This window comes from Amblyomma mixtum, chromosome 2, assembly GCF_055824585.1.
Source record: "Amblyomma mixtum isolate Tamu chromosome 2, ASM5582458v1, whole genome shotgun sequence".
Lineage (NCBI taxonomy): Eukaryota > Metazoa > Arthropoda > Arachnida > Ixodida > Ixodidae > Amblyomma > Amblyomma mixtum.
Window position 1 is genome coordinate 279180448 of NC_143013.1, and position 286331 is coordinate 279466778.

The 286331-nt window shown below is 49.5% G+C and overlaps 6 protein-coding genes and 9 non-coding genes across 18 annotated transcripts in view; 9 read left to right on the forward strand and 6 right to left on the reverse strand.

Annotated features, from left to right (window-relative positions):
- The first annotated feature begins 6203 nt into the window (after positions 1–6203).
- Positions 6204–6275, forward strand: TRNAP-AGG (transfer RNA proline (anticodon AGG)). Its single transcript has one exon. It is a non-coding gene; the product is annotated as a tRNA-Pro (tRNA).
- A 370-nt stretch (positions 6276–6645) lies between these two features.
- On the forward strand, positions 6646–6718 carry TRNAP-AGG (transfer RNA proline (anticodon AGG)). The gene has a single exon. It is a non-coding gene; the product is annotated as a tRNA-Pro (tRNA).
- A 354-nt stretch (positions 6719–7072) lies between these two features.
- TRNAP-AGG (transfer RNA proline (anticodon AGG)) lies at positions 7073–7144 on the forward strand. Its single transcript has one exon. It is a non-coding gene; the product is annotated as a tRNA-Pro (tRNA).
- Positions 7145–23923: 16779 nt separating this feature from the next.
- Positions 23924–170887, forward strand: LOC149364120 (uncharacterized). Of its 4 annotated transcripts, XM_089574113.1 has the most exons (12): positions 23924–24348; positions 74555–74617; positions 125236–125946; positions 158068–158300; positions 159257–159519; positions 160669–160950; positions 163863–164138; positions 164706–165506; positions 165832–165964; positions 167187–167369; positions 169019–169404; positions 170579–170887. In XM_089574113.1, the coding sequence occupies exons 3-12, from the start codon at positions 125565–125567 to the stop codon at positions 170622–170624; spliced, it is 2985 nt and encodes a 994-aa protein (XP_089430239.1). In that variant the 5' UTR covers positions 23924–24348; positions 74555–74617; positions 125236–125564; the 3' UTR covers positions 170625–170887. The 4 variants fall into 4 exon arrangements, with proteins under 4 accessions (XP_089430239.1, XP_089430242.1, XP_089430241.1 ...); XM_089574116.1 differs by lacking the exons at positions 23924–24348; positions 74555–74617 and adding an exon at positions 99422–99560; XM_089574115.1 differs by lacking the exons at positions 23924–24348; positions 74555–74617 and adding an exon at positions 118249–118324.
- A 1447-nt stretch (positions 170888–172334) lies between these two features.
- LOC149364121 (cholinesterase-like) lies at positions 172335–178142 on the reverse strand. Its single transcript, XM_089568638.1, has 3 exons — positions 177889–178142; positions 175129–176292; positions 172335–173879 (listed from the first exon to the last, which is right to left on the reverse strand). The coding sequence occupies exons 1-3, from the start codon at positions 178140–178142 to the stop codon at positions 173669–173671; spliced, it is 1629 nt and encodes a 542-aa protein (XP_089424764.1). The 3' UTR covers positions 172335–173668.
- A 9071-nt stretch (positions 178143–187213) lies between these two features.
- Positions 187214–223172, reverse strand: LOC149364122 (uncharacterized). The gene is made up of 4 exons (XM_089574118.1): positions 222004–223172; positions 194491–194655; positions 192040–192584; positions 187214–187810 (listed from the first exon to the last, which is right to left on the reverse strand). The coding sequence occupies exons 1-4, from the start codon at positions 222439–222441 to the stop codon at positions 187537–187539; spliced, it is 1422 nt and encodes a 473-aa protein (XP_089430244.1). The 5' UTR covers positions 222442–223172; the 3' UTR covers positions 187214–187536.
- Positions 201477–201549, reverse strand: TRNAA-AGC (transfer RNA alanine (anticodon AGC)). Its single transcript has one exon. It is a non-coding gene; the product is annotated as a tRNA-Ala (tRNA).
- LOC149364124 (heterochromatin-stabilizing protein CFDP1-like) lies at positions 201762–205278 on the forward strand. Its single transcript, XM_089574117.1, has one exon. It carries the CDS (start codon positions 202186–202188, stop codon positions 203071–203073), a length of 888 nt encoding a protein of 295 aa, XP_089430243.1. The 5' UTR covers positions 201762–202185; the 3' UTR covers positions 203074–205278.
- Positions 223173–232242: 9070 nt separating the features above from the next.
- Positions 232243–281509, reverse strand: LOC149364125 (uncharacterized). Its single transcript, XM_089568639.1, has 6 exons — positions 281415–281509; positions 276647–276777; positions 266722–267020; positions 260131–260391; positions 249953–250141; positions 232243–234238 (listed from the first exon to the last, which is right to left on the reverse strand). Exons 1-6 carry the CDS (start codon positions 281507–281509, stop codon positions 233210–233212), a joined length of 2004 nt encoding a protein of 667 aa, XP_089424765.1. The 3' UTR covers positions 232243–233209.
- On the forward strand, positions 248331–248403 carry TRNAM-CAU (transfer RNA methionine (anticodon CAU)). Its single transcript has one exon. It is a non-coding gene; the product is annotated as a tRNA-Met (tRNA).
- On the reverse strand, positions 268756–268827 carry TRNAQ-CUG (transfer RNA glutamine (anticodon CUG)). The gene has a single exon. It is a non-coding gene; the product is annotated as a tRNA-Gln (tRNA).
- On the reverse strand, positions 268834–268905 carry TRNAE-UUC (transfer RNA glutamic acid (anticodon UUC)). Its single transcript has one exon. It is a non-coding gene; the product is annotated as a tRNA-Glu (tRNA).
- On the forward strand, positions 270829–270900 carry TRNAE-UUC (transfer RNA glutamic acid (anticodon UUC)). Its single transcript has one exon. It is a non-coding gene; the product is annotated as a tRNA-Glu (tRNA).
- TRNAQ-CUG (transfer RNA glutamine (anticodon CUG)) lies at positions 270907–270978 on the forward strand. Its single transcript has one exon. It is a non-coding gene; the product is annotated as a tRNA-Gln (tRNA).
- Positions 281510–285718: 4209 nt separating the features above from the next.
- Positions 285719–286331, forward strand: part of LOC149364131 (uncharacterized) — a 9470-nt gene continuing 8857 nt past the window's right edge. The window contains exon 1 of the mRNA XM_089570035.1: positions 285719–285857. Coding sequence (XP_089426161.1) covers positions 285770–285857 — 88 coding nt within the window. The 5' untranslated portion in view covers positions 285719–285769. The remainder of the gene's footprint in view (positions 285858–286331) is intronic.

The window sequence follows — 286331 nt, forward strand, 5'->3', positions numbered from 1 at the left end:
AGCCCGTCGATCCTGCTTGCGTTTCGGGTTCCTCTATGCCTTTCGCAGATTCTTCAGCCTCGACTACATCCATCAGGAGTTCCGCAGAGTCGTCTTTCGACGCCCCGCCCGTAGCCACCGCATAAGTGCGGACACACTCATTATCCGCGCGGCCGTACCGCCGGCATTTCGTACAGCGGGGAACCTTGCATTCACGCCGCACGTGGCCTGTACCATGGCAGCGCAAGCACTGCATTGGACGCCCAGGCGCTACGACAAGAGCCAACTCTCCGGCGACACGTACCTGGTGTGGCAGGTCATCCACTTTCAAGCCGGGCTTCAACTTCAGTAGGACCGTTCTTGTCGTTGAGCTCTTGTCATTGACGCCTTGTATCCGCCACCGCTCACGCGTAACGTCGGTCACTTTGCCAAACGCCGCGAATGCCGTCCGAATGTCGTCGTCGGCCACACCGTGAAGCATCCAGTGTAGCCGCAGCTTTACCTGCTGGTCTTCCGGGTCGATAATGAGGCAGCGGCGTTTCTTAACTTGCAGCTCGTTGAAGGCGAGCAACTTCTTTGCTGCCTCCGTGTTCCGCAGGGTAACCGCCCACACGTGGTTGATTTGGTACGCCCCCAACGCGACCACGTCGGGGAGCATACCGGTCTCGGCCAGGGCGTCTCGGAAATCCTCGACCCGGAACGGCCTCGCTCGCACGTCGCCGTGAAGAAAAACGGTGTTGAAAACAACACGTCCTCTTGGCAGTGTCGGCAAAATAATCTGGTAATCCTTATCACCGCAGTCATCGATCCTGTTTCCGCGGCCGTCAAAGGCCGCTATCGCTGCTCCGCTGGAGCCCATGACCCTGCGATCCGTTCAACTCGGCTGCCGGAAGCAGAATGACTTCGCCTCATTGAATCCACTCGTACTGTACTTATGAACATCTCCATATTCTTCATCCTCCATCCGTTTGTTCTGCCCCTCGAGCGTGTGCGAAGGCTGCTAAGAGAGAAAGTTTGGAGGGAAGGAAAGGTGATGTAAGGGCAGAACAGCAACAACTGTCTCACTTCTCAAAATGCGCCTTAGGGAAAGGGATGAAGAAGGGAGGGAAACAAGACAGGGAGAAAGAAATGCAGTTGTGTAGGGTTGCATGTTAATTGAAACGCCTGGGGTTATTTACCATCGCACAAGACACGGATGTCTTTCGTATTTCTGCCACGCGGAAGGGCGCTGGCGGGAATTGATCCCGCGTTCTTATAGTTCACCACTCGAGGGCTCTCCACTAATCCACCGCGGTGACTGCCCATGAAGAGCCAACGAGCGTTATGGCGCTTTAACAGTGAGATGCAACTTATGAGCAGAGGTTTTAGATCGTATCATTGCTGCTGACGGTGAAAATCATTGAAAGGAAGGACGAGTGGGGGTCTAATCATCGCGGCAGCGTCCTCAGTCCAGTACTCATATAGCTTCCGCTATCCTGCGGGCCGGCAGGATGAGCCGTTGCTGATGGGAGGGTGTGCGGCACTTCCTTGTGAAATGGTATAGGGGGGTTGGGCACCGTTGCATGACGGGCAGCGCGAGGGCTGTTGTGGGGGAAAGAAGGTGTGCTAGTGGTATACAATTCCTCTTCAAAATTATTTAGGTGTTTGTGCGTTTAACAATATAGAAATATCTAACTTGGGCAGAGTTTACGTTATTATCCACGAGCGTCTCGACGATCTGCAGACCCCCAAATATTGGCCAAATCGGACCACCGTTTTTTCATACATGGACCCTATGGGAAATTTATGGCAGGTTTAAGAGCTGCGCTTACGTATGCAGCCAGAGAGGAGGGAAAAGGGAGCCGCTGAAAGCAGCTGCAATTAAGCCGACTATGGCGATCCGTGTAACCATCTCCATTGGGACCGCAGCTCTGGTGACAGAACGTTGGAACCTTATCAGAGTTTTTTTTTTTTTTAGCGCACACAGGCAGCGCAGTAAAGGACGAGGTAGACTCGTCCTTATCAGCGTTCGTGCATACGACTGCTTCAGCGATCTGCAGCGCGTGCTGGCGCCACCTCGATCCTTTCTTCGGAGGCCGGTGCTGGTCACGCGGGTGGCCACGCATCAAAAGCGGCGAAGGTAGCCTAGCAGGCTATCGCTAGCTATAGGAAGCTAATTAAATAAAAGTGACTGATGACGGAGGCTACACGACTCGATTACGGCTGTGAACATCCATGAACTGAACTAGAACGCGAAGCATTTCCTGCAATGCATTCGGGGCTTACATATGGTGTTGACTACGATAAATGTGGAGGGAGGAAAGAGGGGAGAGCGATGAAAAGGCGGAGAGGTTAAACAGAATAAGATTCTCTTCGGCTACCCTGTCATGTGGGAAAGTAAAAAGAGATTTGCTATGCTTTCTCATAGCTGCGCTGGGTTGGGCGTTCAATACTTTTTGCTCTCTTGTATTCGCTCGTTTTTGTTGCTGTCACAATACTGGAGAGAGGCTCATCTGTTCGTCCAAGCACTCTCCGCCCCATGAAACAAAATAAGCTCTACAGCAAAATACGGAAAAATGGATGTCGGGTGGTGGGACATTACGTGCCGCGATGAATTTCGACCTATTCGTATTTTTTTTTCTGGCCGCCTCCATTCATCTATGGGCCGCCGCGGTGGCTCAGTGGTTATGGTGCTCGGCTGCTGACCCCAAAGACGCGGGTTCGATCCCGGCCGCGGTGGCCGAATTTCTTTGGAGGAGAAATTCTAGAGGCCCGTGTACTGTGCGATGTCAGTGCACGTTAAAGAACCCCAGGTGGTCGAAATTTCCGGAGCCCTTCACTACGGCGTCTCTCATAGCCTTAGTCGCTTTGGGACGTTAAACCCAATAAACCAACCAACCAACCATTCATCTATGCCCGGTACGGACAGTTGAGAGCATGCCGTAGCACCTGATGCAAGTGGAACTTGGAAATCATGTTTCATGATGGCTTAACCTCCAACGAAACGATTGTTATGCTGGCGCTCTTATCATGAAGCAGTTACCTACGAAAATTCCGCTATGTCAAAATAACGACTACGACTGATAAATACGACACATTCCGAGTGCAGTTATACGCCTCCTCTATTGTCCTTTTATCCTGTCGGTACCGAAGAGTACGTCATGCGACCTGACTTCATAACCACCAGTACAGTCTTCGCGCCTTCTCAGTGCTCGTTTCAGGGATCTCTTCTTGTTTTTTATTTTTATGCTTTTGCGATGTAGCTATAAAAATCACGCCCCTTGAACATAAAGTGACGCAAGTGCTTAGTCATAACTCGCACTTCACATTGCCCTCGGTAAATTTACCGAGTCTCTGTGACCTTTACTTTCTATATGTGCAACTCTGCTGGAGAAATGTCTGCTTGACCATACGGTGTGACTAATGGGCCGCTAAAACTCATAGCAAACTCATAGCGACAAGAAAACACGAAAATCACATCATCGTTTTGAGCAAGTCGCGGGAAACGTTGTATATGCCACATGGCGTGCGGTCCTTCTCGTGCCTGGCTCGTTGGTCAAAAATGGGATTTGTTTAAACAGGAGATCAAAAACTTGGCAATTGAGGCCTCAGCAAGAATCGCTTTCCTGAAGAGACACCACCTTCGTGAGCTTGGGCGCACCCTAACGGAGCTACATGAGCTAGAGAGGGTAAACCCGGGTGCCTATCTCGAAGAGATTAATAACGTAAAAGCAGAGCTTCAACAATTTGCGACAGAAAGATATAAGGGGGCCTTGATACGATCTCGGTCCCGAAGGTTTCTTGATGAGCAACCTTCTCGTCGGGCCCTGAATGATGAAAGAGAGAATGCTCTTGCGAAGGAAATATTGGAAATTCAGTATGGTGATTGCACATACAGCGATGCGCCTGGTATTCTTGCTGCTTTCTTCGACTATTATCGAAAGCTGTTTGGTAGTTGCGATGATCCAAATCAGGGTTTCGATTACAGTTCCTTACTCGGAAACTTCCCTCGACTAGACGATGAGAAGTGTGCTATAGTGAAGGGATCTATCACTTTGGATGAAATTCAATCAGCAATTTCTGCCCTGCAGAGCCAGAAATCTCCTGGGCCAGATGGTATTACTAGCGAATTCTATAAAACTTTTTCGCCTTGCCTAGTCCCTGTTTTGATGGAAGTTTTCCAAGCATCTTATGATGTGGGTGTCCTGCCTCCCACTTTCTATTCTGGGCACACAATATTAATTCCCAAAAGCAAAGATACTAATCGGTTGAAAACTGTTGAGGGATATCGTCCAATTTCCCTCTGCAATGTTGATTACAAAATTTTTGCCAAGGTTCTTAGCAGTCGTCTGCAGCTCGTCATTATGGACTTGATAGGTTCGCATCAGGTCTGTGGTATTAGAGGCCGTAGTATTCAAACACATATCCATATTGCACGTTCAGTATTAGAGACAATATCAGATGAGACAGGCCAAGTTGCTCTGATTCAAATTGACTTGGCGAAGGCTTTTGATAAAGTTCGGCACGATTTCTTGTTCGCGGTCTTGGAGTATGCAAATATTGGTGACGTCTTGCTCAAAGGCATAAGGCTGTGCTATAAGAACTCCTATACAAGGGTTATTGTTAATCAGGAGCTAACGAAACCAATACCACTAGAAGCATCTGTTCGTCAAGGATGTCCACTGTCTCCATTGTTGTTTGCCCTATATCTGGAACCCCTCTGTCTCAGTATAATTAACAGCGTAGCTATCCGCGGTTTCTCTCTGGCTCGATGTGAAGTTAAAGTTTTAGCCTATGCTGATGATGTCGCCCTCTTTTGTTCTGACAAAAAGAGTGTACTTGAGGCTCTAAACTTGACTAAACAGTTCTGTGATGTATCAGGCGCGGCTCTTAATTTAGAGGAATCCAAAGGCTTTTGGTTGGGTTATTGGGGAACTAGGCCAAGCCAGTTCGGTGGCATATGCTGGGACAGTAGCCCTCTTGAGTACCTAGGCGTTCCGCTGCACCAAGTTCGCAACAGTACAGCCTACTGGGATTCACAAATTGTAACTCTACGGCGGCAAACACAGGCTTGGATGGGTAGGGAACTCTCAGTGTTTGCGAGGGCACAGGTCTGTAACATATTTTTGTTTGCAAAGCTCGCGTATGTCCTTTAAGTCCTGCATTGTGCGAGGAGGAAGGTGCAAGCAATACACAGAATATTTGCAACATTCGTTTGGCGCTCTCAATGGGAGCCCATGAGGCGTGACAACTTGTTCCTTCCCTTAGAGGGTGGTGGAGTGGGTCTTGTTCACCTGTTCGTGCATCAACTTGTTTCCCGTTTTTTCTTTTTAAAATCGGCAAACCACCCGTTTCTGGTAGCTGTGCTCATTAGGCGGCTTAGTTTTCATTTGCCTTACTTATTCGCACCGACTGTGCAGGCTCGTGAGGGGACTTTGTGGGGATTCCTCAAGGAGGTTGCTGACACTTTCAATTTCCTCACTGTGCGCTTCTCTTTAGATTACCTGTATAGCCTCTCGAGAAAACAGATGACCCAGGCTCTCACTGAGTCTTTGTTCCCTACACCATTGTATCGGCAGCCTTATCTGGGGTCTTTGGACATCAGTGTTCTAAAGCGTGTTAGGCGGATGTGTATTCAGGCAGCCGCTAAAACGTTCTTTTTCAAACTACACACAGCGACGCTGCCTGTCAAGACATTTCTAAATGACAAGGGGATGTTTGTACCTTGGAATGTGAATTGCCGTCTGTGTAACGTGCCTGAGACAATTGATCATTGTTTTATCCTGTGCCGTGATGCCATGTTTTTTTTGGGACATACTACAACGAACTCTCAAGAAGGACATTGAAATTACACCGTACACTATTAGATTTCTGCCTGTTGACAAAAACTCTGTTGTGCCTTATGATCTGTTTATGTTGATGGGACTATTCAGTCTTTGGAAAAGCCGTATGATGGACAGACATGCCGAGCCACCAAGATCGTCCAAATCTGTGTTTCGAGAACAGTGTGCTTTGGTGAGGAGTGTATATGCTGCACGCGAAGAACCTCCAAGCTGGCTGCCGTGCCTAGATGCATGTGTGTGCCTCCCTGGATTTTGATGTTTTTATGGGGCTGCAGTGCTGAGTTAGGGCAATGGCGGGCTCCTATTAATCAGCCCGGCAACTTGAGACGCGATCCAGTCTGATTGAAGTTTTCCTCCTTTCTACGGATGTTCTTCCATGCAATAAAGAAAAAAAAAAAAACTGGCTCGTTGGTCTAGGGGTATGATTCTCGCTTAGGGTGCGAGAGGTCCCGGGTTCAAATCCCGGACGAGCCCAATTTTGTTTTCGGGAATCTATTGTGTTAATTTTTTTTTTTCAACGTTCTTGTCCGGTAAAAGCAGACCCCCTCAATGTAATGTGACGCACGTGCTGTCATCACTTGCAATTCGCTTACAGCCCCTCAATAGAACTATCGTTGACCTTGGCCTCTGTCTTTGACCTTGACTTTGTTTTTAATGTGCGACTCTGCACGAGCAGTTAATGTTTCACAATGCGGTGTGGTTCATGAAGCACTTTATACCTTGTCACGCAGAAAATTGGAATAATGGGAACGCTAGGCAAGGAAACATGAAAATCACTGCTTTGGCTTGATGGAGTTGCGTCAACGTTCTCGGTGGAACGTGGCCAGCATTTTGGGTTGTGTCTGGCTCGTTGGTCTAGGGGTATGATTCTCGCTTAGGGTGCGAGAGGTCCCGGGTTCAAATCCCGGACGAGACCAATTTTGTTTTGAGGGATTTTTTTTTTAAATTTGATTGTCCGGTAAAATCAGGTCCCCTCAGCGTAATGTGACGCACGTGCTGCCATCACTTGCATCTCTTATAGCTCCTCAATACAACCATCGTTGACCTTGATCTCTGTCTTTAACCTTGCCTTTTTTTTTAATGTGCGACTCTACAGGAGTAATATTTGTTTCACAATACTGCGTGGCTCATAAGCAACTGTAGACCTTGGCACGAATAAAAATTATAATAATGGGAACGATAGGCAAGCAAACATGAAAATCACTGCTTTGGCCTGATGGAATTGCGTAAACGTTGTTTGTGCCACATGGCCAGCATTTTGGTGTGCGTCTGGCTCGTTGGTCTAGGGGTATGATTCTCGCTTAGGGTGCGAGAGGTCCCGGGTTCAAATCCCGGACGAGCCCGATTTTTTATGTACGCGTTTTCTTTTTTAGCCATAATCAGTCACCCGGATGGTGGTGGTAGAAAACATTTATGTACAGGTATAATACAGGAGGTTATGCATGAGCTGACCCAGAGGGGGCCAGCCCTTACAAATACTAGGTGGAGGTCCATAGTTCGGGACCCCAGTGGCATCGGCCGCCGCCCAGGCTCGCGCGACCAAGGCCCGTTGGGCCTGCAGGTCAGAGCAGCCGAGCAGGGTCGCCTCCCAGTCCTCCCGGGTTGGGTTGGGGTGAGGGGGGATAGCAGGGTTGGAGGGGCAGGCCCACACCATGTGGTAGATGTCCGAAGACTTCTCCGCACAGTGCGGACAGCTGCCCGAGAAAGAAGGGTCGAAGTGTTTCAGAGCTGCCGGGCACAGCAAAGTATTAGTATACAGGCGGAGCAGAAGCCGCTCCTCCGCCTTTGACTCCCATCCGCCCGGATGGGAGTCATTTCAATATCATTTCAATTGATCACTGTTCGGTCGTTGTATGCTGAAGATAAATTCGTCTGCTTTGCGTAAATAGAAAATATGACTTTACGAATAATTCTAAACGCAGAGGGAACAGCCGTGTTTCTGGATAATAAAACGGAGTTTCTGTACCTGAATGCCGCTTATTGAAGTTACCTTACACTTTCAAGTATAGGTACATCTATTTAAAAAAAAAACGAAAAAAAAAACTCCTGTACGTCTTGCTTTCCAGGTAGAACTTTCTCAAAGGTACAACGTACTAAGCAGCATACTAAGGTCTCCCAATAGATGCCCGGACATTACTTTAACCCTGGGGCCAATAATTCGAACTCAGCAGCTATAGACTTGCACTCATAAATACTACCATTTCTGGCCTTTCGTTGTAGAGATGTGAATGTCCAGGCGCACTGATATGAGATCAAATGAATTATTTGAGCTAAATTATAGAACTTCTGACATAATTCATCGATCCACTGAGGCGGTTTTGCAATTTTTCTATCTCTAAACAGAAGTTTGGAAACACACATTCACCGCTTGCGATTGGAACAGCCCGCGCGAAATACCTTCTGCACAGAATTGGCAGCACAGACAGCCCGCGACGAGTGTGGTCATGGCGATGAGGATGTAGCATACCATTTATTGGAATGCTGAGAACACCGCAATTACAAAACACGATTGAAGAGGGACTTGAGGGCCCTTGGCAAAAGCTTTAAGTCTCCAAAAGTTCTCCAAAGGCTCCAAAGTTCTCCAAAGGCTCCAAAGTTCTCAAAAGGCCTGTGGTCAACGCGTGTGCTACGAAAATGAGCAATCGGACGCTGTAATCTCAACGAGAACATCGACGGAAGTCCGTCTGAGTGAGTTTAAAATAAAAGTTTAGAAGTGCTCACAGCAACCAATAATTTATTTGCAACTCCAGCACTCTCACTTCTTCGAAGGGGATTTTGTGGTCCGAGCTGCCGCAGTTCTCGGCGAGGGGGTTGCTTTTTGAGTTCATTAAACTGTCGTCATTTTTGTATTCCTCGACTATAATCGTTCCTCCATGACGACAGCATCCTTGGGAGTTACAAGATGTTATACTCACTATACCTCCCTTCATCTTCGTCTCGTGATTGGAAGGAGAAACAAACATAAAAGAAAGGAGGAAGAAAAAAGCTTTGGAGTTTCAGCAAAAGTCCCTGAGGCCGGGTTGGTTCCGTTGGCTGCGTAGTAGGATAAAAGTACAACTCAGGAACGAAGAGGCCGATGCCCCTCAAAGGAAACCCTGCAACCAATGGCGTTAATCCACCGTTAATCCGATTAAGTCGGGGCTGATCCCTTTCAATCTGCTACCCCTTGCAATATCATACTAGCAGGTCCAAGGGGATTAACTGCTCAGGTGCGGTATGCAACATTAGCGTTATGTTTTCGCGTGCCAAAATAGCAAGAAAGGAAAGGAAAGTAGAATGCTTTGTCTCGGCGTACAGCTTTGCAAAAGCCGAGTTAATAAAAAAAAAATTATAAGAAGTTCCAGCCGTATCGACGCCATTGACAAACGCTCATTCATGAAAGTTGCTTCCATTGTGAGCATTCATGACGGCAGATTAGGGTTCCGGCTATCATAAAACGGTGTTCCCACCCAAAGACAAGCATCGAGTAAATGGTTAATAATAAGGGAGTAATTACTCATTGGCATCCACCCGAGTGCAGCCATACGGCTACAAAGGAAAGCAATACAGCTTTCTCAGAAACCTCGCAGTTAAAGAAAAATTCGTCCTGTTCCGGGGTTCGAACCAGGACGAATTTTTCTTTAACTGCGAAGTTTCTGAGAAAGCTGTATTGCTTTCCTTTGTAGCCGTATGGCTGCACTCGGGTGGATGCCAATGAGTAATTACTCCGTTATTACAAATCTACTCCACCTTGGAGGATTCCCCTAAACATTTGACCAAATGGTTAATAATGTTTCGTGGCGAGGTATTCGGTAAAGCAATAGGAGTGTAAGTGATGTTTGTTTCATAAAAAAAAAACACAAAAGTGTCCAGCCGGAGAAACTGTTCCATTCAGGGCGAGAAAGAAAAGAAAAAGACGATATAGAAACTTCTCATAAGAGATACAAAAATGAAAATTTAAAAGAATGGAGGGCACAGGACAAAAGGCAAAGGCTGTTTTGCGTGCTATAGTCATCTTGAACTTGTGTAAACAAGGACACTAACTAATACTTTGATCGATGCCGTTGCTAGAAACCAAGTGATATTATCTCGCATTTTATCCCAGAATTGTAGAATGCTGGAACATTTAACATAATTTAAGAAAGCAGCGGCTGGATGAATGGATGGAAGATAAGAGCGTCCCCTTTGAAATGGGGTGATGACAGTTGCCTCCATGCTCGAATTTTTTTCTTTATTTTTGTTTAACTGTGCTGTAAATTAATAAAATTCACCATTTTCTTTCAGTACGTTTTCCTATACATTTTCCCGTCAAAGGTCCCCCTTTCAGCCAATGGCGTCGTCCGATTCGCATGAGCCTGTGGGACAAAGCAGAGAGAGGAAGATGAAAGAGCATAATCCCTTCTTCCCTCTATGGTCTGTCATAGATCCCTCTCTCCATTGTGGCGCCGCTCCCTGCATGGTCACGCTAGCAGGGTTATGAGAATCGACCGAAACTATTGGCTGGAAGCAGAACCTTTGGCGGGGAAAAGCCGTTGCTTTGTTGAGTGCTATCCGACTATAGAGATCGACAGTACCTTGAACTCTTCCGCGCATCTGTGCATGCGGAAGCTATCAGTGAAAGCTGCTTTCAAGGATGAATGAGCAGCCACGCATAAAGCTACGCCCGTTTAAATCCTTTAAAGACTGGACGCCGCTAGTCCCGGTCAAGGATCGAAGAAATCGTCGGACCGATCAGCCGCGACGAAAAGCTGGTCGGAGACGCTTTATCCGGACAAAGGTAAGACATGGGTAAGCTTTTGTTCGCTGTCGGACGAAGAGTTCACGTCATTCACTTTCCCGGGGTTTATAGCTACCGTTTAATTCGAAAACATTTCGCGCATCCTTGAAATAGCGGAGCGCGACTGCGCAAGCGCGAGACGATAACGCCCCACTCTGCGCGTGCGCATTCACACCCTGCTATTCTTCTATCCCACTAACCCACAACGTCCTCCTATTCCAAAAGCGTCTGTTATCTCTGGCAGTCGCGGACAGTTTTTCTGAGATCTTTACGCTGAGGCCTGTGTACATAGCACCTTGGGAAACAGACCAGTGCATGGTCTGAGAAAAGTGCGATTCGTGGATTGATGAATTCCTTTTAAAAAATAGGGAGATTTAGCATAGCACGATCCGCTTACGCGCCGACCCATCTGCGCCTGATTAGTAGGAGGTGTGCGCTGCTCGGGGACATCGGCGCATGCGCAGATGGGTCCCTACGGAAGAGGATCGCCTTTGCGGATCACGGATCGAGCTGTGCTAAAACTCTACAATGCGTTCAGTGCACTGCAGTGAGTCGTCTGAGCTTCTTGTCGCGATGAAAAAAAAAATAGGCAAAACATAAACGCACCTGCGGGATTACTCCTCCCAAAAATTTCTTTAGACAGTCTTTAGACTATCCATGTCTATGAAGTGTATAGAATCTCTATAGACAAATCCTAAAGAACAGACAGTCTATAGACTATGAATAGACATACGTAAATATCTATATGAAGGCAATAGCGTCTATAAGAAGTCTATAGACTTTTATATAGGGCATTTTTGTAAGGGATGTGAACATAGACACGTGCGCTTGAATGGTCGGTTCCGGGAAAAAAAAGTAGAATTACAAATTCAAGGCCAAGTTCTTATTTTGGTGTAAGATCAGTTATTTATTGGTCTAATGCCTGTCTTGCGCTGCGACTCTGTATTAAATATTTTTAATTTCTTTCTTTCTTGCTCTTTTCACAACGTAGCTTCTAGCGCACCTTCGAGCAGCACATTCGCAAGCGCCGCGGTCGTCGTTAAGCGCGACCGGACGAGTGACCTGGGAATCCTGCCGCGTTTCCGGAAGTGTCCGTGCGAGCGTTGCCGCTGCAACTTCCGCCGACACCTTCGGCTGAATAGGCTCTCACTAAGAACGTCCTCCGCTGGCGTCATCGAAGATGTGCCCCGTTTTGCTGCGAAGAGGATGGCACGTTTTATTGTTTTATTTAATTTGCGCTGCCCTTCCGTCGTGGGGATTAAAAAAGACGCTGTATGTACTCGTTCTCACCGGTTTTACCCTTTAACTTCCGGCAGGAATAAAAAGAAACGAACAAAAGAGAATATTGTTTTGTTTTGTTTGATTCCCTGCATGCCTACGCCTCCGCACGTTGTATTTTTTTTCTTTTTCGTATCATTTATTTCTGTTCACCGTCGCTATGACGCACCGCATGTAATGGGTTATGCGTGCGTTGTGCAGTAAGCGCCTCATGTCAAGGTGACGCGTGTGAAGTGGATTCACGGAGACGCGTTCTGTTCGTATAACGACTTCCGACGGCTGTGAGCGTCGTGACCAGAAAACTTCCGTGACTTTCGTCCGGTGTCGAGTGGTTCTTGGTGCTGTCAACGAAGTCCTGGCGGGATGTAGTTCAGTAGAAAAGCGAACGCACTATTTGATATCCCTTGAGATCTCACCGCTTTGACATCCCCTGACGAGCAAAACACCTTCTATTTTGGTTCTTGCGGAAAAATGTATCCGGGGCAGGTACTTCTTCACTGAAAGAAAGGCCAAGAAGTGCAACGTCTTATTCTGTCTCATTTACTTCGGAAAGCGGTCATAGTTAGGCACATTAAATAACCAATAAAACTACACCAAGACAAAAAGTTACAGTATGAAAACCTTGGACTTATAGGTCTCTTGTAACACCAGGCTACTGAATTCTTCCCCTTCTGCTCCTTATTGTTGTTTTTGTTCCGCCCTCGGTGACTGGCACAACATAACATAGCATACCGAACACAGAGCTTAGAATGAATAAAGCTAAAGATTAGTGGAGAAAAGTAAAAAAAAAAACAGCATTATCGGCACCCCTAGCAGGGGATCCTTACACAGGAAGTAATGAACTTGTAGACAGCGGGGTGATCTTTCCCGTGGCTGCAGCCCAGCTGTGAAGCGCGAAACGAGAGTAATTTGGAGCAGTCAGAGAAACCCTTAAATTTTGGAAAGGAATTTCAAGGAAAAGTTTTCGGAGGGAAGAGAATGTACGGATGTTCCAATCTTTAGGGTTAAACTTGAGCTATGCATTTCTGTTATTATCTTATCGGTTGGCTTAACGTGAAATATAAACTAAGCACTGTACCCCTCCTCACCTTTATTCTTCCCGTGCCACGTGCATGCTTTCAAAGATGAAACTTAATGTAAGACGAAACTTCACGTAACGACTTCTCTTATTCTCCCATGAGCTGTTTTTAGATGAAGCCGTAAACCAACCATCGAACCAAAATTTGGAAAAAAACTTCCCCTTCCTAGCCATCAATTCCTCTCCTCGTCGGCTGCATTGGTAAAATATCGACGTGCGGAACGCTGTTGTTCCGCGCATACTGCTCCAAGTGGCAGTCCAAAACAACCCGAGGTCCACCCTGCACTCCCCAAAGTCCATCCTTGTGCATCACTCATGAGGTGACTGAACGGGGGTGCAGACAACTCAGCAAAACTTCGTTTCCAACCCACGGCTTGCACGCGCGCATCGCAACTTTCGAAATTAAACACTGCCTCAAAAAGTAAATTTAAAGTGCGCAAGCGAGGTTCGTTGCTGGTGTTGCCTCGATGTTCTGCAAGAAGGGCAAGCAGTCCCGGGCGCGTCCAGGAATAGCCGTCTCCCGAGCATGCAGCAACGAACATGCGCGCACAGCTTCTGGTGTTTCCTGTACTTCCGATTGCCCCCTTTGTTCTTTACATTTTTTTTATTATAATCATTTCCTTGCTCCTGCTCGCGGGCGCATTTGCAGTGGGAGGCGAACTTCAAGAATACGAACGCGTGTATAGCAGCACCACAAATAAAGCATTTCGGAGCGCTCATCTGACAACGAAGTCACACCGTCGCATAGAAAAATTAGTGGCGCGAATTCGTTTAGAGCATTTTACGCTGCTCTTCCAGTATAAAAAGAAAGTTTTTTCGTATCACTGAGAGGATGTTCTCCAACTGAGCAGACGGCATGCCTTTGAGATGTGAAGCTGTATTTACGCCTCGACGCTGGCACGCGTTCGTGACGTGATTTGCAGAAAGCGTTAGTTGGGTTTTCGCCTGGATGGAGCAAAAACAGATGTGTTGTTCTCCCTCTTTCCAGTTTTTTCTTATCTAGTTTGGAGTGGGCAGAATGAAAATGGCTATAAGGGAGATAAGACGTGTTCTATGCGCATCAGCCGTTGTGCGCGTAGACCGAAAACCTCAGCAATCGTCACAATAAGCACGCGGTCGCACAATCTCACGATTAACGAACAATCCTTCCATATTAGCGCAATTACTATTTAATTCCAACTAGGTGTTCAGAGCGATGTGATTCACCAACCGACAGGAATTACAGTTCAGAAGAGCGTGTTGTCGGGCTAGTTGGTTCTGCATAATATATAAGTGAAATGCGCAACAACTTAGACAGGACACAGAAAGAAACACATACAACAGTTCACGAGCGCTCGTGAACTGTTGTATGTGCTTCTTTCTGTGTCCTGTCTAAGTTGTTGCGCATTTCACTTATATACGACAGGAATTACGCTGTTTTTTCAAGACTAAAAAGTAACCGCACCCGAGTCGAGCCTAATGCGCTTAGGGGAATCACGAAATATGAAGTATTTTTGAAGTAAAATGAAGTAGTACTTGATATTCATTACCATCCATCTAAGCCGCATCCATATGGCTACAAAGAAAGCCATACATCGTTCATAGAAAATGCCTAAAGGAAAGTTCATCCTCGTCCGCGTGTGTAACCTTACAACTCCAGTCTCGGGCAGTCGCTCTAAATTATACGTAAATTATAAACTTAATGGCTAGCTCACAGATTGATTAACAATTCGAAATAACAAAGGGGTTAGTGTTTTGTGTTTAAAGGAATGCCCAACTTGCCCATTTTCTTAATGTTGCTTATCGCTGCTGTAGCTGCTTTCTGTCTCTAGTGTCGTTATCTCTTCTGTCAATCCAAAGTTCCAAACCACGCAGCGCTCGCCGCGACGGAATGCATTCAGCTCAGATGTGCGCGCGCTCGTCTGTGTGAGCGCCGTGATCGCGTTCAGACGCTTCGGTTCAATCGTCCGAGGCGGTTTCGTGCCAGAAACACCGTGAATTCAGTGCAGCACCGCTGTACAGAGGAGCACGCGTAAGTTGCGTTGCGGTTTCCTCCTAAGGCTGCATGGTAGAAGATGGATTTCTAACGATCGAGGTTACGAAGCCGTCTCCGCCTATATAGATCTGCCGCGGTAACAGTTGCCTTAGATACAAACGCGTCTTTGTAAACGCCCGTGTAAGACGTATATACGCAGCCTATATACCTCCCGAGGGGCGCAAAGACGCCTGTGTGTACGCGTGCGTGCCTGAAGAAAAAAAAAGAAACTAAGAGCACACTTTGTAAACGACTGGCGATGCCACTGCTCTCAACAGCCGCCTGGGTCGGGATTCTGCGCAAGTTAGTAAAACGGTGCGAGTTGTCGGTTACACGCTCTGTTTGCTGGACTTCCCCTTTCAGACACGCTTCGCGCGCACTGCGCGGGTTGAACACTTCACCAAATAGGCTGAATGAAGGACGTGAGCTTGCCTGCAGCGCGTGCTCTCGCACGTAGCTGCACCGCGACATTAGAGAGTTTTAGCGCTGCGTATACCAAGTACCGCTGTTGCTACCGGAGCTCTCAGACGCTATATATGTGCGCAGGTGATACCGTGAGCATGTATAACTATAGCCGCAGACAGGAGTTCTAATGATAAAGATATACTAGTGTTGAAAGATATAGTGTGTTGAAACGTCCTTCTGAGGTGACGTGCATTCGGGAAAAAACTACGAAACAGTGTCAAAAAAATACGACAAAATATTTTGTAGCTTTGTCGTGGTGACAAAATATTCTGTTGTTTTGTATTTTTCTGCAGTAATTTTTTTCTTACCAGTTCTGTAGTACTTTTCTGTAGCAACAACACAAAACAACTGTTATTGGCTTGTAGAGAGCCGCTGTCCCTCAAGACAGAAAGGCGAACAATTCATAATCCCAGGTTTTAAAATACCAACATAACCGAAATATTCTTCAGTTTCTAAACCCTACATTATTGGATTAGTACACGTCTCGATAACGCAGCTCTTTTAAATCGATATCATTAAGAGGGTCATGAAAGCGAAAACTGTTCGGCGTCTGTGTGAAGCATCCACGCGCATGCATGGCAGGGGGAGGAGACAACCCTTCTCTACTTCTAAGCGAGAGGGAGAGGCTGGACTAACAATGACTCATCAAAAATGGCATTTAATCTGCATCAATCCAACTGACCGCCCCAAATTTTTTTTCAGGAGGTGAAAATGAGAGCAGTCACAAGTGAGTTTGAATCGACTATTGTTTAGTTCATGTTCAAAGGGTTTCTGAACGAACGCATAAACTCTACTCGGAGAGTGAAACACACGCGCGCGCACACGCGTACAACTTGTGTTTTTCCTCCCTGCTGAAAAAAGTTGTATGATGCAATAAACTCATACAGTTCATCATACAAAAATCATAGACTTTTCATATAAATCATAGAAAATTATCATACAAATGTCATACAATTCTGTAAAATCACACTGTCATCATAGAGATATATCATACAAATTGTATGATATATCATTCATATTTTATGATTTTCTATGATGAAGCCTCAATGAGGTTATTGCATCACAGAACTTTTTTTCAGCAGGGCTTAACTTGCAATCCTACTTAAGTGCGACAGAACAGCACCCTGTATATACTTTCTATTGGGGTTCAACAGATGGATGATATAGGCTCAAGGGCGCATAAAAGGAATTGTAATGGAAGCAGGTCAGCCACGGGTCGCCACCGATTTGTAATGTGAGAGCCACCACAGCAAGAGCGCTATAAAAAAGCACCCCACCGTGTAGCAGCAACCGAAACCGGCTCCATACCGAGCGGACACACGCATTCCTTCATGCGTATGTGCAAACACAATAAGAGGCAAAGCGCTCACTGAAAAGCGATTGTTACGGTACATGAATGTTCTCGCGTTGAAGTCACACTTACGGCCTTTCTCCCGCGCATACGCTGACCTCGTTTATGGGTTCCTCCTTCTTTTTTATTGTTCTTGCCGCTTCGGGACTTCGGCATTTGCATTTCACACGCATTTGGAGACGCGCACGACGGTACATTTAGTAACAAAATGGAGGCTCAGCGAGATCGAGTCTTGAAGTGCAATCACGTGCGCGTGCTTTCTGAGAATGTTATGTATTCGCCTTATTTTATGAACACGGTATGCGGGTCTATTGCGAGCATCGTATCCGCTTCGTTTCGCCCCAGTATCTGTGTGACTGAATCGAACGTGTGTGGTTTTTCTGCCCCATTTTCGCAGTTCCCTTCTTTTTTTGAAGAACGGGTGGGGGGGGGGGGGGGGGGGGGGGGGGGATTACTGACTTCCACGGAGAAAACAGATAATCAAAGGCGGCCGAAGTCGTAAAGATGTGCCTGCGAGGCAGGCCGAGATCTTTTTTTATTTTTCCTGTGCCGCCGCCGTTTCGAGAAAATTTGAGAGAAAAGAAAAAAAAAAAGACGACACAGCCTCATTTCTGGTTACTGCGTGGCTATATACCCTCGTTTTTATTCTTCTTGTTTGTTTCGGCATGTTTTCTTTCTTTCTACAGGTATATGCTCTCCTCCCGCGTTAGGCGACTGCTCGCAGTTCAGTTCCCGTTCTTACTCAATCATTTTTGTGGAATTGTGTTACTTGCTTCATTTTTACTTTATACACTCTGCCGCCTCATGGTTGCGCGCGATATACAAGCGCACTACAACGGTCCCTCTGTGCACAGAATAGACCGCTGGTGGTACGCACACTCACGTCCACACAAGCGAACACAGACGCACGCATACACATACACAAAAAACACACAAACAGCAAAGAAGAAACGACCTCTCACGCACGTAGTGGTTCGGTCATCGGCTGTGGGACTCTTTTTTTTCTAGGGCAATGGACACCGTCCTGCGGTCCATTCTCGCCTGAGGTGGCGGGCAGGTATTTGCGGTTCGGCACATCGCCTAGGAGCGGCGGCACCCCAAAGTCTTTCTGCGCTTCGCCCGAAGTACACGATCATTTTAGCGTGCGTGTGTGCGTGCGCGTGAGTGAAAAATACGGCAGAGAAAGGGCACAGGGACCGATTCGGTCCGTTCGCACCATTGGTCCTCTTTTTTCCGCTCATTGTCACTGACCTCTGCGCGCGGACACCAAATGCGGCTGGCCGCGATGGGCTTTCCAGGTCGTCACGTGCACGAAGCAGGGCGATGATGGCGGATGACGACGTGGACGCTTCCCCGCAGTGCAGTAGTCGGATGTAAAATCCATACATTGCGACCTTGACCTTGTTTTTGTGGCTTTGATGTGCTGTCACGGCCGATCACAAGATCGAATTCCGAAGATTATTCCGAGGATTCCTATATAATGATCTGCTCGACCTGCTTGGTCTAGCTGTCCAGGAAAAGAGGCAGTTTACTCGTATTTGCCAGATGCGCTGCGCGCACTGCTATCCTCGTTGAACTGGAAGAAACTGTTGAGGAAATTAAAGTTGCAAACACATTTAGAGTATTTAAAGAAGCGTAGTAAGCTAAGTAGATCCGGTTTCGTGGTTTTGATGACGCGGCGAGGGCAAGAAATACGTTGTCAAAACACCTTGGAGCTTGCACACGATTGACATGCCTTTACTATTTTCATCACTCTCACTCACTCACTCACTCACTCACTCACTCACTCACTCACTCACTCACTCACTCACTCACTCACTCACTCACTCACTCACTCACTCACTCACTAACTCACTCACTCACTCACTCACTCACTCATTTCACTCACTCACTCACTCACTCACTCACTCACTCACTCACTCACTCACTCACTCACTCACTGCCGCACTCGATGTTATTCGAAGACCGTACCTTGAAATTTTCCACTCGCGTTTTGTTTATTAAGAGCGCTTAGGCGACCGTTTGACGAGTCTGGAAATCCCCTCGTAGCCATGCGGAGCATTTGGCTCGATGCCACGCTCGCAAAGGGAAAACAGCCTGAATTATATCGCTGAATTAATTCCTAGCTTGCGTTTTTCGATCGACACAGCAGATCGCAATGATAACGAAACGTACCCACCGAGTTCAAAGTTCTTTTCTAAGGCGATGCAAGAAAGTGAAAGGCTGCCTGCAATAGTGCGGCAAAAAGCTATAAGAAAAGGCAAGTTTTTTTGCAAAACAACACCCTGCGTCATAGAAACCATCCTACGCGCCAAAAGTGAGAGCACGTGCACGAAAGAGATGTCACAACAGAGAAAACAGATAGTCTTTATCATCGCCCGCATAACGTTACAAAACGTGATGCGGAGAAGCAAAAAGGTCTTTTGTGCTGGCATGAATGTGTTTATCAGCGGCGTTTAACGTTTTTGCTGGAATCAGCAAAAGCACTTAGCCATGATGACGTCGGTGTTGACACTTTCAGAATGGGAGACGCGGAAAAATAGCGCACAACAAAATATAGCAAGCGTCACAATAGAACACACGCATGCACACACACACAAACGGCGCAGTAGCAAAACAGCTAGGGAAAAAAACAACATGGCGGCAAAACAGAACAGGGAAAAACAGCAAGATACAGAACAGCGCAGCGTAGTGCGGTGCAGCGCTGCGATAATTCTGAACTAAGGTAGTAATATCCGCGATGAGTAAAACACAAACCATACGGCAGCGGCGTTGTTAGGTTAGTATACGTTAAGGTTTGTGCCAGCTGCGGCCACGTTATTCCCGCCAATTCCTAATTCCATCCGCCCATCTGACGCGCTGCCACCTCCTGATTCTCTCGCCTGCCCTTGGGATCCATTCCATATTAACCACCCAGTCAATTTGTTTTCATTTTACTATCAGCGCAGTGTGCATGAGACCTTACGAGTAAACCCAATCGCCGATGATCGCAGCCTAATTTGGTTGGTTGGTTTATGGGGTTTAACGTCCCAAAGCGACTAAGGCTATGAGAGACGCCGTAGTGGAGGGCTCCGGAAATTTCGACCACCTGGGGTTCTTTAACGTGCACTGACATCGCACAGTACACGGGCCTCTAGAATTTCTTCTCCAAAGAAATTCCAGCCGCCGCGGCCGGGATCGAACCCGCGTCTTTTGGGTCAGCAGCCGAGCACCATAGCCACTGAGCCACCGCGGCGGCCAGCCTAATTTCGACGACGTGCTGTAAGCATAGTAAGTAAACACCAACTACACGAATAAAGCGGTGCCATCGTTTCAGCACCTCCAGGAAAACTACGTCACAGAAGCAATTCGTGCGCAACTCACGACGCGCTCGCCGTCTGTCGCTCCGTACCTAACAACCAGCGAGCCGGCGCCCGTCCAACTATGCTCGCTGCATACAAATGAACTGCCACGCACCGCCTGGTATTGCTCTCGATTGTATTCTGAGCGCGTTGGCGCGCGGAGAGAGCGCGCAATTTCTTCGCTTCGTGCCCCAAAAGAGATCTAACTCGATTCATTACCTCGTTTCTGCGCCTAGCCCATAAACGGCCGGAGAACGGGAGGGAAGACAATGAAAGCACCTGCGGCGATGATTCACGCGTCCCTATTATGTACGCAAGTGCGCACCTGCCCCGGAGAACGTGGCCAGCTGGAAATCTACCTCGCGAGGATTGATAAGGCTGCTGAGTGGGATGGGCGGGTACTGAAGAAAGCGGAGAGTGCGAGATTACGTAAGTTGCCCGCACGAGTGCACGATTTGCCGGTGACCGGTGTCTTGTTGCCCGGCGTTACGAAGAACGAAAAACGTGACGTAAGAATGTTATGCAGTATTAAGTATGCGACGCATGTAGGGAAATACAGATACATGTTATTGATCTGATGCGCACAAATTTTCTGTTGTGCTGAAACGGACAAGAAACGGGTATAAAGCTTGAAAACGAAAAGGCGAAGATACATACGTTTTGTAAGATATTCACGAAATCGAAAACGGATCGCACTTCAAGATCATAGCTAGAATTTAGTTGAGCATTGGAAAGATTCTGGCCCTTATCTAGCGTACCATGTCACCCCAGTTTAAGTTGTGACCCAGTCGCTGCCACAACAGCCTCGGTATAAATATTACGCATTAGATTGCTTTGCGCAGGCTTCATCAGCTGTATCACCTCACTGCAGGAAACGCTGCGCTTTTTGCTCATGTTCTAAGGGTCAAGGCGACCCCATTTCATCACCGTTTCTATGAGGGATACAAAAGTTCACTATGGTTGATGGCACCAACAGAAAGTCTGAGGCAACGACAGTCTACCCAAGCAGCTTGTAACATAGTCATTCGCACTGCTGCGAATGACGATACCCATACAAACAGGAGGGTGACAGTCAACTACAATTTTGCACACGTAACGTACTGTAGAGCGTGAGTGCAAGCAATCACGTGGTTCCCACAAGGAATGATATGCGTTCATTCAAATGATTTTAGTGTATTTCCTTTTGTGGACACGAACATGGACATGGAGGACATCCTCCAGTTCTGTTCGCGAACTGCAGCGTTGCCGGTAGCGCAAGAGGTCAGCTCTGTTATGACATATAGCTTCGCTAACCCCCCTTTGTTCGTCTGCATACTCAGTCAGTCTCGTCACACGTTTCCAACACACTGGCTCGCCGTGTTTTGTTTCCACTTTTGCGCCCTTATGTCTCCACTCAACAGGAGAGTCTGCCGGCGCCCTCGTTCTATTCATAGGGGTCTCTCTCAACGCAACAAAGGCCACGACAAATTGGAAGCGCCAAAGGCATCCATTCATTCACTCCGATCTGGTAAGGGACTCGGGAAAGAAGCTGGCATGCGGCAGATGTGCCGGCCATCTTCGGCGTCTGGACACACGCAAGCGCTGAGGCATGCGTTAGCTCACAGAGTCAAGCCTTTTCTTGGCCTTGCCCGATAACTACGTCAGCCGACAAAGAACCAGTTCACAGCCATCTGCAAGCTGGGCAGTGCTGGGTGTTTTCTGATTTTCTTCGTGTAGGCAGTCTGCCAGGCCGTCGTCGTCTTGCATATGCATGGTGAATGGCGAGCTGCGTTTCCAAGTGTTGTCATTGTTGGTCATGTTGTCGTCAGATGGGAACTTACCCATTCGGAAGAGGACCCCGTGTTCAAAAATATTTTGCACTGCTGTAATTTAAAACGGGCAGCTAATTAACGAAAATAAACAGAGAATATATTTTACAGAGATTGAAGAGTAATTAATTAAATGAGGGAAGAAGGCTTCTCTTGATGTACATTTAAAAAAAATTCAAAATAAATTAATTGTAGCTAAATTCTAGGGGCCTATGCACTGTGCGATGTCAGTGCACGTTAACGAACCCCAGGCGGTCGAAATTTCCGGAGCCCTTCACTACTGCGTCCCTCATAGCCTGAGTCGCTTTGGGACGTTAAACCCCGTAAACCAAACCAAACCATTTGTAGCTTTCTTTCGTGGAAGTCATGTGGACACTAATCAGTTTTTGCTCCCTTATTTGAAGCCTACTCCAAGTTCCGGAATTCCCCTGAATACATTCTAAACATTTACTCTGCCGTAACTGTCAATGGAATAATTTCTGCCTTACTCAAACTGCGAAGAGATCGAGCGCCGAGTACGCATTTAGTTAAACCTTAAATATACTTATACGCTTGTTGCGGCTTTGGGAAGGGAGAGCAAGAACTTGTGGACCGGTGAGCTCTTTTTCGCGTTTAAATTAAATCTCCGCATCGTGCACACGGACGCTAAAATTTCAGCGACGCTGACGGAAAGTAGCTGCGCGAAATTTTGCTTGGACGCGCGCCCACTGGCCACCTAGCGCAGTGCGAGAATCGAGAGCAAAGTCCCGTAATAAACAGATCCAGATTATTCGCGCGTTTTCTTGCGCAACCAATATTATGCTTTGTTCACCACAGGTGAACGTGCCCAAGCAGAAGATAACCTTACAACTCTTCCAATTTGGTTCTAATCTTATCATTATCACGTTCTCCTGCGGTTGGAACCTGGTGATAACCGAGGCAGCACGCAGATCATTCACCGTTGCGCTGCAGACGATATTAGAGCAATGAAAGGAAATTAACATTTGCATTTGCCAGCCTACGCATCCGTTCGTACCCATGCAGGTATCGGAATGATAACACCGTTGTAATGTTTCTTCTCTTATGCGTTATGAGCTAACTCATCGTCATCAGCCTGACTACACCCACTGAAGGACAAAGGCCTCTCCCATATCTTTCTAATTAACCCTGCCCTGTGTCAGCTGCGGCCACCATATATCCCTGCAAACTTCTTAAACTTGTGCGCCCACCCAACTTTCTCCCACCCCCTGCAACGCTTGACTTCTCTTGGAATCCACTCCGTTACCCTTAAGGACCAGCGGTTATCTTCACTTCGCATTACATGCGTTTCTGCCCCATAGGTGAGCACCGGTAAGAATGCAGGCGACAGCTGTTATATACTTTTCTCTTGATGGATATCGGTAAACCTCCATTCATGATCTGTATCATCTGAGAGAACCTTTTGATCTCAGAGCTTTTATTTGCTCTCTGTCATAACAAAGTTTACACCAATTTCGAAGACCCAATTACGCGATAAATAAAAATCACCTTGATCAGTTTCGCAATTTTAACTTTTTTTTTTTACCTTTGAATGCACCCTATACGCAAAATAAATGTGTGGGTGGTTTGTCTTAAGCACGAGCCGCCAGTTTCGCCTAAAGTGTGCCGAGTATGAGAGAATGAATGATATAAGCATAAGCGTCTTTCAACAAAACCTATACTCTGCGTAACTTCCAGATTCAATTTGTAGAACGAAGCAGTGAATACATCGTTCCAACTTGCGGTAGTTTTCAGCATAATTTATTTCCATTTGAGGAATAAATCTGGACCGCTTTTATTTTCATCATATCGCTTGACCAAACCTCACATCGCGTGTAAACGAATCAACCGACGAGGAAAAGATCAAACGCGAACGAGACGATGCGCTAGCGAGGAGGGTGCCGAGAAAAGAGGAGACAGTAGGAGAGGAGGAGTCGGAGGGAAAGAAAAAGGGAAGAGTACGCCGGGAGGGGCAGCACCGGCACCTCCTCTCTCTCATTCTCCTCCGCCGATAGTGTCGCCGTCGCGCGAGCGCTCTTGAATCGGTTGGGCGGCGTGGCCGGCGGCAGCAGCGCTGGTCGTCCAAGAACGTGCCGTTGCGGCGTGGTGGTTAGTCGAGTGTCTGGCGCGGCGAGCGGGCGTAGCGGTGCGCCCGCCGGTCTACTCGTACCGTTGGAGTACTTACTGCGCGTACAGCTGTGGTTGTTCGCTTTAAACAAAGCGTGGTAATTCCTCTCGGCCGCATCTTGACTGACAGAGCGCCGCTGAAGGAAGAAGTGTGTCCGTGTGATTCGCCTTTTCGTTGGAGGAGGTGTGCTTTGCTGAGTGGGTGTTTTCGGTGTTCGCCGAGAGTTCCTTTTGGGATTACCGCTGCTGCGACGTCTTGGAACCGGCGGCCGGCTGTACCGTTCCATTCCAGGAGGTCCGCGAGGGAGACGACGCTAGTTGGTCCAGTCAAGGTGAGTCTCTCCTTCTTTCTGCTGGAGATCCGCACCGTTGCTTGGGAGGAAAGTTGGTTAGCTAAAGGGCTGTGAAAAAATAGTTTCATGCGGGGCACTGCGATACATGCGGCGTTTAGGCGGTCACTGACGGAAATATTCGTCTATTAAACCTTAGTTCTTGCTCAACCGTGTCCATAAGGAGGCTGCTGCAGGCTGGCCTGCCTGTTTGCTGAGTCTGGCCGCATATTCTAGAACGTCGGGTTGAGGATAAGCCGATGCACAGTAAATAAACGAAAAAATTCGCAGGACGCTTAAGCTTCTCTTTAATTAACAGTAGGCGCGAAGGCATCTTCTCCTACCTTTTCCCTCTTTTTTTATTCGTTTTAATTTCTCACCGATTATCGACCCACAATCACATTACCGATTGCCAGTCACAGTTATCGATTACCAGTCACTACCTTGGTTACACTGCACGACATATTACGTCACAGACGCCGCGGTGGCTCAGTAATTATAGCACTCGGCTGCTGACCAAAAAGACGCGGGTTCGATCCCGGCTGCGGCGGTCGAATTTCGACGGAGGCGAAATTCTAGAGGCCCGTGCACTGTGAAATAATAGTGAACGTGAAAGAACCCCGGGTGGTCGAAATTTCCGGAGCCCTTCACTACGGCGTCCCCCAAAGCTTTAGTTCCTTTGGGGCCTTAAACCCCCATAAACCATCTAACCATATTACGCTTCTACATACACACCATTTGTGTCACTACAACGCAATTCTGATGCCGCAGTTCCCCGTAGTTTCTGATGCCGCAATATAATATCTATATTTTTTTTCTTTTTAATTTATAAACAGTACACATCCCAAACACACGTTCCTCAGTCGTACACACCACAAAGCGTTCTCTAGGTGCCCCTCCAACACGCTGGAACCAACGACCCTTCGCTTCTGTTTCTCGTAAGTCTCTCTACAGGGATTTGATAACGATGCTGTTTCCGTCGCTATTGTGACGTTGTGTGTACCTTGGAAGCCTTAACCGTCATAATGTGTTAACGCGAGTGTGCAAGATGATGGTCTCTCCTTGCACCAAAACTTTTTTCTACAAATTACACACCGAAGCTCTACCTGTTAACACGGGGCTCCATAGCAAAACATTTTTGTGCCTTCTCATATGACGTGCTTTTCCTCATTGGACTTCATAGCCTGTGGAAAACGCGCATGCTGGACCGCAACGCTGAACCTCTCGTTTCAGCCAGAAGCCATTTCAGTCGAATTGTGCACCAAATCAGGGATGGTTACGATGAAAGAGACTTTCTACCGGACTGGTTTCCGCTGTTGTTGAGGTGTCGATCTTTGCCGCCCTTTTAGCTGTGGTGTTTTCTGTCTAACTAGTGCACTGGGGTCACTATAGCTGCGTGCTTTGTAAATAATCTGTATATATCCCCTTTCTGTACATACAGAACCCCGTGTAGTAAATACCATGTTGAAGAAAAAAAAAAGCCCTTCGTGATCCATGCGTTGCCGGCACGCCTTTCACGTAGAGGGCAAGGTCCGAATCCCAATGCCGGCATTCATTTTTTTTTTTTTTCATTGAAACTTCTGGAATTTTCCCACCTGTCTAACGCCGGGTTTTCAGCAGAACGAGCGGCTGACACTATCGCTTAAAAAAAAAAAAAGCCCTGTTGAGTGGATGGGAAAAGCGTGACATTGACGAAGGGGAGGTTGGAGGATTGGTGGCGGAAATCAAGGGAGGGGTGAATTTCGAGGGGAAAAGGATAGACAGATTAGGCATTGTAAGAGCGAAAGGGAAATAAAGGGAAAATAAAAATAAATCAACAATGGGGGAAGTATAGGCTAGGTGGCGAAAGCTACCGCCCGGTACAAAGGGTAAAGCCATTATCATCCATCCAGTGCTTGCGATGAAAGCTTTTGTTGAGTCGCTGAAAGTCGCCTTGGGGGACACGGCTCTCCATGGTCCAGCAGTTTGCTATGGCACAGCGCAGCTCGGAGAACACGCATGTGCATCACACGTGCACTTCAAAAAAAACCCTGCTCCTTTGCTGCTTTGAACTAAGCTTTTGTACTCGTCCCTGCCTTCAATTCTGACATTCCTCACAGAAAAATGCGCGATCTTCGAGGTATGAAGTCCGTTTTGTGCGGAAGACTTGCCTAGAACTCTCGAAATTCCTGTCGCATAGCGATCTTTTGTTGTTGCTTTTTTTTTCTTGTCCTGAGAACACGTGCAGGACACATGGCTGACCTGCCTGTTTCGAGGAGAGAGAGTGAAAGGCATTTTTTCATGCCAAAGCATGGGGTGAGGGAAGACGGCGTCACGAGAACTTGTGCTCTGGCAAAGCTGGGCTGCTTGCATTTTGAAAGCCGCCGTTTGAGAAGTAACAGTGGGCACTTGTAAAACGGAAACGGAGACCATAGAGCACTTGGTTCTGAGGTGCGCAGAACTCCGCCCAGCCCTCCCAGAGGGGGCAGCAACGGCCATAGAGATAGCGCTGGGATTTACTGGGGAGGACGGGCGAGTGGATGGGAAAAGCGTGACATTGACGAAGGGGAGGTTGGAGTATTGGTGGCGGAAATCAAGGGAGGGGTGAATTTTGAGGGGAAAGGGATAGACAGATTAGACATTGCAAGAACGAAAGGGAAAGAAAGGGAAAATAAAAATAAATCAACAATGGGGGAAGTATAGGCTAGGTGGCGAAAGCTACCGCCCGGTACAAAGGGTAAAGCCATTATCATCCATCCATCCATCCATCCATCCATCCATCCATCCATCCATCCATCCATCCATCCATCCAGCGATTACCACTCCCCAACCGTTTTCCTCGAACACAGATGCGCGCACCCTGCCTATCCGCAGCCGTGCAAGCTGATGACCCTCCATAAACAGGTTTCGCTTTGCTCAGGTGTTGATTCCCTTTTGCGTGGGTTGAAAGTGGTAACAAGTTGACGCAAGAGTGCCTCCCTCGTAAATGTTTCTTTTTTTTATGTTACCCTAACTTGTTACCACATGAGAATACATCACAGCAACTAGTTTTACTTGGCATTTTAGGAAAGTCATCGAGTGCTCGTAGGATACTGGAAGATCTGTTTGCTGTTCGGCTAGTTTGTAGACGCAGGAGAGGGCGACTCTTCTGGTGGTGGTAGTGGTTTATTTAAAAATAAAAAAAAAGTGACGCAAAAGAGTGTTGCCGGCCGCGGCAATTGCTATATAATATCTTAAGCACCCAAGCTGCAGCCGGCAGAAATGAAAGGGAAAGGTTTTCTGTCATATGTGCGCGTATTTATTTTTTATTTCTTGAAAGAAAGGAAAATTGTGCCCAACCATGTTTCAGGCCGAGATCCACCTGCACCTTCCTCGACACAGTCCGGAAATACGTTCACGGGTTGGTGGCCGGTTGGCGCGTGTTCGGTTGAAAGGAGACGCTGCTGAAAGCAGCGAAGTGGAAGAGAGATGGGAAAGAACTTTTCTTATGAGCAAAGGTTGAGGAAGTCCCCTGGCCGATCACCGCTGACAATTCATAATTTTATGAAAACATCGCTTCCTTTGAAGCAGAAAGTGTTGTCCGCATAAATAGGAGAAAAACAGTACGTTTCCATGTCGTCTTACTTCCACGCATATCTATTACAATCGTTATTCCCTGGTTAATATCTGCATGTGTTGGGTGTGATTAATCCCTTATCTTACGCGATAGCGTCAGGATTTCGTGTCGCATAAAAGTCGCCGTTGTTTGCCGTGAGCGAAAAGTGTTTATCTGTCAAGAGGGCTGTGACGTCACAGCCACATGACCTCTTGCCGGAATTTTGAACACCCCAAAACGCTCACGTTAAACGTGTCGTCACGCGTGGAATGAAAGGGATTAAAACATGACATGTACTGTGAATTAAAGCTCGCTGCATGTCTCAAATGGTTTAACTTTATACAGTAATCGATTATCTTTAAAGAAAAACTTCAAGAATTTTAGGGTTTCTGAAGGATTCGACCTCACCTGAGTTGACAGCCAGACACGCTCCCGACTGAGGCACGCTTGTACGGCTTGGGAACAGAGCGGGGTTTTGTATGTGCACCGTGTGGTCTTTCACCGAACGTGGTTTTTCACCTAAAGTGGTTTCTTACGACTGTATGCTAATGAGTATATGTGTAATCAGAGAAGACCACAGGCCGCAATCGCGTCAGACCCTGAAGGCGGTGTCTGCATCGAATTTTTATTTATTCATTTTTGTGTGTGTGAGCAATTTCGAAAGCATGCTAACACCTGAATGATCTCGAAAAGTTTAAACATTTATTTGAAACTTTTAGTTTACATAAACATTTTAGTTTAAGCAAGGTCTAAACAAGTTTAGCCTACCTTGTTCACTTTCATCCAGTCTTCCCCGCAAAGTGCTGGGTCATCAGACACTTGTTCATACGTAGGCATGTGGTATACATTAGCGAATTCAAAAACCATGAAGTCCGACTTTCCGCAAAGCAAGATCTGATTTTTCTTGAAAAGTGTTTTTCTTCTGCGGTAACATTGAGTTAATTTCTGTGTTTACATTCGGATCTTTTTTTTGGTGCACATTCATTATCTCTAGAAGCCACTCTGCCACCGCGGGCACGCAGTTCCCTTTGGTTTTCTCGGTAACGCGCCGTTTAGCTAGGGATAACAGAGCGTAACGAATCGCAGTCGATTAGTCACGTTCAGAGCGTAAAGGGTGTCCACGCGCTACCAATTACCCCGAAATTTCTCCACAAATGAGCGAGTAGCGGAGTGTTCGTGTAACAAGGAAACCTGCCCGTTTGCTGTGCTGATACCACGGCGGGCCGCCGCGGTGGCTCAGCGGTTATGGTGCTCGGCTGCTGACCCAAAAGACGCGGGTTCGATCCCGGCCGCGGCGGCTAGAATTTCTTTGGAGGAGAAATTCTAGAGGCCCGTGTACTGTGCGATGTCAGTGCACGTTAAAGAACCCCAGGTGGTCGAAATTTCCGGAGCCCTCCACTACGGCGTCTCTCATAGCCTTAGTCGCTTTGGGACGTTAAACCCCATAAAACTAAACTAATACCACGGCGGAATAGCGTAAACGATTTGTCGTTAAATGCAGAAAGCAAAATTCACGTGACTGCGCTTGTGGTGCTTTCTGGAGAAACAGGTTTTTGCTGTGCTTTCGGCCAGATTGTATCACTTTTGTACGCGCTATGTACCTTAGCAGGAAAAATTGCGAGGACACTTTGGCAACTGAAGTGTTGAGAGGCGAAAGCCGAGGACACTATGCCGTGACGACTTCCGGTGGATGTTACGTCACACAGTTCCCGTGGCTATATCGATACTCAAATTATACATCTTTCAGGTATCTGAAGTGTTAAGTACGCTTAATTACACATTTTTCCATCTAATTTGACACAAATCCGACGTTTTTCCGACCATTCTGTGACAACTTTCACTATGCCATGACGACTTCTGGTGGATGTGACGTCACACCGTTTCCGGGGCTATATCGACGTTCGCGCTATTTCGACGCAATTTCGACATTTTTGCCTACATTTAATAAACTAATTGCTCTACAGTCATCAAACTTGGCTTCTAGGTTGATTTTTTCCTCCTCTATCTGAAGCAAGGATTAGTATTCTTCTATCTCTGTTAGTTCCGGAGTTCAACGCGTGTGACACGCTGTGTTAACGGACGGACTACAGTATGAGCCATTAAAGGCTTTCGCCTTAAAAAGTGATGCAGATCGCTATCCTGGAAGCAGAGCAAGCCTGGCTTCCTCTGTCAACATACAAAGAGCTGTAACGGCGGCTGCCTCTATACTAAGTGCGCGCTCTGCGGGGTGATGGCGAGGCATATAGCAGATTGGTTAAGTTAGGTTATGAAAAAAAAATTGTCGGAAATCCTTACACGACACTGTCGTTCTGGCTTCGGCCGGGCCGTTTGTCGTGGATACTCAGATATTTTGTGTGTGTGAAATGGCCAGACATTAGTAAAGGAAAAAAAAAGCTGCCGTCCTGTTTCGTTTAGAAGTGAGCTTTAAGTAGATTTAACGCTCTCGAAGGTGCATCAAAGCACTGCAAATCTGCCTTGTGTGTCTGGCTTCACACTACTGTAGCGCCAACTTTATTTCGTGGCCGAACAACTCTCGCAGTTTTAGTGAAAGTCGGGCGTTTCTGATGCCAAATACCGTGCTAATTGCATGATAGTCTATAACTTCGGCCGCGCGATAAACCTGACAACTCATTTATCGACTCTAAAGCTAAACATTCCGATTTATTACGAAAAATCTTCTAAGCAAAGCGTGATGTGCTTTTATTGCCGTCCCCATTCCACTGTACCCCAAAAAAAAAGTATTATGCATGGAGTTAGGTACCTCGCATATACAAGCCTCACCGCCGCATTCGCCACCCTGCTGCAGTGTACTATTATACTCTAGTTGGACGCAAGTCAAGAAAAAAGCGGCTTTTCCCTGTTGAAGGGCCCCTTTCCAGCCAATGGCGTCGGCCGATTCTTACTAGCCTTCTATGTGACAATGCAGGGAATGATAGATGAAAGGGCGTATTTCCCCTCTTTGCATTGTTACGCTTCTCACTGCTATTAAAGGTCAGGTAGCATGGTCGTGCCGGAGAGGGGATGAGGAAGGTCGGAGACGAGGTTTCAGGGAAAGACAAGAAGACAAGGGAATTTACATAAATACAAACAGCAACTGAGAGAACGTCTCAGTAAGAGAGTCTCAAAACAAGGAGCAAAGCTACAAGACGATGAGCTCAGATGGTCAGGAGCTACTCGACCGTCCAAGGCGCCGAGTTTTATATCCTTTCATTTCCCTGGGCTCCCTAGATGGGGGCCAGGCTTGTCGAGGAAAGAGTGTCCTGAAAGTTCACTGTGGCACTCGTCACACACTCTCTCAATAGGGAACACGTCCCCGTCACGTGTTGGGAGAGAGAGAAGGATGCCATCTGCGTCGCGCAGATTCTGGAAGGTTCTCGAAGAGCGTTCCCGCGCTTTTCATGTGGTAGCACGTGCTCGGTGTAGGGGAAACGGTCGTTGACCACTTCTCCTTGGAAGACGGTTGCTGCTGTCAACTTGATGTGCCCCTTGGAATGTCTAGTACTGCCGAACTTGGCAGCTAACTTCTTTCTGTACTGCAGAGCTGGCTGGCTAGATGCGGGGTGGATGACTGACGCCGCTTCCGTGGCTACTTCAGGCGATGACCCCGCGTGCCTTTCGTGACTCATAGGCATTCCGCTGCAGCCGCGCCGATTTTCTTCTCGCGACGAAGGCGAAACGTAACACTGCATATTCGTGCAACTCCCACTCGCAGGTTCATGAGAACAGGCCGATGCTATTGGCTGGAAGGGGGTCCTCTGACAGGGAAAATGCCGCTTTTTTCTTGACTTGTATCCGGCTATAGAACGCGCTAAACTACAATAATTTAGCACATAGTAACGCCTGGTTCTGCCGCTCCTCAACGTCACGGCTACGTTATAATGAACGTGCATAATCATTTTAGTGAGCAGAGCAGGGACAGTTCGGGCAACAATCGCATCGGGCAAAACTCCGCGCGCTTTTCTTCAGTGGGGCGTCGTCGTTATAACTCTGGGTCTTCCTTGCATCGCCGTCACGATACGTGGGAATCCCTGCCCGGAAGGTCGCCCGGCGCCATACAATAAAAACACTGGGGGCTGCAGGCGGCACGCGCGGAAGAAAGTGACTCGTCCCTTTCTTCTCCGCTGCGCATTGCATGCAGCCCCCGTGGGTGAACAATGGATGCGTTGTGTGACCCACTTGAGTTAGCGTGTGTGCATACTGGCTGCGGAGGAAGAGGCGCTTCGCTTGACATTCCTTTCGTGCATGCGTACATATTGTGTTGGTACGTGAGCATGGCGCTCCGTGTGCTTTTCCGGACGTTTCTGCATGGAACAGGGAAGCGCGCTTGATGAGGTCGTTTGCCTTCGGGTGGAAAGATGGCTGTTTTTATTCCGCGTGTGGGAGTGCAATGGATATACTTTCCCTCAGAATAACTCCTGTCGGTGCATCGCTTGAAGTTTGTTAACATGAGTTTCGAAAGAACGATACGGGTCCACTGGTATGATATAGAAATATTAAATGATCAATTGTAATACGCTGTATGGAACTTTGGGACTGCCATATTACTGAGGGGGAGCGATACCTCAGGTGTTTTGAGAGCAACTGGCTGATGGCAACCGAACACGAGCGATTAGTGTAGGCGCTGGAAGAACGTAGCGGATGTTTGGCATTTAATTGAATCTGAGAATATTCGCATGGTGCGAAATAGTTGGCATCCCTGTTTCGTTCGGTTCTCTGCGTTGTTGCCTGTCCTGCTGTCAGATACACCATTGTCAAAGCTTGTTCAGCCACCTTTTAGGCACTGCACGAATATGAGTAGCCGGCGCATGAAATCACGGTACAATCAGAGCACTGCAAGAAATGAACCTGATGACTCAGTATGACAGACTGAGATTAAATCCCTGATTGTTAATGTTTTCAATGTTTTTACCTTTAAATCACACAAATATTCGATCAATTTTTATAGAGATATTGACTACGGGACTGCTGCTTCAAGCAGGCTTTGAAAGAGATCCGTATCCATTTTTCGCCCCGCCATGCTCGCCCGTACAGAATTTTAGCATAGCGTCACCGCATGCCGCTAACAGAGTATGCCAACCATGTTTAAACGGCTGCGCATCATTTCGACAGTTGACAGCCCAGTAGTCTTACTATAAGTAAGCGGCAATAAGTCGTCCCATGTGGGTTGCCCTTAAAGCTTGAGGCACTCATCGACCCAAACTGCGCTGTCGCGCTCCTACACTGCTGTGCCGTCCTTCTTGGCTGTCCGCAGACCCCGCCCACTTCTCACTGCCGTTCCCTCAACCCTTCCCGTCTGGAGCGTATTCATTCCACGCTCTTGCAACCGGGGGCGCGCCGTTCCTCATTAGCTCGTTTTCTCGCCGCTTACCTCGCCAGGCCGGCCACGGTGCGAAGAAAAATGTAATGGAGAACGCTTGTCCGTAACCCTGTACACCATGCAGGAGCGCGCCAGAGCAGCGGAGAGCCTGCAGCGCGCGCGAGCTACTTGGCGGGGCGCCGCAGCAGCCTGAATGTCCGTCTCGGGAGAAAACGGAAGCAACGTCCAACTCCGTGCCAGAAAGACAGCCGCTTTTCTCCTCTTCTTGTTTTTGTTTTTCATCCTTCAGCGCGCTCCGTCGTTGATGACGCGTGGGCACCTCGCCGCCAAAGGCGTGGGTTGCTTCGACGCGCGCGATAGCTCCATCTTGAATACCGCGCCGAGGTCTGGCCGCTGTTCTTTCTTCCTCTCTTTCTTTCCCTCCCTCTCTTTCTCTCTGTCTGGTATGTATACACACACAGGGGTGTGCCGGCCGCCCCGTTATACCTGCGCTTGCGCGCGACTGCATAAGAGATCGCGGCGCCCCCCTGCTTGTATATAGATGTGTGCGCGTTCGCGACGCCAGCATAATCGCCGTCGCACAGATGGACGCCCCTGTCGTGGTCGCTTTTCCGGCGCCGCTGTTTCCTTCCGCGTGTGCGTGTGTGCTGTGCCGCTTGGCACTGTGACTCGCTGCGTGAGCACGAGTTCGTGGGAGTGCGTACGCGTGCAGTGCCGGGACTTGCATGGGCGTCGTGAAAGACCCTGGCACCGGTGTGCCCTGGTGGCCGCGGGCGGCTGACCGTGGGTTTCCTGCGCGCTGGCTTATACACAGCGCTGCAATCACTGGATCTCTGCGCGCACAAATCTTAGGAGCCAACTCTGTTCCTATCTACCAGTCCTGCGCTACGCTTTGTGTGTCAGGCTAGTAGGCGGTTCGTTTCATGGCTGCATCCAGAACAGAGGGTGCCAAAATAGCTTAAGCCCACGAAAGAACGGCTGCGGGGGTGGAATAAAAGGTAGGAGACAATGAAAGGTTTAGTGTACTGAATTCAAAGCTTTTGTATGCATATGCATTTACTTGTCTTGGAGGTTGAATGCCGAGTCACAACGAGCCGTTGAATTATGCTCAGTGCAGTTTTTTAGGTACTGTACATACATACGCATGTATTCTACGCTCCTCATAACTAAGAAACTGTCACAATCAGAGAGCCTGGTGAAAGCTTCTAGTCCGTAATTTTCAAAATACCTCATTCACACACGTTGCATTGCCTTTAACGCGCCGCTCATTTCGGTCCGGCAATCTTAAAGGACCATTTGAAGCTGCGTAAATGTATTGTCACCATCTTTGATTACCATGAAGCAGATCGGCAGCCGCAGGTTCTCGGCATGCAGTGTGCTGCTTAATTAACGAAATCGACAACCAGCCTGCCGACAGCCGTGTACCATCGCGGAAGATCGGCCTGCAATACTTAAAAACAACCCCACACCGCTCAAGCATGGTTTTCATCTGTTACGGCTTCGGCAGTAGTTTTCTTTGCTTGTCTTCTCGCTGCGGCTGTGCCTGTCCTCTGCCTCTTTCACGGATCGTTCAGTTCTGCTGGGCAAGAACAGACAACCGCCAGGACGCGGTTAGCGAAAGGGGTCATGGCTTACCGGAGCAAAAACAGTTGGCCTTAACTCGGCCCAACCTCGTGCAGAGGTTGGCTCTCCAGTTTTTCCGGTGCGCGTCACTGACGCATGTAGGTGAGGGTCTACAGCCAGCTATCATCCCTAAGGTTGCTATTGGCTCGCCACTGGAAAATAATAATTAAAACAAATCATGTAAAGAGATGTTAACGAAGTACAGAATATTGGTGTTTCACCAATGTATTAATTTAATTTTCCATTTCATCTCTATTTTCTTCTTGAAGCTGTGTACCGCGCCTTTTTTCTACGTTAGCTTAGTTGATTGTGCGCATTTTGTACAAACCAGGGGCTCGTGCATTATGTCTGGGCAAACAGCGTTGAGCCGCAAGCGTGCATTTTCTGAAAGGTTTAGTTTGTTTCGCATGCCACCGCCAAGCAATGCCAATAGCTATGTTCAGTCCTTCCAGAAAATTTCTACGCTGGTCACCAAAAAATGTCTCGAGCGTCGCTGTACTGTTTCTAGGGCTCTACAGGCTTTTGACGCAAGCTCGGTCATTTCGCCGAAAAGAAGCTTCGCAGCGTTACTTCGCCTCGCTCGTGAAGCGATCATGACAACTTCTCAGAGCTGCTGCTACTTCACATGCTGGCGGGGCCTGCCGTCCCCGAAGTGTCGTCCACATTGCGCGCTCTCTAAGTTGGCCTCTTGCTAAATTTTGCTATCTAAATCACTTTGCTTAACGCTCTGTTTTACATTTCCATGTATTTCTCTGAATAAAGACATACGCTTTCATAAAATTAATATATCAAGCCATATATGAAATAAACTCAAACCGCCAAGCGTATACTTCTGAATAGATGGCCCTCATTGCCAGTTAACTTTCACCTCGTGAAGCTGCAGCGCATGTAGTGAAAATAGCCGATCAGATAAAACGGCCGATATACTCCATGCTTCGCAGATCGAATGCGTCGACGCAGAAGGAAAGAGGCTGTAGTGGCTCGCACGCGCTCGTATAGCAGCTGAAATCGACGCCTAAATGCGCCCTTGAGATAAAGCGCTGTGCTGCGCGAACAAAGATACGAATCTCAACGGAGGCGGAGTGACACACAGTACGCGCGATGCTCGATACTGTGCCTCGATACACTAATTGTATCTCGCATTTATTGCGGACAAGGCCATTATCGGCGTTGCGAGCTTTTTTGTCCCCTGTGCCTTTGTCACTATAGATAGCCTATGTCTAGAAAGGAAAGGAGACCAGCCACAGCTGGAGGCACTTCTGGGAAATTGAGGCTGTGCTCGTTGTTGTATTCCTTGGCTATAAATGGGACAGTAGGGTAAGTAAGGGTGTTTCGTTTTCCTATCCGTTTGACTGAAGCTGTAACGTTTACGCAGTTGTCGGGTTAGGACGCGGACATTAGGCATCATTACTCAGTTGCCCCATTGCGAAGTTTGAGGCGTACATAGCGGTAAGAAATTATTTAAAAAATGAGGCCTGCGAATGGAAGCGGTTGACACCAGTGGGTTCGGACAAGACTATTGAACGTTCTCGTCGTACCTGGTGTTGACTGTAATTTATTTCCAGAAAAATAAAAAAGCGGGCAGGAAACGTTGCTGCCCTTTCTTTTGCAAGCTCCGGTCATGTGTTGATTTCGAACAAATATTCAGGTTGCGCACACAAAATACTCCGTATAAATCTCCAATAAGCCTCTTGCGAAGCAGTGATACGCACAATGAGGAGCCTGTAAACGAGAACCGCATGAAAATGCCAGTGCGGGGTGGCTATACTTAAGCAACGCACGTGATACTTTTACGTTCGGTTAACTGATGGACTGATATATTAGCTATTGTAGGGGCACTGATGAGTAGCAGTAATTTTAGGACAAGCGCCAGGGATCAATACTAATCACATGGTCGCTCAAGTTATCGAAGACGTTTACCTTTGCAGGCGAGCTTTTGGTAGTATAAATGTGGCCACTGCGGCGACTGCACCTACCGGTGCCAACACGTGAATCTGCTAAACGATGCGGCTATAGCGTTGACAACGCGCCTCGCATGTTTATAATGTTTATAAATAAGCTTTATCCTGCACAAAGGCTGCAGCACTAACAAGAAACTATACCAACAAAGAAATTCACTTCAGTACAGTTTTCTGCCGGGATAGTTGGTGCTGCATTATGTAAAGAAGTCAGTGCGAAAACAAGACCCGGTTCAGAAGCGAAGACACATAAGACATTCACACATACATCGTCGTCGTTCACTTTGCAGTGCTTTCACTTTCTCAGGCAGGACGCGCTGGCCTGGCCGTAAGGTCTGTTGGCAGGGAAAGTTATGTTGGCTGTGTTGTTGGCGTCTTCGTTTTCATGTGCTTGTTTATTGCTGTTTCACGCCCGCTTCCTTACACTACCTTCACATTCTTGCGTGCGCGCAATACTCGCAAAAGTGCTATTCACGGGTACCGTGCTGGTATGACGACACGATTGCGGGCCAGCCCTCAGAACGCTCCCATGCCGTGCAAGAGAGCTGCTCCGAGCTCGGCAGGATTTCATCCACTAACGTGGGCGATTACCACCCATCACCACGCTGCGCGACTGCTCTCACTACACCTTGCTCCGTAGTTCTGCGTGTGGTCTACGGTGCGTGCAGACCTGCGGCCAGAGGTGGATGACTTCATGCGTGCGCTGGTACCGCGATAGGAAGCGCCGCACGCAGGAAATGTTGTTGCTCAGGTGTGACGGGCCGGAAGAGGGCACTTCGCATCGCCTAGTTGCATGCAGTTAGCCGGTGCACGAGTTCGCTTAGCGCGGCATGCCGTATTCCAGGTATCGTTGGTCATCGAATGCTATCTCTACCCACGATGTGCCCTCTCACTGCATTTTAATGTTTTTATCGGTTTTTCTTCTTTTGAGTAATTCTGGCGGGGAAGATTCAGCTGCGATGGGGAGTGGGGGTGAAACAACTATATACCTATATGTGTATGTTACAGTTAAATTTAAGTACGGCCGTATTGGGTGCAAGCAAAATACACATAGAGGCTGTTTCAAAACACCCGCCTGTTCTAAGTAACAACCCACTCGATGCGTTAAACCGTAGTTCCTCTTTCGAACAGGCACAACACGGCTCAAGCAGGATAAAATTCAGGGGAGCACTTTGTTAACCTAAAGTGCGGTGAAAGCCTTTTTCGCGGTGTTGCTGTTTGTGTCACTGATGTTTGGTTAAGATGTTAATTACGTACAGAAATGTTTGTGAATCTTAAATGCTGGAGACACTTGAGGGCGTTTGTCAGGCATCCGTCTCATTCGATGCCTTTCTGCAAACTCTCCAGCGTCCTGGACAAGAACTACAAATGCGTTGGCAGGAAGTAGCATAGCCATTATCACGCTCGGCTGCGGAACGGAAGGATGGTAGTTCGAATCCCATCGGGCACATAGATTGTTTTTCTGGTCTGACTAGAAAAAGCGTGACACCTCTGCTGACAACCTTCTGTCGACAACGATGAGACATTGAAGGCTTCCGCCTTAAATTATGAGGGAAACGGAAGGCAACATTTCGTTCACTTTCATCATGCTCTTTATAATGGCTGCGTCTCTAGCAGGATTCCCTGCGATGCACACAATTACCGAGTCGAAAAATGGTCTCGACCCCTGCGTGACCTCATTCATAACCGCGTCGGGATGGGCAGCAGCATATGTAGAGTTCTGTAGGCGAGCGACCGAGATTGCTTCGTTCGTCGTGTGCTTATCTAACGTCTCGTTCGCTCGTCTCCTCGACGGCCGCCTTTCTAAACTCAATTCAGCCTATTTGTTGCGCTTATTGAGGATGAAGAGCGGGCGGCTGACTGCAAAGTGTTCAGTTTTTTTCTTTTCTTCGGCGTCTGTCATGTGACGTCGTTCCGATGAGCCGCTCTTAACCATAAATGTTGTTTGCCACGCCGTGGGCTTCGTCAGGCGCAGCAAACCCGTTCATGTTTCATAGTCGAAGACGCCTGTGACGAGAGAAAGAAACAAAAAAAAAAGATCTGGAACGCGTCGTCTGGGTCACCGAGCAGGAAGAGGAGGCTGGCAACCGGACTTTGCGCATTTCCGCAGTGTTCTGCGCTTGACATAAGACACTGACTTTGTATCTAGTTACTTAAGTTCTCGCGCTCTACGTATACACGGAGATGTTGAGTATATTTTGGACAAAAAAAAAAGTCTCAAATCTCGTGTTATGAGGATCGTTCGTTGCCGATGAGGATGACATTGCGCTCAGGACTTACGGTCGTTGTCGGCAGCGCTTCTCTATAAAAGAAGGCAACGCGGTCGAAACAATGACCCAGGCTGCTTCCTTCGTTGCGGTGGAGTGCACACTTATTCGAGCGGTCGTTTGCGGAAACTTCACTTCGCTCTGTTGGCGCGTTTAACCGCAGCTAAACAAGCGAAGCGTTGAAGGTGGTCTCCTAAGCCTAGCTCGCGAAAGATTTTTTTTTTTCCTTGAAGGTTACTCTTCAAGTACCCTTGCTCCTACACTTATGTGCAATGGCGCCACGATGATAACGACGGAGGAGTACGTACGCGTGGTCGCACAGTGTGATTGTCGTTCCTATCAGGACCATTCGCGTGTTCCTAAAACGGAACCGCGCTGGAACACCTGAACGCTGTCTGTACTTTTGTGTTCGCTTATGTTTGTAAGGCAGTGGAGCACGCGACGTGGGTGTTTTTGCTTTACCGAATAAGCAGGCGGCTATTTAGGCTTCCGCTCTGAGCGCCACAGATGGCCAAGCAGCAGGCTACGTACTCGTTCAGGCTTGGCTTAGATTGGCTTGGCTGGGCGCGGTCCTTCCGCCGCTGTGTGCGTGCGGTAAACAGTGCGTGAGCGCACGCGCGCCGTTGAGTTGCGTACCGGTACGCACGCATAAGCGCGTACGTCAGACTTAGGCCTTTCGCGGGCGCTCCAGATAGCTGTTTAGTCGGTGAGGCTTGGCTCCGTGCGTGGTGTGTTCCGCTTTGTATCTTTCCGGGTGTGTTTTTTTGTACGTCCTCAATTCGGAGCGACGTTGCGGCAAAGAGTTGCGCGCTTTATAGACGCGCGGGCTGTGTCGCCGAAGATGTTTACGAGATGGGCTCTTGCTGCAGGTTGTCTTCGGCGCAGTTAATAGAGCGGATACAAAAAATGCGTTCGTGCATGCACAAGTGGCTCTCGGTAGGTCACGTGCTGGGGAGGGTGAAGTGCCGGGTGTCCCGTAATTCATAAAACGTGACCGGGAGGAAAACACGTGGCTGCGCGTGTTGTATGGGCTGGAAAACAGCTGCAGCGGAAAGTTGCGCCCCATGGGCAACAAATGTGTGCTGGCGTGAGGAAACGCGTCTGCCGCTGGTAGAGTGGGCGTCTTAGATACGTCGTCAGATCTGTACACGTTCCTTTTGATACAAATTGATAGCTGATACAAATTGATACAATTTGATAGCTGATTACCAGCTAACTTGTCATAGTCAAGAAACGTGTGTAGTTGTATTCATTGTTTATTTAGTAGGTTGCCATGTGCACTGATACCTTGAGGCATCAGTCTGGCTTCAAGCTTGATTGGTTTTCCTGGTAGCAGAGTCGCTTCGGGGTTAAAACTTGGTGCGGTTACTGCTGAACAACTAAGACGCGGCTGTATGGCATGGCATGCTGGCACAGTGTTTTGGTAAATCGCTTTGAAAAACATACTTCGACAAAACAAAACTTTCCTGATAAATGTCCTGTTCTTACTATTCGTGCGGTGTTCACCTGCCTTAAGGTGTTTTGCTGCGCACGGAGAAATGTTTACCATGTCAACGCCTGTTCCGCATACGCGTCCGTCCGATCTGATGTCATCAGCCCGCGTGTGTCAACACCTTGCGTATTGTTTTCCTTCCGGCCGCCGTCCAAGGCAGCGACATTCATTCAGCCTTCGCCACGCACACCACAAACGTGGGTATACCCTACGCGCGATCTGGTTGCCGTTTGTGATTACAACACCCGGCACCTATCGACACTGTGCGCCCACATTGACGCCTTGCGAAACAGCCTTGGGCGCCCTCTGGCCTCGCGTTCTTGCCGAAGCGTCGCCTGTGTGCGTGCCGGTCTTCGTATGCAAATGAGTTGATAAGCTACGGCGGTGCGATACATACCGTGCAGTCGCCGCTTTGAATCACGGACGGGAGCTAGCGCCGCGATGGTGGAACAATGCGGCGCATGCAGCAACACTCCATACGTGCGCGACCTCTGCGAACGAGCTTTCCCGAACCGTTGCACCAATCGCGCGGACGCAACGGTTCGGCAATGAAGACAAATGGCGCGCCTCGCCGGTTCGCTCGCTTCGTTACCATTCGCTCTCTCGTTACGTTTCTGGTTCAGCCAAACTAGCCTGTCCGGTTTGCGAGGGTCACTTCCACCCTTCGCGCTGGCTCTGGCGCATCGTGTATCTTTATAACTGGTATGTATGAATGTCAGCCCATCTTTCTTGCGTAAGTGATGATTGCTCGTGCAGCACGCCTTTGGAAACTTCATTTATTTCACTCGAGCGGTGATTTCACGTCTGAAGCCGGTTTAAGGTTGTCTCTTTCATCCGCGCTGCAGTTTTGTGTGCGAAAGTGTATGCGTATGAGCGGCCCGCCCGTCATCGCTCTTCCCGTCCCGTTTGGCGGAAGCAAGTTATGTGGGATTCAGTTTCTGTTTATTGCTGACAACAAGTCCGTTTTTGAAGTGGCGGTAATGAAAAAGCGCGTTGAAGATGAGAGCTAATTATGATATGAATGCCCTCCAGTGTCAACTTTCTCGGCAGTTTGGCTGCCAGCTTCTCTGGATGTGTCCCAGAGAAGATTACTTCATCAGTGTACTCGCGTGGGGTTAAACCAAACAATTAAGCAACTGTGCTAGCTAACTAGCTGGTCCTTCGCCTCGTTCGCTCGCTATACGCACGTGTTGACCGGATCCGAGCGGCCATATATTCGTAGACTATAAGCACGTCCACAGAGTATGTCGGCAAACTCTGTTACAATAACTATGCCACTGCCCATTCTTTTCAGCAGTGCCAATGGAGGACAGTGTACGCTTGCATCTATAATTGGATACAACTCAAGAATGGTGCGGCAAACGCATCTCTGGGGAGGCTCTCCAGATAAGGGCGTCGACCTGCTGTTATGACGTTGAGGTCGGTCGCCTTCTACCTGTCAGCCAGCTAGCCGACGGAAGGAGGCTGACAGCGACGTCATCACAACGGCTACCACCCAGGTCGTGACAGCAGGTTAATACCATTGGTTGCTGGCCGCCCTTCGAGAAGCACTTACTATGGGTTGTGCCGGCATTCGCTGTCACCTTTGTGCCACGAGCCGCAAGTTTTTTTTTTTTTTTTAGCCAGCCTCGTTGCACTGTATTTCTCTCAGTAGATAGCCCCGCTTCCGTCCAGCAGAGCCTCGGCACTGATACACGCACTGTGTTTAGACGCAACGAACAAAAAAATAAGTAAAATCGGGCACGCGCACGGCCCTACAGACGAGTCAAACTGGAATAGTTGTCCTCGCGACCGCCACGAGTTGTCAGATTACGGTCATTCCTGGGTGCCACCGAAACGCCTCCCCAGTCTAGGCAGGAACCTACGGCACTGCCCCGAGAGAACTGAAGGCAGAATGTGCACTCTTTCTCCCCACTTCCCTTTCCCTTCCGGTGTACACTTGTTTTGCTTGTCCGTTCTTACCCCGTTCCGTTCGTTACTCTGCGGGTGCATGTGGGTCGGCGTCCTTTCCTTCCTCAAGGACGGCCACAGGCCCGTGCATGTTTTCTTCGCCACTGCTGCTGGTTCTGCTGCTGCGTTCTTTGGTCGCAAGCCGCATGTCGTTTGGTCTAGCATTGCAGGGCCATTGCGCACTGGACGTGACGGGACATGCATCAGCGGTCCTGGCAGCGTTGCAAGCTGTCCGCGAGCAGTGGCCGACTGGTCTTGCCGATGCTCCCCGGGGCACCTTCGGGCCTTTGGCGCCCACGCTCACTACGAAGCAGACAAGGGGCACGCGCCCCTGTGGAGTCACTACTGCATGTCTTTGCCCCAACCAAGGCAGGGCTATCACGCAGGATTTGCACCGCACGCTTACCACCGACCGCTTTATTTACAGTCATGCGGTTCTTCTGTCGGCCTCTGGGAATGTGTCCGAGACGCCGTGTCCCTGCTCGGTCCGCATGCGTTGCTTAGATGTCCGTATTGCTTGCTGCTGGACATATATTTCCCGGCGGCATATATTTAGCACCTGTCAAGATTCTCTGCGCTCCCCGCCGGCTCGTTCATGACTGTTGGTATAGCGGCGGGCGCGCAATTCTGGCGATTTATGGAAGGGATGTGTCCCTTGGAGTGAAATATCTGGCTGCTCGAAAAGCGCCTTGGCGACTAATCGGGTGATTAATGGTGAGCCGAGTATGGCAGCCGGTAGGCTGATACGGGCCTTGGCTCCGAGCTTCGGACAACGAGCTGTCGGGGAGCGAAGGAGCTCAACTATGTTCGCGATGCGTGTGTCGGTCGTTAGGCTAAGCGCATATTCCGTATGGCATCTTCTTGGGCTTGTTTGTTTGGTTGAGAGACCCTGGACACTCCATGGAAGATCGATGTCGCTGTTTTATTTATGCCAGTGACGAATAAACGCGCAGTAGATGGGAAGATTAGCAAGATGAGAACACCATCAACTACTGCCGGCGCTTTATTTGAGGAAACGGAGCCGTCTAGAAGCCGTGCAGTGGTCTTTGCATCACAGAGCACCTCTGCGCATGCGCAGAACTGGTCGGAGCTCGGTTTCGCGCATCACGGGCTGTGTTGCAAATGAATTGCCTTAAGAGGAGGCGGAGAGGGGGGATGATCAGGCTATAACCGTATTTAAAGAGTGGTGTAACTGACGCTAAAGTTTCTCAAGCCTAACCTGTCGGTGCGAACCCAAAGGCCTTATCCCAAGTGCTGCTCCTCAGGCATGCAGTTTTGCGTAGGTCACTTTTTCTGACTGTGTTTGTTTTTATTGTTCTGGCTTCGCGCGACCTTCCGCTGCCTCCTATGAAGGAGCATCCTCTCCCGTAAAAGAACATCCACATAGCGGTGGGTATACGCGCATTAACGTACAGGTAACATGATTAAGCGCTGCTGGCCTCAGTAAATCCTGAATTTAATTTTGTTGCGGAATGCTCCCCCTTGCCTGCTCATAGCTCACGCACTACGATGTTGCGCAGCCGGCCGAGCGTGTAGTGTGCTTTTTCCGCGTTTCTCGTCGTCGCAAGATCCGCCTCGGTCGCCGCGGTTTCCCCTCCCTCGTTGCACGTGAGCTGGCGCGGCCGTTCGGAGAAACAAAGGCCGCCTTTGGACAGTGCACGTGTTCCGCCTAGCTAATTCCGTGCAGCGCTCTAGGAAGCTGAAGTTCACTCACTTTTGGCCACAACAACCGACGTGGCCTTCATGAGACTGGACAAGACCAGATAGCAAACGGTGACTGCGGCAGCTGTTTTTTTTTTCTTTTGCGAGTGGTTTCAGAAGACTGCTGGGTCACAGAATTGTCACCAAAATGGTTGACCTGAATTTATTAGCTGAGTGTCGCTACTGCGGAGCGATCCCCGATTGGGCAAAGCTAGTGCCGCCTATCGCTTACTACCTCAACCAACATAGCGACAACGCCTTGGAGCGCTCTCCTGCAGTAGCACGCTTGTCTTGAACCTGTCTCGTTTTCAAGCAAGCTTTCAAAGCGACAATTTTGAAATTCTCCGTCATGTGACAACAGTCAACAAGTGTGTTGATTTTAATGTTTTCAGCTCTCTTCTGGCAAAGACTTAGTATCCTGGCCTAATACTTTAGCCGTGCCTTCCGAGCGCATGACAGGCTCGCGGAGCGCTGCATGCAACTAGCCCAACGAAGCCGGCAAGACGAGTCCGCGGTGCGCATTCCTTTCGTTCCTAGTGTGCGGAAAGGGTTTAGCTTTCATGATATTTTCTTCTTGCGGCAGACTATGCGTCACAGCTCGCAAGAGGTACGTGGTTGCAGGTGTTCCTGGCGGGAGATTTTGTTTCAGCCAAGCCCTTTGGCAACTTGCTTTCTGCGTAGCGGTAGCTGTGCGAACAGGATTTCAAGTGCACGTTGCATGCATGAGCGGCACGGGATCTACGGCAGGTAGTGCAGGAGAGGAGTGTTCTGCCGTCTATTCATCACTTGGCGCCCGAAATCAGCATACCATGCCTCGCACAGCTTTACCCAACTCGCATCTAAAGTTTGCGCCCGAGACCCTTATAAAAATGGTCTATAGACGGTCTGTAGACTTTTTATAGACTTTATTGGCTTTGTGCAGATATATGCTTTTGTCTATTCAGAGTCTATAGACTGCTTATAGAACGGAAGTCTGCTAAAAGTGTATGGTCATAAATCTATAGACTGCGCACAGACTGTCTGTAGGATCTGTATTGCCTATAAACTAGTATGTAGTGTTTGTGTATAGAAAGTCTTTATACTTTATCGACAAAAGTATATGGAAAGTCTATAGACTGTCTAAAAAATTTTTATAATGGGGCTAGTAAGAAGAATAGTTTCGTTGCAAATCGCGTTGCGCGGCAAATGTGGAGGAAGCAAAAAAAAAATGCTCAGAGCTGCGGTGCGATCGAAAGTGGCACGTTTTTAGAAGGTGTGACGTCACCCTCGCGTGCGATGCCTGACACGCCTCGGACTTGCCGTGACAAGTTTTCACGATTAGTCCCTCGGTTGCAGCCACTCCTATACAATTACCCGAACGACGGTGAGTAATCCTAGCAGAGCCACCGTGGCTTTGCAAAGGTACAGAAATTATATCAATTAACGCTCCCCTGAAGTGTTCTCTCATGATGTACTGGATGCTCACTGTCATTACACCTTTGCCTACCTTTTGTGGCCAAACCTTTGATTTTGTTTTTTCGAACTTAGAGTGCATGTTCCTGTCCACAAGCGAGTGTGAGTGAGCTCATTCACTGGAGCGGATGCGAACTCACCCCAGGCTGGGCACGGTGTATTAGCGAATGAAGTAGAAGAAAAAAAAAACACGCGGAAAAAAACTGCGGATAAGAGGAGGACGCAGCAGATAAGCGGGGCGACCTTGCGGGCCCCAGCCAGCTTCGCCGCGGGGCGCAACGCGGATTCCGGTCGTTCTTGGTCAGCGCGCGGACGATGAAGCTGAGCTGTCGCTTCTCGGAACTGGTCCGCGCTGAGGGAATATCGGGGAGCTGGTGTTACTAGGGCGGGAAAGAAAGAAGCAAATATAAGTGTAGGTGTGCGAATGTTCGAAAATTTCGAATAGCGAATCGAATATCCTTCTGTTCGATTATTCGAAACGAATCGAATATGTGCTTAACTTTTCGAATAGTGTTCGAATAAGGGCAGGAGGTTCGAATAAGGCCCGCCGTGGTTTTCTTCGACGAATGTTCCAAAAGCAGCCCACACCGACAGCGCGTACCATCCTTTCTTAAACGTTATGACAGAAAGGAAGGGTTCAGCGCCACTTCGTGGTCCATTTGTGTGGTGGCGTTCATAATGCTCGCACATGGCCCCCAAGACTGGACGACGCGTCAGGACTCGGGCGAATTTCTTAGAATTAATGCAGCGACTTCGTGTTGCGACCTGTTAGTGGAGATTAGTGTTCATTCTTTCAGCAGCTATAGCTCTAACTTCATAACATTTAGACTTGCAGCACCGTACAGCAGTGCCAGAACTGTCGCTTCAGTGTTTGGCACGATTACTCGTTTTGTACGAATATGCGCAGCAGTAGCGAATATTAGTATTAATATTCGATTCGAATTCGACTCGGGTTTTTAGCTACAATCTTCAGCTGTTGTGCTGAGCCGTACCAAGAGGTTCCCATAACCAGTGCACTTTGGATGCTTACGAACTTCCAGCACCGCGCTGCAATTTATTTCACGTCGTGTTAGGCTCTGAGCCGTCCGTATCCTTCCGTATCTAGCGATTCCCACAGTCAAAAGGGAACGACAGCATTCTTGTAGAGGGCTACCCTAAAGGCAGGAAGAATTGGACAATGCGTGGTCTCGATAACGATCTTCATACCACCACGCTTATATTCTCCTGTATTGCATGCACGCTTCAAGAGATACAGGAATGAGGAAATAATCCGTGGTCTGACAAATTTGCATAGCCAGCTTTCGTTTGATGCGTTTTCTTTTTGCGCGTCAACTGCCAAGGAGTGTGAAAGACAGCGCGGTAGTCTTCGAATGTTATCAAAACAAAAAAGTAAGCTCTGCTGCGCTGTCTACACGGCTGGGCTTCGCTGAGCAGCCAGTGTCGTGATGTGCGCCGAGTTTGTTTTTATAGACTAGCAAAATAGCGCTACGTAGTTTCTTCTGCGTGGTGCTATATGCCTAACCGCCGGTGTCCCTATCTGGTTCAGTAAGTCCAGTAAAGAAGAGATGAACTGCACATTACCATCCACCCAAGTGGCAGCCACTGCGAAGGAAAGCTAACTAGCTTCTACAGAAACTTCGTCGTAGCGAAGAAGCGTTCATCCTGTTCGGGATTTTTCTGCGGGGTCATCGCCAGCCGGGCGCAATCATTCTGCCAACATACCTCACTAGTAAGGCTAACAGATATGGTGGAAGGAGACCGAACCGATCAGCAGCATAAAGCTAACATCTCTGAGTAGCTGGCGAACACATAGCCATGGGCAAAGACAGCTCACTCACATCAACGGACCAGTGGCCTAACCTAACTTCCAGCATTTGAAATCTGCGAATACATATTGCGAATTCAACAATAAAAAAAAATAGTGCTTTGTTTTCACTGCGCCATGTTATCTTGTCGTCTCTGTCCCCGCCTGTCCCACCGCTCTTCGGTGTAGAGGTAAGCGCAAACAGGCTCGCATTTACTACTTCTCATTCGTTGTTGTTTTCTTTTTTTATTTTCTAGAGTGTTCAGTCTCGCTAATGAAATGCACCGCCAGCGCTCAGACAGTCGTATGCTCTGGGAAGAAGCCTCTAAATGAATGCTGCGTCCTTCGGCCGCTGTCGCGGTATTCTTCCCAGAGGAGTGCTTCTATATTTTGCCTCCGTGGTCATTAGCTGTGTCATTAGGCGTCTTCCTTTGCATCTGCCGCACAGTCCCCAGCCAGACTGCCGTGTATATATAGAACGTTTCTCATGGCTCATGCGAACCTTTGTTCCGCAGCTTTTTCTCCCGCTGTTCGCGTCTCCTAATGTGCTGCATACCTCATCGTTGTCCGACGCTCAGGGCGATGTTCTCGTTGTGCGTTATCGTCCAACGATAAAGCGGAAAACCGCGAAAAAGACTTCTCCCTAAGCTCACTAAAGAATAAGGCTTAAATTTTAATGTAGATAATTACTTGGTTCAGTATGTCACCGTAATGGATGCTTTTATGCTAGACCGTGAGAACTCGCTGTGTTATCAGTGTGCTATCTAGAGCAATAAAATGGCAATCCTTGCAGGCGACCGGCAACGGATTAAGAATGAATATAATATAAGAGGTCAAATAAGTATCCTCAGCACAAAAACTTAATAGTAAAGGTCTTGTCCACCGTACTGTCGTACTGTATTCTTCTACTCCTCGAGAACTTGCCATTGCAGATCAGCCTACTGCGCAGGGGCAGAGCTTTCACCTGCTCATCCGCGGCCCGGCCCTCCACGACCGGGCGGCCCGGAAATAGGCCGCGGGTGTCGTCCTCACTGGAAATTATTGGACCATTATTCTACTGGGCCATATAATTATGTTTTCCGCCGGTGACCGCTAGGTGACCTTGACCGGTTTTGGCCGCATTACAACCGTAATGCGGTTGCGCCGAGTGGGGTTAATTTTTTATGTTTATAGTTCCTGTTCGGCTAACTTCCGCGAGTCCCTTTTATCTTCGGTGTGCGGTTGGGTTAGGGCACTGAAGAGTTATAGCAAACATCGTAATCCTGTCGCCTGTACGACGCCTGTTTAATACCAGGAGCAGTGCAGATGTATTGAGGACTGTGATGTGCACTGGCAGGAGCATGGGGCTCCTTTATGTTCAGCAAGGGCGAGATTCATGGCCTATCTCGGAGTGTCTTAAATATTACGGAAGGTGAGGTAACCTTCTAGTTGCTAAAGAGAGTATAAGTTCTGGCAACGGTTTTTCATAGTTTTTTCTTTAAGTGCCTGCCGTGCAAAAACTTTCGTTGTGTACAGCACGGGCTACTGGCGTTCCATGTTATCGAAATGCGAAACTCGATTTTAGTGTATGGGGCAGTGATTTAAGTGTCACTGATTTAACGGGGATTTTAACAGCTCCAGTGACTAAGAGCCTCCCCATTACGCCTACAGGCCGCCGCGGTGGCTCAGTGGTTATGGTGCTCGGCTGCTGACCCAAAAGACGCGGGTTCGATCCCGGCCACGGCAGTCGAATTTCGATGGAGGCGAAATTGTTGAGGCCCGTGTACTGTGCGATGTCAGTGCACGTTAAAGAACCCCAGGTGGTCTAAATTTCCGGAGCCCTCCACTACGGCGTCTCTCATAGCCTGAGTCGCTTTGGGACGTTAAACCCCATAAGCCAAACCAAACCAACCATTACGCAGAAGAGGGGCAAATACGGGCTGGTTGGTACATGTTTTACGAATTGGAAAAACAGCGCAATCAAAGACGAGATACAAGATAACGACGAGCGCTGGTGTTTTGTCGTTCTCTTGTGTCTCGTCTTTGATTGCGCTGTTTTTCCAATTCGGACAACCATTACGCCTCCATTCATTCCACGATCGTTGGACTTGGGGTGACTGCACACCATGCCACTTAATGTTCGAAATAAATCCTGAGGTCTGGGGCCGAATCCACGAGACGCTTCGTTTCGGAATGGGCTCGCTTCTCTGCGGGCCGCCGCATGCGATTGGCAGGAAACCTCGAAAAAGTGCGGCCGGCGGCGCACAACGGTCGTTCGGCCCGCCCACGGAGCCAGTTCGAGGTGAGCCGTATCAAGAGCGTCCTTCAAGGCTCCAGCCAAGTCGAGAAGGAAGTCCGCACTTTACACGAAGACCGACGATACGAACGTGAGAATTCGAAGCCGAACTGGGTAGCGGATCGACCCAGTTTGTCCTCTCCTCTCTCGGGATGCGATGAGAAAAGCATTCGCGGTTCGCGCAAAATGGGGCAGAAGGCTCAAGCGTGGTGTACCAACGTTATCTCTTGTTCGTATTCTTCGCTTTTCTTTAGCTTCGAAATCACAAGTTTGCGCCTGTGCGGTTCCCATTGTGCTGTTGCAACCGGCGCGGTGCCCACGTAGCGTGGGTGTCCCATTCGCGTGCCACATTAGTGCGTGGTGAAAAACAAAACATCATTAACTAAAGGTCTGGCCGCGTGGGCGTTCCTCTTTGCTTCAACCGTTTCCTTTGTCGCTTGGACTCAAACGAAGAGAAGAGTGTAGCAGGCTGAAAGTGGGCCAGAGCCGGAGAGAATAGGCGATTTCTAATTTGCCCTCTTTATCTTAAGCCTCACTGCCCTGATCGTGATTTAGCCTTCAGTGAAGCTAAGCAAGGTTGAATAATAACATTCGTGTCTTGATAATTGGACGCACGTCAAAGAACAGCGAAGCTGCGCGAAGTTCAATCCTCCTTACAGTGGCCCTCAATTTAGGCCGTTTCGCTTTGGAAGCGTATAAGCGTCCATTAAATAGCATTCCCCGGCTTCTGTGCTTTTCGTGCTGCCTCACAGTATTACACAAAGCGACGCTCGTCCTTACCTTGGGTCGAGGCCGGCGCTTGCGTAGCAATGTGTACACTGGCTAACGGCGCATACATCAAAGACGTTGTGTCAAAGGAATCTTTCCCCATACGTCTAACAGCTACATGCATCAGACACGCGTGTATGCGCTGGTGAATAAACTTGCGTTTCTTCGCAATCGCCGACGTTTGGCAAAGCTTGGCGCGCGCGCGCACGGCCTCTATCTGCTCATTCAATGATAACACGCGGTGGAAAGCTCGATTCGCTATAGCGCTGTAGCGTAGTCCCCGCTTTGCCTGGAGCGACCAATCCTTTTGTGTCGGCCACTTTAATGACGACATCGCGTAGCGTCGGCAAGCGGGGAAGAGCCGGAGAGATGCAAGGGGGGGGGGGGTCTTTGTCTTCCTCCGTGTGCATTTCTCTTGCTTTTCGAGAACCGTGGCTGTGTCGCGGTACCTCCTTTTTCCTCTTCTGCTCATCGTGTTCCAGAGGTCATGCGCGCAGTTTCCTTCTTTCTATTGTTCCTTCACTGTTTGTGTTGCATCCGCAACTCTCCATTCTCTCTCCTTCCCGCTCAGTAAGTGAGGCACTGCGGCTACTACCGCGCACCCTGCTTCCTTGTTTGTTTCTTGTCATTAACCACGCGCCTCCGTGCAGCGGAGTGTACACGTGTAGTTGGCTCAGTCGTCGTAGCATGTCGCTAGTTGTGTACCATGTCTGCCATCCTTGGAGGCTGCATTGCTCGTGATGCGTACTCCGGAGCAGTACATCACAATGGCACTGCACGCTTTTTTTTTTTATGCCACGCGCCCATTCAGTTGCCGTACAAACGACACGTGCGGCTTTTGTGCTGTCCAGGACTTGACGTGCGTGGTGTGCGGTCCTTCTCTTGCGTGACACTAGTTTCTTTTCTTCTTTGCTAACTCGTTCAGGATATGTAACAGTGAAGATACGGGTCGTTCACCTTTTGGATCGGCGAAGTTAAAGCCCTGTCTGAGCTCCTGCAAGCCCTACTGCTTTCTTGTACTTCTCACTCTGTGACTATTTTAATTTTTATTACGTTACGCTTGTTTTAAACAAAAACTAAGGATTGCTTCTTCATAATTGATTTTGTTACCATTAGCTCTGTGAGGCCCGGTGTTCCATGTACAAAGCTAAGAGTACTTTTTTTTCTCTCTAATGGGCAGAAAGCAGCATAAAATGCCGGCACAATTATGCACTTTGCGTTCTCCGACACCCGCCGTGGTGGCTCAGTGGTTACGGCGCTCGGCTGCTGACCCGAAAGACGCGGGTTCGATCCCGGCCGCGGCGGCTGAATTTCGATGAAGGCGAAATTCTAGAGGCCCGTGTACTATGCGATGTCAGTGCACGTTAAAGAACCCCAGGTGGTCGAAATTTCCGGAGCCCTTCACTACGGCGTCTCTCATTGCCTCAGTTGCTTTGGGATGTTAAACCCCAATAAACCAAACCAAACCGTTCTCCGACACAGTTCTTAAAGCATAGCCGCAGTATATCAATCGCGAGAGGTATGGTAAAAGATTACCTAATGCAAAAGCTTGGTGAACCAACCCGAAATTTCAACGTACGGGTCGCGAAATTAACAGCCTACTGAGTACTTGCTTTTGATATTGGTTTGCTGTTCGTACCACTGTGTTTCCCCACAGCTTCATTTGAAGATGTTCATGAAATAGACTTTGTCGAGTTAGCAGATCGTCACAATTTCTCTGTCGTTTCACTGGTACTTCTGGCTTTATAAAACATGTAGGAACTGCGAGCAACCAGTGTTTAGCGGCTCAGAAGTTTCATTCCGCGTTTTAAAGGCACACTGAGAGAAAACTCCATCCAGAGATTGTTCCCAGTATAAACTGGGTTCGATGCACGGAATTTGCTTGCGCAATTAGCCGGTGGTTTTGGCACCTGTATTTTTTTTTTTCCTTTCCTAGCTTGCAAAATATTCGTTTCGATTAGAGTGGTCCTTTTGTGATTGCAGGTTGGCGGGAGGGATGTGCCGAATAATTACATAAATCTCACCCATTGGACAGTAATTAAACATTTTAAATATAGAATAGAATCCATTTCAGTTTCCTCACAGTCGACGAAAGTTTACCTGACCTTGGTGGCCGCTTCATCAAAAAAATCAAAATACAGTGGTGCTATCTGTAGTGACAATAGCTAAAATATATTTTCGGCGAAGCGAAGGATGCATTGCTTTTCATCGAAGGGTATACTGCAGAGAGCGTGAAATGAAGAACACTCGTGAAAAAAAAAACTGTTCATTTAAAACAAATCTGATATTTTACTGCAATGTGGTCACATTGTGCACTACGCTATTGTTGGCAAGAAGGCACTTACGCGATTTTCAATGTGAAATTAAAATTGTAAATACTCATTTCTTCGTTAATGCACTGCTCAATGCTCAAGATATTAGGCAGGATATTTTACTTTCCATCGTAAACTCGTGACACGTTTTGTCACGAGTTATAAAAAGTTGCATGAGAAAGCTTATGCAACTTTTCTGCACGATGGGGAGAGGCTGTATTTATAGCCTGTTACAGTGTATGTTGCAGGGCCGACATAACAATTTTACGTGACGTTATAATAAAGAAACTTTATATTAGAGACGGTGCTGGACAAAGTAAACTTCTCTAGAAACTAAACCGAACGCTTGGTTTCTAGCTTTAGCCTCTTTGAGTATTACGTTTTTTAAGTCTCCTCACAAAATGGTTTTGACGGGGCGGGGTAACCATTTCAGCACTCGATGTGCACCGTGCAAGTATAGCATCATTTTTTTTTTTCAGTTGCATCCAGGCTGTGAAAATTTTCATCAAAAACACGACTTACCTTTTCTTTTCTTTTTGTCTTCAACCAGACTCCTAATCTAGATCTAAGTACTTTGCGCGAAATAGACCTGTCTTTCCTAGCAAGTACCCGTCTTTAGTTCCGGGGTAATGTTCTGTTTACTTCGCGACCGAAAAAAAAGAGCAAAAAAGAACTGCTCTTTTGGGCGCACACAATGCGTCTTGAGCCAAAGTGTTTTACTCGCAAAAGGTAATGACCACCAGGTCAGACTGAAGCGCAGATGCCCTCGACCTTGAGGTTAAACCTAGAGCAGGCGAGCTACCCTCCTTCTCGTTCTGACCCCCCCCCCCCCTCCACCTTCCCTTCCAACAGCATTCTCTGCAACCCTCATTGTTCTCCTTAATGGGACTTTCACTTCAAAGGCGCAGTTCAGTGTCCTAACGCTGCCGCGATCTCGAGCTGACACAACCGTACCGCAGGGTTTTCGCGTTCGTCTGTCTATGCGGTCCGGTAGGCCTCCTCGAAAGTATACGGTTAATAAACCGCACCGAAATGACTGCTCTACACCCGACGATGTCCTTTCTGTCATTGCTAACGCTTGTGTGGCGACCTGCACTTATTCCGCGCGTGGTCCGCACTGAACTTCTCGTGCGGTCGGGTCGCCGTTGTGCTGGTGTAATCATTCTCACCCAGGTCAAGGGCGCTGGCAGTTGAGGCCTTGCGAGAACCACAGACTGCCCAGTCTGCAATTGTCTGCAGAACTGTTCACGCGCCAGTGGGAGCGTGGGAAAATAGTAGTATATACGCCGGTTTGGACAATGACCTTCTTGACTAGATGTTCTGTTTGACATAGGAAGCCTTGTCTACCTGGCTTGTCGGGCTGGCATTTTCCGTAAATGCTACTGTAAAAAGGGTCTCGTTTGTCAGCAGGAGGTGATCAAGCGGCGTTGGCGTGATTTGGAACTGACGAAAAGACGTTCTTTGGGCTTTCGCGGGGCGCGCTACAATAGTAACGGCTAGTAACGGCTGTTCCACAACGAAAGGGCACTTCATTACGGGAGCATTCGTCCGCGTCTTTTCTCCCTTTTTTCGTGCCGAATTTTAACCCTTGCCTAATGACATCGCAGCTCCAACTATAGCCTGATCCACCTTTCTTGCGAATATACTGTTGCGTTGCGTTCAAACTCCCTTGCAGCGCTGCAAGACGCTGTAGCGTTCCACTCTTAAAGGCAAAGCTGTCCTCCATTTTTTATTGTTTGGTTCCTTTTTTTCTATTCTAAAGTGTTTGGTGGGTGTGTTTTCCGCAGCGCAGAATCGTCGTAAATCTGCCACATGCCTTTCCTGCTTCGAAGAGCTGTCTCCTAGCTTCCGCGTCTCCTTCACGTACGTGCCTCAACCCCGGACGGCAGGCGGGGACACGTTCGCACTCCGCGTAGTAGCGGTAGCACAGCGGACGGCGCCAACTGGCTCGCTGCTGTGGAGTCTTCACCTTCCCGTCACGGCTGGGCGAAGAAATGCATCTCCGCGTCCGTCCCATTGTTTTCCGCGGGACGGGGATTGCACGTAGACCGCGAAGGGTAAAAACAGTGAGTGGAGTGGAGCCGAGATGCGAGCATCTTTCTTTGTAGCTATTCTGCCCTTTCGGTGGTTTCTGTCCCGGGACCTTCTTTGTGACGACGCGCGCAGGGGTTTACCGTAATAGGGCGGTAGCTTCATGCCCATGCAGTTCAGGGCGCGCAGCAGGTCCCGCTTCCGTGTCAAGAAAGTTGTCGTGGTCTTGACCGCGCATTGTTCACGGCGGGTCACTGAGGGTCACGTAGAGGACAACGAGCTCTGACGGTAGGGGGCCGAGCGCATCATGATCAGGAAGACAACAGGAGAGGCAGGAAATCTACTTTCGTGGTTTACTTTGTTCAATCTTGGGAAATGTTTTATTGCATTGATTTTTCAACAACCCTTGCTGTCCGAGCACCACTCGTGCTCCGGGCATCTATGCAACTACGAACCGCCGCGTACTTTAAAGCGAAGAATCTCTTTGGGAGAAAGTTTGTCCGCATGAAGTGAATTTTTCTAGCCGCAGATATAACAAACTACACTCCTTTGCTTACTGTCTTGGTAAGCATTACATGCCGTGATGGCTCAGTGGAAGTGGTGCTCAACTGCTGAACACGATTTTCGATCCCGACCGCTGATGCTGTATTTGTGGGCCCATCAAAGTGCACCTGGTGGTCTAAATTAATCCGGATCATTCTACTACGGTATACATCATAGCCTAGGGCGCTGCTTCGGCACGTGAGATCAAATAACCCATAACCACTACTTTCTCTTTTCGTAAGCTTCTTATTTCTGCAATGCCCTCAGGCATGTCCTCAGACGTGTCCTGTGGCACGCCCTGCGGCATGCCGTGCAGCATACGCTGCGGCATACCCTGAGGCATGCCATGAGGCATAACCTCATTCATGCCCTGTGGTAGGCCCTGAGACATGCCCTGCGACATACGTTGCGGCATACCCTGTGCCATGCCCTATATGTAATGCTCTGTGTGTGACAATTTTATCTTCTTTGAAACGCCTTGGAGGCTTGTAGGTTGCCAGCAGTCTCGCTTGAGAATACTTCATTCTGGCATGTATGCTATGCTCCATCAAATCATACGCACTATGGCGAAAAGCCAGCTTTCCACAGTTGTACTCAGCGTTCTCCTCTCCACGCCGACCGCAATAATTGTACCCAAGGCCCTACTCAGAGGACACCTAGAACACGACAGTCGCGTGCCAATCCCCAGGTCGGTGAAATGCGGCCCGTGGGGCGTTGATTGGGCGCGCCAAGCTTGCTGGCACTACTTCGGCTGACCGCACCGAGCTGGTCGTGATCTCGACTGTGAAAAGCGAGCTTGCAAACACGCGTGCGTACTACATGCACGCACTGGGTGCGCCGTACTGTCACGCGCTGCTGACTGCGCACCGCCGATCGGCCTTTGAGAGGCGTCGCCACTCGCGTGCCGGTCGACGATAGGCCGGCGCGCTCCACTTGTCGCGAGGGTGTGCCCGCTCGCTTTCTCGTGTATTGACTTTTTTTTCTTTTCTGCCTTTTAAGCACGAGTGGCTGTTTGAGCATCCTGGGTGGCGTACGTGAATTCACTTCAGGGCTCATCGCGCTTTTCGCCCGCACCCGCCCTCCGTCGCATTTAACACTCACTTTATGCGTCTTTTTCGTTTCTACTGGTCACAGAGCTTGAGTTGAGTTAACTCTAACATCTCTTCTTACAGTAACTGTCCGCGTTTACTTTTTACAGCTGGTGTATCTTGTATGAGACTTCTGGAGATTTCCATGCGTGTTCAGGTAAAGTGGGGTGGTGGTTGTACAGTTTGAGAGATGGTGCTGGCTCGTACAGGTGACGCATTTCCCACGGTGGTTTCGAGATTGTTCGCATTGGCAACTGGAATGTACCGGTAGTCACTTCACAATGGTTTGGGTGAACACAATTTTCTCCCGCTAACGAGGGGCTTCCGGGGCATGGTGCATCTGGTAGGTCAGTATGGGCTTTTTCTTAGAGGAAGGCTAAAAATGTGCCGCTTGACGTTTCATATGTTCCGCTTATCCATCGGTTGACATTGATAGCGCTGCCTGTCGTCGCGCGTAGATGGAGGTGTTGGTACACTCTTAGAAAAAAGGGGCGAATAGGGGGCGAGAGGTTAGTCTTTTTGGGGACTAACTGACCTGCCACTGGCAATCGTCCTTTTCGGGACTAACTGCAAAGGGTGTAACTGTTGGTCCCCTTCGAAAGGGTGCAACCGTTAGTCCCCGGGAGCAGACATTTAATGAAAAAATGCAAACGACGCGTGATTTCCAGCCTAATTTATAGCGGGATAGTTTCCAACAGAACTTCACACATATAACAACGATAAAGGAAACAGAAATAAACATACATGAAAACACCAGGATTCGAACCGACAACCTTTGGATTATGAGCCGAATGCAGATATGACTACGCCACCACAGAGGACAGTCCACGCTAGAAAATAAAAGCCTTGTATGCGAAACACACACACGGTCCGTCTGTACCGCTCAAATTGTTATCACAGTGTGGTGGTTTTGGTGTCATATGCTTTTGAAAAAACCTGCGGTAAGCTTTAATGCGCACGCACAACGGTCTAAATCACGTTTTGGCCAAAAAAGAAGTGCTGAACTGTGTATACATTACGGCCGGTACTTCACAACCACAACAGTGGTGTTCTTTTTGTTTCTTTTTTTGCGTATAAGGTGGTCTTCTTCCTTGCAATTGGCAGCTGCACATTACAGCCTGTTGAAAACAAAGGTAGAAGGCGATGGTTCACTTCGTTTTTTGTTACCGGCGGAGAGCGGTGACAGGGAATTGACTGCTAAGTGTCGCCGATACTTACACAGCATCACATAAGCTCGTAAACAACGGCAACGGTATGAAACTACGTGTACTTGCTCAACCGTAACTTTTACAACTCACATTTGACACGTATTGAAGTTCGTAGTAATTGTTTATGCACTTGCACAGCTGCCAGCCGTTTCAGTGGCACGAAGCCTATTTCTCACGGAAAAGGGTATCCGCCTCGTCACAGGCAGCGGCAGTGCCCTCACTGGCCTTAGACGACATCCATGCGCTTCAAAAATCGAGTACTATTGCAGTCAGGGTCTTCTCGCGCAATTTTCGCGTGCTGCTGTGCTGCGATTCGCCTCCCGTTAGTCTCTTTCTCGGCAGTTAGTCCGTTGAGTTTGCGCACGGCGCGCATTTTTGGCAAGGAGTGCGTCGTGTGCAAATTTAGGGATAAAGAGCCCTTTTTAGGACTAAAGTTGTCTTTACTGCCTCCTGGGCCGGTTTTTTTCTGAGAGTGTAGATAACTAGCGCAGGTAATCAATAAAATGAAATGCTGTCGTGGTTCATATCCTTGAATGCCTGACAATCTACTTACATAGTCGAACATATTCGTGTGCGCCGCATACCTTTTAGAAACGTTTGCTCTGAACTGAACCCAAAACGCAGATCTGTACAAAAACGAACGTCACAGCGACTGTCCTTATGTACGCTGTGATAAGGGCTGTTTGGCGGCTTGGATCCAATATGGCTGCCAGCTCGAACACGCACCTTTATGGCAGCCAGATTATATTCCCAGAAATTATTTCTTGGACAGCCGTGCTTTTAACGAGAGTACCGTGGCAAAAAACGTGTTACTGCATGTTGCATCACTCTTCCTGTTTTATATCTCGCGAGCTGTGAGGAGCCCGCACCCTAGATCACAATCAAGACAGCTTAGCAAGATAGCTGTCAGCGAAAGCTCCTTTCCGAGAATTTGTCCAGCTACCCCGCAAGCCCTGTGAAAGCCGCTGTGCAATGCGGAGAAAAAAAAAGGCTTTCTTGCGACACGCGGTATATATCTAACGCTTTATGAGTAACTCGCTCAAAGAGAAACAAAGATATGATGAAAACGTTCGCGGCTGCTTGCTTATTCTTTTGAAAAGCGAAGCTCGCCCGTATGTTGGTTAACCGGAGCGCATCGATCATTTTTACTTGCGCAACGCATTTCACTAACAGTTGACATTGGGCAGCTATGAACGTGTGCGCAAAAGCTTGAGGCTACCGCCTTCTTCACGAGCCTGCCTTCCGGACTGCGGTATGCGTCCTTGGGTTGGCGACACTCTCTGCATACCCTGACGTCATCGGGAGAAGGGCGTGTTTCTCGATTACGCACGCCTTGTAGACGCTAGCTCACTCGGAGCCGGCCTGAGCAGCTCTTATGAAGGTGATGTGAGATGTTTTTGCCCGTTACGCGGCCCAACGGTGGCTGTTAATGCGGCCTCCCAGCAGAGGTGACGTGCCGCTGTGCCTGTACGTGTCGATTACGCGTGCGTCATTTCCGGCGTCCCTTCGTCGTTGCAGATGCTTTGTAGACACTATTAAGAAATATTTAAATTGCTGCGGATGTTTACGGAGTGGTGCAAGGTGACCAAAGGAAAGTTAATCGCTTTGTTATGAACTAACATATAGGTAGGGGTATTTTAAAAGCGCCCACACGATTTTTTGCTTGTGCTGCTCACACGCCCTGGTGGGTGCCGTCAACACCAGCGTATTACAGAAAAAAACTGTTTTGAATGCGTGGTTTTAGCACCCCCCCCCTCCCCCCCACCCCCTTTTTTTTTATTCCCACAATCAGCCGTTCCAAGCATTTCCTGACTTATTTCCTGACGTATTGCCAGCGTTGTGGTGTGTGCCTTCTTTGTTCTTGTCTTGCGTCTATTTTCGCTGGTTCCCTTTATATGCAATATGAACCAACTAGTCCAGCAGTTTGCACTCCTGAAAAATTGCAGCTTTGTGTTGTGTGCCTTCTTTGTTCTTGCGTCTTGCGTCTATTTTCGCTGGTTCCCTTTATATGCATTTCCGCCAGCGGTAATCATGAAAGCATAGTGTTTGTCGCAGTGTCTTCTGGGCCCTCGGCCAGCAGTGTCTCAGATTATGAATATTTTCATTGCCCCTAGAATACAAAGACAAATGATTATAATCAAAAGTACACATCCGGGTATCTGCTTTGTTTCCTGCCTTTGTGCATGCGTGCTTGGGAACACTCCGAGCTGGTTCCAACGCAGTAATCTAAATTGATATTTGCGAACGAGAACACTGAACGCAAGAGAGCAAACAAGTGTGGTAATGGAGAGTTTTAGCATAGCTCGATTCGGTGATTGTCCGCGGCGAACTGCTACCGCCGGCAGCTATCTGCGCACGCGCAGACGCACACCCGCAAGATGACGCACACCTGCCACTGCGGAGGCGCAAATGGGTCCCCGCGGAACAAATTCGCTGATCGCGCTATGCTAAAACTCTCTAATATTGGCTTCTGCTTATGTTTAGAGAACATCGCGCTCCGCCCTGCACAACAGTCTTGTGTTGGGGCTGTCCTCGCGCGTAGAGGGCAGGCAGCCCACGTGCAGCTAGTTGCTTCCTCTCCATCGCAAGGTCGGCGTGCCGGAAATCAACCTTCCAAGTCTGCCCGAATGTTCGCGATTCGCATGCGGCGCCTGCCGGAAATGCTGGTGTCTGCCTGGCGCACGAACTCGTGACATTCTTGTCTTCGCGGGACCGTGGGATCTGAGCGCGCCCTTTTAAAAATTTTTTGAAAAAGCCTAGACAGTCTATAAACACTTCGTTTTTTTTTTTTTTTTCCTGGGCGGCATTTTCCTTGTTTGGTATTAGTGGCGTTGAAAATGCCTGGTAATGCAGTGGAAAGATTTGCATAATTTATTTCTTTCTTTAGAAATTGCTGCTTTCATTAAAGGTGCCCAGCGACGTAGATAAAGCACGAGGCCTGTATTGTTTGTATGCTGAGTAAGGGACATTGTGAGTCCTGAACGCGCAATGAGATCGCCGAAATCGTAGTATTTGATATTTTAATCTCCGCCAGAAATGCTCGTTTCGAACCGATGGTGCCGCAACGCGGCGGCCATTTACGGCAGCGGAAATGAGGTGGCATCCAGACTGGGCGCTGCCTCTCTGATTGGTTGTGTGTCCAGTTTGCATATTGCTCATTTATACTAGCGAAATGGATCCAAAATATTATGTCTCCGCAGTACTGAACGCTTTTCGCATGCCACAAAAACTGGAAAGAAGCAGGGAAAGCGAACGAAACAAGAATAAAGCTAAAGGCGACACTTTCCATTCCGCTTCAAACCTTCGTGAGGGCTAGCGCTGTTCAAAAAACGTTGGGCCGCCGCGGTGGCTCAGTGGTTATGGTGCTCGGCTGCTGACCCGAAAGACGCGGGTTCGATCCCGGCCGCGGCGGTTGAATTTCTTTGGAGGAGAAATTCTAGAGGCCCGTGTACTGTGCGATGTCTGTGCACGTTAAAGAACCCCAGGTGGTAAATTTTCGGAGCCCTTCACTATGGCGTCCCTCATAGCCTGAGTCGCTTTGGGACGTTAAACCCCAATAAACCAATAAACCAAACCATTAAACGGTATTGAGGAAATTATCGCTGCGCCCCTTTAATGCTTTCTTTTTTGAATTCATCGATCATGTCATTATACGTTTTTAGCACACCATAGACGTATCAGCGGAGACGTCTACAGGCTTACCGGACGCCGGCTGCGCACGCACTGTATCCCGGACGCCACTGCGTTTGCGCAGGAGGCGTCCTGTAAACCGGTATGCACGTCTCGGCTGGTACGTCTCGGCTGGTACGTCTCGGCTGGTACGTCTCGGCTGGTACGTCTCGGCTGGTACGTCTCGGCTGGTACGTCTCGGCTGGTACGTCTCGGCTGGTACGTCTCGGCTGGTACGTCTCGACTGGTACGTCTCCGCAGATACGTCTCCGCTATGATAAAACGTCTGTTTTCTCTACACGTTGGTAAAAACGTCGATTATCTCTACACGGTGATAAAAATGTCCATTATCTCTACACGTTGATAAAAACGTCAACACAAAAGGAACATCCATCGGGACTCATTTTTCGGGCGTTTCGAATCTCGCGATAGTTTAAACGCTAACGCTGCTATTGCACTGTGTAGTTGAATGTGCGGAGGTTGTAAAAAAACACAAACATGTTGTTGTCATGTCTAATAATTTCTCCATGCCGAAAAGTTCGACATGTCCATAAGTTCGCGAGTCAACATGTAGCACTATCGCAGCGTCGGCCTAGTGGTTGAGCGTCCGCCTCGACTGTGGTAGGTGCGGGGCTCGAACCCCAATGCTGCCGGGTACCCCCGGTGATACAATGGGTACAAGCTTTCTATGCTTGGGAAATGGGTCTTTGACCCCACCTCGAGCAAACGAAAAAACCTTGTGCCGTAACGCTCTTTGGCCGCAGATGTCCTTCCGCCGTAAAAATGCATCATCATCATCATAATCAAAGTGTAGCACTGTCAGCATATTGCCATATCAGAAATGCATGGAAGAAGCTGGTACAAAAAAAAAAGGAGGGGAATAAACGAACTCATTTTTAAGGATAAACAAAGAAGCTTATTATCGATTTATTCGCATAGGCCCTTTCTGCATTGTTGTATACATATGGGCAGTATTGCTTCTCGCGGGTTGCCGTAATTACCATCGCTCAAGGTTCCCGTGGTCACGCCACACCGTCGAAGCGGGCGCCAAGTCGACCCACGGGGAGTGCCGAAGGGTCCGGCCTCGAATTCTACAGCGCGCCAATGCGTATACCTTCCTCCTCCGGTATGCATTGCTCGTGGGCGGGAACGTCTCGATCCCCGCGATTCGATCGTACGGAGTATACGGTATGTGATTATGAGCTGCGGCGCACTCCCGACCCCAAAGTCACGCCTTATGACGTCGATCACACAGGTCTGGTGCGCTTTTCCTTGGACATATGCTGCCATCGCCATCTGATTACCAAAACACAATAAGACTTATCCACAAACTGATTAACTTTGTAATAAATCCCTTTGATTGATTTATTTCCTCAGTTACGTTCTACCATGGTCAAATGAGACTTAAAACGATTCGAAAAGTGTGGAGAGCCCGGGAGGTTATAGTAAGCGTGGGTTTTTGAACAGCGCAGTCGTTCATACGACAAGCGGTGAGCGTTCTTTGTAGGCGGGAGCTAACCGATTCATAACGTAATTTGCGACAATCGTGATTCAGATTTATACACAATCACTTTCTCACTTGTAATCAGCGATTAAGGCATATTTTGACGCAGAACAAGAAGTTGCAGAGGCAAAGCGATAAATTTCTCGCCTCCTCCCGTCTCACATAAAAAAAAAACGACGTAAAAGCAAAGTTTTGTAGTGCTTTTGTAGTGGACGTCATCGCGCCATATCATTCTATTTAGGCAGGTTTCCACGTCATCTAACCATGTGTAGGGCTTGTTGATCTTCATCCGTGTCTGTCTATCATATAATAAGATATGCAAACATCGTTTTACAGATTATATTCTTGCGATGTTAAAGAACCCCAGATGGTCGAAATTTCCGGAGCCCTCCACTATGGCGTCCCTCATAGCCTGAGTCGCTTTCGGACGTTAAACCTCCCAATACCTATTTATGCGTTCATATTCGAGATTACGCGTGCGTGCGAAAGGGGGCCTGCTTCAACGCGCAACCTTTAAAGTCCGGTTAGTATTAGCGCTCTGGCCTCCTCCTCAGCCCCTGTTTATTTTTTTCTTTAGTATTTACCCACCTTCAATATTTCTTCCTGACAATTTTTCTCCTCCGTGAAGAGGAACTCCGTGAGAAGAAACACTTTCTCCGCGAGGTGGCGCTACTTGCTACCGGCCCATAAAGTCACTTTACCGGCCCACACTTGAAGCTCTTCGTCGCAACGCACGCCTGACGTGCAGTGAAGCATACACTAAAGAACAAAAGTGCTAAAACTGGGGCCAGTTCGTATTTCATCTTGTTTGAAGAATTCTGACCTCATTTTCAAGATCGTGCTGTTCAAACAAGAACTAGAGAACAAAACTGAGCTAAAGTAGCTGCGGCTACCTATTTCGCTGACGCCATGCTTCGCGAAAATCTGAACGTTAGTTGCATTCGCGCGTTGCTGTGCCAGGAAAAATGACGAAGCTTGTCTCCTCCATGGTTTATAGTGCGTTAGGACGAACTGCCGAACTGCCACGCATATAAATCACTTGTTCTGGACTCGAACCCATTCTTTCCACATCATCTCAACTAGGAATCTCTTGGCTCGTTTGCAAGCAATCTATATGGTGTCCTGTCATTATGCTGCTCTCGCTAATGGCCAAATACCATTGCAATTGTTTTGAGTTTCTATTAAAGATCCTTGTTAGTACGTGAAGCCGCTGGGGTAGGTGAGAGGGGATAAAATATATTGAGTGAAGGAGTTGATCTATTGCATCAGTGAAGAAAAAAGCTGCCAGGGGTACTTTCGTGGGGATGATTAAGTTCTCGTCTCCAAGATTGGACCACGACTGGCTTATTGGGAACCAGAAATAAACCATGCAACATGAAGCTTCACTGCACAGAATGATACGCCGTCTGATTGCCAGCGAGATGATTGAACGTGCTTTCACTATTCGAACGTGCAGAAAGCGACACAGTCGAGGAGGTTAGCGACCTGTTAGGGAACCCAGAAAGAGTACAGAATTAGTAATGGGTCGGTCGAGAGTCATTACTCGACATCTGTCAAAATGAAGTATGGCCATCAACGCAGCATTTGTCTAACGACGTGGCATGATGAATGGGTTCCGTTCGAGGAAGGGCTCGGTCTGTACGTGCAGGCTCTTTTAGGGGGAATGGTTTCGGCTTGTTTGTTCATTTGTTTGTTTGAGATTGACAGAACTATTCAAGAAGAGGCTGGTGCCTGGAGTTTCTTCTGCTGTTCCCGATATGGGGGGCGGGCTGAAGTGCAAAATGGTTGAATTATTCAAAAATGGAGCACAAAACATGCAATACGTCACTTTCACAACGTACAGCATCCCAGAAAAGAGAAGCCGTGAAAGGTGAGCAGCCTAAACGGCAGCATGAGCAGTGCTTGAAGTAAATGAAGTAATAGGGGTCTAAACCAGCTTTGCTACACAGAGTCTTAATAAATCAACAACGCAGGTCATTGTACTGATACTACCGATATCACACTGTATAGATAGGAAATTCCAGAATTTGTGACAGCAATACTGCAGTGGGACGCAATATTGCTTGTCTCCAAGAAGGTTTCGAATTTTTGCTTAAAAGGAAACTTTGTACCTCCCAAATAGTACGGGCACTCTTTGTGGTTTGCGACATATGGGGGATCTCAGTAGGAGAACTGTATTACTAAGAGATTACAGTTCATGCGATGCGATTCGTTTTTCACAAAGAATGTCCTATGCGTTGTTCAACACAGAAATTGCACGATAACTGGACACGCCAAAGCTGCTGACCACTAAAAGTTTCGTATAAAAGAGGCGTGCTGGCTGCTCCAGGAATGGCCCTGCCTTGTGCGCCACACGAGCTTACGTGCCAGGTCAACAAGGCACAGTCACCACAGCCACAACCGCGGCTCAGCACTAAGTATACCACAGACCAGTGTTTGTCCTCACGTCAGAGACCCCCAAGGACAGACTCACCCGCCTCTGATACGATGCGGCAGCAATAGCTCACACCGCTGCCGTTGTTTTGTTATGTTGCACAGCCGCCAAACACCTGTGCTACCGCTCGCTGTCGCGGAGTTTGACAGCGGCGCAGAGGACGTCCCAGAATGAGGTGCTGGAAGGGATCGTCAAGGCTTCAGGAGCCGCGGCAGCAGCATCAGAGCACAGGACTCGTCGGGCCGGTTTGGCCGTGCAGCCAAGAGAGTCCTTGCCTTGCCTTCTACATAGCGGCGATCCCCCCCCCCCCCTTTTCTTCTTGCTGCAGCACTAGCTTGCCGCGCGCGCAGTATACGGGTATCTATGTACGTCGGCGCCTCTGGACGGCGTGCCTTCACGTCGCACGCCGGGCCGGCACTGCCACCGATCTCATTGAACGGCGGCCGCGTGCTACGTCGTCCAGCAGTCTCCTCCAGCGCTTCAGCGGAAATAAGAGAGAAATAAAGGAGCGTAACAGAGAAGGGCCTCGCCTCTAGTGAGGCTCGCACAAGCAGAATCTGTGTGTGCGGCGGCCGCGTTTTCCGCGGGCTTGCCTCGGCGACTGCGGCGAGCCCCCCGGTGGAATCTGGGTCGGGCGCGACCGCGACCAGTTCGAAAGTGGACGGACGACGCGATCCTCAGGGAGGAGAGGCCGGTGGCGCTGCTAGCCCGTGGGGCCCACGCGCCTCGACCGTGCATTAGTAGCCCCTCCCAGTTGTGTGCAGCGTGCTAGAGGCGGTTTTAATCGCGGCTTCTGGGTGTGGCGTCCTAATTAGCTGCGTTAACTTATAGACTTGCCAACTCTACGCCTCCCAGTGTATTGCGGTGCACTTATTCGTGGAGCTGTTTATGCACGGTTAGTAGCGCGCATATCCGGAGTTCTGGCCACGAAGTATCTATCGGCATACCTGAGCGGGAACAGAACAGTGATGTATTATTTTCACCTGCGGGTGTAAGAAAACATTATTTCTCGCTTTTACATGTAATATATTCGGTATTGGTTTAAGCTAATACCGAATAGACTACTGCTTACCTTCCAGTTTTTAGGACAGCCCCAAACTACCGAATGCTCCTATGGGTGCAAATAAGCGTTATTTATAAGATCCCCTTCGCAATGTTAGCTTCTGTATGATGCGCCGAATTCTGCACTGTCGATGTCATCCTCTAGCGTTGCAGGGCGTGTGCTGCGAGAAAGAAATGCGCCTAGGTGCAGTTTATGAGGTCTGGAGTGTGAATCTTTATTTTTAATTTGTTGATCGCAATGCGACTTAATTATCGGCGTTAGCTAGGAGAGGATGGAGGGGGCTGTTGAAAGCCTCCTTCCCCCTGCTGTTCGCGAGAATTAGTTCCATAGTTTTACGCGTGCCTCTTTGGAATTTCTATTATAGAATGTGCAACTTTACAGCTTTAATTGTCACCGTTTATAACGCACAACGCATGTGTAGTCATAACGAAAGTCACTGTTTTGTGCACTCGTGATGTTTTTAACCACGGTGGCAGTGAAGGGTTCTGGACGTATGTACAGGGCGTGTGTATTGCGCAGTTCCTCTTCCGCGCGACCTGGACTAGTGCACGCAATTACTACACTCTGCGCGCTTCTGGATTTGGAGACATCTACGAGTTCCTTCTCCGGAGTTCCCCTTGGGGCTGATAAACGGCACGGCGTCCGCGCGAGTTGGTGGAAAGGGAACGAGGCACGCAAGGGGAAGTACCTGCGGCTGGTCACGAGGTCGTTTCCTCGAGGAACCATTTCGCAGGTTTCGTTGGGACCGCCCTTAATAGATGCATTGACCTTGGCGATCAGGCTTTGGCATCGATTCTGTTCGACAGTTGTCGAGGATGTATAGCGCTAGAATGAAAAGTGTAGCCTGCTAGAAACTAGCCACGCATGAATTATCTGCATCAATAATTTGTCGCATTGCGAATATGGGTGTACCACAGTTTCTGAAGCTGGCGATCCCCCCCCCCCCCCCCCCCCCCTCCCTTTCTTTTCCTTTTATAGGCGCTTATCTCTGCTATACATATCATCATGCGAAGTTGTGCCGCGGACGCCCCGTAGGCTGTGTGCGAAGACCTAGAGCACTTCATAGGCGAATGCAACAAAGTTTATCGTTCTGGTCAGTAGATCGGCCACTGAGCGAGAATGCGAAGGAACAACTAAAGTAGGAAACTGTTTTCGCCATACCAAAGCTTTCCTATCAATGTGAAAAAACGCCTTGCTCGGCGAAGTACCTTTCATAAAGATTTTGTTACAAGCTACTTATCTCGTATATGCTCCACTGCATCGTAATGGAGAGTGTTGAGGTTTCTTAACGATTACTTAAGTTGAGGTTCACACAACGCTTGTAGTTAAATAGCGCATTCTGCACGGGCCTCAAAGTAGCAGCGTCGATTTTTTTCACTCCACTCGGTCAGGTGTATAGTAGTCGCCAGCAAATTATTCTCAATAGGTGTGCAGTTTGGTGAAGATGAAAGTTGGAACGTTCGAAACTGCAAGTAGACCAATTGTTTTTTTTTCAATTTTTTTCGAATAGCTGCTAGGCCATCTATTCATACTGGGATAAATGAAAGATTACGCTCTATACACAATATCTACACAGTACGTCTCTTACCTATAAACATCATCAGGTATTTCAGCTTCTACAAAGACAACTAAAATGAACTGCGACTGTTGCTAACAGACACGAAGCAGACTCCTTCCGGTTTTCGACCTCATGAAAAGAACGGGTTTTTGCCAGTCGCGGTCCAAGTTTACATACTTGTTGTTCTCCCGGCAGCCAAGCGTCTAAACACGTCCGGGCACTGAAGACAGAGCGGTCCGCCGCCGAATTGGACGGAGTCAAGGAACTCTCTACATTCCATTCTGCTTTGCAGCATTAGTCGTTGCCGCGTGACATTGGGGATGATGGAGGATGACATTGTTTGTAATGTGAGACACACAATACTGAACCAGCCGCTCAAAGCGAGAGATACTGAAGGCAACTGCGAAAAAAAAAGCGGTAAAGATGAGTTTTCGCATTGCGTAGAAAGCGATGAAAAAAATTGCTGCGAAGCGAACCGAAAAAAAAAAAGATAATGATGAATGGTGGTTCTGAAGGCAAAGCGTTGCTGCTGCTGTAAATGGTGAGTCCAAGGATCATCATTGTCTTCGTTATGCAAGCCAGCTCGCCGCCTGATTGCAAATTAAGAAGCCGTAAGAGAGAAGGAAATACCTGAGCAGACGGCATAGGCCTATAAATGATAGGCGCACAGCACCCAACAGTGAGGTTATAGTTAATAGATGGATTTTAAAAACAAGAAATTACGATGACAGAGGGCAAAATCCATCGTGCCGAAAGAGAATGAAAAATGGACAATAAAATGTTTCTACCTTCAGTGCAAGATTAAGCAGTGGGCTGGGGTGTGTATAGTGGTTACTGGTTTAAACTGTTTTTTGTGGTTATTTTCCAGACCGAATAATATGCCGAGGTATCAAGTCTACTCATTCTGTGTAATTAGATGCGTTCTGCCAGGAAATTCCACACTGAAGAAGAGATCACGCCACTGAATCGTTTCCGAATGCTGTAGTGTTCGGCGGCCTTTGATTCGCTGATGGTAGCTATAGTTTCCACTCCGGTGCCAGCAAACTGCGAGGCAGCGTGCAGAAGGCAGCGTGCAGAAGGCAGCGTGCAGAAGGCAGCGTGCAGAAGGCAGCGTGCAGAGTTCACTGATGTGAGCTTATGTGTTATCGTTCCTTTGATTGTTTTGCCTGTTTAGTTGTTTCCCGTCACTATGACAACAGAAACAAGAAAACGGAGAAGTGCAAGCAGTTTCATACCAAGCAACCTTGCACTTCAGATAGACGGGAATTGAGCATATTTTGCATTTTAAGGGCAGGTTTCCAGATCCTGCAGCCAGTCGGCTGCAAAAACAGAACATGAAAGCGGCAGGTATATAGTGAAAAATACAAAATAAATCATATAGCGTGAAAGGTTGAAAAGCGATAAAACGGATATAACTGCACTAGAAAAGTAGATCGAGAAGCGAAACAAGACATGAATAACAATAACAAAAAACGGCAAAAGGAAAAAAGGCATTAATAAACATTTAGGTGACATCACGTAAATGATTGAACAATGCTTGCCTGAAAAGAGCGCAATCTGGTGTAGATGCGATCTCTGCGCGAAGGTGGTTCCAGTCTTTAGATGTGTTTGCCAAGGATATAGATGTTAGATGTGTTTGGCAAGGATATATTACGGATATCTCTAACTGTTATGACTTCACACACTCCGTTTTCTGAAATATGATTGCCCTACTCTAATACTGAACAGAGGCACCGCAGACTGGCGCGATATAACGTTAGTTATCACATCGAGGTTGTCCTGGTACCTTGCGCTTAGATGCAACTGGGAACAACAGCGCTAGTGGCGTGATCTTGTGTAGTTGTCTTCAGAAAAAATTATGCTGCTGTTGCAGTGTGCAGAACCTTAAAGTTTGGAAACCGTCGTTTGGGCTTTAGGCAGCAACTGTTTCATGGTAATTGGTTTGATGCTAATTTATGCCCAAAAACAGTGTTAACTTCAACTTACCGAGCAGGAGCCTGCAGGACGAGTTTCAATTTACCGCAGATTTTTCCTTTTTTTTTCTACGATGTGCGTCCGTCCGTCTTGTGTGGACGTCCTACTCCACTGAGACCACTTCTGCAGAATCCTCATAGTAGCTGTGCCTGCTTCATTGATACCATCTTCAATGACGTTAAATAAGCGCTCCAGCTATAGCTAGGAGCAGGTCATCAGTTGTTCTGGTGGTCAAAACTCTGAAATGAGACGGGGCAGATCGCGATTTCAGGGTATAATCCCCTCAAGAAAACAATAACTTTCTTTCCTTCGAACTGTGCGACACTGCGTGTTACTGCGGAGCGGCGCGCCCTCGAGTGACGCCTGGCACATACAAACAAGTCTGCGCGCGCCCCCCTCGAGACCGGCCGTGGTCTGCGAGGGAGCAGTGCCTCTTTCCTGCTCTGCTCTCCCGCTTGTTCGGCCTTCCAAGGACGGCCAACGCCACCGCTGCGGGTGACGTCATTTTTCTGGCGCTAGTTGCGCAGAGACGCCGCTGGATGGCGCCAGCTGTGCTGAAACACAGCGGGTTAGATTCGGAGCGCGGGCGCACCGCCTCCAGGAGGCGCGCCGGACACGGAGGGCTTTCGATATGCATTAGATTCTGCAAAGCGCGAGGCGTGTCGCAACATACCTTATGTTACGCGTGCGCAAATTCTGCGTGCTAAACACCAAGAATCATGATTCTGATTCCGATGACATTTGAGGCGACATGTTTGCGAACTTACACCGCAATCCATAGGTGGCACATTTAAGACTGCTGAGCGTGATGCTTTATTAGGAGCGCTTTTCTAGCATTTGATTGTGTGGTAGCATTTCTTGCGATAAGGCACACGGTTGAAAGCGGGAAATACCGGCCAAAATTTAATTTCCCAAAGCCGTGTGTTGCTTTCATTTTTTCTTTGCTTTTATTGCAGCCATCAGTTTGAAAAGACATGCGAATTTTCCACGATTTCCTATTTCTCTACGTTCTAGGGCTAAGTGTAAGTTCCTTATACTGCAAAATGGATCCTCCATGTCACTGGACTGGTTTTAGCACCTTGCGGGGATTTTCTTCGTCGAATCGCATATGCTTACTACTTTCCAACATAAATTCATCTGTAGGTGGCTGCGGCACCTATTCAGGCTGACGCTTTGTGGTTAGGTGTGATCGAGTCTGCAATAAAATTAAAATTTGAAAGATACAGACAAATTGACATCGGCAGAAGTGCTGTGGAGTCTCTTCTTAACGCCTCCGTTGGACGAATTTTAGGCTAAACGCGCAAGGTTTTGGCGAAAGCAAAAACTCCATGTCCAGAACAGTAAATGGGGACTCTCATAGCCTCCGAAGTATTTGAAAGACGTGTCTTTCGAATGAATTTTGCTGCGGCATATGTTCAAGTGGGCACTACAAATTTGCGCAACGATCATAGGCGCTCAAAATTCACTCCATAGGAGGGCAGATTTCACGGCAGCGCCCGTCGATGTCTTCTGGGCACAGGGAACAATATGAGAGGAGATATGCGCCCCAACCACCAGGTCTGTTAGGGGGCCGCCTCCCCGTTAACTCTCCCTCAGCGCACGCCTATGGCAACAGTACAGTACGGGAGTGTTTTGAACAATTTGTCCGGCAAATGGCTTCTACGCACTTGCAAAATGAAGCACAAGGGAGACTCGGTTTCAGTCTCAAGAAGACATCGTAGCTGGCGTTGTCGGGAGTACTCGACGACTCCGCTTATCGTTAATTTTTTGTTCTGCAGCGTCCAAACTTCCGCCCGTTAGTCCTAGAAAATGCAGCGCACTGAATCACTTTCCTTGAGCGATCGTCATTGCTTTGTTTTCTCCGTTGTACGCTATGGACTGCAGCCCTGAACTGGAATTATCCGCTGTGACTGATCACAGCACGCTTCCCTCTTTCTATAGTCTACTCGCAGCTGCCGGTAGTCATAATAGCCGCATTTCTTTGTGCGTGCTTCGCGTTCTCGCGCGAGAGCCGGCTGTGCATTGCTGTATACACACACCTAATAATCATCTCATTCTTCATCGTTGCCGCCTGGCCTAGCGAGCTGGGCTTGTGCGCTATGCTGGCATTTCCACTGCTGTCTTGAAGCCTTATCTCTCCACTCCCCATGGTGTCGCAACACAGTTTCAGCCGGAAGTCGCTAAGGTTTGATGGCTCTATAACTTTCTGCCTTGACTCCTTATTAAGCTACGCGTGTATGCAGCCTGCTGCCATGTCTGCACCAGATCTCTTTGCTAAGACCAACCTGGGTGCAGCGCATTGCCGATGGCCCACTTTGGTCGCCTTCGCCTCCGGTGACACCCGCGCACATAGCCACTGGAAGAATGACTCTGAATTCGCCCAATCAAGTGCGTTATCAATCGGTGCGAACGAAAATCGAAGCGTCGTAATCGCAGCAGTTAAGCTGACATTCTTTGACAAATAGCGCACTGGATAACCTACATAATTCGCCGCGATCACTTTCTTCATGCTTGTCCACAGGAGCGGATTTATATGTGAGATGGAGTGCGGAGAGACTGCCCGTTCCCTTCCCCCAAGAGACAAATTTCGACATGAAAAAACTATGCTGAACTGCATTTTTTCGATGAAAAAAGTGCGAGATGCGTGGTTCAAATGGGGTCATTGGCGGAAGAGGAGAAAGAAGAAAGAAAAGAAACAAATTGTTATTTATGCCGATCGGGGTTTTAGATATCCAACCTTTGTGAGTCTTGTGGCGAAATTGAGTCTATAGAACATTTTTTCCTCTCCTGCCGGCGGCTCGCTGCTCTCCGTAGAATTTAATTGGAGATCCCCCTCGCTCGGCTCGGGCTTCCTCTATCTATTCCGATTCTCCTATCCTTCGGGGCAAGCGCCAACGGATATGCCCTGAAACCAGTGTGCGATTATATTCACGATTATATAATTTCATCTGGTAGATTCCTCAGCTAGAATGTGAATTCACTACTTTTCCTTCTCCGTATTTTTTGTTTTGTGCAAATTCTAGCTTTGTGTCCCAAAATTATCAAAATACCCCATTCCCTGTACACGAGTGCGTTTGTATCCGCTATACACCCTGGCCAATCCCCCGCCGTGGGTATGTGACATTAAGCCTGAGGACATCATAATCATCATCATTGTACCCATTAGACGCCTAGTGGCTACCTCGTTGCATTCTCACGTACGAGGCGGATGTTCAAACCACTAGGTCATCGCTGTGGTCATTGAATCATACTTCTTTACCCACTCACTTCTGCAAACCGGACGCAGCCCATTCTGTTATTGCAAAAAAAAAAAAGATCATTTATTTCGTTAAGCGCGCAGCGCTGCACAGAACACAGCACACGCAAAAAGCGAAGAGTATGAGAGACGGCAGGCGTGTAAGGGCGCGCGGCCCCCGCACGGGTCGGGCCACCTCGCGACCTCGACCGTCACGACTGACGGAGAACTCGTCGTCGAGGTGGCGTTTTAGGCGCTAGAGCCGCTCAGCTTTCCGCGTGACGTTCGCCGCCGTCTTTCGGGGGCTCACGGGGTGCTGCTTTTTAGTCTACTGTTGTTAGCTTTTGCGGCTGCTCACTGGCTGCCACTTTCGCTTTGTGAGCCGAGAGAATTACCCGCCTCGCACTGCGAACGGCAGCAGAGCAATGAGTGTGAACTGCCCGCTCTCGCCAGTGGTGCGCATGCCGGGGAAAGGTTTCGAGGCACGACTCGCGTGCGCCGAATGGCTTCCATTAGCAGCCTCTGTTCCGCGGGGCCTGCACGGCAGCGGCTTTCATTTTTGCCGAGTAGCTGCTCCTTGGCTCCGTGCGGGAAGGAGAAAGTGTGGTGCGTTTCGTGCGTGCGCGAGCGAGCGCTAAATGCGTGGCGTGCGGTGATGGAGCAAGCGAGCTTGGCGGTGTGCCTTTATGGAAAGCGCACTAATAGGGAGAAACGGGTCATTGATGAGAAGCGGGAAACTGAAGGACGCGCAACCTGGAAACGCCTGTGCCCATCGGTGCCAGGTGTTCTTTTCAGAGGGGTCGGCTTATAGTCCTTCAATGTTTGTACTTACAGTCCGTGGCCGCGTTTCCAGATATTGGGGTACTGAGCAGTTCTGCTTGGATCGTTTTTTTTATGTCCTTCCCCGCTGTCATTGCTTTGAGATGCTCTCTTCTGTGTCACTGCGCGTTGTTCTTACTGAAAGCATTAAGAATCCGCAAGCAACTTTTATATGCTTGCAAAAAGCCCTGAAAAAAAAAAAAACTTTGTTTGCACTGTGTAGACAATCGAGATTGTATGCACGATATATTGTTACCAGGAAGGCCACTCTCTAAGTTAGTGGGCCTTCCGGTAAGGTTAGGCTGTTTAGGCTAGGCTAGTTAAGGCAAGGCTCCGGGAGTCTAGGCTTACTGCAGTGGATTAAAAAACTAATTGTGCCAAGTGTGGCCGATAAGTTTCTGAATTTACTATCACTGCGTCACATTGGCGTTTCGGAAACACTCGCAGCAATAAAACAAACTAGAGAGCTCACAAAAGGTGCAAAGAGTTCGTCAGCACGTTGCCGTCGTCGAAGTCGCATAAAACTCTCTCGAAGTATGTCGCCTATAGTGTTTGTTCTTTTTCTTACACCTTCGTTTTCTTTTTTGCAGGAGTACATCCATGACGGCTCACCGACTTCTGCAGCTCGAACAAGTTCTGCGCTTTCGCTGAAGGTGAGCAGTCTTGGTCACTGGATGTGCCGCAATTCGATTGCAGGCTTTCCATATCCACACCACTCGCGCGTCACGATTTCAACTTCTTGTGGGGACTACGCCTTCACTCTGCTGTACTTCCGTTTAGGCCTATTTACATACAATAAATGATTTAGCAGCACGATTGCACCAAAAAAAGTCCGCCCCCCCCCCCCCCCCCCCAAAAAAAAACTAACGGGGGGGGGGGGGGGGGGATTCAAAGCAAAACGTTACTTGGCCGTTATCAAACGTGCTGCATCACCAGTCAGCTTATACGTGTCTTGGTGTCGCTGTACAGTACTTCGTTTTAGTGTGGAGAAAGCCGCGGCTCTGCCTTTCGGGCGTTGCGTCATGTCTACTTCCTGCTTTCAGCCAAGCAGCATGCTCGCTTTGAAAGCCAGCGCCAAAATAAACAGGCACATATGACGGCGATGTTTGCGGAGTTAGGAGCCTTTTCCTCGAGTTCCTGATCCTGTCTGCTCGCCCTTATTTAACGCATGCCGTCCCTAAGCTCTGTTTCAGCTCGTAGGTGAGCTCCAAATGATAGTTTTTTAATAGTAAAATAATTCAACAATGTTTTAAAGCCCGATGCTTTGGTTTTAAATTGCGCTACCGGGGCATAGAGCGTACTTTTTTCCAGCCGGCAAGCCATTCGACTGACCGAAGGGCTCCTATAAATACAGCTTGCAGAGCCGCACTAGTATATGTTCAGTGCTTCATTCGGCTGCTATCAGTCGACGAGTTCGACGCCCTGAGATTGTTGTTCCTGGACACTGGTCGAATTGCCGTTATCCTAATTAACATCTGCGTTGCGTATACGTCAGGACCTGTCGTGGATGGGAACGGAGCTGGGGCATGCAGGGGATTTATGGAGGGGGAGGAGGTCAGGTTCGACTGCTCTGTCGCAATGTTAGGATGTTGCGAAAACTTCTCCCACGTACCACTCTCGCGCATGCCATCTTCTCAATCTTTGATCCACAGCTTTCGCCGTGCGTACCCTAGATTTACGATTGGGTGGCGCCGTCCTTTCGGAATGGCTCTCGCAACTCTGACCCGTCAACCTCCATCACTATAAGCTACGACCCTTAGCCGTACCCCCCCCCCCCCCTCCCCCCCTCCTTCCACGCCATTCTCCACCAGCTTCCCGCTACTTCCATCGACTGCGGGCAATTAGGAAGCAGTTGGAGACAGTGAGTGGGACGGGGCGAGCAGTAGTGCCGAGATGGCAGTTGTTTGTTTATTTTTTTTGCATGCGTGTGTTCTCTGTGCACGGTGTGCTTTGTTTGTTTCTTGGCGTTCGTTGAGATTGACTTCTGCTACCCATCTTTATCCCCTGAACGACTTCTGGTCTCCGCTTAATTGCCTCACGCGTCGGGCGGAGTCGGACGTCTTGGAGCTCGTCTTCCTCTCTAGCCGGCTGGTCCTTGTTGTGTGTTCCCTCCGCGACTCTCGGAACCGAATGTGGGGCGGGCGCTGTGTGTGGCCCCTGGGACTCCCGGCAAGAGCGTATGCGCGGCTGCGTGCAGCATCTGCTGTGCCCTCGAAGTAAAGTTTCTAATGGAGGGCGTAGTGAGAGAGGGTTATGGGTAGGGAAGAAGGGAGAGGGTGGGGAGGGAGGCTTTGTGAGGTGATAAATCGTTCCTGGAAGGACTGGCTGGACGTCTGTGTGTATAGTTATCGTACAACTCGGCGATCGCTTCTGTGTCGCCTGCTTCTCTATGCAAGTGTATAGAGGCGGTCAAGCGACTAATGAATGGACATATAAGAAAGGCACTAGAAAATAAACTAGACAGAAAGACAGACTACAGCAAAACAAAACAAAAAAAAAACGATGGAGGAAGGTTCTAGAGAGCATGTGAAGTGTTCAGTTGTCAAGTCGGTTGAGACGTCAACTCATTAATGACGTTCGGTCTGCAATGGCATTGAAATGAGCGAAACGCTGAAAGCCTTGCGCGACTTTGTACAGCAGTCTGCGTCTGCAGATCCTTATTCTCGTTACTGTGGACATCGCATCCCTCGATCCACCTCCTTAAACAGACGGTGAGTCAGTCATCCGGTAACTTGAAAATCACAGAATGACAAACAAAGCGCGTGGTTAGTAATTAGGTAAGGGAATGATGAAGGAGCATTTAATCACTTAATAAGCCAGTCGATCTATTAGTTCACTGATGCAAGCAACAGAGTAGAATACCTCGCCTATACGTCCGCCTCTATACGACCTATATGCGTCGTACGTTATTCCAAATAAATGCTGTGCGGTTAATGCATGTTAATATGTTCTATTAATGTAGCGGCCGACGAAAGTGACAGCCTCTTTAGAACTCACGAGATAAGATCATCGGAAGAAATACATATTGCTCGTGCGTCTGCATTTCTTTTCCCCTGAATTTCCACAAAATACTGTGTGTTTAATGTTTGTTATTAAGTAATGTGTCTTAATCTGTTATTAATATCTTAGTACACCACGAAGATAAGCCTTGTTAGAATACAGATGCTTTTATGGAGAATTGGTAAAATATATTTTTGAAGGGTGTACCTGTTTTTTGTTGTTTTTTTTTTGAGTGAATATTTATAGTATTCTCTCCGTGCTGGCTCCGTGCCACTAAAGGACACATCACACGGGATAAAAGCAGTCCGTTTATTGGGGTTTAACATCCCAAAGCAACTCAGGCTACGAGAGGAGCCCTTCACTACGGCGTCTCTCATAGCCTGAGTTGCTTTGGGACGTTAAACCCCCATAAACCAACCAACCTTTTTCCTTTCTCATTCAGCAATACCGATACGTCTCTCCTACTGAATGAGGTACGGGCGCTGCAAATTATTACCGCTGGAGGGCGACGCCCTTGCCATTGGCGCAACAAGCGCAACGCGCGAGTCAGTGCCGCCTGTGACGACAACGACGACGTTGGCGCAGCTCGCACGCAGCCTCCCTCATCGGTGCGCGGGCGTCTTCGGCGGCGATTCTCTCCGCGTTCCGCATCGTCGACTCGAAGGTCGAACTCCTCTCTTCTATTACCGCATCGTCCGGGGAAACGACCGCGCGGTTTTTCCATGCATGCGAGGCACTCCGTATGGGTGTCCTGCTACGCCTCGAGACGCGCCTTATCGTTGCCGGAAGAGTGAAGAGCGGAGAGCCAACCCTGTTCTTACCTAGTTTGCGTCTGGCTGCACTCCTTCCCAATTTTCTCTTTCCACGTATGAGTGGCAGTGTGTGTGGCGCTCTCTTCCGGAAGGAAAAGAAAGCTAGAAAGAGAACAGCGACGTTGGACAAAAGAAAATATTCCTGATTCTTCTTTTCCTTCTTCTTCCTCGCGCATCGCAGCCGTAGCTGTAGCGTTCGTCGCCGTATACCCGCATGATACGTGAACCCGTTTCTTTGTCACAGGTCGAGCAGAAGATTGCCCAGTTGCGTACGCGCGTGTCCGCTGCTGAAAGTAGTTCGGGAGAATTGTTCAGTGTAGTTATTTTGCCTTACGTGCGCGGTTGAAGCGCTTTCTGCAGAGTTCCACTGAGCTGTTGTATACAATGTTGCGAACCTCTTTTTTTTTTTGTTTTTGAGGCAGAGAGAGAGACCGCTATTCGACGACGCGGTGGAACGAAATGATGCGCTAACGGCCACCTGCTATATATTTTCGTCGGATCCGAGCGAGCCTATCTGGGGATTAAATTCTTGGTCTGCACACCCTGTCGTTACTGTAGCGTTTCAAAGCAATTTGAAGCGCATGCTAGCGCCAAAATTCTGGTTGTATGACGCGCCGTCGGGCTTGGAGCATTTCATGTTTTCTTTCTCGTTCAAGCTGCTCCGACAGCTGAAGCGATGAACACTAGCTTGCTCTAACCAGAACCTGCATTCCGGAAGTGTCCACTTCTGTACGCGCCTGTTGGCGGAGCCGTCAGATGCGTGACGACACATCACCCGTTTTTCCTGTTATGCCATCTTGACCCCTCTTTCCTGTCAAGCCATCTCGGCAGAAGCCGCCCCTGCCGATTCTTCAATAACTGTAGTAAAAAGATTAATAGCACAAAAGTTTGGTGGTCATTGCTCCGTTGTACGGTAATTCCTCCATGACGGCGCAGGTACTCCGTCTAATAAATAAATGTGTTATGTTAAATGATTTAAACTAATTTAAAGCCCTTGAAAGCAGGAAAAGGAGGTTGTATAACGCGATTCGAGATTGCGGCGGTGGTGTTTTACGTCTTTTGGAGCAAGCAAAAGTTCGGGAAGGCGTCACAAGATAACTGCGTAGCTGAAAAATGGGCACCGTGGTATCATAGCAAACGTCGTTAAGGACTGTGAGGTTCTTTTGCTTGTGTGCTCTGACCGAATTAAGGTAGCCGAGCGCAACCCAAGCACAGTAGTTTTATGGCAGTCAACGGCGACCAAATTAGCATTCGTAAGACCGACGTGACCACGGCCGATCCAGACGCTCGCAGATTCCGAGGGCATACATAAAGTATGTTTGGCAGTTTGGTTCAGTGGTCATAGTAATGGTGAGCACGGTACGGAACGGTACGGATTTCGCAGAGGTTTCAATAGCAATTTTAGCCCCGCCGCGGTGGCTCAGTGGTTACGGCGCTCGGCTGCTGGCCCGAAAGACGGGGGTTCGATTCCGGCCACGGCGGCTGAATTTCGATGGAGACGAAATTCTAGAGGCCCGTGTACTGTGCGATGTCAGTGCACGTTAAAGAACTCCAGGTGGGCGAAATTTCCGGAGCCCTTCACTACGGCGTCCCTCATAGCCTTAGTTGCTTTGGGACGTTAAACCCCATAAACCACAAACCATAAACAATTTTAGTCGAATTTTTAGAAAATTAGGCAGCTACTGCATATATGTCTTTCGCTCCCACGGAAGCAGAGAGATCAGGGCTAGTCATGTGTACTATAACGGCAGACACAGTGACTGTTCGCAGGACGGAACCCTTGCTCCAGTGGGGAATCGAGTGCAGGCTGAAACTTCGTTCTCGATAACCACTGTCCCGCCAAAACCTTCTTTCCGACCCACGCTTCCCCCGAATGCTGATTGTCCTCTCAGGAACAGTGGGCCGCACTGTGTCACCGCCTACTAGCCCGCTATTTCTCGGAACCGGCTCTGGCTCGCCGCAGTGGCACAGCAGCGCTCCCAGCTGGCAGCTTGGGCATTCATCTCGCACATCTTGCGAGAGAGACAGACTGCGCGATTCTTCTCGTTCTCACGGCGGCTCGCATACTCTCAGACTGCGCGTGCACCGTGGGCGCTGCCGCGACTTTGAATGAACGTCCGCCCGTGGGGATGAGCTCGTCCTCGTATGCGCGCAGCGTGCAGGAGAGGCTTTTCTAGGTTGAGGAGAACTGCCTGGCAGACCGACGGCCAGCCGGCCGACCAAGTGGCCGGAAGGAAAAAGAAGCGTCCCCGTAGTGTGCTGCAGCACTTTGCTATCGAGGCCACTCGGTTCCGTGACCCCTGAACCCTGCAGCAGCGCTCGAAGCCTACCGCGCGCAACACGGCGGCGGCGACGGCGTTCCGTCTACGCTCTCGGCCTGCAGCTTCTTTGTCCGATTGTTTTTATGCTCCCTTGTGGATTCCGCATCAGCAGCAGCAGCGTGCAGACCAGCCTCAGCCTTCTCCAGCCGTCGTTGCTCGGCGTGTTCCTTCATTTAGTTGAGCGCAGCATTTACCGGAACGAAAACACCCCGAGGTGAAGTGGTGCCACTGTGTTAGCCCGCAAGAGAAAGCATGTGCGGTTGTTTGAAAAGTATAGACCACTTAACACATTCTTTAGGACACCTACTCTTAGGATTGTTCAACGGTGGAGCGTGAGGGAGCTTCGTATCTCTACTTTCTCCAGTTCTACGAGCAGGTGTTCCGAGATAATCCCTGAGTAAACGGCAGGCCTCAACGCCTTGTTGGAATATGCGTAGGCCTCTAAACTTTCGTCTTGGCTTCTGGTGCTAAATATGTGTGAAGTCATCATCATCATCATCAGCCTGACTACGCCCACCGCAAGACAAAGGCCTCTCCAATGTCTCGCCAATTAACCCCATGCTTTGCCAGCTGCGGCCACCCTGTCCCCGCGAACTTCTTAATTTCGTCCGACCGCCTTACTTTCTGCCTCTCGCTGCTACGCTTGCCTTCTCTTGGAATCCTCTCCGTTACCCATAAGGACCAGTGGTTATCTTGCCTTCGCATTACATGCCCTGCCCAAGCCCGTTTCTTCCTCCCAATGACCTCAATGACATCGCAATGACTTGTGAAGTCATTGTGTATATTGTTAAGAGTGGACAACGTGGTCCTAGGAGCCGGGTGTGACTCATCGCAAAGCAAGGGATATGACGAGGCCTGGCGCCGGCGGCAGAAGCATAGACGACGACGGCCGGGGCTGTTGCACTCCAAATCACCGAACCTCCGAACCGATCGAAGGAGGCTGTCTCCCACCGGCCTGGGAGAAATTACTGTCAGACGAGTGTCGTCGTTAGGCAAAGCTGCGGCGAGGAGCTTGCGACGGCAGCAGCACGGCAGAAGCACCGGTATACGTTGGCCGAGTCGACCTTCGGGTCACCGGACTGGATGATGCTACGCAAGGTCACGCTGAGCGAGGCTGCTAATTGAAAGACGTTGTGTCGAAGGAGTCTCGTGCTTCGGCCATCCGGCGGGGGAGTTCGAGAAGGTTCAACCACCTGCGAGGAGACTGCGGGATTCTGCTTTCCCACGGAGGCAACGCACAGAACACTTGCGGCAGTGGTCAAGGTGACGCATCTGTGTTTGATGACTGTCTTCCCCTTCTCATCCCCCGAGCTGTGAGAGAGCGAGAGGGCATCAGCACCGCCCTGCCGTGGGTGGTACCGCCAGCGTCATCAATGGCCCATCCGATTGGACAACGTTATTCGAACCAAGTTCCCCAGTCAGGGATCTAGGGAACGCGAACCGTATTTAACGGGATGTTGTTGTGTGATCGGAGCATTGCATTGCATGGCATTCGATTCTCATCTGTAAATATGTAGAATAAACCCTTCTGTACAGTTTCCTCGATAACGCAGTCCGACATCGTCATTCGGAGCCGGTACCTGTGAGGCTAAACGAGTTAGTCATCTCCAGGACCCCTCCGTCTTCAACACTGGTTCCAGCGGTGGGCTTGTGGGCCCGTTCCCAACACTGGTTGGCAGCAGGTGGGATGGACCGTGCGACATCGTACTTTCTCCACGGGTGAGCGTTTTGGCTTTTGCTATGGGATTCGCCAGGCTTTAAGATTCAGAGAATAATCTTGACTGGGAATCAGGGCTTTGTCGTTTGAGAGGGGTTATTCTCAAGGCATTGTTGTGTTAGCAGAGCCAAAGCGGAGAAAGCGTTGTCATGGACCTAATGAGGTTGTACAAGTCGGACTTGCTGTTGATATGCGAGGAACTGTCGGTTGAAGTGCCTAGCAAACTAACCAAAATTGAATTGGGCGAATTCATTCTTAAACAAGTCAAGCATAACGATCAGTTGCTGGTAGATACGTGGAATTTGGTACAAGGGGAAAAAGCCCGCAAAGTAAAATCCGACCAGGAGGCTAGAGAGAAAGCCGATCGGGAGAAACAAAAAGCACGTAAGGAGGAAGCTGATCGGGAGTGGGAAAAAGAGAAGGAACGGGAACGGCAACGGCAAAAGTGGAAGGTTGAAAATGAAACAAGGAAACTAAAGATATTAGAACTTCAAAACGAAATACGAAGAAAGGGCGGTAGTGTGAGAGCCGGAAGTCCTGAAAGAGCAAGCGATGCTTATGAAATAGGTCCGCAGATAAGACCCGAAAAGTCTGTGACCGTAGCCGCGTTGGTAAATCGCGAGACCACGAGGGAAGTGGCAGAGAACGCGTTCAACCGGTGCGGTAGTCCAAGGAATGCCGCAGAATCCGAGACCGTGTCCAGTGTAGTTGGACGTAATGCTAAGAAAGAGCATTCCGAGATAGCGTCTCAACGACACGAGTGCGAGGATTCTCCTCCAAGTGAGGTAGGAGTGGCAACGGACAACTTTGTCGGGACAGTTGCGAGCACGACACTTTCAGTAGAGACGATACAGGCGTCAAACCGGCAGGACCGCGAAAAGGGAGGTTTACCTATCGGGAAAGGTTTCGAGGTTGAAACAGCGGAAACCCCTTTTGAGAGTAACAACCGCGGTAAGATCGAGTTGAGATGTCACAGTGGCTTCAGTGACAGGGGCTCGGGAGAGGCTACCTTGGCAAAGCTGGCGCAAGAAGAATGCGAGGCTGCCGAACATAAAGATAGAAGTAAGAGCCAGACTTCTACACAAAGAGAGAATGGCGCGCAGAGCGACAGCCAGGCAGGCTCAGTTGTAGCTGAGCACTGCAATGTAGACAATGGCGCGCAGAGCGACAGCCAGGCGGGCTCAGTTGTAGCTGAGCACTGCAGTAGAGAGAATGGCGCGCAGAGCGACAGCCAGGCGGGCTCAGTTGTGGCTGAGCACTGCAGTGCAGAGAATGGCGCGCAGAGCGACAGGCAAGCTGGAGAGGACAACTCCCGAGGGAATGAGCTGGGGATCTCGGGGGCAGCTTCATATCCGGCTGTCAGCTGCGTGGAGCTGGCACTCTGCTGCGAAGGCACAGAGGCCAGTTTTGAATTCGAGGAAAATTTCCAAAGTGCGACGGAAAAACTAGAGATAGCTAGTTGTGATCAAGAAACGCACGCGGTACAGTCTAGGCGCAGAAAGAGAAAAAGGGCAAGAACCAAGAGGAAACGGATCAAATTCAAAGCCCTAAATTCGGATGCGCGGACAGGTGCGAAAGAAAGAAATGCGGTGGAAGGAAAGGCGAAGCCTTCCCGCGTTGCGCCTCGTAAACTTAGGCTTGCAGTTACTGGTCAGGCGGCACGCAAGTCAAAGGCTGACCGCAGTAATGAAAAGGGGAGAGCGCGTCTTCCAAGCAAAACAGGCGCGAAGTGCATCAAGGGGCATCGGCCTGCAGGAAAACCTAGACCGCGTCGTCCTGACAAAGGGCCCGTAAGAGAAAGGGCAAGGCGGCCCGACAAAACAGGAGGCGCCAGGTTGCACGGTACTCAGCGCATGCAAACGCAGGCGTCGAACAACCGAGACGACGCAGGCAGGCGGGTTCGGCGGGTGCACTTGAGGGGGATTCGTCCTTCACTTTTGGCACCCCATTCTAGGAATCGCGCAGGACGAAAGGGTGGCCGAGCTTCGTGCTTGTGGCGAGAACAGGGAGCAGCTTCTCGCGCTGGTCACTGCTTGTCGTCCAGAGTCGGTCATCGACATTGCATGCACTGCCAAGGCTTTCCGAGCACGTCGAGGGGGCGCGGATGCGAAAGTGGAAGTCAGGGACGTTTTTTTTCTGCAGCCTTTTGTCACGAGTTGACCGCAGTACAATCAGTCAAAGCGCGACCCCGGCGGGCACGTCTGAAAGACTAATCCTTTCAACTCGGCGGCGGGGAGTCAGCTTTCCCCCCCGCGTGGCGATTTGAAGTAGCTGTTTCATTTTTTTATTCCTCTTTTTTTTTCTGTGTGTGTTTATGAAATCAGGCAGGGAAAGGCTACTTTTGAGTTAAAACAAGTTGATCGGAGGTTACTGTTTTTTTTTCCTTACCTTAGACAAGGGCTATGGCGTCACTGAGTTAGAAAGGCTAGGGCGTCACTGAGTTAGAAATCACAGGTGTCGATTTCCCATGCTACCAAGAGATAACGGCACTCACAGGAGTGCAGCTCGAGTAGAACTACGCTTAGAGTCGCGTAGACGGAGCGTTGACCACCTTACGAAAGGGAGCCTCACTGACGTACACTGAGATGACCTAAGAGAAAACTCTTGAAGGAGCCGAAAGGATGCGCGCGTGTCCCGACCTTTGCTTCGGACCGCTGCCTATGGTAAAGAGTTTAAGTCCAGTGTGACGCCAGTGATAGAGGACTAGGTGCTATTTTAAGTCACATTGGCGACGACCACGAAGAGCACCCGGTTCTGTACGTCAGCCGCAGGCTGACTTGTAGAGAAGAAGCGTTCAGCGTTTCAGACAAACAGCGCGCGTTTGGTTTAGGCGGCACAGATGTTGTCGGGTTACCAGAGTTACTTGAACGGCGCAAAGTTCATATTTGAGACTGACCATCGTCTCAAACGTGCTTATGACAGTTTTGTCCCCCCCAAAGATGGTCGCTTGCTTAGACGGAGTGCTGCTCTCTAAAAACAGAATTTCTCGATGCGTTTCAGGAACAGAAAACCGCACGGAAATGCTGATGGATTCAGCCGATTGTTGTAGACAGGAGTACTTGGTGGGACCACCTACTGTGTGTGGGTTTTTGTTTTTAACCTTGGTCCAAGCAGTCCGTCTTTGGCGATTTCAAAGGGGATATTTTGCGCTTTATCGGCACCAAAATTGCGCCAAAATCCAATCATGTTTTGTTGTCATTGTGGAAAGCCTGGTGGGTCTTTGGCAGATTCCGAGCGCTTGCTTGTGGGTCAGTGCCCTGTCTCGTGGAACAGTCCACTGATGCCATTCTTTGTTGAATGTTCGAGCTTGGATGCCATTTCTGGAAACCAGCCCTTCCACCCGACTCCGGCCTCATCTCTTCCTGCCCAGCGGTCGTGAACGCTGGCCATTCGAGATTTTTCGGGCCGCGGACGAGCTGTTAAGAGTGGACAACGTGGTCCTAGGAGCCGGGTGTGACTCATCGCAAAGCAAGGGATATGACGAGGCCTGGCGCCGGCGGCAGAAGCATAGACGACGACGGCCGGGGCTGTTGCACTCCAAATCACCGAACCTCCGAACCGATCGAAGGAGGCTGTCTCCCACCGGCCTGGGAGAAATTACTGTCAGACGAGTGTCGTCGTTAGGCAAAGCTGCGGCGAGGAGCTTGCGACGGCAGCAGCACGGCAGAAGCACCGGTATACGTTGGCCGAGTCGACCTTCGGGTCACCGGACTGGATGATGCTACGCAAGGTCACGCTGAGCGAGGCTGCTAATTGAAAGACGTTGTGTCGAAGGAGTCTCGTGCTTCGGCCATCCGGCGGGGGAGTTCGAGAAGGTTCAACCACCTGCGAGGAGACTGCGGGATTCTGCTTTCCCACGGAGGCAACGCACAGAACACTTGCGGCAGTGGTCAAGGTGACGCATCTGTGTTTGATGACTGTCTTCCCCTTCTCATCCCCCGAGCTGTGAGAGAGCGAGAGGGCATCAGCACCGCCCTGCCGTGGGTGGTACCGCCAGCGTCATCAATGGCCCATCCGATTGGACAACGTTATTCGAACCAAGTTCCCCAGTCAGGGATCTAGGGAACGCGAACCGTATTTAACGGGATGTTGTTGTGTGATCGGAGCATTGCATTGCATGGCATTCGATTCTCATCTGTAAATATGTAGAATAAACCCTTCTGTACAGTTTCCTCGATAACGCAGTCCGACATCGTCATTCGGAGCCGGTACCTGTGAGGCTAAACGAGTTAGTCATCTCCAGGACCCCTCCGTCTTCAACACTGGTTCCAGCGGTGGGCTTGTGGGCCCGTTCCCAACAATATGTAAGATCTCGAACAGAAAGCCGGCGGCTCGAGCTTAATGTTGGATAGAAATACTGGTAGCGTGTGCAGATGATAGGATTATAGATATGTAAAGCTGAAGTGTGACACGCGAGTATGGCTATGCAGTATACATTAGCCGCTTTCGAGTGTCGCTTTCGCACCCTGTTTGCTTCACCCACCAGCGTCTAAAGCTGCGCTCACACAACTCCACTCACAGCTTTTTTTCGCATTGCGCATGCTGCGGCGCACAGTTCGCTGCGGCGAATCCTCTTACGCATCCTGGCTCGCAGTCCGTGAACATAAGCCCTGCCCTGCGGCGCTTCTTCGCTGACATCACAATGCGTCATTTGTTTGGCCAAGCGGAAGAGTATATATTGCTCTCATTGTTATTTGACTTTACTCCTTTTCTTTTTTCAATGCTCGCTGCACGCGTTCTCTTCATCCACTTTCTCACCGCGAGCATCCATGGTGTCTTGCAGGCTTCTTCCTCACACAGCACCACGGTGTGGCTTCGCTGAAATGCGACATTGAGTTCGCGGTCTCGGAGTGCGCGATGATCTCCGCCCCAACCGCTAAAACGTTTTCGCTGGCCGGTATGCACCTTCTTCCTTCCTAGAGGGGGCGACGGCGTGCAGGCATTCGCAGCGCGCGCTCTGATGAGCTTTCTTTCCTCTGCGTGGGAATCTATTGTCCTCGCATAAGCTCAGCCCAAATGTCCTTGATGTGCGGCCCAGGAAGTATCGCCCCGCCGTCCTTTTCTCTTGGCTGGCCCTTCGGTGCGCATGGTCAGCGAGGGCGGCGTCATTTGGCGGCGGCCGTTATTTTTACGGGGATTCGTAGGAAGGAATGCTTGTCATTTTGTACGTTTGTTCTAGCGTTCGATAAGCTTGTTTCGTGATCGTCGACGTGAGAGTAGTTCGCTGACACAGGGTTGCAACGTTGTCCAGGGAATGTGTGAGTGGTATAGAATGCGGTCTGTGGGGTCATGTGATGCTCGTGGGCCTGGCCTCTATGGGTCTTGCGGTGGGCACTGTCATGAAAATTTGCTAATATCCAGAAAACGTCCCAATTAGGTACCAAGACGTCCCACTTAGGTCATAGGATGTGCTAATCAGGTCAAAGCAGTCATTCTTTGGCCCGGAGGAGGACGAAAAGTCCATTAAAGGGTTTATGATAGGGAACCCATGATCTTGCAGCAGCAGCAGCAGCAGCAGTAACAGCAAGCCCAGCTTCGGATCGTTGTCATACCTTTTACGCACGCTAAAAGCGTCACTCTTTTGCTGCTTTTCAATGTCTAAATTCCGGCTTTCTTCCTGGAGATCATCAGACCGCCCGGAGATTATTCCAGTCGTTATTGTCAGTGCGTAGACGCTGTCCTCCGAGGAGAGAGTCTAGCCTAGTTCGCAAAAGCTAAATTCAGCATGCCTCGTCGTACACAGTCCATTTCAGGGCAAGACCCACCAAACTAGTCGAGATGTAGATCACCCTTAACTCGGTCTGTTTACGTGCCGCACGTGGCTCGAGGGTTCTAGTTTGATAGACTCTCTGCCCGTACACTTGCGAGCGTTCTAGTTTCACTCCTGCTTTTAGTATGCAAGGTCCGTAGTTGGGGGCGTTTTGTTCGCGCGCACATGCTAGGGCACTTTAAGGCGCCTGCGCGCGCGCCAGTCTTCGCGTGTCTAGCCGTGCCCAGATATTCAAATCGCCCTCGCGAATCTCTGCCGCGCTTTTAGACGGCGGGCGAAAACAGCTCGCGCCTGCATGTGCGTGGGCGGACTACACTCGCACGCAGTATTGAAGAGGGTGCATTTTTTGCACCGGTGGAACTGGTTCTTGCGGAGAAAAAAGGACGACAAAGCGCTCGGCCGTGCGCGGTCACTCCCCAGCCGCCGAAAAAAATGGCGCTAAGAAATAAGGAGTCAGAAACGCGGGTTTCGTTTCCATTGGCCTTATTTTCCGAGAGTAGTACATGGTAGTACTAATCTTTGTAAACATAGTGGCAAGAAATCATGGGAACAGCGCTTTTGTTAGACAACGTTAAAGTGGACTAGCAACGAGCTGAGTTAACTCGTCAGCCATGAGGCATTGAAAATGGTCCATAAAAAGCTCCAAACTTGAAGCGGTTCCCTGTTTACGATCGTACAACTAGCAAACTATACGCTAATTTACAGACACATAAATTGATAGAACTGTTCGTGCATAAATTAATACCGAAATTATAAAACCGTGTGCGGAGGTAGCAATCAAATTTAAATTCTTTCACCCGTTTGATTAGCCTTCCCAATTAGTAATCGTGCTACATACCTTCTGCCCCTCGACCAACTGCCGCTGTGGCATTGCCTTGAAAAATATTCATGATGAAAATGGGGGCGCAAATAAAACGGACACACAGAAAGAAGACAGCAGGACGAGTGTGTCTCCGTTTTGTGTGCGCCCCCATTTTCATAATGAGCAGCTTCCAACTAGCCCAACTTTCCATTCTCTTGAAAAGTATGCTGGCAAATGCGGTTTGTGTACTGCTGTGAATATTCGGTATCCTTTTGGGCGGAAAAACGACAGTTACTGATTCTAGTACTCCTTATCCTGAGTGACCCTGACGGCACTTCTGCGCTAAACTCTCCTTCATCGAAATACAGCAATAGCTGGACGACGTTCCATCGGTTCGACACGCGGCCCTAGGAACGCGAAAGTGGCCCTACTTATACGTGCGCGACCTTCGTTGTGATGGAACGGACGCGAAACTGCGGAGCGAGATGTATGCTTCGGAGCGGTTAGAAGCCGGTTTATCGGCTTACACGCACTCGCAACGTGGGAAATCTGCTCAGTGGTCTCTAGTTTCTTCGGCGCTTAGAGCGCGAGGAACGTGCAGAGGGGCCTGGTTCGAGAAGTGCTTGCTTCACTCAGGTAGGCAATTACCTTTTGTCTCGTGGGTATCGCGTTTCAAACCCACCCGCATCGTAAAACAATTGGTCCCACCAAAGGACGTGCTCCGCATCTTGCCCTTTCTCTGTTTGGGCAACTATACGTTTGATCTCTAGCGCACGAGCACGGCAGACAAAGCTCGTTCAGATGTCCGAAGTGAATAGCGTCATCTTCAGAATTGTTAAAAAAAATGGGGACGTCCTTGAAGGGGCACAGGAGGTCTCGAGATTCACGTGTGAAGCTGCAGTGCTTTCGTTTTGTGTGTCCCTGGCACGGTTGTTGCTTTTTCGGTAGTCGGCCTGTTTGTTGCCTTCTATTTGTGGGCTAGCTCTCTGAAAAACGCCGTTCGCGACCCACCGCTCGCTCTTTTGTCGCTAAACTTTCGACCTCTTTCCTGGGAAAATGGTTCTTTGTTCTTAGTCGCATCGGTATCAATTAGCTTTCGCGCTTTGTCTCATCTCTTCGACCATCCTAGTTTTGTTTTGTTTTTTTAATCTTGTCTTGCCATTCTGCCGGACCCAAAAGTCCATTCTGACCGTTCTACTATCTGGTATTTAGTTGCACTCCTTCTCTTAGTGATGGAGAACTGCTGTGCGCTAACACTGTGCTCTAATGGTGAGGGCCTTTGTTTCTGAGAGTTCATGCTCGTCGGGAGAAAACGTTTTTGTTTCCTTAAATAATTCTTTCAACAATGTAACGAAAATAGAATGTGTGCTCTGAACCGAACAACACTCGTACATCAAGTGTGCAAGGTAATGTCCCGCCCTTTATGTGCAATTGAAACTCGTACTGCAGTCTGTCGCACTGTCGCACTGCAGTAGACAACCATATATGGCAATTTAACCAACCGAGGCAAGTCAAAGCTATGCAGCTCGTTACACTGGTTGTGCATATAGGGTTCCGTAGAATACAGCGTTGCTGAGTGCTCAGTTACATGAATTTCTATAGTTCGTGCTTTGCTTACTGTGCAAGTCGTTGAATGGGAGAAAGTAAACGAATTTGGATTTCTTATTGCGCTAACTGCCAAGCGTTGCCTTTAGAAACGCTTTTGTACGGTAGAGGCCTTGCAAGCTTACAGGGGCGCTATGAAATTGCTGGCACTTGCCATTTTGTGCGCGTTTCATGGTATTGCATGCAACGCAAACTCATGTTTAGTGCCACCTGCGAGGCCGAGCGGACACCCGTTCTCATAATTGTAGGTTTAGGAAAAGCCTGGATGTGTTACTCTGTAACATTTTTTTTGGATGACTCGCTCGATGGAGCACTTGACAGCTGATCGGCCATTTCATTTCTTGGCTCACTGGGCGCTTTTGTTCGAAGCGAGATATAAAAAAAAAAGAAATAAAAGACGTGCGCTGGTATATTAGTAAACTTAATAGAACCTTGCTTGGCCTCGTGGAGCTTTTCGGCAGTCTGTTTTTTCAGAGCCTACGGAATAGCGTTTATTTTTTCGCCGTCGTTAACGTTAGTCTGCTTGTGACGTTCCCGGCTGTCAGGGGTCAGACACAAAGCAACCCAGTTAGTTGCTGTCTACAGGTACTTGACAGTCCTTCACAGCTTGTAAAAGGGCGCAGTAAAGGCCAATAGCTCACCAGTTTGGTAACAAAACGGAAGTCTCGTTTTGTGCACCGGTGGTAGATGCCCTTTATATGCAGCACAGAAACCTCTTCGTGTTAGTTCAAGCTCCGCAGATGCTTTCTTGGCAACATACGCTGAGCGTCCGTGCCCCGTATTCAGGGGCCTCGTGGCCAGGTAAGCGTGACAGGAGGCCAGGTGGGGGGCACGCCCTGGCTTTTGTGCTGAGTCATCGCACCAGGAGAGAGGTGTGATTCATTCGGGCGCCCATCGGCTGTCCGGCCGCGAGGCGCCCCATCCTCGTCCGCGACGCTCCGAAGCATCACAGCCGCGTGCCCCTTGCTTCAAGGGCCGAGCGTGCGCAACGAGTCGCGACGGCGGCGACAAAAGCGCGCCCGCGCTCTTTCTTCAACTTCTCGGTTGCGTGGCGTACGCGGATGCAAAGGTGCATTTTGCTGAATCTCGCGTCGTAGTTGCGTGCATCGTAGCTGAGCGTGAACAAAAAGAACAGTGCGTAGCTCTTTTTTTCTTTCTTTTTTTTTTTTTTGGGGGGGGGGGGGCAGCGCGAGTCATAACTCCGCCCTTCTGCGTAGATTATAACGCAAATCCTGGTTGTTGCTAGAGTACATCGGTGGAAGTCGACTGGCCGACGTCAGTGCACGCTAAGCAATTCCAGATGACCGAAATTAATCGGGAACCCGGAGACTATTCCTCTCTGCTTCTTTTCATTCTCATCTTCATACCTTTCTCCCAGTGCCTTTCCTTTCTTTACACAATGAACAGAATTTCCTCAAAAGCACGCTTGAATAAGGTATCGCGAAAAACAGCTAAGAACTGCGTCACTTAAAAGAAAAAAATTGAAAAGAAAACCTCCAGGCTTTTTGTCCGTTTCTGGGACTAAGGAGCGATAATTCTAGCTCTACCCTACACCCCCTTATAGCGTCCGCTAGGTGCAACAGTCACATGACCGTACATGACTGCGAAGAACGTATTACTGCGAGCGCCCCTTCTTCGGTGCACATAGGTAACATTCTCACCGGCCGGTCGGGGCCAATGCTGGACTTGTGAACTTGCCTGAACTATGGTGACTAAGCGTATACTGTTTCCTATGCAGCTGTCAGTGCAAAAAAAAAAAAAAAAAGCTGATAGCACTTGGCTCTCAAGTGCAGTCGTTTCATGATGCGAGTAGGTGGCCATTTCCGTTGTGGCGACAATGGTTTTCGCCATTCGAGCTTCACCTTGGAGTAACACGGCCTCAGCGCGAAGGTCTCTAAGATTCCTCGAGGACACTGACTTGCCTGTTGCCTGTGAACAATCCCGCGTGCTAACTCGCGTTTGTAAATGTGTGATTCATTATATGCTTTACCGTCGTCATCTGGAGCAGCTTGCCAGGTACAGTCGTATTACACCAAAGAAGCCTGGCTTGGCGCGCACGCTGCCCTTAGTGAATTGTTTGCCGTGGGGAGGCGTACGTGCTTCGGGAAATACACAGAAAAAAATTGCGTGGACACTTTTGAAAGTGAGAGAGGCGAAAGCCGAGGACACTACGCCGTGACGACTTCCGGTGGATTTGACGTCACACTGTTCCCGTGGCTATATCGATACCCAAATTATACATCTTTCGGGGATCTTAAGTGTTAATTACGCTTAATTACACATTTCTCCATCTAATTTGACACAAATCCGGCGTTTTTTCGACAATTCTACGACAATTTTCACTACTTCCGGTGGGTGTGACGTAACACCGTTCCCGTGGGTATATCGACGTCCGCGCTATTTCGACGCAATTTCGACATTTTTGCCTATAATTAACTAATTTACAGTCATCAAACCTGGTTTCTAGGTTATTTTTTTCCTCCTCTGTCTGAAGAAACGACTGGTTTTCTTGTACCTCTTTTAGTTCCCGAGTTAAACGCGTGTGACACGCTTTGTTAACGGACGGCAGTATGAGCCATTAAAGGCTTCCGCCTTAATAAGGGCAAAGCAATCACCGCCAGAGCTTTGATTTCAAGGCAGCCTTTCCCTCCAGTTGTCATGAAGAAGCGCCTCCTCCTTTTCCTCACCCTTCGATGGGTAGGCGGCTAACACAAAGCAATGAATAGAGAAGATCAGCGTCACCGTACCTAAAAGCCGGCATTCATTTGCCTAAGGATCTATAGCCAGTTCGCAAGACGCATTTAAACGTTTTTCGCCGTGTTTTGTGACCATGTATTTCGTAATCGCGTCACTCAATATCAGCAACACATAGACACAACATTTATCGCAAGCGAAGGACGCTGGTAAGACGTTGCGGTTCGCGCCCTGAGAAGCCGTATCCGCTATGAGCGCTTCGGAATGCAGCTCCAGGGACGTTTTCATTGGCAGTAATATGTATGTCTGCCGCCGCATTTAATATGCTCGCCACTGTTCACACTGCCGACAGCTTCGTCCGGTACAGACGACGTCAAAGCTCCTTCGACGATAGGATTTATTCGTAGGAAAGAGCCTCCAAGGCAGTTGGTATGGATCTTTTCAAGACCGAAAACGCCTGCATGATTGTAAGCAAGCTTACACTGAAAGTCTATAGTTTTAAACCTGTGGACCGTTGATGTGATGATATGCATTGTAGGCTTATCTCTCGGGCGCGCAGGAAAAGGACACCCGACACGTATCAAGGCTAGAACCGAAATGCCGCATGCACCATGGCGCCACATATTACAGACCGGCGTCATCTTTATTGTGCCGCCGCGGTGGCTCAGCGGTTATGGTGCTCGGCTGCTGACCCAAAAGACGCGGGTTCGATCCCGGCCGCGGCGGCTAGAATTTCTTTGGAGGAGAAATTCTAGAGGCCCGTGTACTGTGCGATGTCAGTGCACGTTAAAGAACCCCAGGTGGTCGAAATTTCCGGAGCCCTCCACTACGGCGTCTCTCATAGCCTTAGTCGCTTTGGGACGTTAAACCCCATAAACCAAACCATTTTTATTGTCCTTCAACTTAATACAGCGCGATACACAGGACGAGAGAAAGAAACAAGAGACGACACGAGCGCAATCTAACAACTGAGTTTTATTTCTAGAAGGGTTACTTATATACGCACCAAACACAACGAAAAAAACAAACACATCGCGATAGCCCTCACAAACCCGTACGCGCATGTAGCGGACTGCAAAAACCGCCTCATCCCAACAAAGCCATTCAGCATCTTAGCACATGACAAGACCCTGCAATCGTCCTGTCGCCACACATTCCCCCAGAGCTCGAATCTCTTTATCTACCAGATTATGAATTAGATGAATCCGGATTAGATGAATCCGTTCCAACTTGCCCAGTTTTTCTGTTCTAGTTTACTGTCCTCTTTAATACGTGCGCCCGCGCTTTGGCCGCGCTTTTGCTGCAGTCAAAGGAGGGCGCTACAATATCAAGGAACGCAAAGTTTTCGTCACTCAGCTGTCCCGCCTCCAGGAAACGACGAATTAAGGAAACGATGCAAAACTTAGCATGATCGTGGAAGCCTGGGTGGAATTGAGATGTTATCGGGGCATAATTAAGCTTTAGTGGACACGGACAACAGGTTTGATGTAGCTTATTCCCTGCAGCTTTCAGTTCCAGAAGTTTCCACAGTTTTCACGAATTTTCCTCTGCCAATTCCCTGTGCACGCGAAACAAAAAGAAAGGTCGTAGCATAGAAGCGACATGAAAAATATGAATGTCTCTTTTGTTAAAAATTCTTGTTGGTCGCAGGTTTTCGACCGCTACGTTGAAGGGACGCTGAGGAAATATGGCTAGTGTACCGCGTTCTAATCACAAAGAGATCATTGCCACCAATAGCGTAGCTTTTGTAAGCTAGAAAATAGAGGTGTCGCCACCACCGACCGACTTCTCAAGTAAAATGCGTGCGCCCAAACCGAGAGGCTACGTTACACAACCACTGACTTCGAAACAGAGGCAACTCTTGCTTTTCGCTAAGGACGTTACGAATTTGAATCGACTGGCGGGAATGTTTTGAATTCCAATTTCGTCTGCGATAAGTGAGTCTTTTTTGCTGGCGGAGAAACGTGAACATAGCCTGAAAGGGCCAGATAACCTATTTTTACCTAGAACAATATTTTAAAAGATGGAGTTCCTTTTTTTTTTCAAATTTGATAACTTGTCATGCATGAGCTGCTTCTGGTCGGATAGAACTAACGCAGTTTTCAGACACAATCTATGGCGTCAGCGATGTGCAAAATTTGCAGGAACGCGTCGCTATTACTTTTATATTTTGTGCTGTCGGAGCTTGCGCTGATAGCCGTGAATGGAGCACGCCAACCGTGAGCTTGGCAGCCCGGCGTTCTCGTTTTTGTCCCGGTGTGCTGATGCGTGGTACGTCTAAAGAGAGCGTTAGGTCCTCCTCTTTCAGTCTCTTCATCCCTTTCTCTCTTTCGGTAGAGGGCAGGCTTCAGAGAGGAGCTCATCAGCTTTGTCTTGCTGTGGACAAAGCCGAACGAATTCGCACGTTCCATTATGCGGGCTCGAGTTCTCGCGCTGCTGTTGCGTGGGCACGAGCGCAGCCGATGGAAGGATGTTGACACAGGCAACGCCTCGCCTCTAGAGGGCGCTGGCTGTCGGCTTCCTTTGTTCAAGGTGCCGCTGCTAACAAGGCAGTCGCCTGCGCGCACAGTCGCATGCAATGCAGTCCGTGCGACGTAGGCGCGAAAACGTCGCGCCAGCTTTCAAGGGGTGGTCAACCTGCAGGGGTGGTGAAATGACTTTCTTGTTTACCTATTTTCTTCGCACACATGAGAAAAAGATGGCTAAATGCGCAGCCACTAAATTACTTCCATGGTTACTTTATTGGAACAAATTTCTCATTGTACTCTATAGCATGAGTGCAATGTGACGTTGGTATTTGCACTTTGGACGCAAGCTGCTGACCACGCCACGCCAGGAAGTCGTCGAGGATGGGCCAGCATAGAAAATCTGGTCCGAGTTGTTTCCGCTGTCATAATTCTCTGCACATGACTCTCGGCTCCTTGTTTACGTCGGTATATGCGACGCAATAGCGCCGGTACCTGCCCTGCGGTGGTGCAGGATGTTACGCAAGGGGGCGAACAATCGGCGAATATGGCCTCCTCCGTGACCTTTCGGGCAGTGCCAGCACGAAATCTTATTATTTTGTTTTGTCTCTGTCCGAGCTGTGGGAAAAGTGCCAGCGCCGTCCGCGGTGTGTGGTGCCAGGCATTGTTTCCTGCCATCAGGTGCCGGCCGGCCGAGAGAACGCTGAAGCCATAGTGGAGGAGTTTCGAGATTCCATTGGTGGGGCGATCACGAAATCGCTGCTTCACCGTTTGCGCCGGCGATTCGGCCGCTTGTTCCGAGTGACCGCGAACGGGCCTTTGTGGCCAGGAAAAATTAGAGGCTTTGAACTGGAAGCCTTACTCTTGAACCACTAGGTTGACTGCTCCGCAGCGTCTTGGAAAGTGGAGTGTACTTTTTTTTGTCATGTTCAGCTCACAAATGTCCCCCATAAGCATTGCGCTTCAAGGGTTGTGGGCAGCCTCGTTAAGGAGTCTGAGTACAAAATTTTGTTTCCAAGCTGTGCTGCATGCGCTTTCCGTACTTGCTATCGTGTACTATATTTATTTTCACTCCTGCAATAGATTTTATAAATAGGCCACAATGCAGTCATAGTCGCGTTTGTGTACCAAAAACTCTTCAAAGGATTCTGCACAGGCACATTGGTCAAGTGTACGACTTTAGTTCTCGCCTGGCACTTATAGTCGATGTCTTTGCATAAATTTGCCAAATAAATTAAATTTTCCACTAGTTAGTAGACGGGGGTGAAAATGAAAAGGTGGCGCTAAAAGACGACCATGCGCGCACGCGCACGCGCACACGCGCGCGCACGCACTCCCATACGCGCACACAGCACTTTGCCATGGACACTGACAGGTCAGGCGAGAATTTTCCCGCGCGTCCCGCCCTTGGTTGCGAACATCCTTGCTTCCTTGAGCCACCGGGTGTATATATATAGTGTTATAACAGGTCCTGCCAGCAACAACCTCGGCTGACTTCCCACCGTGAGCTCTGAGCGAGGCAACGTCCTGCTCTTGTCATCGTGTCTGAAAGCGTAGAGTGTGGAGCCGGTAGCAACCCTTCTTCACGCACGCAAACGGATTTCCCCATCCCGTGCGCCGACACGTCCGGGAGCCATACTGGCACGCGGTCAAACAAAATTGATATCTCCGCGCGTAATCATCTCGCTGCCCCAATGGAAAGTGGCCTGCGCGCGCGCCAAGTCTTGCCTCGTCGCATCCTTCGTTCAGTGAGCAGGGAACACACAACTGTGATCAGCGCCGGCACGCCTCTCCATCCTCTCCGAATGTGCGTGCGGAGGCTCGCACGTCTGTCTTTCTCTGGCACGGCTCCCACGCAGCTGCGCCCACGGGGCGAAAGGGCGCCCCACGTAGCAACGTAATTGTAAGGCGAAAGCGCGTGCCGGATGATTACAGAGGATGCCGCGGCGCTGTCTAGCGCGCATGCGCGGACAAGCTCTCGTTGTTCGGAGACGAAAGGACGAGACCTGCGTCGAGAAAAGTGGGTGTCCCGTCGCACTGTCTGCGTGCGTGGCGCTGGCCGCTCCTCGGGGTGCACTTTCGCGCAGTGTTCGCGCATACCGTGTTGTTTCTCAGGGCCGCGCGGTCTCAGAGCCGCAGAGTCATAGTTCGTGGTTGTGGCGACGGTACGATAAACATTTCCGGGTGGCCTAGCAGATTGTCTGCTCTGGGTTTATGGGGCGCCCCGCGCTACGCTATCGCGGCCCGCGCCACAGCACAGAAGCCAAATCTTGGTCCGTTACTCGGGCGAAGGAGTGCCCTAATCAGGCCTCTATTGACATTACACTTCAGCTTCTTGATATCTTCAAGCTCTCAAGGCATTTGATCTTTTTTTATTTCATCGTACTGGCAATCCTCATCTGAGGGTTAACCATATGTTTTTCGCCCTATTCGGTGATCGTGCATTTAAACTGCCGTTATAAGGCCGCGTGTGGCGCTGACGTAAACCGCCTTCGGCCCCACCAGTGTTTTCATCCGTTCGGCAGACCACTTTGGATATGGCTGTACGCACCGACATCCCACAAACAGTACACATAAAGGTGCCACACAAAGCCAAACGCCACATAAAGACTTCTCTTGTGAGCGTGTATCCCTTCTGCAACTAATTTAAAGTTTTCGCCGTCCTCCAAAGACATCATTGGTGAACTTGAAAACAGGGGCACCAGCGGAAATACAGACGCGTACAAAAGACAGAGTTGGTAGACACCTTGATGAGACACCTTTGTCAATAAATTCTTCGATTCAAGGGCACCGCATTCCACAGGCATTGCATTCCACAGACATTGCAGCCCAATGGCACTGCATTCCAAAAGCACTGCAAAAGCTCCACCGGCATTGCAAAAGCTCCACCGGCATTGCAAAAGCTGAACCGGCATTGCAAAAGCTGAACCGGCATTGCAAAAGCTGAACCGGCATTGCAAAAGCTCCACCGGCACTGGAAAAGCTCCACCGGCACTGGAAAAGCTCCACCGGCACTGGAAAAGCTCCACTGGCACTGTAAAACTGCACTGGAGTTGCAGTCCACAAGCATCCACAGTCATTGTTCTCCATAGGGGCCGTCGCCTGCGGCTGTGGGTTGCAAACATGCTTCAAACAAAAATTCCACTTGCTTGAGTTACGGTTTGCGGTGACGATGCGTTGATGCTTCGCTAAAACTGTCCGGAGCCGATGCTTTCGCGCACTGTGCTTGCTTCCGTTTCGCGTGGCACCTGCGTGCAGCAAGGTCAGCAGGGGTGGGCGGAAGTTCGAATGCTGCCTAGCTTTGCCGACCCAGCTTTCCGCAGACGCTGCAACGTGTTTGCAGCTTAGCAATAACTGCTGCCCGCTGAACCGGAAAAAAGCTCCATTTTACTGCGAAAGAAAATAGCTTCTAGTAAGTACGTGTCATACGTTGAGGGTTACTGTGAGTCATTCATTGCAGTTCATGCTGCAAGTGCCAAGCTGGCTGCCCGTCATCCAAAGCAAAAAAGAAATCAGAAAATGCAAATCAGACCAGCCTGTAATACACGTTACGGATGGCACTCGCATTCACGGGCACGCTAGTAAGAGAATTTCGGGACTTATGATTCACGTTTTTTTCTCTCAGTCCCCATGAAGTGGCAGCAGGTTCTCTCGGCCTGACTAAACTTCGTCCAATTGCGATTGACAAAAAAAAAAATAAAACTGTGACGTTCCTTGCATCCCAGCCGTTCTTCCGTACGTGCCCTGCGCACTTCCACTGCCCCGCTAGTACGTTGGACAAAGCCCAAGCTGTGGCGGCATAATTGTGGCAAGAATATATAAACGAAAAGCGGTCTGGTGCATCTGCGGCCGCTTGCCTCTGTTTACGCGTCGTTTTCCGAACTCGTGACCCCCAACGGCCGTTCGTTCGTTCGGTCGGTTGGTGAGCTGCGCTCGTTTGGGAGCAGGTGGCAGCAGCGGGGCGGGCTGCTCTGTCATGGCGGCGGCAGTGCGGAGTTGCAGACGAACGTTCATATTAGAGGCAGCAGCGGCGGCAGATGGTTCGCTGTCGTCTGCTCGATGGCTGGCGCAGGCGGCAGCACGCGCCCGCCACGCGCATGCGCCGTTCGTTTGCCCTCTTGTTTGCTTCCATCATTCTTCCCTCTAGCTGTTCCGTTGGCTTCGAAAAACCCCGCGGAACACTTGTTGCACCCATACACCGGTAGACCGTTGTTGTTAGCTCTCTCCGGAAGGACGCCTTCGTGCTTGTGTGGACCTGTCTGCGTCGTCGTGGCTTATATGGCGTTGTGCCAGCACTTGTTCTGGGGTTAAATTGACGGAGTTTTCGTTTCTGACGTGAAAAAACTGGCCGAGTCCGACGGCGAACGTGTGTTTCGGCGGATACAAAACACTCGCATGTGCACGGGAACGGTGAGTCACAACCTGACAGCTCTTTCCGGCTGTGTTACCTAGACAGTAACGATGCATGTGGTTTTGCCACTACTCCTACGGCGCCGTCTTCATCTGTGTGACCGTTGCTGGTAGGTCTAGTTTTGGCGCTAGTTTGCTTACGACTTGCGAAGACGTGCACGAGATTGCTAGGCAGTTGGTTAAACGGTCTTTAATAACTCCCCTACGCGGCGACGGCGGTCTTTGAAACAGAGTAGGCCCCGCGCAGCTTATATCCGTTTGCGGGGCTTTCAACCGTAAGCATGGAAAAGTTTTATATATTGTTGTCCTCCGCCAGTCGAGTAACGGCCGTATGGCTTTCACTTGTTTCGCGCGAAATTGCATTCACCTGTTTTGTGGCGATCAAAACTGCAAGCGAAACAGGTTTTATTTTCTCCGCTGCATTTCTTCGAAGTAATAACGATCTATCTTACTGTTCTGGAAGTTCTAATCGCACCAGAGGATGACGCACTGGACATTGCAGTTCTCTCTACCGAGAAGCTAATATGTATATGACGTCACATATCAGAACCTGTGTACTTCACGTCGTGTTTTTCTAGTAATGAAGTAAAAACAGCCAAGTAACGCCATCAGCATACCGCGGATAACAGCGGGATTGCACGCGAGCGTGATTACACTTCTAAGATTTTCTTATGCCATTGCGTGTGAGGGCGGTGTATTGAACCAACAAGAGGACGGCCGATGCAGTCCGGTCCGGTAGGATACAGGTAAGGCCCTGTAGACGACGGCGCACACCATCACTCTTGCCGAAGGGAGGCCTCGTACGGAGTTCCGCCCCCCTTCCTGCATCGCCTTGGTCCATCTGCGAAAGCGAAAGGCGTTGGCGATCGGCTGGGCCTCGACGATGATCGCAGCCTGGCGCATTAGCGTCTCCGCCGTCGGCGGCGCAGCTTCAGTTGATTCCGCGGACCATGTGTATAGTGTGCGTGCTTGAGGTCTCTCGCGTGAGGGCCTCCTGTGGATGGACGAGAGTGTGTTCTGGCTGGCACATAGGAGGAGTAAGAGGCATGAAGGAATGCGGGGATGTCCGTGTGGAAGCTATATATATACACACAAACACGGACAGCACACAATACACACGAAGCACAAGGTCCGACGCTCAGCGCGTGCTATCTTTAGCGGCGATCGCCCATAGCTTGATGACCAGCTGCCCTCGTCTCGCCGTCGAAGGCCTGCCGTGACTCGGTCAGCGCCGTGGGCTCTCTCTCGGGGCAGTTACGCGATGAAGAGAGAGGCTGTATGTAAGGGGGCGGCTATGGGCTCTCCGAAGGGAAGAAGGTTGGTTGGGTAACTAATGGACGGCGCCTGGCTCCGAACGAGAGGCATCGCGTCTGGACGGTGCAGCAGTTCTTTACGCAACCGGTTGCCCCCCTCACTGCCCTCCCCATCTCTGTCTTCGCCCTCCAAGCTCTCCCCCCTTCTCCCTTACACGCCTCCTTGCATGGCGTGGCTCTCGTTATGATGCCGGCCGCCTCACGCTTCCTGCTTGCCAGAGAAGCGCTCGCGCCTTGCGTCGGCGTGAGTGCACCTCAACAGCGCCGCTTCTTCTTAATCGGCCCGAAAAGGGCTGGCCGCGCCGCGAGCCTTGTCGTCGCCGGGGCCAGTTTTGCATAGCAGGTTGCCGCCGAGGCGGTGCACTTTCCTTTTCGGTGCATGCACTAAGCTCGCTGACGCCGCTGGCGAATAGTTTGTATGCGAATATATTTTCGTAATCAAAGTTGGCTGCTGCTTTATTGTTCCCGAGGTTGCTTCTTTCATTGCAGCAGGCGCACGTGCTTAAAGAGACGATGCGGTGGGTGAGGAAGGTGGTTGTAGTTATAGCCGGCGGCAGAGTTGAGGGCCGGTTTATTTCTTCGCAGTAAGAAAACAGCTTGTTAACGTGCCCCACCCCCTCCCCTTGTTTAAATAGTTCGTTGTTCTCGCTATTACGATGACGAGGCGGGGCTTGGCGGAGCGCTACGATATCACGCGGAATAAACCTAATGCCACTATCCGGGTGAACTTTTGAGTTCAAATGAGATTCGAGGTTTTGTGCTGTTAATAGCGTTATCCACGTACTATGAGATCGCATATGAGTGAAAATGGCGCCGAGTTTAGACTGCACAATAGATTTCAAATATAAATGAGGGCATAGAACTACTCGCGTCAAACCTGTTTTGTTTTGTTTTTTTCAAACGCAACAGTAGTTAAGCATATGCAGGCATGTCTGACCGACTCTTATCAACGTGCAGTTTGTCTGCTTAGCATAAGTGCCACCGCAAATTAATTACCACGAAATAAACAGAAATTTTAATCATATGCCTGAATTATCTAAGCTATAAAGCCCGAAAGCACTTCCGTTACTACAGAATCGGATGCACTCTGCTCACCGCGCTCGAAGTACCAAATACCTTTAATCTACAGTATATCGACTGAATTGCGTCCTGTTTTTCTCTTCTGTTCACTTTTGTACTTCCTTCACGAACCCGAATGCTATTCGCGGCAACAATGCGTCGTTTCACCCATTTTACTAAAATGGTGTTCTACGAAGTTGCAACCCCATGCGTTTTCGATTAGAGAGCAGGGCCGCAGCAAAGTACAGAGCGGCCAGCTGCGCTCCCCTTCTCTCTACAGCGCCGATCCGGAGCGGAGGTCACTGCTCGATGAAGAACACAAAGGATGACAGAACAATCGCTCTCTGCAGTGCACTAAGCCCTCATTCTTCTCCCTGGCTGCTAGCTCTCGGCTTGTTTGTGTGTATGCACTTCGTGTTTCCAGCGTAATAAAGTGCTCGACATGGACCTTTCGTTTGTAGGCTTCCATGACAACTGTTTGTTCCGAGGCCCCTTCCGTCCGAATGGATGCTGAAGCAAGAAAGCACGCCCCCGGCGGAACCATTACTAACCGCGGCCACTGCGGTCATGTATATATATATATACAGGGTGCAGTAGGAGCCACACAACAAATTGTCCAGCAGTGGCGCCGCCCGCTCCGGATTTAGATGAAGACAAGGAGAATCCCCCCCCCCCCCCTCACCTTGTGTCCATTTTCGGCGCGCCAGTCGCGGGGCGGACGAGGCCTGCAGTGTAATGGATGCATGCGCAGCTAAGAAAGTGAACCAACGACGCAAAATGGAAGCTAGCGCCTGTGTATGTGCGCAGTCGTTTCGGTCGGCTTTGCATGTATAAACCACCCCCCGAATTCCGCGCATGCAACCACAGCGGACCAGGCTGGCGCCGGTGCTGATAAGGTTGTCGTCAGCGGATACCTCTGCCGAGGCTGAAGTCTTCTCGGCGGAAAGGGTTCATTAATCTTGCTGCGTAGAGTCATTTTTCCTCGGGAGTTTTTCGCTCGAGACTTTTGCGATTATGGTGTATTCTTTTATAATCTATGAATTGTTTTGACGAGCGTCTAGTATATATTTGAGTTCTGTGTTGGGCTGGCATCATTGCAGGACCGTTGGGCCACATGACGAGAGTGAGGTTTTGAAGCTCACACAAATGAGCCGTACTGCTTCTTCGGTAAGACAGTTGCCTCAGGCAACGATGACACGAAGAAAGATAGTAAAAAATGAGTGCAGTATTCGATTTCAGGTCCTGACTGCGGGAAGCCATTGAAATATAGCGTTCGTAGTCACTCCAACATCCGAGGGATATTAAGGCGATAGCCTTTAATGCCTCATCGTTGTCGACAGAAGGTTGTCTGTCAGCAGAAGTATCACGCTTTTCTAGTCAGACCAGAAAAAGAATCTTTGTGCACGATGGGATTCGAACCACCATCCTTCCGGTCCGCAGCCGAGCGTGCTAATGGCTACGCTACTTCCTGCCAACGCATATGTAGGCCTCCTTGTCTAGGACGCTGGAGAGTGTTTGCAGAAAGGTGTCGAATCAGACGGATGCCTCCCAAATGCCCTCCGGTGTCTCCAGCATTTAAGATTCACAAGCAATTGTGTACTTAACATCTCAACCACACATCAGTGACACAAGCCGCAACACAGCGCTAAAGGCTTTCGCCTCACCGCAGTTTAGGTCAACAAAGTGCCCCCCTGAATTTTTTGCTTTGTGCACACAGCGGAATTACCGCATTCACAATGCATATCAGCGACGTGCTGCCAGGCGACAAATGTGTCATTGCCGCTCGATCTCGTGGATGTCCAAACTGTGTTCTTTGGAGACACGCCAGTTATTGCAACGGAATTCTGTATGCATCCATCGTAAATAAAGAGTGCGGGTACGGGTAAATAAAGAGCGTCCGAACTGCCGAGCGTCCTAACTGCCGAGCGTCCGAGCTGCCGAGCGTCCGAGCTGCCGAGCGTCCGAGCTGCCGAGCGTCCGAGCTGCCGAGCGTCCGAGCTGCCGAGCGTCCGAGCTGCCGAGCGTCCGAGCTGCCGAGCGTCCGAGCTGCCGAGCGTCCGAGCTGCCGAGCTGCCGAGCGTCCGAGCATCCGAGTGTCCGAGCTGCCGAGCGTCCGAGCATCCGAGTGTCCGAGCTGCCAAGCGTCCGAGCTGCCGAAAATTTTTAACTCTGGCCAACTTTTGCTTCATCGCGTAAACTTCAAAAGAGCGCTCTATGAGCAAAAAAAATTCGTCGAAACAAATACTTCGTTGAAACTCCAGTCACACAGTCGCCAACTAGCCCAGTTTTTTTTTTTTTTAAAGAATCGGCGTTATTCGCTGCTGGTGTCTGGGATATTTCACGTGGAATGACCCTATAACGATAAACTTGAATGTGAGGAGTTAAAACTCCGTCTTTAAACATTGTGAATTGGCTTGGACAGGACGTGTGCGTCAAAAAGCGGAAGAAAAAAGGGCATTTTTTAATGTAATGCTGTCAAGGAAGTAAACATCTACAAGGAAGAACAGCGGCGCATTGAATTTATTTTTAGGGCCGAAGTGGACTCACAAAAGAACTTTCAATGTCTTTAGAAGACTCCGCGGTGCCCACAAGGATGAAATTGCACGCTGGTGTTCTCCGCGTACTGCAGTGCGCAATAGTCTACTTAATAATGGTTAATCTATATGCTAAACTTTAACTTTATTCACAACGAGCCATTAGGACTGCTGGCATTAAGGTTAGTCTTCGCTCTTCTGGTGCGCTAGCAGAGCCGCCTCTTTATTCCTCGCAGTCACCTTCCTCTGCGTTCTTTATATTTATTTTCCTTAGTATCCGGATTATTTTTTTTTCCATTTACATGCCCTATTTCTTTTTATCACCAGTCTAATACTACGGTCCAGTCTCTAATTTTTTCCTTCAATGAATCCCTTTTCTGTCTAATTAATGTCCGTGTCTTAATTCACAACTCAAGCTACCGTCGACGAGTCAGATTACGCCAGTGTTTAAGAAACTCGAACCGAAAGGAACTAAGTCGACTCGAGAAGCGTGTAACAACGCCATTTTAACGCTGCTAGACTGGAACTAGTGGCTACATTTGAGCATCCCGTGCATGCACATCCCGCTCATAATGAGCCGTGGTTCTGGCTCGATTTTGTTACATATTCTCGCCTTGCGTTTCGCTGCTCCCTCTCCAGAGATAGTGCATTCCACTTTCGATTGCTGCCCTCCAATCACCGCGATGCGAATCAAGCGTATATATCGTTAATGAAGGCGCAATCAAGCGTTGTACAGTAGGACGCATTTCCGGGTTTTCCTCGCCACGCTTTGCACACGGCTGATGATGCCTTTCCACCCCTTTGGCGTCGCGTCGCAGGTCCGAATGCAAGCCGCTCCCGCCAGTGCCGATTAGTTCGCTAAGATAAAGGGCAGCACTGTGCTTTTGTATATTTTTGCATGTGCTTTTGCGTGTGTGTGCTTTTGCGTGTGTGTGCTTTTGGATGTCAGATGCAGCAGGTTGATCTCATTCTTTTCCTTCGCCAACCAGTTGCCGTCGTTGCCCGGTGTACGCGCACCCGTTCTCGGAGAGGAAGAGAGGGGGGGAGGGTGGCCGTAGATAATTAGCGGCGATTACGTGTCTGCCGGGGCGACTCCGTTATTTGCTGCCTGCACGCGACGCAAACGAGCCGCTGCACCACCAGTGAGCGTTGCAGGGGCTTGAAAGCAAAAGCTGTGTAGCAGGGCGATGCCGCGTGCGTTGACCTGCGTGCTCCGGATTCTTGCACGCGCTCGGGCCGCGCTCGTCCACTGAGCGGCCGCCTTGAGAAGGACGCCGAAGCGCTGCTGCTCGGGATCAAAGAAGCGCGTCTCGGTCGATTCGCTTTCGCTGGCTCGCGGGACTGCTCTGCCTGCTCGCACGCGCTGTGCATTTGCTGCTTGCAAGACAGAACCTTCACTTTGTGGTAGTGTATACGTGTCTTTGTCCGGGCGCGACTGATGCCGTCTGTGTTGAACTCTGCGTCTTTTAATGTTCTTCGCCCCCCTGCCATTTTCTTTCTCTTTTTGACGTAGTTAACTTCGCTGCTGAAAGCTTGCCTTTGTGGTCTACACAAAGGTTCACTTCTAAGCGCATGTAATAGACACGCTTTAAGTTATAGTAAGCGATGACACAACTGAGCGCGTGGTTGTCTGGATTTGGAGTGTCCATCTTGACTAGCAGCAGAAGACTTACTGCTTGCTTCCGGGAAACTGGAGTACGCGCTAGTGGTCACGAGCGTGAAATGCAATGCGAATAGCTTTCACGCCAAATTTTGTTCCAAAAATTCTTAAGCAATTTAATACTTCCGCGCTCTAGATAAGGTCCTTCATTTGTACAATCGACGACAGCCCGTATTTGGTTGTCCACGCATCAGCCGGAAAGCCTGGGGAGCTTTTTATAGCCTTTGGCACCAATTCGTTGGATGGCCACCTTTGAAAGCCACTTTGCTGGAATCTGCAGTACGTCTGACTTCTTCCGTATCATGTTGGGCTTCATCGCGGCCATGTCTTTGGGTATACCACGCATTTCACTTTAGAGGAAAGCCTGCTGGTTTCTGCACCGCACACCAGAACAACTGGAGCAATAAAGAATACTACGCTGGTATAAACGAACATCTCCACTTGGCACAACAACCAGCGATAGTTAAGTACTCTGACAATACGCGTCTGAAATTGTTCTGAAGCTTCGGTGGCCGTCCCCAAACAGTGCCTCCAGCCCAGCCTCCCATGCATCTTGCTGCTCTGCGCATGCCTATGCATGCGCACCCGCACACACCAGGCACCGGTACTTGTTATGCCTGCACCGTCCATCACAGCGATGGGAAAAGCCTGCTGCTGCGTCAAGGCGTGCGCGCCCTGGTCCAAAACCAGCAGCGCCTTTGCCGCCGCCAAGCAGCCGCGATTGGGGCACAAATCACCGGCTGAGCAGGAAACGGATCGCAAGTTGAGGGCACAGAGGAGGGTGGGACACCGGGTTTCGGAGGAGGAAGGGCGGTATAGACGGCAAGTGGGAAGCTCTTCAATGTACAGCTCTATATGGAAGCCGGTGCGAGTGGAACGGCGTTGGGGCCTCCTGGAAGATTGGATTTACGGCACTTGTCACGCTTCGCTGTAGAGCTCCTGCGGTTGCCTGCTGTAGTTGCATGCATCGCTCGCACAGCTCAGTCCTTAGTGCAGAATGTGCTAGTCAATACTTCCACCTAACAAAGGTTTAGTTGTTCTCTTTGAAGAACTTCAAAGCCCGTGGCCTCGAGATATACGTTAACCCAGTGGAAATTCTAGCGTGTATTCGATTTCCGGATGTTGAGCTCGACCATAAAAATTATACTAACGCCATAATGGAGAGCGTTTCCTGTGGAGCTTGCGCGAGACGGAGTGAAGTCAGATGGAGGTTGATTTACTGGTCAATGTTGATCAAAAGACCTACAGGATTACTGTGACTGGGGTCGGGCAACGTTAATGCTCACGATTTTTGCTAGTTTTTATTCTTTGACCTTTTTCGAATCTTATAAGTTTTCACGACCTTTGAAGTATTTCCCACACGTCACCCGGCAGTAAAAGTTAAGTTTGCGTGTTGTTGCGAAACCCCGGAGGTCATTTGCCCATCTTACGCCCTTACCACTCCTTATGAGTCATATCGCTTGAAATAAGGGTCGCTGTGTTTTTCTTCCATGCAGTGTTCACAGCTCGTATCGCCTAGGGATGTAAAACACTGGCAGCAACGAATACAAGCACCCAATATTTTCAGCTGTCCTGACAAGCTGCTTTGGCTTTACGCTGTTCAGTCGAATGTGCTGTAGGGTGTTCTTGATGCCATTCGCCCTGCCTGCTATTTTGGTTGCGAACGAACGGTGCCGGCTGGGGAAAATAAAAACGAGACAGCGTAGATGTTAACACGTAAAATGTTAACGCACGTCATTTACGACGCATTTATCACGTCAGCCTATTGAAGGACACAGAGTAACCAATCTGTTAGCACATTGTGTACTCGCGATGAGTGAAAAATTCCGCTCACAGAAGGCCCTCGAAGCTATACGTTTGTTTTCTATTTTTTTCGTTGTCCACCAAGCAGCTTTGTTTTACTATTGTCTTGAAATTATTGCTGTGCGCTCAAGTTACGATGTACAGTGGGGCACAAAAGTTTCTGTACCCTGTCCTCCGTCATCTAAGCCGATAGCTATGCTACTAGCCGCCGGCTGGCGATCACACTTGCGAAGGTGAAACAACGGGTGTTTACTTTCGTTTCCGTAAGTGCAATATCCGGGCGCCGGCTAATATTAGGGATATCGGCTTCGTTTACGAAACACGTGGTCCAGAGACTTTTGTTCCCGACTGTACTGTCTTCAACTCTCCCGCTGATCTCACTCAGTCACGGCCTTCATATTCCGCCCTGCTGCACGGAATTACTGAAACGACGCGCCAACATCCACTACTTTATCGCGGCGATGCGCGTCGTTTTCTGTGCATTCTTTCCCGTTTACTGCTGCACCCTGTGTTTGTGGTTGCCTGCGCCCTCACAGCGGTTTCTTAATTCCCAGCATCATCCTACAGGCGGCCTTCCTTTGTGTCCGATGACGTGCTCGCGCGAGGATGCCCCGCCACCCCCACTGTTCTCCCCCCTGTTCTTCCTTCCGATCAAAGTCGACACCTCGGGGCCACTGGAGTACGAGAGGTCATGGGCGGTCAACAGCCCCTTCCGTTGTCTGTTTGGGGCATGCACACTGTACTTGCGTTGGGCTTGTGTCACGGTGCCGTTGAATAAGCCGTTGCTCGGAGCTGTTATGCGGCCAGAAGCCGTCGTGCTTCCGTGCGTCACAAGGGTGCGAAGGCGGGCCGATAGTTGCGGGAAACAAAAGCTCTGTCGGGCAAGGGCAAGCAGCTGACGCCGGAGAATGGATCATTCTTCGACTCAAGATTGTTCACGTCACGTGCAACGCGTCAGCCTGAACGCTTATACTGCCACTGGCGTGGGTAATGTTTCTCTGCTGCTGACCTGTTGCTGTGTATCCGCGGTACGCCCTTTATCAGCGGATATCTTGTTCTAGACGTATTGTTTAGTATCTGCGTCAGCTTCGGAGTTATGGTCTCCGCTTCTAGATCATCGTCGTTTGCAAGCTACTCGGACGTATTAGAATCACATCCCGGAACGCAGAAATTATAATGCGAATCAAGTCGTACTCCGTGCAGCTTGGTGAGTGTGTGCACCTATACAAAATCCCTAACTTCGATGCTTTTGAGAACATGTTACGTAATGCTCGCAGCAGTGGATGAGTCCAACCTCGGACAATACGGACTCTACATTAAATCGGGCCTTTGCTCTCCGTAAGCCAACAATGAACCTACCGCGAAAGGTCACCGACAATAAACAGCGCACATTAGGGCCCCTTTTATCTGGCCCATGCCGCTGGCGCCTTCCTGTCTTCCGCGATGACGTTGCATACCTTAAACGCCATAAACACGAGCTCCCTCGACGTGACCCGTTTCGCGTAGCAGTCTTCCTCGACGTCGATCAAGAGCTCCGGATATTACGGTTCACCGTTAACATCTCCTCCCCACAACAAAAAAACGTAGTCAGAGCGGAAAAGGTTGGCCGAGGCCTTCCTTGTCAACGGGAGCAGCAGCAATCCACCTCTTGGCAGCAGCAGGGCACTGCAATGGCATTTCCGCCGCCAGCGTTTCGTGCGCGGACAACAAAACGAGCTCCGCGCACAGCGGGGACTGCAGACGAGTTTTGATTGACAAGCGCTCCCCTCTCCGCCTGTTCTCTCCTCCTCTTCCTTAAGCTTCCGTACGTGGCCGCGAAGAAGCATCTGCTGGCATGACATCATCGCCGACTGCTGCCTAGCTGGAAGGCTGGTGGTGTATAACTGGCCCTCCGCCACTGCTCGCACGCGTCGGCAGCTCAGCGGGTTCTTCTGCTTGATGCTGTTGCTGCTGTTTGTTGGCGTGTATAGTGGCAGCGTCGTCGTCTTCGTCCTGGCTGCTGTGCCTCCCGAGGTCGTCGGCCCTTCTTCTTTCCGGCGTTGTGGGAGCGCCGGCCCGCGCGCTGTAGTCGCGGTGAAATCTGAAACCGGCGCACGAGTGGCGTTGCCTCATCCGCATAGCGCGTTCTTTTTTCTTTCTTACTCCTCTTCTGTTTTGTGTTTTGCACCTCAGCGTGGCTGCTGCTCGATTCCCCTCTCGCCCCCTCTCCGACTTGTTTGGGTTTGCGGCGGCGCCGATGGCCTCGTCCTTAGCGTTCCCGCGCACAGACGGCCTTGCGGCGCTAGCAAGAAAGATGCTGGCTGGACTTGCGTGCTTGTTTAGAAAACCTCGTACGGGATTCGGTGTGTGCGGGTTCGTTGGGAAACCCTGCTGAGGTGTTGGTTGTTCCGTTTACAAATCTTGTTTACCTAAGTGCTGACGCAGGGGCATGTTTGGATGCACGAGCTTGTGTGCTATGCAGGTGGGAGATGCGTGCCGTTCTAAACTTTCGCGTTGGTACGAAGATGTGACCTCTAGTTCGGTCGTCCTAGTAAAGCCGTTCTTCTGTCTGCAGCCGCAGACTTGGATTCTCCGAATAAATGTTCACACTCTCACACTTGCTTTTAGGTGGTTGGCGTGCTTGATTTAAATTCTGAAAAGAGCGAGAAGAAAAAAAGGGACCTTTTTTCATTCAGGCATGACACATATAATCCTCATTTTTCCTTCAGTGGATCTCCTGTTTCACGTGGGACGAGAGCGCTCAGATGTCTCACGTGTCCGCAGTACTCTGCAAAAAGAGTGGTAGAATTCACGTGATCAGTAAGGTCGAAAAAGTCTGGTAGCTAGCAACGCTGCGTTTGTTGAAGGGGTGGAACTCTACCCTGCCCGCTTTCTTTCTTTTCTGCTTTTTTTTTTTTTTTGCTGCTTCAGATTACGGAATCCGTTGGGGGCGTCTTCTTTCGCTTCGCTTTGACATTTTGTTATCGATTCGCATGGCTTGTCCCCCCTTCGAGAAAAAGGAAAGATTCCACAACGACATTAACCAGAGAGCTTGATTTCTGTGCAGAACTGGCATGGAATACAGCGTTTGTCATGTGACGGAAAGCGTTATTGGCAACACTGCCTGTCTTGGCTTTGAAGGAAATGACGTCACAGACGCCTGTACTGCTTCCGTCATTTCGCCACAGCTTGACCTGCATGTTCCACTACTCTTGTTCGATTGGCTGAAACCGATGCCTTGGAGATGGCTGCATTCATTAAGTTCGAATAGCCAGAGGCAAACTTTCGTCTTGGCACTGATGCGTAGTGCTGGCCCCTTGATAACTCCCTTGGCCCCTTAGTGTTCGCCCCGCCGCGGGGGCTCAGTGGTTACGGAGCTCGACTGCTGACCCGAAAGAGGCGGGTTCGATCCCGGCCACGGCGGCCGAATTTCGATGAAGGAGAAATTCTTGAGCCCCGTGTGCTGTGCGACGTCACTGCACGTTAAAGAACCCCAGGTGGTCGAAATTTCCGGAGCCCTTCACTACGGCGTCCCTCATAGCCTGAGTTGATTTGGGACGTTAAACACCAATAAACCAAAAAAAAAAAACCTTGATAAGTGCAGTGTAAGACCGTTCCAATGCGTATCTCATGCGTGAGCTTTCCATCCGACCCCTATAATACAATAACTCTAAATTCCCGCTGAGCTGATATTCAGATTATCCCAGCTTAACGGTTTTAAAACAGAAATTTACATGCTTACAAAATAGCAACTAAAACAGCGGTGTCCGCAGTCGCCTACGGGAAGCAGTGCTGTTTGTGTTGTTTCAATTCTTTAGTATTATCGGCATGATAGGCAGAACTGCCGTGATAAGCTTCTGGGATCGTTGTCGGCGCATGAGGCATCGGCATTCTACCGAACCAGAGCGTGTCCCAGTGCGAAACGGAAACATGCCGGCTGTTTCCTGGCACTGTGTCGCCACAAGGCTCTCCTTCCCTGCTCTTCCCGTCTAGCAGAGGCCTGTTGCCGTTTTTTGTCGTTGACGTCATCAGTTCCCGGATGTAGTCATCGAGTACGACCGGATCGAGGCTTTGACACGCAGCCCCGGCCACTGACGACACTGGCTGCCATGCGCTCGCCGTTTGTTTCACTGCGCTGAACTGACTTCGTGGGTTTTTTATGCTTCCCCATTTCCTTTGCTGAGATGAGCGGAGACCATTTAGCCTTCTTTGAATGTCGAACCGTGTTTGCGAGCTATGCTTGCAATGTGTAGAAAGCGCTGTCGTCATAAATGCGCAGGAAAGCAGAACGTTTGCTTGTCCAAAGTTGCGTCAGCTTTTCTGGCCTAACGATTCTTTACACAACTTCTTTACAGCACCATAAATAGAGAGAGAGAGAGAGATGGGGGGGGGGGGGGGGGGGGGCACAGAGGGAACATTATATAACGAATTCGAAGGTAGGGTAGCCGACCAGGAAAAGGGTGCTTAAGCATAATGCTCTTTACGCTGACGCTTGGGAAAGGTCGGGAAGGGGAAGAAGACTCACGATAGGTGCTGAAATACAGTTGAACCTCGTTGTAACTAAGCTGAAGGGGCCCGGCGATTACTTCGTTATAGCCCTAGCTTCGTTATAGCCCGTGTTGACAGAGCTTCCAAGGAAAATTGTCATACCTTCGTTATATTCATTATTTCGTTGTAAGCTGTTTCGTTATACAGATTTAAACTGTAGTGAGAATGAGCGGCAGCCTAGGCTATAAAACAAGCTGGCTTCTCCTGCGACATATTAATGGGGCAGGCTCTGCACGGTATAAACAACCGAGTGAGGCACAAATACCTGCAGTAGTGAGGCCGCTGTCCCAATATAACACAATCGTCAGTCAGTATCCGGTTCTACGGACGGCCCAGGCCAAGGGGCAATGTTACGTTTGCCGCTCATGCGGTGATCTGGAACAAACCATGTTTTAGCGTTACTATAGTCCAGCGTCGTAAGATCATGATTACTTAGTCGCCGCGGTGGCTCAGTGGTTATGGTGCTCGGCTGCTGACCCAAAAGACGCGGGTTCGATCCCGGCCGCGGCGGTCGAATTTCGATGGAGGCGAAATTCTAGAGGCCCGTGTACAGTGCGATGTCGTTAAATAACCCCAGGTATAGTCGAAATTTCCGGAGCCCTTCACTACGGAGTCCCTCATAGCCTGAGTCGCTTTGGGACGTTAAGCACCCGCAAACCACAAACCAAACCATGATCACTTCGAATTGAGAAATAAAGTTCGATACGTCCTTATCTCTACGCTGAGTTTAACTCTTCGACTCCGCTTAGAACGCGGTCTGTGGGCCTCGCGCGACGCCAGACGAAAGTGTAAACACGACGCACCCGCAGGGCGCCCTACGACGCTCGTGCACTTCTCCATTCTGCGTAGACTACACACACTGCTTTCGTGACTCATCCGCAGCGCGCGTTTCTCGTGGGAAGGCCGCGCAGTCTGCTTTCGGCGAGTACGCGCGTTTATACGTTGCGGTCGCGACGACGACAGATCCGCGAGCCGACAGCGCGTAACGCTGCGCAGGCCACCCCAGGCTCATGGGCTCGCAGCTTGTACGCGGCCGGAACTCTTGCCCTAATCAACAGCAGCTAAAGTGAAGACAGCGCGGCGCTCTCCAGACTTCCGCTGGGGAACGGGGTCTGTGTGAGAGCGGGTGAGCATCTCGGTTTCATGCAAAACGCGCCGCCATGTTATGGCGGAGCGGCAGTGCGTGTTGTGTTGTCGGGTCGGAACTCTGTCGCGTTTTGGATGCCGTCGAAAAACCAGCGTGATCCTGAGCGTTGCCTATTTTATGCACGAAGCGAAGTGTAAGGGAAACAAGGCGAGTAGGGTGGGCTATCGTGAGTGTCCGCTCCGTCCGTATTATCGTTCCTTCGTGTATTTTTCGTCGTTCGTATTGTAACCACTTTAGTGCGATTCCGTCTACAGTGTAATGGAAAGTGACATTACATGACAATGCCGGCCCTTTTGACGCTTTCACGGATCATAGCGTCGGTATATTCATGCTGAAACCACAGAAGTATATGCTAAATTAAACGAGAACATAGGCAGGCCTGTACTGAGCCTCAGTATTCCGTCCTCGTTATGCTTACGTTTCGTGTGCGTTCTTTTTAATTTATATTATTCTAACCGTGTACCAACTGTGCAGTCCGCTACCGTATGCTCACTCGTGTGGAGTCTGATGAAAATACGGTTTCTCTCCCGTAGCCCTGCCCTACGAGAAATGTGTAGCCTTACCGGAGCAAACCGAACCTCTGAAAAAAAATAAGGTTAAAACACAACCAAGAACAAGTGGTTTATTTGACTCGAATTTTGTGAGGTTGAATTCGCAGTTGAGCTTGGTGGGGATGGTTGTCTCGTTCTTCCATAGCTAGGGCGAGAAACTTAAATGCAACTATCAATTGAAACTCCTGTCAATCTTAGGCGACATAATTGTTAATGACCCAAGGTCACTGCACAGCAAATAAGGGCCACAAGGTTGAAGAACGCGCCCCGAATGTGTCGTTTAAACGCGTTGCCCAATCCGCCATTTCAGGGAGGGGGTTCGATAACCTTAATTTCCGTCTCTCTCTCTCTCTTTGCTGGCCTGTTTCAGAACCTTAGTAGCGTGTTCTTCAAATCGCTCTTTACTTTTCCGCTGGCGAGAAAACAGCTTTTAAGTTTGGAGGGGCCATCCTCTTGTATTAGGCGACATGAGCAGCCTACAAAGCTGCATGCAAAAAAAAAAAAAAAGCGCGAGGTCGGTGTCCTACGCCTGAGGTTCAAGACACGTATTCACCCAGACATGAGCTTTTTCTCCTCCTCAAATTTGATACCCCTGCATTTTCAGTCTTACCTGGTCTGAACGGAAGAATATTAAAGCCTTTCTAAACATTACATCGTGGCACTTAAGATATGGAGGCCTCGTTCTTCGAGTTTCCTTTTGATCTTTTTTTTTTTTAGTTCAGGCCCCTGGTAGTCTGGCCTCAACGTGCAGAGTTCAAAGACGTAAGAAAGCAGTACATGGTTTGCAACTTATCGCTCAGGCGCCGAGCATCTATTCGGTCTTTATCTTTTTTTTTCAGTAGCGCATAACCCTTTAAGGAGCGGCCCAGTTGAAAGCACGCGGAAAACATCTACTCAGCTCGGAACGACGCACGTACGGCCTGGTTCGAAGTAGAACTACTGCATTCGGCAGGGGCGCCTCGCCGATAAGGAGCCGCGCAGGTCCTCTTCGCAGTGCGGATTCCTCAGACTTCGAAATGCCGTCGTCGCCGTCTTCGATAAACGTCGTAAAGGGCTGGGGACATCGCAGCGGGACAAATATGGTTCCAGGGTATCGACGTATATAAAGAAAACAGAAGACAGCAGTGACTTGGCTGACACAAATAGCAACGACCCTAGACGGTAGTACCAAAGCATGCGCCCCCTTAACGCTTAGTGATAGAGAATTCAAGCATTAACAAATCAAAGAAAGAGAACTTCAAGCTTTTTGGGCTGTGCCGAGAAGCTCTGCAGTGTTTTTCTTTGTTCACCATATCAGCGTTTCAGCATTTATCTTCCCCTCGATGTTGTGCATGCGACAAGCAGCGGCGACTGGGGGACGTTTCGAACGCGAGCTTATCGTTAAAAAATCTCCTCTGGAAACATCGCGAAGGGTCCCGATGTTACGTGTCTTTATACGGCCTGCCGTTCACGACGGCTATACTCGGCTCGCTCGCATCTGTGTTTCGCGTTGTGTTTTGGCAGGGTCTCTGCAGTCTTACCCGTGCACTGGCACGTGGTTGCGAGCGTGCCGCCGTCACTGCATGGCGGAAGTGTCCGCATGTACACGTCGTTCTGATGATAAAGGTCCGCGCTGGCCGCTCTCCATAAAGATAAGCAACTGCGTGGCACCTCATGTGTGACGTCGTTTCAGGTCGCCTGCGGTGACCGTCCGCGTATGGCTTCCTACTTTGCACTGTCTTGTTCGGTCGGGTCAACGTGGCGTTGCTCTTCAATTGCGGCTACTTGCTTTCGCACTGGCTTGCTTTCTTTTGCTGTGTTTATGCGTGCGTGCGTGTTGGATTACTGGATTGTGCCGGGCATGAGGTTAAAGTACCAGAGCGGCTTGTCCGCTGTTCTAAACTGGGGAGGTTAGGCAGCCTGCCGGTCTTACTGCTTTAAACAGTCCAGCTATGGCAGAGGTCTTGCAAGAAAAAAAAAAGTAAACTGATTTATAGAAGGAGGAGTGCTCCTTCATTATTCAAAGGGCGTGGAAGGCAAGCTCTGCGTTCGTCTATCACGTGAGGACAGAATGTTCTCGGAGAGGAAACGTTCTGGCTGCCGCTTTTGGAAAGCCAAGCCGATCTACGTACTGTTCACGCCCTATACTGTCATTGCCGAGGGTCACGAATTCGTTAGCAGAGACTTTTGTCTCTTCATGCATGGCTGGCCAGCATACTTCGATAAATCATTTCGGTGAGCCAACTCGTTTCGTTTGGAAGGCTTGTTTCAGTTAAGCACGCGCGGCTTGCTATTAAGTTTTTTGCTTTGTTGTTTAAACCCTTTCTGTGGATAGGCGAGGTTTAGACAAACGCGAAATGACGTTTTCTCTGCATGAACTTCTTGAATGCGTTTTCCATTAGTGTCTTGGTATACGGCAGGAGAAAAGACTTAAAGGAGGGGCCATGAAAAGTCTGGTTGCTGCTGCTGGCGCAACGACTAGATCCGGCTAAAGATCGTTGTCTCTCAAACGCTTCCCTCACTAGCGTGATTTATATGCGAGCAGCTGGAATGGACAGTTTGGCTTTAGCGTAGGTTCTCACGTCGCACTCCGCATCCCATTACTTCTTGCTATCGACATACCTTCGACTCAAAGCCCTTCCAAGCCTGCCTGCATCAGGGAGTTCAAGCACGAAGAGAATGGAAGGCATTTTTCAGAATTTTGGTCTATCAACATTCTAGTCCCTCTCTTTCAGGAGTGCACTGTCTGGTAGTAGGCCTTGAGTTTCTGACTGGTTAACTATAAGGTCAGCTAACTAACGGCACGCGTTGCTGTTGGAAGCTGCAGACGTGCATGCAAACAACTTAGGTTACACCTGTTAACTCTATCTATACAGATGAGGATCGTTCGCGGAGAAGACAGCATGCGCTACCTGAGGGAAAAAGGCGGCCGAAAGCCATTACGACAAAGTTACGTTCATATATTCACCATGGTAAGTTTAGGCGATGTTTTCTCTAACGTATAAGTCAACGAGCCGAGGTGCAATAACCTGCGCAGCGAAGAACAAGCACTTCTATGCATACACTTCACTATCACGTACCCGGTCGCCAGAAAGGCAACTGCTCAGGATCACCAGCTGTACAAACGGCTTCAGGGTTTAACGCGTAACTTCCTGGACAGATCGCGGATGATACGGCTGAAACTAATGCAGTCTCGTTTTTCTCACGGCGGTGACCAAACGCCCAAATACAGCTGCATCACTAAGCGCGACAAGGAATCAGCAGTGACACTTCGCATAGTTTCGAAATTATGGCTTGATTTTTTCACTCCGTGCAGACATAGCATTCTCTTTGTAAGGCTGCAGTTAATCGACGGAACTTATGCGTGAAAATCTTCATCTTCCATGATGTAGAAGGAGGGGAAGAGGCTGAATTCTCCCATCATGAACTTTCCAACTTCGAGCTCCGTCTTCGCGATGGCTGTCATGACGACCCGGAAAACTGAACGATGGACAACATAAGCCAACATAGGCTAGGCATCGTGGCTCCTCCGGCGCGTTTAGACGGCCAGTAGTTACCTTGCCGTCGACGTGCTTCCACAGTGCAGAGACGCGCTAGAATGGAATCGGACGATTCGCGTCGCGCGGCTTCCGCACAAAATAAGAAGGGAGCGCGCGCGGGAGCCGCAACCGGCGCGGCATCTGGTCATTGACGCCTCTCCTGCTCCGTGGCCGCCCCCTTATCGAGGGGCGACTTCTCCGGCGCCGATGGACCATCATGATTGCCGTCACCCCTGCCGACGCCACCGTCGTCACTGCACGCGGCCGCAACAGCTTGAATTGGCCCCACGGTGACGTGAGATAGCGGCTGTTGGCGCTTGTAGCCGCGATGGCTGGCTTGTGGTATTTGACGTCGTGCGCGCTCTGCTAGCAGCGAAACCGGAAGCAGGTCGCGTGTCTCAACTCCTCCATAGCCTGGGGGTTAGCTGTCCCGTTGACGGCTGCTGCTCGGCCCGCTTTTGTTTTCGTCTCGTTTGGAGGTCCAGCCGGCCGTCGGGGATTGGAGACGGGCCGCGCGCTCTTGTCTGCACCCCCCCCCCCCCCCCCCCCCCCCCCCGTCAACCACATCTCGGTGATTACGAGTTGAGCAACAGCACAGGAGAAGTGGCTTCGCCGGATTTCGCTGCGGCTGTCACCTGAGACCTTGTATTCAGTAAGTCTTGTCTGAATCACTGTGTAAATGTTTGTCAGAGGCGCGTCGCCAAACGTTGCCTTCTGCGGGCTTGGTCAGGATGTGGCATGGTTAAGCGCAACCGTTGGTATCTGCTTGGTATCTCGGTATCATCGTATGTTCGATGTTGTTCTAAAGCGATTTGTAAGTCCACGTTACTGAGATGTGTTAAGTATATCTCATTTTATCTTACTAGTAAATGTTTTTATCCAGTGGTCTGCATATTCCCTCTAAATTTAACATTTTTTGCATTGCAAACCATGTGTGGCGGAGCCGGCTGGCTGCTGGTGAGGGCAGCGTTGGTGGTTTCCATGTTTTCGAATTAAGTTCTTCCCTTCGCATGCTTGTTTCATTCGCTCTAACGAAATCATCATTGTTTTTACTAGCCGGATAGTGGCCCGTACCACACAGTGGTTTCGTTTTGGCGTTCCGTTTACATCTTGGTGATTGCACTTTAGTCATACAAACTTGAAGTTATATTTTACAGCTCACCTTCCAGTTCGTAATCGGGATGAAAGCAGGGTCACAGAACGAAAGCACTCAGTTGCACTGTGACCATATAGACAAGTGCTCTAACATTTATGCTGCAACAGAGGTCAGGTTTTACAAAGGAGGCTTCTGTCTTCAGAACAACAGAGCTGTTCTCAAGGGTCCTGATATCAGTTATGTTTTCTCGCAGCTATCATTTCGCCCGTCGTGGACAACGATAAGGCAGAACCTGTAGGAGGCTTGGTGACTATGGGTCAAGAGGGGATTAGTAGTAAACATACAATCAGTTTGAAGAACTTTATTCTTTGCCAGCCGAGCAGGGTTGGCATGCTGGCTGAACTTTCGCATATCGTTTAGGGCGTTGGAGACGAGGCATTGCTTTGGCTCTTTAGCTATACGTTGCTCTACATATTCGGTTCCTTGCGGTTCTTTGAACGTCAATGGCACGTTTCTGTACAGCAAGACTACCTTGTCTCAGTGGAAGTGAAAACAGTGTGTCGTTTTGCGTCACACGACCGAAATTCTGGCACTGCAGAACGCAACTAACACCTGCGGAAGTTAGGGCACGGCTTTTGAGATATTGACTGTAAACAGTCTAGCTGGTCTCGTTGGCAAAACTGAGAGTTATTGTTTGTAGGATATCCATAAACGCTGCTGTTAAATTGCAGGAGCTTTTCGAATTTCACTCCAAGGAGAAACTATGGTGCGCTGCCTAGAAACCAATGCATCTTTATTGAATAAAACATTCGTGAACGTTTCTGTTAAATCGGTGTTTCGGGAAATACACAACCCACAGCTAGACAGCAGAGGCGTTGGCTGTAAATTTCATCATATGGAAATGAAAAAACCGGTTACGGATTCATATTTGTGGCTTCTGCACATATCGCCCAATAAGCAGCGTCAAATGTACGAAGGTATAGATCGGCTACTGAAAAAGATATGCGCTTGGGAACGTCGCTGGTTCTGGGCGCATGGCCCTCCGACGCAGTGGTAGGCAAGGCATGTGTACAGAGGCTGCACCGTACGCTCCTTTGTCCGTCGACGCTCGGTATCAAGCCGAAGCAACCTCGCAAGCTGCGGTGTTTTGCCGGCGATTAGCCAGAAACAAACGCGCCGGAGGCGACGGTGCGGGGTCACGGTCAGTTTGTCTCCGTGCACCCAAGGCGACTGACTGGAGAGGCAGCTGATAGCACCACGTGACCTTGCAATTAACACGTTTTCGCACACGCCGACATTGAGCTTGCTCCAATTTCTGTGGAATGATGGAGGAAAGCTTGCTAAAGAAATAGATAAGCTAGGAAAGCAGACTCAACGTGGCGGTACGAGAAGAAAAAATCAAAGAAAAACAGACTACTCAGAGGCAGAGACCAAACCAGGCACCAGGCGAACTACTGACTGTGTTGTGTTGCTGTGGCCGAGATCAACATTTCGTCCCAATTTTCGCTTGGTGAACAATACTAAATAACCGTACTATCGTGCAGTACAATGATAGCACGTCGGTACAAAACGCAAGACACCTTTCATTTGCCCTCGCCATCTTTGGAAACTAAGAAACAAAGACAGAGCCCCGCGTCATATATGCCGTGGTAACAGCCAAGAATGAACGATATAAAATAAATTATTATAGAGCTTTGTTTCACAACATCAGATGCGGGGAGGTGTGAAAAGTAGCCTGGAATAATTTTCAACACCCTTAGGCCTGCCTCCGAAAGAAATGTGTGTATAATGTGTTTGCTTGGCACCCCTCTCGCATAATGTGAGCTGCAACACACGAGATGTGGTAAGAGCTCACTCTTGGAAAGTATACTGAATGTCTGTGCAACTTGACCGCCCTGTGTGAACGTGCACTCATTTACTATAAACCGCGTAAGGCTGCACTGGTTCACTCCGGACAGTTGGCACTCGCCAAGTGGCTGTGCGCATGGGCACTGAATGTCGCCATGCATACCGCTGGTGCAACATACGCCGCGACCAGAAATCTGGTCCTCTGACAATTGGCGTGATTTGAGCCGCAGATGAGCGTTTGGTGTATAGTGTATCGATGCACGAGTTTAGAAAGAAAATGAAAAAAAAACACCGAAGAAAACACGATCAGATTCAGACCTCCTCAGAAGCCTAAAAGTGGTAATGGAATGTTGGCATCAGGTCATCTGCGGCGTTCTCCCTGTTTCCTATTGCAGCAGTTGTTCCTCTGAAGATGCGTCTTCCGCGTTTTTCGGAGACGTCTATATTATCAAGAGCTCCACTTCGTGATATATATTAGTGGACGGCCCCTGGTTCTGCTTCTTTAGCTCTTCATGAAATTCGGCATTAACCCCAGCTCAATGTAGCCCCGTCAGTGGACTACAACTGCACTTTTGAGGCACTGAAAGTCGAGACAAAACCGCGCGTTTTTCATCAATTCTTACAGTGGGCCCAATGATATAAACCTATAGGTACTTACTTCATACATATATGGAAAGTCTTTTAAGTCCCGCAAGTTGCGGGCGATACGTCATTTGTTTCGTACTACCCAGAAATCACAAGCTTGGCGCTTTCGCTATAGCGGGGAGCCTGATATGAGAGAGGTCGCCTGCATTCCAACCATTCTCTAGCGATATGACGCAGAAGACGATCACGCAGACGACGCCTCTTATTTTCTGTCTTTCTCTGTTGTCCTTGAGCGCGTCTGTGCGTTATGCGTTATCTATAGAGAGTCGACACGGGGATTGTCGCCCTCCGGCTCCTTTAATGCGCGATCCAACTCGGGAGTGAGCGGACACTGCTTTCCGCACGAAGGTCTGCCGAAGGTAGGGCCGAGGCTGAGCTGTGACTGATCTCGGAATTTGGCGCTCACACGAAAATATCCGCTTCGCTGCGCCTTGCTTCGTGAGTGTTCCGTTCCTATTTCGAATCTCTCGCTTGTGCAAAGACATCCCAGACAGAGCATATACTAAGCATTTATTGCGAATGCTATCAGTCCGACGAAGACGTCTGCGGAAGCGGTTTATCAGTGCTGGCATCGTTAGCAGCGTTCTACGCACTAAATCTGGTCTGGAGCGAACGTGATGTTTTTCTCCTCCTATTTGTGCCGCTTGTCCACACGTTTGATGCCTTGACATTGTCTGCACTTTTTTTTTTTATGTGCACATAATCCTTGTTTTCCTAGCGGCACCAAGTTCTTATGCACTTGACTGATCGAAGTAGCAGAGCTTGTTTTATTCTCATTTTTTGTCTTCCGCCACTACTGTGTAAAATTGTGGGCAGCGGGCTTGCTCGCGCGCGTCGTGAGATCGCAGACAATGCCGCTCGGAAAACGCACAGTCAATTGTGTCTTCAGCACTACGCGCTGTGTGTCACGGGAGTTAATAATTTCCAAGTGGACATCTCCTGCTTGACTCACCAAGATTTAGGCGTGCGTCACTCCCGAAGACTGCTCAAAGAAAGTCATTCTGCCGCGGTTTCAGTTGACTCCGTATAACGTTTCGCATATCGTGGTTAGCACATATATTAAAGTTTCCCTGATCTCTGACTTGGTTGATCTGCAAAGTAGGATATTGCGTCCCACCGCGTATGCATTCCATTCACGTTCTTAGTTTCGCGCTTGCGCGTGTTCATAAACGGAGTTCGTAGTTTCTGCTCACTGATTCCGGACAGTGCAGCGGTGCAGCGTGCACGCATCTTAACGGGCAGCTTAATAATCAGCCGTAACTGCAGTAACCTGGTGGTCTACTGTTGTTGACTGTTTGAACCTACTTGTTATAACTCTTGAAGCTGAAACGCTGCCGTTTGTTCTTTGAAGAGGTACCTATATGCGGTGAAGAATGGGCATGCAGCCCCACGTCCATACCACGATCAGCATCGCCACTTCGGTTTTCGGAATTACGTTGCTAAGATACAATTAAAGTCGGACACAACTGAAGAACAAAGAGGCAGTTGCCCCTCAACAGAGACCCTCCTGTCATAGAATTAGCCAGTTTTCGTGATCCTGGCGTTAATCCGATTTAGCCGTGGTTGATGCCCTTTCATCTGCCACCACCTGCGGTGTTACGCTAGCAGGTCAAGGGGATTAACTACGACGTCATGAGAAAGGGTCGACGCCATTAGCTGCGGGGCCTCCTTTAATTTTCATTTGTCGCTTCGTTCTTTAGTTGTATCCGAGTATAGCTATCGTCTTGTTAAAGCTCGCTACTCTTTAGATCTTTCAAGTGAGAGAAGTGCTCGGCCGGCTTCAAACTTGGAAGTTTTGCCGAAAGAGGAATTGTGCACTTGGCGCGCATATATCAAATGGCGAGGTTCAATTTCATATTTGAGAAGTAATATCAATAGTTAATATGTAATTAAGCTTCCGAGCCATGCTGGGCCGCCCTTTTCATTAAACCTTTTTCCCGATAAAATTGAAATTGGCGCCACCTCACGTGCGCACCATACCGCAGAGGTCGATGACATAATTAGTCATTAGTCTCCACCCAAGTGCACCCATACGGCTACAAATGAAAGCTGTACAGCTTTCACAAAAATTTCATAGTTTACAAAAAATTCGTTTAGTGCGAGGATCGAACCCATTATAACCGCCTGTCCGGGGCACTTTCGCTATACCTAATAAGCTAACTGGATCGGCTGGCAGACGACCAGGCGAGTCCGCGTTAAATGGGGAGCCATACAAACTTCGTCAACTTGAAGTGGGAGAAGTATTAACCCAGCATTCTTTAGATTTTCTTTGTAGCCGAATGGCTATGTTTGGATGAACGCTAATTTCTAATTTCTCGCTTCAAATCCTCTCCACCTGGGGGTTAAACCTTATGGATATCAATGACGTGCACTAGGGGCACTACGTTTCCAATATTTAATTCCAAACCGTCTTTGCAAGGCAGGAAAGTAAGCCTCCCTCAGGGCAGGGCTTTATCCGCTTTCTGGAGCAATATAACAGCAAAAGCAACGGATCAGAACAACTGGATGACGTCACTGGGATTTGCCGGAAAACATGCATCACGATGACGCGCTTGCGTGTGCGACCCGAATACGTTCCGCGCCGTGAACGCCAATTGACGCTTGCGGTTCTTGCGTTTTCCTCGGTGCTACATTTTCCTCTCATAGTGCGCCGACAGAGAGAGGGGGAAGAGAGGCGGAGAGAAAAAGAAATAATAGTACTAAAAAGCAAACCAGCGCCGTCGCACAGCTGGAATTCTCTGCCGTCCTTGCGCCAAGGTCTCCATGCCTGAAACAAGGTTAGCCTTAATGTCCCCGCATGCGGCGCACGAGACCGTCGCTGTGTGTGTGTGTCAATTTTCAGTTTGCGACTACAACTACGGCGGCTATTCCGAGGGCAGGGCGTGTGGAACGAGATGCTCGTAGGAGCATTCCGGGCATTCCGTGGTGTCCCTCTAACGTCGCGTTTCTTTGGATTAGTCTGTTGCCAGTAGTCGAGCCGGGCTCTGGAGCCTGTGAATGCTGCGTGGTAAGAGACCGCACGCATCTGCATGCGACAACTCTGCTTTAATTTCTACAGCTTTCGACTAAGCCGGCCTTCATCAGGATGGCATACCCCCCCCCCCCCCCCCCTTTCTTACGTTTTTATTTTATAAGTCGGCTAACTGCGATGACTGCGGCCCTGATTCGCATTTACAACGTTAGCCTTTTTTTCCCCCTATTTAAGCCCTTTTTGATGGTCCTAGCCTACCGATACATCTTGCATACGTAAAGCAGCTTCTCGGACAAGGTTGACTCGACTCAGTATAGTGGTCAACCATTTCTCTTATTCGGTACTGGATGCTTGATCCCTCTAAGCATTTTTCGCGTGGCGCTAATTTATTGCCAGATCTTCGTAAAGCGGCTTTCAATCGTTTTCATTATTGCATTTGCTTCGCTTAGGGATTAAACATAGTAAGCTATAGTGAATTATGTTCGTTGATCCACCATCAAGCCGACAGTGGTGGCAATGCGCTGACCTGTTTACCCTAGCTTCTGCCTCTAAGGCAACTTGAATTCACTCTTTTAGTTCCCTCACATTTGTAACGAGATAGCTGTCACAAAGACCAGGCCTCAGATTAGTTCTAACTGGCCTGCAGTACACACTACCACGCCCGCAGAGCAACTTGGCGGCCGTGTTGAACCAAGCCAACTTTTTTTGCTTGCTTAGTGGAAGGCAACGCGCAAATTCCTTTGTGAGAGCCCTTGGCTTCTCCATGACTGCCATTTGTTATTGTTAGCATCGCAGGAATTTTGCCTTTGTTCGTTTTTTGGATGCGCCGAGGGAGGGTTGTCTACTGAATTAAAAAAAAAATCATTGAACATCTGGTTCAGGCACACGCATGGCACATTCATTCCATTCCTGCAGCCCATGTTCATGCGTTTGTTTAAACATTGGTTTCCGCCAAAGGATTATTTGTATAACGCTCGCGCATTCGTCCTTTTTGTCATTTCAGCTCCGTTCCCGACGGAGGCACCACATTTGAGGGCCATTCGAGCCTATCCGGCGGTGCAGCAGACCGGGGTGCCGGGTCAACAGCAGCAGAAGCTCCAGCCATGGGTCTGAGCCCCTTCCCAGAAGACGCCGCCGAAGGGCGACAGCTGTGGCGGCAGCCGTGAGGTCTTGGGGGCGGCTGGCTCGGAAGGACCCCGGCACACAAGGCGAAGGCTTCAGCACCGACGACAGTGCTTGGCCCCGTTCCGCTACCATCTGTGAGAATCCCCCGGCACAGCCTCACGCACAAAGGTTCTTCCTTCCTTCGCCGCTAACGGAAAGTACAACGCCATGCGCTTCTTCAAGCGACGCTCTCCGGAACCTCCCGAGCTGGTGCGCCTCTGGCGGCTGCCTCCGGAAGTGGGACCAGTTCATGGCGGGGAAGGAGGAGAGAAGGCGCCGCCCGTAGCGCCGCTTTTCCACCCGGCGGCGCTTTCGAGAAGCGCCAGTCCGGCGACGGCAACGACGCTCCTGCGGCTGCGGCGAGGGGACTGCTGCGGCGGTGCCGGTTCAGCCAAAGAGGCGATGGCGCTCAGTTCGGAAACGCGCGGTGCCGGCGGTCCCGTGGATGTTGTTTCTCCATCGTCGTCTTCGGTGTCGCGGTGCTGCTTCGTCGAGGCGACCGGCGCGGCGCGGACGGCTACACCACCTGGGTCGGCTAAGCTGAAGCGGGGTGAGTGTCTTTTTCTTTTCACCAAGATCGCGAGTGCGCGCTGCGCGTTCTTCTGGTGGTGCGTGCGGAATTTCTCGTGCGTTGCCATGCTTCTCGTTTCCCTAGTGGGACGTCCCGTGCGGGGAAAGCGCGCGCTCCTTTGACAGCAAGCGGCGCGGACGGCCCTCTCCTGTGCTTTGACCGCCGTTCGGACTGCATGGGTCTCCCCCCAGCCCCGCTTGTCGCTCCCAGCTCTTTGTTAACGGTGCTTTCAGAGAGTTTTGGCGCGCTGCGGTGAGGTCCTCGTTGTCATGCTCGAGGTGGGTTCGTAGAGGAAACGAGCTGCTTTTGATAAATTGATTTTGATAAATTTCTATCAATGAAGCATGATATGATGATTATACCAGTTTGTGCATTGGATAATAGTCAAGGTGATGTCATACGTGTCCAATTCACGTTCGTAGGACTCAACCGGTCAACGAGAAGGTGCGTAGACGTGTCGCTGTATCATGACCGCTCGAACACCAATGCCTTCACTGAAGCCATTTGAATCGGTGCAGGACAGTACCCTCTGGTTGTACCAAATGTACGTGAAAGTAGAAAATAGCAATTGCGAATCGAAAGTGCTGAGCATTCCGCTTCCACGCTTTATTAGCCCACAGTGTCGATGTTTACTCCCTGCACTCGAAGTAGTCGCTGAGTGGACACATCTAACATGCTCGCGTAGCGCTCAAATAGAACAGAGCAACCAATCCTTTGCGCACTCGACACCGTTATCGCTGCAGCCGTCGCTTCGAGGGCACTGCAAACCTTGCTCGAGGGTGGCGCTACGACGAGAGATGCTCTCCGAGCGAAGCCGGTGATTCAGAGGAAACGGAAACCGCTGTTCAAACACGGCATGATCCCACACTGGCGCGCCCGTCTTCCGTGTGCTGGCAGCCCACGCCGTGGTTCGAGGGAAGACGCGTCGGTGCTTATCATTCCCAACTTGAGTGTGTCCAAGAAACACCCTTTGTCGTGAATAAGGCGGAACCTGGCGTCAAGAAAGACAAGGGAGGCGAAGTCACTCGAGAATGCCTCGTGCTCTCCAAGAGTCTCGCCTTCCTCTTAAGAAGCAGCTCGGACTGTAGTTGACAATACAGTATATCTTCTCCCCCTCGCTATGCCCGGCACTATTGCTGCCTTATGACGCCAGCCAAGCAGACGTGTGGAGCCCTGGCGTCACTTTATCATTTGCCTACTGAGTGCTTTCCCTTACGACGGAATATCTTAAGTACAAATGTCTCAAGTGCTTACGCGCTGCTCAAGAGCTGTGCTTCTCGAGCTGTCGCGGAGAGCGCGCCGGTAGCGATGTTCACGTGTCGTCTAGTGCACAGTTCTTTTATGTACTTCGGCAGCAGTCTTTGCTCGTTGTTCAGTATCTACGACTTCAGTGAAATATATGTGCGTAAACCACGCAGGTTTAAGCACATCGTCAGTCGCGCTGTCCTGCTGATCAGCCTAAAACGCTAGCGGTTTGTCCCAACCCCGACCTGGCGCAAGGTAAGAATCACAGAGGCATGGTTATGTGAGTTGTGCTCTGAAAAGGGTTGCCAGAGGGGTTCGTTGCCGGAGGCACCGCGCTCACCGTTGGCGCCCGTTTCGTCGCCTCCCGTTCCTTCTTTTCATCCCCCTCACCCTTATTTTCCCCATTTGTTCCCCGCGGGGTCCACTGTGAAGCGATCGCGTCGGTTTCCAACTGTCCCCTAAAGTGGCCTGGAAAGCAACAACTGGCGGCAGCAAGAGGACAGCACAGCCGGCTGCGGCACTCTCTTCCGAAAGCCGGCGGGCAGGCGGGGACGACGTTTCGGCATCTGCGACATGTCTGGCTGTGGCCGCGGGGCGAACGTTTCCGACCTGCTTAACGACTGCCGCCTGGGCGCGCTGGGGGAGAGAGGGAGAGTTTAGTCGCCTGCCTCCGCCGCGGGGTGCGCTGCTCTTCTCTTCGTTGTCTTTTTACATGTTTTCCCCGCGCATGAGAGAGGAGAAACGGCGGAGGAGAGGTAGGCCCTGGGTGCATGCATTGCTTCCCTCACAGCCGCACGACTGAATGACTAATACCCCTCTGGCTGCGTTGGCGCGAGGCTGGAAGCATGATGGGCCGAGAGACTCTTCCGAAACATGGTTCCCTCTCTCTCTCTCCGCGTGACCAGCTGGTTGGGTCCGAAAGAGGGAGAGGACGCCCGGTGGCGCTTTGGGGTCCTCTTGGTGTTCTTTGCTTTCTTTCATCGCGCTCTCTTTCTATCGTAACCGCCATGCGATATGCGGGAGAGCGGGTATGCATGCAAACTCTCTCGCTCCCTGTCCCCTGGCACGCAGTCCAGTTTAGAAGATGAGGAAAGCGAATTCTTCTTTCTTTGGAATGAACGGCGCTTGTAGTGCAGCTGATGCGCTGCACCCTACGGCGGGACTGCTGTTTCGTTTCTCGCTCGGATTGGTGTGGCAGCGCTGCAATTAACGCTGGTTAACCGGCGGAGTGTTGTCCTGTTTTTTTTTTCTTTCATTTCATGCCGCGGTTGACATGTCGCCCTAATGCCCGCGGCAGGCGATTGCTGGGTCTTTCTGTTAGTACTGACCACAGTCCGAATGGTTAAATAGGTGGGAGTGGTCCTTCGCGCTAATTGATTCTGCGGTTGTGGAACGAGTCTTCGCGCGAGATTGCGGTTTCTTCTAATCGGGGCTTCGGTAAAAGCAGTGAGCGCCTGGAGAGAGAGTTTGGGTAGGATTTTGTTTTTTGTTAGGCACAGCCTGTAAGGGAATTTCACGTTGTAATGCGATTAGCTGGTGGTGCGTGCGGACGATGGCTGTCCTGGTTATGTGCGTGTCGTGAGTGTTAGAACTTTGGTGCTGTCGATTTGGTGCAAATCCTCAACATTGCGAATTATGTCATAGAAGTGATGAACCTTGCCGAAGGCGTAACGTACCACCAGCTAGATTTCACGCCCTTCCAAAACCGAAATTTCGCCACGTTACGAAACTGTGCGATGAGTTTTTGCACGGCACTCCATTCCACCAGGACTACAGCATAAGCGAATTAACCATGGCAAACAACACTAATGGCTGGCGTTTTATCGAGTGGAATGGTTTTGGATGCTCAACGTAGGTTGTGGTCAGGGTCGTATGGGGTACCCTCTTGGCATCTTTGGTGTTTTGCAGCTTACCGGTCATTAAGCTTTTTTAAAAGATTTTATGACTCTTTAACGATTAGTCAGTGATACGGAGAGATATTCGTTCCAGACATTCGCTATCGAAGAGCCCAATCTAACCGCAGAGCAACTCTGTGCAGTAAAGCCCGCTTCTTGGTAATCCGGCGAAGCAAAGGGGTGGAAAAAAACGAAAGTATTTCCAACTACTTTTGAATACAAGTTGCCAAAAGATACGCTGCATGGTACGGCGATTTGATCTGAATTCGTAGAAGGCTGGACGTTCTCGATACCCTGTCTTCTGTATACGACGGGAATTCCCCTACCGTTGCGCCTGATTTCAGATTTCCGCGCAGAATGCGCATTGGCAGCTGCGTGTGTAACCAACCGTGTCCTCTCGCTTCTACATTCCTTTCCCTTTTTTCTTTTCTTCTTCTCTCATTCCTGTTCTTCGATCTAACCAGAATCTAGCAAGCGGCTGCAGTTCCAGCGTGTCTTTGTATCAGGTAGTACCACCGTGGACGCACTCGGGTGTTGGAGAATTGAATCGCACCCTCTTTTTACGAGAGCCAAATTCCTGTCGGCCTTTAGTGCAAACCTCCGCGTTCCCTCTGCGGACGCCAAGAAAACAGGACGCCCTTATCGTAACGTGTTTCGCGCGCCCGACGGCACTGACTCAGAGGACTGAGACGCGCGCTCACACACACCTTTGCAACCGGCGGAAGCTTGGGCCACGGTGGCTTGGGCTGCTTTCATTCTGCTTTGCGTAAGCGGATAAGACTAAGGAACAAGAATGAGAGAAAGAGTAGGGAAGGTAAGAAAAAGAAAACTAGAGCCAGCGTTTGAAAGAAAGAATAAAGTGCAAAAGGAAAAACAACAAAAGGGAGCCGACACAAATTGCCGCACTTTACGCAGCCTGTCAAATGATGGCACCTTGAGCGTCGCGCCGACTCCACGCCTTTCGTGTCGTTTCTGGTACTTAGGTTTTTGCTCTTCTTTGTGATTCGTTTGTCATTTGCTCCTTCGTCGCCTTTGAATTCGGTGACCTCCTGCACGCTGTAGAATAGAAGACGTCTTTCCCCAGAGCCCCGGTGGTGTGCGCGGTTGTGTGCGGTCCGTTTTCCAGTTTAGCTGCCGTTGGAGTTGATGTGTTGAGTCGTTGCGCAAGCCGGTTCTATGACGGAAGGTCTTTTGGAAGGCGGAGGGGGGGGGGGGGGGGGGGGGTTATAGCGGGGAAGTGACCTGCCATATACACCAGGGACCAGGCACTTCTCAGCGGAACGCCATATGCGTCGGAGTTGGGGGGCGCCTCGGGGGTCGGTTGAGGTGACCTCGAGTTAGTGCTTTCTGTGCCGTGACGGTGCAATTTGCTCCGCTGGTGTCACTTGGAAGGTTATTATTTTTCTCCTTTAGCTTTTTAGAATGTTTTCGGAACCTAGAGGAGGAGGAGAGAGAAATGGAAGTAAAGCGTTGTTGCCTGTCAGTCATTTCGCGACTGCGCTCTTTTAAACGCATTTACGGAACCGCGTTTTTCTGTGTGGCCTGGTAACCCTCTCTCTCTTTTTGTTTTGTTTGTTCGTTTTCCGTTCTCTGCTGACCCGGTTGAGACCTTTCGACGCTGAATGGTCGTTTACGAAGTTAAAAAGTAGGCCGACCAGTTTATACCTGCGAGAACTGACAGAGCGTACGTTCTTGCAGTCGTCGGTCGGGTAGTTGTCGGTTTGAGCTGGAAAGAAAGTCTTTAGCGCCGGCTTCGCACCTCATTCTCGCCTCTCTCCCTGTCCTTTCCCCGGTCAGACACTCCGCACGCAACCCGCAGAGCCTTCGGCACGGCCCGTTCATTGTTGGCGCGCTTTTCACAACCTGCCCCGGTTTTATTACCCTTTTCCAAATATTTTCTCTCGCATCCGGGGACTACGTAATCGTCGCGTTGTTTGCTTTCGCCGCTCGGCAAGCGGTTCCCCTCGGCCTGCGCCGCCTCCGCGGCTGTTTGCACGAGCACGGTGATACACTTGCACGTGCCGGACGTGTAACATTGTCACGTCAGCGGCTTTCGCGCTGGGTGGCGCGGTTCGCCGTCGATTATTTCCTTTTTATCTTCTCTTCCCATACGCGGTTAGGCCGCTCATTTTGCAACCTCGAACTTCGCGTGAGTAATACGAACACTTCCGCCGGTATAAAGAAGTTGAGTTTGCGAAAGGAAGTAAATGACTGTTTATATCAGCGGTCGCTGTGGACAGAGCTGTTTGATCATACTTGTTTCGAAACTTTACATGAGGATGTATGTGTCAAAATCAGACACCGTGGCTGGAAAATGGCAGTGAAAAGGAAACGAGGACGACATCCAAGAAACTTAGACCACAGGACAAATGGACAAGTCCTCTTTTCCTTTGAGCTGCCATTTTCCTTGATGATTGACCGACTAGCTCCGATGAAGATATTAACCATTACTGTTTTAACGGCGGTAGTTAGCTGACATCTACGCCCCTTGCGGCATTCAACCGGGCTGCTCTGCGATACTTGGACCAGGGTGATGGCGGAGAAACAAACTTTCATGACACCACTGATAGATGATTGTCGAGCTCTTCTCTAGGCTTCGCGTCATTACAGCCGCATGTTATACCCAGAGTTTGATTATGAGTTCCGTTAATGACGGTACTATATAGGGGATAAAATATATGGGGGATAAAAAGAAGGTATCAAGGTAGGTACAGTATACATAATAAAATGCTACATGACTGAATATAGGTTGTACGCGACTTTGTAAGAGATTTAGGTAAATAGCAGGCAAGTAAAACATCTGACATGTATTGAAACGCATCAGTCTGTGGCTATGAATAAACGCACGCAGAGAAAGGCAGCGAAAATTTTCAACTTTTGACTCGTGTAGAAGAAATCACAGTCCGTTGGGCTAGGGACAACATAATATGCTGCAGTGCTAGTTCTTAGTATAAAGACTCCAAGAAAAGCTCACTGTGTGACTCGACATGACGCAATGACGCTGCTGCAGTGCGAATGTCGCCGACGTTGTCGTTTTCGCTTGCGCGGCTGACCGGGCGTCGTCTGCTTGTCGTCTGCTGCCGCGTTACCCGCGTCATCTTCGCAACTAATTTCTTTGATATCTTATTTTTAATACCTATGGCTGGTTATAATTTAGTTCATAAGCATGTTTTTATTATTGATAGTGGTCGAAAATTTTCACTTTTATTAGGCTTAACTGCAGCCGCGTTACCGCCGATACCAGGATCGCTGCAATCGTTTCGACACTCGGCGCGGACGCGCAACTTGCAACATGCCACAGCCCTGACTTAAGTCTATACTGACGGGCTGTGAAAGTGAAAGCATTAGTGCGTCATCGTGAGCATTCGACCTTGACGCAGGTTGCCAACTTAGAAACGAAACGAAGACGCGACTCTGGACGCTAAATCCACTGAGGTCCGAATGAAGCACTCGGACACGTGGTTCGAATACCCGTCGCGAGCTAGCCCCCAACCTGACTAAGAGACGTACACCTTTAGAAGTGCTTTGTATATGCCCTAATTTTCTGTTGGCATTGGCTGCTTACGCACAGGAATTTGTGTACACATGACCACGAATGAACAGGTGATGACATTCGCATAGGCATTTTTCATAACTGTATTTTCTCAGCGGTAGCTGTTCCTAGCTAGTTCCGCAAATATGTGACGTCGGCGGCGCCGTCCGCATAGCCCACCGCCGGGTACCTACCGGCAAAGGCAGCGGTAAAAATGCGTCTCCCAATTACTGTCCCAGCACCACCCGAGGCGGCTCGAAGCCACTAGGTCAGCGCATCGGTGGCCTATAGTGGCTATAGCATGCATTTTAATGTATCAGGTATAATATGTCTCCGTTTCGAGGCGATCACAAGCCAGCTAACGCTGGGTGATTCATGTTTAAAAAAAAAATGCAACCACCCTGAGAATTTTTCTTTAACCATAATTTACTTCACACATCTCGTCCGAGGGGGGATGCTGCCCTTCATCTTTCTGCTCCATCGAAGACCCCGCCACAGACAACCCGTTCCTGCTCGGCCAGGTTTTCGCACTTGTAGAGACAGCTGGGGTGTGGCTGCAGTGATATTTTACGGGCACCGCGAAGAGAGGCTACGCCCATCGTTCCTGCCTAGGATTGTCTCATTTCTGGAAAGATCTCCATCGGCTGTGCTGAATATATGGCACGCTTGTTAGCCGGTGGGTGCGTCGTACTTCGGCTTCACCTCCTCCCAGTTTTGTTTTTTTTTTTTTGCTGGTGCTGCTGCTCTCCATTCCTGAAAACTTGGGTAGTTTGTGAGGTCATAGCCGAGGTCGCGTGGGTCAGTGCGTATCGACTTAGGCCTTTGTCCGTTCTTCTAAATCTGATGTTTATCGTTTTATTCTTTCGCTGTGTGAAGCATATAAAAACAAGACTTTTGGAAATCAACATGGGGACATGACATTTGGAGCTGGAATTGCTAACTGGGATCTGCATCGCTCTCTCCAGTTCACCCACTCGTTTGACCTTAACTCACCTCACTCGCCCAGCCACCTGACTCGCTCTCACATCCATCCACTCAGACTTAGCTCTCACACCCCATTTCACTCGCTCATTCGCCCTGTCAAAGTGTTGGTCGTATCTTCATCTCGAGAAAAGAGTCTTGAGTAAGCTGTTGCATTATGCGGCGTGGGAGTAGATGCCGCGCCGCAGTTGCATTCTACGGCTCCTCGCGCGTTTCTTCTGGGGGCTACGCCTCTATTACAGCGCAGGTATATACTTCACATGTGTCAGAAACTGAACGGACTGACGGACGGTCGGCGGGCTGTTTTCGACTTGCAGCGAAACACCAAAGGAAGCCGCGCGAAACCACGCGTGGGTGCATGGCCAGCACGGGGCGCCCACGCGCTGCAGGTCCTCCTCCTGGGGGCATCGCTGATAAAGACGTTTGTACACTACGGCTACGGCCGCGAGTCTGCCGTTTGATCCCGGCGCCCGGGTGACGCTTCCTGTGGGCTACGAGGTGTGTTAAAATGCGAGGCGGTGTCTACCGCGCGCAGCTGCGATGCCAACGAAGGCGAGGCACAGGTATAAAGACCAGCGTTGCTATCCTCTGGTGTTTTCTGCATCCTTGTTTAAGTTCTTGTTGGGTGCGCTTCTGAGTGTGTGGTTCATTCAGATGTTCCAAGGGCAGCCGCACCTTCTCTGACCCGGTGTGTTCGTGCCTTGAGTAACGCCTTGACGTCTGTGTTTGAAGCGGGGGAATGGAAATGGACCAGTTGATAAGATTGCTCCGCCATGGATGCATGAGCCGGCCACAGCGGTTGGTGCACCGCATCATTTCCCGTCGCTCTTGTTTTTTTTTTGTTTATTTTGCTCCGACTTTCACACTTTCAAGGCTTGCGGAAGCGTTACTAGAGAAATGGTGTGTTGGGACTGAATAATAACTGTGGTGCAGCTGATATTACGCTAGCTTAACTGTGACTGCAGGGGTTTCTGCAGCTTTCAGGCGGGCGGGTACGGTGAGTTTCGGCACCGGTGTCCTGGGCACTACTCGCTTGTAGCCACTTCTACCCTCCATAGACCGTGCCTGGCATTACTACTTTCGCCTATTTCCTTCTTTCCCTCGTCTCACCCTTGGCCTCTCCCCTTGCGGTGGCACGTGCATGTGGCCGCCAGGAGTGAGGCCGTTACCGCTGCCTCGCAGTCTGGGCAGCGTTCTTTGCCTGCAGTCCTGGGCAGGCACCGCTCCCTCGTTCTATCACGTCCATTATTCCTTCCTTATCGCTTTTATCGGCTCTTATTCGATTAATGCATCGACGGGAACCCCAACGAAAGCCGAAGGGAGGAATCAACCCCAACTTTCATTCCTCTCTTAGCCAAGCAGAAGAGAGTGAGTACGCAAAAAAAAAAAAAAAGTCTGAAACGAGGCGCCATCTTTCCGCGACCGCCTTTCACTCGTGGAGTATGTTCGCCTTGTGAACTTGCCGCGCGTGGCCTGCTTTGAAAGGCGAAGCCGGAGAGCACTCGCGGTCGGCGAAGAGGAGGGTCTTCTCGACCATCGGCAACTCGCGCACGATTCTCTTCGAGCTGTCGTCGTCCAGCAGCCGATATCGTAGGCCCTCTGACCGAACAGAAGAAAGCTAAGGGAGGCGCATTTGATGGTGCGCCGCAAGATCTCGGGGCCTGTATTTACTCGGCAAGCTGGTGAAGTGAAAAGACGGGGCCGACGAAGAATATCTCTTCCCAGCATCTCGCGCTCGGACGCCGGCGGCGCCAGGTACTTTCATTTGTCTATAGGCGGATCGAATGCCGCGTGCGTTTGAGGGCGGCGCGAGGAGTTCCTAAAAGGAGCGGCCGCTCGGAGCGAATTCCTGTTTCGGAAGAAGCGCAGGAGAGGTGTACGGAACAGAGGCAGGTAGACGTCACGCTTTTGTTCCACGAGGCGTCCGCTGCGAGGTGAGGAACTCCCACACTTGGCGTCAGCAGGATGACAAGACAAAAGAAAACGTCAAAGTGCCGAGGTGCCGGCAGATAGGAAAGGGATCTCTCAGCGAAAGAGAGAGATTTGTGCAATGGAGAAGAACCATTGCAACGCAGGGTTGAAGAGGCGACATTCAACAAAAAAAAAGAAGAAAACATCAACCGCTGGTGTCGTAACCTGTCACGCTTTGGAGCAACGTGTTATTTTGTTTTCTTGTCCCGTTTTATTGATTTTTTTTTTGTTTTGCACTAGCAACATCAAAATGACAATAGCGCTACTGGAGAAAGCTCCCAAGAGCATTGGGGGAGCAGTGAAGATTATACAGAAATGCGGCCAACTTTTTGCTTGCAATTCGGGCTTCCTTGGCTGCCGCTTCTCTTCACAACTCCTGGGGGAAAGGGTCGCACGTTGCCTGTAAAGAAACGGCAGCAGCAAGAGCCGGCACCGGGGCGTTGTTCCGTCTCCCTCGGCTGGCCAAGTTTTTTTGTTTTTTTTCCCGCCCGATGCCCTCTGTACCGGCGCGTCCTTGGACAAGGTCGAAAGGCTGGGAGCCGGTCCTCCGGTTCCCCCCGTGCACCCCTCGGCGGCGGCGGCGCGACGGCCGTTCCTCCCCCGCCGCGCGTCGATCATGCGCGACCGCCGAGAGGATGTGGCGGGGGAGGGGGTGCCAGCGACGGCGTTTTGGTCTTCGCCCCGCAAGGCGGAGTGGAGTCCTCCTTGTTTTCTGCTTTTCACACACTTATTTCTCGCGGTTACGGTGTGTGGCGGGGCTTGCCTGGTGGTGGTGTCCCCGGTGGAGGATCGCGTCAGGCGCAGCCGTGCTTCGTGCCTCCCTCGCTGACGGATGGCGAGAGAGATGTCTGCGCTCGGTCTTCACTAATTCGGTTCAGCGTTGCGCCAGCTGAGGTCGGCCGAGCTCGACGCACCTGCACCGGCGTCCGATGAGGCGGTGTATTGCCGGTGGAACTGCCTGCGGACAGTGATTTCGGCCCTGTTCACTCAGGTATGTGGGACCTCAAATAGCGAGAAGTGACGGTGCCCAACCTCTGAAACAACGGCGGAAGTAGAAAGCCACGAATTAAGGTTCTGTGGAGCGGTGGCTCAACATGACGTCAGTCATTGCAATTGTCCCATTTGCCTTTTTTTCTTCTCCACTACGTTGCACGGAACTAGCGGGCTTGACGGTTTGACTGTTTTCCCTTCGCTTGCTTGCGCGTGCGAAGTGTTCTTCACACACGCGTTCGTCCGTCTACGCGCCTGCCTGCCTGCCTGCCTGCCTGCCGGTTGGTCGGCTCGCAGAAGCTGTTTACTTACACACGGAAGAGAATCGTGAAATGCGGACGCCTGCTGGCAGATCTTTAGTATTTCCTAGCCGTCCGTCCCCTCGCTTGCTTGGCCGCAGACCACGGCACCGCTGTGCAGAGCCGAGTGATGACAGCACCTGTCCAAGTGTTTGCCTTGCGCTTATGACTCGAGGAACTCTCGCTGTAGAGAGTCGCTTTTAGGATTCTTCCTTGTTATTGCGCTTGCAGCGCTGACCTTAGTTATGTTTTAGAGAACCACAGGCAGCTATTTACGTCGCAAGTCAAAGATCGTGCAGCAGCGTGTATTGGTTTATTTTGTCTTCATGGCTGCCATTTCTTTATCAGCAACAATCTCGCATATGGTTTCCGTGAGGAGGCCCACATGTGCTGATCAGTTTCAGACCATTCCTGTAGGTTATGGTCCAAAGCTTTCCGCTGTTATGGTATCTGGTCCGCTATCAGTGACCCAGTATGGGACTTGCCATGGTCGTTCAGCGAGTGGACGACCCTTCCACAACCCTAAAAAAGACTAACGAGTCGTAGTTTTTTTTTTCCCCTCCACGTATGTGGTGCTGACAACCGTTTTCCCCTTCCAGCCGTTATCTCTGGTCGCCACCGCTTGTGCCCAGCGCGTTCTCTGCGCGTCTTTTGGGAGGCGACGGCGACTCCCAACCTGTCCCGCTGGGTCTCTGCATCATCAAGCAGCAACGGAGAGTGGAGGGGGCGGAGGTGCGCGGTGTCACTTTTCGCGTTTCCCTCGAGACCGGTCCTCGGTTGCGCGCGATGCTGATGGATCGCTTCTGCTGTCCTGCCTTGTATGTTTATTTGTTTCCTTGCTCGCCCGGGCCCAGCACGCGCGCGCTCACGCCTCTCTGTTTGCTGACGCGTTGTCTACCTCCCCTGCGGGTGACCCAGCGGCGCGCGCGGTCTCGTGCGAACTCGCGTCAGCCGCGCAGCTTCAAAAATATATAGGGAAGCGCACCTGAAGTTTGCTGCCACTGCACCAGCGCCACTTCTCCCCTGCCGGTCATTTTGGCGTCTCCGTCCGGGCACGTCGCGGGCGGAGCGCATTGAGCCAGCAGCCTGTCGACTGGTATGCGCGTGCTGCTCGCGCAGCTGTCACTCTCTCTTTCATTGTGAGCACGCGCCGTCCTGCTCGCGGGCGCACAAAAGTGTTGTTGCCGCTCGCTGTGAATTCCGCGACGTTCTAAGAGTGGAGAAACTTATTGTGTCTGGGGCTGTCACAATAGTTCTCTGAACATCGACGGCCAAGGACTGCCCGTGGAACTCTACAGATTTCCTGGAGATGTCCTACATTCTTGGGGGAAAAAATTTAATATTGGAAAATTGTAACGTACAGTAACGGAAATATTGAAGGTAATGGTCCACCCTTTCTATATGCAGCAAAATCTTAAATATTTTTCATCGCTCGTATCGAGCAGTTGACGATAGGAAAAACGTTAAAACGAAAAAAAAAATGCAAGCCTATCGATGGGAGATTGCTATAGTGAAATCTTCCAGTATATGAAAAAAAAAATGCGTTCATACACTTTTTCCTATTAAAAAGTGTTTTTGTCCGGTGTATGAAATGGATGAGAACGAGAAACGGCAGGCCTCGATAACTGCTATGGGCAGGGTGAAGTAAGCTTTTGCCTGTTGCTAAACACGTTTGGCATATTGCACGCGTAATATTATTTCTGAGCAGTTTTTGTTGTAATTCACTAAGCATGCAGTGTTTAGTAAAGCTCGCGCTAACGAAACTCATTTCTTTTGCCATTTTTTATTTTGGAGACTGACAACAGCTAGCGGCATTATGCAGACGCGTGTGAGGCAAGGTCAGTGATCGCCTCAATGTTCCGACTTGTGACGTTTGGCTCAATTTTCGAAGTTGCTTTACATGTAAAAAATTTCTAAAAACAAAAATAATCAAAATGTTTGCTTGCACATGAATGAGCGTTTGCATATGAGCGATGGCTCTGCAAATAAATTGGGGATGCGCGTGCGCTGTAATCGGCATTAAAATAAATATACCAACCGCTTATCTCCGTTGTAGCGTTTGACCAAACTAGAGCATTTTTTCTCTTAGCCGTATATAGCAAGCAGCTGGTAGGCGCATTTCGTGCGTGTTTTCGTTTTTCTCTTCAGCCTCGCATGTCTCCTTGAGGCCACTTTATTTTAAGTTAAAATAAAAATTATTTCCATTATTATTCAGCGAAACACTTAACAAAATCCTTATTATTTGGCCAACAAACCTGCACGCACCGAACTGCTCAGCCACTCAACGAAATTAAGTATCTTGCGAAGATGGCTGCGCCAAAAAAAAAAATGGTATTTACCTCGAATTCCATGTCTTAAATGATCTCGTCATTTACTTGCGATACACATTTCACCGTTACGGTACCGGCTTTTTCGTCAACCATCTGCTTCACGGAGTGGGTCTGATCCACTAGCAGTTTTTTTCAAGTTTGCGCATCGAAAAAAAAAATCACTGCCCACTATTTCTTTTAACCTACATCTCAGAGCGTACTGCTGCGACAGAAAGAAATGCGAACAGCGCGGTGCCTGGGCGCTCCGCTGTTGGAATTTATTTTCGTCACTCTTATACTTGGCTCGCAACACAAATACGCTAGAGACATCCGTGATACAATAATGTACCACTCTAGCGTCTTTTTGTTACTACCGAGATAAAAACGCATTAACGATAAATTCCGATTACGCAGCGCGTGGGCGCCGTGCTGTTCGCATTTCTTTCCAGCGCCCCTGTACATTTTGCTAATCCTCTGAAGCTTGTCAGCGTTCAAGCACGAGGGAAAAAAAGCCAAAAAAGCTCGCGACTGCACAAAGAGATTTGCAGGCTGGCCAACACGTGCAAAGTACGTGCAGAACTCGTTTTTTTTTTTTTTTTTCGGGAGAAGGCGCGCTGATCGCGCAGCTACTCAATGGGAGGGGTGACCGGTTTGCCCGGACAATAGTGCGGAGTCGGCCGGAGAGGGCGCTTTTCAGTGGCGTCCGCAGCGCCCCCCTGCGAAGCTGCGGTCCCCTATATGCGCGTCTGCGGGAAGGCATTCGGCCCGAGCGCGCGGGGCCCTCTCGAGAGCCTTGAGTCATGTCCCGATTGTGTCTCGCCTTTGTGTACAAAATATGTGCCTGCCTGGCACACGTCTCTATCCACGGCTCTTCACGACCTCGTGATACCCTTCCCCCCCCCCCCCCCCCTGCCTCCCCTTCTTCCACAGTACATGTACACGCAAGGGCTCCATCTCTAGCCTTCACCTGAATCTGAGGAATAGTAGCTATAGTCTAGCGCAGTGACGACTCAGATGCTTCCATGCTATTTTTGCCGCTAGGTGGGAAGCAGAAAACGAAATTGAGCGCATCTACCTCGCTAAAATATCCTGGTAATATGCGCGGTGTATGTTCTGGCAACAGGGGGAAATAGAAACGGGGGGAGATTTGTTGACAATGTGGTATGGGTACAATTGAAAGAAAGGGATTGGGTTGGTCTTTTTCCTTTGCGAACAATTTCAAGTAAAACGCAGCATGCTGCCGGCCGCCTTTCACGCGATGCTTTTAGAGAATCCCGAACAGCGAGGGAACATGGTGCATTGTGTCATGTAAACGCTTTTTGGTCGCTTCCGTTGAGAAGAGAAAGTCTCCTTTTGTGTTTATGCAACCGGCTTTTCTGCCCGCAAGCCAAGTGAAAAGATGTATTATCCGGAGTTCCAGAGGGTGATGAAGATAGCCTTGTCCGTCATGGAATCCGTTTTCTTTTTCTTTGTCGGTGGTTTACCGGTTTGAGAAGTTGCTTCTGAACAATCATGTTTCAGATCATGTGTTCTTGTGTAAATGACCTCTGCAGCTACCTTTTGTAAGAGGACACAGTACTATCCAAGCGGTGGCTGCTGTATTCAGAGATGGATGTATTCAGAGAAATGGACGCGCTTTTGAAGCCCGGTCGCACTTTGATTAGAGAAATGGCACTACGTCAAAGGTATGCAACTGTTTCTCACAATAGAGACCCCCCCCTGCTTAGTTGATAACAAAATGAATCTTCAAGCGCATTTGGGTGGCGCGCGGATTCTAATTCAAGCAACACAATCCACCGTTTTCACAGAATGTGGCGCCCTCTGGGGAGTGGCAAAAATTCGTCTGCTACTGGTTGAAAACAAACTCACGTGGGAGTCGCAGGCGCGATCTACTGGTTCCATGAGGAGCCAACTGCTTCTACTGAGTGACAAGCGTGCGCGTGACAACTGCCGCCATCTGTCGCACGTGCCTGTCACTAACATGAACTGCGCATGCGCAGTTAGCCGGTGATTTTATTTTCAACCAGTGGAGCTGGAGAAGAGGCGCGCAGAGCGGCCTTATGGAAGAGGCGGATTCACGATGACTAGCGAATGAGCTGCCCGCATAGCAGAGCTATCCTCTAAGAGTATGCGCTATTCAGCAATTCAAGCACTGGAGCCTGTAACAAAGCTTGCAAAAAAAAAAAAGAAACGGACAAGGACACGACATAAATGGCGCGACGTAAGTACAAAGCTTTCTCGTTTCAGTGGCTGTAGTAACAAGGCGCTTCCTTTTAACCCCGCGCTCGTGTGCATATACGCTGCATAATTATCCGGCTACGCCGGATCCTGTACGCCCATCCTCTGAAGCCGTGCCAGCAACGATGTCGAAGGCGACGGCTGCAACTATACCCGGCTTCCACGAGCAAAAGAAAAAAAAAACTGCTTCCTGGCTGCCAATTACCGCACCTGTCACAGACGAGAAACTCGCGTTACTTCACGCCTATTTCGCGAGTCAGGTGAGTTTGCCAGCGCCAGCTAGCGTAGCTACATCGAACCTAACCCTTGCTTCCTGTACACCTCCATCCCCAGCATTTCGAAAAAACACCATGCTATAAATTCCCAAAGCATTTAATGGATGCAAATTACCACCCTTGGTATGGCATTGGCTGGCAGCGACTAGCCATTCATAAAAACGAGAGCCGCGTATAATCTTTGCCCCGAGTCGAGACAGGCGAACCTTACTTAACGCCTATTATAAGCCACGAAAGCGTGCTTCGCAAACGCAAGCTCGCGACTTTTCTAAACCTACCTCATATAACGCTTCCATTTCCAGCGAAAGCTTTCTGCTAGATTGCTGCATCCAGAGCCTCAGGGGTTAAAAGTGCCTTACGTTTCCTCTACGACGCGCCTGCCTTCCGCACAGCGCAGCAAAGGTGCTTCGGCGAACGGCGACTGCAGGGGGCCTGTTAGCAGCAGAAGCAGCAGCCAGGAAGGGCGCAAGGTCGCTACGCTATTTAACGGGTGTTCGACGCGATGGCGTCTTTTAATTTATTTCTTTTTTTTTTCTCCGCCGCGTGCCTTCGCCCGTCGGAATATAGCTGGCGCGTGTCTACTATATGCTGCTGGTTGCGGCGAACTCTTCGTAGGCAGCAGCGGCTAGCGGTCGAGTCACGCTCCTCTAGCGGCCGTTGTGTTGTGTACGGTACATAGGCGTCGCACCACTGCCGTAGCCTGGCGTGGCGGAGGCCGCGCTGTTGGGGATACGGACAAGTTATGTGGGACGCGTGTGTATGGAGGGGGTGTTCGGTGTGTCTTGCAATGTTCCGTGTGTTCGTTGCGGCGGGCCGACGATAGACCCCCCTCGGTGGTGGTATGTCTGCATGCAGCCGCGCCAGCCGGGCGTTTTTTTTTTTCTTACCGCGAACGCACTCGACCCACTTGGAAACGGGCTTGTTGATGGTGACGTCAGACGCCTAATGGCCCCCGTATTAGTGTTTACGCGATCCTCCTGCTTCGAGGCACAGGAATGACGCAAATGAGCCAGCCGGTACTGTGAGCGGTAGGAGCTTGCTCCGTGCTCATACGTGTGTGGCCGGAACGGAATGAAAGAATACCATTGGTGAGTAAAGCAAAAAACGAAAAAACAAAGAAGTTGAATGTGCGGCTGTCGGTTGCGCTCGAAAGCGGAATGCTTTATAACCTGCCGTTGTTTACGGAACACACGCGGTTCGTGGGAGGTGTCTTTCAGGGTTGCCTGCTTTTAGCTAGGCACGCGGGGATATAGTTTTTGGTGAATGCAGCTTCGATCTGTAGAGCGGCGCAAGGTTGGACATTTTTCACCGCAGTCAGCGGGGACGGATGCCATGCATCAATCTTGCGAGAATGGAAACTACATTACGGAGGCCTTGGCATAAATCTCGACGGCCCACGGCGTCTTGTACGGTGCGCCGTATAAGGTTTACTAGCATAATAAAGGCACGTCGTGAGCTAAAGAGCTGCATGATGCGACCTTGGTAAAGCGCGCCGAGGGCGGCAAAAGCACTGCTTTCGTTAGCCACTTCTATGCTTGTCGACCTGCAAGACAGGCTGGCCGAGCAGATACATGGCAGTGTACTGTCTTTGTTCGTTGGGTGTTTCGGAACTGAGTACTGAATAGACTTATACCTGTGCTACACGGGTACTTTCGAATGACATCTGAGTCGAATGGCAGTCGAGACTTGGAATGGCATTCGAACTCGATGGACACCCGCGGTGCTACACGGCACTTTCCAAACGCATTCGAAATTCTCAGCTCGTTTTCAGTGTACAACGACGACGACGGTCACACTAGTCCGACAACGGCACTATCACGGTGAACAGCATCATGTGTTTATAGTGAACTATCCAGTTCACTTTAATATTATTGTAGTGGGACAAGTTTTTTGGCTAAACGACACCGACGAATCCGATCGGCGGACGGTCAGCCTTCATGCCCTCGGGAGTTCGGCGGCTGAGCGAAAACACGCTGATGAGGGGACAGTGCGAATACAAGCGCGCTTATACATTATCCGTATCGGAAATAAGCGAAACGGACGGCTATATTTCACATGTGCACACTTGGACACTCAACAGCGATAACCACTTGCCAAATTAATTTCAGTCGACGACGACTCTTCAGCGACGACTAGGCCTAGCGAGTCCGCAATGTTGGATCGGTGATTGCGGTGGTTGTGAGGAACGAATTCACAAGTTTTAGCGAATGCAAATGGTCAACGAGTGTAGTTTTGACAGCAGTGACATGAAATCAACTATTGCTTACATCGCAGGACGCGCATACGATGAACGGGAAGCGGCGGTGTGACTCGAGCTGCCGAGCAGTGCTTTACGGCCAGCAGCAGTCGTCGCCGTCGCTAGCTTGTGACTAACAAGTTAGACCATATCAGTTAGCGCGAACGGTCACCAAACATACTTCTGGATAAAGTAGTTTAAAATAAAGTACTGGGCATGTCGGAAAAAGCCGGGAAAATTAGCGAGAAGCGCCGATCATCCGATGTCAACAACCCGGCTGTCAAGTGTTTCTCAGGCAAGCGATCGCGTCGGCGCTTTCCACAGATTGTCGCACTGCGTAAACAAGCACGGGTACAACCGGTACAGAAGAGAAGGGATTATTTAATAGAACTAAAGCGCATATTCCGTTTTGTGTCTTGCAAACGAGCACAAGCTGTTCATACGAAGCGATGTCAACCAATGTAAACAGCAGTATGACTGCAGTCGTCCTCATCGGCGCACTCCTGGGGAAATTTCATGCACAAGCGGTAAATGTTCATTGGTGTACTATTATCTGCAAGCACTTACTTAGACGGAACACGAACTATTTGCTAAACAAACAGCAGAAAAAAAGCGAGTAGCGGGTATCGAAATGAACAGCCACAGATCTGAAAGCAGTCGCGCGGCGGTGGGCGGGGCGAAGCGACGGCGGCGGCGACGGCTATTGGTTGGTTCGGGCTGTGTCGCGTTTCGAAGGCATTCCAAAATCTGGAATGTCTCCGCGGAGCTCCGTCGACTCGAATGTCATCTGAACCGAATGCCGTTGAAAAACTTCGTGTAGCAGCGTTAGTTCGGCAGTCGAGTCGAATGACATTCGGTTGGAAGGCATTCGAAACGCCCGTGTAGCAGGGGTATTAGCCAGTCTGCAACTTGCATTCTAGTGCGGGACGAATTCTTTACCGGTAAAAATAGTTCACTTTCGGTTCGTAAGCGTGATCACATAAACCCAGTTGAAGCGTCGAGCAAAGACTGTTCCTGCCTACACGGTATGCGCTCAAAGTGTTTCAAAATCGTCAGAGGTCCTGCGATGTGGCGATATCGAACCATGACTCGCGCTCCAATTTGTCTTTGACCTGGTTGCAACTTCTTGCTGCATTCATTCACAGCGCTAATCAATCGCATTACGCCACGGCACTTCCTCGAGACACGCTACTCTCTGTCTTGGCTGCTGCGTAGAGGAGGCTCGATTGTATGTCACTTCCGGGAAGCGATCGAGCTGCTTCGGGTCGTTTTTGTGCTTCAATCCTGGCGGCGCTGGCGTGGGCAGGACGCACACTTCCCCCTTCTCGACACACACACTGAGTGTCGTCGGTCGGTGTCCTCCATAACCGGCTTTCAGCGTGACAACCCCGTGCAGTATATGGCCGACCACCCGCCACTTTCGTCGTCTGCTGCGCACGCCGTACTGCGTATGAGGCTAAGTGCGCCTGAAGCCTTATGTGTGCCTTCATTTCTGGCCACGCGTCGTTTTCGGATCCACCTATCCTCCCGGCGTGGTCCTGCGGGAACGCGCTCGGCTGCGTTTATTTTTGGGGTGCGCTGGTATAATTGCGTTCGGGTAGCGGTGTCCGCGCTGCTAGCTCCTCATCGGTAATACAATCGGCTCTTTTTCCTATACGCTTCTTTCGGTGTCTGGGGAGAGTAAGTTGGTATTCGCTTATCGGTCCATCGTCTAGCGCTAGTGTTTTGTTCCTGTTTTATTGTTTAGTCTTTTTTTGCCATGCACGAACGCTTCAAGCAGGTGCTCAGTGGCTTGTTCCTAAAGCTATCTTCGGCGCTCCTCTAGAATGGTCTCGACTGCGCTGTAAATATAGTTAGCCAGAGTGAAGAATCCCTTCCAGCGTCTTGCGTCTTGGTCTGGAAAGTGGCCGGTGCTGAAATGCAAAGACGCATAAATGATGCGAGGAAAATGCGTGCCGCAGAAGGCACGTCCCCGTCGTCTGCGAGTGGCTGGAGACCATGGTTGACTCCAAGTTCGCCTTTTTTGCTTTGGGAAAGAATGCATTTAGAGATCTGTGCGCGTCACGGCAGCGCTAATGTGTTGACTATTCACTGTGCTCTTAACTGTCACTGCTTCTTCCTTATCATTGTCATTGCTAGGTTTGTTTTTGAACGCATTAGATGAAAGTCAAGTCTTGTGTTTTTATTTCACACGAAACTTGAGCTTGTGCGCGCGTGTTACAAGCCACAGCACGATGCCTTGCACTGGAAGTATATCTTTCATCTGCAAGTACGATATGGCAACTTTTAATGCATTTATGTACGCAATCACCTTTGGCCGAAGGCGAATACAAGGTGACTGATGGCCAGTCCGACTCCCACGTTCGCCGGCCTCGCCTTTGAAACCTCCTCGCTCCATTTTCGACGGCTCTTGGATATAAGTCGGATATTCTATTAAGGCCACGAAGCGAACGGTGGGCAGGTAGCCAGAGACTGTGACAACACCGGGCGCATCAGAGTCCTGAGAAAATCTATGTAGGAAACCCAGTAACAAAGAGCGAACCCGATCTCGGTGTCCCCCTCCTTCCCCGCAGCCGAGCGATGAGTGATGCGCGCATCGTGTCTCACTCGAGCCGTTGCTTTCGTTTCCCTGCTTTCCTCCGTTCTACGCAATGATCCGTTGAGTCACGCTTTCACCGGCCCCGATGTGGGCTTCTTGGGCCAATAGAACGAAACAAAAAAGATATAGCGGACAAGACTGACGCCGCGGAGATGCATGCGATGTCCGGAGATGGCTTCTCTGCTCCGCGTTTAGCCGACGTTGGCCGATTTTTGGTCGTGCGGATCCATTTAGGACCAGAGGCGCCACCGTACATACGCAGGGACCCAGATCTGGGGAAAGAGGAACACGGTGTACACGTATACACCGAAAACGGGTCGCGCGAGCTTCTTTTTCCCCCCTCTAAATAGAACGATGAGATTGCGGTATTATGCACTACACAAAGCTGTTGCGGTGAGCGAGTTTCATCTCTGAGTGCGTCTCCGCTTTTACCTCTATACCTGTACAACTGCATCGTGAGCGCGGGGCCGGGATGATGACGCTTTCCGCTTTTGTGTTTGTTCGGTTTTTCTCTATTTCCTAAGCTCGCTCGGTTTCCTTTGTTTGTTCTCTTTTTGCTTTTCTTACTCTTTTTATGCCTGCCCGATTTTCCACTTTCACGTAACTCGGTTCTATTTATTTGCTTGGTTTTTCCGCGTGCTCTCTTCGCGTCTCGCTCCTCGAGCGAGGAACGGGCTATATTCGTTCTTACTGAAAAACGCAGTTTGTACAACTGGCGCTGTGATATCGTTTCGCACAGCGTTGTATAATATAAACGCCCGTAATACTGAAGCGAGGGAAATTTTTATTTCAGGCATTTCCTTCAAGAAAAGTGGCGAATGTGCCTGGTTGGGTTGAGGTTTGTGATGATTTGTGATGCAGGTTGTTATACAGGGTGTTTCACCTGAGATTTTGAGGCTGGTTAATTAATATTGAATAGTTAACTTCTTAACTATTACTGTTAGGCTTTGTAATTATTCCGACGCGTCTAGCCCACCGTAAATAATATCCATATCAGTTTTTACAATTTCGAAAACGCTGTTACCCTCGACGCTGTGACCGAACAAATGTTAGCTATTTCGGTGAGTTACGTGCACTGGAGGAGTTGCTTTGCCTCCAAGCTTCTCGAAAGCGCATGTATTATAGCGCGATGTAGTCAACATTTGATGAGCCGCAGCGTCGAGGGTAACCGCCTTTTCAAAATTCTGAAAATTGATATGAATATTACCTACGATGGGCTCCTCAGTAATTAAGGAGCCTAACAGAAATAGGTAAAAAGTGAACTATTCAGTATTAGTTAACCAGCCTACTAGTTAGCATGTGTTAGCTTTATTCTGTTGTACTACACCACTGACAATGCAATGCTGTAAAAAGCGCTCTTCTAACTCAAAGAACATATTTTAAAAAATTGTGTAAAATCTTAGGTGAAACACCCTGTATAATAGTTCTTCCACGTATAGCTATGTTATGATAGAGATTCAGTGGTAATCAGCCGTTTAACGCTGGTGAATTAGCACATGGTACTTGCGAAGAGTCTGCTAAGATCCACCAGAGTGACCGCGACATCCCTTTTCCCCGTCCCCTCCCCTAACTTTGGTTGGGACAGTACTTCAGTGTGTGCCTGCTATTACGGCCTGGGTCATTCGGTAAAGCGAAAAAGAAAACACGCTCACACAAGTCAGGATGTGCTCAGGAGGTACAGCAATGATTGCTGCAAACTGCTCGAAGTTAAGCGAAAACTATTCACATTCTTTGGCACTCCACTACAATTTGTTTTTTTACTTCAGTAAAAGAAAAGCTACTTTTCCTTTCGCTGCCAAAATAGACAGCGCACAGAGAAAGAGACAGGACAAGCGTTGTGAGAGTAAGAGGGACCCGACGAGGGAGAGAGGGCTTCCGGCAATATTGCAGACTCTCAATGTGCGCTATTATAGTCCCGTATAATAGGACTTGTTGCCATGGGTGGCTGCTTGAAAGGGCGTTTTTCTTGACCACCGCCTCTGCAGCTTCCTATAATTGATGGCTTTTTTTTTTTTTTTGTCTGCTGACACTTTTAAGCTCTTCGGGGATGTGCGGACGCGGCACATTAGTTGTCGACAAAAGCTAACAAGACGCACCGCACCGAGGCAGGCTTTTTGTTGTCGTGTTCAGTGTGCTCCTTCACTGCGAAATTACCCTGTTCAGTTTTCTGCCCCCCTTAAACGGCCCTCAGATGCTTTGAAGTTGGCCGCTTCGCTACCGCTTCCATGCTGCGAGCTGATGACCCCGCGGCTACCAAGTTTTGCCTGCCCGCTGGCGTTGCGGCTTTTTTTTTCTGTGTGTATGCACTGCCGTGGCCGGTCGAAAAGCGCTGTGGTCGAGGTTCCTCGAATTGCTCACGAGCACGTGGACAGCCTCAACCTTTTGGTTTCATCTGCGGGGTTTCTTTCACTCCGTATGCTTTGTGCGCGTTGAAGACGACACCCAAAAAGAAAGACAAGGGGCGGCGTATGAGTGCGAAGTGGTTAGTTCGCGGGGGTATTCAACGCGTCCAAAAGCACTGCTTGTGTTCTTCGGGGGTCCAGCGAGGCCATCACTCACGCCACCACAGCCCGCTCTTCTTTGCGCCTATGACCTTTTAACAATAGACGTAGCGCAGCGTAGTGCCTTCTTTTCGGCGGGCGGACGAGCGGAGACGGACACAACAGCGACTCGAGGCGGCGACGCCCTCTGGAGGGCCCCATGCTCGCTATCTGCGGATCGCCTGCTGGTCGACCGGCGGCTCCGGCCTGCGGAATTTCTAGGATCTTATCGGGGCGCCGCGAAACGTTGTCGTCGTTCCGGACGCAGTCTAGGCAGGAGAACGAGGCGGCCGCGTCGTTGAAAGTCAAGGGCGCCGAAACCAGCCTAGGGCGGCGAAGCTCTCTTCTGGCAGCGCAGTGGATCGCGCTTGACGCTTTCGCTGCGGCGACAGGAAGCGAACGCAGCTACGTGCGCTCGTGTTGTTCGTTTCAACGTTGCGTAATTCCGGTCGCACGTGCAAATGACGCGTAGCTGTAAACCGTCAATCAGAATGTGTTTGTGTCGGCTTTCTCGCCGTTGGAATACGCTCGTACCAACTTTCGGTTGTCGCATTAACTGTGTCGCATTAACTGTGTCGCATTAACTGTGTCGCGTAAGTTTGAGCGTGGTCAGTGGATTTGACTCTCAGTGACCACTACTGTGGCCTATGGGGCGGGGATAAGTTGTACAAATGCATTGAATGGTAATTCCTGCATTTGAGTGTATCATGCTATATCATTTGAGGCAAAAGCAAGAGTAAATCTTTAAATGAGGACAGAGTGATCGCGATTTCGTTTCGGTAGCACCAAAACACTTATGTCTGGATTAGGTTTGTCAGCAGCCGCACTACACAGCACGGATGCCGGCAATGAAAGTGAAATCCTGTGCCGTTGGGTCAGGGTTCTACCATTGAGGCTTGCGGCCGTTATCAACCTGAGTACAGTGGTATCTGGCGTTATCAGCTTGCATGCAGCGGCTGATAAAGAACTCCTCTCAAGCACTGTGCGTTTTGGAAGTTAGCCGACAGCGCTGGCACCGCATTGCTGTGAGAGCAACGTTGAGTGCCTAGTCTGCTGACGCGACGCCGAGCATGGATTTGCCGCTATAGGGGTACGGCCGCCGCAATCTGGTTAGCGAATAAAACATATCGCCACTCTGAGATCACGTGGTCATGCTTTGTTTAATAAGAATGCGTTCCGTGTTCATGGCATCCAGATAGACCTAGACTATTTCGGCCTGGGGGGTGCTGACATTGGATTCAAGGAGCTATATACACTGTAAACACGAATACGCCTATATAGAAGTAAGCTGTACTCTAGCGCATTCCCTTTCATGAAAAGGAATGCGCTAGAGGACAGCTTACTCCCCTTTTTACTTCTTTCTGTTTACAGTGGGGTATTAAGGTATTCTCTAATGAAATGAGTACTCCCTTATCGTACCTATACACGCCATAAGTGTTTCCAGGGAGACATTAAAGTAAACCGAGAATATGGCCTCACATGGTGTGATCGGGGCCTCAGGACCGCGAACCTGTCTGAAGCGCTGACAAAGCTGTCCCCAAGTCGTCCCACAATTCGATCCCTGCACGGCAGATGAGCCCGCGACGGGCATTGCTCCCATGGCTCAAACACACATACAGAGTTCTACAGCCTACCACAACGCCTCGTGGGAGATTTCCAGTACAGCCCGGCGGTTGAACTGACGAGCAGTGTGTGACGATTGATTGCGTGTCTCGACCACATCGCAGCATCCCGATCATGTCGCGTGTGGATCAGTGAAAAGTCGTTGAACAGCGGAAAGGTCGTTCAGACCGTTCACGCGATAATCAAGTTGAGCGTCTAGCCTGCCGCGGATAGGCAGGCAGGTGATGGCAGAGTTTCCACCTTGCGTGATCCTTCGCCAGGGCGCGAAAGCGTTGTTGGGCAGTTTTCTATCAAAAAAAAAAAAAAAGGAAGGGGGAGGGATGAGAGGCGGGAATTACAGGCGCAGTCATTGAGTGTAAGTTTCGATCGTTCTAAATTGAGCCTCTGCGCTCGCGATCGCAAGTTGCCCAATGGGAGGAAATTGCGTGTCTTTCGGCGAAGCCAACGCTGTGCGTGTGACCACAAAAGGCTCATCGATCCGAGGTGCAGGTGGCGACGAAGCCACGTCTGATTCTGAGCACTTCGTGCAAATGCAGTCAGAACGTGATGTCGTTTGTTCTCGTCAGCCCAGTTCCTCTCGAAGTGGATTAAGACACACCCGGGAGGGGAGACGCGTTTAGTCCTTGGGGTCGAAACATCTCGTTTCAGCGGAAGTCGCACTGATAAAAGAACGGAATGTGGTGCTGAGCGAGCAGCGAAGTCGATCTGGTGATTTGTGAGTGATCTCGGCGACACCTCGCGCGCATCGCTGGTGCACTATTGCCACTACTGTCACTGGCATGGCAGGCTTCCTCTGTCTTACGTCTCTCTGCCATGCGCACAGTTTTTTGTTGAGATAATGGCCCTGACGCAAAAAAAAAAAAATGTCGTGCATTCAAGTGTAACAGGAACTAATTACATAGCTCTTCCTCATACAACTCACTCCTATGGTGAGTTCTGGGACTTTGTCTTTATGAAACCTCCGTTGCATAACGATGAAGTTATAATAACAACAAATCTATTATAATTGAAGTACAGCAAAAATAAAACATTACGAGCTTTCGATACACTGATAACGATTGGGAGTAAGGATGTCGAATTATCAACGCCGGTGTCTTCATCATTCGTCTGTGGTTTAAGTGCGCAAAACGAATGACATTGCACCAAAACACACTGGTCGGTTAAACCATCCAGTGACTACAATTTTTATTAGCACCTTGGCACCTCCTTATGAAGTTCGTCATGTAAGTAGTGCGCCATACCATATGCCATGTCATACGCGGCATATATCATACAATACCAAGCCATATCATTTCATTCCATACCGTGCGATGCCATGTCATGGCAATGCACCGTGTACCATCTACGTCGTCGACGTCGGCCGCGACTCTCTCATGCATCACGCATCCTGCCCGGGCCATGCGAACGCCGGCACTGCTTCCCAGCTGCGAGACGCGGCGCGCGAACGGGAGGCATCGTTTTCGGATCGCCTGGCGCGCGCGTACACGAGGCCCCTGCTGACGGTTTCCTTATTTGCTTCCCGGAGGAGCGGGAGACCGCACACGCGGCTGCTGCTGCGCGGATGCTGTTCTGAGGCTTCGCTCCCACCACACGCCTCCCCCTCACCGCCGCGACAGAATTCTCATCGACACGCGTTGTGGGCGACCAGGCGGAAGTCGACTCAACACGTGCGCGAAGTGTTCGACACGTGACGCGCACTTGTTTCCCTCGTGGGGCTTCGCGATGTTTCCGCTACTGTGTGTTGTCGTCGTCGTCGGTGTTGGGCGGAAGTGCGTGTTTTGGAAACGCCTATGGGTGTGCTTGTTTGTGCGGGTTGAGAGGGCGGAGGGGCGAGGCATTACGTAACGGCATTCCCGTTTTTCACACCTACACCCTGGGACTTTCGACGGAACGGGAACACGCGCCGGTCAAGATGCCGTCGTCTGCTGCTTGAATAAACAGTCGAAGATGTGCGGATCATCCGTAGATGTCTCGCCCTTTGAGAGGGGCGCATCACGAGCGCAATATATAACGAGTTTTATGCCCTACCAACGTCGTGGCTTCTCTATGGCACAGATAAAGAAAGTACGGGGGGGAGGGGGGGAAGCAAATCTCCCTGCTCAAAAAAAGGTCTATGATGCAATAACCCATAGATCATTCATCATAGAATATCATGCAATCTGTATGATATATCATACAGATTGTATGATATTCTATGATGAATGATCTATGAGGTTATTGCATCATAGAACTTTTTTTCAGCAGGGCTAGCTTGCCTGTAAAGTTGTACAAACTAACGCAACCCATCTTCAGTCATATATTGCTGCAAGACACTGAGTTTACATCTAAGAAATCAAATTGCGAAGTATGCCAATTATTCCCTTTCCGTTTTACTTAATGACACCCGCAACAGTTCGAAATCCAAGAAAACCACGCTTGCGCGTCTTCACCTCTAGTGTAGTCACGGGAACTAGACAGTGAGCAACGCGAGTCTCCAATGCATACCGCTTTGTAGAAGTAGCAAGATGGCGTGCAGTTAGGAAAGAAACACGTATCAGCAGAGGAAAAAATAATACCCATCATGATAACGAGCTTCTCGTCGGAGGCGCATCGCTCTGAGCCCGGCAGGGGCGCAAGTTGGAGAGTTGAAGCGAGACTGCTACAACTCCGCGTATCCTCTATATTATGTCTGTTATGTTTTCTGATAATTTTTTGCGAAGCTATTCTGACCGACAGAGTGGTGGGCCTTAAATGTTTCAAGATATTCTGCATTCTCTTAGCGAAAGGCTGTGCATACGGCTGTTTGTAAATTCGTCCGCATTCCCCTTAAGAGCACACGATATGGATAATCCAAGTCGTATGGCTTCCCGTATTCACTGTACGCTGGCGTGCGAAGCAAGGACTCCGACGCGGCCGTACACCGCACTTCGCTGCAGCCGCCTGCTTTCAAATCGCGTGCGATTAGCTGGCACTGATCCGGTGCAGGCATTGAACTGATTTCACGCTCTAAGAAGTGTAGCGATTCACACATCGACGCCAAGGACGCATATGCTTGCGCAGGCCCTGGAATGTTTCGTTCTCAGATCGCGTATTTTCATTTTCTTTATCCGCGCTCGCACGTAGGGGCCTCTAAAGCAGCAACGGTGCTGCGAAAGTACATTGTCCTTGCTCGCTGTCCTGAGAGGAATGCAAAGAGATAAGTACAGCGCCGTTGTTTCGACATGTCGAGCCATTTCATTCTCATTCTCCCACGGCACATCTTTTATAGATATAGTTATGAAAACTCCAGACACGCGCAGGGCGGCGCGAGTGAGCGCGGGTGTGCATGTACCCGTTTCTTCCGAGGACAAAGGGCCCGCCGGTGGGATACATGCGCACCGTTGCGCGTACTCAGGAGTAATGCACAAATTGGGCGCGTCCGCGGAGAACTCCAGGGGAGCCTTGGACGAACGGCGTCATTACGGCTGCCCCTTTACACTTTCACCGCTGGTATTATTATCCGTCGGCGGGAACGGGGTTGGCAGGAAATTCCGGCCTTCTTTTCATTTCTCTCCTCTTTCCCAAACACAGCGGTGTGGTCGTATGAGTGGCCGGTGCATTCCGGAACGAGCAGCAAGGAGCTGTCAATCTTCCACGTGGGTGGCTCACTAGCGCCAGATAGAAAGAAAGGCGGATAGGCGAGAAGTGTGAGAAAAGGAAGTTTCCGGTGTCGGCTCGGTGGCCAGCGAAGGAGTTCCTCTGGTTTCTTGAGGATCAAGGAAAAAGGAAATGCCTCGGCTGTGGCTTTCGGCGCTGCCGGTTGTTACTGCTTTCCACGGTTCCCCGAGACGAATCGACGTTGAATAACTTTCGTATACGATCCCTCAAGCGTGTTGAATTGGGAACCCGCCGAGAGTCTGCCACGCCGTTCCATGGCTGACGTCCTGGGTATCTGAAGTGTAACTGGAGCATGTGCACGTAACGACTGTGTTGCGACCGGTTGCGCTGAATCGTGTAGTCCCTCCTCTGGAACTGTGCTCCTCGAAAAGACCGAGCATACACAGTATTACGAATCAGCTCGCAGAGGCAAAGAAGAAAATGTGCAGGGAGTTGTTTGGAAGGAGCAGCAAGGCAAGACGAGATGAAAGTTTGAGCCATCACAGAGAGTCAACACAAGACACAGAAGCACTGTCCACAAGCATTGCAAGTTTTGTCCTGTGTGGTCCAAGTCAAAAGATTATCGCTCAGGCGTCGCCGCGTTTAGTGCAACCTTCACGTGAACGCTCCTAACCAGCATGGGTCAACAACCCAACTCCGCACGTTCTCCTTTTTCTGCCGCGGGCTTCTTTCCGCTCCGTACCGCCAACTAGCCGCGGAACTTGCCCATTCCGGTGTGTGTGCGGAGGCTGGTCGTTGTCTCATCATCGGTCCTTTGTGTGGGGGGGCTTTCGTCCGGCCGCCCGGGGAGGTCTGAGCTGTCTTCCGCACCCCTTTTTAGACCGCCGACACACACGCGGGCACAGGCACAGCCCCTCTGTTCGCGCCTTCCTGAAACGGAAGCTCGCTCGCGCTCAAGCCAGGCCCATTTTGGGAGGCCAAGCTGCGTCTGACTCATCTCTTTCTCGGAGTCAGCCGCCGGTTTGCTCGTCGCCGGTCCGAGCCGTCCCGCGAGCGGAAAGAAGCGGCACCGCTGACTGCGCCGAAAACGGAGACAATAGGCTTCGAAGAGAAGAGGGGAGGGAGGCTAAAGATAAGGAGAAAAAACAGCGGTGTCGGGATCCACGGAGATGGAAAAGCCGGTAGCCGGGAAAGCCGAAACCCCTCCAGAAAAGGCACGCACCTGCCCGCGGGCTCCCTTCTTTTCTTGTCCTGGCTGCCGATGCGGCGTAATTCTTTGCTGCGGATGCTTTGTTGACGGAATTCAAAAGCGCGCGCTTGCCGAGTTTCTGTGATGCCTGTTGCTGCTTTTGCTGCCGGACGCGATTGTTACGTAAGACTGCGACAATGGGGAACTCTCGACACGCGTCAGTGTAAAATTTCATTACGCGCATGATCATAATGTCAAGGCTTGCGCAGCCACAGCATTCGTTATGACTCAGTGCTCCTCGGAAATGTTGGCTTGAGAACTGCACTTGTGTTGCCTGATGCGACTTAGGTAGGCGTATAGGTTCGGTACGGAGAGCATTCGCGTCATCCTATGTCGCATTGACGTGACGTACTGCAAAAAAGATTTTTACTTTAAACCATCACCCGAACTTTAGAAGTAGTAATAATCGACGGCCATTACGTATATTTTCCCGCGGCGTCGGGTATGTTCGAGTGCAAACAGTATCAATAGACGGCTGGTACAAGTTCACGGTTTAGAAACCACGCATACAGAAGCGCACATGAAAAGTTAATTCGCTGCCATTGCAATACAAGAAGCACGCATAGCGACCTCGACATTCTTAGGGTGGGGTGGAGGGAGATTGGATTAGATAGACGACACCGTTCTCGGCTACCCAGACTGCGCTGAGGCATGCGACTGGCGCCCACGTGCCATACTGTAATCGGCGTGGCGGATGCACATTACGAGTTTCAGTGGCATTCAGACAGGAAACTGAGCGCCTGTGAGTGCTAGCCTATTTTGCGGTGTTATCGGCGGTTGACGGCTCCGGGCCTTGGTATTTACGGCGTTTTCCGTTTGGCATAATTAGTGAGCTTTTCTGGGTGTTTCTCACCGTGATCCCAAATGGTCTCTTAGTTGCCCGTCTGTATTGGCAATGCTTTGCGAGACCGTGGCTTTCTTCACGGTGTCGCGCGGCTGCCCGGATTCGCCTGCTTTGGTAAATTAGTTTTTGAGGAAAGGAATTGGATCAGTATCTGTCTCACATATCTCGGTGGGCTCCTTTGCAGCGTTTTCAGCGAAAACTGCATGTCTACACGTTATTCCGGAGCTACTCCATAGGCGACGTTCTTCGCTGCCGTTATTTATTGTTTCTGTACAGGGTGGTTCACCTAAGACTTTACACAACTAAAAAAAAAAGGCTTCTTGAATTAAAAGAACACTTTTTCCGGCATAGTATTGTCAGCGGTGAAGTACATCAGAATACGGCTAAGACGGACTAACTAGCAGGCTGGTTAATCAATATTGAATAGTTAGCTTTTTAACTATTACCGTTAAGCGTGTAGCCCACCGTCAGTAATATATCACTTTCATATCAGTTTTTAGAACTGCGAAAACGCGGTTACCCTCGCAGCTATCGCTTCCTGGGGCTTGGAAGCGCACAAAACGAACTCGTAAAACAACAACGCGTTGTGCAATTACATAGGCCTGATAACTTACAAAAACTCTCATTTCCGCGTAGCTTTGATTACCATCCTAAATTCTAGACCTCCGGGCATCGCTTATTCGCTGCAGACGTACAGATTGTGTCATCGCTTACATTTGCAGTTGTGTTACGTTCAGGCAATAGAAATGTGCAACACACCCAGCTGTTTTGAAACAATAGCGGGTTTCATTCATTCCGGATGTCACTGTTATCAGTATCTGCTTCACAGTTATTGGCGCGATTTGTGCATACTGCCATTGCAGAGAAATTTCGTTTGGGGTTGAGTTGAAGCACACTGTCGATGCTTTCAGTTTCAATCTTCCTTCTAAGCATTCAAGGTAGCGCAGTAGGTTGAATGTGAGATCTGATGCGTGCATAAACGGCGTACATGCGCTTGTTCGGCAAGGCGCAACTTCGACGTAACTTCATGAAAACGCTGCGTTTCAGCTCTATCCCTGCACTGCACTCACAGACATTTCTTTAGACAGTCATAGACTATCCACAGGCTTTTGTCTATAAAGTCTATAGACTTTTTATAGGCACATCCTATAGACTAGTCTATAAGCAATAGAAATGCTATAGACAATGTATCGATTTATGACCATACACTTTTAGTAGACTTTTTTTCCATAGACAGTCTATAGACTAACAATAGACAGAAGGAAATATTTATAGGAGGGTAACAGTCCACAAGAAGTCAATCGACAGTCGACAGACCATTTTTATAAGGGGTATACTCCGCCGCCCAGCCATCTGGGTCGTTTTGTTAACCACTTCTAGGCGGCAGCTGACCCGCTTGTTTTAGCAAGCAGGGCGCGCATACCATTCTGAACTGGTTTGAAATTCGGGCCTGCAGACTGCGCGCCCGGATTAAAAGTAAAAGCAATTCTTTAGTGTACGCCTTCATCAATTGATGCCACAAACCACAACGGTGCGCACCGGCGAACAGCGACGTGACAAGGCCATAAACTTGCGGCTGCAGTTTTCTCACGCGCGGAGCTTCTTACATGCGCGTTTGTGTATGTAGTGCGTACCTTGCGCCCTATCTTGTCCGGGCGTTCCTGCGGCTGACGCTGAGCGCGTTCTCCCACTTGGCAGGGTTCGCCTTCAGCCGCGTGGGCCGCAAGACGTGCGTGGGCCCGCACAAGTACTCGCTGCCCCCGTCGACGACGACGACTCCGATGTCGCTGGCCGCCCAAGAGCAGCGCCCCTGCCTGGTCGAGTGGCCGCAGCGACTGGCCACCTTCACCCAGCCGCTGAGGCTGACCGTGCCCGACCTGCTGTCGTCGAGGGAGGCTTCGCGCAGCGTCGAGTGCCTACAGGACAGACACGTACGTACTCACTTCCGCATGGGTGCCCTCATGCAAAATGTGCACAGCTGTTGTGTAACTCAGATGTGGTGTGTGTTGTGTGCACAGATGTGTTGTGTAGAGTACACTGTGGCAAACATTTACTCCGTACTTTGTTGTGAAAGCGGTGCGTGGTTCAGCACGCAGCTGTGAGTGTTTCTTTTATGATTGCTGCGTCACTACTGCTTCGTCGACTTTCATCAATAGCCGCATTAATCACGTAAAACACTTCAGGCTGTTGCTACAGTGTGATCAGTTCGACATGCTCCTGGAGAGTGTTCTGTTTCTCATGTCGTCCTGTTCAGCAGTTGTAAATAAAAAGCACCTTACTGGGTGTTAACCGGTACTTGTTTCACAAAAGTGTCCTGCGTAGTCACCGTATCAAATCTCCATAGTAGTTTGTATTTGAAGTGAGCCCGAAACACGACGCCAGTAGGCTTTTCTGTTTGGTTTTTAGCCGCTGTTCTAACTTGCAAGAAACAGAATAGTGGTCGTCATCATTCATAGGGGAGAGGGTCAGTAAATTACAATTGCTGATTGCCTCGCCGTGGTGGTTCAGTGGTTACGGCGCTCGGCTGCTGACCCGAAAGACGCGGGTTCGATCCCGGCCGCGGCGAAATTCTAAAGGCCCGTGTGCTGTGCGATGTCAGTGCACGTTAAAGAACCCCAGGTGGTCGAAATTTCCGGAGCTCTTCACTGCGGCGTCCCTCATAGCCTGAGTTGCTTTGGGACGTTAAACCCCATAAAACAAAACCAAACAATTGCTGCGTTCTAAATGAGCTCAGGACTCAGGTGCAATGGTATTTCTACAATTTTTCTCGGGGAGCACCAGTGAATCTATAACTAGAAGCGGTCTTACTTTTAAACACAACTGCGTGCGCTGGTTCGGCACGCTGTGGCCTAACTCGGGCGCTCAACGAGTGGCATCATGTGCGCAGGACGGCAGCTTCTACCAGGACTGCGCTCCAAATGCGGCAGAGGACCAACAACGGTCCTCGCACCAGCGCCCTGGCGCCGTGGTCCGCAAGACTTCGTCCCGCATGTACCGCAGCCGCTCGACGTCGGCACTCGTCATCGAGGCGTCCCTGCTCGATGCGGACGTGATAGACCACGACGAGCTGGACGCCGCGGTCTTGAGCGTGGCCCACTCGGGTGGCCGGTACCGTCGAGACTGCTTTGGCGAGGCGGCCGTCATGGACAGGTAAGCAGGAGGTTTTAAATATTCCGTTAGGGCACACTTGATTTGCGGCGCCAATCGTGTAGCCATTGAAGGAAAATCTTCGCCGAAGAATGCTTACGAAGAAGGCAGAATCATTACGCAGTGGAGAGCTTGTTAGAAAGATTCAAAAGAATCGCCATTTGGCCCCTTCTGTCTCGGTACAGAGTGTGAGAATAAACTTAGCTACCGTTGCGCTTGGGACTTCCTCAACCCTCCATTATCTCCCTCTGGCTACAACTGACCTATTGTGTCTGCGGCAGGCGTTCAGAATAACATAGTGTTTGCGAAAACTGTCCTCTATCGGCCAAGTGCTGTAGTGCGAGATAGCAAGACGAGAGGCGAGCCTGTCTGACATAGACGAAGAGAACAAAGAAGGCAGGGAGACAAAAGTTAGTCAGAACTCCAAAAGGCACTTCTGCGACACAGAACCGCTAACGCAGAACGAAAGCGGTAGGCGCGGCTCGTGGTCCTAGAAGTCAGTCCTCGTAACTGTCAGCATTCGTGTAGCACGACCTCTGGGCAATGTTCTCACATCTTCACCAACTAGCCCAAGTATGCATGGTAGAGAGGCCTTTCACTCCCCTGAAGGAAAAGAGAAGGTAACCATCGGAGTTTATTGATTGATTGATTGATTGATTGATTGATTGATTGATTTGAGAAGTTTCAGTGCGGGAAAGGATCGAAGGTATGTTGAGGAGAGTACAGGGAGACAAGTAGAGGGTAAAGTGTTGAAATGTTTGACTGCTGAGGGCGTGCGATATCCTGTCTTCTTGCCGCTAAGAGCATCCCAACCGTGGATCCTGGACCTGATATCCATAGCAAGAGATGGGGCTATGATTTTACCGGGTTTAGGAGTCGATGGTTTTGTTCACAGAGTGTGTGTATATATATATATATATATATATATATATATATATATCCGTCATGGCCCCCCTCCTGCTGTCGCTATTTTCATTAGATGCCCATAGGATGTGAGCTCTGGAGTAAGGCACCTGGTGTGCGTGGCAGTGCAGTGCAGCTCCTGGTTCTTCTCCGAGTAGTTCCATGCAGTCCCCGCGCTAATTTGAGCTTAGCATCATTTGTTTTTTTTTTTCTTTTGCGTGCCGCTCAACTTCCGTCTGTTCCACGCAGGGTGCCCGGCTGCAAAGACCTTCAGTGCTCGGAAGAGGGCGGCAGCACCAGCAGTGGCAGCAGCGGTGCCCCGCCGACCCCGCCACTCGAAGAGGACGGGGGTGCACCAGGCACCGGCGACACGGCGAGCCTGGCCAGTTCCACACAGCACCGCTCGGACGAGTCCGGCTACGAGAGCGACGGCACCAAGAACGGCGGCGAGGACAGCCCCAACGAGGATGCGCCCGCGGTCGCCATTGCCACTGCCACCGCGGGGCACCACTTCCAGCAGCACGGGCAGAGGTGCGCTTCCTCTCATGTTGCCTCTGGTGTCGAATATAATGGCATGCGTACGCAGTAGGGCATCCGGGGTCACGTTAGAGCGAAATCCGCCTCCGCGACTTACTTTCCGGCGGAAAACCGAGCGGCAAAAGCGATAGATGCGTAAAAGATTTCTGCCGGCGGAAAAACCAGTGGAGGAGGTTGCGCTCGCCCCTCATTCCGCATCTTGTGCAGTTCCGCAGTCGCAACACTGGGCACCACGGCATTTCGGTGGCACACTCACTTGTGTCGCCGAAGGCCTTAGTGTGAACGTACAATAAGGGTACTGTCAGCTGGCATTCTCTACTTGACCAAGCTGTTCTGGAGGAGTAAACTTTCCCAGAGCTAAGTTTAAACTGAGCCATTGTGTTTGATCCATTGGCTTATGGCGGAACCTTCAGGTTCAGTCTTGAGGCGTTGCCGCCTGAGCTGCTCACCGGTGAACGGACGCAGAATACATCACATACAGCGATGGGCCAAGAATGGGCGTTCATTAATCAGTTAGCAAGCCTTAAATGGGGCTCTGTCATCTGTTCACTTAGGACAAAGCTTCGCCTAACGGGTCTGGTAACTGATGACTCCACCCCCGCGTACGGTCTGACTTAGGGCAAAATACGATGCATTCGTGGAGTTCAAGTGCAGAACTGGTATGGTAAAAGGCTGATTTGTCCTTCCGTCCTGAAGAATTCATCGGTGGCCGGCGTACGAACGTATCCTGATTATAGTGAGTGACGAAGGCGAAAACAACATGCCCTGTGCACTGTCTGCCTCCGTGTCGCTATCTCTCTAGAGATCAAAGAAACAGACACCCATCTCAAGACGGCTCGAAAACACATGCTCGGCGGTGCCGCTGCATGTCTTCAACAGGTCGCCCTTTTGTAGAGCTAACGATGGCGTGGTTTGAAAACGGCGGGATGGCGCGCGCCCGGACGTGGCATTTCGCAGATGTGACCCAAAGCGTGGAAGCGGGGCTGCTTTTACCCTTTTGGCTGAGCGCACCACCGCCCCTGGCGTGCGGCCATCACTCACTGTTCGAGTGAGTGATTTTCCAGGGGGGTGCAGCCGCCCCCCTTTGCCCCCCCCCCCCCCCCCCCCACCTCCGGACGCCCATGTGAACTATACGCAATATATCGGCTTTGTGTTGTTGTTACTTTTTTTTTCCTCCTTTTTGGATTGTCAATTGTGTACTTTCAGCGTTTTGTATTGACCGCGCACTGTTGTTACTGCCGTGGCCCACCCACAAGCGCTTTCGCTTCTGCGGGCACACGCTATGTACTGCATATATATATATATCTTGCAATAAAATTCCTGTGTGTAAAAAAAAAAAAAACTGCACTATATCACGGCGGAGTTAGCTCTCTTCAATGCTGGCGCGAAATCTTACGAACGTTGCGCGTGCGCTGCGGCCGATCTGTGAAAGCAGTCTTCACATTGCAAAAATCGTATTTTGAAACAAAGGGCCGGAAAAGCAAACGCACCCCCAATGAAGAGAACCCACTCTTTCGCCTTTTCACTTTCAACTGTGGTAAGCAACTATAGTATCACTCGTGTCGCCACGTAAAGCTCTGTCACGTAGCCTGGTTTCACGTAGTGTTGCGAAACCAAAATTTTATCACTTACCGTATTTACTCGCATAATAGGCGCACCCCCAGTTCGGTCGCGAAAAATCGGATTTTTTTATTTCCGCGCATAATAGGCGCACCCCGAACTTGGCCCTGTGATCCGTACTGTATTTACACAATTGTAAGCCGACGCCTCCCTACCCCCACAATCTTTATTTTAACGAAGTTTTTGCTTAACTTGCTACTAGTCCTCACTAGTGCTGCTGCCGTCGCAGATGCTGCGGACCCACAGCACGTACAACGACATCGCGTGGAACAGCCGCGCACAGTTTTCAGGGATGCTTACTTTAAACATCTGTTTAGAAAGCTTCATCAGCTTGTAACCTTCCCGACTTAGGACCCCGAAAACCGCGGCGATAGGAGTCGCATACGAAAATTTAGGCACGCCACAGTCGCAACTGCCGCACTTCTCGTCCACATCGAATTTCCGGCCTGCCGCGCGCTTGCCGTGTTCGAGATTTAACTCCCAGCCGTGTAGCTATTAAGGCGCTTGTTCGTCGTGCTAAAATAGCAACGCTCGGCGACAGCGCAAGAAAGCCACAACTACGATGAACTAACACGCTACGACAGAAACCAGCCCTTTGACAGCCATAAAAAAACTGGAGCTGGTGATGCTGATGTTGATATGGATAGCGAAAGCTCGCGGCTGCTCGCGGCGGACGAAAAAGTTGACGATGATGATAAGCTTGACCTTGGGCGTCATCCGTGAGCGGCACCTGGAAGTTCCTGTGCGCATGTGTGGCCTCTGCGACCAAGCGCGCGTTGCTCGCGGAGCCGATCGCAGAGGCCACGGCGCGTGCATTTCGAAGGCTATTCCCGCGTGGATCGTGGAAAGTTTGGGTGCGGCCTTTACACGGATATTTTTTTTTAATTATTTCCTTCGGGAAAAACAGGATGTGGCCCGTACACGGGTGCGTTTATGCTGTAATTTCAGTTTTGCGAGTCGAAAAATTTCCGGAAATTTTACCCCGCGTAATTGGCGCACCCCTAACTTTGAGCCGGATTTTCTGGAAAAAAATTGCGCCTATTATGCGAGTAAATACCATTCGTTCCTCATATAAAGCTCTCTTTCATCGGTAGTGGAGCGCTTTGCGAAGTCAGCGTTGTACTCAGGTCGCCTTCCTTTTGTCTTTTGTTTATTCAACTTTGGAAAACTCGCTCATTATGCGAAGTCTTCGCTACTCTTCGCTGAACATGAATGATGCCAACTGTATGAGACAATTATGCATATAGTGTGTAGCGACTCATCGCGACAATTCTTTTCTTCGGCAGGAGGATGACTCAAGCCAACGGAACCGTGCAGTCTCCACGCATCGTGTGCACAGAGCCCGCGAGTCATCCTTTCACCAGTGACGTCACGTCAGCGACCCCCCGCACGGCGGCCACCGCGACCACGACGCCGAGCGCAGCGCCATCACAGCGTCGTGCTTCGTCCCAGGAAGGTTCCAATGTTCAGAGGCTGGCGGCAGCCCTCTTGCACAGGATCTCCCTGCAATCGCCCAGTGCTGGGTCCAAGGGAGGTGATGCGTCCAGGCAGGACAAGTCCAGGTGAGGACGCTGCTGCCATTAATGCAGTAAATAACTAGAAGTACTATAGAGCGCACAAATGGCAACAAATATGGTGCTAATCTTTGATGAAAGATATGGTTTAGTAGGTAAAGGAATTTTTTCTGGTGCCAAAGTGACACTGAGTACTTTGCGTAGCGCCAGTCTGGAGGACTGTGGATATATTTTGGCCATCTGCAGTTCTTTGACATGCATCAAGAATTTTTATATTTCGAAACGCCCGGATAATTACTGTGTAAACTAACCTACTCAATGCCTAATCAAGCAGTCCTGTAGTAATGCTTGCACTCTATTGACACGTTTTTTTTAGGGCCCTGACTGTAAGTTGGGTATTTAAACTACTTTGATACTAAGTGCCCGGCTCTTTAGATGTTTCCAGAGACCATAAGCTAGTCATTTCGTTCTTCTAGAGTAAAGGAGACAAATGCGCCATCTTACTGTCCTGGCAATGTTTGTATGCCACAACGCTGCCGCCAAACTGTCTCCGCTCGCTGTGCCATGATTGTAACACACGTAACTGATGGAAATGACTGATTTCCTCTGTCGCAGGCTTGAGTCTTCGAAGCAGGACCACTACCACGCAACGCCGTACGACTGCAAGAGCCTGCGCTGCAAGACGCAATCCCTGTTCTCCGTCCTCCGGAGGGGCGACAATTCACAACACGCGACCACTCCCAGCAACAATAGCAGCAGCAACAGCAGCCGGGAAGCTGAGTCTAGCCCGCGGTCCGAGAGATCCGTGCCCCCGAATTCAGGTTCCAAGCTGGAGCAGTTCCGCGCCTGGACGCTGGACCGCAAGCTGCTGCGCAACCGCTGGAAGAAGTCGCCGTCGACGTCAACGGAAAGCCGCAGCTGTTCGTTCGAGTCCCCCGTGCTGTCCAGGGCTGGCTCGCAAGAACAGTCTTCGCAGGATGAAGGCGCCGCCCCTCTTTTGCAGGGTACGCTCAAGAGTGCCTCGTCCTGGACAAATGTGTGCGTTGGCAACGAGACAGTGAGAGAAAGCGGTAAAGACCGCCGAGTGGGCCGCGCGAGTTTGGGTGATCTGGGGTGCCGCAGTGTCGGGGCCGTTTCTGGTGGTGGTGACCTCGGACATCTCGCGTCCAGTACCAATGACCTGCGGCGTCGCCTGTGGCTGGAGGCGCATCTGGAAGGTGGTTCGACGCGGCAGCAGCGAGGGAGTGACACCGCTTCCATGCGAAGCGTGCCCGACGGGGCGCGGGTGTTAGCCGTGCGCTTGGCCAAGGACTCGAGGGGCGAGCTGGGCGTGTACATCAAGGGGAAGTGTGGCCCAGACGGCTCTGTGCTTGGCTACGTAGTCGCCGACCTGGAGCAAGATGGGCCAGCGGCCAGGTAAGCGCCTGAGTTTTCTAGAAACGCACAGCGTACACACCGTCATGGTATCATGCTTTGTTCCATGCTCTATATTTGATGAGGCTCCTCATAAGAGTGCACTAGGCAGTCTTTGTTGGAAGTGCACTTTCTCAACGTTCTTGCTATTTCTCTCTGCTAATCAGCTTGCATCACTGATATTTTGCGTATTCCTGGAGTGCCTAATGTCAGTGTTTTCACTCGCGACTGGACATCATAACTCACTTGGTAATGTTTTACCACCGGCGCAACGTGTGTTCTTTACGCTTTACGCGTTTGCAATAACTATTTCCTGATTCTTCCGCAGGAGCGGCCAGCTCCGCAAAGGTGACGAGCTCCTGGTAATTAATGGTCATCAGGTTCAAGGAGTGGAAATTGAAGAGGCCCGTCAGCTGCTTGCCACACCGGACCAGGTGGTACACCTGCTGGTTGCTCGTCAGGTGAGAGGGCCGAGTAGTTGGTTTCATGTAGTGCAATAGATGACTGTTCAAACATAGGTGCTGTTCTCCGTTTTGCATGTGCATCTGTAAAGTGATTGAAGACTAGGTTAGAGTGCTGAGGCAATTAGACAGCAAGTAGAGTACAGTCGCGATGATGCGACGACCACTGTTACGAATTTTGGATGATACGAATTCGTCAATTACCCGGTCGGAGTGCAGAATTTCGGATGTTCCGAGCACTATCCCGCGCCACTACGGATGATACGGACGCGTGGGTCGCCACCGCACCCTCGAGCACTGTGCTATATCGCTGTCTGCGTGATCACCAGTCGCGCTGTATGCACCGCGAGTAGTCAGTCAGCCGTGGCCGCGCAGCCCTAAATAAATCCAGTCAGCTTAAATAGATCTGCCAGAATGCATTTCTCATGCTTCTGCATACTGATTTTTTTTTTTTTGATAATACGAAATGTTGGATGATACGAATATCTTCCCCGACCCTGTGAGATTTGTACCATCGAGATTCTGCTAGAACATGCTGCATCGAAAATGGAATTTTCTAAATTATTTATTTCTCGTTTATTTCCGCGTATCGCTTTCTTCTTGTTCTTCTGTTTCTGCTGAGCACTTGGAATGTCGCCCTAACACAGAGAAAGCAAAAAAAATTTAGGCGATTCTCGGCGGATCGTGTGAATGTGTTAGCATCTAAACGCTCGTTGTATCCGAAGTAGACTCAGTCGAATTCATTATATCTGAGGTGGTACACTTAGGTTCGTTATATCCGAGGTTAACACACTAATGTTCGTTACAGTCGAGGTGGCTGAATAAGGTTCGTTGTACCCGAGGTAGTATCTGAGTTTGTTATAAAACACACACGCCATTCGTGAGCGCGGTCGCCATTTCTGCTTGCATAGACCATTCTAATGGCCAACTCATTAAAAGGCTATCGAGTGGTTGTGTCACGTAAATACTGCTGTGAGATTCGCGAAACGTTTCCTTTCATCTCCGATTTCTGTGTCGCACGGATTTCTTTCAGATTGCGGGGTATCTTTCAGATTGCGGGGTATCGTTTGGGATGCGGCGCTTTTCTTGGTGGTAATTGATTCTCATAAATGAACAACTTTGAAGACAGCCCCGGAGTGTTTCTGTGACTATTGTCACCGGCCACCTTCTGCGCAGCTCTTTTGTGATGGAAACAAGCCACACAATTTAACCTGTTTTTCAGGAGGAAGCCGAGGAAGACTACACCGAAGACCCGCTGGCGTCGTCACCACCTAACGGAGTGTCCCGGCTGGCTGAGCCCCTTAGAGTCCCTGCCGAGCGAAGGGCCAGCATATCGCACCCTGGCGCTGCTGCCAACTACAACACCATTCCAGAGGTTTCCGAGGACTGCGAGAAAGACAACCAAGTGAGCACCGGCAATGTCGTCTATGACACACCGCACAAATAACACCTGCAAAAGAAATAGGAATGAAATTGCAGTTTGTTAGCACAGAAGGACTTGATGGAGGTATAGAGCATATCCTATTTATCAACAGGCAAACCCTACAGCGGCATGTAGTGTTGCTCTATTTTCTGATGCAACTAGAGATCGCTGTATCATGGTTCCTTTTTAACAATTCGTTTGGTCGTAGTCACGTTCATTTTCTATTTTAATTTCTTTGGCAGGAGGTGCTCAAGAAAACACTATACAACAAGTACACCTCCCTAGTTTCAAGGTGTTATAGCAATAAAGGTCGTTGGAACGCCAGCACTGCCATTTCGTGCCACTGACACACCTTGAGAGCTCGTGTACTCCCAGATATTGCGCCAAGCATTCACCTTTGCCGGTTCTAAACCTGGCATCCGCGGTTGGTACTGGCTGTGGAAGTGCTGATCATTGTAGGGACTAGCAGTACTGAAACTATGACATTCGATTTTATTTGGCCGTTCTTCTCTTCGTTTTTCCTCGCCGCGGTGGCTCAGTGGTTATGGCGCTCGGCTGCTGACCCGAAAGACGCGGGTTCGATCCCGGTCGCGGCGGCTGAATTTCGATGAAGGCGAAATTCCAGAGGCCCGTGTGCTGTGCAATGTCAGTGCATGTTAAAGAACCAAAGGTGGTCGAAATTTCCGGAGCCCTTCACTACGGCGTCCCTCATAGCCTGAGTTGCTTCGGGACGTTAAATCGCAATAAACTAAACCAAACCTTCTCTTCGGTTTTGCATGAGTGCTACATTGCGACATTCAGTGAACAGCGGTCCCTTAACCTCCTGACTAAATCTGCGATAATTTATTACTGCAGAAAAACTATTCCTTAGACACTGCGCATGCACTCCTCATCTGCAAATTTTATCGTATATTGAACGTTTAATCACCACACCTGTGGCTTGGAGCAGCACCTTGTCTCCATCACTGTAGCGTTTCAAGGTATGGCTGCCGCATACTAGTAAGATGGTAGATCTTAAGAACTGATGCTTGGACAGAGTGACGGTGCCTGAGAGAATGGGTGGCTGCATGCTCAACGTCGTTTAAGTACTTGTGATGTGCATGAAATGGCATTCACTATGCAGGAGCACATTTATCCGCAATAGAACAAAACTCGCGCTCGACTCGCTACTGTGCAAAAGGAGTTCCATGTGTTATGTAGTTCTTTAGTAATGCCGAACGTTGGGCCGGTTGGTAATGATTGGTAATGGTAACAGCGCGCAGAGTAAGGGATGAAACATTAAGTATAGAACTGGATGAAACTCGGAGCTCATTGCACTCCGTTTCCCGTTCGTTGCCAGCAGCATTGTGCGTTGTAGTGAGACTATCGCTCTGCATACTGTTTCGATATTTCACATGTCAACACTGCTTTTTTTTTTTTTTCACGCTGTAAAACATTAGACTTCCATTGCCTAATTCTCAGTGCGCACCGTTACATTGTGGTGCACAGAAACGGCATCCGCAGTTACAGCGCGGCAGTTCCACTAGTTGGATCGTATCAGCAAAATCAACCACCGCTAAAGACTGTTCTTGCCTCGTGCTCTGCATGTTCCTTCCAATCGCTGTCTTCATCACACGGTTCTCCACTTGCAGGCGACGCAACAGTACAGTAGCGGCGTGCTGTGCACCTTGCCGCGGAGGCCGCGCCACCACCACAACAATGGCAGCTCTGGGAGCGTGCCGGGAGTGTCCAGCGGAAGTGAGCTGCTCACGGTGACCTTCGTCAAAGGCCCCGGCCGGGGCGCCCTGGGCTTCAGCGTAGTGGGTGGCCGCGACTCGCCGCGTGGGGCCCTAGGCATCTACGTGCGGCGCATATTCCCGGGCGGCCAGGCCGAGGGCCTGCTCCGCGAGGGTGACCAGCTGCTGTCGCTCAACGGAGAGCCCTTCGAGGGCCTGTCACATGCTGAGGCCATCGCTGCTTTCAAGCGCGTCCGCCAGGGCGAGCTTGTGCTCAGGGTGGCCCGGAGGCCGCCTAAGAAGTGAGTGCTGCTTCACTTTAGTGCCTCCTGTTGACATCGGTAACTTTAAGGGGAAGCCCACTTTCCTGACTGCTTTCCAGATAGGCTTGCTGCAATAGCCATCCATGAGGCAAGCAAGTCAGACACGCATTTTTTCAGAACATTTGATGAGCGCTGCCATTCACCTGCAACATTGAAAGCACTATGCTGCATTCTGCAGTGGAGTGCACTGGACAAAAGAGACCTACTGGGCCCTGCCCTGCTTGCCTGGGCCCTGCCCTAATTGACGAAGCCCTGCAGTTGAGGGCACACAGTTGTTTAAAATTCTGATCTCCTTAGTGCTGAACACAATAGCTAAATCAGTGATAGGAGCTACAAGCTATGAATAAAAAAGGGGAGCTTCCTTTGCTTGTAGTTGAAGAAAATTGTAATTCCTTCAACTGGAAGAGAAGCAGCACAGTTAAGAGTTTAACATACGAGTTTTACAACGTAATCAGATTAATAGGAATTCAAAGCGTAGTTAGAATATGAGTTCAATTTCGTGGAATTTTATGATGTTATCACTGAATTTACAGCAGTTATTAATTTCACGTTACTATAGTAATTTCTAGACTATAAGCATCATTGGTGTGAGCAGTAGCATACTGAAAAATGCTATATAATTATGGTTTTCTTTGGCCCAGTAATGCAGCATGATTTGCAACACTTAAAGACATAGTAGCCATCACCACATTGGAATGCAACTCAGTTTTATTCATTGTTGGCCAAACTATGCTTTATATCATATAGTCATTTCAAGCATGTTTTTGGGCATAATGCAACTAGTAGGATGTGATGTGCTATTAATTACATATGCTATCATACACTACAGAAAGATCCTTCTGGCAGTGTGCAGAAAAAGCTCTAGAGGTGAGGGAAGGGAAGGACATGTCTAGGAGACCATAGCATTTCGCTGTTGCAAACATTGTTCACAGGCAGTGATGCACACCTTTGTTTGTATGCCAGGAGCATGTTAATGCTACCTACATGCTACCTACTATAACTATATGCCCTGCCAAGTAACCTTACGAAAACAACCAACTGTGTAGTTTTAGCAAGGCATTTCCTTACATCGATTGTAATGCAATACATAAGTGCAGAATTGCACTGCTTTGCTTTTAACAGTGACCAATGAGTTGTGTACTTCTTTTTCCAGCTCACAAGTGTCCAAGTCCTGTTGTAACCTGGATAGCATGACATAGAGAAGACACAAGGCTTTGCGAGCATTAACCAGAGTCTCACAACATCTAGTCTGCCTGGACAGTTGCATCTGTGATACCATATGTGAATGATTCCAGCCTTACTCATCTCCTCCCAGCCTCAAAAAAGCTTTGTACAGTAGCTTTCTCCATTAAATGTCAGCTTGTGTGCCTTACCAATACCAATATATTCTACCACTAAGTTTGTTCATTATGCTTCCAAAATGATGTTATATTAAAGCTAACGCATTGTCACTCCTCTGAAATCTTGTCTTTTCTTGTGTGCTACTCATGAACTAAAGTAGTTTTATAGACAATTGCCTAGTTAAGTCAGTTTCTGAAACGTTTCACTTTGCGAAACAAACAAACAAACAGATGGCAACAAACAAACAAATGCTGGCCATCAATCAAGAGGCAGAATGCTACGCACACCCGCTAGCACATGACATGTGCACGTGGGGTCATTACAGGAACCATGTCAAAATCTGGCACTTCATAATACGTACAGACTGCGCATCTATTTTCAGCTTTAAACATTCGCTGTTTTGCTCTTAGGCAGTTATGGAATATTGCATTTAAGCCATCTGAACAATTAGGAAGAAGTTATGTTGGCAGAGATCCTGGTCCTTGAACCAAAGGCGAAACATTGTGAATTAGTAGCACGTTATGCAACAGTGCTCACACATGTACACAAGTGCCAGCACCTTCAAGCATTCTGTGTGGTGTTCTGTTTCATTAGCAAATAATCGATAGTGCTAGAGCAACAGGTTGTAAGCGTCGGTTTCTGGGTTTTGCATCTCGTTATAATAGCAGTGTGTTGTAGTCGATGGCATAACCAGTAGGTACGTTGCCATGGAAACCACTCAGAGTGTGGTTACTGTGGAAGGAGAACGGTGCGACATAAGTGGAGGAGTCCACAACACCAACAGGTGGGTACCATGCAAGGAGGAAGCTATCATGAGAGCAGAGGAATCTTCAACCGGAGGATGCTATTGTGGAAGAAGTCTCAACCACCGCCCGGAGGGTAGTTACCCTCAAAAGAGGGGGGCATGGCGAGAGTGCAGGAATGCGTAACCGGAGATAGGTTACCGTGGAAGGAGGAAGATTACAGCGAGAACGGAGGGATGTAGCACGGTCCATCAGAAGCAGCAGCTGCAAAACATGCTTACACCGTGCTGCACACAGAGGGGCAGACTGCAAAGGAGAGCAAGTCTAAAAGTAAGTATATGGGGAAAGCTGAAAAGAGTGCTCTAAGAGTATAGAGGTATAAAATTCCTGTTTTTCTCTGCCTCAGCATACCTTAAAATATAAATACCTTAACAGCTGTCACTGAATGTATGGCTGCACAGTGCTAATTGTCCTGTCAATTTTTTTTCGTGTACTTTTGCACAACTACATGCAGCAACGAACCTGTACACGTGGGGAATTTAACAAACATGCACTGCCACGGTTCAACCCGGTCAGGAGGAAGACAGCTTTTGCATGTAGGGCACTTCAAAATTAATATGCTTTCAATCTTCAAGTTTGAATGTCTTGAAAAAAAAAGCATAGATTATGTGCCCATAAGTGCCATATCTGACAACTTGTAGGCTGGCAGTCTGTATTGCACCATCATTTTGACACATTTTTGTACAGCTGAACATGTTATTGCAGCAAGACAATTTAATGGCACTTTTCTGTTGGCAGTGGAATTGCATATCATGGTTCAGATTACATAACTATTTAATGGATAGTTTTATTGGCAAAAGGCACACTTAACAAGGTTATGATGCACTGGAGAGAAGACTGCATTCCATTTCTTTCTTAGTTCTCTCTGCATGTTCGCTACAAAATAAGCAACATGACAACTGATAAACACTTCAGCACAACAGTAAACTGAGCTTTCGGAAATTATAGACAGCAATGTGCCATCTTAAAATATCATGGTATAAGATGGTTCCATTTATTCTAACAGCCTGCTAAGATGTGAAAATAAATTCATTGCATACAAATCATGACTGTTAAAAACTGAAAGCATTAGGTTCTTCCATCTTCATGGCCCACAGCCCACATTATGTGACAGAACGGATTCTCTTCTCGTGGAAACAGTATGCAGGTTTATAAATAGAGTTCAGTAAGCATTGCTCAAATGATACTCTCAACACCTTAAGTGCTTCATGAGTATCGGATGGCATTGTTTGAGAGCAATGAGTAAACACTGAAGGAAAACTCAGCAGCATTGTCCTTTTCTATGTGTTCCTTCATTGTAGTTTCGTCTCTGCTGCAGTTTATTAACATATCCTAGCATTCGGTTGGAATCCTTTTCCAATTAGAGTAGTGCAATGTTGGTTGCAGAGCATGCACTGTTTAAAAGAAATTTTTCAGCATCATAAACGACAGCCAAAATGTCTTCATACGTTGTCAGTATGAAGTGGCTCTATTTTAAGCCATATAGACATAATTACAGTGGTATGTATCTGAGGAACAAATAAATACACATGTTTACCTCTCACAAGAATGACATACATGAGCTGCAAATTGAGAAAACAGTCGTGCTCAAATTTCTTTTTTAAGTGTCGCATTGATAAGCAATTGGTTATTTGCAAAGGTATTCCTGGATGCATAAAGTGTAGCAGCCTACGAGATTGAATCAATACTCTGTACCACCTTTGCCTGCCCCTTCATTAACTCCATTATTTGCCCAGGAGAAATCTTCCCCAAATGCAAACTATGTGGACACGAAAAAGCCACCACTGCATATATCAAATGAATGTCCACAGGACAAACCCCCGGAGGACCTGCAACTCTCGAACACCGAACAGCGGGAGGCCGCGTTGCTCAACTCCGTCCCGGAGAGACAACTCCGGGAAATGAGAAGAGCCCTAGAGGTCGCTATGCACCAAGGGCTCATGCCTACCTGACGGCGTCTGATACTTCCACAAAAACACACACACACAAAATATAGTCTAATCAAGAGACTGTTCGGGTCGACCAGATAAAAGTTTCACCACCACCACTGCAGTATGCAGATAACTTATTCTCCTCGCGTAAAGGAGCGAATGAGTGTGTTATGCGTGCCGGCGTCCCAAGTCCGTCGCTTGAGAGCTGGCATTGAACCCCGTGCCATAGACGCTCCAGAAGTAGTCGTGCACCCGGCGACCAACCTTGCAGCGCTCTTGCTGGGGTTCTGCAGGAGCACCATCGGGTAGGAGCACGGTGTAGCGTGAATCGTTTGTGTAGGGCGCCCACGACTGTCCACCAGGCAAGCTCGGTGCTTTCCTGAAATGATTCCAGAAGCAGGGCGAAAGTCATACTTGCGCCAGCTAGTTATCTATAAATTTTCATCAAGCAACCTTCGCATCAAAAACATCGCTGTTGTACTTCAGCATTCCGAAGGCGTTCGCAGTGATCACCTGAGGAGCTGTTAGATGCAGAACAGCATATCTGTACGAATGTACGAACTTGCTGTGTGCCGCCGACACAGTGACTCAAAATTAATGGAGACGTCTTGAAAAATCCAGTGACGGAGGCTGACAGCAGGCTCACTTTTAATGGAAGGTCTCTAAACCAGTCCAGCACACATGGCTCGTCGTTGACGTCACGCGTCTTTGAGCAGTGGACCGTGACCAGCTTGACAATCAGCGTTTCCCCTCAGATTTGGTTTTCGTACGAAAAATCGCCTCGCGATCACCCCTTGCCTTCTTACAGCCTCACTATAGAGCCCCTAATCTGCAACTATTTGAGGTTCAAAATATGCGACAGACAATGGACGCTCATCACGCACCCAGCAACTCCAAGGCAGTCTGATAACGCTGCCGCATTTTTCTGCACGGAGGCTGGTTCAAATTTGTCAGGGAGGCCGCGGATAACTACAACGGTATTGCAACTGCATACAATAAAGTTGCACTGATTCATAAAGGGCTGTTTGTTCGCTCAGTCTGGTTCGCTGTAACAAAATGTTTATGAGCGGGAGAAGTAACTCTGATACGCATGTTTTAAATTTACGCTGATATATACGGACATGATGTTAGTGGTTTAACTTCGCATAGAAGGACTTCCATGCATCCGGAAGTCATGCAATCTTGCACGCAGCAAGGCTGTACTGCTGTGTAGCACGACACTAGGTGTAGTACTGTTAAGATGCCTATAGTCGGATACAACTTATGTCTGCAGTGAAGCTCCGCCCACATTCAGTCTCCGCGCGCAGAATTCCTCCACGACGAAAAAGTAGTCTGTGGGACTGTGGCTGAAACGTTTCTTGTTACGTAAACAAGAAGTTTAGCACAAGAAAAAAGTTATGAGCTCTTCAGTTTTGATACGTGGATTGTTTGATACAGTCAAGCATTAAAAAATTGATTTCGTTTACAGTTGCGATTCGCCAGCGGAGTAATACAAGACGCCGCGGACCGCGGCCCAGTGTTAGCAACTGCTGTTTTTATAAGTTGTATCCTACTATAGACGATAGGCTGTTATCATCGCTTCAGATTTCATCCACAACAGTGTTTTGATAGATATATGAATGTCTTACCCTGACTTCAAGAAGTGCGCTATTTGCGAAGCAGACAGGATGAAACTGTGCGTGTTGTTACTCGTTCCCACGAAGTGGAAGACCGAGCTGCTTCCCGCTGATGCCACTGCGTCTGCAAAATGCATCATCGGGCAGCGGAACACCAGGTCTTCTAAGAATTCCTTCAGGGCAGCATATGCATTATCAGTAATAGGCCCATAATGCGCCTTTATCTCATCAATAAGTTGAGGCAGGTCGTCTTCGAATTCCTTCGTGATTTCCTTGAGAAAAAACGAGAGTAGTTTGGCGACGACACGCGTTTCATCTCTTTCGGTGAGACCACCTTCTGTCTTCAGGAATGGGAATAGATGGCGCTGGAATAGCACCTCGGCCGCGCGCCTGTCAATGCCGCACAGAAGATCCACGCCGTCCAGGTCGCTCTCGTCCACAAGCCTCTCGGGAGGGTAGATCAGGGGTTCCTGGTCGAAGCTCGGAACGAACCAGTTCTCGTTGATCGCCTCGGCGTAGCTCAGGAGGGTCGCTTCCGAGTATGACCGCTGTAGGTACAGCGACGCAACGTCACCCACGTGCACATGACATCCGAGCAGCCGACAGAGTCGCAGCGCCCTCTGCTTGCCGACGTGGCGGTCGTTGCGGGGCATCATAGAGAACGGCGACATGTCCTGGAGTACGGCTCTCTTGAAGAAGCCTCGGCCGAGACTCCTGAGCGCCAGAGTGAGCATAGCGGCGCCAGAACCCTGTCCCAGGGCAACCATGGAGTCGGCATCGCCACCGAATTCGGCCGCGTTCTCCTTGATCCATCGCAGCGCCAGGAGCAGGTCGAAGAGACCCACGTTGCCAGGGATTCCCTGGCTTCCCGTGTTGAGGAAGCCCAAGAGACCCATACGGTGACTTGGAACAACGACGACGACGTCTTCGCTGGCGGCCAGCTCTTTCCAAGCAGGAGACAGCGCGAACCGCGTCGAGCGGAACCAGTCCTGGACTAGGGCCACTATGACTGTCTTGTTGCCTTTTTCCGTGTGCAGACAGGCCGGGGGAGCCCAGACGTTGAGGTGGAGGCAATCGGTTGATGAAGGAACGTCCAGGGCTCCGACTTGGATGCACGGCGGAGCTCGGGAAAAGGCGTCCACATAGCCGTCGTCGAAGCGGCTTTGAGGCTCGGCCCTTAGAGAACAGAAACAAAAAACCAGGACCTGGTAGCCCATTGCTGGGTTTAAAGTATGCAAGGCAAAAAGTTCCCATTGAATAATAAGGCCTAGTGAAATTTCAACTGGAGCTGAGTGGATTTCCTGCGAATTCAATGCTCGCGACTACAATGGTGTAAGCTCTCGCACCCTTCCCAATCGAACGTCAAGCTGTAACGAAATTCATGAGCATGTTTTCTTTTTCGCAATGCTCTAACAGGAACCTTACACGTGCTGGTCTTTCCTTCTAATATATACTTTTTTCTTATCCATCTATAGGTCCGTTAAGGCAGGCCTGTCGTGTAATGAGCCTTCATTATTTCTCTGCTGTACTACCTGCCGAAATTGCGTTTAATACAAAGTATACAGCCCGCAGAGGCTACGGGCAGCAGCTCTGTGTTCCTGAAATAAATCCTGTACCGGCTCCAGCTCAGCCGATACAACACTCTGTGTAAACGACTGATCTATGAGTAGTAGTTTACCCTGAAGAGGAAGTAATAACGGACACGACTTGCGGGTAGCATGGCATGTAGAGGAGATTTCACTCTCGCTTTTGCTCGACATGCGTCAATGTTTTTAATTTTTTGTCTCACAGGACATGAAATGTGAGATATCCGGGAGCACGACACGCTTCAACTGCCACACTTCAACTTCCACTGTAGAATGGCGTCCAAGGAGTAGCTTCCAAGACGATAAATTATTTACATCCCAAGGTTCATTGTCTAGAAACTTTCATTCAAATCCTTCTATATTTACTCGGGCAAGATGCCTTTCAGAATTTGTCGGCCCTCCAAAATCTCGAAGACATCCTTGAAAAGCCATAGAAGGCCGCAAACACAGTAGGCTAATGAACTCAAATTGGTAATTTCGGCAGCGTTCTTGGGAAAGGCGATTTATGAGCGTACATAGATTCTCGTATAATGGCCCTGGTGCTAAACGCGACCCTTGGCGCTTCACAAGACGAGCGACGCGCTCACCCAAATAGTCCTTCAGCGCTCTGCAAGCATTTGCTAGAGGCTGCAATGTATCTATATCGTCGTCTCCATGCCGGGTCTTCCGAGAAGTCGACTCTTTTATTGCGAAAGCAATACTACTCGCACTTTCAAGCCTTCGCGTGACCCGGCCGCAGTTACGTTCGACCTTTAGCGGAGTGAATATGGGCGACCAACTCGCTCCTTCAGATAGCCCGGCTGCATTTACGCCGCGCCGCGTACCTGTGGCGCTCCTGCCACTGTGACGTCATACCAGCTGTAGATTATGTCTTCTTTCTCTCAGTCGCAACAACATCAACAAACAAAATATAAACATAATTACCGAAGACGCTTTGAGTCGTCGCGCAGTGGCGCCCGGTAGCCACGCGTGACCTGCAGAGGCGGCGCACTGCGTTCCAAGACGCTTTCAGTCGTCGCGCAGCGGCGGCCGGTAGCCACGCGTGACCTGTAGACGCGGCGCACTGCGTTCCTTCAGTTTCAGGCGCTGCGCTTTTGCTTTCGCAACCTACCAGGCTTAACCAAAGCTAAGCCCTCACCAATTTTTTTCCCAGTACCTAATGAATCGACCGACGTATGTTGCGTACGGGACGCCCATAAAAGCTCGCACGGACAGGTTCCTGCCGACATCCAAGCTCCGTCCACGTATGACGCCGTTCGCTGTGAACAGGATAGCTTGGTCGTCGGGCGTCAAGCAGCCCGTGGCGGGGTCTGGCGTCGGCGACGACCACGTCACAGCTTCGGTGGCGCTCATGTGGGGCTCAGGGGATGACTGCCGGCGCAGCATCAGTAACACCGCGACCAGAGCCAGCACGGCGGCGAAGAAACCCAACGCGAGCATGGTGCTGAAGACCGCGGCGCTGAACGAAAAAAAAACAAACTCTAGGATTTAGCCCCTTCGGCGCAAAGATTATAAATAAAACATTAAAAAAGTGCTCTGCTAATAGAGCCCAAGCCGAAACGCCCCAGTCCATCCCCCACACCCCGATCTCCAAATCTCTGGAAATTAACGCTCGCCTTGACCCTCCGGTCACTGGTACACCTTCATGGGCGCCTCAAGATCCCGGCTACATGGGTTAAACAGAAGCTGCAGCTCTTTGCCTTTAGCTGTGCCCTCCACTCTAACACTGTAAGAATAACAATTCAAGTCGGTTTAGGGCCCATTCCCACGTTAACTGGCCGAGGGCGGTCATCTTGGACGCTACTGTTTATTGGCATAGACTCTATATTTTCTATTATACCGTTTTAGCATGTACTGTTCCTGCATATACCGCTACGTGGCATCGCCGCCTTTTCCTGACCAGAAATTCAGCGCTATGCTATAGTAACCTCGGGATGCGCATGCGGCTCGGACTATAGCGGTTAGCGGTCCAAACAAACCGCTCTTGACCATTGAAAGCCGTAAAATGTTCGTTATAGATATCTACGCAGCTGAACCGTGAAGCACGGTAACGAAGTGGAATACAACAATGAGGAGGTTTCTGCCACTACAAATTGATGCATACTCGTGCTTATATTGTACGTTCTTGACAAGAAACGCAGAGGTGGCTTGGTCCACCTGGAAATGGGAAGACAGGTAAGAGTTCTGAGGTACAAGGACCTACCGGACTACATTTGTTGAGCAAATTGGTGCATGTCGAATTAGACGATAAGGATTGCACAGACAATTGACCATCGCAAGCAGAGACAGACTCTTCCAGTCCTGTGGCTGTTCCTGCTTGTTGTCGTATCGTTTGCGCAGCACGTCACGGGGTGTGCGTGGTGCGCAGAACTAACACGTACAGCACCTGGCGCCAGCCATTACAGTCATTGCACAGATTTGAATCTCGCTCACATCTACTGCCACGATTGGGGAATAAAGCGGAAAGCGATTGTACTCTCTGCCCTGATTGGAGCGATCACTACTCTGTCTATACACGCGCTTTCATGGGGCGCAGTCGTACTGAGAACTGCGGTGTCTTACATGGTGGGCTCTGGTGAAAGCGAAGTTGGCTCTTTGGCTCGAGCGTAAGGGGCGTCGGCGACCTCCGGAGACGCCTCCATGGCAGAACCGCCGTTCGTACTTCTTCTTCTTTTTCTTCTTCACCTCTTCGTTCTTCTTCTACTCTTCTTCGAATTTGTCTTGGGCGCGTGTCGACGACGAAAGAGAATGGCTAAAACAGTCAATGAATGGTGGTCTTCGATAGAATTCGTTTTTCGCCATGTGGTTTATAGTAAAGCGTCATTATGCTGTTAAAATGAGATAAAGTCACCGCACGTATGCCTCACGAAGACGAAAGAAAGCTGCTGAGCTGTACAGCTCAACAGTGAAGGGCTGGCGCCTGGCTGTGTAATTCCATTCCATCAACGGAGCAGTACACGCCAACTTACGGTTTCGCCTCCCGGCTTGCCTCACAATCTTTTAAACGGCGCTTCTATGATATCTAAGCATGTAACAGAAAAAGAAACGCATATCCAGAGGAAATGGTAAATGACTTGCGGGCTTAATTGATGCTAAGAAAAATACAAGAAACTTCTATTTTCAGGTAGATGATTTGTACTGCTTGCTGTCTTAGCGTTCAGAAAAGCAGTGTTAATCCATTGCACTACCACAGCAGCTTGACGCAGCAGAGCGCGCTTCCAATGAGCGGCCGTGGCACTAATGTTAATTGGCGCCCTTAATTTTACACTTATCCGTTCTCATAAAATTTGTCCCATTTGCCGGTACATGCGAGCTTCAAAAAAAGCAGAATTTTGTCCTGTAAGTGTTTCCAATTTATTTCTATTTTCTAGTTCGTTGTTTACTGTTCTATAACGATGCTTTGTTCACGCCCTGTTTCTGACGTAACCCCCTCACATAATACTCTACTTGAAGCCTGTGAGGTAGGTGAATAAATAAATAAATAAATAAATAAATAAATATCCTGAAAATATTTATTTGAAGCAAGCGTTAAAAAGAAGCCGCCAAAGAGCAAGTTAGCGTCAAGTTATCGCCTCGCGCTCGAAGCTTCCAGGACAGGGTGTTGAGTTCTGAGAGCCGAAACTTAGTGTGATATACTTTGTGCAGAATACACACCATCACATTCACAGCCAAGAGCACCGGTATACACTTGCTATCCACTGACAGTGCTATTCGCCGAGTGGGCCGAGCAGTAAGTGGTCTCGAAGATGTTTCACGTGACGCATGTGGACTATTGGGCGGGCGCTGTCAGGCGTTGTAAGAGCACAATTTAACTTGCCATTTCTTCGCCCCGGGAAAGAGTGAAAGGCGAACCACCTAGGCCATTTAACCTTGTAACGTCATAGCAGCCTGCCCACTGCATTGTGAGAACACTGCGCAACGCAGCAGGTGGCAGTTAAATTAATCAGTGGACTGGAGAGGTTGGTGGGGAAGAGCAACTTGGGTCGTACAAGCCCGACAGGTGGCGCATCGCTTAACCGCTGCACCACTGCGCCAGGAGTGCTTTGACGACACGCAAGGATCTATGAATGTTAAGTAGAGAATTACCAATTTCGTATATATAGGTATTAACCCAATAAAGCTCCCGCGTCATTCCCCCAAGGCGGAGCTCAAGTGATCCCTCCAATTTCTAACGCTATCGCGTTCAAGGCCCCGTTCTCCAGAAAATCCGGCGTCGGCGTCGTGAGCCAAAAAATTAGGCAGTGGCTTAGCTCCGGTTAAGCCTGGATATACAAGCGAAAAGCTTAAGTTATGCTTGGTTTGACGTCATGGCTGTCGCAGTTCGTGCACAACGCACTGGGAGCACCACGATAACGGTGGAGGCGTTCGGCCGTCCACACATTGCCTGTACGGAGGCATAGGAGGAGACGGAAATCGGCGCGGTCGAACTCCCAGTTTTTCTGCGTCCTCTAGCAGCAGCCTCACTCTCTTCTTTTTCCATGGTGAATGCGCACGCCTATTCTCTGGCAAGCGCATTATATAGCCGTCCTCGCGCATGCGTAGTAACCGTGGTAAACACGCGGCTGCAGGAATGAACAAAGGAGCGTCTAGTGAATACGGTGCTTTCCTAGGTGGTGGTGAAAATATTTTAATGAAATAGTTCAGGAGGTTGTAGCGGTGGTTGGATCTCTCAGTCCGTAACCCCATTGGCGTAGGCTGCTGTCCGGGCACTTTCGATGAGTTGCTTTTGACTCGTTTCGTCCGAGCTGGTCAGAGATGCCTCCCATCCCTTCTGCATTGGCTGGTTATTAACACTGATCGCCTGATTTCGTTCGCAGGCCCATACCATATGGTACAGGTCCGCCTTCTCCCCGCAGAATTTGCATTGTGAGTCAAATGACTCCGGGTCTATTGCGTGTAGTCTTCGCGGGTTGTTGTAAGTGCTGGTCTGTAGCTTTCGGAGGTGTTGTTACTCCCCTTTGTCTAGTGTCTTAGCCGGCGGGGGGGTAGACCCGACGGGGTAATCTTAAGTGCTGAAGTATGTCGGTGTAAGTTAGTAGCGGGGTAGGAGGTTCGACGGCATCCGTGCTGGGTGCCCGGAGGAGAAATGCTCGGGCTGAGGCATGTGCACTCTCGTTCTCTGGGATGCCCTGATGACCTGGTACCCATATTAAGTGTTTTTGTGTGCGTTGGTAGCCACGGGTGTAGCTATCTTGCAGGATTTTAGCTGCTAGCAGTTCGACCCTGCCCCTGAGGTAATTGCGATACGCTGTCTGTGAATCTGTGAGAATGTATTCTGAGGTAGTGTGTGTTGCAGCTAGAGCAATCACCACTTCTTCCGCAGCCAGTATGTCCTGTCTAGCCAGTGCTAGTCCGTCCACTGTTTTATTTTGGTGCACTACCGCGACGGCCGTCATTCCCTGCTTGGAACCCGCAGCATCGACATAGAACATGCCCTCGCGCCCGCCGTAGTACCTTTTCATGGCTTAGGCTCGCGCTTGTCGTCTGGACTGGTGAAAATCGAGGTGCATATTCCTGGGTAGTGGAGCTGCCTTGAGCTGTCTTCTCCATGAGGCTGGGATGTCGGTTTTGGTGTCTTGCTGTCGGGGGCAATTGATGTTTAAATCACTCAGGACTTGTCGGCCAGTCCGAGTAGTGGAGAGCCGTACCACCTGCGCCGTAAGGTGTGCCTTATCAGCTCATCTATCGTGTTGTGCACACCCAGTCGCAAGAGCCGGTCCGTCGATGTCGCGAGAGGGAGTCCCAGGGCCTTCTTGTAGGCTCTTGTAGGCTCACGCCTCTTGAGGCGGAGGTGCTGCGTAGACGACGCGGCTTAAAACGAAAGCCTGCACCAGTCGCAGAGTATCTTCTTCTCACATCCCTGATTTCCGCGTCGTTATCCTGGCGATCATCCTGGCGACTTGCTCGCTCACGAGCCGTAGTTTCTGGAGGGTGAGAAGGTTGTTGCCGTTGTTATTTATGTACAGACCCAGTATCTTCAAGGTCTGAACTTCCTTGATGGGTGAGTTGCGGTGCTGTCTTAGAAGGGTGGTTTAGAGACGTACTGTGGTATCCAGTCCTTTCGGGTGTACACCAGATATGAGAGACAGGCATTTCCTTGCCTTAAAACCAATTTTCATTTCATTTTCCTTCCCTTACGGCGCTGTTCGGGTGTCCACCGAGATATGAGAGATCGTCGTTTCCTTAAAACCAATTTTCATTTCATTTTCCTTCCCTTACGGCGCTGTTCGGGTGTCCACCGAGATATGAGAGATCGTCGCTTCCTTAAAACCAATTTTCATTTCATTTTCCTTCCCTTACGGCGCTGTTCGGGTGTCCACCGAGATATGAGAGATCGCCGTTTCCTTAAAACCAATTTTCATTTCATTTTCCTTCTCTTACGGCGCGTTTCAGGTGTCCACCGAGACATGAGAGAGAGGCGTCGTTTCCTTTCCGTAACGTCACTCGGTCGCGGCATAAGGCATACGCGAAGCTCGGCTCCGACCCTTGCAGTGAAGCTTTTCGCTTCAAAATCACGGGCATGGCTCTGGCAGGTGGTCCCCAGAGAGCAACCTAGGAGGCAGGTGGGTCATCCAGGTCACGTGACCTTGCGACGTCGTCACTGCCTGCCCACCGGATAGTGAGCAAACTGCTCCCCGTGGCAGGTGGGAGTTAATTATCTGTCGCTCGGGAAGAGCAACCTGAACTACACAAGTTCTATCGCTGGAAGCACCTGCCGTCGCAAGGCGGTGGCGCATCACTTAACCGCTGCGCCAAAAGGTGCAGGAGGACTTCCAGGGATCTGTGAATGTAAGGTAGAGAATGACCTTCTGCATATATGGGAATTGGCCCATTATGCTATAGCTTCGCGGAGCTTAAGCGCCCCCTTCAATTTTAACATGGCATCACTTTCTAAGGCACCATAAACTGTATCGCCAGCGTTTAGTCCAAATGCGAGTGTCTTCTCAATGTTTCGTTCAGCAGCTTTACTTGAACCTTCCGCGGAAGGTATACTTAATGCACTGTCGAGTGCATGCATGGGCGTCCGGAAGGGGGGGCAAGGGGGGGCGGTTGCCCCCCCCTTGGAATTACGGATATTATTTATGCCCTAGTAGAAAACAACTACAAACCTACCGCCTCCCCCACCCCCAGACATCGGGTGCACCCCCCTGGAAAAAGTTCTGCGGACGCCCTTGAGTGCATGTGAAAGCATCACTCGGGCAAACAGTTGTTGTTACTTACAACAAAAAATGCATTTATTTCGTTAGATATCAACACGTACAACTAATATGTACACATACACTGAGTCAAAGCAGCACAGACATTCCCATTTCGAGTACTCGCACTCAGACGAGGGCGAGTCGCGTTTATATATTATTATATTTTCGTTTCGTGTTTCCTCTTTACCGCGGACAATTACTGTGGTTCGATGTCTTTAGTAACTCAGAGATTTTTCAGCTTTTATGTTTATGTGTACACCGCTATTCGCAGAAATAAAAAGCACATTCGACCTAAGTTTTCGTGGGGTTTTATGACAGACGACATGCGCCATGCTGTACTATAGTCATATACTGGATGCCATTATTGCAGCTCAAAATATATTTTATCCCCTCAGAACGTTTGCTCAAGGATGGTTCTGCTTTGACAAAATCAGTTTTTCAAGTTCAGCTGTTAAATCCGTCTTCAAATGTCGAACATATCTTTAACACACTGAGGGCAAATTGAAGTTGCCCAAGAAATGTAGGCTACCGTGTTCTAATCACGAAGAGAACACTCGCCAAAAGCGGATCTTTTATATGCTAGAAATGGCCAACTACAAACACAGGTGTCGCCATCAACGGCCGATTTAACAAATATATATTTCGCGTCTTTTGCTGCCAGACAAACATAAACATAGCTTGAATGAGCCAAACAATCAATTTTTACTGAGAAATAATGAATTAAGGGGTCCTTAGTGTCCCTTTATTACACAATTTCCAACTCCGTGAACTGGCAGTAACATGGCGAAGTAGAAGGCACACTAACAGTGTCGGCAGTTCAGAACGGCCAAGCCCATCAACCGACGCTAAGCTGCATGGTCTATACTATAGATTTATTGAGAATAAAGTTTAAAATAAAGTTTACACTTTGTTAAATATTACGTTTCGTTTCTTTCTCCAATACAATGCGACATACAGGTATTGCATGGTTTCAACGAGTGCCCTCCATTGTACCCTTTAAATATTTTCTCTAGTTTCCTTGGCGCCTTTTGCCAGTATCGTAAGCGAGTGTGTATACCACACGACACTTCACAAGCAGGCGTACTCCTGAAGTGATGATTCGCGCAAAAGATTGAATATCGGCGAGTATGTGATGGAAGGTGGCGATGTATTAGCGTCAATTTACACATTCCACGTTTAAACGGACTTTTTACTGAGTGCCGCAAACTTTGGTAGAAGATACGGCCGACCGCAGCAGCAAACACTCTGCGCGATGATATTGTCACGGCTTGACGTACAGGCCGGCGGCGAGAACGGGTGAAGACAGAGAGCACAGAACAAAACAGGCAGGTCCACCAGCAGCAACGTCGTCGTCGGCGCGCCGCAATCGCTACTCGTCTTTTTCTTCCACTCGCGACACTACCTCCCCCTATAAAGAAGCATCGTCCCGATGCTAGCACGGAAGCAAGAGCACAAGAAGGAAAACCACACACGCGCCCAGCAACTCCTGCTGGCCAGTGTAAAAGGGAGTGGTAAAATCAGTTCGGGTCCAGGCGATCATCGCGCGTAATACGGTTTAAGCCGCACTACGTGCACTATTTCAGGGCGGGGTGAACGACGTGATGACGGTCGGGTTCCTTCGGGCAGCACCTCGTAATTAAGTTCACCGAGGCGGCGAACAACTGTATACGGGCTGTATACGGGCGCGGAGGCCGCGCGGCGCGTTAGGCACGTGGCATTTACATCACACTGGAGGCATTGTTGGATTGCCCCCAAGCACTAATGTAGAAAGCTGTATTTGCTGCTTACCATACGTCTGTTTGTAGTTGGTGACCCGAACCCCATGATGCTGACAGTAATATTGGTGGCAAGGCATCATTTACGCACGGATAGAGATCTGGGCGACCCGTTTTCGTTTTGAACGGCAAAATTCCAGCCACACGTTCTTGTAAGTGAACAGCGTAAGACACAAACCTAGCAAACCTAGCTCCGTATTTTTTAAGTTGCTGTTAGAACGCACTCAAGCTTAGCGTAACCACTCCTCGTCTATACGGTTGCATCGAGGTTTACTATTTCGCACAGGTCTCGTATCTTTTAACTGTCATATTAGCACCAATTTACCCCTCCTCCCCCCCCCCTCTCCCCCAACAATCTTCGTTATGCTACTGGGGGAGTTTCAAGCTAAATCAGGGCGCTTCGAACTGCAATGGAACCGTGTTTAAATGAGGCGCTTCACTTTCTTCGCCTGGAATAAGGCCGCCAAAAGAAAGCAGGCCGCAGAGAGAGAATTGCAGAATTATTTGATTATTTTCAATACGGTGTATCCTTATTCGAAGGTACTGCCATCTTGAAACGCCTTAACCTTGAATAAATCTTGTGAACTGTGAAGTTTGTGTGGAGTTTGCGGGTAAGGCTTTCCCCCCCACTCAGACAGAAACGGCTAGTCACAAGAATGGTGAATGTGTGAAAAAATGTTCTAGAATGTTCCAGGAATAATACTTGAGTCTTATTTGGCATTTGAGTGAAGCGTCGATGATGCATTATTGTTTATGCACAGCATGATGTAAGACATTAAAGTTGGTGACAGGGCTGTGGATGCGTTGTTTCTATGTCAACATTTGTGCACTTGACAAAAGGTAACACAATTTGCAACAAAGTGTTCAAAAATATTTTTTACGTCGAAATTGTAGGCGCTATTGATTGACTGCTGGTTTTTACGCACGCATTAGAACTAGCATTCGTCTTGTAAGGCACATGATATATTTCCGTTCGGTTACTTTTGGGTGAAGTGTGTCTGGGTCATTTTTATTGCAAGACGCGATATAAACCATCCGATCAGCTAGCGAAATCTCCGGAAACCTAAAGCTTTTCATAAAAATCACAGAGCAAAACATTTGCTACGCGCAAAAAAAAAAAAAGAAACAGGTGACAAAGCCAGTAAGTGTCCCATGTGGTATGTACAGACCCAGGCAACATGCGGGAACGGTGTAGCAAACAGCACAAAACAAGCACCCACATCGTAAACACACCGTGACGCGCAAAAAGACAAGACTTTTATACACACGAGCATAGCTCTTTGAATGCGGGTTTGCCGTTTTTGTTCCTAGCAGGTTTCTTTCGTAGTCCACAGATAGTTTCTTTCGGGTACTTTATATTTTAGCATAACAGAAACTGAATGTACTCCAGCTACTTCCTACAAATGCATGACTATTTGCAATGAGTTCATTTCTTCAAGAGTTTTCAGATGCTATACATCACAAAAAATCCTTTAAGCGTGCTTTCTAAGGCTAATCCATCGCATTCTCAGCCTTTTGTGCTTGCACTGCATGATGACCGAAGACGGTGAAACATGCTGAAAGTGAAGTGAAATTTAAACGCTCGTGGGCATCAGAATGCCGTGCTGAACAATCGTGCTTAGAAGTTAACTATTCCCACATTTCTGTACCAGCTATACAGCAGTGGTGTTCTTTAAGCTTCATCTTACTGTACGTCTGCCCATATTATCCTTTCGGAATCTCCCCGTGTATGCCCTATGCACGAATATTATCCGTCAGTAAACGTGCTGTCATGGGCTGTTTGCTTTGCCGACGGCCGCGTCGCCTTTTGAAAGAACCCAATTTACACCTCCTGTTGTTTTCAGTTCAAGCGACAGTCACTCAAAGCGCCAGCGCCTTCACGACCACAAGCCCGAGCAGCAGAAGCAGCAGGCTGTTGGCGAGTGACACCGCTGAAGGCGCTGAGGATGGTGGTGGGTCTTGGAAACGAACGGCGTAGACGACGGCTCCGGGAGAGGGCTGAAGCGTGAGTGGCGCTGGCTCCCCGTACGTCCATTGTTTGACCATCGCCTGTGCGCTGGTCTTCTTCGGCAAAGACGAGGCGTGGTTCTTGCACGTCGTAGGCCAGGCGCGGCTTGTCACCTCGTGACCACTCCTGTTGAAATGGAGGCAGTGAAGGATCGATTGGTTTAATATTCAACAGATAGCCAAGCAAGAGGGTCTGGAAGCAAGGATAAACGCAAGTCTTATGTCAATTCTGGTAAAGCGTCTAGTGATTGCTTTGTGCTTTATTTTTGGTCTAACAATTGAGCTATACTGTATGAATTTCTTGGGCAAGGGTTTCACTTTCCCTTTTTCTTTCAATGACACACATGTAAAGCTGTTTTCATTTACGCGCTATTTGATAACGTGTATAACTTGCTATAAAAACTTCTCAGCGTTTGTTGTCATGTATTATACTGTGTACTGAACACATTGTCGATAATATTGTCCCAGAATTACATCCATAGGGAGCCACAAGTTTTTATTGTATATACTGTATGCAATACTGTATACAGTACGGTATACTGTGTTTATTGTATATATATATATATATATATATATATATATATATATATATATATATATATATATATATATATATATATATATTGTGGGGACGCCTTCGTCCCCTGCGTTCACTTTCCCGCACTGCACCCCACTGTTGTTAGCTGCCCCCGAAAAGCACTCCCTTTAGTTTGGTTACTCTAGCTAACAGGGGAGGGCGCTCGCGTCGCAGCGACAGCAGCGCCACGGATGGCGTGTTTGGCCGCTCGCGCGCGGGGGAAGGCTAGGTCTCTTCTGCTCCGCATCGGGAAGCGTGGTGGACGTTCACGCGCAAAGCTCCGCTCTTGGCCGCGGGCGTCCTCGTGTGGAAACTTCTTCCCCTCAGCTCGTTCCGTCGGGCCTCGGAGTTTATCCCTTTGCCCTACCGTGGGCGGACGTTCGCTCGTAGCCGTGCTGGTGAGTCGGACATCCTAAATTCCTCAGTGTATTTTGTTGCTAGCTGGCGTTATTGTTGCTATAGCAATAAATGCCTTGTTTGTGTCAGCCATTGTGTCGTTCCTTTGTTCCCGTAGAGCAAGGCCCGCCGTGGTCGGCGTGCGCTCAGTAGCGTACGCGACCACGGGGTGGGGTCAGCGCGGTTTGAACTGAGTCAGCCGTGCTTAAACGGGGAATACGTGTTTATCTCCCCAATTTTCAACCCCACCTCTGGCAGCCCAACGTGGGGCCTGCTCTTGGAACATTGGACGACTGTCAGTTCGGTTCGAGGAACGCTCTTGAACGAGAGTGAATTTTGATCGCTAGGACCTGCGGCATGCTTTCTTGAGCTCGAGGTGTATTGCGCTGCAGCATGTTTGAACTTTTCGACATGCTCAGCATGTTTTTTTTGTGAAGTTTTCTTCCTGGAGTTTCTTCAAGAACCACTTGGTCCGCATCGAGGGAGCGCGAGGCCTAGCGCCCGCGGAGTTGCCGAGCCCGAAGCGAGTGAGTACGGAAGCCGCGTGGGTGGTCCGAGTTTTCTGTATATATTTTCTCGCTGTCTCTTTTTCGACTCTGGGAGTCGCGGCTCTGGGAGCCGGGTGGCCTGGGGCCACAGGTGCCGTAACGAGCTCGCTGGTATTGCAGCTCGGCACCGGGCGTTCCGACACCGTCCGATACGGTGGGCGCCGATCGCTCAAGCTGCTTTGTGCAGTGAGCGGGGAGGACCACCCCACAACGCTGATGTCTCCTCGCGGCTGCGCGCACGAAACCCGTTTCGGGTCTTTCTTTTGTTGGGGGTCGTCGACCTTCACAGTGGTAGTGAGGCCTAAGGCTATTCATAGCTGCCTGCACCTTGTCAAAAGTGACACGACCACCGGACCGTGGTATTGAGAGGGGGCGCACTTTGCTGGCCCACCCGTTTTTTTTAACCTCGCATGAACCGAGCATTCTCGTTCAACTCAAGAAAGGGCTTTGTTCACTCGAACTTTGCGTTGCACAGCCGCCCGACACGTTTTGCTAGCGAGTTGAGCATTGAGCCACCAGGCCTTTGTGTACGCCGTTTCCCCTCCCGTGACCTACGTTAAAGGCATGCGGAGTGTGTTTTGGCAATCTTTCAGATCCAGCGGAGCCACTGCGGCTTGCTGTCCTGTGCACATCGTCTCGCTGCCGCCTGCTGCGACGGAGCGGCCTGTATCCTGTTCGCCGCATCCATCCGGGGCAGCCGTGGCGAGACCAGACAGCAGTCACGTCTGGCTGCTGTTGCCCTGGCGACTACTGCGGAATCTTGGCCTGCAGTGGTCAACCGGCCCTCCTCTTCGCGGGCCTGCGGGCACTTAGCCCGCGGGCCATGCGAGTCGTCCCAGCGGAGACCTTCACGCCGTCTTCGGAATACCGCGGAAGACTGCGTGCACCCTGTCGGCGTGACCTCCGCTGCACGACCTGCCTCAAGTGCATGAAGACCAGGAGACTCCTCCATAGCATGTAACTTGCAGGCGCGTGGGTCTATTTAAGGTTGGGGGGATGTGGGGACGCCTTCGTCCCCTGCGTTCACTTTCCCGCACTGCACCCCACTGTTGTTAGCTGCCCCCGAAAAGCACTCCCTTTAGTTTGGTTACTCTAGCTAACAGGGGAGGGCGCTCGCGTCGCAGCGACAGCAGCGCCACGGATGGCGTGTTTGGCCGCTCGCGCGCGGGGGAAGGCTAGGTCTCTTCTGCTCCGCATCGGGAAGCGTGGTGGACGTTCACGCGCAAAGCTCCGCTCTGTGCCGCGGGCCTCTCGTGGTTGGAACTTACTCCCGCCACCTCGTCCCGTCGGGCCTCGGAGCTTCCCTTTGCCCTAGCGTGGGCGGACGTTCGCTCGTAGCCGTGCTGGTGAGTCGTCGGACATCCTAGATTCCTCAGTGTATTTTGTTGCTAGCTGGCGTTATTGTTGTTATAGCAATAAATGCCTTGTTTGTGTCAGCCAGTGTGTCGTTCCTTTGTTCCCGCAGAGCAAGGCCCGCCGTGGTCGGCGTGCGCTCAGTAGCGCTCGCGATCACGGGGTGGGGTCAGCGCGGTTTTGAACTGGCTCAGCCGCGGTTAAACGGGGAATACCTATTTATCTCCCCATCTTAACCCCACAATATATATATGTATATATACATATATAACTTGTCTGGATAGTTTCCTTTTTCTCATATTGTCTTGAGTTGACGCATTCCCATTGCTGTACCTTTTGCCCAAGAGTTCCAAAGATATATGGTGTAATAGATTAATTGAATCGATTTCGCGATTACGCGCGTGCATGCCGACTGAAGTAAACTTTGGGTGACCAAGCTTAAAAGGTACCCGAGAACAAATAGAAGTTGACTTATATAGAATGATTACCGTGTTCTCATTAGAGATAGCCATATATCTCACTGAAAACGGAGTTTGTAAAAGGTAGAAAAGGACCAAAAATGAACTGCGGGTATCACCGTCACGGGCGATCTTCACAAGTAAGCAGCACCGACATCAAGTACGTTTCTTGAGAATCTCCAAGGCCGGGCCATGCCGCCATCTCTGCATTCAGCGATCACTGAGTCCATAATTCTCTTGACAACATTATCAACGTCACGAGTTGCAATCGACAGGCGGAAAACAATTTGCCATTTTCAGCTTCGAGTTTCCCATTAATAATAATGATTTTTGCCGCCGAAGAAATTTCAACAGAGCCACTCACACAAAGCAAGACCCAAACACCGAATCTTACGCGTCACCGAAATAAGATGGAGTTAGCCTCTGTGTGTCCCTACAAGCTAGAATTTAAGCAGGCAATACAACGCACGGTACGCTAACATATAAGTCGGTTTTTACTGCTGCCTAATCTACAGGATGGCAAGCTCACTTGGATCAAGAAGGCTTGAGGCTTCAGGTAAAACACAATTCCTGGATAAATTTAAGCTGTTCGTTTCTTTTTGTGCATGAGAATCCGTGCTAACAGTATAGGAAATATTAGGAGGACGAGAGACACTATGTAGAACCTTACAGGTTCATATTTGTCTATAGTAGGATACAACTAGAAAAAACAGCAGTTGCTAAAACTGGGCCACGGTCCGCGGCGTACTGTATCACTCCGCTAACCAGTCGCAAACGTAAACGAAATTAGCTTTTCAGTGTCTGACTTTATTAAACAAGCCAGGTATGAACATTTTAGTGCTTATAACTTTTTTATCATGATTATCTTCTTGTTTATTGGTGACAAGGGAAGTTTTAACAGTGGACCACTTTTTTATCGCGGAGGAATTCTGTGCAGACTTAAGTTGTATCGAACTACAGCACGTTTTTAACTGAAGCTGTATAAGTACGCATCACAAATATGGGTCAACAAATGAATTTTCACCTGTTCAGGACCAGCTGGAAGCAGGAGCCCTCCAGGGACAACTTGTCCTCGCCAATGCTTACGGCCAGGGCCCTAGGCTTGCTGAGATCCAGCTTGGCTTCCATGTTGTACCACGACTCCGGAAGCATCATCGAGACGCTGTTGTCTCCCAGCACAACCGCGTTCTGTCCTGGAAGCGACTTCCTCCGACAGTTGTTCGTATTGGTTTCGTCCACGGTCCAGCCGACGCCACCCTCTTCCTTGGCGCCTTCCGCCATAGCACCCTCCTTAGGAGCGACCTCTTCCAGAAGGTTCTCAAGCTGATGTTCCTGCGGGAGGTCGTAGACGATGTGCGCCGACGGCCTGGCCTTGTGGAGGCTCATCAGCGCGCTTGTGTTCGGTGCCTCTCCCGCGGGCGACCAGATGACGAGTGTGGCGTTGGGCATCACGTCCAGCAGCCATGAGAGCTGAGCCAACGACGCCTGTACCATGGACGCCCGGACCTTGAAGGCGATCCGGGTCAAGTAAGGGTGGCCGCAGGCCACAAGTCGCACCATGGATTCTACCTGCGGTTAGCGAGACACAGGTCTTAACCGCAGGCCTTTATAAGTCATGCTGGAACTGCAAAGAGAGCTAGGTGGGTACTTCACACTGCAGTTCACGCTGGAACAACAAAAAACCGGTCAGCAAAACTGGCTTGAGTGATGTGAGCACTTCAGAAGTAGCTGCAGAAACTTCATTCCAATTGAATGCCCACAGGCATCCCTTTTGAGGGTGCCCATTTCTATTGGTGACATAATTTATTGGAGGACTCTTTTCAGGTCGCATTTGCACATGGTTAGAGACAAACAAGGAAAGGAAAACTTTTCTGCAATATTTATTCTTATTTCTTATTTATTTCTGCAAAAGACGAAGACGAGGTGGCAAAAACTCTGACGCATCTTCTTCTTTATCCTTACAATTCATTTATTTACAGTTATAGGTGATTAATTTATAGGTAAGATATGTGCTCGTTTGTTAATTTATCAAGCGCACACGCTGCTAGCTTTCGCTTGAAGGAGCATCCTTCTCTAGCGTCTAACGGTTGCTACTCGGCATTACTTGTGCACACTTAAGAGGCATTTGCACCTCTGAAGGTGCAAATGCCTCTTATTCATTATAAGTCGGAATTAGGTGAAAATCCCGCGTATCGCGCGTATTTTGTGAGCGCATTTCAGATCACCTTTATAATTCTCAACTGGCGTAGCCTGCCAAGAAGGATACCAGGTTAACATGTGCACTGATAATTAAAGACGCCTCCCTAGTGCACTGGTGAGCAGCAAGTAAAAAAATGAGATTTTTAATCTATTCTTTGCGATGGTGTGTTCTTCCTGCAAAGACGTGCGAGCCCATTCACTCTGATTCACTTGAATCACGATCACCAATCTCATCAGCACAAACTAGGCCGTTACCATGCTCAAAGAAGTTAGTATACGTTCGCGCTGGGCACCATGCGACATAAGTCACTTAACTGGTTTAGTGAGTCCAGATATACAGCGAGGCCGCGATACGGCTGGTGCCTAAGAACTGCGCGGATAATAAATCAAATTTAAAGTTGCGTAGTCCAGTGGGCCACGACAACAGCCAATGGTAGAAGTCCCAAAGTGCGCATGGTCAAGCATGATACTTATGCTCCAGCTTGAATTTCGTGCCTTACTTTGAGGAAGTTCTAAAACAACAGCGTTGTTTTTTTATCCCCCTGGCGGAGAAACTAGCTCTGTAATGTATTGCTTGACACTCGCAAACATCAGGATTTGGCCAAACATTAAGTAATAACAACGTAATTACGTAATTACACATCATAACACCGCGTCATAACAAATAATAACGCATAAAGTAATCAAAACTCACTGTTGACGTATTGCTTAGTGACAGCTGTTTTAACAACTGATGGTAACCTTGGACGATCTCCAGTAATGTTCCTCCATCTTGATCAGTGCGGAATGGCAGCTTGTACGGACTCAGACTAGGTACTTCGCAGAAGAAATTCAGGCGTGCATGTTTAATTTTACAGCAGAAAGTTTGGAAGGTGATCGCTTTGCCACTCTCGTCACCTTAGATACTCCCATGCTATGGATTATGGTTCGTTTATGGTACAGCAAGCACTGCATAAGCGTTTCACAAAGATTAAACAAAGACCGGGCCTTTACGAGGACTATCAACTTCAGTTTCCGAGAGATTAGCTTCAGGCTGCTCCCACAGCGGAAAAATTGAGTGCAAATGTCGCGTTGAGCCCTTATTCACGATTTTCTGCTGGTTAGAACGCTTGCTGTAATATCTCATGTCAAGCACCTGAGTTGCAGCCAGTTACGAGCATTTGAATAAAACTTAGCTGACAGTACTACACGTTAGGAAATACCAAGAATTAAGGGCTACGTTCGCGACAATGGACCTCCAAACAGAATGAGGCTGGAAGTCTCGGAAACCCAATACCTGACTCCACGAGTACGAGCCCTTGGGCTTGGTGTTCCAGCCGAGGGAGATGATGGCGAACGGGTGGAAGGGTGCGCTCTGACGCATGAACGAAGTCGCGTCCACGGGAGGCTTGCCTCCCGAGCCGGGCAGCACGTCCGCATGGATCCACAGGTCGACCAAATTCTGCGAAAAGGAGAGACCACTGTTATGACACGCATGCGGGCTCGGAACGGGAGAGGCACCGAAGCTGTGTGCATGAACTTCGCTTCAATGGCTGGAGCATTGTGCTTGCGACAAGGTGTGGCGTATTTGTGAGGTGCTTTTACGCGCTTTGGCATGGCGATGTGCGGTTTAGCGCGATTCTGATGGGAGGTGAGTTGTTGCAGGCATTACTGCAGCCTCTTTGATTTTAGGTCTTATTTTGACCCTGTATGTCCGTGCGCACTTCAAGGAAGTAAAGGGGGTCCGTGCAAATGATGGTCCCTCCTCCATCAGTTTAAGCGATGTTGTCTTCCAGCCATCCCTAGGATGTTTGAATGAATGGTGATTAAGAAATAAATCTGGAGTTACGTGTGAGCCGCTGTTGTAAAAAGCCGTATATTTACCTCGCAAAGCCTATTTTTGAAAATTACCCTAAGTCTTCCCGGAAACGCACTATTATGGCACCCCTGTGGCTTCACAATTAAGTCACGTATATTTTATGATTGTTTTTAGCAACAGCAGTCTATGTACAAGTAACTAACCCATAAATGGTCGTGATTAAAGGAGCGGTTACAATGTCATACACTGTCACCATAAAGAAAATCGTAACAGCGTGGAAATTCAGCGATCGGGGCCTAAGACGAAAACATAAATAGAAGTTTATTTCCAAAAACTGGTTTTGCAAGAACCTAAATAGGCGAGAAAAACAAAAACAAAGTGAAAGCAGCAGGGGAGCAACACATACATGCACTTGCCTCTCTTAGGCCAGTGGAACCAGATCCTTCTGCCTGGTCGCTTTTATGTCGGAATAGCGTTATGGGGTCTTGAGATAAATGCTAGTGTATTTGTTGCTTGCGACACGCTGCTCACTCCTTCCGTCACTGAAAGAGCTGTGAAAGCAACAAACGCTTCCCAACAAAATAGTTTAGGATTGCAAGAAAGAGAAAGGAACCATAGCAGGAATCTAGGCGTATCCGGATGGCCACTGATCCCGTAGCCCGCATGATGACGGCTGTTAGAAGTGCCACTAAACCGTCGCAGAAGTCAGAACACGACACATTTTCGCAACGCTTGTGCATAATTTCGAGTTGGCGGTGGCTTGTTAGGGTTAGAACGTAAGTATTCAGCATCCGTTCATGCTGTCCGAAAAGCAAGTATTAGCTTTGATGAGGTGACGACAGTCTGTGGGTTAGAAGGAGCAATGCTGGTAGACGAAGCTTAGCGAGGTACTGGAGCCTCTCGGTCTGCACCGGTCGTGTTCTCTAAAGTAGCAGAGCAATGGCTCAAAACACACAACTGCAATACTTTATCCAACTAACCCACTGTCTCACCGCACTCCTGGTTTTCCCACATCACGAATTATTTCCTGCAACCGATTGTAACTTGTATTTAACAGCCAGCAGGCTTAGGCGGACTGAAGGATACTGACCTTTTTTCGGTTAAACTCTAAACTAGATGGCACCGAAACATTAAAAACAACGGCATGTTTTTTTTTCGAAAGCTTCTATCATTTTTCTAACTTTTTTAATGTTACAAATAAATGTTGAAATAATATTTTCTAAACAATAATGAAACATTGAACAATATAAATCTTACAGTGTCGAAAACAGTCAAGCAACCCTGCACAAGCATGCAGCTCCGCCATTGTGGCGGTGCACAGCTTAACGCTTTGCAAGGACCTACAACAAGTGCGATACTGCGACTCCACAATACAGCACCGCGTTCAACTCGTATACACTCACCTCCGAACAAATGGCATGCAGACAAGCTTAATTTTCTATAGCCATTACTGAGCGGTGTCCCACAGTAATATTAGCAAATGGGTAATAAGCAAAGTTTTCGAAAAAAAGATAATGAGCTACGCATGTAATCTATGACAGGCACAATCTAAAAAAAATACTGCCAGTTAAAGACGTCTTTAGCATAATATAACCGTGGGAAAAGGCCCGAGGGCATTACAGAGAGGAGGGGCATACAAAATCGTGGGTGCACTTCTTGAAGGTGGCAGTGGAGAGGTGGCTCCACCCCTTGTAGGTGCGAGGAATAAACGAATTCAGACGGGCGTTGGTGCGGCATTGCACAAGCCCTACCCTTATGTTGTGGGAATCCTGACTTCCGCCGTTGCCTTTGCGCGGCTGTTGCCGGCTTCCCGCGTTGTTTCTCCTCTTTCCCTTGCTCCCGCCTCAGGCGGTGGAGAGGCGACTAAGTGACTAATCACTGTCATTTGGCCACCGCTCCACCCCGGCTCCCCAACGGCCTTTGCCATTGGTGCCTTTTGGCGGGATTTCGGGACCCGCATGGGCGGCCGCGCGCCGCGCGACCGTCCGAGCGGGGCGCAGAAAGAGAGATCCCTCCGAGACAGCGCAAGGTGCGTACGCTACTGTTTGTCCGTGCCGGCCTTTGCCGTTCGGACCAGTGCATACTCGAGCTCGCTCGCACGGGTCCTCCGACCTGCAGCGGCTCGAGCCTGTCCTGCGGGGTCCAGCGACCTCCGACAGGCGTACCTTGCGTTGATTGCCCACTCTCTCTCGCAACCGACCCAACGGTCGACACGAAAGAGAGATCACAGCACTGCCGCGGGAACATTCTCCTGCAGCGGCGTGCTAGCGGCGCGCATTGCTCGAGTCGCTTCGTGCGCGCAGCGGAGCCTTGCTCCTCGTGCGCCCCCGGGACGGGGTGACTTTTAAGCGTGTGTGTATCTGCTGAAGGACGACGTGAATAAACGTCTCCTTTGCCTATTTCGTTGCGGCGAATCGCTCTCCTCCCAGCGGAGGTTGAGTGCGCTGCAGCAGTGTCCCAGGGTGTGTGTGGTGACGGCTGATCGGGGCCCTTGGCTCGCGCGAAGCCCGAACCCGCGGTGGTTGGTGGCATGTGTCCACTCAGAAACCCACAATGTATACATGGTGTAGCGCACGAAAACGAGTATTAGCGCTTTTCTTCTCTTCTCGTCTCGTCTATTCTCATTTTCATGCGCTATACGATGTATACGCAAATCCAATTCGCCCAACCTTCCGTTATTCGAACCCCCACCATAAACTGATTATCGATGCGGGATGTCACGTATTCTGGAAGTATTAGCAATTGGCGTTTAAGAGTGGCGTTATTGTAAATTTTATGGAACAATTAGGTATTACTGTTTACTATGGAACAGACAAAGCCGAAAGTACCTGCGACGGAGAAAAAGGTCAGGGTGATTAAGGGGCAACTTTCATAGAAGATACACTAGCATTCCTCGAATAGTTAGAACAAACCGGCTGCACGGTTCTGAATAAATTCAGTAGCCTTGACACGGTTAGACGACCAGTGTCCGAAACTGAGCATGCATGTTCCAATTTGGGCCTTATCAGAACTTTATAGAGCTATGAAGTTTTAGAGGCACTGTGGCAGATGAGAAATGAGGGCGAAGGAATCAAAGCATGCGAATAGCGTTATTTGGCACAGAGCCGACGTGCATTTTCGAGTGAAGACTATTTATAATGTGAACGTCAAGATATTTATACGATGTTACTGACATTAGCGAAAGAACTGCTGAGTAGAAGGTAGAATTATCAAACAGACGGCAGGAGTCTGGCATGTGTTTGCATTTAGTAATGTTAATGTTCACGAGCCAATTCGTACATCAGCAAAATATTGAGTAAGGACATCTTGTAAACCAATGCTCCCAGAGGGGCCAAAAATAACGCGATAGACCACACAGTACTCAGCAAATAGTTTTATGTGCGAGGTTACTTGTGCAGGTAGGCCCTTACTATAAATCAGGAACAAAAGTATTCCTGAAACTGAAACTGAACCTTGCGTACCACCAGATGTTAGAGGTAATATGCGAGTCGTGGTTGTTAACGGAGACATACTGGGAACGATTTGACAAAAACAGTTTATCCAGCCTAAAATGTTATCATCGATACCAAGGACATTCAGTTTAACAAAAAGCAAATTATGAGAACGAATGTTAAAAGGTTTCGCGAAATCCAAAAAGATGCAGTCTACATTTTCGTTGTCCATTTGCTATGAGGAACAGTTCTACCATCGAAGGTGCGGATATGAGGGGCGCGGGGATGACTGAACGGTTAATTTGAAGATCCTTTCTCGACTGCTCGAACAATATTGAGCAAAATCAGTCGAGAGAGCGTCTTCAAATGAAACTCTCATTGCAGCTTCAATGGTAAAACAATCGTTCCCGCCTGTAAAGGTATGACATTAAATATCTATCTATCTATCTATCTATCTATCTATCTATCTATCTATCTATCTATCTATCTATCTATCTATCTATCTATCTATCTATCTATCTATCTATCTATCTATCTATCTATCTATCTATCTATCTATCTATCTATCTATCTATCTATCTATCTATCTATCTATCTATCTATCTATCTATCTATCTATCTATCTATCTATCTATCTATCTATCTATCTATCTATCTATCTATCTATCTATCTATCTATCTATCTATCTATCTATCTAATCTACCCATCCACCCACCCACCCAACCTACCCTACCCTACCCTACCCTACGTTTGGCGCATGCGCACTTTAAAGTGGCTCTGAAGGGGCTCCCAATAAAGTCGCAGTATGCCTAGGATGTTAAAGGACGCTGCTTCACAAATACCCTCCAGTAAGAATTTTCTTAATGCGTTTTGTGGAAGCCATCTGTAGAAGCGAATTCCGTATTGCGAGAGCTTTTACGGGCGGCAGCTATGTGCGGCTTGAGAAATACTGTCTGCTCATTTATGTTTCAAGAATGTTGTCTTGGTCACTCTCAGTGCCGCAGCTACCATTTGGGCCAGAAATCTCCACGGAAGATTTTTTGCTCGTTATTACTTTAAGGTGGCGCTTAGTGTTGTAATCGTGACTGTTGCGTCGCTCAGAGAAAATACAGCGTGTTCCATCTGTCCGCGGGATTTAAAAAATTATCCTGCGCAAACTACTTTTGGCTCAACTGCCGACCGCAATGTAGCTTATGGTAGTCTGCAATTTTTGATAAGCAATTTAACATTAGAACTTGCGCAGATTGTCCGGAAGTGGCAAAAAACTTTAGTGGGCTGCGCGCAAAATTTTCAACGCGGCGAGCGGAGCAGTCGAGTTTAGAGCGCGCGCGCATCGAGGCACCCTAGTCGAGTTCACTGGCCTGCGCCATCTTGCGAGCTGCAAGGCAACCAATGTCCTTGCGGAGGGAGCCGGTAAGGGCCTCGCAGTTCCCCAGATGGCGCAGGCTGTGAAACCTCCGCTCGCCTTGACGAAAATTTTGCGCGCAGTCGACAACTGTTCTTTGCCATTTTCCAGACAATTCAGGCAGGCTCTAATGCTAAATTACTTTTGTTAAAACGCAGAACATCATGAGCTAGGCCGTAGTTTGCGCAGGAGAATTATTTACAACCTGCACGACAGATTAATGCGGCACACATTGTAGAGAAAGTATTACGTCGGCCTAATCACTCGCTTGTTCAGTTGAAATTTCGCCCAAGAGTGGCATTTGGCGGTCAGTTTTGTTTTAAACGACGTATGCATAGGGTACTTAGTTAATTTGGTTGTAATTGGTCAAATGTATGGGGGAATCCCCCAAGGTGGACTAGATTTGTAATAAGGGAGTAATCACTCATTGACATCCACCCAAGCCCATCCATACGGCTACGAAGGAAAGCAATACAGCTTTGTTAGAAACGTCGCAGTTAAAGAAAAATTCGTCCTGGTCCGGGTGGATGTCAGTGAGTAATTAATCCCTTATTCGGTTGTAATTAATAGAAAATCTCCATCATATGCGGCGACGGTGGCACAAAACAGTCAGTGTATTAACTCTATGCACAAAACAGCAAACTTCAGCAGGAGTGTAAAGCCCCTCAATGAAATTAAAGGGCTTTACAGGAGTGGTATTGGTAGCGCCATCTCGCCCCCATCGAACGAACGAGCGCTCTACCGTTGAGGCAGCGGAGAAATGCAAGGGGGTTGCTCGGTTGCAAACTTGCTTTCTTGAATGCTTTAATGAAACTGGGCTCATAAAACAATGTTGCACACGACTGCCCCTCTCTTTGCACCTTACGTTTCACCCATGCGTTTCTCCGTCGCCTCAACATTTTTCTTCCTCCATGGCCTCAACGTAGGCAGCCTCCGTGCACAGTAGAGCGCTCGTTCGTTCGGAGGGCGCGCGATGCCGCTGCCAGCGCCATTTCTGTATTATGCATAGCGTTATGTTTTGGTTCGCCGTCGCCACAGAAGATGGATATTTCTGATTCATTTTGACCGAATCAGGCAAGTGCCCCACCCCAACGTAACATAAAATAAAACTGAGTGCAAAATGCCACCCCTGACCGTAATTTGAGCTCGAAGAATCAAGGGGTTAGGCAGAGAATTTTTTTTTCGTTTTTCTTAGAGCGATTCAACAGTAGTCACTATTACTGTACTTTCACATCGTTTTAGCGTTTGTTCTGTTACTATGTTTCGAATTGGCTTGCGCATCTCCACAAAAACAAGGTCTCTTCTCAGCGCAGGCGGCCTTTTCGGAGACAAAAGTACATAGTTTGCAGCGACTTGGTTGCGCTAGAGGATATCAACTGTACTTGGTGACCCTAAAAATAAACCGGGAACTGTAAATAGTCGTGGTTTCTTCCATCTAAATTTATTTTATCTCTGTCCCAGGTTTTCGAAATAAGTGAAATAAACTAATGTGTTGAAACAACTGCTGGTGGACGTTTAAATATCGTCTTAATTTTGTCAGACGTGATGCTGAAAGTGGTGATGAAGTTATGTGGTTGTAAACAAACACCGAAGTGTAGAAAAAAAAAAAAAAAACTGAAGAAAAAAGTGGAGGTGCGGGGTATCGATCCCCGTACCTCTCGCATGCTAAGCGAGCGCTCTACCATCTGAGCTACACCCCCGACGGGAAGCGAGCGGATAAAATAGTGTAGTGTTGTTCGCTGCTGTAGTTCCACAAGTAGCTTTTGAGGTAAACTATTTGTGTGGATCTTTCACTGCTTCCTTAACAATTAATGAGTGGACGAAGCAGGTAGTCAGCTAAACTGCCTTGACATCGAATTCATCAGCTTTCTCTGACAGGCTACCGAAGCGAAATGCTTAAGAAAAAGTTCCTCCTCCTTGCAAGCCCCGTGCCTCCCAGACCCGGCCCGAGTCACTGTGCTGGCTGTGCGCCTAAATTCAGTAATAAGCAGCTGTGATAAAGCTTAACAGTTCGATTCCTGCACGTCTGTTTAAAAAGGCCGCAAATGCTACCTGAGCGCCCCCTTTGCATACGCTGCGCATTGTTGGCATTGCTTTGGTTTACGCAACCTCGGCGAGGATAGCGTGGTTGTCACCGTCGGCTGCTGTCACCCAGCGTTTGCCCTGGCGCAGCTTCGTGCGTTCGTTCACTTCTCTCTACTTCGCTTGGGTGGAAAAGTAGGTAACTCCCTGTGCCAAAAATACTCCATACGTTTCCAAATCGTGCCGTTTGGCGAGAGAGAAGGTGTCTTCAGCGAACGGTAGCAGCCTCCTCACGCGGAGTCAGCTGGAACAGCATGTCCGCCTTCGACACCGCGGATCTCGGCGACAGCTCCGAGAGCGAAGACGAGGACTATGTCCCCTTGGCCGATGAGAGTGACCCGGACGTGTCTGACTGTGGCGAGGATGCTGGGAGTGACTTGCAAGAACCTGCCGCGACGACCAGTAAGCGGAAGAAAAAGGCGTCTCCACACAGGAAACGCAAGGGCGGCATTCGTTTGGATAACGACGAGGAGGATCCGTCACATGAAAGTGCTACCGAAAACGCCGCCGTCAGCCGCGATAAGGCGGGGAGCAACGGTGTCAATGACCGCGACGACAATGCGAGGGAATCGGAAGTCGTGACCTTTTCTGCTCAGGAAAGAGCGAAAGCAGATTCCCTGTGGTCCGACTTTTTGCGTGACGCGAACGACGTTCCCAAGAAACAGGCAACCACTGTTGCTGACCCCTGCCAGGCGTCTACGTCCTCTGCCAGCGCCCAGGTTGCTGGTGGTTCAGGTGAGAAGGTAAAGATCACTCAGTTGATGGACTTTGCAGGTGAGACCTTCAAGGTGGAGAAGGAAGTGTCAGCGGGCTCCAAGGAAGCGCGGTTGTTCGCAAAGCAACAAGGGAATGTTGGTGCTCGGGCACTACCTGCATTAACTGGAAAAAGGCAGCTCGGCGGAGCGGGAGGTATTTTAAGCCACCTCTTGAACAAGAAGACAAAGATGAGCACCCTCGAGAAGTCTAAACTGGACTGGGACCAGTTCAAGCAGGAAGAAGGCATTGCTGAAGAACTCAAGAGTCACAATCGTGGCAAGGGTGGGTACTTGGAGAAGCAGGCTTTCCTGCAGCGAACCGATGAGCGGCAGTTCGAAGTTGAAAAGGCTCTGCGGGCAAAGAGCAGGTCGGCGAACCGCCCCTGAACAGCTCTTTCGACGGTTGTTGCCTGTCCAATTGTTTGTGGACTTGCCAGCCTTTGTCGAAGTGGTACCAAAAAAAAAAAATAACCTAGAACAGTCTATGGCCCGGACTAAGCAACGGTGCTTGATAAACTTTGTCTATGCATTTTAAGGTGCTCTGAAATGCTAGATGTCAGTTACCTTAACTTGTTCGGATGCACATATCGGTTCAGCTCTGGCAGTCTGTACCACAGTGCAAGGAAAGCTTGCACTGTGGTCGGCTCACACACAAAACGCTCAATTTGACAACACCATGCTTTCCAGTGTGCAAGGGTGGGGGTTGCAAAGTACTTCTGTCTTGTGTACTTATTTCTGTGTCCTCGTTTTTTGTAGTGCTGAAAAAACTTCAAAAAACCATGCTTCACCAACTAGCCTCACAACATGTTTTGTTAAGTGGAGCGAAGTACTGTAATAAAAAGAGAAATTCATTTTCTGCACAGTTATTTTCCAGCAGTGTAGTGCTGAGAGTGCAATTGTGGATGCCTTGTTGCCTGTCAGAACAGCTTGGTTGTATCCCTCAGATTTCCCAATGGTAGCTGCATGGACACCGCATGGTTTGTAGTATTAGTTGGGCATTGTCTTTTTGGGTTTGTTTTTTTGGCACAACACAGTGAGCTAATAGGTCTACCACTTACAGAAAAGCTTGCAGCTTTTGCCCTCCAATGCTCTACAAAGACAGGAATAATACAACTGGGTGCACTTGCTAAGGGCACAGAAATATTACCACACGAAGTGACACAAATGTGTATGTACATGTTTTCTTCATGCATGTGAGTGATTCTTTTTTTCCAAGTGCCTTGTTTGTCAGTGTGTCATGTTGAGGGTATCGCTGCATATTGTCACATTTCTCTGCTCACTCTTTTTATACATCTTTTATCTTCCTTCCCCTTTCATCAGAAGGCAGGCATTGTGCCTCGTTTGGTGGCTGTTGCTAGGCTGTTTCTTTTCCCGTTTTTTTTTTTGTTTCAATATGTGTTATTATGCCAAATAATTATAAGTAGTGGCCAAGCTTCTTATTGAAGTGGGAAGTCAGCGAATTAAGTTTAATGTACTAGTCACTTTGATGTCTTCCCTGGCTTTTCTACTGAATTGGCCTTAATTTCTTTAGCTAGCAACATTAAAGAAAGTTCAGATTGTGGCAAAATGATTAGCATGCTTTTATTGTTTTTCTGAAGCTTTTTATTCAGTTAATATACCTTTCTCGAAAATAAGTGCTGTCAGCATATCTAGTCCTGCACTGCCACTAGTAGTGATTTAATTGCAGTTAAGTAGTTTACATCTCTGACGCTTGCTCTGTACCCGAGACAACTCGTGATGGAGTCCCACATGGTTCCATCCACTGACCTGTTGTGTTCTCAATAGGCATTACTGATCTGCCAACATGCCTGAACTTAGAATGCTGTGTATTATAGGCTAATAGTATTACAGTGTTAGCATCGGACGATAGTGTAGATTCGCTACCGCGTAAACTTAATACTGATGTTGTGAACTTATAACTCGATGTCGAAACGAAGTGCTCATTAATACCCTTAAATGCAGCTTTGGCGTAATCCCTTGATCTTAATATGCTTTTTGCTATCAACCATACAGCGTTTTCTGGAAGAGGACTAAAGTGCCACCTAAAGGTCCATAAATGCACCATAACAAGAAAAACTGCATACAGTGTAAGGGGGTTCATTGTGATAAGTAATTATTTTAACATGTTGCATATGCTTATCTCGACCTGCTTTCATCCACAGCCATATCGTCTGTTTCATTTCTTGTTGACGAAATTCTTTATTACATGGCGTCACCTCTGCAGCTCGAACAGAATCAAGCAATAGGCAATGCACTAGTTCATTTTATCCATTGCTACATTTCTGCGTGCATTCTTAGCATGCTGACATTACATATGGATTATTCTTTGGGTGTAATCATATAGCAATTTTTTTTCAAGGTTATTTCTGTCATTGTTGTAATAGTCCTGAACTGTGTGTTTCAGTCACATTTTTTCATCTGCAATTTTGATTTCTAGGTTTCATGTTTTGTTTTGCTGTTATGTTTATATCAACTTGTGCTCGTTCTGATAGGAAGACTCCGTTTGAGCCATTGGCTCTACAGCCTTCTCCATTCACAAAGGATGCATGTAGTGCTTTTAAGCATAATAAACTGATTAGATATATTAGAATATATTGGAGTTGTCATATTAAGCCTCTATGTACACAGTCATATTATTGCATCGGAACCTCTGATCATCACTGTCTTCATCTCTCTCATTTTCTCTTCCTCAAAGAAGCTGAGCTGAGGAACATACTGCTGGCCATCTTTACCACCCTTACTCTCAGTTATTTTTCTATCTCCCGAAAACGAAGCGCGCACTTCTCATTCGCCCATAAAATGTCCTATACTAAATCAGTTTCTGTAGCATATTCAAGCTGCCTACTTCTGACGCCTTTCCGAATCGAATGTCGTCCCTCTACAAACACGATCAGCATGCAGTCGTTTGTCGTACTTTAATCTTCGGTGGCGTCTCATTCTTAATGTCATGATGGCGTTGCAGATGCCCGCTCCAAACACCGGGCGTTGTTGTTATACTCGTACAATGCTTAAAAAAAATGTCGCCACTGTAGCTGCCTTTTAACATCAGTTGATCATGACGGAGTGGAAGCGTGCTCCGTGCTAGCGGTAACCAAAATGGGAAAGCTCGAGTCCTCGAATGGCGAGTCCTCAAATGGTGAATGGCTTTTGAAAGAGCGAGTTCTGCACCATTAGTATATTGCCCATTCGATTGAGTGCAACGCAGCGAGCTATGGAAAGGAAAATTATTGCTGTAATGTTAGACGGGAAGAGAGCAGAGTGGTTCAGGGGAAAAACACATGTTATTGACATCCTCGTCGAAATTGAGAAGAAATCATTTGACTCAGACGAAACCTCGCTAGTCACACGGGCATTACGGAATAGAGGTAGAGGAGTCTTACGTAAAAAATATTGTAACATATTTACAACGGCTGCACAGCCACCATAATGATCTATAAAGACAGCAATAAAATTCAAATGCTAAAGGGTGTCACTGACGAAGGAGGGCACTGCCAAACTGTGGCATTGGCAGACCGTTATACATAGAAAATGCATGGGATGAATAAAGCTTTATTATTATTATTACATTCCACTTTTTATTAGTTCGATTTACCATTAGGCGGGCATTAGTTATTTTGACCATGAGCTCCACTACTGGAGTGAACGGCGCTAGCGTCGTTTTTGCGCCCGAGGCAGGATGACGAGACTCGTCAGTGTATTCTTGACAGCAGTTCTGCCATTTAAAAGATGGAGGTCGCGTTATTCTTTTTATTTTCCCTCATTAACGAGTGCCTGCACTACATATTTTGATCGTATGTCGTCATACTAACAGCTGCAGGTTAAATACGGTTCTGCCACGGTGGTTCTTAATTTCCCAATTCCAGACGTACGTGACAAAACACGGTGTAAGCACGGATTTCCATCCGAAACATATGAAACTGCAAGTGAAGCTGAAAATGGACTAAGAAGCGGCTGCTCACTGTCCTGTAGCAAACATTTCGGGGTGCATGATTTTGTTCATAGGGGTTCTGCCGATCCAGGTAACACACGATGTCTTGAAAACGTCTTTGAGGGAGATATAAGGGGTGCAAGAGTTTTCAGACCAAATGACCTGTTTTGGAGATGGTGTAAAGAAAAACCGATTGCAACCGTGTTTCATGTGTGCCTTCTTGTAACTGGATTGTAGACATTTGCATTTTGGGCGGTAAGTGCCGTGCGCAGCCCTCGCGTGGCGCATGCGCAAGCCACGCTGAAGATTGCCACATCTTGAGCAAGCGGTCTAGTCGACAAGGCGGCCGAAGCGAATGGCGGGAAACTCGTGTTCTCAAGCATGGCTACGGCATGAGTTCCTTCTTTTTTCAAGTAAGTGCTGGACGCACTTTCGCTCTTGCTTACATGGTTTGTTCACCGCGCTTGTGTAGTCTTTTCACCTCCGGATAGGACGAAAAGACGACGAGGTTTTAGCCACATTGGAGAAGAACTTAACTGACAGCGTCAGCTAGTTTGTCTTACGGTCGGAGTCGCCATTTTGCCACGCCACGTAGGGCGCGCATTCAGCATCTAATTCAAAGCATTTTCGACACATTTCCTTGCCCGTTCTTCACTTCACTGTTCTGTTTCAGGCAATTTGGCAAGAAATTTACGGCTCGAAGAGAAGCTATCGCGGGAAGAAGGAACCTACGGTGCGCCACGAAGGCTGTGCAAGGCGGGAAGTCTTTTGCTGTACTCGCCTCGCGACGTGTACAGGCATGGTCGTACAGTTTATTAGAGCGACTGGTGTAAAGGTATATCGTGTCTTAGGAGGTTCTGAATGTGATTTTAGCCGCTTGTGTCGTAATTCTTTTTACATACAGGTGCACCATTAATCTGCCTTAGATGCTGCTTTTACGATTCTCTGAGGTGAGCCTATTTTTTTTTTTTCGCTCTGCTGCACCATTCAGTGCACCCAGCTCAGGTGGTGTATCTGCTATTTTTTTTTTTTTGATGTCTTGCCTTATTGAATAGAATAAAAACTGTTGTTCTGGCATTGTTTCTTTTCATTTACTCAGAGCAGGAGCGCTTGACATCAACATCATGCACGCTTGCAGCGTGTAGCACGTTTACTGCGCAATGCACTGTGCAAGTTTGATGGTAGACGGCGCCCTTCTTTCGCTGAGCAAAACTAACAAACTTTACGGTACAAAACGTGTTCCAGAAGTCGTGTTGTGGACGTCTTAAATGCGAATTACGAACTACCTGCATTCGGATCAGTAAGGCCTTGTTGTAGACACTTTCTATAATTTTCTGCGCCATCTATATAAGTCGGATTCGGCATCGTCGGTCGAAGCGGAGATTGGACGAGCTAAATAATCGATTTAGGTCATTTGAAAGCTGGGAACATATTCCCCGGACGTTCCCGAGCCATTTGTTTTGTATCCTGTAGTTGTGTTAAAGACGGCTTCAGTCTTATTTTGGGCTACACGGGGAAATGTTTTCGGTAAGTCGCAGCCAATACCGAAGGAGCTGGTTAAGACACACCTTTCCAGAGTTTATTGATTGTTTATGCATACTGAAGATTGCTCCGCGCCGTGCTCCACAGCTGTCAAATAATTTAAGGGTCTAGTAGAGCGGTGTCGTATCCGCTAGAATTAACCGAAACCGACTGGCCTGCATTTGGTATGTACGCCGCAGTATGTGCAGCTCCGCACCTACCAGGTCATCATCATTATCAGCAGCAGCAAGCCAACTACGTCCACTGCAAGACCATGGCCTCTCCCATATCCCTCCAATTAACCCGGTCATGTGCCAGCAAACTTCATTATATTACCCGTTCACCTGACCCTCGTACGTCCTCTGCCCCGCTTGACCTCTCGGAATGCACGCTGTTTCTCTTGCATTCGCATAACTGCCCGTGTCCATTTCCTCTTCTTGATTTCGACTAGTATATAATCAATTACTACCAGGTATAAATTCAATTATTTTTTTCTCCGATATACATTGACCGCTTACCATATCTGACTGGTGACCTAGCAGCTTCAGTGTTGCCAATAACGGCGGCAGCACATGCATGGAATGACTACATGCAGAATAATGGTCGCTGCACCGTCGCGTCGCAGTGGTGTGAAGGACTGTGTACGGGAGGCCTAGGCATGGCCCAAAAGAACTCTCTCCATCGACTAACACCAGAGACACTGTGTCTGGCTCAAAATTATCGCCCTGTCCCGTCAGCGAAGGCGGTTGTGTGGAATGCAGCGGGCGCAACACAGAGACGTGCGAAATAGCCAGAGGGCAAAAGAGGAGAGGCCGCGCGCGGAGCCCAGCGCGACCACACGCATCCCTGCGGCCCGTTTTGCAGCGCGTCCCCAACTCCCCCCCCCCCCCCCCCCCCCCTTTGGCGCAGAGACAGGCACGTTTGTGCGTTTGTGTGTGCGCGCATGCACGCCTGCAGACGGCCTTGTTGCGAGGGACGGTCTGTGGACTCGGAGAAGGCTAGGAGTTGGGTCTTTATTAAGGGAAGTTAACCAAAAAGAAAAGAGGGCCCCAGTTCCTTGGAAAGTACAGACTGGCTCCCCGAGCAGCTGCTCTCTTCCGCTGCTAGAGGAGGAATCTCTTTGTCCGTTGACGGCCAAGTTTTCGAATGCCGTGGTCGCGTGTCCAAGCCGCGGTTCTTGGAAGAGACCACCCCGGGTTCCGATGCGAGAAGAGAGAGGACAGCCGTTACCCTCATAAATATGTCAACTTCGAGAGGAGTGCGTCTTCGGCTGTACATGAGCTCCGCGTTCGCGAAGAGGCCGGCACCCTGCGGCGCGGAGGGTAGGCCGGAACGCTCGCGGCACAAACAGCTTCCCGGAGTTCGCGGGCCCACTGGCCTGCAGTGTCTTGCAACGCGACGGCCTTACTAATGGCTCGAGGTGGCGGGGGAGGCCGGCAAGTTAGCACCAAGAGGGCTCCCAGCAGAGGAGGCGAGGAGGACACCGAAGGAAAGAAAGGGAGTCCTCAGAGAGACGCGTCGGGGACGAAAAAAAAGGACAGAACGAGAGAACGAGCAGAGACGGGCGAAGTGTACGGACGGGCGCAGATCGCGCTGGTCTGTAGTCGGTGAGGCCGGACCCGCGGGCATCCGTTGCAAACTGACCGCCAGCCGAGACGCCCAAGAAGCCGGACGCCACAACCCGTCAGAGTACCGCGAGCCGAGACGCCCAAGTAGCCTGACGCCATCACCCGTCATAGTCACCGAAACGGGGGACCGTCACCAGGCTGAGCGCCACCCCCGCCAGAGCAGCCAAGCAGCGAGGCACCTGTTGGCCGGACAGCACCGACGCCTAGTACAAGACAGCGGTGAGCGGAACTCCCAGTTTCACCTTCAGGCAGAGTGTAAATAAATTAGGTTGACTTGGAGGCGTTGTGTGTTGGCTCAATTCTCCTCGCTTCAGCAGAACCCGTAGATAGCAACAAAACAACTGTGTTGCATTGTGACTGACCCCCGACAGGCGGGAACGTCACAGTGGCGTGTGAACCTCACCAGGTTATGTTGCGACAGCTCGCTCTCTCAGTGAGGTGTTTTGTTGCAGAATGGGATTTAATTCCTCGAATGAAGCGTAAGCAGGACTGAAAAGTCATAAACACGAAAACTAAACGACCTGAGACTTGCAGCAATGCAGCAGTGACGCACGTGATCCTACCTCGCATAGAGCTAATATACCAACGCTACTTCGGGTGTCACGTAGACACTGCCGAGTGATGGCGCCACGGTACATCCTTGGGCCGAGAGAGAACAATATTGAGACCATAGCTTCCTTTATGTTTAAGGGGTTATGTTAAAAACAAATGCCTCTACAGACGTTACTTTCTGACTGACGATCAAACATACAATACGGTTGCGTGAATAAAACGTGTTTGGGCCTCGAAAAATATATATATATACATTGGCGGCGGTCGTCTGCTACTGGTCTGATTTGAAAGCAGCTGTCAGCTGCATAACATGGCTCGTTCTTATTCGAACATCCAGGTAGCATCAAGGAAGAGACAAAGCACCAATGCACCACCACACAAGTGCCGCTTGTCTATTTCATTATCAGGAAACTTCATCCCCTGGAACTTGAATGTGAAACAAATGCAGTTATCGGAAGTAGCAGACTGACTTGACTAGTACAAATTACACTCGTCGCTACCTTCACCAACAGGGAGAAAAGACAGAAAGAAAATAAATGGGCTACTGTGGCTAATCCAGTTTTTATTTAAATGTGGGTTGAGGAGACGCTGACACCCTTTGCCGTAGTAGGCAGCTGCTTTCATGTAATGAATACGTCCTCCACTAATTTTGACACAGGAGCAAACACTGTCGACAAGCAGGCTCATATGATTGTCCTAAGTGTTCCCTTTGCAGAGGTTAAATGATTTATAAGCATCAGTCAGTCCAGAGCTCTCAACCCAAACACGTTGCAGAGGGGCTCATAACATAAAAAAAAAAGATTCCACTAATTAAGACGCAGTTTGAACTTTGAGAAATTGTCGCCTTGCCTGTAGGCAGAAAAAACAAAAACAGTTTGGCATTAATCCGCGTTTGATTACAGCTCTCTCGCAGTATTTCAAAGATTTTTAGAGGCATATATATGCAGAATATATGTTCTGTTATACTCGTACGTTCCTTTTCTGAACGCTAATAAACAACGGAAGCGTTCAAAGCACCCCGCCTCTCAGTATTTTCGTCTACCGTACGGGTTCGGGTATTGGGCGTCGCCGCGACGCCTGACGAATCGAAGTCGGCCCTCCGGAACATCCACGCCCGCGTTCGCGCCTACGCAAGTCATTGCCACGGCAGCGCCGGCCGTTATTCAGCTCAGGGGCATTGAACCTAAGCAAGAAACGCGCCCGGCGGCCGTGGGGCAACCCAGCGCCACGGTTTTCCGCGAAACGGAACACAAGGCTCCCTCCCACAAACGGAATGTAAACAAAGCCGGCGCCCTACTGGGGGCTCCCTGCAAGATGAACGCTCGCCACTTCTTCCGGCACCAAAGCGGGACTCGTGGCGAAGTGGAGAGGGCGTGGGGAGCCAGAGGTCGAGCGCGTAGCTAACGGCGCTACGGGGGCTGTTCGCTGCGCTCTCGTTTCGATAATTGTGTGCAGCGCTGCCAAGCCCAGCGGAGGAAGAGCAAGAACTGCGCCGTCTTCGTGTCCACTGAACAGTATAGCGGTGTACCTTTAAAACCTGAATTGCTGCTGCTTGAATCTTCGTGTCCACTGAACAGTATAGTGGTGTGTTTTTAATACCTGAATTGCTGCTGCTTGAATCTTCGGTGAACTTTGAACTTGTAACTGCGAAATCATGAGGAGAAGAAGGACCACTCCCCTTGGAGAGCGTTATTTATTTGTTTATTTATTTATTTATTTATTTATTTACAACAGTGAACTGTAGTCACGAATAAAACCAAGGCAACAGGAAGCAGTACTATGGTCAAACGCAAGACATCTGTTCCCGAAGCTGGGTCTCCAACGTCCACTGCAGTGCACGGAACTGAGCGGAGAGTAGCTCCTGCTTCCTGTGGCTTATTGATAGCTTCCTTTATTTCTTTTCCTGCCGCTTGTTTCCTTTAGCATTTACATTTCGTGCTCTGCCATTCAGCACCTACGCTTGCTCCACTTCCTCCCAGCTGATTTATCGCGTCGGTTTCCTTTAGCCCCTTACTCATTTGTGTGGGAACTGCGTGTTCCATACCTCTTGAGGAAGACAGCCTGCTGGCTTGTTTTGGATCACGACGAAACAGCGCTCTGGTAACAACGTTGAAGGCAGCTGTTTACAGACTGCGCAACTGCATGCACTTAATTTGATGCAGCGCTCTGGTGGGAGCAGTTCCTGTGAGCGCGTGCTACTGGCTCCAGAAAAAAGTTAGCGCTATGCCGGTAAGGCGAAGTTGTGTATCCTGGACAAGCACTCTGGGAACGAAGGATGAGCAGCACGAGGGCGCCCGCGCATGCGCACTCTGGACCATTCAATTTCAGGCCGCCTACTTAGGGTGCACAAACAATTCGTATTATTTGGTCATAGATAAAATGTACTGGAGTCATTAATGCACATAGCTTGATTCTGTCTGAGCCGTAGAGGTGATAAATGTACCATGTATTTAAGGGTCTTGAAAATAAGAAACGAAATAGTTAATAATGAACGAAAGCAAAGTAGATCGAGAAACATATGCAATAATTTAGAATAAGCATACATCAAGCATTCCTCAGTGCTTTGGCAATCTTAGCACTTGCAGGCGCAACCTTGTATAGGCCAGCAGGAGCGACTCGAGTGCCTTCGCTGCTAAGCAAGGCTTAGTTAGCCTTTAGTAGTTAGTTCAGATCAGAGCTCTTTTTTTGGTGATTTTGTTAGCTCGAAATTGAGCAAATAACAGCTCTATTTTTTTCCCGAGAGCGCTGGGAGTCTACTTTGTGAACGCTATAAACAAAGATAAGAGTGATGTTCACGGGCGACTTTTGAAACTTGTTAAAACCTGGAGGTGCATACAAGCTTGGTTTAATTAAGTCAAGATATCAGGCGACAGCGCATGTATATGCATATGTATTCTGGTTTCTTGGCTACTAATTCTTGAGCCTCTAATAAAAACAATTCCCACAGTCCAGCAGCCGCACTCCACTGCAGCCATCTGGGTTTCGTCGCAACAATTTGGTGCAGAACAATATAAACTACCACTGCGGTTGGCCAATGCCTATTACTGGATGAAGGCATACATATCTAACTGTTCCTGTCTTCTGTGGTGCTTTTGTCATCAATCTTCAGAGCCATTTGCAAACTGTTGTGTTTGTAATTTGTGCACAGCTCATAACAATCGGTCACTGAACTTTACAAAACAAGTATACGAGTACATTGGTTACGCATAGCGTCAAAGCGCGCCTGTACTTGCTCTCAGAGTCCGTTCCGCCGCTCACACAACGGGCGCGGCACAGCGCGGCATCTTTGACGCGCTGCGCCAAAACAGAGGCAACCGAACCTAGCATTTGTTAAAGTGCAGACTAAAGATCTGGCAGCGTCCGACGATAACCAAGCCCTGCGAGATTAGGAGGGCCAGTGGGGCTGGCTCACTATTTCGAACATTCGGTGCCCCAAGATAGCACCTTTCAAACCCATTATTCACATCGCGTAGTTTGCCTGTATCTATATCTACCCGAACACGCGCGCGAGCATTGAAGGGCCTATGGACGACTCTTGTTTCTAGCTCCATGGGTTGGACTTGCGCCAAGCCTTAAGCAAGGCGGCCGTTGCTGGCTGTGGCGGCATCTCTGTTGATGCAATAGCGCCGCTTGAACAGCGCTCAAGATCACGGCCTTCGATTTGGCCCCTTTCCAACGCGAGCCGCACGAGTGGCTTGAGAGGATGCGTTCGCTTTTTTCTGTTTTGGTGTTTTGTTATTTCGGGGAGTTCTTTTCTTGCCTGTGGGAAAGTGGCGAGCATCCGCGCGTGAAAACAACTGCACTGAGCCGTCAAGGAACCGAAAGTGGAGCACGAACGGTTTGACAGCGTTGATCAACGTTTCACGCGCGAGAAAGGGTATACGAGTAATGTAAAAGACGGTGGCAAATGCACTCAAAGGGACCTGATGACCTTTTGTATTTCTCAATACAGTCGAGCCTCGTTGTAACGAAACGGTTTATAACGAAATAACGGATATAACGAAATGAATGACGATTTCCCTTAGAAGCTCGGTCAATACGTGCTGTAAAGAAGTTATGGCTATGCGAAGATCGCCGAGACCCTTCAACTTCGTTACAACGAGGTTCAGACGGATGGTTACGGGTTGGCTCAAAAGTCGTTTCACGCTTCTTTTTGATTTCGTCAACAACGTTGTGAGAATCCGCGCTGCTGGCGACCTAGTACTGAATAAACATCACATAACTTGTAGAAAGGGAGCAAAAAAAAATTTTATAACGTTTGCGCGCATTGAGTAAATCGTGACATTGAGCGACAGCTAAACGTTGACAATTTTTTTTATTTTAGGCAGCTCTCACCCCTTGCTAAATCCTTTCGTTCACAGTATACGTTCCAGCGCTGCCGAAATAGATCTGTGTCAACGCAGGCAGGTTGACGCGTCTCCATTTATGGGCGTACTGTATTCTGATTAATATACAGAAAACTAAAACACTGTCCCGCAGCCACGGACGGGAACAGCAGTTTACGACAGGAAGCGAAGCGTTGGAAGTGATAATGGAATACACCTACTTAGGGCAGGTAGTGTCCGCAGATCCAGAACATGAGAGTGAAATAATTAGGAGAATAAGAATGGGGCGGAATGCATTTGGCTCAGATCACGGATGGCAGTTTACTACTATCCCTCAAGAAGAAAATATATAACAGCTGTGTCTTACTGGCACTCACCTGTGGAACAGGAGCGTGAATGCTAACGACAAGGGTTAAACTCAAATTTAGGACAACGCGGTGAGCTGTGGAAAAGAAAATGATTGGTGTAACTTCAAGAGACAGGAAAAGGGCAGAGTGGGTCAGGGAGAAAACGCGGGTTAATGAAAACCTTGTTGAAATCAGAAGAAATGGGCTTGGGCAGGGCATGTCATCCAAAGGCAAGATAATAACCACTGGTCTTTAAGGGTAACGGAGTAGATTCCAAGAGAAGGCAAGCGTAAGCAGAGATAGGTGGACAGATGAGATTAAGAAGTTTGAGGGGATAGGGTGGCCGCAACTAATACAGGAAAACGTTAATTGGAGAGAAATGGGAGAGCTTGTTTTTTCCCTGCAGTGCCCGTAGTTAGGCTGATGACGATGGTGATAATGTCTGTATTCTGTCATCTGTCTCGTCACTCAGTGAAGAAAAGAAAAAAACCACGCTGAAGTAGATTGGTTGAGAAAGCTTTAGATTGATGATTCTCACGTTTAGATACGGGAGGGCGAAGGCCCACGTCGGAATCGGAGTATACCGCAGGTACAGTTTTCGCTGCAAAACGACCAATTTCAATACCGGATGAAACAGCAGTGTTCAAGGGGTTATTGCACGTATTTGAATATTTTGAGCATGGTTGTATAGGCGCGTGTGCAATGTACAGAAGGCAAAACGCATGTCTAGAACGAGCGAAATGTTTGTTCCGCACCTCACAAAGCCGCTGCGACCAGGAAATAGAAAAATGACAAAAAGCCTATAAGTTTAACTGCACATGCTTGCATCCGGATCATTTTTAACCAAATGTTACCTATAGATACCGCGTGTTCAACCCGAAACATGTCCAGAACGTGTTCTACACAAGCGTTTTGCCCTCTGTACTCGCGTTTCTGGCCATGCATCTTGTAAAGAGCGCCTACACTGCTTGGCTCTTAAGCTGTGGACGGTATGAACGCTACGCGCTATCATATTAGCGTTTCATACTTACTTACAGTACATTACACATTGCACCCAATTGTTGGCGCCATTAGCAGCCGCACACGAACGCACGTACACACACGTACAGTCTAATGCGATTTGAAGGTCATCACTTCCGGCTTAACCTACGCGGATTAAACTTCTTTAACATGATTTATTTTCACGAGGGGACATCAACGAATACGCGAGTTTATCTAGCGGGAGGATTTTATATCCTGCACCTTTATGTTTGTTGCAAACTAAATGACCGTCAGGCCAGGAAAAATTTCTTGGCCCGTTTTAGCCGGGACGAATGTAACAACCTGCAAATCGCGCTAGACTGTACACTTAACCTCAACACCTGAGGTGCGCTGAGCCTTGTAAAGAAAGCTGTAGGGATGATAACTGTTAGGGGAAAAACAAAATTAAATTTGTGTGTTCGTGGACGAAATGTGATAGCACGCTCGAACGTAAGCGCGCAGGTAGCTTTCTTCCCTGTTTCTGTCATCCTGTGAAGGGCGTCGTCTTGATTGCCGCTTGCGCTCAGCGCTCAAGAGCGTTCACTTCCTTCCGCCGATTTCTTTATCGAAGAGATGTTCACGCTTCGTTGGCACCGCAATAACTGAATCCGAAACGCGGCATCTGAATATCAACCGCGTGGCGCTCATAGATCGGTGCACCGCGTGTGAGCACGGCACTGGTAGACCACCCGGATGCCCGTGCAACACGATTAGTTTCACGAAATGTCTGTATACAGTGACTGAAAAAAGCGCTTTTCTGTGCGAAGTGCCGGTGTTGCCAGCTCCTCAATGGAAATTAAAGGAGCCGCCTCTTCCTGTCGCATTACTAAGCAGGCCTGAGTTGCGCATGCAGAAAACCCTCGTAATGTAATACCCTCCCTGTGAGGGCTGTTAGTTGTCACAAATAAATATACATAAATCAACGCATACTGATTATACCAAGCGTGTCAGCGAAGACTTTCAAAAATTTTCAATAGGCTTTTGGGGGTAAAAATACAGCTTTTGCGGCATAGTATTACCAGTGTTGGCGGACATTGGAAAGCTGATAAATTGACTTCAGTAGTAAGCTGGTTAACTAATTTCTGATAACTAACTTTTTAACTATGATAGATAGGCAAATGGTTGCAATTAGAGATGTGTAGCCGGTCGTTAGTAATAACCATATTCGATAACCGATAACGCAATTACCCTCGCCGCAGTGGCTCGACAAATTTGGCTACAACGCGCGAAAATACACGAGCTTTCGAAAGCATGCAGGCAAAGCAACCCCTCCAGTGCACGTAACTAGTCGAAAAAGCCCAATTTTGTCGAGCCACAGCGCCAAGGGTAATCGCGTTTTCAAAATTCTGGAAACTGATGTGGTTATCACTAACGACCGGCGACAAATATCTAATTGCAACTAGTCGTCTAACTCTGTATTCGATAACCGATAACGCAATTACCCTCGCCGCAGTGGCTCGACAAAATTTGGCTACAACGCGCGAAAATACGCGAGCTTTCGAAAGCATGCAGGCAAAGCAACCCCTCCAGTGCACGTAACTTAAAAAGCCCAATTTTGTCGAGCCACAGCGCCAAGGGTAATCGCGTTTTCAAAATTCTGGAAACTGATGTGGTTATCACTAACGACCGGCTACAAATATCTAACTGCAACTAGTCGCCTAACTCGGCTAGTTAGAAAGTTAATTACTAAAAATGAGTTAACTAGCTTACTACTTAAGACGATTTACCAGTTTTCTGATGTCCACCAACACTGGTAATAGTCGGCCGGAAAATCCATATTTCTACCCCAAAAAGCCTATTTTTAATTTTTGAAAGTGTTCGCTGAAACACCAGATATGTGCGTGCGCGCGTGCGCGCGCGCGTGTGTTTGAGAAAGAGAGAGAGACCAGAAAGGCTATCTCATTTGCAGCAGGTAACATGTGCGGGAACTCATCGGTGTCTTTTTTTTTTATTCTGATCTGTTTCAGTGCATGGTAGGTTCTTTTTTTTATGCAGTGCATTTTTTGGCGGAAATCTGGTCTGACCTAACCTCCACCTTCGCGCTGAAAACATCTGCTAGCGTTTCAGTTGTACCCTTAAACGAAGAACCCTAGCTGTGCACTCGTCGTCATTAGTTCGTGGAACGCGACTTTGGAAAAATAATTTTTTTTTGCATATATGTCCGACTACTTGATATTTAATGGTACAATGCGTAATTCAGAAACTGTACGTGAAAAAAATGGAGGTCAAATTAGATTGTTTTCTGCATTACTGTGTTCCATTAACTTTTGACTATGGATGTACTGCGACCTTCGGATATGCTTAGTCTCAAAATGCCAATCAAATGAACTCATAGTGCTGTCGAATCTCGATAATGTGAAGCCGAAGGAAACCAGAAAGTTTGTTTGAACTTCGTGGAGTTCTTATTGTCGGGCTCCCCGTCATGCACTTGGCGTTGCCAGACCCAAAGCGTCACTTCGAATAAACCGGAAGTTCGCATCAAGAAGATTTCGGTATACAGCCCCCTCCGCTCATCGACAACACAACGAACGCAGCGCCTCGGAATCCAGCGCACATGTACGGCGGTGCGAGCGACAAGGATCCGTGTCGCTCAGGCTGGGAGCGAGTATGTACTGACACGCACAGAGCGTGCATATGTCAATGCGCTCTACGCGCCATGCAAAGAGCGCCGCTTACAGCCCCGCTATGTATCGCAATGTGGCAGCGCGGCGTGACGGCTGCAGCGTCAGCCCGAAAAGCGTATCGGCTTTCCCGCTTTCCGGCAGGCGCTTTAGCCCCCAATCCGCGCGCTGACACCGCCGCATCATCTCTCGACAGCCCCAGACGCAGCGTGCGCTGTGCGCGTCTGGCTTCGCGTTGACGAGACTCGAGTTTTGCAAACACGTGTGTACACGAGAGCTGCGGTTTTTGCGTTGCGTCGAGACTGCTCGGCGCATCTTGTTGTGAGTCACGGAGATGAGAGGAGGAGGCTGTTTTAAAAGAGAGAGAGAGCGAGCCTCGCTTCGGCCCAGCGTCCGCTGAAGGGCTGCGCGGCAGGAAAACGACCATCAACCACGCTCGGCGGCATCATGGCCTCGCCCTACACACAGTGGTCTTGTGCCTTGTCTCCAGCTCCGCCGCTGCCGAAGACCCCCTACGAGGCAGGCCGGCAAGCAGGCGCACGTAATTAGTGTGGAAGAGCTGAGTGGTGGAGAGGAGGGAAGGCAGGGAGAAGCGCGTGGCTAATTGCCCGACACGGCTTCCTCCCCTTTGATGGCAATTGGAGAAGTGGCGAGAAGAGTTCCCTTTTGCGGCGCGCGGCTACTCGCCCACTCGTGAAGAGGACGACGATGACGACGCGCGCGGCGGTGTTTTGAAACATGGCGCGCACGCGCGCGTGCGGACCAGGCCTCACGGACCCTAAAGGGGGCCGGCAGTAAAAAAATAAACATTCGAGGAGAGAACGGGTGGGGAGGTGCTGCTCAGAGTGGCCTCGATCGGCCACGGGGCCATGTGTTGGCTTCAACGAGCCTTTAACCTAGTTGCCATGAACGCGGCCCGCGGCGTATGACACGGGACGGAGTCTAAATACCTGCCAATTGCGGGTGACCTTGGCGACTGACTCCTCCGGCTAGCAGCAGTTCTTGGCGCAGTAGGTGCGAAAAGGAGGACGCATCTTCGCGAGGGTTACCCCGCGTGAACCGGAATATCCCGGAGCAGCCGGTTCATTACGGCTGCGTAAAGGAACGCGTGGACGGGTACTGATTAATCTTGGCAGAGCTGGCTTTCAATGAGATCCTCTGTGGATCTCGGGCCGGAACTGTCCGCGTCGTTCCGCTATCAATGGCGGTGCGGTTTATCTTCCCAGGCCAAATACCATCATATCTTATTCTGGCATCGTGCTGACAGCAGTAATGCCGGTCCATCGATTTTTTAAGTTGGATGATCTCAGAGTTCTACAGCTTTCTTGCGGGCCACAGAGGAATGGCGATGAGGAGTATTCATCGTGGTTCAATCTCTGCGATTGAAACAGGGTCTGTTTGTAGCTCGCGGCAGCAATAAGAGCAGGGTGGCTGAAGGTGGGCCGAAAAACAGTTTTACTTGTACGGATTAGTGTTCTCTCGAACTTTGTTTGGTGAGACGCGAAGCTGCATTAAGGCCGGAATACATGGAGCGTTTTTACCGCGGCGAGTCGTCGATTTTCGCCCGACGGCGCAGATTTGACGCGCGGCGTCGAGAAAAACGCCCGCCGCGGCCGATCAAGACCGGCTAGATTTTGACGCGCGGCGTCCGGTGAGACCGGAAGCGGCGGCTGAAGCGAGCCAATAGCAGCGCAGAAGGCCCGCTCTTCCGGTCCTCTGCCTGCCGCCGCCAACATGGCCGCCACGGCCGTCGATCTACGCCGTTTTTTTGGCACGCAAATGTTTTTGTCGTGAAAATAAACGCTTCGTCAGACTTGAAATGTTGCTTTTTTTAGAGAACACGGCCGAATCTTGGATCGGAATGCCTGCGCTCCCTCGCTGAAGCGATTGTGTCGAAGAAAACCGCAGCCGCTGGTGTCCGCGGCTGAGCGGGCGTCGAAAGGTACGCGACGGCATGCATTCGAGCACGCAAATCTTTATAGATACTTAAGCGCGCGTGCTAAATTTTGTACAGTGGTGTCGAAGTGAAACTTTCCTGATTTTAACAGAATGGTCAGCGTCGCTGTTCTCACAGACCTCCTTGCACAGTTGGTGTGCAACTTGTTGATCACATTTGCTTTCGCGTCGAGGGATGCGCGGCGGCGCGCCGCCGCTTCAACGCTCCATGTATCTCCAGCCGGGCGTCGCGCCGCCGCGACGTTTTCTGCCGCGCGAATGTCGTCGAAAAAAACGTCGCATGTATCCCGGCCTTTAGGCAATGAAACTGCAGGGTCCCTGAGTGTTCGCTATGGCGGCGGTCCTTTACGGAATAGGGGAGAGTGGAACCGCCGCTAGCGACTGAGTGCCTCGCCCTGGATCGATATGCAAGATACTGTTTCGTGAGTATAGATGTCTCAACTGATGCACCCGACTTTAGCTGGGGCGTGGAAGGGTGAAGTTCAGGTAAGCGTGCCTGCCGGTAGGCGACTTGGGTGCATGGTCTCTGCTGTTCACTTACGTCAAGAATTTCTCCTTCAAGCCATGCCAAGTTGCTTTCCTCCGTTGGCTGTCACAGCCCTTGGCATGAGCGTGATTTACGACGGAGCTTCGCCAAGGTAACGTTTATCGCGGCGTTTATCTGCCACTGAGCATTGCTTATTTTAGCACAATTAAAATGCGCTACATCACCGCTATCCTAACAGGGCAGTGATACAAGTCTAAAACAGGTTTTACCAATGCAAATATAGAAAGGTTTTCCGTTCCGGAATTTTTCCAAACGTATTGCATTATTTCAGAGTACATATGCAAGAATTCGAAGAATAGTAGTAACCGAAGACTGCAGATAAATGTACGTTGGTAAACGCTACTGCAATACCGGATATATCTACACAAGGGCTATAAGACGGTGCATTGTGCTCTAAGACTGTCGTATTTAATGTAGATTTCGTAAAGTTGTGTCGCGAAATACGAGCGCGCTGCAACCACTCTCATTCCTCGCACGTACTTATGACACTATGTCGATGCTCTGAGCTTGACGACCTGCAAACGCACGGGTGTAGGGAACTGATTTATCCAGTTCTCGCGTCGTATTCTCTACAGACACTGTGCCATAACTGTACCAGTGAAACTATAACATAAGCGAAATAAAAAAGCAGAATGTACTATTGGGACAAAAGTCTCCAGGTTGAGTAAGCGGCAAGCGAAGCCGATATCACCGTTATTAGCCAGTGTCTCCGAACCAAATTTACGGAGGTGGGAGCTGGACTCACGTGCTCTAATTTGTAATAGGTAAATGATCGCTGAAGAACATGGCTTCCTGGAGGCGTTTGTCCCCGGTACAACACGAAGGAGCAGAGAAAAGGACCCTGCTCAGGGAAAGAAAAGACGAGCTCTGACCTCGGTCAAGGCCACCATGAGCACTCCGAACGCCTGGGGCAGCACCTCGGTACTCCTGAGGTTTAGCTTGAGCGTCACCCTCTTGGGCTTCTCAGTGACCTGGTAGAGTAGCTCGTTGAGGGTCACATCCCACAGGCGGCCGGGAGGCGGCTCAAGCACGGGCAGCCCTCCGGTCAGCACCACGTCGGCCTCCAGGAACACCGGCTGGTCGCCCTCAAGTGCCGCCGACAGACGCTGACGCGTGTTGGTCGCGCGAGACCACCGCGCGAACGTCACCGCCTGGCGCTGAGGATCCTTCGCGTCCTGCGGCGAAGCCGTAGCCGCCGCATCCACGGGCGGAGGGAACAGCGACAGCTCCAGAGACAAGCCTACCAGGAGGTACAGGAGGACTGCTTGAAGACGGCACATCCAGGGTGCGGTAGAACACCGAGGAGTCATCCTCACTGCTGCACTCAGTCGCAGCACCACTGCGTCTTCGTCTTGTCGAAGAAGTCCTTACAGAAGAAGTGCCCGTCTGGGCCCCGGGCCGTGTTAGAGCTCTCCCGTCGGTTGGCGGTGTGGGCCAAGGACACCAGATGAGTGCCAGGCGCGGGTTGCGTGGAGTGCGCGCGACCAGCTGTCTGTCTCTATACGTCCGTCGCTCCGATTCGAGAGAAGCGCGTCGTCTTCGGCGGTGGCGAGTGAAAGGAGGGTTGGCGGTTATTTTAAATCCCCGCCGCTCAGCTGGTTCCGAGCGTAAATATTGCCGTCACGGAGACCGGGTCCCCCATCCGCCGCCACTCTGTACCCTCTGTTGGTGTGGCGTCCCGCCAGGGACCGTGGGCGGCGGAGTGGAAGAGAACGAGGGAGAGAGCGCGGATAGGGGCGAGGAGAAAGGACGCTTCACGCTCCTCGCTCGCCGTGTCGTAGAAGTTGCGTCGCCGCTGACTTCGCGGCCTGCCTGCTGGAGCTGCCGCTCTTCTCCTCTATGGAAGAGGCCGCGGTGCACTGACGTAGCAGAAGCGCGCTCTTCGCGTACGCTAGCCGGAGAGTGCGCGTCTCTTCGAAGGGCTCGTAGTCGTCGCTCTCTCCGCCAATTGCACCGAAGGCTAGCAGAGGCCGCGCAACAGTTTCTCAGAGGAGGATGGGGCAATCTTAGCAATTCGCGGCCGCTCGATCTGCATGCCCCCTTCTCCCCCCTCATCCTCTTTTTCCTGTGGCTCGCCCGTGTTTATGCTTCTCTCGGGTGCGTTCGCGGGCTCTCGGCCGGACCACGCCGCATGGGCGCGTGCCGCGTCTTGGGAGTAGTTGAGGATGTGCCGTCTTTAATGGTCGACCTCTCATGCATATGCGCCCGGGTAGCGCCGAAGCGTGCGCGTGCTGCTCACACCCGTCGGTGCGCATGCATACTCGCGGCGTTGCGTAAACGGTGTAATTTAATCGGCGATGGTGCAAGGCTCAGCGCCTTATTAAGATTGTGCAAGCTTTAGGACTGCGTGAGCACCGGAGATGAATCGGTTGCTCGCCGCGGTTCTGGAAGCGCGTCGCGATGCCTGTCGACTCGTTGCTGGCCTGTAGAGGAGACGCTGAATGATGGGGGTTTTAATGCCAGTAATATAGCTTTCATCGCGCCCATTACAGGGATTCGCGTTATTCCGCGATAACGGCCCCTTCAACACTGCTCAAGTCGTTATAGGCTCGTTCTGTGGGCAGAGTGTACATACGAAGGGTTTTAAGGCCCGATCGGCAGGGAAGGTTGAAAAGTGCCATTTTAAGCAAAGACATGGTCTTGGCTAGTGAATGTTTCTAAATTCGACATGTAGAACCCATCACGTGCAGCGCTTACAACGACGACTGAGATAGGTGAAATGCGTATAAAATCTAAGACACGAACATACGCTAGATTCATAATGAATACACGCGATGACTAAATGCTATAGGGCGAGCATGCGCAGCGTTAATATCGGAGATTGAAGTTTACATTTAACGGAGGGACAGCAGCCGTTCCGTCAAGTGTTTCAGACCGCCAATCTTTCTCATGAAAATATCAATGGTTATTACAGGCCTAGCCTGCCTCCTCATAACAGTTGACAGATCTCCTGCCCATATGTATAATGTTTAAGGGCATTGTGCACTGAAATTTTGCATTGCGCGTTACTGCACTGAACTGCAATATAGACTGTGTGCTTTATGATATCCTTGTCCTGAGAGGTCGACGAAGCACTGAAGAAGGACGCTGCGGTAAATAGATACAGTAGCTCATTAAAAGCAATAAAGCTTGTTGCACATCTGGAGCATGCTCCCACGCTAAGTAACTAGACTTGAAGGTTCTCTCAACACAATTTGGGAGAAGTTATCGCGAGAGAAATATTTCGGCTCCAAACAGAGAGTTTAACGATGCTACAAAGCCATTTTCTGAGAACTGCGCTGACAGAGTCGTTCGCGAAGTAGTTCGCCCACTTTTACCTAAGCATGTGAAACGCTTAGATGAGCAGCACACAGAGAGGGACTGTTTGTTTTGGACGCGTAGAAACGTTGGCAGGACTGTGCAGGGTTTTTTGCGAGACGATTAGGACAGTAGAGTATGGTACTTGTTGTTAGGTTCGAAGCGTCGTTTTCTATTTATGTCTAATTGTTTATTACGAGATGGTCTGCGATATGAACAAAAACTCAGACCTTATTTTTCGCTCTACGGCGATGTACAGATTTTCTTCTAGTTTGCTTAGAGTGAGCGGCACGGGCATCATAGTAACTGAACGACCTCATATAGGCTGTTGTTGAGCACGGCAGATGCTTCAGGTGCTCGTGTGTTGGCAGTTGGCATCCGGTCTGTGGTATCCCGACGGTTCGTGATCACCCCGTCGTTCTGTGTGTACGGTTTCCTGTGTGGAATGATGTTACGCAACTTTACGGAGGGCCGCCGCGGTGGCTCAGTGGCTATGGTGCTCGGCTGCTGACCCAAAAGACGCGGGTTCGATCCCGGCCGCGGCGGCTAGAATTTCTTTGGAGGAGAAATTCTAGAGGCCCGTGTACTGTGCGATGTCAGTGCACGTTAAAGAACCCCAGGTGGTCGAAATTTCCGGAGCCCTTCACTACGGCGTCTCTCATAGCCTTAGTCGCTTTGAGACGTTAAACCCCACAAAAACCAAAAACCAAAAGCAACTTTACGGAGGAGAGTGAAAAACTCTGAAATCACTTTTGACAGATTGGAAAACTCTATAGTGATTTCAGAGGGAGCCCAAGTTAATCTTTTGCTTTGATGGGCAGGAAAGGAGGAAATATTTTCCTATTTAATCGCCACCGCACTGCTTTTCAGGTGTCGGCTTTTCTGGAGCTAAGTGGGCAGACCTTCCCCCCATCCGACCATGTTGGTGGTGTCGCTAGACGGGGCCTATAACGGGCTATGTATACAATGTACGCTCCTGAAGGCATGGAATCTGTTGTCACCTAGTGTGACCGTGGACCTGGGATGCTGTTCAGGTGAGCTACTTTCAAGCCCGTCTGGATAACATTCTATGTTGGGCTACGTGTCTATATCTACAGATGGACAGACATAGCTGGCTCATGCGTGTAGACGTCCAATGTGTTCCATCCATTAATAAATAAAAAGAAAGGAATACTAGCAGTTCTCGATTAAACAACCAATGTGCTGGTGCACTAGACATTTTGATATATGTGGTCGTGTACTGAAGCATTGCTTGTAAGGTCATAAATTCAGTAACTGTGGCAGAGTTAGTTGTTCGAATCCTCTGTAAAAGTGTTAGACGATGCTCGGGAGAACTTCCTCATAGCAAAATATATCGGTTGCTTGCTGCTGGCTGCTGTCATCTTCTCTTAGTGTACCTCTCAGCAATGCCGCCTGTAGAAAAAAAAATAGAGAGAGAGAGAGACAGAGAGAGAGAGAGAGAAACACTGATATAGAAAAATATCTCTAAGACTCCATCCTTCATTGACAGATAGGATAGAATAATTTTTTCTAGAGCACTAATTCCTGTGGAATCAGTACCGGCAGTGAACTAGGCATGGGCTGATCATCTGTTTCATATCTATGCCCCCACAGCTTCTTTTCGGCGTTACACGGTGAGTTCGTAACACTGATAAGCCGAACGGTTCCATACAGCTAGACGGGATATCTTCCCACCGCGCGAGTTCCGAGAAAGTCGCAGACACGTATTTCTTCTCAGCCGACTGGCTGCGATTAGACCGATACGCTGAAACGGCGTGTAGCAATTGCATGTCTACGCAACACATGCTTGGCACGCGCTCAAATATTCGGCTCATCACATACACAGGGCTGCGCGTTGCGTGAAGCAGCCGCGACTACATTCCATTTCGGGCGTATCTTTTTCCGCTCCGAATCGCACCCGGGAAAAAAAACTCCGTACGCGTCCATGTGTCACGTGAACACCGCGAACACGCATGCCAAGCGTGGCGGCGATTAAAAGCGTGGAGAAGCCGCTTCTATACGCCTCGAATCTGCCCTAGGAGACCGCCGTTCGTCTTCTACGTACCCCTCCTTCCTGTCCCATCAGTTGGCCCCTGCAGCTCACCGCGGGAGTGGTTTTATTTCTAGACGAAGGACGCGGGAGGGGTGGGGGGTGTCGAAACGAGGTCTTTATTCGTGACAGGGCGGGTCCCCTATCTCCCGTTCTCGTAATTTTCGTAACGTGTCGCGCAATGGCCCCTGTGCCGCGCACCTTGTCTGTGGTGAAATTGGGGGATCGGTTTACGCGGTGTCTAGAAGGTAAGGCATTTGTCTCAAGCATCCAGCTGGTAGCATATATCCAGCATGTCACCGAGGACAAACCTGTGGAAGCTTCATCTTCTTGTAAGCCGTGCTAGCTTAACTAGGAACAAGGTATCGGAAGAGATACCTTGCCGATGGGCTACCGAATCCGCTATGTTTTCGTAGCAAACTGCTGAGGATCACTACTGATTTCTCTCGTTTTCATGAGCATGTTCGAGTGCAGTTCAGTGTATATACTTTCATTTTAAGCCAAACTTCTGCAGCAGAAAGGCCCAGGACAAAGTCTCTCAGAGCGATAACAATCAAATAAACTTGTATTCTCCACGCCAAAAATGGCTGCTGACTGATCATAAAACGGTTCGCACTATGTGTACGGCAATTTTTCTGCAGGAGAGCCTTTTTTGCTGAAGTCCTAAATAGGATTATTGGACCTCTTGTTCTCGATTGTGTTGATGAAACTGAGTTCACAAATACACGGCAACCTTTAGTGCAAAGAAGCGCCAATGAGACAGGGCGCATGAGGCAGGCTTGTGCTTTCGAAATTTCGATATGCGCCTGTGGGCTGCGCACGTACCGTTGCTTTGTTGCGTGATCAACTACGCTCTATATGACGTCACAGTGCGTGTCCTCTTTTTCGTGTTCTGCAACACCCCTCACACGCTATAGCCTCACGTGCTCATGCCCCTTGCGCAAATGAATGCATATAGATAGAACATTTTTACCCGACCTGAGAACAGACTGTCGTGAGCTGTGCTGTTTAAAAAGAAAGCCAAATGCAGTTACATATTCTCGGCGTAACTGAGTTTGCTGTAATATTGCTGTCCAAAAGGCTCCTTTCAGAACGGCAGCCTCAGGTTACATACGCATGAACTGGGATGTTTGTAGTACACGTCGAGAATGTTAACGAGATACGAGGGCATCAGGAAAGCAAGAAGAAGAAACATCATTTTTGAAGTCGTCTCTCCCTGGTGAGTCCGATTATAGATTTTAAAGACACGAGGAGTCAAACACGATTCATGGCAATGTGCATGCGCGATGCTGTCTTGTTTGGAGCCTATGCGACTCGTAAATGACCTCAATATACTCCCTGGTGCTCCGTTCGAATGCAGTAGAGAGGTCTGTGGACGACTGTACGTTCGTGCATGGTATCCTCGCTGTCGCTGGCGACACGGGCATCGAGTGATGCACTGGGTGTGTTTTACGGCTTTGTTTTCACGTGTTTTCGCCAAAATTCACTCCAGAAATAAACATGAAATATGACATCGAAATGAAAGAAAAGTGCGTTGAAGCCGTGTTCTCTCCGTTAAGAGGAGAAAAGTAGAGATTAGGAAAAAACGACGATTATGAAAGTGAGGGTGCATATGGGTGATCCTAGAAATGGGTGACACACTGCCTTCCTGATGCGTTTCCGCTATTCCAGCGCCGCGTAAGAAAACAAACAGCAACATCAGAAACAGCAGGAACTACTTTATTTCGGTCCCGTATTAAGCGTTTGGACGTCCGTGGCTTGGCGCACCAAACCTGAGAAGAAACACAACGCTCATATTCCCCTCGCTGACTAAATGACGTGTCTGAATACCCTATACGGAGGTGAGTTATGGCGGTATTAAAGACTGTTGAAGGGGTGGTACTGCAAGAACGGGAGAGGACCGCCTACAGAGGGTGAAGTATAAACCGTTGTGTCCACTTTTGTTTAGGGGCTGCGGCGTCCGTATTGTCAGGGGCGGCAGCGCTCGAGTGTAGCGCTGAGGCCAAGGGCGATGCGCGGTCGTCACGGTCCGCGGAAACGCTAGTCACGTGCCAGCCTCCACAGCCGTCGCAACGCTCCACGGCGTCCCCTTTAAGCGCTTCAAACAATTCAAGCCTCGTCGCCCACGCAACAGGGTCCTCCTACGAGTGACCTCACCGCGGCGCCACTCGCCGGGAAACCATCCGCATGGCACAGGGCGGCGTCGGCGTTTATACGCAGCACTCCAGGCTCGGATGCATATCGCGACGCCGCACTTGTGGGCTTTGTGGAGCACGTTTAGTAGGAAAAACACCCTGTTACAAAGCACCCCCGTGATCTTGAGAGAGCGAGAAATATTTAATGATGACTCGAGAGAACACCTCACTGAGTGAGTGAGTGAGTGAGTGAGTGAGTGAGTGAGTGAGTGAGTGAGTGAGTGAGTGAGTGAGTGAGTGAGTGAGTGAGTGAGTGAGTGAGTGAGTGAGTGAGTGAGTGAGTCTGCACAGATTGCATAGAACCATAGAGGCCACTTGACAGCTCCGCCCGCAGGCTTGGTGTAATTAAACCCCATGTACCGTGTTACCGTTACCGGAGTACCGAACGCCCGCGCGTCGTCAGTGCGCATGCGCAGATAGCTTTGAGGTCGCCAGATGGCGTTAGGTGCCCGGCAGCTGCGCGCACGCCTGCCGCGTCGGGACCAATCAGCGCGTGCGTAGTAGCGGTAGGCGGGCTCCCGGTATTCCGGCAACGGTGTCAAGGTACACGGTTGGCTAAAGGTGTCTATTAATGCGGTATGATGTTAGTAACAAATCTTGTAAGATATTCCTGTCGCCCGATTTTTCATTTCGTGAGGTCGACTAACTTGGGACCTTTTCTACGCAACCAACAGAGTTCAGCTCCTCTCTACCACTGCGGTGTGCTTGCGGCCTGTTACTATCCGGAATGTGATGGCTGCTGTGCATGCCACATGGTTCGGCTTCATTTTCACACTTTGCCCTGTATTCGCCCTTAGGAAATAAAAGCGGTTCAGGCTTCAGGGCTAAAAAACTGCCTAGTACAGAATAAAGGTATGTTCTGAATTTATGTTAGTCTACGACATTCGGAAGTAGTTTTTACGATTGTTTGCTGAACGAACCTCTGTCATCAAAAATACGTCACACGATATTTGTGGTAATAAAAGGTCGCTGCACTGCCGGGAACGTAATGAAGTTTTTTGAGAGAGAGAAATTTTATTGCCGCTGTCGTCGCTGCTGGTGTCAATGTTGAGCTAAAAATAAAAAAAAATGACCCTTTAAAATCACATTTCTACCTACATGCATTCGTCAAAAGACAAGAAACATAATATCTTTCACTCGTACATGTGGATAGAAGTGCTATGTTGCTCTGTAGACAGGGCCAAGGATAACCGATCAGTAGTGGGGGAATTTTCCAGCATTACAAGGGAAATATTGACATACCCTTAACCAATAGCGGAATTCCTCTTTCATTGTTTTACGAGACGAAAAGTACGAGCGCCTTGCATCGCAACCGTACTTCACGGTGTGCCCCCCCCCCCCCCCCCCGCCACAAACACACACTCACATAACGGAAAGACTACTGAACAGACAGGGCAGGGAAACGAGCTACAAAGGAAGAGAAGGAAGCAAGAAAGATGTATAAAAAAAGAGCGAAAGAGAGACTACGACATTTCTGGCAGCTGGGCTCGTATTAAGCAACAATTTGAGAGCATGTGACCACGCCCGTGTGTGGCCCGCGGGAGAGATGTAAGTGCTGGCAAACCTGGCATGAGACCACCATCTTTGCGACGGCCGGACGGCAGCGACAGCAAGCACGTTACGAGCGCCAGGTCCACGGTCTTGGCGGCAATTTGGAACCACCACCACTCACAGTACGGATTACTGTGCACTTACGCTGATGTTGCATCTGCTGGCGTCTTCGGCGAACCATCTAGGTTGTCTCGCCATCAACATCACATGATACAGTACACTTCTTAAAGCCGAGCTGTCGACTGATATTTACGATAGCCTAAAAGAGGTGTGCTAGTAGAGCCCTTACAAAAATGGATATCAACTTTCTTTAGAATTTGTATGAACATTCTATTTACTCTAGTAACCTTGTATGAACTTTTACATTCTATCAACAATTGTTCATACAACGTTGGTAGAAGTTACTTCTTTGTATGTACTCCTGTCAAAAGAAAGTTACTAGAAAATAATTTTTACATTCTATGCACCTTTGTTAATACAAAGTTGGTAGACTGTTACTTCTGTGTATTTACTCCTGTCAATAGAAAGTTACTAGAAAATCTGGGTGCGGTTTGACACATCGAGGGGAATAAATGAACAAACTGCATGGTGTTTGAAATGATTAATACTATCTTGTTCGCGTAATCGTGAAGACATCTTGCCTGATTTCATGGTGGAATCTGTTGCAGCTAGTCAACAATTTCACTATATCGAAAAGCGACCAACATTATTCGCAGCAAATGCGTTTGGAATCAAATCAGGGTATGGGAAAACGTTTTAAAACAGAAGAAGTACTCCTTCTTTTTTCTTACCTCGCAAATGATTAGTAACATTGAGCGGTTTCCTTCTTCGGGACGTACTATCAGCGTCAAATGAAATGCGAACAAAACACCTGAAACGCGAGCACAAAAAATCAAGCATATTAGAAGCTGGAGATGAAATACAGGCGTGGGCTATTAACATTTCAGAAGAGCGGTCTTTTCGGCTTCGATGGGAAAATCAAATGCTCATGTATTTTGCCGCCCTAGTATAATATCTGCGAGTTGTGCTGTTCGCGTTTCAATTGACTTGTTCGCGTTTCAATTGGCGCTGATAGTACATATTAGTTGTAGCGTCACGCTGTGTTTTTTTTTCAGTAGTTCACAAGAACTTACCTTTTAAATGAGGCTTCTTCTTTAGAATCGCCAGAAGTCGTAGAAACACTTACACTCAGCCGCTTCTGTTGTTGTTGTTGTAGCCTACGACAGAATGCCGCTTCTGGTTTCAATAAACAATCGCAAGTAGCGCCTGTCTCGTCGTCTCTTCCTCTGTGCTGTCCTGTTTGGCGCTTTATTTTTTTTTCTGCAAGCATACTTGTGAAACAAACGGACGAAGGATCGTCGGATCACTCTGCTTCAAAGATATGCACGCTGCTAGAAATTCAGAAAAAAAAATTATTGGCGAAAAAATCTGTCTACATAACAATGCCGGCAGACATGCTTGACGGCTCAGCTCACCGTTCTGTGTAACATTTGCTGCGTTCGCTTACTGGCATAAAAAAAAAAGCAACATGTTTGCGACCTGAGGATCCCGAATTCGGCTGGAACAAAGAAATCACTTCTAGATGTTGCACCCTATCAGCAAAAGCTTCGAGTTCGTTATGTGCTGTGTTGTGTGTGCGTATCGCGTGAAATGGTTAATGGAATTACCCACCTTTGAATTAAGCCATGCAAGTTAGATACTTTTACGACCACGCAGCAAAAATTCAGCAGTGGTTACTCAACTATAAATTTTCAGTTTTCGCGGAATCTTTTTCACAATGTCACTTAGGAGAGAAGGCTTAATCTGAAGTCTGTATACCAAGAAGCAATTTCTTGGTTGGTACCACCCTTCTGTGCTTCAAGATGACGGATTCGAGCCAGAATTCGTCGGCTGGCCGTATGTAAGCTAAGAGAAAGTAGGTGTGAGTCGGAATCAGCGAGGACTTGGGACGCCGTGCAGTACTGCGGAGCAGTACTTTCCACAGTGCCCACGAGACAAAGTATACATGAATGTTTCTTCGTAACCCAAAACCACTTTATTGCTCATTTCAACAAGACACATTCCAGGGCGTTCAATCGGTACACAGGCCAGAGAGTACTAGGTGCTAATTAAGGCAATAAAAAACTCATTAAGTAAGACACTGGTGTGGACACATGAAACCTACATAAATCGAAAGGTGTATCAGTAGATGCTTAAATGAAGGCAGTGGTTTTGAGCTCTTTCCTACGCCATGTTGTTCAGTGCAGCACTTTCAGAAGCCAACAGAAAAATCTTTTAGTATTAAAAACTTCGTTGCGGCACTACGCGTTGCGACGACTTCCTTAATTTCCTTGCCGACTACAGACAAAGTAGCCTGAGCATAAAGCCGCCTTCAATTACACGCCCTAGGCGACGTCAATGACATGTCGCGAATCTCATAATTACGGGACTGTCTTTCGATGACTCCACGACCTTCTTCCTGCATTAAATGAGCAAAAAGAAAATGATGCGGGTGACACACATGACGGCGGCGAGGGTATTTAATGAGTTGCTCTTGTGGGAAGTCGTCGTCAATCGAACCACATAGGTACACAAATGAAAGGTTCCTGCCAGCATGTACACTGCGTGTAAGCCGGTAACGTATTGAATTTTCTCATCGCACTCGCAGATCGATTACGAACAGAAGGGGTTTACCCTCCATGATGACACACAACCTTTGCGGAGAGTTTACGTACTCATATTCGTGTGCCGTGTTAAATCAAACTGGAAAGTCCCTCGATACGGCGCGGTGGTCTCAAAAGTGTGTTGCAACGCTAAAAGACAAGACGGCCAGCCGCCCAGCCACGATATTATCTCATTGCTTTCGATTTAGGCTGCGCAGCGCCTGGCCCTCAGTGCTTACTCGAAAACAGAGTATATGAATGCGAAAGCCAATCGTACATATTCATTCGTTGCCCTGCAAGCGAAGTGACGAAAATTTGATTCACCCCTGCCCGTCAATGGTCATCAGTGCAGAAAGACGACAGCCAAGGCAATCACAAGGCACAATAACAACGTGGACAGCGAAGTAGCGCGTGAGGCCACCGCCGATGCTATGTGGACGTCGTAGACCACGGCGGGACCTGGAGACTCGAAGAGGAGCGAGTTAGTGGGCCCGGCTTCTTTGGGTGTAGGCTGTGTCAACGGTGACGAAGGCCATTCACGCGTCACTAGCGGGCGTCCGGAGCGCAACTGGGCATCGTTCTTGAGGTCGTCGTCGTCGCTGTGTGAAGAGGACGATGAAAGACAAGGGACGGACCAGACACGGGCCGTCACGTTACGGCCGTTCGTCAGCTGGAGATGGAAGCATGCTCCGGTGAGCCTAATCTTCTCCTCATTTCCCCAGCTTATGTACACACCTCCAGAGCGAGTCATGTCCAACTTGGCGTACAGAGAGTCCCATCTCTTTGGAAGAACGATCCTGGCTCCAGGTCCTGCAAGCACGACCGCGCGCTTGCCAGCCAGAGCTTTCTGTTGGCAGGAATAGCCAATACCCAGTGACCACTCTGGAAGCGGGCCAGCCATGGCATGCATGCTGTGCTGGGACGAAGACGTGACGGCAGCCTTAGCGTGGTCGAAGTCCTGTTTCTGGTCAGACGGCAGGTCGTAATAGACCACTGACCACGGCAGAACTCTTCGAAGCTTGACCAGAGCTTGCGTGCTCCACGGGTCACTCGAGGATGACCAGACGGTGAGCGTCGAGCCGGGGATTAAGTCCAGGAGCCACAGCAGCTGCGGCATCGAGGCGGACAGCATGGAGGCTCGCACGGGGAACGTGACGCGCGGCACGCGGTACGGGCCGCACACCAGAAGTCGCGCCATGACCTCGACGTGCGCCCAGGTGTAAGAGGTCATGGGCCGCGTAGTCCAGCCCAGAGAGAGAGTGGCCTGCGGGAAGCGGCTGGTGCACAGCTGCAGGAAGTGCTGTGCATCCACGGTGGGCCTGCCGCCGGGACCTTCCACAATGTCCGCGTTGAGCCATAAGTCCCGCAGGTTCTGCAATGAAAGAATATGTCAGGTCGTTATTTCCGCTGCCAGCCATGGACTGAGTTTCTAGGAGCATTTCACGCAACAGTTCTATGTGATTGGAAGCCATGCAAACCCCAGCCAATATGATGGCAAAAAAAGTGTGGCTGCCAAGCACGCGCAGACTGGATTTCGTGACTCCTCAACTGAATGCCGGCGGCGCGCTGTCCCGTTCGCGCCTGGCTGAGCGGATCCTGCCAGATATATTTGTAGAGACCCGACAACGACTTTTGTATGCGATTCATCTCAACAAATTTATTTGGCAGGACCCGCTCAGCCAGGCGGGGACGGGACAGCGCGCCGCCGGCATTCAGTTGAGATGCCCCGAAATCTAATCTCCACAATTTTATTTGGCAGGACCCGCTCAGCCAGGCGGGAACGGGACAGCGCGCCGCCGGCATTCAGTTGAGATGCCCCGAAATCTAATATCCACAATTTTATTTGGCAGGACCCGCTCAGCCAGGCGGGGACGGGACAGCGCGCCGCCGGCATTCAGTTGAGATGCCCCGAAATCTAATCTCCACAATTTTATTTGGCAGGACCCGCTCAGCCAGGCGGGAACGGGACAGCGCGCCGCCGGCATTCAGTTGAGATGCCCCGAAATCTAATCTCCACAATTTTATTTGGCAGGACCCGCTCAGCCAGGCGGGAACGGGACAGCGCGCCGCCGGCATTCAGTTGAGATGCCCCGAAATCTAATCTCCACAAATTTATTTGGCAGGACCCGCTCAGCCAGGCGGGGACGGGACAGCGCGCCGCCGGCATTCAGTTGAGATGCCCCGAAATCTAATCTCCACAATTTTATTTGGCAGGACCCGCTCAGCCAGGCGGGGACGGGACAGCGCGCCGCCGGCATTCAGTTGAGATGCCCCGAAATCTAATCTCCACAATTTTATTTGGCAGGACCCGCTCAGCCAGGCGGGAACGGGACAGCGGGCCGCCGGCATTCAGTTGAGATGCCCCGAAATCTAATCTCCACAAATTTATTTGGCAGGACCCGCTCAGCCAGGCGGGGACGGGACAGCGCGCCGCCGGCATTCAGTTGAGATGCCCCGAAATCTAATCTCCACAATTTTATTTGGCAGGAGCCGCTCAGCCAGGCTGGGACGGGACAGCGCGCCGCCGGCATTCAGTTGAGATGCCCCGAAATCTAATCTCCACAATTTTATTTGGCAGGACCCGCTCAGCCAGGCGGGAACGGGACAGCGCGCGCCGCGCCGGCATTCAGTTGAGCTGCCCCGGAATCTAGTCTTCTCGCGCTTGGCTGGCGTGCTGGGGCTGTCGTCGTCTTCTGCGGCCGGACCACGATGGCGCTCTATTAGTATATGGCGATCATAATTTTTTTTTTTTAGCAGATGGAGGACGAACGCTAGCTGGTTTCTCCTTATGCTGTTCTCATGAGAAATTTTGAGTAATAATTTGATTTACGCGTCTTTCACGTGTGGCTTTAGCCTCGCGGGCCAGAACTTGAAGATCCTGGCGTCTTTCACGGGAAGCTTCTCCTTGGCCAACTCGTACTCGAGCATTTTGTCATCTTTCACGGGCGGCTTGAAGCTCGAGCGCCTGCACCTCGGGGTTCGCACATACCTTTCGTTTGGCCTCAGCCAGCACCTTCTAGGGAATGAAAAGGCCTCTGCACTCATTAGGTAACGCTACCGCAGCTTGCTCGGTTGTCCACACCATACCAAGAATATAGACCAAAAGACAAGAACCGACGGCCGCCAGGAATGGACGCGGTGTCTCTCTCCAACTAGGTCAAACCAACGTATTGGTCAAACAAACGGCAAATTTACTTTCGGCAGTCTGCTAGCCTGTCTCTATTTGTAAGACTTTTTACATCTGCGGTCTCTTATATTGCAACGCCAAACGTATATTTTCGCGTGCGGTGTCAGTATGTGACGCGCAGTACAGAATAGGGCAGTTTTTTTGTTTTTGTCTACGCCGCGTTCATTTGACTCCACGCTCCACAGTGGTTCAGGCGCGTTCGGCTACGGAGCCCAAGGATGCGGGTGCCATCCCGGTCGCGGCGGTCGGGCTTCGATGGAGGCGAAACGCAAAAGACGCCAGTGAACTGCGCGATGTCAGCGCATGTTAAACATCCCCAATTTGTCGAAATTAAGCCGAAAAAGAAACGCTTGATGACAACCACTGCTATGCATACACCGGGAACCTTGGCCTTAAAAGCTAGCTAGTAGGGGTTTGGTTAAAAAAAAATACAAAATTCGATGGAATTAAATATTCTTATAGTAGTGTCATATTTGTTTTTCGTGACACGCGCACATTTTTGCGTGTGGGTCACCTTTACAGAACATTCCACAAAGTTATCTGCGATAGTGCACGATGAACACCTTGCTTTGGGAAGCTAGGACATTTATGATTACAAACTATTAGGGAAATGAAAGGACAAGTAGTAGCACGGTGGTTTGGGCCAGTTGGTTGCTATCCATGATGCAGAAAAGATTCTTAATAAACAGATTCACAACAGCGCTACGAAACAAGGACAGAAGGAACACGAAAAACACAGGTGTTCCTTCGTGTTCGTGTTCCTTCTGTCCTTGTTTCGTAGCGCTGTTGTGAATCTGTTTATTAAGCATGAACCAACTAGCCCACACCAGAATCCTCTTAGAAAAGATTCGCAGCGCAAATAAAACGCGCACAAAAGATGCTGAAAAAACAAGAAAGGATGGTGGAGGACCATCCTCTCTTGTTTGTTCCTTGTCTTCTGTGTGAGTTTTATTTGTGCTGGAAATCTTTTCTGCATTATGGAGAGGGGAAGAACGAAAGTGAACTCGAAGACAATAAACCCAAGATTAAAGTCGCCGCAGTTAACGTCCATAGCATAATTGCACTGAAACAGCTAGGGGGAAAAAAAAGAAAAACAGGCTACAAAAATTCGACTGGACTCAACTCAGCGGTTCATTCTGAGAACGGAAGAACACAAGTACCAGTCGTACATAAGCGGAAATGCTTTTCTTCAAGTAATTTCTAGTATCAACAAGCACTCAGAAACGAAATGCGTAAAACGAAAGAGGTAACGTTCTATTGAATCCATCAGGTGGTCCACCTGTCATTTATAGCATTTTTTTTTACGCTACAGTTTTCAGAAGCAGGAGTCAAATGAAGAGTCGTTCTCAGGCGCTTAGGAGGCATTTGGTCCCAGTACAGCAGCTGCAAGCCTCAGCCAATGTGAGGTCTGTTTTTGAGAAGTGCACGTCATCGAAGACAAAAGGTAACTCCTTTTACAAAAACTACAGCATTAATGTCGACCTTGTCATCAGCCTTGCCGCTACTGTTTGAGAGTGTTGCCATTTACTCAAGAATCAACGTGAAAATATGCGCTTTAATCCAGCCAACGTCCCCGCAGATCTACAATGAGTACTCGGTATGCTGGTGTATTAAGTATATAAGCAGCGCAAGCACGCTTTATTATCTGCCGAGATTCGATTTGTGGCTGCAGAAATGCCAGCCTTAGTGATAAAAAATAGCAAAAAGGCAAAAGCTACATGTGTGTGATAAAGATCAAGAAAAGTAGCTCTTATATGCCGCCTTGGGTCTACACCTTTACCACACCGTGAAAATGTATACCGCCTCGAGCACACACACGCGAAGACACTAAAAACTCCTGCTTCCATCGTGACAGATTAAACATATCTGAACCAGGGTTGAAATGCAATAGTTGCAGAGAGCTAGCGGAGGTAAAAAAAACCATATGTGTAATGTATTCGTATAAATACATACTTCAAATACTCCAGGTGCGAGCGGAAGACCACTCGAACCCGGTTAAGCTTGACAAGATGGTTTTCCAATCGGCTGAAATGCGAACTGGAGGGTTTGGGCTTTAAAACAGGCGGAAATCAGTAGCCTGAGTAATTATCTGTCGACATGCTGAGAGTCACCACAAGAGGATGTGAGGGCTGTCCTGGACATTGACGCAAGGTAGATAACGTTGTCAGTCGGACACATTATCCTCAGCCATTCTCAGTAGGACGAACTTCGGTGTGAAAAGCATTCTTCTGTCCTTTTTCTTTCGGTGGTCCTAATCAGCGCAGCCTTATCATTTCTGCAATACCTTCCTGCGCACGAGTAGTATCCAACTGATAGCCATACCACCTGGGACGCCAAGGATGGCATCAAAGCCAGTAGACTATGGACAAATGAATTTACCGCTGAAAGAACCTTAACATAATATCTCGCTCAACGAACTCGACGACGACTTTAAGCCGCTGTTCTGTTGTCCGAGAAGTCCTAGGAACGTCGTGCTAGCTACCCCCACGCGGAAGTGACAAAGGTAAGAAAACATTGGCCAAGCCACCTCAAATGAACAGCGGCTAAGTCGTACAGAAAAGCGCCCTTACCTCGAGGGGGGCGCTCTCCATGTCCACAAAGGCGCTGTCCAGAACCTCGCTGGACTTGAAGTCCAGCTTGAGCGTCACGTTCCGGGGCGACCCGCACACTATGCGCAGAAACTCCCTCAGGCTCAGGTCCCACGAACGTACCGGCGGGTGGGCCATAACGGCCATACCTTCCGCCTGGCTCACGTCTGCCTCGACGTACGGCGCTACGCGACCACTCAGTGCCTGCTCCAGCTTCCAGCGACTGTTGGTGCCGTGCGACCACTCGATCAAAGACAGGTCTTCGTCGGTCATCGTCGCTCCGTGGATCGGCGGCAACAATGACACCAACACCAGCGCCAAGGCGAGGCTAAGTCTTCCGGCAAGGAGACAGTCCACCGTCCCCGCTGGGGTCCTGCGGAGCACCATGGTTCTCGCCACGGACCCGCCGCCACCGACGCGACCCTGTCGTCACTCCTCGCCCGTTGTTACGAGCACGCACGGGCTGCCTCCAGGAAGCGGGGTGGCCGCACGGGCTCGCGCTCGCTGTTATCGCAGAGGCCACGCGACGCAAGGCCAATATGGGAGGCTCGTCCCTCTCGTTTGTCGTTGTCCCTCGTCACCGCACGCGGGCGCCTCTGGTCGCTGCTGCTGCTGCCACTCGCCGCAGCCCTGATCGCGCGTCGCTCCCGCCGGTCCGCGCTAAATTGCCGCGCTGATGCCACTTTCCGTGACCCACATACACATGTCAATTCTTGGCGCCGTCTTGCTGCTACGCGCGCGTACTAACACCACTGTGGACCCGCTCCAATGATGACGCCGCCGACGGCGGCGATGAAGAGGAGAAGGCGCGAGAGTGTCGGTTGGCGCCGCGCGCTTCCTTTGCTTCTCGGCGGTCGCCGGTTGCGTCCGAGCGCGTCTTGGGCACTCGCGCCTGGCTTGATCGGGTTCGGATGCGTATCCGCTCGGGTAGCACACAGTCCGTTAGCAGGGAGGGCAGTAAAGCGCGTGAGGCCTTCACGATAGAAGACCTTGTATTTGACAAACTTTCAGTTCTCACGTATAAGAGTAACGTTCCGTCCGGTGGTCGTGATCAAAACAGCTATAGCGTCTTTAGATTGGCAGTTAGATGAACATATGCGTTCACATATATGCTCAATTTTGGAGAAGATATATATATATATAGCTCATCTGAACAGCCCGAGTGTTACGTCCTCATGACGGCGGATTGATGCGTATCGCGTTAATGTCACGCGCTCAAAAGAAGTAAATAAAAGCTGTGTTAAAACGTGTCGTCAGTAAAAAAACGGCTCGTGTCGCAGAAAAAGCTGACTGCTTATAAAATCAATGCTAAACCATGCATGAAGTCAGGGCTAACAATTGTCTACCCTGAAAGTAGGTCTTCAAAGAGAGAGGGGATAAAAAAGGGGAGGGGGAAGTTCTGATTATTGTGCTTCAGATAACGATAATTAATTAATTTCGGAAGAAACAGCCACATCAAATTTTTGGCGCATGCAAAGTTTGCAGAGAACGTTCAAGGAAGTATTGTCATCTTATGTGTTACCTGACAGTGAAGATGTATCTAGCAAGACGTAAGGAAGGCTTTGATGCACACCAAAGCCTTTGATCCACAATTATGATTGTGACGACCTAGGTCTCTTTACGCGTAAAAGTAAAGCTACCATCGTAATGAAATGACCATCATACAGTAACAATCAAGGTCTGCTGGCATGCACAGGTTGGAACGCAGGATTAGTAATTACTATCTCGCGCCTTTAACCGAGCGCGTGTTTTCAGGGAAGAATCTCAGCGCCTTTGCTTATCTAATGGTTAAATAAGAGCAACTGCCTACGTCACCACGGACGAATTTCGCTTCTGAAAAAATATCGCGTTATCTTGGTCTCATAAAAACAATTTGGCTTCCAGGAATAAAAATTAATACGTAATCAGTCGTGCTCCTATTTTTTTTTTGCCTCTGAATTTTTCTCCACTGATCTGGGAACATGCAGCTCATAATATGGGCAGACACCAACTAGACCGCGTCAAAAACCCACAGTTTCATTTCAACAGCGCTAAGGCTGCAACTGTTAAGAGGAAGCTGCAGCAAAAACAGCAAAAAATTTCGAAGAAAATGCCACCGTTAACTATTCTGCAGTAAGATCAGTGATCCCTTCTTTCCCTTTACAACAGAAGATATTCAAATACGTCACGCGCAAACCTTGAACATGTCTGCGGAAGATTTAAAGCAATCGAGGCATGAAATGTTCACTGCTCAGCATGCACCTAACCTGGTGTGCTTGAACTGTTTTTGCTTGTTTTTTTTGTTTTCTCTTTTTACAAGTGGAAGCGTTTTAGCGCAGACGGGGGCAACTTTGTTCCAACGTCTACACCCGAGTCACTAACAAGGGAGCAAAAAGGGGGCACTGGTGCGTTTCTGGTAAAACAAGAGAGAAAATAAGGGATAGAAAAAGAAAACGCTTTGCGAAAGGCAAGCAAAAAACTGAGCTTGCATCACACGAAGACACACGGATATATACACACAAAAAGTCGAGTTCCCGTTGTGCTGTCAGCAAGTTCCTCTTCGGGTGCCGTTGCTTCGCTCAGAGCAGCAGCTGCTCTCCGGAGGAGGGCCTCTTAACAAGGACCTGGAAGGAGTCCAGGGGCGCTGGCAGCGGATCCCTCGCGTCGCAAGCGTGGAGGCGCGCGGACCCGTTGCCGGGTCGCAAGATGGCGCCCAACAACAACCTGCCGTCCGCCGGAAGCGGGTGGCTGCGTCCGACGAAAGCGTCTCCGACCGCCACTGGCGCAACGTTGGCAGACGCTGGCTCGGACAGCAGCTTGCTGCTGTTGCTGCCGTCGACCCACTCAAAGATTACTCCTCGTGACTCGACCAGGAACTCGAAGATGAGCGCCACCTGTGGGAGTATGTGTGCAGCACAGTTCGGTTCCAGCGGTTACACATTTGCAAATCTTGATGACCAATGGATCATGTGGTCCCGTTAAATTCCAGGACTGCTCATGTTTGGGCTACCCTGAAAGGCGTCATCGTCATCATCATCATCAGCCTGACTACGCCCACTGCAGGGCAAAGGCCTCTCCCATGTCTCACCAATTAACCCTGTCCTTCGCCAGTTGAGGCCATCGTATTCCTGCAAATTTTTTTATCTCATCCGCCCACCTAACTTTCTGCCGGCTCCTGCTACGCTTGCCTTCTCTTGGAATCCACTCCGTTACCTTTAAGGACCAGCGGTTACCTTGCATTCGCATTACATGCCCCGCCCAAGCCCACTTCTTCCTCTTGATTTCAACTAGGATGTCATTAACCCGCGTTTGTTCTCTCACCCACTCCGCCCGCTTCCGATCTCTTAACGTTACACCTATCATTTTTCTTTTGATAGCTCGCTGCGTTGTCCTTAACTTAAACTGAACCCTCTTTGTTAGCCTCCACGTTTCTGCCCCATAGGTGAATACCGATAAGATACAGCTGTTGTAGACTTTTCTCTTCAGGGATATTGGTAAACTGCCATTCATGATGTGAGAGAACCTGCCATATGCGCTCCACCCCATTCTTATTCTTCTAGTTATTTCCTTCTCACGATCCGGATCAGCTGTCACTGCCTGCTCTAAATAGACGTATTATCTTACTACTTCCAAGGGCTATGTACTGAAATTCACTTGAACAACGTACAGTCGAGGACAAAAGACCGTGGACAGCGCGGTACTTAACGGTAGCAGTTAACGAATAGGTCGGATTTGGCCGGTTAGTCTGATCGTACGTTGGTCAGCGGTACTTCGTCCGCTCGTCCGGCGACACGTTGCCGGTTGGGGCAGCAACTCCAAACTTCGTGCGACAAAACTGAAGCAAAAAACTAATTTATTGAAGACGAGACCAAAACACAACGAACTTAAGAAGAAGGCGGTTTAAAGAAAGGCTGTCAAAAAGGGCTGTTTAAAAAAAGGGCTGTAGAAAAGCGGCCGAGACTGAGACTCGGCGCGCTCCTTCCGCTCTTTGTTTGCAGCGGTTTTTATCCCCTCGATAATTGGGCGGAGCTTTAATAAACCGGCTCTCGCCCAATTCCAACCAATACTGCTGCAGTGGCACTGCGCATACAAGTAGGCGGAGCCCAGTGCACGCCAGGGCCCGACTCTGGAGGCGCCACTGCTTAGCTAGACAGTCGGGGGTTTAAGGAGTCGTCGACCTTATTGTCCCCAGCCCCACTTCTATGTTTGTCAAGGGATCCTTTCAAGGGGTCGTCGGCCCCTTGGTCCCCGACAAGGCGGTCGCGGTCTTTCCCGCAGCCTTGGACGGCATCCGAAGCGCGCGACCCGCTGTCGCCATTCCTAACCCCTCCCGACTTCAGACGGACACGGTAGGGGGGGAATTAGCCTACGGGCGCCGTAGGCTTCTGCCTTAACACCTCCCCACCAAGAATGTTGGGTGGACGCTCGCCGTACACACAACATACCAAAGCGCTCAAAAGTACAAAAGACCCGGCCGTGAACAGCAAAAAAAAAAAAACCCGACAGCACACACAAAAAAAAACGGATCTCAACTGAGCACTGTACGAACAATATAAAAAAGGAGCGCTTCTGCGTCCTACTAACAACTGCACAAAGAGCATGTTCAAGACCACATGATGCATGCATCAATACTCACACTCCTTAACTTCTTTTCACAAGCAACCACAACAGTCGAAACACTTGTAACATGGGAGTCCAACATCAATGCACTTGAGTTCACAGTCCACCACGTTCCCCCATGTTCCCCCACTCTCACCCACTGCCCCATTGTGTGCCCGAGCCAAGGAACATTTTTACGCTTTATGCGACCTGGCATTGGCAGAGTGGGCTAAGGCTGAGGACATAGGTATTCGTCGCTAGCCACCAGGATCGAACCCCTGATCGGTTCTCATAATAGTAAACATTACGTGCCGCAGCGTGCACAATCCCCACATTCTTCCTGCTTTCCGCGGTCGCTCATCTCCTACCGCAGTGGAGCCGCCGCCCGTATGCGCATACGGTGCACAAGCCTCCGCACAAGGCTCTAAGTGCTTGTGCCTAGAGGGCCCTCTTGAATGTGGCATGGCCAGCTCAACCAATTCGTCGTAACTGCCCTCTAGGTTTGCGATCCACCTGCTGCGGAGACCCGCCAGGAGATTGCAGGATGGGTCGCGTTTCGACCCTATCAGCGGCGGTGTATCTTCGCCTCCTTCAGGGAGTGAGATGAATTCGTCGTCTTCGTCATTGCTCAGACTCCTTTCATCGACCGCCATACTCATTGCGGTGTTACCTGAATCCGAGTTTCTCGGATCGGAACAGTCTGGCTCACCCAGCTGTTCTTCCGGCTTCTCGGAAGCTACAGCCTGTGCTACGGATGCTTTCTGAGCCATGCCGCTCTCGCCACACCCTGCTTTACATACTGCCGCTTCAGCTGGCAACAAAATGTCGCGCTGGGCAACCCGGCCGGCCAAGCATTCCACGTCGTCGCGCTCATCAGTGCCATTAGTATCACTAACAGCATGCTCGCCTGCCTTGGAAAATACGACCTGCTCTGTCTGATCACTGGCCGAATTCTTCTCAGGCACATCCGTGGAGCTCACCTCCACCTTGGGATTCAAAGACTCCTGGTCTTTGTCAACAGTAATGCCTGACTCCACAACTCGCGGCTCCTCAACGCTAGTGATCGCAGCCCGGTCTACAGGAACCCGAGGTTCCTCTTGACTGCTCTCTAACGGAACCGACTGCATGCAGCTGCTGCTATCCGCTTTACTCACTACTTTGATCAGCGTTTGATCAGCGTCCCATACAATACGGTAGGACGGCAACTGTGACGTCTCCGTCAGTGCACTGGCCGCTCTCCGTGAGCGTTCCTCCTTCAAAATCCTTTTCTTCTCCTGCCGTAGCTTCTCTTCGGCTATCGCTAGCTGACGCTTGAGGTCTAGAATGTACGCGTCGCTTCTTTCCTTTTGTCTGGCTCTCTCGGCCTCTGACAGTTGTGCCCGCTGAGCGCCATACCCATAGCCATATCCACTCCGCCAACCAAATGTTGCCATTCTGCCTTGGTTAATTCTAACCCTGCGGCTCAAGCACACCCGGGGAAAGTGAGGTGAGACTGGAGAAACTCACTCTATTATCGGGCTGTCGATCATGGCACTTGAAGCGCAGCAGCGGCAGGTTGCGTCCATAGGCGCAGATGAGTGGCCGGCATCCACAGCTCGCAGTAGGCTCATCACGTCCTCCCGGTAGACGAGGTCGGCAATCGCAGGTGCCGCCGAAGTCGCAGCGCTTCGCTCCGTCGGTCTCTCTTCGCTCACTCCTTGGCGCTGTCGTGGAGTCTTGGCTCCGGGAAGCCTACGGCGCCCGTAGGCTAATTCCCCCCCTACCGTGTCCGTCTGAAGTCGGGAGGGGTTAGGAATGGCGACAGCGGGTCGCGCGCTTCGGATGCCGTCCAAGGCTGCGGGAAAGACCGCGACCGCCTTGTCGGGGACCAAGGGGCCGACGACCCCTTGAAAGGATCCCTTGACAAACATAGAAGTGGGGCTGGGGACAATAAGGTCGACGACTCCTTAAACCCCCGACTGTCTAGCTAAGCAGTGGCGCCTCCAGAGTCGGGCCCTGGCGTGCACTGGGCTCCGCCTACTTGTATGCGCAGTGCCACTGCAGCAGTATTGGTTGGAATTGGGCGAGAGCCGGTTTATTAAAGCTCCGCCCAATTATCGAGGGGATAAAAACCGCTGCAAACAAAGAGCGGAAGGAGCGCGCCGAGTCTCAGTCTCGGCCGCTTTTCTACAGCCCTTTTTTTAAACAGCCCTTTTTGACAGCCTTTCTTTAAACCGCCTTCTTCTTAAGTTCGTTGTGTTTTGGTCTCGTCTTCAATAAATTAGTTTTTTGCTTCAGTTTTGTCGCACGAAGTTTGGAGTTGCTGCCCCAACCGGCAACGTGTCGCCGGACGAGCGGACGAAGTACCGCTGACCAACGTACGATCAGACTAACCGGCCAAATCCGACCTATTCGTTAACTGGTGCCGTGACCAGGATAGTCCGAGCGGCTTTCTGCGAGCGGTTGGAGGCAGTACCTTCTGGAAGATTGACGGGGCAACATCTTGGTAAGAAGCCCCGGGGACCAACAGACAAAACTGATTTAATCAAGACGAGACCGAAATACAAACACTTAAAGAAAAGGCGGTTTAAAGAAAGGCTGTTAAAAAAGGCCGTCGAAAAGCGGCCGAGACTGGGACTCGGCGCGCTCGTTCCGCTCTTTGTTTGCAGCGGTTTTTATCCCCTCGATAATTGGGCGGAGCTTTAATAAACCGGCTCTCGCCCAATTCCAACCAATACTGCTGCAGTGGCACTGCGCATACAAGTAGGCGGAGCCCAGTGCACGCCAGGGCCCGACTCTGGAGGCGCCACTGCTTAGCTAGACAGTCGGGGGTTTAAGGAGTCGTCGACCTTATTGTCCCCAGCCCCACTTCTATGTTTGTCAAGGGATCCTTTCAAGGGGTCGTCGGCCCCTTGGTCCCCGACAAGGCGGTCGCGGTCTTTCCCGCAGCCTTGGACGGCATCCGAAGCGCGCGACCCGCTGTCGCCATTCCTAACCCCTCCCGACTTCAGACGGACACGGTAGGGGGGGAATTAGCCTACGGGCGCCGTAGGCTTCTGCCTTAACAGTAGCTCCGGTATTAGCCGCCGATTGCGAAGGTGACAGGATTTGGGCTTTCGCCTTGTGGGTTTCTAAGTGGACACAGGCCGCCACCCACCGCGGGTTCGAGCTTCGCGCGAGCCAAGGGCCCCGATCAGCCGTCACCACACACACACACCGATGCAGTGCACTCAACCTCCGCTGGGAGGAGAGCGATTCGCCGCAAAGAAATAGGCCTCCAAGTTCACAAAGGAGACGTTTATTCACGTCGTCCTTCAGCAGATACACAAACACTCAATAGTCACCCCGTCCCGGGGGCGCGCGAGGAGCAAGGCTCCGCTGCGCGCACGAAGCGACTAGAGCAATGCGCGCCGCTAGCACGCCGCTGCAGGAGAATGTCCCCGCGGCAGTGCTGTGATCTCTCTCTCTCGTGTCGACCGTTGGGCCGGTTGCGAGAGAGAGTGGGCAATCAACGCAAGGTACGCCTGTCAGAGGTCGCTGGACCCCCGCTGGACAGGCTCGAGCCGCTGCAGGTCAGAGGACACGTGCGGCCGAGCTCGAGTAAGCACTCGTCCGAACGGCAAAGGCCGGCACGGACAAACAGTAGCGTACGCACCTTACGCTGTCTCGGAGGGCTCTCTCTCTGGGCCCCGCTCGGACGGTCGCGCGGCGCGCGGCCGCCCAAAGCGGGTCCCGAATTCCCGCCAAAAGGCGCCAATGGCAAAGGCCCTTGGGGAGCCGGGACGGAGCTGTGGCCAAATGACAGTGATTAGCCACCTAGCCGCCTCTCCACCGCCTGAGGCGGGAGCAAGGGAAAGAGGAGAAACAACGAGGGAAGCCGGCACAGCCGCGCAAAGGCAACGGCGGAAAGCCAGGATTCCCACAGCCTCCACATGTTTGGTGGCCATAGCCGGCGGCTAGTAATGAGCTAGCTTCGCTTACGGAGCCAGCGGTCCACAGACTTATGTTCCCGACTGTACACACTCACAACACTGCGTGTTGATGACGGGTACAAGAAATCCACATCGCCGTGCAGGGGTCTCAACTTATCTCTCCACGCGGGCTGCATTGACACTCTCTCACATGGACAAGTAGCCAAAAAAGGGAGATGTGGGGAAGGGCAAGAGGGCACTTAATTCTTCTATCGCCTCGAACATAGCGAAAGACAAGCGATGACTTGCAGTCCGATATGGTGTGAAGGTAGGAGAGTACTATCTTTTAATTTCCACACAAAGCATGCATGTCTAGCCGCTGAATCGCCCCTAACATACGGCGAGCAGGAGGCCGATGTCAAACTGTGAGCAGCGATCAAGACATGTGATACGGATAGGAAAGGTACGAAGAAGTCATTGGCACGGCGCTTCCGGAAGGAAGGAAGAAATAATGTGGGCATTTTTTATTTTTTTATTTTATTACTATTCCACTAAGAACCAAATTCCTGGAATTGATTGACTGATATCCTTTATTTTGAGAGGAAGGCACGAGGCCACTGTAAGGGGATTATTTAATTAGACGACTACAAAAAAAAAAAAAAGAGGGAGACTGACGACGTGACTTCCAAGGTGTCGGATGCTGGTTTCCAATGTTCCCATCGTTGTTTTTTTTTTTTTTGTAAGGTAGCATTCATCGTATTTTCGTTATTTTCTTATTGTTAAATATATTTTATTACCTGGCGTGTATATGCGTCTGCTAGGCGGCTATTTATCCACGAGGATCTTTGTTTGTAAAGTTACCCGTTTCCATGCTGGAGACCATAACTACAAAACTCGATTTAGTGATGCCTGTACCGCATATTGCATGAAAACATATTGCATGAAAGCTTCAAGAAAACACGAAAATTTTTACAAAGGGCCCCGAAGTGGGAGGTGCTAGTTAAATGCGCGTAAATACGGCATTAGGGCCTCTTGCTGCAGAACCGAAGTTAACATGTTCGATCTTCAAAACTCGCAGTGTAACACGTGAGCACTGTTCGCGAGTCGATGAGAAAGCGCGCAAAAGTTCACAACGCCCGTCTATCACAAAACAACTGCCTGACCAGCGACATTCAGTTGTAGAACATACAAGTATGTATCTAAGCGGCCCACCGCACATCCGCCTCGGTAGCGCAGTAGGCAGCGCGTCAGTCTCATAATCTGAAGGTCGTGAGTTCGATCCTCACCCGGGGCAAGGCGGTGATTTTTTTTTTTTTACTTTATAAGTATGTTTCAAGTGTTCTAGTCTAACCTTAATGTTTTTTTAGTTCTCGAGCAATTCTGAGCGACTGAGGTAGCCTTTACTCGGGGTGAATGAAGGTTTAGTGAACGGCTCAATGTTGAGGACTAACCACAATAATCGAAGTTCAGGTTGCTGGTAGCATGCTAGCTTATCTCTCTTTTTTCCTTATATGAACAGGGGAAACTCTTGAAAACTACCTTATCGTAATAATTTACGTTATCTACCGCTGGGCAGCTACGTTTGAGGCCTATTCATGCGTGCCCCTCAGAGGAGACTGATAAAAATGACGGAATGAGCCAGGCCTCTACCCTAGCTGTGTTTCGTGCACTGCAGGAGGTGTATGTAGTTTATTCTCGGGTCCACTATTTTACTCGTTATCATCTGTCTAGCAGCACCGTCATTTCAGCAAAGATAAGGCAAACTATGAAATGCTAGGCCGACATGCCATCTCTCAAGTGAGAAGCAGGATTATACAGAGCATCTATGCGCGGTTTGGATAGAGTGAAGAACTGAGCGGGAGATTGCAGAGTCAAAGTGAGGCGAAAGGAAAAGCAGACAGCAACTTTTGGCACCACTAATGCATCGCAAGCAGGGGAATATCCGATTATCCCTTAAATAATGTGGCATGTAGTCAAAAATAATTTTGACCAACTAGATAGCGCATGAAAGAGGGAAATAAAATAGGCCAAGCTAAGGAAAACGTGTCATTGGAATATAAATAAATTAAAAAAAAAATAAACAGAGAAACGGAGACAGTTACCCCCATCAAGGCTTCCCTGCTGAACATAAGAGCCCGGCGACAGAGGCGTTTTTGTTTTTACTTCAACGATCTTTGTCATCGCGAGGCCCCTTCTCTTTTCTTTGTGCTCTGCCTTCGGTAGTAGTTTGCTTACAGCGATATGCTCAATATTTTCGAGCCCCCGAGCTAACATACTCGCTCTCTGAATACCTCCTACGGGAGATAGACGTGCGAGGCATAATTCTCAAGGAAAGCGAAGATATTCCTTCCCAGCTTATTCCAAATCCTGTGAGCTTGTCTGTGATGAGGGCTACCGAGGTCAGCTATAAACGTTGAAATGCACAAGGAAGGATACGTCTCTTCGCATGCACCTTCCAGCACCCGTGTTAAGCAGCGCGTGAATAATGCACGGTCTGAATCGCATATACAGGCACGGCAGTAGAGTAAATGCCTGTTCTCTTAAATGACAGGCACTGCGCTAAAAAGACCACAGTATAGATAGGAAACAAATGCGATTTGCTGATTATCCTAACTAAACTCAGAAGGAGGCGGGAAGAGCAAAGAACCAATGATCACTTGTGGTCGCAGAGTGGGCTACAAGAATAGGGAAGTGTTGTCGAGGTAGAATTATGGTGTTATAAAATTTACTGGGGATAGGGCGCGGAAAAAGCTAACGGGAGACAAGGGTGCGTAGAGACCACCGAAAGAAACTTTTGTTTTACCACGGACTCAACAGGGCTATGACGATGTTGATAATGGTACCTGTCCCCCGGGCAGTACGCAGCCCACAGAGACCACCTTGCAGGGTGAGAAGCTGCCGTCAAAGTACGCCCTGCCCACTAACGTGGGCGAGCCGCCCTCCAGTCCTCCGTAGACCCCTCCCTCGGTGGTGTTGCACCGGTCCTGGCACTGATGCCAGCGCTCGATCGGGTAGCCAGGGCTGTTCCTCACCTGCGACCGAGGGCCAGCAGTGCGCCTTGCATCGTGCTTTTGTTCTGGTCGCGCTATTATTTATACACAACCTTAAAGCAGCTCGATGAGCATTGGCCGCTTCGAGGGACACTCAGAACCAACTGAAGTCTGTTGCGGTCAGTACTGATAGTTTGCTGTATGGACAGTTTACTGCGTTCTAATCACACCTTAGAGGAGACTCTCACCGTAAATGGCGCTTTTGTAAGCTCAAAAATAGCCAAAAAGGGTATACACAGGAATCGCCGCCATCAGCAGTTTCTGCATGCAAGCTATAGTGACGCCTAGAGAGCTTTGTTTTTTTCTTTGTGGGGGGAATTCTTGAGGCCAGACTACACCGCCTTCCACACCCAGGCGGTGATCACAGCGCCCCTTTCAGTACTGACGTCACGAGTTTGAGTTGAGTGGAGGGAAATTTTTAATGGTGCTTTTTTTTTAGCAATAAATACGTCCTTCGCTGCCAGGAGAGAGATAAACAACTTAATTTGTCTGCAAATCAAACGGTGGGTGTACAAACATTAACATAGCCAGAAACGGCTGTAGGGCTGTAGGAGTGGTATGAGGACTGCCAGGGGTCCATGAATGTAAAGTCAATAAATCCCAATTCTGCGTATACGGGTACTGAGTCATTAGCGCTATCGGCTCATACCTTTAAGGCGGAGCTTAGATGTCCCTTCCAATTTTTTGTTTCTTGAAAGCTTTCGTCCTTGGCCAATAAGAAAGCTAACCAGCAGGACGTACGCAACAAAGGGTGTGTGGTTGGGGTGCAGTCATGTCGTCTAAGCGGGTTTCGAGGTGGACGCTGTATGGGGAGGGTGCAGTGTGCTTGTCGTTGTGACTTCTTAATCTCAGGTGACGGAGAAAAGCTTGGGATATACATCAAAGGTGTCAGCAAGCGGAGCTTGCTGAGAGTAGCCAGCTGAGGCAGCTCGCTTCTGCCGGTGCTATCAGGAGCCCCTCTTTGAGGAACTCTTATCAGCAGTTTTAAGTGCCGCCACCTAGAGAGTATATATAGTGACAAAATATCACACAGCAACACCTATTATACAAGCATGCGAGCTGAATAAGCGGTATTCCGTACCGTTTACCAGACGCTAGATACACATGGCCTAACCATACTTAGAAATTTGAGGAGGATTTGTGAGGGCGTGGCAAAGAATGCAAAGCTTAAATTTGACGGCAGGGGCACCTTTATTATTTCGGATTATCATAACAAGTCCCCTTGTCGAAACGTTGGCTCAAGCAACCTGAGGTTTTCCCCTCCCTTGTTCATTTTGTGATCGCCAAGGACCATCTACCACACCCTCTCTCTACCATGGACTGTTATCTACTTGTTATAAGCGTAATAGTAAAGATGTTTTTCTTCCAAATTTCATGCTTGTTTCCTGACAATAGCTATCTGCTATCGAAAATAAGTCCCCTAGTCTCATGTCGGCGCAGGTGAAACGCAGAGACATTCCGCATAATGAAGCGCATAACCCATGACTGTATTGGGACTTGTGCCTAATTAGGCTAGAGAACTCATGCATTACACTTATTAAACGGAGCATTCCAAACAACAGCCGAAATCAATCCTGAATCGACAGCGTGCGTCATAGGACAGCCACAGTACGCACATATTTTTTTGTGAAGTAAAAGGCCCACGAACGTATCCAATTCCATACTTCTCTGCTGTTTCACATTTTAGTTTTTCATATCTTCCCTTTCTTATTTTTTTTTTTTTGCCAACAGGAGCTTTATGATTCGTCCCTTATTGCCAGTGCGCATCGAGAAATCTTGCGCAAGTAAACAAACTCCACGCCTCCCTCGTTCTGTCAAATCTTCTTGCGCCGCGTACGGTATACAAGAGGACACGTTGACGCTCACCCTACCTGCCTTTACCTCGCTTTCCGTCGAGTTTCCGTCCTGCTGTCGTCCCGCTGTCGTGGTCTCCCGCCGACGCACACTATATACCACTACACAACCGTCTGCTCGCGTGGGGAACCCAACACTTGTGCACAGACGCTGTCTTCCGCTCAGCACATTTGCAAATAAAAATAGAAACAGGCAAAGCAGTCTGTTTCCGCTTGGGCTGCCTGCCTCTGATCGGCACCAATGACTCGAACGACCAACGTGCCGCCGACCTCTATCCCGGCTACGGAGCTCGGCCCACAAGCATATGCGCGACTGCAGCGGCGGCAGCTTGGCTAGTGTTTTTTTTTTTTTACTTGCTACGTTCTCTGCGCGGACGAGCAGTCTGCGAAGCCGGTTTATTGCGGAAAGCAGTGGCATGGCATCACGCGCTCGAAGGATTACCGCAGCGGCATGAAATCGGTTTGCGAGACGATGTCGACGACGCATACGTAACCGATCGCGTATAGTCCTAAGAGGCCTCGGCAGATCTTTCCCACGCTAACCTGTCGGCTCAGACGCGTCTTGTTAGATCGGAGAAAGTGTTTTGCAAGTCGGAAGAGATCGCACCTCTTCGGTTTGGCGGCATGTGTTTAGCAAGTTGATGCAAATGTTTCCTCCTGGGTTCAATAAATAAAAGACGAGTACTATCTTTATTTTTCGTTTGCTCCAGGTTTCCACACGGTACAAATGAAAAACAAAAGTTACAGGGCCATCTTAGTTCGAAATTCAGGCAGGTAGTAATGCTGAGAACCATGTGTCCAGGTTGCGCAGGTGACGTGTGTACGCTGAATGACGTACTGACCTAGTTCCCAAAGGACGGCTGAAAGTCGCCTATGACGCTCAAGAAGGACGTCTACACCAGACAGTAGACCCCACATCAGGGTTATGCTTGGAAGTTTCATGTCACACGCACTTGCAAACTGGGCGCACTACATAGGACTGGCACGATGCAAGGATCTGCTGGTAGAGAAAGCTGTCCGTAAGTGGTAACGCTTCTGCATCTTTTCCTTGGCGTATAAACATCTGAAGGAAAGAAAAAGATAAAACAAAGGCGACGAAAAAAAGTAAAACAAGGTAATGGCTGGTTGAACCGAGTCACTCGAGAGCTTCGCTACGTCCTTGGCGCTAAGTGAGTTCTGACAACTTGCAGTGCACTCGACGACGTCGAGGTCACATCTTCTCGCCACTGTTTTGACAAAAACACTCTTGAAACGAAGCCGCAGATAAGATGCATTGCATGCCAGGCGCCTGTCTCAGGGGCCATTTTTAAAACCACTTCGCGGCCTTATACGAATTTCCCCTGGCACTGTGCCCGCGGTGAAGTTGCAGGGGCTAGCTCGCATCATAATTCGCGTAGTTATAATGAATGATTCATTCAGCGGCAAAATTGCTGGCGATTGGATTGAGTTTTCGCAGATGGGTTGACTGACTTTGGCTCAGTGGACCATTCTACGGCGCTCCAAGTAGTGATTTATTGCAGTCAACCTAAGCACCAATGTCTGTTGCCAACAGTCATCACATTTTGCATGCGCCTTGCATTATATGTATACCTTTGCAACCGCCGCCTAAGTCAGTGGTATTTTTTTTTAAGTAGCCAAGTATCGTTCACCGTAGAATTTGCAGCCATTGTCATTACAGCACTTTCGGTAGCGTAGTTTCGTCCCAGAAAGCTACATCGTAGAATGTGAAGATGCACGCCGTAGTTAAGTAAAGCGCGTGTACATTTCGACCATAAGGGCTAACTGGCGGACGCCGCAACTTCAGCACTAGAGCGTTTATGCGCTCGCACCCACGACGGTCACAATGGCCCCGATAAAAGCCACCCTACCGAGTTCAGTAAAAAAGCTCATTTGGAGTAATAACATGAAGACAGACTCAGGAGAGAGAACAGTCTTAAAACTACTATACGAAACTCCTCCTAAAGGAGTATAGAAACCAAATTTTTGCTTTTGTGTTTTCTTCTTTCAAACGATGCGTTAGACACTGATATACCTGCAGCACACCATGCTCTAGGTATATCAGGTGCTCCAAGTATATCAGGTGCTCCAGGTATAACGCTAAATAATTTATAATTAAATTTCTTCTTGACGCTAATTCGGTATCGGATTCATCAACCGAACAATGGGTGTGACGTCTACTTGAAATTTAGGTCTCTCACACACGCACGCACGCACGCACGCACACACACACGCACACACACACACACACACACACACACACACACACACACACAAGAAAAAAAACGTCAATATAACTGCTGATACGCCGTTTGTTGTAATTCTAGCTCTTGAAGCAGGCTGGTATAAGTACTGTAGTGAGTTAAAACTACGTATCAGCTTTATATTATAGTTTTTCCGTGCCTCATGTGACCTAAAATTCAACTGCATGTCACAGCCATCGTTCGGTTGATGAAACAGAAATCGAAACAGGAAGAGAGAAGAAATTCAATCATAAGTTATTTAGCGATCGTAGGCGAATGCCACGCAGTGATCCATGTATTGTAATGTCTGACGCACCATTTTAAAAAAGAAGACATGAAATAAAATTAGGTGTCTATGGACCTTTAAATCGACAAGAAAAGAGAAAGCGTTATTGTCGTGTCCGGTCGCTGTGTTGAATGCAGCGAAAGACGCACACGGTACTTTAAGACTTCGTTTATTTAAAGCCGATGAGGGTGCGACCAGCGTCGACCGAGGCAGGAGCCGAACTGGCCGCCCGAAGAGAGGAGGGAGCGGAGAAGCGTCCACGGGAGGGAGTGGCTTCCCAAAACAGGAGGAGGACGCGGGGGCGCACCATGTGGGGGCATCTGGCGACAGCGTGCGACGAGGGGCAAGTGGTCGTTAGGAGGAGGATGCGAGTGGTCGTTAGGAGGAGGATGCGAGTGGTCGTTAGGAGGAGGATGCGGGGGCGCACACACACAAAAGCAATAAGGGGACACAACACTTCCTTCCCCCTTAGAAAGTTGCCTGGTATCGTGCAGGGGGTCGGCGCTCACGCGTGGAGGCGCGCTGGCTTTGTGCGCTCGGGGGAGAAACACTTGTAGGCTGGCTGTTGTTCGCTGTGTCTCCTAGGTCTGTCCTGGGCGAAGTCTCTTCTTCCGGGAAGAGGTGCCAGGCTATGTGGGAAGATGGTGCACGTGTTCTCTCCGCTGGCGGACAGCTCTCAGCGGCGTCGTAAATCTACGCAGCTGGTTGAGATGTCGGCGTGCTACTGTGCCATGTATGTTGACGAGCCAAGAGCGCAGGCCTATGCGTCTGACAATTGTAGCTTCCTCCCAGCGTGGCTTTTTCAGAAACTGTCGGGCGAGGACGCGCTGCCCCTCATTAAGCGTGCCGCAGCGCGGAATTGCTTTTTCTTCCCGGAACGTCTCTGCCTTTGGCTCGGGGAGGATGGCTGTGAGCTGGGTTCGCATTTCACGCTCGAACATCATTTTCGAGGGGGTCTCGCCTGTTGTGCTCTGAACCGTCGTGTGCTGCTTGAAGAGAAAGCGCGCAAGGCGGCGCTGCAGCGAGCCTGTCTGATCTCTTTCAAGGGCGCGTTTTAGCTCGGCTACGTAGCGCTCGGCTTGTCCGTTTGTCGCTGGGTGGTAGGGGGCCGATGTAACTGATGAGATCCCGTTGTCGCGATAAAACTTGAGGATCTCCGCAGACACAAACGGTGTTCCGTTGTCCGACACTACCTTGCGCGGCAGGCCGAACGTTGCAAATAGTGATCGGAGGTTGTCAATGACTGCTGCCGAAGTCGTCTGTCCCATTTGCCTTATCTCAAGCCACTTTGTGTAGGCATCTACGACCACAAGGAAAGTGCAGCCCTCAATTGGTCCTGCAAAATCAATGTGCAGTGTGTGCCATGGTGTGTCTGGCTTTTCCCATTCTGGGACAGGAGCTTTCGGCGGGGCGCTCCGGCTGCTCTGGCAAGGCTTGCATTCTCGCACCACTGTTTCGATGTCGTTGTCAATGCCAGGCCACCACATGTAGCTTCTGGCACACTTTTTCATTGCAACGATGCCCCGATGTCCGGCGTGGATGAGAGACATAGCTTGTGCGCGTAGTTCTCTCGGCATCACAACTCGGGACCCAAATATGATGCAGCCGCGATGGGTGCTCAACTCTGTAGCTCGCCTGCGGTAAGCGTCGAAGTTGTCCCCTTTGAGTTTATGCACGTTGCCTTGTTGAACAGCTGTGTAAACTAGCCGGAGAGCTGCGCACTTCTGCGTAGATGCTGCAACTGTGCCTGCTGTAAGCGGAGGTTCTGGCAGTGCTTCGAACATCAGAACGTCTCCTGGTGGAAATGGTTCGTCAACAGTTGCGTCTAGTGGCAGACGGCTTAGCGCATCGGCGTTTTGATGTTTACTCCCATTGCGGTAGACCAGAGCGTAGTCGTACGCTGAGAGTTTGATGCACCAACGTGTCATTCGCGGAGACAAAGTTGGTGGCATAGGCCTTTGTGGTCCCAGAATGCCCAATAGCGGTCGGTGATCGGTTATAAAGGTCACCTTCCGGCCGGCAATGTACTGGTGAAAATGTGTCGCCGCGTAGACGATGGCTAGCCCTTCTTTGTCAAGTTGCGCGTAGTTGCGTTCTGCTTGCGACAACGTACGTGAGGCGAAGGCGATGGGAGCTTCCCTTCCTTGCTCGTCAGTTTGCGATAGAACCGCGCCGACTCCGTACGGTGATGCGTCGCAAGCCAAAAGCAGAGGCTTCCTTTCGTCGTAGTGGCGGAGGACTGTACATCTTCGAATCAGGTCTTTCAGGGCATCGAATGACTGCTGATGGCGTGGCGACCATGTCCATGTCACATCTTTCCGAAGGAGTTGGTATAAGTCGTTGGCCACGGTAGCTCTTTGTTCCAAGAACCGGTCGTAGAACGTCAAGAGTCCGAGAAAAGCCTGTAGCTCCTGCTTGTTTGTTGGAGCTCGTGCTTCTGTGATCGCTCGCACTTTGTCCTCGGTAGGGTGAATGCCTTCCGCATCAATTCGGTGTCCCAGAAATTGCACCTCTGGCACCGCAAAACAGCACTTCGATTTGCTTATGCACAAATTAGCGTTTGCTAGCCTTTCGAGAACGAGCTCTAGGCGCACTGCATGCTCTTCAGTGGAAGTGCCACTGATGATGACATCGTCAAGGTAGACACAAACTCCTGGGATGCCCTGAAGCACTGTCTCCATGAATTTTTGAAATATGGCCGGGGCTGCAGCTACGCCAAAAGGCAGTCGCTTGACTTTGTACAAGCCTTTCAGTGTGTTAATTGCCAATAATTCAGCAGTTGACTCGCTCACCTTCAGCTGCTGATACGCCTGGGTGAGGTCCAATGTGCTGAAGACTCTTGCGCCACGTAGTACACTGAATACTTCTTCAGGTGTCGGTAGCGGGTAAGAGGACGCTTTAGTCGCAAGATTGACGGTGCTCCGGTAGTCTCCGCAGAGGCGTATGGTTCCGTTCTTCTTGCGAACTACGACAAGTGGTGTGGCCCATTCTGAATGCTGCGTCGGCTCGATGACACCTTGCTGCTCCAGTTTGTCCAACTCTTTTTCAACTGAATCTCGGAGAGCAAACGGCACCGGCCTGGCCTTCAGAAATTTGGGTTGCGCGTTGTCCAACAACTCCAGTGTGACCGGGGGCCCTTCGTTTCCTGGAATCTCTTCCGAGAATACTCTTTCGTATTTCTCTTGCAGTTGCTCAACCATGTTCTGGCTCGGCGTCTGGTGTATGCCGCATATCATCACGCCTAGTGGAGAAAACCAGTTTCTCCCTAGAAGGCTTGATCCTGTGCCCTTCACAACAAGCAGAGGTAGCGTATGGGTCTGGCCGTTGTAGTTAACCTGCACGTTGGCAGAGCCCAATAGTGGCAGATTCTGTCCTGACCACGTTCGCAGGTGCGTGTCGTCTTGTTGCAGGGCGGGTGCGTCAGATGGCCATGAAGTTCGGAACGTGTCCTCACTGATCAGAGTACAGGCTGCGCCGGAGTCCACCTCGAACTTAATCAGCTGGTGATGTACGCTTACTTCTGTAAAAATCTTCGGTCGCGTGCCGAGATTCATGGTGTTCAGGTCGTACAACACAGATGGTGTTGCTGATGTTGTTCCATGGAGATCAGATAGCGGCGTATTCTCTGAGGCGTTGACGCTGTGATTAGGCTGGGAAGGTGACTTTATCTTGGCAAGTCTCCGTTTCGTAATGCATGCTCTTTCGATATGCCCTCGCTTGTGGCAAAAATTACACGTGGCTGACTGGAATCGACATCCCTGGGGGTTGTGTTGGTCGTCACACCGCCAGCAGCGTTGTGCCTTTTTGACCGATTTTACAACAACAGAAGGCTTGCGCACCTGGTTGCTTGTCTGGTGTACCGGCTCGGTGTTCCGGCGAATCCCTCTCTGCTGGTGACCGGCGCTCTCCGCTCGAACGGCGATGTCGTAAGCTTTGCTGAATGTGAGGTCCTTCTCAGCGAACAGGCGCTGCTGCAGTGACTCGTCACTCAGTCCGCACACAAATCTGTCGCGTAACATCACGTCCAAGGGAAGCATGGTGGTGTTAGCAGAAGAAGCTGCGTCTCCCTCCTGCCCGGTAGCTGTTGTCGACAGCGTTCCAAAATTGCAGTCGGCAGCGAGCTTCTTGAGCGCGGCTACGTAGGCGCTCACAGTTTCTCCTCCCAGTTGATCTCGTCGTTGGAAGCGAGCCCGGCTGTAGACCTCGGATGGCCTTGGGTCGTAGTGCTTTTGCAGCGCTTTTACGATGTCGTCGTAAGACACTGCCGCTGGTGTGCTTGGCTGAATAAGGGCGCAGACAGTATCGTAGGTCTGCTCCCCGCACAGCGTCAGCAGGTTGGCCCTCTTCAAGGCTGGGTCTGTGATGTTGTTAGCTTCAAAGTAGAACTGAAGGCGTCCAACCCACGATGACCACGATGAGCCGTTGAATTCCGGTATCTGATTGGGAAACCCTCGCGTAGCCATGGCTTGTCAATAGCGTTGCGTAGCGCGGGTCGAATCCACTTTCTCGTCGCCACTGTCGTGTCCGGTCGCTGTGTTGAATGCAGCGAAAGACGCACACGGTACTTTAAGACTTCGTTTATTTAAAGCCGATGAGGGTGCGACCAGCGTCGACCGAGGCAGGAGCCGAACTGGCCGCCCGAAGAGAGGAGGGAGCGGAGAAGCGTCCACGGGAGGGAGTGGCTTCCCAAAACAGGAGGAGGACGCGGGGGCGCACCATGTGGGGGCATCTGGCGACAGCGTGCGACGAGGGGCAAGTGGTCGTTAGGAGGAGGATGCGAGTGGTCGTTAGGAGGAGGATGCGAGTGGTCGTTAGGAGGAGGATGCGGGGGCGCACACACACAAAAGCAATAAGGGGACACAACAGTTATCTTCCTCTGTGGCGTTAGCTGAAATACTCGCATTACGCAAGATCGCGTTAGTATAAAACACAAGGTCATTCAAGTGGGACCAGTGGGCGGTACCATTGGTACACAGATTGTGGGCCACCTAATAACTGTCATAGAATGTTTGGAGTGGTATCAAACGATTCAGCGCGTTACGGAGCATAAGATTACTAGTCAAGTCAAAGCGTAGCATATAACAGGGATTCGCTCCGACGACCTTTGGTTCACCAAACGTGACTTCTTGAAACTTCAAACGTCCATTACGGCCAAACCATTTGACGTACGAGTAAAAAGGAAAAAAAAAACACGGAGCTCGTGCATCTCTGGCTGGAGAATGTGAATTCACTACTTTTTCTTTTCCGTATTATCTTTGGAGGAGAAATTCCAGAGGCCCGTGTACTGTGCGATGTCAGTGCACGTTAAATAACCCCAGGTGGTCGAACTTTCCGGAGCCCTCTACTACGGCGTCTATCATAGCCTTAGTCGCTTTGGGACGTTAAACACCACAAACCAAACCAAACCAAACCTTTTCCGTATTTTTTTTTATTCTATACAAATTCTAGCTCTAAGTCCCAAAATTATCAAAATACTCCACTCCTTGTACATGACTGCATTTGTATCCGCTATGCACCCTATGTATCCAATCCACCGCTGTGGGTATGTGCCATTAAGCCTGAGGACATCATTATCATCATCACTGTGCTCACCAGCAGCTCGTAGCGCGGGAACAGCCGCACCCGGTGGTTGTCGATGACGATCAGCTTAGGTGACTCCGAGATCCGCACGACGCCCGCCAGCAGAGAGCTGTGGCTGTAGCCGGCGCTGCGGCCGTAGTAGAACTCCTCGATGCGCGGCCAGTGGTCCCGACCCCCGGGCGAGGTGTCGGCGCTCAGCCGCACCGCGTTTGACGGCCATGGCTCGCCGGCCTGATGCGCCGCCCACGCGAAAGTGACGCCGTCCGAGTTAGCCTGCGTCGGTCGGCGTGGGTAATCCCAGACGTATCTTTAACATTTCCTTATTAATACGAGAGCATATGGCTCGGTCGCGTCAGAAGAAAGTGTCCGCAATTTTGTCCTTACGATTACGTCGTTCTCTGAAGATAAATATGTGAAAGTGTAATGATTGTGTTGTCATACTTTGCTATACTTCTCTTTTGTACAAAACTATTTTGTACGTTCCATGCCCGTTTGCGGCCTTTTCCAAGGTTATAAATAAAATAATCGTTGTATGATACCACTTTTCTGGCGATAAACATAACACTGAAGGAACAGAGTAACATAATAACGGAGTTTACTAATAGTAAGCAGAGGATTGTGTATACACTAGAGTTTATTCACTGCACGCAGGATACTTCCTTTGGAGTAGTACAAACACAATTAGATTTTCTTGGCACGACAGTTTTATCTGGCACGAACGTTAACGCTGAGATCACAGAGCTCTAGCATTTGCATCACAACTTCTCTCTGTCAACATTTTTTTTATCCTCCAAGAAAAAGCATGCTCTTGGAGTAATCGCTCGAGCGCTTAGTAATTATATCTGGAGATATTCTTCCTCTGATTCTTGGGGGATATCATCATCATCAGCCTGACTACGCCCACTGCAGGGCAAAGGCCTCTCCCATGTGTCTCCAATTAACCCTGTCCCTTGTTAGCTGCGGCAACCCTATCCCCGCAAACTTGTTAATCTCATCCGCCCACCTAACTTTCTGCCGCCCCCTGCTACGCTTGCCTTCTCTTGGTATCCACTCCGTTACCATTTAAAGACCACGGTTATCTTGCCATAGCATTACACATGCCCTGCCCGAGCCCATTCCTTCCTCTTGATTTCGACTAGGATGTCATTAACCCGCGTTTGTTCCCTCACCCACTCCGCCCTCTTCCGATCTCTTAACGTTACACCTATCCTTTTTCTTTCATTTGCTAAATATCTTCCAATATTTTTACATAACACTCTTCCACACCCTGATTCCGCAATGTCTGCATGACAGCTGATTTTCCACTGAATCAAATGCTTTCTCGTAATCAATGAATGGCGGATATATAGGACACAACTGAAATGACCTTCCATTCCTCACGTCCATTTTCATAGTATAAATGACACTGGACAGTTCGCAGTAGGGACTTTTTGAGTGAATGCAGCCGATAGCACTTAAGCCTAAATGTAAGCACTCATCGGCTCCCCCCAGGAGTTTGCGTTCCCGTTCGCTTAGTGGAACTTCAGCAGAACGCAAGTCGGATCTTATTAAAGTGCGACGCATTTAAGACTGGGCACGTGTGACGGTGCATTGTCAAGCTTGAATCGACCGATAACGTATCTAGTCGTTATATCTAGTCGTTAAAGATGTGGACGTGGACAAACACGCTAACCATGATCTCTTTAGAAAAGCTGCAGCCTGTCTGAGCTGTTAAATACGCTTGCACTGAACATGGGTGCACTTGAAAGGCGGTGACCCGAGAGACGAACATATACGTTCAGGTATGTTTATGCCGCGAACTCGTAATTAGAGGCTGTCGTGTCCGGTCGCTGTGTTGAATGCAGCGAAAGACGCACACGGTACTTTTAGACTTCGTTTATTTAAAGCTGAAGAGGGTGCGACCAGCTTCGACCGAGGCAGGAGCCGAACTGGCCGCCCGAAGAAAGGAGGGAGCTGAGAAGCGTCCACGGCAGGGAGTGGCTTCCCAGAACAGGAGGAGGGTGCGGGGGCGCACCGTGGGGGGGCCTCTGGCGACAGCGTGCGACGAAGGGCAAGCGGTCGTTAGGAGGAGGATTGAGTGGTCGTTAGGAGGAGGATGCGAACTGTCGTTAGGAGGGGAATGCGAGTGGTCGTTAGGAGGGGGCGCACACACACAAAAGCGATAAGGGGACACAACACTTCCTTCCCCCTTAGAAAGTTGCCTGGTATCGTGCAGGGGGTCGGCGCTCACGCGTGGAGGCGCGCTGGCTTTGTGCGCTCGGGGGAGAAACACTTGTAGGCTGGCTGTTGTTCGCTGTGTCTCCTAGGTCTGTCCTGGGCGAAGTCTCTTCTTCCGGGAAGAGGTGCCAGGCTATGTGGGAAAATGGTGCACGTGTTCTCTCCGCTGGCGGACAGCTCTCAGACGGCGTCGTAAATCTACGCAGCTGGTTGAGATGTCGGCGTGCTACTGTGCCATGTATGTTGACGAGCCAAGAGCGCAGGCCTATGCGTCTGACAATTGTAGCTTCCTCCCAGCGTGGCTTTTTCAGAAACTGTCGGGCGAGGACGCGCTGCCCCTCATTAAGCGTGCCGCAGCGCGGAATTGCTTTTTCTTCCCGGAACGTCTCTGCCTTTGGCTCGGGGAGGATGGCTGTGAGCTGGGTTCGCATTTCACGCTCGAACATCATTTTCGAGGGGGTCTCGCCTGTTGTGCTCTGAACCGTCGTGTGCTGCTTGAAGAGAAAGCGCGCAAGGCGGCGCTGCAGCGAGCCTGTCTGATCTCTTTCAAGGGCGCGTTTTAGCTCGGCTACGTAGCGCTCGGCTTGTCCGTTTGTCGCTGGGTGGTAGGGGGCCGATGTAACTGATGAGATCCCGTTGTCGCGATAAAACTTGAGGATCTCCGCAGACACAAACGGTGTTCCGTTGTCCGACACTACCTTGCGCGGCAGGCCGAACGTTGCAAATAGTGATCGGAGGTTGTCAATGACTGCTGCCGAAGTCGTCTGTCCCATTTGCCTTATCTCAAGCCACTTTGTGTAGGCATCTACGACCACAAGGAAAGTGCAGCCCTCAATTGGTCCTGCAAAATCAATGTGCAGTGTGTGCCATGGTGTGTCTGGCTTTTCCCATTCTGGGACAGGAGCTTTCGGCGGGGCGCTCCGGCTGCTCTGGCAAGGCTTGCATTCTCGCACCACTGTTTCGATGTCGTTGTCAATGCCAGGCCACCACATGTAGCTTCTGGCACACTTTTTCATTGCAACGATGCCCCGATGTCCGGCGTGGATGAGAGACATAGCTTGTGCGCGTAGTTCTCTCGGCATCACAACTCGGGACCCAAATATGATGCAGCCGCGATGGGTGCTCAACTCTGTAGCTCGCCTGCGGTAAGCGTCGAAGTTGTCCCCTTTGAGTTTATGCACGTTGCCTTGTTGAACAGCTGTGTAAACTAGCCGGAGAGCTGCGCACTTCTGCGTAGATGCTGCAACTGTGCCTGCTGTAAGCGGAGGTTCTGGCAGTGCTTCGAACATCAGAACGTCTCCTGGTGGAAATGATTCGTCAACAGTTGCGTCTAGTGGCAGACGGCTTAGCGCATCGGCGTTTTGATGTTTACCGCATATCATCACGCCTAGTGGAGAAAACCAGTTTCTCCCTAGAAGGCTTGATCCTGTGCCCTTCACAACAAGCAGAGGTAGCGTATGGGTCTGGCCGTTGTAGTTAACCTGCACGTTGGCAGAGCCCAATAGTGGCAGATTCTGTCCTGACCACGTTCGCAGGTGCGTGTCGTCTTGTTGCAGGGCGGGTGCGTCAGATGGCCATGAAGTTCGGAACGTGTCCTCACTGATCAGAGTACAGGCTGCGCCGGAGTCCACCTCGAACTTAATCAGCTGGTGATGTACGCTTACTTCTGTAAAAATCTTCGGTCGCGTGCCGAGATTCATGGTGTTCAGGTCGTACAACACAGATGGTGTTGCTGATGTTGTTCCATGGAGATCAGATAGCGGCGTATTCTCTGAGGCGTTGACGCTGTGATTAGGCTGGGAAGGTGACTTTATCTTGGCAAGTCTCCGTTTCGTAATGCATGCTCTTTCGATATGCCCTCGCTTGTGGCAAAAATTACACGTGGCTGACTGGAATCGACATCCCTGGGGGTTGTGTTGGTCGTCACACCGCCAGCAGCGTTGTGCCTTTTTGACCGATTTTACAACAACAGAAGGCTTGCGCACCTGGTTGCTTGTCTGGTGTACCGGCTCGGTGTTCCGGCGAATCCCTCTCTGCTGGTGACCGGCGCTCTCCGCTCGAACGGCGATGTCGTAAGCTTTGCTGAATGTGAGGTCCTTCTCAGCGAACAGGCGCTGCTGCAGTGACTCGTCACTCAGTCCGCACACAAATCTGTCGCGTAACATCACGTCCAAGGGAAGCATGGTGGTGTTAGCAGAAGAAGCTGCGTCCATTTCCTGCCCGGTAGCTGTTGTCGACAGCGTTCCAAAATTGCAGTCGGCAGCGAGCTTCTTGAGCGCTGCTACGTAGGCGCTCACTGTTTCTCCTTCCAGTTGATCTCGTCGTTGGAAGCGAGCCCGGCTGTAGACCTCGGATGGCCTTGGGTCGTAGTGCTTTTGCAGCGCTTTTACGATGTCGTCATAAGACACTGCCGCTGGTGTGCTTGGCTGAATAAGGGCGCAGACAGTATCGTAGGTCTGCTCCCCGCACAGCGTCAGCAGGTTGGCCCTCTTCAAGGCTGGGTCTGTGATGTTGTTAGCTTCAAAGTAGAACTGAAGGCGTCCAACCCACGATGACCACGATGAGCCGTTGAATTCTGGTATCTGATTGGGAAACCCTCGCGTAGCCATGGCTTGTCAATAGCGTTGCGTAGCGCGGGTCGAATCCACTTTCTCGTCGCCACTGTCGTGTCCGGTCGCTGTGTTGAATGCAGCGAAAGACGCACACGGTACTTTGAGACTTCGTTTATTTTAAGCCGATGAGGGTGCGACCAGCGTCGACCGAGGCAGCAGCCGAACTGGCCGCCCGAAGAAAGGAGGGAGCTGAGAAGCGTCCACGGCAGGGAGTGGCTTCCCAGAACAGGAGGAGGGTGCGGGGGCGCACCGTGGGGGGGGGGGCATCCGGCGACAGCGTGCGACGAGGGGCAAGCGGTCGTTAGGAGGAGGATTGAGTGGTCGTTAGGAGGAGGATGCGAACTGTCGTTAGGAGGGGAATGCGAGTGGTCGTTAGGAGGGGGCGCACACACACAAAAGCGATAAGGGGACACAACAGAGGCCATCTGGTTAACGAACATATTCGCACAAGAGCAGTCGGTGGTGGAGAGGAAAATGGTGATTTCATGTCGCTGACTCAGTTTTGCGCATTTTTTGAACAAAAAAAAACTCGCACCTTAATCAGACATATTATAGTCATGGTTCGCGATGTCACTTTAGTTTAGTGTTGAGAGGCGAAAGCCGAGGACACTATGCCGTGACGACTTACGGTGAACCGTTCCCGTGGCTATATCGATACCCAAATTATACATTTTTCGGGGATCTTAAGTGTTGATTACGCTTAACTGCGCATTTTTCCATCTAATTTGACACAAATCCGACGTTTTTCCGACCATTCTGTGGCAATTTTCCCTATACCGTGACGACTTCTGGAGGATGTGACGTCACACCGTTCCCGTGGCTATATCGACGTCGGCGCTATTTCGATATTTCTGCCAATAATTAATTAATTAATCTACAGTCATCAAACTTGGCTTCTAGATTCATTTTTGTCCTATGTCTGAAGCAACCATTGGTTTTCTTCCATCTTGTTTAGTTCCCGAGTTAAACGCGTGTGACACGCTTTGTTAACAGACGACAGCATGAGAATGGAGTGCATATTGCAACCGCGCAAAACGACGCAGGACGAAGAGAGGAAAGCACAGGACAAGACGCGGAACTTCAACTAAGGTTTACTACAGGAAAACCACATTTATACAGGAATCGTAATCACACCTGATAAACAGACGACACCATCAAATAACACAGGCACGTGGGCGCGCATGACACAAGTTAGCATCTAGATAGTTAAATTCTTTCTTGGATAAAGATACTGAAGTGGAGCTGATGCAACGGTCGTTTTCTTTTTTTTTTATGCAGTAGGCTTCGAAAATTTCCCTGCTAAGCTGGGTCGTCAATTTTTTCAAGACAATTGTGTCTTGAAAGCCCAGGTTCAAGACGAAACCTGGGCGTGCAGTTACTACAATGGCGACAATGTTTTGCCAGTTCCCCGCCCCCCGCCAATGATTCAACAGCGGCGCGATGCTCCTGAAGTCTAACATTCAGGCAACGTCCAGTTTGCCCTATGTAGCAATTCTCACATGTGAGGGATATTTTGTACACCACCCCAGTTTTGCAGGGAACGAACCTGTCTATGTGCTTAGTGCGGCACTCATTCTTTTTGCCACTTCCCTGCACCATATTGCACATGCCCGAAAGCTTTTTGGGCGCCGTGAAGACCACCGGGACATCACATTTCATGGCCACTTTTTTGAGGCGAGTTTAGTACCGCCTCAGTTTAGCAGCCGGATTTAGCACCGGCGATCATTAGCCTCCCTCCAGTGCCCTCTGTGGACGGGGATCATCCCCCGCGTACCAGGTACTCGAAGTCATCTTCGAAGTGCGCCGGCATGCCGAGCCAGACCATGAGGCATCGCGGCTGCGGCGCGGCCACCACGCACGGGCCCTGCGGCGAGCCGACGGAGCGGCCGAAGAAGAAGCGACGCCGGTTGAACAGCACCCCCGCCAGCACGGCCTCCGCCGGGAACGCTAGGGCGTCGCGGCTGGGGAGGGACACCGAGCTCGCCCCGACCGGCTCCGCCTCCTCGGCGGTGGAGCGCGCGTCGCTGGTGTTGCTGCCGTTGGACGTGTTTGCCGACTCCGACTGCGCCCGGGCTGCCGTGCATAGCAGATAGCATTCCGTCGTTGCGAAAGCGGCATATTCAATGTAAAAGAAAGACCTCCCGAGCGAAGTAGCGGCAGTGATGGTTGTAGCGTCACACCCTCCCCCCTCCGCTCAATTCCTTCCCCTTTCCAAACCCAGAGAAGGTCAGCTCGTAAGACAATAGAACATAGACCATGATAACGTGACCCCTGCGGCAGCGACGTGTTAACCAACACGTGAAAGCAATATTCCATTGTCTAAGAGTAATCAGATTGGGCGTTTTGACAATTGTGTAAAAATTTGTTTTCACACTCATTTGCGCAAAACAGGATATCAATTCGGCCGTGAGTAAGTGAGTGAGTGAGTAAGTTAGTTAGTTAGTGAGTGAGTGAGTGAGTGAGTGAGTGAGTGAGTGAGTGAGTGAGTGAGTGAACTTCACAGAAAAAAAATTCGGGGCCACACTTTGGCTCTCTAATGCGCTGCAAGGCGGAAGCGTTTCCTGGCACACTGTGTTTTTTATTTTTTTTCTTATTCATATTTTATTTTTATTTTATTGTTTATTTTTGTTTGTTTTCTAATCTTTTTATTTCCCTTTCTTTTATTTCTTTATTTATTTTATTTATGAAACCCGTGCATGCACTAGATGCGCCTTCATTCATGCCCAAACCCCGAGCCTTCGTGGCGGAGTGCAGCATCTCCACTGCAAATGCCAAAGGCCCTTTCTCGATTGATAGCCTCGACAGAGTTCTTTTTTAAGTAGTGACGCCGAAACGCGGACACATTTGCTAACATTCCTTGGTCACGACAGTATGAGGCATTAAAGGCTATCACCTTAATAAAAAAATCTTTCCATGTTTGAACGCTGTTTGTGCATGCAACCGTGCGTTGTCCACTCAAATCCTGTCCTGTGTAAAACTAGTACGCGGAAGTCGCAAAGCTACGTACAGTCTTTGTCAAAAGTAACCAGGCTGCATGGTTTGCTTCTAGCTTGTATAGTGGAGCCCTTGTGGCTTTCCTAAAGACCAAAAGTTGTTGGAAGGTAAGAAGACCCACAGTCCTTACCTTTAACTACCATTTCAGCTTCAGGGAAGCTGTAAGGGCTCCACTGTAAGAGCTAGAAGCAAACCATGCAGCCTGGTTACTTTTGACAAAGACTGTACGTTATCATCGGCAAGAAGGTGACCGCACGATCACGCAGTTTCGTGCTCGGAAGTCCAAAAGGTTCATGCAAAAAAATAGAATGAAATATAATCCAACTTCTCAAAGAAGGGATACCTAACTTGCGACTGCACCGCTGCCTCTACGAGCAAGAATGGGAGAGAAATTACAGAAAGAAAAAAAAAAGTGTCAGCCAGACTTCAGAATCAGAAATTTATTGCTGATTTTGACTGTGGCTGGAAGGCTGATGTGCAAAACATCGACGAAGTTTTTAATTGCATGTACAGAAGAGAAAAAAAAAAAAACTCGGAGGCAATGCAAACACACTGTCGTAAGCGGTACCTCGATAGACAAGTACGGATTTTAAGCGCAAGTGAAAAAAAAAAAAAAGACGAATAATAAGTGTCAGTAAGGTTTGAACTGCAATATATGGGTGCCGGGTCCTCTTTAAAAAAAAATGTAGCCACTAAAAAAAAAAACTACTCAGTAAAAAAAAAAAAAACGCCACAATCACAGACAGCACCGTTAGTCCTGTACCACTGCTGGAAGCGATAATTTGTAAATGCGAGATTGAAAAAATAAAAAGTCAGGTCTCACCGAGATTTGAACTCGGATCGCTGGATTCAGAGTCCAGAGTGCTAACCATTACACCATGAGACCCAAATATTCCGACGCCGGGAATCGAACCCGGGCCTTCTGGGTGAAAGCCAGATATCCTAGCCACTAGACCACGCCGGAGACGGCAGCCAACTGGAGAGCGGCGGAACCGGTTGCTATCTGCGGCGCGCTCCGCAAAGCGTCGCTCGCGTGCAGTCGGCACTAGTCGGCACACATCTTTCCGGAGGGAGGGCAACCACGTTTTGTTTTGTTTTCTTGCAGGTTATTTGCGGGTTGTCTTTCTCCTACCATCGTGTCTTTCAGGGAAGCCGAAGACCGCAGTGGCAGAGGGATGCGGTAAGATCGATATACTGGCTTGGTTCTCTCTTGCCTTCGATATCTGCCCTTGAATGTGATGCCATATGGTTGGGTACAGCGTCTGACGAGAAGCACGTTATCTCTTAAATTGCACTGAATATTCTTAGCATAGTAACATAATTGCTATTTTTCAAAGTTTACGTTTATTTTCATAACAAAAGAAACGGTGTACGAAAGATACGTTTTAGCATGAAGGCTTAAAAGGAGCACGGCCCGTTTGCGTTCTTCGAGCTGCATTGATGACAAGCTGTCCGCCCACGCATTAGTGAGGTAATTGAGCTTTCATAAAGGGGGTCACAAAATTGGCAGGACGCGTCAAATAGATGAGAGCACATAGCGTGAGGGGTCGATGTTCTCGTGCTGCTGAGCATTTTCCTCGCACAACAACACGCGCTGATCCCATCATTTGCGAGTCGTAGGTAGCACTAGCTAAAGGCCTGAGCAGTCAGAAGTGGTGGCGTATCCACGCAAAAAGCGGAAAGGAGCCGGTCGTCGCACGGAACACGACCGCTGAACCGCGTTTCGGCTACGTAACAGCGAACACACCGACGTGACGCCACGTGGCAGTGGGCAGTGGATTGGTTCATAAATAAATACAAAAATGCCTATGCCGAATCGAGGCAGCAGGTTGCACTTTACAATCAAGTTAATGTACAGTTGAAATCACCACAGCAATGTTATAGAGCCTGCAATCGCACCGTCTTGACTAATGTTGCGGTGCCTGTATGAATGACCTTGATCCAGAGTATCGAGCTTATCGGGAAAACCGAGCTTTGGATAGGCCACTTTTGAGAACGCGCGCTCTCGAGGTAAGCTTAGCACAGAGAAGCAAGCAGTGCCAAGGGGTGTGTCTTATCCGCGTGCTTTGCTGGCTTTGCCAGGGGCTTGAAGCGGTCGTCATCGGTTCAGAAGTTCTTACGGGAAGTCTGGCGCTGTGCCAGAGGTGCATCACGCGGAGCTGTATAAGAAACGAATGCCGAGGGGTACTGCATGAAATCTGTCGCTTAGATTTTGCTTTGCGAAAAATAAGTTACATGTCAATTGCTGGTGCTGTTTTACGTCTCTAATTAGCAGTTTTCAGTAGATCCATACAGGTAGGAGTATCGAAGGAAGGTACTTGTTATTATTTACATCCAACATATAGCTACAGACTGGTTTGTAGTGATTAAATTTCCGCGCATTTGAAAGTTCGGAAAATTTTCTACACTGATTTTTGCCCAGAAACCGAGTGTTTCAGGCTAAATCCAAAGTCCTCCCAGAAATTAGGCACTTTATTTTCTTACAAATTCCACAAATCTAAATTAATGTTGTGCAGCAGTTAACGAAGATTTGGTAAACATGGTAACTACCTACGGTAACATCGACTCTACGGAAAATGTGGTTAGGCAAGGCAGGGAAAAGTAGCAACGGCAGCGCATTAACGTGTGTGCCGTTCGGCTGTCCGGCGGTGCTAAAACTCTCTAATATATGCCTGGTGCTGAGCCGTACTTTTAATTTTTCCACTCAGGCTAAGCCGCCTCATAAGAGAGAAGCTGCCCTTCATCAGCGAAGTACAAGTAAGAGAACAATCGCACGCGCACGGCAGATACGATTGTCAAATGCTCGCGCCACAACGACTGTGGCGACACGTCGCGGCGCGCGCCGCACATAGCAACCGGTGCCGCCGCTCGCCGACTGACGGCCGTCTCCGGCGTGGTCTAGTGGCTAGGATATCTGGCTTTCACCCAGAAGGCCCGGGTTCGATTCCCGGCGTCGGAACATTTGGGTCTCATGGTGTAATGGTTAGCACTCTGGACTCTGAATCCAGCGATCCGAGTTCAAATCTCGGTGAGACCTGTATTTTTTGTATTTATTTTACTTAGAAACATGGCTTCGATGTGCAAGATGTTTGTTTATCTTTCGCAGTAAGCAGTGTTCGCAATTATTGCAAGGTTTTATTTTTGTGTAGAGAGTAGCCCCGTGATCATAGAATCTGTCAATCCTCGTTGAAACCTTAAAAAGACCCCCCCTTTTTTTTTTCAAATCGATCTTCACCGAGCATATCTTTTTTTAGAAGTAGTGGAGAACACACGCGTTTTTTATAATTCGCGATAGTTTTTTTTTTGTCTTACCACGTATATGGCACAAAGTGACTACATACGGCTACTTACTCGAAAAAGTAATGTTCTGTTTGCGCCTGTTGCTACTCACGAATTCAATAAACTTAAAATAGACTACTAGACCGTGCACAATGAGTGCCCGGCGGTGCCCTGATTGCGCATATACTTCTGTGTTATTTGCTAGGGATCGTCAAACGTGTAATGCTGAAGTGCACGAACATTTAAAATACAGAATCTTTGAAGTTATTTTTATCCCGTTTAGCGATGAATAACAAGCTAAGCCTATCATCCCGCAAACTGGTGGTGGAAACGGGCTATTTTTTTTTATTTTGTGCAGGTTTCGAAAACGTTATTGATTTGATAAATTCCTGTATTTCGTTAAAAGTTGAGAATGAAAAGCAACATAACGAACAAACTTTTTTTTTTTTTACAGCCGCTCTGTTCTGCCAGAGTGCAGCGACAGTATTCACCGGGTAACTTTCTATTGCATTCTGAGGACGTCACAGCAAACAGCACACTGGGTGGGGCAACAGGGCTCGCACACTTTGCTGATGCTTGGTCAACCGAAAGTTCAGAAGCGTTCGATCCCGGTCGCGGCGGCTGAATTTCTTTGGAGGAGAAATTCGAGGCCCGTGTACTGTGCGATGTCAGTGCACGTTAAAGAACCCCAGGTGGTCGAAATTTCCGGAGCCCTCCACTACGGCGTCTCTCATAGCCTTAGTCGCTTTGGGACGTTAAACCCCATAAACCAAACCAAACCAGAAGCGTTGCATCGAATGCCCTTTGGCGTAGCACCGAAGGTGCACACAGGTTCACGCAGTTGCAATAACACAAAGCGTGGATGTGAAACTTTCAATGTGATTCCATGTGCAAAATTTATTTGCTGAAATGAAGTCATGCTTCACGTCTTATACTGCAGTGTCTACGACGATCGAGTTGGTGAACTTCAGAAAATTAGTGCATCAATTTCCCCCGTTTGTTGTGTTTGGTGGACATTATTTGTGCATGTCACATTTGAGTGAATTCATTTTGACTTCCCTGCATGGCATGAGGAGAAAGGAATATCAGTGAAAAATTAGGGAAGTACAAAGCGTGTTGGCTGCATACTTCCGATACGCCCAGCTTGTTACTTTTTTATTTCCTTATTTAGTGCAGTGAAAAGCGGCAAAAGAAATCAGTCGCCTGCTGGAATATATCTAGACTGAAAGTAATGGCTTCGTTACCACACTGCTCTCTGATCTAGTTTTTTTTTCTCGGCACAAAAAAAAAAAATAAAGAAACGAAAGGCGTCCACAGCGGAGGAATGCGCCTAGTGGATCGATTAATCTGCCTGTTGCTATGGCGGCGTACTGCTCCAGGACTGAACCTGACGCTGCTGGAGGTAACTGAGTTATTCCCTTAAATGTAATTGATTCATTTGAATTCCATTGCAATTCGTTAACCCTGAGCTTCTTTTTAGGATTGTATTTGCATTTTTATATTTTATTTCTGGTTTTATTTTTTTTAACTTGCTACTGTATGGTAATATGATATTGGGTTTCACGTCGACAAGCTGGATTTTGACTCTATAATGGAGTAAATTTATACATATGTTCTAATTATGTTCTTGCTTACTGCGTTGTTGCGTTGTGATATGATATCAACTGTAGTAGAATGGGCAGTTGGGCGAGTTGGTATATATTCATTTTAGGTAGAAACAGCGCTTGTCTGTGTGTTTTCTCGTTCTCGCTACTTCGTCCGTTCGCGCTGTTTCTACCCAAAATGAATATGATGTCGATTAGGGTTAACTGGGTAAACTATTTCGTGCAGTGCTTTCAGGGTAAGAGAATTAAAAAAGAAAGCCAGCGTCCAGTTACGTATAGGTCGGTTACGTTGAGCGCCAGCTGACTATAATTGGAATGGAGTAAAAAATGGTAACGAATCTGCTTTTGTTGGGTGCACCTTCTAATCGATGTATCCACCCCATTAAGATCTTGTGTGAATAAAAGAAGCTGCTTCGACGTCTTATTTAAGAAAACAGTTTAAAGAAATAAGGGGACTGACTTGGAGGTACAGAAAACGTAGCATTTTTTTTTTCAATTTTAGAAAACATTTCTTTTGTTTTCAGCTGTGTCCAGCCCTGAACAGAGATTTGTACGTGAATCAGCCCGCAACTATCTTTCTTAAGCCCCCAAACTATTACGATGCACCCCAGAAATCAATTTGCGGATGAAATAAGTTAGTATGCTTTTCCAAACATTGTTGTGGGGAGGCAGTTTAAAAATACTGACTCGAATAGGATGTATTTTGGATAAGACAAGACCTAAAGTGCAAGTATGTGAAATCTATCCATTTATTTATTTATTCAGTGTACCTTATAGGCTCCTGAGGCGGAGGATTAAGTACGGGGACACATTAACAATAAAATCACAATAGCAAATACAGGCTATGACGAAATACAAGATCATAAGGGTAGAAAAGTACAAGAAGCGCATGAAAAACGAAGAAAAAAAAGTAATGAAGAGACTACTGAAGACTAGCACAAAATTGAAACACAAAAAATTGGCTGAGGCTTAACTTGGTTAAGCCCGGTAATTGCGAAAGCAATTTCCTCTGGCTGCGCCTAGGTTGGCTGGTGGTGTGTCTTGGTGGTGCTCATAGTAAGGGTTATGTTATCAAAGTTAGTTAATGGCGCTTAAGCTTCGCCTTTAGGAGTGGAACGCGACAGCGTGTTGTAGCGCTGCCGGGGAGTCCACGGAACGCTAAAGGAGGAGTCAAAATGTTTTAGGGCAAGTGCCCGCACTGTTGTGCGGTGTCTTCGGACACCTATCACATGGTGTGGGCCTGTCCCTCCAACCCTGCCATTCCCCCTATCCCCAACCCAACCCGGGAGGACTGGGAGGCGACCCTGGTGGATGCGCCCGGGCGGCGGCTACCGCCACTGGGGTCCCAAACTAGGGACCTCCACCTAGTGTTTGTAAGGATCGGTCCCTTACGGGCTGATCCAAACACCTCCTGTCCGTTCTGAATAAATGTTTTCACCACCACCTCCCACGGAACGCCACCACCCGTTCGGCGCGATGCCTTGCCCTTTGAACGCGACGCTTTTTGAGGAAAGGAAATTACGCAGTAATTCTCTGTCATCTCTGACACCCGAACCGCACCGTACAGGAAGGGAGGAACGCCGCCACCCGTTCAGCGCGATGCCTTGCCCTTTGAACGCAAGGCTATAACCGTGGCCCTGGCTACGCCTGGTTTGGCTGGTCACGTAGAGCGAGCGCCTCCCCCACGGCAGCGGCGCGTGGAGGATTCGCTGGGACGATTGTGCGCAACATAGCTAACATTGACTACTTTTCTTCTACTCAACAGTATTTCCGTCAGTACAATATCATCCCGATACAAAATATGTATGAATTTCGCATGTTGCGCTCATTTTATGTTTCATCACGCCCTTTCAGACAATTTATTTCTACAATCGCATCCCTTCAACATAACAGCAATAATGCATTTACACGTAGCACTGATTTGTGGCAAATTCCCCGTTTCCGCACCAATTACAAACTACAGTCCCTTAAGCACAACCTCCCGTTAATTTTAAATAAACACTCGCAATTTACCAAACCCAGCCTTAACCAGTTGCGACAGTACTTTTTATCCGTATAGATGTTCTGGTGAATAACTGTTTTCCATTGTCCCAAATATCTTTCTTTATATTTTTGTTTCACATCATACAATCATTGTAACCACATTATATAACTGTTTGTTATTTTCTTGTGCTCTGTTTTTCTCTCTTGTGTTCGACTGATGTTATTTATTTTGATTTTGAATGTGTTGAAATCATTCATATGTATGTTTTTTCCAGTTTTTACATTACTTCAAAACTGTACACACGTTTCTACTTGTTACCGCATTTTACACGTCTTTCTGTGCTGTGTGTTTAAGTATTGATATTTTTATGTTCCTTTATTTTGCTGTTTTTCAATCTCTGTATGACTTGCCCTGCCTTGTATGCTGGGCCCTGGGCCTCGTCAAGCTGACAAAAGCAGCTTTTAGCCCAGGTGTCCCACCAGAATTTTGTTTTCTGGAAATAAACTGAAACTGAAACTGAACTGATCGCGACGAGCCGAGTTGGGGGGGGGGGGGGGGGGGGGGGCTTTTCCACAGCTGGTATGACGTCACACATAGGTCACGCTAAAGGTCAATGGTGGATTCTCCGGGACGACGGCCAAGAGCGGAAACCTCGAGCTGTATTGCTTTCGCAATAAAAATTCATAAGCAATTACTGTACTCCCTCTAATGCGAAATTTGAGCGCAGCTCTTTAGGTGTTTTTTTAGGGTGCCTTGATGTCCGCTCGCCTGGTCATCGAGGCACCCTAGTTTTTTTTTATATATATTAGCGTCATCTGTGATACATGTATAGAGAGCGCAAAGGTACAAGACCGGAACAACAGATGGCGCTACTGTGGCTCGGTTGGCAGCTATGGAGCTCGCGCCGAGTGCAACCGCTATGGCGTCCCGCCTCCGACTCCGCTTTCCTCCTTATGCTTGCTTTACATGTATGCTACTTCTACTGTATCCTCCACCTTCGCTTCCTCCTCGCGCTCCCTTCGGTATCGCCTTCTTTCCTCCTCCGATGCGCTCATTTGCTCGAGGCCGAGACATGCCACCTAACGCAGGAACGAGTGGGTAAGAGCTGCGCTCTAAAAAAACAGAACATAGAAAAAAAAACTATACAAGACCCCAAAATGGCGCTGTTTATTCATAGTGTATAAAATTTTCCCAGTTCGTTTCGGAACGACGCACGGTCATCGATAGAAGCGATAGTGTAGGGAAGACTTCCATAGTGAAATGGCACGCGGTACTGTAGATGTACTGAATGTCAGCGTCTTGCCAGAAATCCGTCGAAAATTGAGATTATCATATAACCGCGATGACATGCGTGAAAACACTTCAAATTAGATTTCCTGTCATGTTCTGGGTTGACCATGAGCGCTACTGTCATGTTCATTGTCGTTTTTGCCTCCGTTTTTTTCGCAGTCCTTAAGTGCTTAACAAACCACTAAGATCGGTAGGGGCGTGTATGAGACTCATCATCCCCCTCAAGAGACTGAGCTTTTGGCATGTGTCGTATGTGCCCCACTCTAAATCATACCCTGTGACCTGATGACCTTTGACCAAACCTGTACCTCAGTTGTTTGCAAGTGGCTCAGTGAGTGGCATACGTTGGCCAGGTTAAAGAACCTGAGTTCGGGCTGCAAGTTGCGCATAGTGGTATACGTTTGGTTGGATGACCTGCTTATATGTAACTTCGGGCTCATGATAGCTGCGAAAATCCAGCGGGATCTGCTGCGTTGCCATCGCGATGGCTGACAGGCTCTTAGGTCTGATACAGCATGTTCAGAGGAGAGCTCTTGAGGTGGACGTACCGCGCAGCCTTCGTGCCCTCTCCAGCGACTGCTTCTGGAGCTCAATGGCGAGCAGCACGACCAGGGCCAGTATGACGGGGGCCACGCACACACCGGCACTCACGTTGGCCGCAGTGTTCACCCGCCGGTTCCTGGGGGACGCGGTCAAGAGAAGACACGGAGCCGTATAAACGAATAATAAGGATGGGGGACGTGCGGCTTATGCGTTGCTCAGTGCCGGAGAAAATTGTGGGACTATGCGGCATGTGTCTGCTTCTTAAAAGACTGCTTGAAATGGATTTTCAATTTGGTTCACAACTACTGGTTTTGGTTTGGTTTGTGGGGTCTAACATCCCAAAGCGACTCAGGCTATGAGAGACGCCGTAGTGAATGGCTCCGGAAATTTCGACCACCTGGGGTTCTTTAACGTGCACTGACATCAGAGTACACGGACCACTGGAATTTCGCCTGCATCGAAATTCGACCGCCGCGGCCGGCATCGAACCCGCTTCTTTCGGGTCAGCAACCGAGCATCATAACCACTGAGACACTACGGCGGCGATTCACGGCTACTGATGTATGCATATCTTCCGGTCTGGTTAAGCGGCTTCGGTGTTCGGTTTCTGAGACGAATGTGGTGCGATCTAATTCCGGCCATGGCGGCTGCATCTCGATGGAAGCGAAGTGCAACGGGCGCACAGATGGTTCAAATTTATGTCCAGCCCTCCACTACGGCGTCCCTCGTATCCCACATGCAGCTTCGGAATCCTGTAACCCATGCTTCTCCTGTATACATACAGCATGCTTCGGCGTCTCTTTTTCGCTTTCGCTACTATTTTAAGATGCTATAGTGGCATGAGTCGGCGAAAAGGTAAGCGTGCGATAATACTTTTTTTCGTCTCAGGTTCGGAATCTTCGACTTCAATTCGTGCCATATTTTATACAGCTCCTCCTGTCTCACTCTCTGCTGCGCGTAGAAGAGATAGATACCTTATTGGCGCTGCAAGGGCATCCAACATGTAGGCTCTATCTCGCAACTTCTTGCGGGGGAATGGGCAGTTTAGTCAGCAGGTTAGTGGTAGCGGTGATAGTAGGTAGGCAAACTTTAATGATCAAAACCAGGGCAATGTTTCTTGAGGCTTGTGGGTAGGGTCCTCATTCTAGGGCTCCACTGGCTTGTGCTGTCAGACGGACCTGTTTTATGAGGGTTTTTGGTGTTTATATTGAAATGAATTTAAGCGCACAAGAACACGCGCACAAGAGGAGGAAACACACAGGAGCTATGCACCAGCTATGCACCATCTAGCCCAAAGAGAAGTTTTGTTAAATTTTGGTGTTTACTTGAAAAAGCCGCTCTCATGCGCTCGTGAGCTAACTACCCGCTTTTCAAAGACATTCCTCACACTCATGGCTTCCACACAGCTGTGATAAGTTGTGACTCGTGATATGCAGTTAAATCGTCTGTGTCCAAGGCTGGAAATGGTCGCCCTAAATGTCTGCTGTTAATAAAGAATTTTCATGCTGCGCGCGCGCGCGCGCGCATACACACACACACACACACGCACGCACGCACGCACGCACGCACGCACGCACGCACGCACGCGCGCGCGCGCACGCACACACACACACACACACACACACACACACAACACACACACACACACACACAAACACACACACACACACACACACACACACACACACACACACACACACACACACACACACACACACACACACACACACACACACACACAAATGAGTAGGTAGTGAATGCCACCATAGATTGCATCAGCTTACGGCAGCAAGCAAACCAGTTGGGGGGGGGGGGGCGCAGTGCTCTTAATTGCATGCCATGTTTTGCACAATCCTAAGTGAGGAAGGATAAGGGCAACAAACGATGCTGTTCGCAGAAACGATACGCACTTGAATCGACAAAGTGGCGACCGCAGGACACCATGTCTCCTTTGATTGGCGGCTGAGTGTGCATTATTTGTGTACCGAGCCGACCTTTCTCAGCGTTCTCAGCCACTTATAATCTCAGTTGGTGATCCCTTCCACCGGGATGCTCTATAGGCCCGTCTACTGTGCGATGACAGTGCTCGTTAAAAGAACCCCAGGTGGACGAAATTATTCGGAGCCCTTCACTACTGCGTCCCTCATAGCCTGAGTAGCTTCGGGACGTTAAACCCCCACAATTCAGCAGACGAGGGAATGGAATGAGGTGCTCGTTATGACATACATAACAAAAGCCAACAGTAACCGAAATGAAGGAGCACAGGGCATATATTCTTTTTATTTGTTGTCTTCATCAGTGGGAGATTAACAGAAGTATAAGAAAAACAACCACATGTAGCCGGTGGGATCCGAACCCATGACCTCCGAAATTCGCGTCCGGTGCTCCACCAACTCAGCTACGGAGACGGCTGTCCAATCTTCTGCTTTCGGGGGTATCTATGTGTAGTGTAACCGAACCCTGAGAGTGTTCACCAGCGCCATCCTCGTCCATAGCGGCGGACGTAGTACGTCCTGCGATCCCCGCCGCGGCGGTCGAATTTCAGTGGAGGCGAAATTCTAGAGGCCCGTGTACTGTGCGATGTCAGTGCATGTTAAAGAACCCCAGGTGGTCAAAATTTCCGTAGCCCTTCACTATGGTGTCCATCACAGCCAGAGTCGCTTTGAGACGTTAAACCCCCATAAACCAAACCATAAACCAGCTACCGAGAGTGCCACGTAGGATCGTGGTCGAACGGTGTTGGCGGAAGCTGTGCGAGAGCCCTCTTATGCTACCTATGGCGCCAAGACTGCCAGATTCGAGGCCCTCGTTAAACTATCCAGCAGAGAAGGGAATGTAAGAAGGAGCTCGTTATGGCATACACGACAGAAGCCAGCAGTCATGGAAGGAAAAAAACCAAGGAGGGAGCGTGACGTCACGCGGCCAGCGTTCGCAAGTCGAGTGTTTATGAAGCCGTTTTCTCCCTAATTTTTACGCTCTCCCAGTCAGTCCTTTATGTTTTGATTCTGGTATGTATTAGTGCACGCGTATGCGCGGCTTGTGGCGCGGGGCGTCGACAGCAAGGAGGTTGATCTACAGTTAGTATGCCGCGCTTATCGGCGCATGCGCCCGCGCAGCGGGGCTAGATTTTACCGCACGCTATCACGTGGCATGATCACGGGGGGGGGGGGGGGGGGACAAACTCTCTTTTTTTTTACTACATCTTTACTTGTTAAGAATAGGCTTCAAGGCCGTCGCCGGACGCTCCCTCCTCAGTTTTTTTTTCCCTCCATGCCAGCAGTCAACGAAACCAAGGAGCAACGGGGATGTCGTTTTTATTTGTGGGTTTTCAGTAATGGGAGGTTAATAAATGCAGAAGAAAAAACAACATGGAGCCGGAAGGATACGAAGCCACCATGAAAGCCCACAAATAAAAAAATAAATCCCTTATGCTTCTTGGTTTCAGTGACTGTTGGCTTCTTCCGTCATGCCTGTCTAAAGGCCTAGTGTGACAGCTGTATTGCTTCTCAGTGCTTCAGCAATCTGTAAGTGCCATAACGGTGACAGTTTCGCAGCGCCTCGACGGGGGGGGGGGGGGGGGGGGGGGGGGGGGAAGGCTCGAACGAATTATGTTTGCCGAAGCTGCGTACACGTCTGTTACCGTAACCCTCCGACAGCCACGTAGACTCGGTGTCCGGTGGCCTCAGTCAGACGCAGTGATATAGCGCTGCTCAATAACGATTCTTTCACCCTTAGTACGGAGAACATTTTAGCAGCGGATTCACAAGCGAGTCATTTACTGCACGCAGCTGGAATGCAGTTTTATTGGATAGGTAAAGCAAAACAGCAAAAGCTTCACGGCGGTGACTTGTAGCAATGACTTGACGACGACAGTTGGAAAGAATAAGAGCGCAGCTCGTGTCCTCGTGTCCTGCGCCAGACACATCCATCGTCTAGTCTCAACAAACTTCCTAATTTCATCCCTCAACTGTATTCTCCGCCGCCTCTGCATGCATGGAGCAGAAAAATGTTTAATTATGGGGTTTAACGTCCCGAAGCGACATTTGGTCTATGGGGCACGCCGTAGTGGGTGGGCTCGGAAAGAATTTCAGCCCTCTGGGGTTTTCTGCCGCTCGCTGATATCGCACAGGAAACTGGCGCTTTTTGCCTCCATTGAAACGCGGCAGCCGCGTTCGGGATTGAACCCGGTTGGTCCTCCGGTTAAGTAGCCGAGCACTCTAACCACTGACCCATGCAGATTACCTGCCCCGGTGGCTCAGTGGTTAGAGTGCTCGGCTACTGAGCCACCGGGGCAGGTAATCTGCATGTGTTCAGTTTAGTAATTTGTACAGGAACGCCAGACTTGCCCTGCGAAAAAGTACTGCGATTCAGGTTACGTTGATCCGCTATTAAAGCGCCGTTGGTAGTTTGGTTTAGGTTTGGTTTATGGGGTTTAACGTCCCAAAGCGACTCAGGCTATGAGGGACGCCGTAGTGAAGGGCTCCGGAAATTTCGACCACCTGGGGTTCTCTAACGTGCACTGACATTGCACAGTACACAGGGCTCTAGAATTTCGCCTCCATCAAAATTCGACCAGCGCGGCCGGGATCGAACCCGCGTCTTTAGGGTGAGCAGCCGAGCACCATAACCACTGAGCCACCAGGGCGGCTAAAGCACCGTTGAGGTCGCATAGTGTAGTCTGACAGCATCGCAGCGATGACCAATGACAGCATCATGTGTCCTACCACCATCACACTTGGACTGTTACGTATCGAAAGCAGGCATTGCACTCGCCTGTCATATTCGGAGCCGGACTGACCCCGCAGCGGCCGGTTGTTGGGCCGTGTGGCCCGGATGCTGACGACGTGGGCGAAGAGGTCGTCCTCCATGCGAAGCACGGCCGCTCACGTGGCGTGTCTTTGTTTTCTTCTCTTTCGACCTGCCCTGCTTGGCACTCAAAACACTTGTGGCTGTTGTAGTTTTCCTCTGTTGCACAGTGGCACATACTCTGGGCGCGGTATTGGCCAGCGCTTAGTGTTTTAAGGCGAAAGCCTTTCAATGGCTCATACTATCGTCCGTCCGTTAACAAAGCGTGCCGTATGCGTTTAACTCGGAAACTAAAAAAGAGAGAAGAAAAAAAATGGTTGCTTCAGATAGAGGAGGAAAAATGAACCTAGAAGCCAAGTTTGATGACTGTAGAGTAATTAGTTAATTAATTATAGGCAAAAATGTTGAAATTGCGTCGAAATTGTGCGGACGTCGATATAACCACGGGAACAATGTGACGTCACATCCAACGAAAGTCGTCACGGCATAGTGAAAATTGTCACAGAACGATCGGAAAATCGTCGGATTTGCGTCAAATTAGATGAAAAAATGTGTAATTAAGCATAATGAACTCTTAAGGTCTCTGAAAGATGCATAATTTGGTTATCGATATAGCCACAGGAGGGGTGTGACGTCACATCCACCGGAAGTCGTCACGGCATGGTGTCCCCGGCTTTCACCTCTCAACACTTTAGTTGCCAAAGTGTCCTCGCAATTTTTTCATATCCTGAAGAATCATATGAAACAATGAAATGCCTGCTAGCAGATGCGTGGGGTGATCATGGAAGAAAAAGGGAGGAATTATCGGGACAATGGTTTTGAACATTTTACTTTTTTTTTAATGGTAGAAAGAGTGACGATTGGTTAGCCGCACTTCAGTTGGCTGCATCTTTTCCTGAATGGATTATGAGCATAAGATGTGGATAGTTTATTTTATATTCAGTTTTGCCTTCTCTTGGGGCCAACTTCCTCCTCTCGAATGGCACAGTGTCAGCGCTGCGCGCCAAAACACGTTCATTCTTGACAGCTCCCCTATCGAGACAAGGAAGTGAACTCCTTTCATGAAGCGAAAAGGCTTTGTCGTCATCGTCCCAGCCCCGCCACTTTTATTTACTTCCCATCAAAGAGAATCACTAAATGCAGAAATGCAATAATTAACGAAGCTTTACTATTTTATTTAACGTGGGCTCCCGCTTGCTGGCTTCCACACGATGTCGGGGAGGGACCGTCTATAACCGACGTGGGTAAAGCTGCCATTCGACGCCGGTCAAGTTTTAGTAGCGGGGTGCATAACAATGTTAAATATGTTTTAGTGTTGTGCCAGCAGACGCAGTATATATCAGGTTAATGCAGCCGCGGTCCACAATACGAGTATGCTAACAGACGTTGTAGGTGACTTGAACATATTGTTACAAGTGGACGAATCATGAACGAAGAAGTGGCGGTGCGCTGAACGACGTTGACAGTTGGTAGCTGGGCCCTCGGTGTCTGAGCTGAGTGCTGGCCATCTCAGAGCAGCCGCCAATATAAACTTACCACCGTAACATCCCCGTAACATCTTTTGGTGGAGGTCGCGGTTTCGAGCCGACATGCCGACGAGCCGACGAGACGACGGGCCGAACGGGCGAGATGACTACCGACCCGGCCCCTCCGTCTGCGCCTGCCACGCCAACTGTCGTCGTAGCCCACCCTCGCGACCCGGGCACATTCTGCGGTACAGATGGCGTGCACGTCGAGGACTGGCTCTCGCTTTATGAGCGTGTTAGCCAGCACAACAGGTGGGACGCCACGCTGATGCTGGCCAATGTGATATTTTATCTCGCCGGCACCGCACGCGTCTGGTTCGAAACCCACGAAGAAGAGATTGCCACGTGGGATGCCACAGAACTAGAGCTGCCTATCACATTTCTCTCACACGTTGAATACGTAGACGCTTTCAGTACTGGCCAATATGGGTGTGGCCTTACACAGAATTCTTGATGTAAGGTTCTTCTACGTATTCTCGTTACACCTAATTAGCAAGCTATTTGAAGTCAGACTAATCTTACACACATTTGCTGTTTGCAAAATAGCCATGACGGGTTTAAGGGCCACTGAGGAGAACTCCATGCAATTATTGTAGGTAAAAATGGATCCTGTGCCTCTCGGGGTATGTTGTCGTTTGTCGGGCAGCAGTGGATGCATTCATAGCGAGCAAATTTGGATTTAAAAATCTTCCCACCAGTCGATTCAAATTCGTGGCGCCCTTACCGAAAAGGACATGTTGCCTCCGTTTAGAAGTGAAATATGCTTTGTAGCACAGCCTCTGAGATCTGCGCTAAAGAATTGATGTCGGCGCATTCGGCCGGTAGTGGCGACACCTGTATTTCATTTTTGGTCTTTTTTTTTGTAGTGATAATTCCGTTTCCGGTAAAAACGGCCTCTGTGCGAATTGAACGTAGTACTCTATCGATACATGCCAACTTAAATTTGTCCTCTGAGTCACTTTTAGTTTGCTGCAGTCACAAAACTTCGTCAGTGACTAGGCAGCATCATAAAAGAAAGCGACGACGGCGTAGAAATGCAGGACAATTGCTAACTGAACACTATTTTGGCATATCTTTTTCTACTGTCCTCTCCTTTTTCTCGTGCTCGCTCAATGAGATCGTCACCTACAGGCTCAATTTTTCGTCTTGAAAAATCCCCACCTGAGCACTGCAAGACTACTTCAGCCGTTCATCCTATATCATGCGCGTCAAGATATCAACAGTCATGAAGTGGAGAGCTGGACAAAATCTCGTCTGGTCGGGCGACCAAAAGGAAAAAAAAAAAACAAATAACAAAAATGACGCTTGTGATTGCAGCTCGAAATGTCGTTTTTGGTCACTTGTTTCTTAACGCGATAACGTTATAGAACCTGCTGCCCAGAAAATTCGGCGTCGACGTTGTGAGGGAAAAGTAGCGGGGCGTAGGGTGACCCAAGAGGCCAACCTTCGTGGGCCACTTACGTCACGTGACCTTGTGGCCTCCCCACAACCTGCCGATCGGGTTATGAGCAAACTCACTACCGCGGCAGGTGGCTGTTAAATTAATGATTGCTCCGAAAGAGCAATCATTAGAGCTCTCATTAAGAGCTCCGAAAGAGCAATCAGAGGTTGCTCCGAAAGAGCAACTGGATTGGGTCGCACAAACCCCACAGGTGGCAGCACCTTCCATTGCAGGGCAGTGGCGCATCCCTTGACCACTGCACCATTGCTTAAGGAGTGTTGTGAGGGCTCCCAGGGCCCTATGAATGTAAAGCTGAGGCTGACCAATCCCGGATATAGGGGCATTAACTCATTAACTCTATCTTGTCATATCCTTAAGGCGGGGCTTAAAGGGCAACTGCATCATTTTTTGATAATTCCGTGATATTCCAAGGTTATAATCTAAATAGGCTGTAGGTAAAGCATGCCAGGTGTTTTTGCACTAGCATTTAAAATAGTGACATAATCGACGATTGAATTTCGCGCTTTTCCTCAAAGCACCGGAGGAGTGTGGGGAAGTTCGGTGTGACGTCACGGAAGGTACAATTTCAAATTACCGCTGTCGTCAGCCGCACCCTGCCATGCCTGGTTGGACGCTGCCAAACAAATGTCGGCGGGATTTGCCTTCGGTGGCTTTTGTTTTTTTCTTTCAAAGCAGGCGCTTATGCGTTGGAATTTTACAGATACCTTCGATGACGTCATCATGTGCCCCGCTATTTGGCGTTGTGCGTTGCGGAGGAGCTTGAAGAGCGTCGCGATTTTAATCGACGATTACGTCACTAAATGCTAATCCAAAAAGACTTCGCATGCTTTACCTGCAAGTTTCACACATTCGACCCTCTTGAGAGCGTTGGTTTCTAAAACTTATGCAGTTTCCCTTTAAGTGTCCCTTAAGTGTTTTCCTTTTTGTCGGCGTCCATTTTTAGGTTTTCATATCAGCATTCATTGCAGCAACGTTGCGTACTCGTCTTTCTGAAACATAATTTCAAAACTTAATTTTCCTCAGTGCCGCCCAGCCACGAAGGGTGCGACAAACACGTCAAAAGACGTGTTTCTCCACATCCCATTTTTCTTTCTTAGCCACGCGCGGAGGTGAATCGTGTATGCGACGGGCCACACTACAGGGCTCTGCTTTCAGACCCGTCTCCTTTGCGTGCGCGCGCTCTCATACAAGGCTGTGTTTGATGGATGCGATACGACCTCCGCCTGCCACCTCGGCGCAAGAGAAGTGGCGCTTCATGAGAGCTGCCTGATCAAACAGGGCGCCGCCATGACAGTGCCCCTTGGGGACCAGCAAAGGCTCGCAGGACGACGGCCATGATCGGCGCGCTGTTGGCGACTTCGTGGATCCTCTTGGGGCCCGCCGGAGGATCGCCACTGGAGGAAGCCTGCGGACCTCAACCCAGTATGCATAGAACCAAGGACGCGACACGGCCAGCTCGGTTTGAACGTACAAGATGATATGTGATGCGCGATGCAGGGCAATCAGTTGCTGTAGATGTAGCCATATACAAACAACAGTGCAAGTCGACTGAGTCTTTCTACTTTTCGGTTTGAGGGGCCCTACTGGAGGTTTCCTCAAGATAACTGTTCTTGATGCTGGGTTCTTGAGAGTGGAATGTTAGTATAATTGAATGCTACAACACTTTCACAGCCAGGAAACTGCTTTCCGACATGCGTCCACTCTCCCTGATTCGACTGAGTTGAGCGAAAAGTAAGAGACATGGAGAGCTATTTACTTGCCTTGATTTGATGAGAGCGGGTAAATATTACTAATCATCTTTTACTGGAAACTATACATAATTAATGGCTTGCAGTTATCAAGAATCATAAAAATAAACATTAGGATGGGCCGGACATAGCTAGCTGGCACGAAAGG

Coding starts and splice junctions, on each gene's coding strand:
- LOC149364121 (XM_089568638.1), bottom strand. CDS start 178,142: ATGCTCGCGTTGGGTTTCTTCGCCGCCGTGCTGGCTCTGGTCGCGGTG. Junction 176,293..177,888: donor CGAGCTTTTATGGGCGTCCC/GTACGCAACATA, acceptor CTGTTCTCTAAG/GGCCGAGCCTCAAAGCCGCT. Junction 173,880..175,128: donor GCGCACTTCTTGAAGTCAGG/GTAAGACATTCA, acceptor GAATCATTTCAG/GAAAGCACCGAGCTTGCCTG.
- LOC149364122 (XM_089574118.1), bottom strand. CDS start 222,441: ATGACTCCTCGGTGTTCTACCGCACCCTGGATGTGCCGTCTTCAAGCA. Junction 194,656..222,003: donor TCATGGTGGCCTTGACCGAG/GTCAGAGCTCGT, acceptor TCCTTTTCGCAG/AATTTGGTCGACCTGTGGAT. Junction 187,811..192,039: donor TTCCAGCTGGTCCTGAACAG/GTGAAAATTCAT, acceptor CCATTTCAACAG/GAGTGGTCACGAGGTGACAA.
- LOC149364120 (XM_089574113.1), top strand. CDS start 125,565: ATGCGCTTCTTCAAGCGACGCTCTCCGGAACCTCCCGAGCTGGTGCGC. Junction 125,947..158,067: donor GTCGGCTAAGCTGAAGCGGG/GTGAGTGTCTTT, acceptor CCCACTTGGCAG/GGTTCGCCTTCAGCCGCGTG. Junction 167,370..169,018: donor ACTGCGAGAAAGACAACCAA/GTGAGCACCGGC, acceptor CTCCACTTGCAG/GCGACGCAACAGTACAGTAG.
- LOC149364124 (XM_089574117.1), top strand. CDS start 202,186: ATGTCCGCCTTCGACACCGCGGATCTCGGCGACAGCTCCGAGAGCGAA.
- LOC149364125 (XM_089568639.1), bottom strand. CDS start 281,509: ATGGAGGACGACCTCTTCGCCCACGTCGTCAGCATCCGGGCCACACGG. Junction 276,778..281,414: donor TCCGGCTCCGAATATGACAG/GCGAGTGCAATG, acceptor CGCGTCCCCCAG/GAACCGGCGGGTGAACACTG. Junction 260,392..266,721: donor AAGATGACTTCGAGTACCTG/GTACGCGGGGGA, acceptor CGACCGACGCAG/GCTAACTCGGACGGCGTCAC.